This window comes from Saimiri boliviensis, chromosome 7 (genome assembly GCF_048565385.1).
Source record: "Saimiri boliviensis isolate mSaiBol1 chromosome 7, mSaiBol1.pri, whole genome shotgun sequence".
Taxonomy (NCBI): Eukaryota; Metazoa; Chordata; class Mammalia; order Primates; family Cebidae; genus Saimiri; species Saimiri boliviensis.
In genome coordinates, this window is record NC_133455.1 from 65,140,739 (window position 1) to 65,384,531 (window position 243,793).

Consider the following 243,793-nt stretch of genomic DNA (forward strand, 5'->3'; position numbering starts at 1 on the left):
ATTGACCAAGGGCTTTCGACTTAAGTGAACCAGACCAGGCTCCACTCAGAACAGTGGTTACGTGGTGGGCTGTGCTGTAAAGATAAGGTACTCAAAACTAGAATTATTTGGAGAAAAGATTAGGGTCACACGCACACAAAACTAGAACCTATGATTGGTATGAGCATAAAGAGGACAATTTCTGATGAAATAGGTGAAGAGCTGCATAATGAACTCCCGGAGAATCTCCTTGGAAGCCCCACCCTGCCAGGATTTGTGTGCCCAGTCCCAAACCATCTCCAATCAACCCCTTCTGCAGCCTCAGCCTGTTGGAGAAGGTAAACCTCTACTCCCTAGTTTAAGTCAGAAAAAAAAATCCTATCTCTGAAAGTAAAAAGAATAAGAATAAAGAATGTAATCTTGGAAATATTAAACAGAGAAATTTAAATTCATGAAATTGTTTTCATAATGGGTGGGTGGACTTTTTTTTCAGTAATTGTACTGTTGTATGTTTTGTCTGCTTTTAAAGGTATTTAAAGCGCCGGGCGCGGTGGCTCAAGCCTGTAATCCCAGCACTTTGGGAGGCCCAGGTGGGTGGATCACGAGGTCAAGAGATCGAGACCATCCTGGTCAACATGGTGAACCCGTCTCTACTAAAAATACAAAAAATTAGCTGGGCATGGTGGCACATGCCTATAATCCCAGCTACTCAGGAGGCTGAGGCAGGAGAATTGCCTGAGCCCAGGAGGCGGAGGTTGCGGTGAGCCGAGATCGCGCCATTGCACTCCAGCCTGGGTAACAAGAGCGAAACTCCGTCTCAAAAAAAAAAAAAAAAAAAAAAAAAAAAAAAAATGGTATTTAAAGCTTTTTGCTTGTTTGTTTTTGAGACAGAGGTTAGCTCTTGTTGTCCAGGCTGAAGTGCAGTGGTACTATCTCAGCTCATCGCAAACTCTGCCTCCCAGATTCAAGCAATTCTCTTGCCACGGCTTCCCAAGTAGCTGAGATTACAGGCATGTGCCACCATGCCTGGCTAATTTTGTATTTTTAGTAGAGACGGGGTTTCTCCATGTTGGTCAGGCTGGTCTCGAACTCCCAACCTCAGGTGACCCACCTGCCCCAGCCTCCCAAAGTGCTGGGATTATAGGCATGAGCCACCACGACCGGCCGGTGTTTAAAGTTTTTAAGCAAAACTGAGGCAGGAGGATTACTTGAGACCAGGGGTTTGGGACCAACTTGGGCAACACAGCAAGACCTCCTGGTCTCTATAAAACATACAAAAATCAACCAAGAGTGGTGGCACACATCTCTAATCCTAAGCTGCTTGGGAAGCTGAGGAGGGAGGATTGCTTGAGCCCAAGAGTTCGAGGCTGCAGTGAACTATGATTGTGCCACTGCACTCCAGACAGGGCAACAGAATAAGATTCTGTTGAAAGAAAGAAAGAGAGAGAGAGAGAGAGAGAGAGAGAGAGAGAGCAAGAGAAAGAAAAACGGATAGATTTATGAAGAGTTTGATGTTTAATTTCATTTGCAAACAATGTTTAAATATTTGAGGAAATATAACATGCTAAATTTGTGGGGTTTTGTTTTTGGTTTTGTTTTTGTTTTCGAGACACAGTCCCACTCTGTCACCCAGGCTGGAGTGCAGTGGCACAATCTCAGCTCACTGCAACCTCCCACTCCCTGGTTCAAGCGATTCTCCTGCCTCAGCCTCCTGAGTAGCTGGGATTACAGTTGACTGCCACAATGCCTGGCTAATTTTTTGTATTTTTAGTAGCGACGGGGTTTCTCCATGTTGGCCAGGCTGGTCTCAAACTCCTGACCTCAGGTGATCCGCCTGCCTTGGCCTCCCAAAGTGCTGGGATTACAGGCATGAGCCACCACACCTGGCTAATTTGTGAGTTTTTGATTTATCGGTTGTATAAATAATATGGGAATATTTGGAGAAAGCTGAATAGAGATTAATGAATTGGACATCAAAGTACAAAAAATAACAAATATGCCTTTTCATACCCAAAAGCACCTGGGATGTTAAAGAATTTATCCTAAGCTTCCTGTCTCTGATTTCTGAGTCTTCAATTGATCCCCATTCTCTTGCTTGCATCTCTGTGACTCTATTTCCTCATCTATAAAATGGGATGATCCTGCCTAAGAAGGTGGCTGTGAAGATTTAATAACTCCTTCTGAAGCACTTACTACAGTGCTACATACTTGCTAAATAAATGTTGGCTATCTTTATCATATCCCAATTCTACCTTGATCATGCCAACTCCTGCTCAAAACCCTTTAATTGCTCTCCAGTGACCTCAGGGCAAATCCCAGTTCCTCCACACTTTATGTCCTCACCTCTTACTGCTTCCCAGCCTAGGTGCTCACTATTCCCTGCCACCTCCAGCCCACCAGACAGATTAAATGCCTCCCTGTGCTTCACCCTGGTCCCCCATCATCATCATTTTTTTCATACTATTTCTCCACCTGAAACGCCTTGCCTCCCTCCCATGCCGTTACATCCAGTTGAAACTCCTATCATCCTTCAAAACCCATCTCAAATACCCTTTTTTCCAATATCCTTTCATGGTCATCTCCAACTCTCTCCTGCCTCTGAACACTTTATTAGTACCTCTTTCCTGGCAAGCATCACATTCTTTCTTGCATCAGTCAATTACCTATGTGTCTGGTCATCCCTGCTGAGCCATAAGCTCCTTGAAGGCAGGACCCACTTCTGATTGAGCTTGAGAAACACAGGGCTGCCCGGCTTAAGGCCTGGCATGTAATAGGTGCTCAGCTAACGGATGGTGGATTTCACTAGCTCTGGGTAGTTGTGTCATCTAAGCAGAAAAGGCAAGAACCTGCAGGTTTCCCAGGCCACCCTCACTGACCTGTGTAGACCACGAGGGCATAGAAAGCCAAGGCAGCCAGCAGTGTGCACGTGCCAGGGTCCACCAAGCAGATGGCAAGAAGACGGCAGCGCCAGATGCCAGGAGCATGTGGAGCTGTGTGTGCTCAGCTCATCAGCATTCCCCGACATTTTGCCCCTCAGTCAGTCAACATTGTTGTTTTAGCCTATTCTGTGCCAGGCACTGTGCAAGGTGCAGTTGACACCACCCTGGTGTCAGTTCCCAAAGAGGTATGCCTGTGTGCCCGGAGCTCCTGTATGTGCACATCCATGAGCCCACGTGCAGGCTCCACACGGCCTCGAGTTCCAGCTCCTGACAAGCTGAGCCGCCTGTGAGCCGAGGCTGAGAGGGCCGCCTATTACCCTGTTTCCAAACAACTTCCCTTTCTGCGCCAGCGCCGCTCCCTCTCCCGTCTGTTTGCCCCTCGCCGCCTCCTCCCTCTGTTGGGGCTGCCGCTGATGATGAAATTTGGCTTGCAACACCCTTTGCCTCCCCTTCCTGCAGGCCTGGGAGAGGATTAAGCCGCTGGAGTCTGAAATCGGAAAGATCCCAGCTTCTGCTCCCCAACACCTCCCCTCGCCCCCTCCCCCTCCCCGCCCATGCAAAACCAGAAAATTAATCTCCCCTTCTGCCTGTGATATGGCGGGCTGCATTACAAGCTGGGCGTCGAGATAAAGCGGGGAGCCGCGGGACGGCGGCCCAGCGCCGGGGCCCCGGGTGGGGCCGGCCGGGGAGATAAGGGCCTCCCAGCCCCATGAATTATTCACTGGCACTGCCTCCTCCGGCTTGGCGGCCGCCCTGGGCGCTGAGATTGCGCCTTCCAGAGGGGCCTGGGTAGGGTGGGAGGCGGGTCCGTGGGGAAGGGCAGCCGGCTGTAGAGGGGTCTTACTATGGGAAATGGGGAGAAGGGAGGACTGTACTTAGCTGGGGGACAGCTCAGAGACACAAGCGCCTTGAAGAGCCAACGGATGCAAGAGAAGAAGGTGTCCCCAGGCCCTCGGAAGCCCAGACCCAGCCTGAGCCCCCGCTGGGGTGCTCATTATACAACTCATTAAACACTATTGAGAGGCTACAATTGCCAGGCTCAGGCCAGGTCCAGGCACCCCAGAGTTAGAGAGCCAGTCCTGCCTGAGGGTGCCCTCAATACAATGCACCTACCCAAAGCGGCTGTGTTTGGACCTGGACGAATTCCACTCGCACTGCCTGTCTCAGCCACATCCCTCCCTGCTCCCCTCGTCTGGTAGTCAAGACAGCTGCTGCTCCCTCTGGGGGAGCACCCCGACTTGAGGGGCTGCAAGAAGAGGACAGAGGACAGATCGGTTCCCAGGGCAGCCAGAGCCCCCAAAACAGAGAAAGCAGATGGTGTATGGAGGAAGCGGGGGTCAGTGCTAGGGTAGGGAGATCACCTGGGAAGTTTCCTGGGAGAGGAAATAACCCTGGGCAAGATGTGAACCTTGTGTTTCTCTCCTTTCTTTTTTGTTCTCAAAGACCCAGAATTTGAAAGCAGGGAAGGATCTTAACAGTCTCTTCCCTATCTCAAAGTCTCTCTCTTTCCATCTCTCCTTACCCACCCTTCTTTCTCTCTTCTATCCTCTCAATCTCTGTCTCCATTCCTCCCTCTAATATTGTGTGTCCATCCGCCCTTTGAAGCTCTGCCTTGGCTCCGATTTCTCCACCTCTCTCTTTCTCTCTCTCCACGGAGTCTCCCTCTGTCTCCCAGGCTGGAGTGCAGTGGCCCGATCTCGGCTCACTGCAACTTCTGCCTCCCAGGTTCAAGGAATTCTCCCTGCCTTGGCTTCCTGAATAGCTGGGATTATAGGCACCCTCCAACATGCCCAGCTAATTTTTGTATTTTTAGTAGAGACGGGGTTTCGCCGTGTTGGCCAACTCCTGCCCTCAAGTGATTCACCCACCTCAGCCTCCCAAAGTGCTGGGCTTACAGGTGGGAGCCACCGTGCCTGGCCTATTGTCTTTTTAGTGATCCTTTCCTTCTAAAGTCTTGACTCTCCAAATGACATGTTGACACACAAGTCGTAATGTGTCACAGAGGAAAGGTGGCCATCTGCTACCCCTTACCACCCTAACTGGGGAGAAAAGAGAAGGGTTCAGCGTGGTCCTAGATGTGCAGACAAACTGCTGAGACCCAGACAGAGGCAGCAGTATGGGGAGAGAGATGAACTGGCACAAGAAAGAGAGGCTGAGACAGGAAGGAGAGGTGCTGGGAGATGGCGAGGACCAGAGGGCACTCCTTCAGGATTGCAGAGGCAGACACCTGCCTGACAGGCAACCTTGAACCCATCGACTCCTGTAGCAGATACAGAGACCTATGTTCATGAACCAGTGGACAAGGCATATTTGTTGAAACCCGTATTCAAGTTGGAGAGGGAAAGGGGCTGAATGGGAAAGGGAGAAGAGATGGAGCGTGAAGAGGGGGCTAGATTAGAAGGAGGAAGTGGGGAGGAGGAGAGGGTGCGTCCCTGAAGGATGAAGAAGACAGAAACTTGAGTGGGAAAAGGGAGAAAAGCTGAGTGGAGGAGGAGAGAGGAGATTAGAAAGAGGAATGAGAGAAGAGACGAGACGGGATAGCATAGAGTGGGGGAGAAAGCGTGGGTGAGGATAGCAGATAAGTGTGGGAGTGGGGTAAGAGGAGGATTTGGACCGGCAAAAAGAGAAAGTAGTGGAGAAGATGAGGGTTATGGGGGGGCGGGCAACGTGGAGTGTGGAGGGTGGGGGAGGCTGTGTTGCTGGGTTCCATCAGCCTTAGGTCCCTAGCCCCTTCCCAGTGCGTGCTAATTAACTCCTTAATTGTCTCTGCATTTGCTGAGCCGGCAGATGAAGGGGATGCAGACAGATTGGGGCTCGTGTGATTTCACGCACGGGGGAGCGGAGAAGAGCTGCCGGGAAATCCCAGGGGGCTTTGTTCCCATTTTACCCTCCCTCTTCACCCATCTCTGAGAGGCTGGAGGGCGCTTCTGCACCTAGAGCAGATGGGGCCATCTGCAAGGGAAGCATCCATGGGGAATTTGCCCCCATCAGCCTTTCGGGGAGAATCATAAGGCTTGCTACTATTGATGGAACACCCCCTACTGTTTGCTAGACACACATTGTTTCAACAGTGTGGGCATTCGCTGGGTGTTATGGTTTCTGGAGAAAAGCAAGACTCAGACAAGCTAGGTTACTTGCCCAGGGCCACACAGCACTGCTGTGACAGAGCTGAGGTTTGAATCCAGGTGAGTGCAAGGCCAAAGTCCTAGGTGGGTCCCGGCTAGATGCCTCCTGCCAGCAGAGGGAAGGAATATCTTGAGGCCCATTTCCCTCTCAGTCTGCAGCAGAGATAAAGAGTACTGAGGTCTAAGGACTGCAGGGACCAGAGAAAATGAAGCATGGAGAAGAAGCTGGGAGGATGCTGAAGGAGCCAGGATCCCCTGTCAGGTCCTAGACAAGGGCTAGGTGGGCCAGAGAAGCAGAAAGAAGTAATGCCACACTAACCACAGTCCGTGGCGTCCTCAAGTGTTACTTTACTGAGGCCCTGCCAACACCAACCTCTTTTCCTCATCCCTGCCCCACAAACCCCTGTCAGAGTGACTGCCCCCCTGCCTCTCTCTGCTGGCAGCCCTGGCTCAGCCCTCTATTTCACTACTGGCTTTTGCACTAGTCACTGATCAACATGTTTGTCTCTCTTTTCACATCGGGTTATTTTGAGGGCAGGGACTCTGCCAGTCCTCACCATATCCACAGGGCCAATCTTGGGGCTTGATCCAGGAAAAGCCTCAGTGAAGGTTTGCTGCAATGTGCAGCATAGGGATGAGGGGATATGTGTGTGCAAGGATCCATTACTTCTCAAATGAAGCTGAAACAACAGCATGAGGAATTTAGGTTGTGTATAAGAAAGAACTTCCTAAGACTGGGACACTATAAAACCATGATGCAGACCCATAGTTTCTGAAGAGGGTTGCTCAAGGTTGGCTACATGTTAAAGGTCTCAAAAAGTTGGGCGGGCCAGGCACAGTGGCTCACGCCTGTAATCCCAGCACTTTGAGAGGCCGAGGCCAGTGGATCACCTGAGGCAGGAGTTCAAGACCAGCCTGACCAACATGGAGAAACCTGGTCCCTACTAAAAATACAGAATTAGCCAAGTGTGCTGGCACATGTCTGTAATCCCAGCTACTCGGCAGGCTGAGGCAGGAGAATCACTTGAACCCGGGAAGTGGAAGTTGTGGTGAGCAGAGATCGCACCATGCACTCCAGCCTGAGCAACAAAAGTGAAACTTCATCTAAAAAAAAAAATGTTGGGGCAATCTGGGCCCCACCCCCAGAGATTCTGATTTAATTGGTCTAAAGTGGAGCCATGGCATTGCAGTTTTGTTTTTTGTTTTCTGAGACAGGATCTTGCTCTGTCACCCAAGCTGGAGTGCAGTGGCAGGGTCTCGAATCACAGCAAGCTCTGCCTCCCAGGTTCAAGGGATTCCCCTGCCTCAGCCTCCCGAGTAGCTGGGATTACAGGTGCACACCACCACGCTTGGCTAATTCTTGTGTTTTCTGTAGAAACGGGGTTTCGTCATGTTGGCCAGGTTGGTTTCCTGACCTAAGTGATCCACCAGTCTCGGCCTCCCAAAGTGCTGGGATGGCAGGTGTGAGCCACTGCACTTGGCCAGCATTGCAGTTTTATCTTTATTTTGTTTATTTTTTTTGAGACAGAGTCTTACTCTGTCGCCCAGCCTGCAGTGCAGTGGCACAATCTCTGCTCACTGAAACCTCCACCTCCTGGGTTCAAGTGATTCTCCTGTCTCAGCCTCCCAAGTATCTGGGATTACAGGCGTCTGCCACCACACCCAGCTAATTTTTGTATTTTTAGTAGAGGCAGGGGTTTCACCATGTTAGCCAGGCTGATCTCAAACTCCTGACCTCAGGTAATCCACCTGCCTTGGCCTCCCAAAGTGCTGGGATCACAGGAGTGAGCCACCTCGCCCAGATGGCACTGCAGTTTTAAAAGCTCCCCAGGTGATTCAAATGTGCAGCTTGGGTTAAGAACCAGTGCCTTAGATTCTGCCCTGATTTGGCTGCACTGATGGTTTTACCACTGGAGCCAAATGCTGATGCTAATAATAGTTATTGACTTATTGCGGATTTACTAGGTATATGCCAATGTCTTAAGCCCTTTCCGTGCATTAGCTCAAGTAATCCTAAAAAAAAAAAAAAAAAAAAAAAGAAAAGAAAAAAAAAAAAACTCCTGTGAAATACGTACTACATCTGCCTTACAGATAAGGAAACCGAGGCCCAGAGAGGTCAAGGGAACTGCCCATGCTAATGAATGGCAGGGCCAGGTCTGGAAGCTGATTCACCTGATTCATACCTTCTGTCTTCCCCCAGACTTCTCCTAAGGCTGCTCGTTGGCCTCAATCAGTCCTCGCCTGCCTCCACCTCACCTCATCACCTTCTCTCCACCCCCGCTGCTCCCTCAGTAACATCCCAGGTGACTGAAGCAATTTGCAGCCGTTTGAAGAGGCTCCATGTGTCAGTCAGCCTGCGAGCGTGGGGAGGGGGGAAATTACAGATGCTCCAAGATGGTGTTCCCCTGCCCTTAGGATATTTGGAATTCAGGAATCAGATTGTGCCCGATGCTTCCTCAGGTCTCTGAGACCCTCCCAGGTGATTTCCCACTCCCAAATGCCCCCATGAGTTGATTCTAAGTATCTGGGAGAGTGCTGCCACCCAGTGGCTGCCCGGGGACATGGCAACTCTCCAGTACTGCCTGGTACTGCTGAACAGCTCCCCAATCCAAGACCTGAATGGAAGATCCTCCCTTCCGTTGGGCAGCTAGGTGTCCAGTCCCCTAGTAAATGGATCTCGCCCTCCCTCCTCCACAGTCCTAAGTCCACTCTCCCACTAGGGATCTCCAGATCCCTCCTCTGGTTTTCTACATGTCCACTACCCGCAACGCCTGCAATGCCTCACAACTTCTCAACCAACTTCTTTCCAATGTGCCATCCTCTTCTCATTGCAGGTTCTTTCTTCCAACTTAAAGCCTGGCTCCATGTCCTAGGAATACATCTTTCGGCACCCTTCTCCCAGAGCCGCACCAGCCTGCAAGTAGAGCGAAGGAGCCACTAGAGACAGCATTTTGGTCCCCCGCACCCTCCTCCTCATCATCTGACACCATCAGACCTCAACAGCCTCTGTGCTAAGAGCCCCTAATGAGCATCAGCAAATTAACAACTTCCCCTTGATTGCTCCTTCTCTGTTAATTGGATGGGGAAGGCCCCACCCCCACCCAAGGCCTCTCAGAGAGGAGGAGGAAGGCAGGGAAGGAGAAAGGTGAGAGCCACAGGAGCAGCCCTCAGGCCTGTGCTCTGTGCTCAGACTTCTGCTCCATCCCTGAGCATAGCTCCCGGTTCCAACCCTTCCTTACCCTGTCCCCCTCACTCCCTTTCCCTGCTTCCTTCTGCCCAAATTCTCTTGACCTCTGGCTATTTCTCCTTCCTTTTCTCTGCTCCTTCTTTGGAGATTTGGTAGTAAGTGGTTGTGACCATGGCCCTCACAAGCCCAAAGCTACAAGGATGCGGTCTGAGTGGTCAAGGATGCGTGTTGGCTCACATATGTGCACGTGTGCGTGTGTCACATGTAGGTAGGGAGCAGGGATAAGAGCAGGTGAGTGTTTGCCATGTGGGTCAGGCTCCGGGATATGTGGGCATCTGTGGGGGTGTGTGTGTGTGTGTGGCTGTGAGTGGTGTGGTGTGACTCCGGTCGGTATGTGTGTCTCTCTCCATATGGGCCAAGTGCTTGAATTAGTCAAGTGTGACTCGGAGCGCGTGTGTGTCTGTGTACGCGCGTGTGTGCCACCAGAGGAAGCAGCAGCAAGAGGCAGGAGCATCGATCCGAAGGAGACAGCGCGGGGAGGGGGACGCTAGGGGCAGACACCCTCCTTCCTGCGCGCACATGCGCGCGCGCGCGCACACACACCACACACACAGGCACACACACAAGCCGTAAGGCCTCGCAGGCAGGGAGACGGCTCCGGGACTGGAGAGAGGCAGCGCCGCCGAGAGCGGCCGCGCGGAGGGGCGAGGCGGCGCAGGGAGCCCTGGGTCCCGCTCTCTGGTTCGGGGCCCCGCGCGCACACCGGCCCAGAGACAGCCTCGCAGACACTCGTAGACGCGCACGCGCACCCTCTCCCCTCCCCCTCCCCTCCCGCCGCCTCCCGGCCGGACGATGGATCCCTGCAGATCCCAGGGCTGAGAGCACCGCGCACCGCGCCGAGCCCGGGCGGACCGAGCCGAAGCGAGCGAGCGAGCGAGGCAGCGCGCGCGGGCGGACTGACAGATCCGAGCGGAGCCGTGCCGGGCGGGCCGCTCCCTGCAGGGCTCTCCGCGGCGTGCCGCGGCGGCCGCGGGCGCCGGCCCCGGGCCATGAGCCCCTCCGCGACTCGGCGCTGAGCCCGCGACTGGCCCCGCGCCCCAGGACCCGCCGCCGGCTGCCGGCTTCCTGAAGCCCCCTCAGGTGGGTTTCCGATACCCCCGCCTTTGGCCGCGGGGCTCCTTGGCACCCCGAAGCCGGGACTCTCCTTCCTCCCTCTGGATTTCCCCTGCTGCTGGGGCGGATCGGTGGCTGGGGAGGGGGGCGGGGGCCGAGTGGGGTATCTGACTGCGACGAGAAGCTGGACTGGAGGGGTGGGGGTGCGTCCGGGGCGGGGACGCTCGCTGTCATAGGGAACCGCGCCCCCCCTCCAAACATCCACCTCGGGCAGCCAGCCACCCCCTACTCCCAACATACACACACACAGCCTGCGCCTGTAAGAGAACTGGAGATACCCGCAGGTGAGGACTCAGGCTGGGCCCTTCCCTAGAGGTAGCCACCTCCCTGGGGGTTTTCTGATCCGGGGACCACCCCCCAGTTCTGGGAATACCAGTGACCAGGAGAGGAGCTCCTTACCCTGGGGTCAGCCCATCTGGGCAAGTTTTATCTCCAGGATGGGGTGGACATTCTTGTCCCAGAGTGACCCCACATCTGGAGGGAACTCCTGCGCCTGCCTGCGGGAGCATCAGGACTTCCCCCTGAACCTCGAATGACTGTATCTGGGGTCTCCCTGAGCCTGCGAAGCTTCCCTGGGAGAGCATTCTCTTGGCCTGACCTGACCCCCTGTGCCTCTGTATTTGGAGGAACCCTGAATATGCCCCTTGGTCAGCCACCTCTCAGCTTGTACAGCAGGGAAGTCTTCCGCCGAGGAGTAGTGACCTCTGGAGATGGGGATTCTGGATGGACACATGTGGAGGGGCCGCATGTGGACTTTCATCCTAGGACAATGGCAGACTGTCCCTCTCTTCTTCCCCAGGATCCCCTGGACAAGGATGGAACTGAAGGCCGAGGAGGAGGAGGTGGGTGGCGTCCAGCCGGTGAGCATCCAGGCCTTCGCCAGCAGCTCCACGCTGCACGGCCTGGCCCACATCTTCTCCTACGAGCGGCTGTCTCTGAAGCGGGCACTGTGGGCCCTGTGCTTCCTGGGCTCTCTGGCTGTGCTGCTGTGTGTGTGCACGGAGCGTGTGCAGTACTACTTCCACTACCACCACGTCACCAAGCTCGACGAGGTGGCTGCCTCTCAGCTCACCTTCCCTGCTGTCACACTGTGCAACCTCAACGAGTTCCGCTTTAGCCAAGTCTCCAAGAATGACCTGTATCATGCCGGAGAGCTGCTGGCTCTGCTCAACAACAGGTGGGTGGCTCCCCCCGCCAAGCCCCACTCCCAGAGCTGTGTGAGTTCCAGTCAGGGTGTCTGCCTCCCTAACCCACCATAGAGCCTAGCCAACCCTGCCCTTTAACCCACCACCCACAAACCTGCCACTCACAGCAGAGGAGTTGGAGTGCTGCTGAGCACCCAATTAAGGGAACCCAGCCTCTGATCCCGGCATAGTCCAAAACAGGTTGGCCCCTCCCCAGCCTGAGGTGTGAGACATTGCCACCCTCTCTGGAAGGAGCTTTACCCTCGTTCTGGCCACTCTGTCTTGACCTTCTCATCAGTTGGGGGATGGGGACAGACCATCTTTAAAGGGTGGAGACTACAGTATAAAAGCCACAGCCCCTGCCTTATCTCTCTGCCTACCTTATCCATGCTTCCTCTCACCCATGTGCTGACATGCCCTGCCCCGGGGCTGCCACTACAGATCCTTCTGTCGTTTCAGACCCATGTGGTAGATCCTCTGCATGCCCAGCTCTCCTTCCTTGCCTACACCTGGACCTGATTCCCAGGGCTGGAGGCTGCTCACCCAAGTTGGGATTGGGACACTGATGGCTGTATTGACCCATGTGTCACTCACCCTTGGGCCCCAGGTATGAGATACCAGACACACAGATGGCAGATGAAAAGCAGCTGGAGATATTGCAGGACAAAGCCAACTTCCGAAGCTTCAAACCCAAACCCTTCAACATGCGTGAGTTCTACGACCGAGCTGGGCACGACATTCGAGACATGCTGCTCTCCTGCCACTTCCGGGGGGAGGTCTGTAGCGCTGAAGACTTCAAGGTGGTAAGTCTCCTGGTGTGGGGTGTGAGTCAGCTTGGCTCACAGAGGAGGAGGAGGAGGAGGAGGAGGAGGAGGAGGAGACAAGGAGCAGGCTGGGCCTCTCTAGATGCCTGCTACTCTGGGAGAGGAAGTTGTGTGTTCTGGGACTTGCTTCTAGTAAAAGGAGACTTTGTTCAGCACAGGGGCACATTGGCACTCATGAGCCTCAGCCTTGCATCCGTGATGGCAGGAGAGAGCTTACAGTGCACAACACACACACATATGCACACACACACGTGGCCTGGCATAGCCACAAATCCAGCAAGCTTACCTCTGGGCCACAGGTGTCAGAGCTGAGCAGGGAGGTGGGTAAGCCTTGTTACTTGAAGTGAGCTCCAGGACTATCAACTGGGAGCTTGAAAGGAATGCAGGACTTTGCCACCCTGCTTCCCAGACCTACTGAACCAGAATCTGCATCTGATAAGATCCTCAGATGACTGGAGTGTACACTAAAGTTTGAGAAGCACCGTGAAGCACAAGGGAAACCTCTTAAATAGCTGGACAGTAACTTCCTCCATGCCATCTGCACCCCATACATATACACATACACTGTTTGGTTAGGTTCCCTGCTTGCCAGCAAGAGCCATAGAGCCAGGGTCTGGGGAAAGGAAGGCCATCGGGATATCCAGTCGTGGCTGCCCTGGAGGCTTCCTTTGCATCTTAAAATGGAGATGCCCCACAAACACATCACACCCCACAGATGTGGCTGCCTCAGGCCAGCACCTCAGAGAGGTTGTAGGGAAACCGATTTTAGCATCTGATGTGCTGGGCAACCCTGGGCAAGTCACACAAATTCCTGAGGGTTACACTCTGGACCGGATGGCAAAGAGACCAAAGGCCCTGGAGCCATGTGGAAACACCACCACCAAGTGAGTGGACAGGGCTTGTAACTCTTTCAGATGCTTTCTAGGATCCCCTCAATCCCCTTGATGCATAATCACATTACCTCTATTTTACAGATGCATGAACTGAGACATAGGGAAGCAGAATGATTTACCCAAGCTCACACAGTTAGTGACAGATAACAGGTTCAGGATCAGAACTCATGTCTCTTTAAGCTGAAAATGTCCTTTACTCTTTCCATGAATATCATGGACCCCGGAGTTATTGTGTCCACTTCAAATTCTGGCCAGTCTTTTCTAGGACCCTTTGCTCTCCATGCCTACGCTGCTGTCAGATCCTTTCCCTTCTTCCTGCCCATTTTCTCCCTGCTTGCTTGCTTCCTCCTGCAGTATGGGAACATGAACTGTGTGCAGAAAGGACGATGCCATGGTCATACTTAGTGTTTCCTGCTGAGATTACACATGACTTCCCAATCTCCTTAAGCCTTGCTCTGCAGACCAGTTTCATGGGCCTTTGTCAATCCTGCTGGACAAAGGTTACATGACCAAATTCTTTGCTGAGCCAAGCTGATGGGGAGCTTAGCTGAGATGCAAGAACCGCTTCCTTCCTTCTTTTCCTCCTTCATAACAGGAGGGTCTTGGGTTCCCCAGAGCTTGAGACCAGAGGGTTCCCAGTCTCACAAATGATGCTCCCAAGAGTAGTAGGACTGTAGGTGAAGGTGGAAGCAAAAGCCAGAGCCCCTCCCTCCAACACACCCAACACACAAGCAGGAGAGACCCCTGAGAAAGACGGAGAAAACCTATTAGTTTGAATGGTTTGTAGTGTTGGGTGAGGGAGGGAACTGCATGGCTCAACTTGAGGAGGTGCTGAGATGTAAATCTGGGCAGTTAGTCCATAAAAATTGTTCAGTTGAGGCTCCATCTGTCCATCATGTCCAGAAACATTCCAAGTGGTGATGCTAAGATAACGTTTGGCTGATGGTAATGGAGATGCTGAGATGTGATTGGTCCATGCTGAGTGGACCATTCTAAGGAGTCAGATAGAGATGTGATTGGCTCACAAAGTTCTGGAGCAGTCTGAGTTGTTCCTCTTACTGTAGGGGAGGGACACACAGGCTAGCACCCTGCAGCCCCATCTGTGCCCCTTCTTGCTTCTGGGTTGTCAGGGAAGACCAGGTTTTTGCTGTTTGGCAGCCCATGTCAAAGACCTGACCCTGAATTTTGCTGGACACAAACCTTTCACCCCTCCCTCTCTCTAGTTGATTACATTGCCAGCCCCTCTCCATGTCAAGAGCTCTACCCATAGGGATGTTCCCACACAGATGGGCGTCTGGCTGGAGTCCACGTCTGACACCTCCCCAGTGGAGAAGGGCCTGGGAGCCCTTTCTCCTCCAGCTCCGCCGTCCTAAGGGCTCCCACACTCCTTGCCTGATGCCCCACCCTCTCCCTTCTCTAGTCAGTCTCATGATTAACATACTTGCCATTCTCTGTTAGGCCCAGAGGTGTGTTGGGAGTATGTGTCTAGCCCTGGGCAGATGTAGCACTGATAGAAAACACCTATCTATAGGGTCAGGGTCTAGGGGAGACCATATTAACATCTTCTGCAGCCTTCAGAGCAGAGGTACTTCACTGAGGAAAAGAGGTGGTCAGAGAAGAGAGGCCTCGTGGTTGGGGCTTTGGCTGCTCTTTCAGTAGCTAGGGAAGAAGCTGCTGGAGACCAACAAGATTGCTGTGGGGATACCTCACCCCTCACTGTCCAAGACCTTGATCAATGCATTTGCAAAATATAGTGTGCAAGAGCACGTGTGGACTGTTTCGTGGATTTTTTTTTTTTTAATTAAGAGTCCCACTCTGTCACCAGGCTGGTGCTATCTCAGCTCACAGTAACCCCTGCCTCCCAGGTTCAAGTGATTCTCGTGCCTCAGCCTTCTGAGTAGCTGGAATTACAGGTCCCCACCACCACACCTGGCTAATTTTTGTATTTTTAGTAGAGACGGGGTTCGACCATGTTGACCAGGCTGGTCTCCATCTCCTGACCTCATGATCTGCCTGCCTTGGCCTCCCAAAGTGCTGGGATTCAAGTGTGAGCCACCACACCCAGCCTCTTCTTTTGTGGATTTCTTTTTTTTTTTTTTTTTTTTTTTGAGACGGAGTTTCGCTCTTGTTACCCAGGCTGGAGTGCAATGGAGCGATCTTGGCTCACCGCAACCTACGCCTCCTGGGTTCAAGCAATTCTCCTGCCTCAGCCTCCTGAGTAGCTGGGATTACAGGCAAGCGCCACCATGCCCAGCTACTTTTTTGTATTTTTAGTAGAGACGGGGTTTCACCATGTTGACCAGGATGGTCTCGATCTCTCGACCTCGTGATCCACCCTCCTCGGCCTCCCAAAGTGCTGGGATTACAGGCTTGAGCCACCGCGCCCAGCCCTTCTTTTGTGGATTTCTAAGGGCAACCCTCATCTCAACAATAAGAACCCTGTTTCTCAAGGCTGGTTGGAGGAGGCATAAGAGGACAATTCAGGGAGGCTACTCTGGTCACTCGAAGACCCCTGCTCCCCTGACAAGAATCTGCAGTAACAGGCATTTCTCCAGATGTGCTTCTGGATCCAGCTCAACCCCAGGGAGTGCTTGGTGGTCACAGAGCATTTGGCCAGGGTCCATCCCCCAGGTGTGGCAGCTTGGGAGGGTGGGGGTGAATATGGGGAGCCTAGCTGAATCTGGGAGAGACTGGTTTGGCAATCCTTCAGGAGAGAAGAGGCAGAAGGGCAGGGCAGGGAGTATCCCCACAGCAACCTGGCTGAGAAGGTCTCAGTAATGGCCCAACCACAAGGCCCCCTCTTCCCGGCCACCTCCTTTCCTTCCCGGTAGGGTGCTTTGTTGCCAAGGCAACGGGGTCTGCAGTTCCTCTCTCCTGCCCCACCTTGAGGCCAACCAGGCCAAGGCAGGGCAGGGGTTCCATGGAGGGGGGCTGGGGTGCAGCTGTCTGCTGGTGTCTGGGAGGGGGCCAGGGGAGTGAGCATAGTCGCAGCTGGTGCCAGCCTCCAGCTGCACCTTATCTGTCCCTGGCAGTGGGAGCAGCTGATGTGGCCGGAATGCTGAGCAGCAGCACGGGGAGGGGGCTGGCAGATGGTTGCCCAGTCTGCCCTAGGCCACCTCCTCCGCTGAGACCCAGACCCTTTGCCTAGGGAGAGAGAAGCAGGAATTCATTTCTGGGCCCTGGAAGAGAAGGAAGAAGAGGGCGGAGAGTGGAAATGCTGGGGTGGGTGTATGGTGTGGCTCATAATCTCTCTCAGGAGGGTGCAATGGCGGGACAGGAATCCCTGGGGGGTCCACAGGAGTCCTTCTCAGGACCCTGGATTGGAGACCGGAATCTCCCAGGGAAGAGGTGGAGTGAAGGAGGCGAGCACAGAAGCCTCCCCTGCAACCCGCTGCGAGGTTCCGAAGGGGGCCAGGCATCCCAGGAGCACCTAGGGAAGTAAGATGCCGCAACCAGAGGTGGCCGAGGGTGCCTGATCCTGGGACCCGGGTGGGGAGAAAGAGGTGATCTTAAAGCAGGAGAGCCAGGGATGACAGCACCCAGCAAGAGCCAGGACTAGCATGGAGCTTCTTCATCCCCAGGGCTCACCCCTCATCCCCACACCCCATTGCCACCCCATAGAAGCTCAGACCAGAAGTCCTTTGGGAGGGCCTGACCTTACTACTGGGGTCTGTGCCCTCCAGCTAGGCAGGGAGTGGAGGGGCTGCTGAGGTGAAAGGCCGCCCAGACTGCTGTGCGGAGAAGGGAAGGGAGGTCTGGGGCAGCCCCACCCAGAGGCCTGATGGTCTTCATGGCTGGGAAGAGGGAACACACGCAGATTGCAGAGGGGAAGAAGAGGCTGACCTGGAGACGTGAGCTTTGGAGGAGGGGTTCATGGGAATCATGAACTTTTGGGGGATGGGTTCCCGCCCTAGGGGTTCATGGCTACCGCCTCCTGCCTTATTCTTCTCATCTGTCCCTCCCTCCCAGGAAGTGTCTAAACTGAACACAGGTGGGTGGAGAGAGGAGCCAGGAGCAGACCCCACTGTAGTTGCAGGAATCCAGCAGGTGGGCCCTGGGTTGGGGTCTCGGATGGCTCCTGTTCCTTCTCCCTCAGAAACAGATACACACAAACATACTTCGGGTAACCCCGTTTCCTCTCTCACCTCTTCCCCTTCTCCCCAGACCCCAGCCATTGCTGACTCCACCCCTCTCTCAGACTGCTTTCAGCTAAGAGCTACTCTAAGCCAATTGATCTCTGGGCTGTTGGCTAAAGTAATAGGGAATTGAGTCACTAAGTGTCTCTGGGGCCAAGCCTGGAAGTGGAGGCTGAGGCGGAGGAGCGCCTCTAAGCCTTGGGCCTTTGTCACTGCCCAGCTGGTGGAGAGCTCCTAGCTGTGGCCTCGGCATACCAGTGTGTCCAGGAGGCAGAAGAGGAGACCACAGAGAGGCTTGGAACCTTCTGCCGTGGGTGGAGGTTGCTTCTGAGTGTGCTTCAGTTTTGTGGAAAGTGATTTCAATTCTCACGGGATGGCGAGGGAGATGGAATATTCGGAATGAGAAGCTGGGATTAGAGGAGCATCAAGCTCCAGTGGATTCATTCCCAGAGCAGACAGTGCCACTTCCCTGTGCCAGGTCCTGCATTGGGGCAGTTAAGGGCAGCTCAGGAAGCTCGGGGCTGAGAGCCATGGCAGTGGTACTAAGGAGGCCAGGTGGTGTGGGCGTCAGAACAAGGGGGAACCGGCTGCAGATGAGCAGACTCAACATCCAGGGGGAGTCCTCCCAATCTCCCCAGACAAGCTCAGCCTCTCAGAAAATGCCAGGTTCGTAGAATGTGTTGGTGTCTCCCTACCTCAGTAAATCAGCTGACCAATTCCCTCCGGCAACGGCCATTCTTCCACCTTGACCAGCCCCTGCCCACCCCCACCCCCAAGCGTTCCCTTACTTATATGTTTGAGGTGGCCACTCTAGAACCCTCTACCCTCTGACCTATAACATCCCAGTTGGAACCCTTGGGTGGGCTTTCTGGGAGGCAAAGCTGGAAGGAGACAGTGAGAATGAGAAGGGGTGCCTAGCTGGGTGGAGGATGGGACTGGGCATTAGGGCTCCTGGTCTCTATTTTGGGCAAAGTTCCACCTGGCCCCACGTCTTAGCTTCTAAGCCCAATCTCCTGTCAGGAGGTTGTAAAATTATTTTTTATTGAGGGGCAGCCCTTCCTCTGGGATTCTCTGGCCAAGCCCACGCTGCCCCATGTATAATGAATGTCCAGTGCCAACCAACCTGGACACAGGAATTGGACATCTTCCTCATAGAATATTTAAAAATCAGCTTCATGCTGCTGTGTATTCACCTCAAAGGGAAGCTGCCTTAAGGCACTGCAAGGATAGACACTCTGCCATCCCAGGCTCTCCAAGGCTACTCCCGAGGGAGATGGAGGGCCAGTGTGATCTTTTGGAGATCCCGTGAGTTCTTGGATTGAAAACCCTTTCCCAGCCTTCTGCATACCTTCCATTTGGCGGACAGTACTGGAGGCCCAGGAGTTGGGCTGTGCAGCATAGTGCTGTGTGTCTGTAGTTGGTGTCAGGTCAGAACACCCCCAGGGATGTTCTCAGTGCTAAGCTGAGAACATCCCTGGGGGTGAGACTGCTGCAGTGGCCCTGGCCGTGGACAGCAGTCATCTCAGACTTCCTCACAACACCCTAATTGCATGGGCACCCTGAGTGTGCAAGCATACATGTGCACCTCTGTGTGTGTCGGGGGAGAGTGTGGATGTAGCATGTGAAGTGGACGCATGTGGAGGTGTATGGGCCTTGCAGCTGTGTATGGCTGTGCGAGAAAGCTTTTGTGCAGGCAAACCTCTGGTTGCATGCAGAGCACATACCAGCAAAATTAATCATCTCTTTCAGTTGTGCTTTCCAACTGACAAATTCCCTTTACTTTAGCTCATGTGATCTTCATAATTCTTGGGAGGTAGGAAATAGTTAACATCTTCATTGGAAAGAAGAGAAAACTGAGGCTCAGAGGAGTTATGTGACTTGTCTGAGGTCACACAGCTGGGAAATGACAGAATGGGACCCTGACTTTAGATCTCCTAAATCCAGGTTCTTTGTGTGTGGCTGTAGGAGCAGGAGTGTATATGGAGGAGGGTGCTCTGTTCAGAAGCAGTGTGGGGAGGCAGGAAGGGCAAGAAAGGGTGCAGAGTAGAGACCCTAGGAATCCCATCCCTAAGTTGAGTAGGCCCTGTCTTTTGATGCTTCTGTCTTTCCATTGCACCATCAGGCCAAGTGCCAATCTTGGATGAACCCACCACTGACTTTCCCCAGGGTCACACCAGGGTAGCCAGGGCCTACATGAGGGAGTCACATACCAGGGCAGCTTAAAATCACATTGTGTTCATGTTCAACACCCTTAAATGAGTGTGCAGTGATTCCTGGCAACCCCACTGTGTTTTCCTGGTCAACTTGCTCTCCCCAGTGACTACTGCAAACTTCGCCACTCTTCTCAGTCATCCTTCCTAGCTCCTCTCTCACCCTCAGAAGATGACCTTGCCTCCCACTTACTTCACTGAGAAAACAGAAGCCTCAGACGAGATCTTGTCCTTCTGGGTACCAAGCCCTGGAAGGGAACATTCATCTTATCTAGGACAAAGTCTCAACCTAGTGTTTTCATCTGATTCCCTTCTGCCTTTTTAGGAACTTTCTCCTGCTAATTCTGTCTCTGCCTGCTCTACAGTTGGTCGCTCCTTCTCAAATGGCATCCCATTGACAATGAAACATACTGAAGATGCTCCCGTCTTAAAATACATAGCTGTAATGACAGCTAACATATATTGAACACTTGCTATGCATCAGTCTTTGTGCTAAGATAAAAACTAAAACATACATAGCTCTCAACTCCATAGCACCTGCCAGCTCCCATAGTATCTCTCTGCTTCCCTTTACGAAGTTCCTAAAAGTGATGTGTTTGTTTCACTGTTTCCATTTCCTCACCTCTAACTCACTTTCTGATCCACTCCAGGCTGCCTTCTTTCCCTGTCCCCACCACTTCTCGTAAATGGTTCTAGCTAAGGCCAGTGGTCACCTTCGTGTTGCCAAATCCAGCAAACATTTCTTTTTGTATTCTTAATCTCTCAATAGCATTCAAAATAGTTGCTTACTACCTCTTTTTTTTGAGACGGAGTTTCACTCTTGTTGCCCAGGCACCACAACCTTCACCTCCTGGGTTCTCGATTCTCCTGCCTCAGCCTCCCACGTTTTCGTACCTGTAGCTGGGATTACAGGCACACACCACCATGCCTGGCTAATTTTTTTTTTTTTTTTTTTTTTTTTTGGTATTTTTAGTAGAGATGGGGTTTCTCCATGTTGGTCAGGCTGGTCTTGAACTCCTGACCTCAGGTGATCTACCCGCCTCAGCCTCCCAAAGTGCTGGGATTACAGGTGTGAGCCACCACACCAGGCCCCCACCACCTCTTTTTTGAACTACTCCCTTTCTTGACAATCATACTCTCTTGGTTTTCCTCCGATGTCTACCCACTCCTCTGTCTCTGCCAGTTCATTTTCTTCTACTTGGTCATTTAGTGTTGTCACTACTCAAGGCTCAGTCCCAAGCTCTGATCTTCTTTTAAATCTTAAGAGTACAATGCACCAGTATTATAGCTTGAAGAATATTTACACTGGTATGTCTTACAATGTGGCATTTTGTATATTACATTGGTATGTATTTACATTGATATAAAACATTTCCAGCACCCCAGAAAGTTCCTTCAGGCTGTTTCCTAGTCAATGCTACCCCACAAACGTTAACCACTATTCTATCAGTAGAGATCAATTTCACTCATGCTTGAACTTCCTGGAATATGTGTATCCTCTATACAGTATGTACTCTTTTGTGTCTATTTGTTTTGTTTTGCTCGCGATTATGTCTGTGAGATTCAGCCATGTTGTTGTGTGTGGCCGTGGTTGGTTCTTGTTTGATACTGTATAGTATCTCATTGTATGAATATGCCACAGTTGATCCATTCTACTGATGCTAGATATTTGGGTTGTTACTAGTTTTTGGCTCTTATCTCTAAAGCTACTATGAACATTCTTGCTCATGTTTTTTGGTTGATATATGCACTCATTTCTCTTGGGAATATAACTAGGAGCTATGGTTAAGTCATAGGGTATGATTCTGTTTAGCTTTAGTGGATACTGCCAAATCAGACCTTTTTTTTCTATCTTTTTTTAAACTTTATATTCTATTCTTGGGCAGTCTCATATTCACTCATGACTTCAATTACCATCTACACACTGACAACTGCCAAATTTATGTCTCAGCCCAGCTCTCTCCTCTTAGCATCAGCCCCAGTCGCCAATTTCCCACTTAACGTCTCTACTTGGATGTCCCTAAGACTCCTCAAAACCAACATGCACAAAACCAAAGTCATTATCGTAACTCCCAAACTAGTTCTCTACCTGTGTGCCTGATCTAGTGAGCCATGCCACTGTTCACTCTATCATGCAAACCAGAAATCAGCCCTGATGCTCCATCTCCCTCACCTGCCTTGACAGGATCTGCCAATTTTGCCTCGTAAACATCTCCACTCTGCGCCTCCCCGCCTCCGTTCTGGGCCGTCCTATCACTGCATGCCTCACCTGGGCCACTGCATGCCTCACCTGGGCCACTGCATGCCTCACCTGGGCCACTGCAGTGGCTCCTTGACAGGCCTTCCAGCAGCCCCTCTAGATCCTTCACTCTGCAGCCAGAGGGGTCTTTTCTTTTTTTTTTTTTTTTTTTGAGACAGAGTTTCGCTCTTGTTACCCAGGCTGGAGTGCAATGGCGCGATCTCGGCTCACCGCAACCTCCGCCTCCTGGGTTCAGGCAATTCTCCTGCCTCAGCCTCCTGAGTAGCTGGGATTATAGGCACGCACCACCATGCCCAGCTAATTTTTTGTATTTTTAGTAGAGACGGGGTTTCACCATATTGACCAGGATGGTCTCGATCTCTTGACCTCGTGATCCGCCCGCCTCAGCCTCCCAAAGTGCTGGGATTACAGGCTTGAGCCACCGCGCCCGGCTCAGAGGGGTCTTTTCAAAACAAAGCTGTGATCACTTGAAATCCTTCCACGCCGAGTATTTCATTGTCCTTGAGCCAGAATCCTCACTGTGGCCTTTAAGGCCCTGAGTGACTTGGGTCTTCCCTGCCTTTACCCACCTCTCAAACCACACCTGCCCCTTCTCATATCTCTCCTTCAGGACCTTTGCACACACTCTGTTCTCTCTCTGGAATACCCCCCTCTTCCACAGGGGCACATGCTACTGCACACACATGTGCACAGACACGCGCGTGCGTGCGCACGTACGCACACACACACATACACACCATTGCCTAATTATTCCTCTTTCTCCTTTTTTTTTTTTTTTGAGACAGAGTTTCGCTCTTGTTACCCAGGCTGGAGTGCAATGGCGCGATCTCGGCTCACCGCAACCTCCGCCTCCTGGGTTCAGGCAATTCTGCCTCGGCCTCCTGAGTAGCTGGGATTACAGGCACGTGTCACCATGCCCAGCTAAATTTTTTTGTATTTTTAGTAGAGGCGGGGTTTCACCATGTTGACCAGGATGGTCTTGATCTCTTGACCTCGTGATCCACCCACCTCGGCCTCCCAAAGTGCTGAGATTACAGACTTGAGCCACCGCGCCTGGCTCTCCTTTTTTTTTTTAAACAGTCTCGTTCTATCATCCAGGCTGGAGTGCAGTGGTACTATCTCGGCTCACTGCAACTTCTGCCTCCTGGGTTCAAGCAATTCTCATGTCCCAGCCTCCCAAGTAGCTGAGGTTACAGACACCATACCTGGATAATGTTTGTATTTTTAATAGATATGGGGTTTCACCATGGTGGCCAGGCTGGTCTTGAACTCCTGGCCTCTAGTGATCTGCCCACCTCGGCCTCTCAAAGTGCTGGGATTACAGGTGTGAACCTCCTCACCCAGCCTCCTCTTTATTCTTTAGACTGTAATTCAAACATCATTTCCTCAGAGAAAGCTTCCTTGATTCCCCAGTCTGGGTCAGGACCCTCTGTCATTCACTCTGATAGAGCCATAAATTTTTTTTTCATAGCACTTATCATGGTTTGCAATTAGATATTTATTTTTTTCAGTTTTGAATTGATGTCTGTCTCCCCTGTTAGAAGGTAAGTTCCATGAAGGTCCAGTCCATGAGGGCAGGTCCACGATCTGTTCTCCACTAGGAATAAATGTGAGAATGAAGAAGCAAGGGATTTGGAGACAGATGACCTCATTCCAGCCTCCAGCCCACTTCTTGCTCTCCCTGAGACTTGAACAGGCTGGTGTGGCTCAGTCTTCTCACTTGTCAGATGAGAGTGAAGTTGCTCATACCTGCTTATTTCACTGGATTGTGTAAGGATCCCATGAGATAACAATAGAAAATCATGAGGCATTACACGGATGTGAGGGGTGGCTGGAATGAAGAAAGAGACATAGAAAAAGTCAGAAACCGCTCAGTCAGCACACACTGCCGAAGAGAAGGTCTGGGTGCAGAGGGTTGCCTGCTTGGACAGAGAGTTCAGAACTGAGTGCAGCTCTGTGTGTGTGTGTCTGCGTGGGCGCCTCTCCAGGGGCCCTCTGGTTATGCCCTTCGACACGTTCCTCACCTCCCCATTACTTGAATGAGATGAAGATGGGAGAGAATGTTAGAAGAATAAGCACTTGCTTGAACAAGCATACAGGTGATGGAGGAGAGAGGATGTGCAGTTGGGTGTCTGTGTGTGTGTTGGTGTGTGTATGTGTGTTGGGTATGTCTGTTGGGGTGTATGTGTTGGCATGTGTGTTAAGGTGTGTCTGTGTGTTGGGGTGAATGTGTTGGAGTGTGTGTATGTTGGTGTGTATGTGTTGGTGTGTGTGTGTTGGGGTGTGTGTGTGTGTTAGGGTGTGTGTGTTGGGGTGTGTGTATATTGAAGTGTGTGTTGGACTGTGTATGTTGGTGTGTGTATGTGTTAAGTTGTGTGTGCTGGGGTGTGTTGGGGTGTGTGTGTGTGTGTTGGGGTATGTCTGTGTGTGTTGGGGTGTGTGTGTTGCAGTTTGTATGTTGGTGTGTGTGTTGGTATTTGTGTGTGTGTTGGGGTGTGTGTGTGTATGTTGGAGTGTGTGTTGGGCTGTGTATGTTGGTGTATGTGTGTGTTGAGGTGTGTCTGTGTTGGGTGTGTTGGGGAGTGTCTGTGTGTATGTTGGTGTGTGTGTGTGTTGGTGTGTGTCTGTGTGTGTTGGGGTGTGTGTGTCAGGGTGTGTCTCTGTGTGTGTTGGGGTGTGTGGTAGCACATTACCACACCAGGGCTGTGTGTCTGTGTGGTAATGTGCAGATGTGCAGCGTGGTCTTGGCTGCTGTGGGGGAAGAGGTATTCAGCTGCACTCAACTTACTGTCCTTTGGCGCTGTCTGTGTGTGCATACCCTTCTCTTTGCTGGGGCTCCAAAGCTGGAAGCTCTCGCTGCCTTAGCTGCTTCCTTCTGGAAATCAATCCGCTTCCCCTTCCAAAACGTCTGAAGGAGGGGGACAGTGCCCTCTAGTGGGAACATACGGGCAGCTGCAGCTTCCTCCGCCCATGCCTCAGCCCCACTCCACCCAAGTCTGGAAGTATCCCCTCTGAAGCGCTTCCTGGGGAATGCAAAGGAGGAGGCCCTGCCCTCTGAGAGCTCAAGATCTGGCAGGCAGGAAAAAGACCCACATGGGACAGGACGCATGGGTTCAGGCAGGAGAAGACCGAGGACAGCAGCTGAAGGTTGGGGGGGGGGGTCTCTCCTAATCTCTGCAGTGACTTATCTCTGGTTGCCCTGGGTATTCCTGGCCTTCCTTGCTTCCTGTTCCTGCACATGGTCTCTTGGTCCTGCTCTGTTACTCTCGGTCATTACTCACAGCTGTAGGGCCTTGAGGAGAACTGGACCCTTCAGTTCCATTTCCTGAGTGGGCCCTGTGCAGTCCGGGGAGGCTGCTTGGAGGAGGTAGCATGGGAGTAGAGTCTTGAAAAATGAGTAGGAATTCTCCAGATGGAGTCCAGGGAAGGCATAGGAAGGCGGATGTCTCGTGTGTCTGGGGACGGGTCGTGGCGGCTGGATGCTGGCCTGGGGTGGAGAGTACATTGCATTGCTTTCAGCTTTGTGGAGCCACAAGAGATGACTAAATTTTGACAGGAGGCAGTGGGGAGTGAGAGAAGGTCTTTAAGCAGAAGAATGATCAGGGTCACACGCACGGACTAATGGTGGGGAGAAACTACGAGGAGGCAAAGGCCCATTGAGAAGCTGCCGTTTCGGCAAAAGAGGACGAGGCCAGTCTGAGGGCAGCGGCAGAAGGATGGAGAGGGGCCAGAGCTTAAGGCACCACTTAGGGGACCTCTCTGTCCCTGGAAGCAAAGCTGAGGCCAAAGGTTCCACATCACTCAGTTCTGCTAGAACCTGGCACCCTGCCTCTCATCCCCAGCACACTCTAGGGTCTCTGCAAATAGAGAAGGGAAGATGGTGGGAGCAGGGAGGGAGAAGAAAGGAGGAGGAGGGAGAATGTGGCCTGGGGCTAGGGGATGCTTAAGGAACGGGGAGGCGCAAGCAGACCCACCTAGCCCCAGTCTAGCCCCAGTCTAGCCCCAGTCTAGGCTCCTCCTCTGGCCCTGCAGAGAAGGAGTTAATCTGCTGTACCTCCCTCCCCTCTGCCCCCCTTCCCCTCCTCCCCTCAGGTCACCTTCTTGGCCCTGGAGACTTGGCTGATGGCTCAAGTTCCTCAACCAGTGGCCCTGAGTAATCAGAGGACACAGAGGGCCCGGGAGCCTGGGGGCAGGGAATGGTAAATTAGGGGCAGGGGAGCCTCAGAGACTGAGAGGCCGGGAGTCTGCAAGGCTGAGGGTTTTGGGGGGAACCCCAAGTTGGTTCCCGATACTCTCTACCTGACCCAGGTTCCCCCGCCTCGCCCAGCACTGATCTCAGTTTCTTCCACCCACCAGAGAATTCCTCGAGCTCCTCAATTGTTGGGGAATGGGGGGCAAGCTGAAAGGGGTAGTGGTGATCTGCCAGGAAGCTTTCCAGCAGCAGGAGACAGGGTACCTCCCCGCAGTGCCGGGAACTGTCAGAAATGAGTCTGTGGTCAGTGAGAGACTGCTGCTAATGGAACCTGGGCTGGCCCACAAGCCACAGGAGGGGTGAGGGAGAGGAGACGAACCAAAATACAGCTCAGCATGGGGGGTGGGATGAGGGCTGGTAATGCTGACCTGAAGTAGAGCGGGGGCCAGGGAGGGAGGAGAAGAGAAACAGGGTGGGGACTGGCTAGAGGGACCTTGGGGGCAGGGAGTGATTGCAGGGAATTGGGGATTCAGGGAGTAACTGAAAAGTAAATTGGGGTCAGGACAGTGATCGGAAAGGAGCTAAGGATGAAAGGAGTAATTGAAAGGGAAGTGGGGTCTCGGTAGATTGGGAGAATTGGGGGTCAATGCAATACTTGGGTGGATTATGGGCCAAAGGAAACGAGAGCGGAATTGGAGGTCTGAGAGAGTGCCCAGTTGGGGGGTCCTGGGGGGTTCAGGTATCCCAGAGGAATAACTGGACCAGGGGAGAATAGGGAGAGGACCCAGAATTGGGATGGAGGCACTGAGGAACAGACTGAAGGATGACAGAGAGCATGAGTTTGTGTTGTTTGTGTCCTGGGGGCGCAGGGACTGTTGATGCTGTGATCCTCACGGCAGTGAGCGCAAAGGATGGCGCCAGATCCCTCCTCACCTGGGAGGGGTGGTTTCCACGAACCCCAGCCCTAGGCTTTTCCAGGGTTTCCACTCGATCCTAAGCCCTCTCTGTGCTGCTGGAGCTGGTGACAGGAAAGGGACTCCAGCCCCCTGCTCTCCATCAGCCTCCCTTTCCCACTGCCATCAATTATTCATCGGCCCAGATGCGCGCCCTCCCTGGCAGGGCAGGCTGGTCCTCCTCCCATGCCCCGCCCCAGCCACACTACCACAGAGGCCCTGTGAGGAAGGACGGCTGGCCGGGCTGTGGAGACCTGGCTAACGAGCTGGGTGGCTGGCTCTGCCGGACTCTGCCAGGGTCACATTGCCTTCCCCTCTGGCACCTTCCCCCTTCCACCTGCCAGTCCCTGGCACCAGGAAGCCCCTGGAGAAGATGCCCATCCAGATCTTCTGCTCCATGTCATTCTCCTCTGGAGAGGAGGCCCCGGGGCCCTTGGGAGATATCTGGGGTCCCCACCACCATCAGCAGCAGCGGGACAACTCAGAATCAGAAGAGGAGGAGGAGAAGGAAAGGGAAGCAGCAAGGAAGGAGGCCAGCGAGGGGCATTCACCCATGGACTTGGTGGCCTTCGCCAATAGCTGCACCCTCCACGGCACCAACCACATCTTTGTGGAGGGGGGTCCGGGGCCAAGGCAGGCGCTGTGGGCAGTGGCCTTTGTCCTGGCACTGGGTGCCTTCCTGTGCCAGGTAGGGGACCGCATTTCTTATTACCGCAGCTACCCACACGTGACCCTGCTAAACGAAGTGGCCACCAGGGAGCTGGCCTTCCCAGCGGTCACCCTCTGCAACACTAATACCGTGCGGCTGTCCCAGCTCAGCTACCCCGACTTGCTTTATCTGGCCCCCATGCTGGGACTGGATGAAAGTGATGACCCTGGGGTGCCCCTCGCTCCACCGGGCCCTGAGGCCTTCTCTGGGGAGCCCTTTAACCTGCATCGCTTCTACAATCGCTCCTGCCACCGGCTGGAGGACATGCTGCTCTATTGCTCCTACCAAGGGGGGCCCTGCGGCCCTCACAACTTCTCAGTGGTGAGTGGGGCCCCATGCCTGACACAGCGCCCCGAGAGTGTCTGCCATGGCTCTCCCTGACTGTCATCTCTTGGGGCTGGGGCTGGGGCTGATGACTGTGCTGCCCCCTACCTCAGCTGGCTGACCCAGGCCAGAGCTCACCCGGGAGTCCAGGGCCTGGAGCTGGGCTGATATTCCAGGTCCACACCAGTACTGCTTTTCCTGTTAGAAACTTGAAATATATCTGTCTGAGTTGGCCCCTGTGTGTCTTCCAGCCCCACTTGTCCTTCCCAAGACGTCCTCATGGTCCAGCAGGGCCCAGGACCTTGCTCCGTCTGTGAGGTCAACCTTTGATCTGTTGGTGAACGCCAGTGCCTGGCCAGTTGTTTGCTATTTTGACTGGCACCCATAGACTGAAGCTGGGGCAGGTGTTGCCTGGTCTCTAGCGGTACAAGAGAAGTGGGTGAAAGGGAGACAGTAGAGGGGTGGGGACCTCCCCCATCCCCACCCCTTAATGCCCTTGTCAGCAGCTCTTGCAGCAGGGATTTCAGTGCGTCTTCACTTGGTCTTCCTGTGCCCTCCAATGGGCACCCCACCGCCACCAGCTCTGTGTGTGTGTTCGTGTGTGTGTGTGTGTGTGTGTGTGTGTGTGTGTATTTGAGGGTAAATAAAAGGTCTCTAAATCATATCCCTATCCCCAGCTTTAAGTAGCCAGGGACCCTCTTCCTAGGAGAAGCTCTCACTGGGAACTGTCCTCCTGCTTGGCCCCCCACCCAGGGGTCTAGGACCTTCCCTGCTAGTGGGCCACCTGGCACCCCACTGTCTCTCCTTTGTTCATCTTCTAGGTCTGTCTGGGCTGACTGCTCCCCTGCCGCACCAGCTCCCAGATGCCAGGCCTTCCCAGGTCCTCCACCGCTTCTCTAGTGTAGGGGCAGGGTGTGTCATCATACCCGTGCATCATGGAATGACTGCAGGCATTCAGAGCCCTGGGGGTTTGAGCCACTGGCCCTCAGGGAGGCTTCCTCTGGGCCTGAGGGTAGAGCAGACACTTCTCACTCAGGCCCACCAGATGGCAGCAGCGATGCACTTTACAGCAGCCCAGTCCTCTGAGCCAGCACAAGGCTAGGGGTGCTAGCTGGTCTCAGACACCTCTAAATCCCATACAGCTCCTGATGGAGTGCAGGCATGGCACGTGTCCCACCTGCAGCCTGTGGCTGGGTGTCACAGACCTGGTTGTGGAGCTGGGGACTAGGAACCCTTGGAATTCTCTTTGCCTCATCTCTGGACCTCACCCACAAAATGGGGAGTATATCTCCTTTTCTGGAGGACAGTGGAGAGGCTGTTCTAGGAAGGGGCAGGCTACAAAGACCCTATACCCTAGTAACCCGCTGCCATTGCTGCTCCAATCTGGCCTGAAACTCTTTTGTCTCTCCCCTGCTCTGGGCTGTATTGACTCACCTCGTGACCTGTTTTGTGGACTTCGTTATCATCCAGCAGTAGTAAAAGCACAGCCACCCCAACCTGGGGACATTCAAGGAGGCTGTGGGGAAAAGGCCAAGAACAACTGGTTTACTTATCTCTCTGCAGCTTTGTAATCAGCACTGTGACCAGGGCTGCACTGGGGCATGGAGTGGGGAGAAGACTGGGGAGAGAGCCCCCAGGGCTGAGATAGCTTCTGAGGCACTCCTAGTTTTGCAAAAGCATTAACACACATGCCATGCCATGGGGGCTCAATCCCAAGTGCTGGGAGAAGAGGTGCTGGTGCGTGGTTGAGCATGATCCTTAGCATGGCAACTGGGTCTGCCTTCAGGTTGTGCTGATAATGGAATAATGATGGACCCAACGGGCTAGTGGCTGAAGGAAACCAAAAAACTGAGTTTGGCCGGGCACAGAGGCTCATGCCTGTAATCCTAGCATTTTGGGAGGCGAAGGTGGGCGGATCATGTGAGGTCAGGTGTTCGAGACCAGCCTGGCCAACATGGTGAAATCATGTCTCTACTAAAAATACAAAGATTAGCCAGGTGTGGTGGCAGACACCTGTGATCCCTGCTACTCAGGAGGCTGAGGCAGGAGAATCGCTTGAACCTGGGAGGCAGAGGTTGCAGTGAGCCAAGATCGCACCACTGCACTTCAGCCTGGGCAACAGAGCAAGACTCCATCTCAAACAAACAAACAAACAAAAAACTGAGTTTGGGTCTTGGGGAAAGCAGAATTTCAGATTTCCAGAGTGAAATCTAGGAAAAGAGAGGCGATGTCTCGGAGGCGGAGGCCTCAGGAGCTTGGGCCTGAGGAAAGGGTCCCAAGCAGGGGCCAGGGATCTGGCTGTGATAGGATCCTGGTGATGAAAATGCATATGTTTCAGGGTCCTGGCAGGAAAAAGACAGCCCCTTGGTGATTCAATTGAAGACTTTAACAAAGGGACTGTTGACAGAGCTGTGGGCAGGGTTAAGTAGACCAATGAGGCGGGCTGAGGCAGCGAGCAGTATTAGGAAATCGTTAATCACTTCTGGGCCAAAGATGCACGAAAGAAGACAGTGCTGTGCAGGGAGCCCTCCTGGCAGGGTTCGTAATCATGGAGGGCCTAAGCTGCTACTAGAGCTACAGAGGAGGCAGGGCTGGGGAAGGACTCATACCCCAGTCTTTCCTCCTGCCTTCTGATCCATGACCGATAACTTCCCAATGGTCAAACCCAACTAGAAGCCCATGCAGCTGGCAAAGGAGCTCAGGCAAAGCTCCCTACAAGGAACAGTTATCCAGGGCACACAGAGGGCAAGGAAGGGTGGGAAACAGGTGGGAGAGGGGAGCAAATGGAGATTGGGCTACACCCCAAAGGGTGTTGAGATCCTAAAGCTGGGGTGGCTGGGAACAGCCCTTGGTGAGCAGAAGGTGCTGGCAGGACTCTCAGGCTCTCCGCTCTGCCCCCGCCAGGTCTTCACACGGTATGGAAAGTGCTACACGTTCAACTCAGGCCGAGATGGGCGGCCACGGCTGAAGACCATGAAGGGTGGGACAGGCAATGGACTGGAAATCATGCTGGACATCCAGCAGGACGAGTACCTGCCTGTGTGGGGGGAGACTGGTACGTCACCCCTCTCAGGGGCCCCTCCGAATGGCTTTAGGCCCCAGTCTCTGCCAGAGGATTCCTGGGTTTCACCGTGAGACCTGGGCAGGGCCTGGGCTTTTCCCTCTGCCCCCAGCATCTCACCATCTCCATCACTGACTCTACCTGACTTCCACACTCATCTCTCTCTGACTCCCCCTTCCTGGCTCAGTTACTCTCCAAGGTAACCAGCCATCCTTTTCCATCAGCAGCCGCCACTCACTCTATAAATAACTCCCTGTCTTCTCAGGCTGCCTGCCTGTTGGGTCTCGGGGGGCCTTGGGGCAGAGAGAGATGGGGAAGAAGAGAGAAAGGTGGGGGGAGAAGTGGAGAGCATCTGAGACAGTGATACTCTGGGAGAAAGTATTTGAAACACCAAGATGCAGAGCAGAAGCCAGGTAAGAAAAGAAGTTTGTAGGATACAGGGGTCCTAGGAGCAGCACAGAGCTGGTAAACCCAGAAGGAGGCTGGGGTGTGGCCTAGGACCCTATAGACTTCCCCCACCCCAGCCCCAGTGTATGCTATGCTTATTCCCAGGAGAGGTAGGATGCCCCCAGGTCTGAAGGGGATTAGGGAGTCAGGAGCCTCCCAACCCACACACCCCTCATTCCCCTAGACGAGACATCCTTCGAAGCAGGCATCAAAGTGCAGATCCATAGTCAGGATGAACCTCCTTTCATCGACCAGCTGGGCTTTGGCGTGGCCCCAGGCTTCCAGACCTTTGTGGCCTGCCAGGAGCAGCGGGTGAGAGGGCCATGGGAGGCTGGTCCTGGGGTGGGGTGTTGAGGGGTCCAGATGGAGTGGCGGGCAATCAGTAATGGGAAGGACAGGTGAGCGAGGACCTGGATGGTAGTCTGGCTAGTCAGAAGCATGAGTGATGGAATGAACAAGAATGCTCTGTAAACTCTGAGACCTTCGGAGGCTGCAGAGGGAGAGGGGGGCAGAACTCCAGAGATCCACGTCTTGTCAGAGGAGTCCATCAAGCTGATCTGGGGAGAAGGCCCCACGCTCCCCCAGCTCCCTGGCTCTCCCAGCAGCTCATCTACCTGCCCCCGCCCTGGGGCACCTGCAAAGCTGTTACCATGGACTCGGATTTGGATTTCTTCGACTCCTACAGCATCACCGCCTGCCGCATCGACTGTGAGACCCGCTACCTGGTGGAGAACTGCAACTGCCGCATGGTGCACATGCCAGGTCAGGCCCCGAGGCTCCGAGCACACTCCTGGGGCCCCTGGGCCTCCGCCGCCCTTCACTAACTCCCCATCCATATCAATCTCCCCACCCCAGCTCCAGCCCACCCCATCCCATACCCATCTGGCTCTTGTCTCTCTGACCTTAGTTCCTGCCTTCACCTCCAGGGATGGGCGGGAAGGGTCGACAAGGTATGGACTGGGAATGGGTCACTTCTGGGGCAGCATGGGGCCAACCAGTCCTCCCCTCCCATCCTCTCCCAGCTCACACCTTCTAGGCCTTTATTTGGTACTACCACTGTCACCAGACCCCTTGAATCCCCATCCTGCATCACTGTCTTTTCTCCTCTGTAGGGGATGCCCCATACTGTACTCCAGAGCAGTACAAGGAGTGTGCAGATCCTGCTCTGGGTGAGCGCCCCTGGCCTGGGGCAGTCTGGGGGAGGGAAAAGGTGCTGACAGCCATGTGCACAGGGTTTCAGGTCAAGCTCCCAGAAGCCTCAGATAACTCCTGGACCGGGCTGCAGCCTCTCCTGTGTCTGACTTTAAAGCTGGGAATGGCCAGCCGTGATGGCTTACACCTGTAATCCCAGCACTCTGGGAGGCCGAGGTGGGCAAATAGCTTAAGCCCAGGAGTTTGAGACCAGCCTGGGTAACATGGTGAAACCCGATCTCTACGAAAAATACAAAAAAAAAAAAAAAAAAAAAAAAAAAAAAAAGTGGGTGTGGTGGCATGTGCCTCTAGTCCCAGCTACTCCAGAGGCTGAGGTGGGAGAATTCCTTGAACCTGGGAGGCAGAGGCTGCAGTGAGCCAAGATTGCACCACTGCACTCCAGACTGGGTGATAAGAGCAAGATCCTGTCTCAAAAATAATAATAATAATAATCAATAAAGTTGAGAATAGCATCTTCAGAGGCTCCTATGAAAAATGAACAGAGGTCATCTGGGGATGGGCTTCGTCTTCTTTCATCAGCCCCTCAGCCAGTTGACCCTGGAGGGCCCTGAGAAAGTGATATAAGAGTAAGAAATATCCATGGGGAGGCTTGGTGAGTGTTAGTACAAGGTGGACACAGCTGTGAGGGGGCAGCTGGGGGTCTCCTCCCTCTCCTAGTTCTCTCCACCTACATCTTTGGTTCAGTGGCCTGCAGGGTTCAGCAGGTAAAGTCCTCAAACATGCCTCAGGCTGGATGGTGAGGTAGGATGTTGGCAGAGTTTGACATCCCGGCAGAACACAGAAAGAGAAAGGAGCCCAGGGCTCTCTGGGCAGAGCTAGGATGTGCATGTGGGAAGGTGCTAGCAGAAGGGCACCACTCAACTGGCACCTCTCACCTGGCTGAGTGCAGACTTCCTGGTGGAGAAGGACCAGGAGTACTGCGTGTGTGAAATGCCTTGCAACCTGACCCGCTATGGCAAGGAGCTGTCCATGGTCAAGATCCCCAGCAAAGCCTCAGCCAAGTACCTGGCCAAGAAGTTCAACAAGTCTGAGCAATACATAGGGTAAGGGCTCTGGCTGGGTAGAGCAAGACCCTTGGGCTGGGACTGTGGAGTGTATGAGTGGGGTTTGATGGGGGTGGGGGCTGGCAGGCAGGAGGAAGTTGAGACAATACAGGGAAGGTCCAAGAGACAAGCAAAGAATCTAGGGTGGGTATGCAGGAAGATCGAGCCAGAATAAGCAGGGGAAGCAGCCCTTTCTCCTCCCTCTTCATCCTTATTGTTGGACCCAGAGTCGCCTTATACTTGATGCATACTGCATACAGTGCAGAACATTTTTTCATATGTGGCATCTCATTTAACCCTAAAAGGCAGGTATCTCCATCAGCATCTCATTTTATGGACATGGAAACTGAGATTCAGAGAGGCTGACTTGCTAAGATCACTTGGCTAGTAAGAGACAGAGGTATGACTTGAACCTAGGTCTCCTCCCCCAACCCCTGTGCAGGGAGAACATCCTGGTGCTGGACATTTTCTTTGAAGTCCTCAACTATGAGACCATTGAGCAGAAGAAGGCCTATGAGATTGCAGGGCTCCTGGGTGAGCTGCTGATGGCACCTGTCCCCTTCCCATGCCATGGGGATGGCGTGGCTCCCTATCATCCAAAAGCAAGGTGCTCACTTCTGTCCCATGAGGGCCCTCCACCCCAGAGGCCCTTCCCCAAACCCTGCTGTCTTGGTAAGTGGTGGAGGAAGGGGACTGAGCCTTCTCTTAGGGCATAGGAGAAAAGACAGGTCTGTGGACATGAGGGAGGGATAGGCATGGAAGTGGAGAGTATTTCATATGCCCCTAAAATTCACCCAAAAACTAAGAGAGTTGTGGTATTTTGTAAATGATTATTTTCCCTGAAAAACACTTGCTCGTTTTAGAAAGGTAGAAAAATGCAGAACTAAGTTTAGGGAAGAAAATAAAAATTCCACTTGAATCTGGCTGAGCGATCCTTCTGTGCGAAGGCTGCCAGTCCCTTTGAGAATACAACTTGCCTGCCCAAGTCCCAGTAAGCCCTGTTGCTGCCCCCACGGTGTCCTGACCCCTTGGCCCCCGACCCCGCAGGTGACATCGGGGGCCAGATGGGGCTGTTCATCGGGGCCAGCATCCTCACGGTGCTGGAGCTCTTTGACTACGCCTACGAGGTAAGCGGGGGCGGAGCCCGGCGCGGGGCCACATGGGGGCGGGGCCCAGCCCGCCCACCTGCCCCGTCCGGTCCTAGGTCATTAAGCACAAGCTGTGCCGACGAGGAAAGTGCCAGAAGGAGGCCAAAAGGAGCAGCGCAGACAAGGGCGTGGCCCTCAGCCTGGACGACGTCAAAAGACACGTGAGGGAGCGAGCGAGGGCACCCTCCGGCCTGCCCCTGCCTCCAACGCCCCAGGAACCCCCGTCCACCCCCGCCCACCTGCCTCTGCCACCACCTTCTCTCCTTTGCCTCCCCAACGCCCCAGCACTACCTGAGGCCCTTCCGAGGGATAACCCGTCCCTGTCCTGTGCCCTTCCCCCAGAACCCATGCGAGAGCCTCCGGGGCCACCCTGCCGGGATGACATACGCTGCCAACATCCTACCTCACCATCCGGCCCGAGGCACGTTCGAGGACTTTACCTGCTGAGCCCCGCAGGCCGCTGAACCAAAGGCCTAGATGGGGAGGACTAGGAGAGGGAGGGGGCTCCCAGCTGCCCCCACATCTGCCCTGGGGACTCCCCACACTCCGGGGCAGATCTTTCTTCTTGTCTGTGGTGAGGAAGGAGTCTTGACCATAGAGTCCTCTCCCTGCCTCTATCCCATTCTTTTTACATTCAACAAAACTAATCTAAAAAAGAACGAAAAAGGGAGAATGGGGCAAGGGATCTCAGGCTGCCCTTCTCTCCTCCATGCTGCCTCCCCTAGCTCCCAGCCTGAATTCTGTCTGTCTGGCTGTCATCTGAGTGTCCACCTACATTCTGCTGCCACCAGTCACCAAAGCCCCCTCCCAGTGAGGGGTGGAAGGGATCCCTGGGGCCTGGAATTTGGCCCCAAACCAGAGAATGTACCTTAAGAGGGAGGGCTAGTGTGGGGGAGGGCAGCTTCCCCAGCCTTAAGAGATCCTCTCAGCCCAGTGACTGTCCCCAAACCCAAGTCTCCTGGCAGGAACTAAAACCTCAGCCCCACGTTCTCACACCATGCGGAATCTCATGGGGGTCGGGGATCCCCTGAAGAAGTAGAAATGGGGACAAGATGTGGCCCTGGTGCTGTAGGCTACATCCCGATACTTATAAATTCCCCCCCTACCCCAGCCCCACAGCTGCTGGAGAGAAATTCCAAGAGGCAGCCCTCCCTCACCATCCCATAAAAGACCTGGCTGGTTAGCGTCCAGCTCAGGGAGAAGGGCGCTGGTGCCCAACCTCGCTGGTCCCTCTCCCGGAGGCCCCTGTAGAGGGCCACGTCCATAAATTTTCTTATGGAACTCTCCCACATCCTCTTCCCCAACTTCATTTGCTTCTCTCAACAACCTCATCTGCATTTTCTATTTCTATATGATACAGACTCTATATTGCTATATCTCTGTATATACTTTCCCCAGTCCTGTCTGTCTTCACCCCATCCCCTCTTGTCTCTGAGAACCATTCTCCCACCCCAACTTCTACCTTCTGTGTTTCTGCCCCCTTCCTGGTCTCTGAATGCCTTCGCCTGTATAAAGAGTTGGACTCTCTCCCCTGGTGTCTGTACTGTGTACACACATCCCTCTGAGAAGCACAAGGAGACGACACGCGCATTGTAACCTTTGCACTGTCTCAGTGGCGACAAAGGAAGCTGTGAATCACAAGCTCTGCCTCTTTCTGGCCTCACCCTCTCCGCGAACCTGGGCACCCTCAGCTCTCCCTGCAGCCTTAACATTCCCTTCCCCTGCTCCTCCTATCCCGCTGCCCTTTGCCCAGCTGACCGTGGCATCCCCAGGGAAGGGGTTGCTATAGAATAGCCCCTACCCAGGGGATGGAGGTCTGCTCTGAACACTAAGCCAAGCGTGTCAGAGACGGAAGGGAGCTGGGGACTGGCGACTCCTGAAGCTGGGGCAGTGGGATGCTGACAGGCAGAAGCTGAGGTTCTCAGTCAGTGGCCTTTCCTCCTTCTGGGTGCCCAGCCACCTCTTCTCACCTGATTCCCAAGCCCACCACTTTTATTTTCTGGTGAGGTGGGCTTGGGAGGAAAGAGAGGCCCTAGAGGAGGAGTTGAAAGCTCTGCTGTTCTGTCCCTCCCTGTCTTAATGAGAGACAAGTGAGGTGGAGGGCCACCCCCCTCCCTCCACCAGACACTCCTCCCAGGCCTGAGCCCCAACCCCTCTCCAGGCCTTCTTTCCCCAGATGTGTCTTGGTCTCCAATCCCAGATCAGGACCTATGGGCAGGTCACCTGTGCATTGGCCTGGAGCTGGAGAGTATGGCTATCGGATCTTTGGAAACTCTTGATTCCTAGGAGTTTTTCAGAGATCATACCTCCCCAGAGGGAAGCAGGAATGAGGCCAAAAAGTGTGCACTGGAGAGGGGAACAGCAGGCAGGGCTCTGGGTGACGCATGCCTCTGGTCTAATAAACTGGGTTTCAACCATCTCCTCTTCAGTGTTGTTCTCTTATTTGAAAAGTATTTAGGTATTCTCACTAAGTGCTTAGAGCTGAGCTTGGTTTGGGGCCAAACAATTAGGGGATGAGTAAGAAGAAGGTCTGAGTAGGGAGAGTGTGGTCCTTCTGGAATGGGACCAGCTGACCGTCATACCCAGGATAGGTTTGAATCACTGGGCAGGGAAAGAGGGAGGAGTCAAAGGCAAGAAAGGTCCAAAACAATCCCCAGCACCACAAAGGATGCTTTAGCGAGAGAGCAGGGTGAAAATTCAAGATAAACTGGAACTTATAAAATCTGGAAGCAGGCTGGCACGGTGGCTCACACCTGTAATCCATGCCCTTTGGGAGGTTGAGGTGGGCAGATCACTAGAGGTCAGGAGTTCGAGATCAGCCTGCAAAACGTAGCGAAACTTTTTCTTTTTTTTTTGAGACGGAGTTTCGCTCTTGTTACCCAGGCTGGAGTGCAATGGCGCGATCTCGGCTCACCGCAACCTCCACCTCCTGGGTTCAGGCAATTCTCCTGCCTCAGCCTCCTGAGTAGCTGGGATTACAGGCACGCGCCACTATGCCCAGTTAATGTTTTGTATTTTTAGTAGAGACGGGGTTTCACTATGTTGACCAGGATGGTCTCGATCTCTTGACCTTGTGATCCACCCACCTCGGCCTCCCAAAGTGCTGGGATTACAGGCGTGAGCCACCGCGCCCGGTGCGAAACTATTTTTTAATATTAAAAAAAAATCTCAGATCAAGCACAATAACTCACACCTGTAATCCCAGGATCTGAGGAGGCTGAGGCAAGCGGATCATTTGAGTATAGGAGTTCGAGACCAACCTGGGCAACATGGAGAAATCCCATCTCTACCAAAATACAAAACAGCCTGGCATGGTGGTGCGTGCCTGTGGTCCCAGCTAGCTACTCCGGAGGCTGAGGAGGGAGAATCACTTGAGCCCGGGAGGCGGAGGTTGCAGTGAGCTGAGATCGCACGACTGCACTTCTGCTTGGGCAACAGAGAGAGACGTCATCTAATAATAATAATAAAATAATCTGGAAGCAGGTTAGGCCAGAGACAAAGTTAGGTTGAAGTTCCCACATGAGGTAGTTATTGAGGCACTTTATCCGTGGAGTAAGTCTCTGGCTATGAGCAAGGAGATCTGGAATCTTGGCTTGGGCTTTACTGCTAACTTGCTGGTTGACCTTTGCCAAGTCATTCACCTTCTGTGAATTCAGCTTTCCCATTTGTAAAACGGAATAAACTGTGCGTTTCCCTCCTCAGCCCCGGACAGTTACAGCAGTAAGAAAATGAAACGAAAAGCAATCAAAGCGTTTTGGAAAGTTAATGCCATGCGTCAAGATGAAGCTATTACTCAAAGCCTCTCTTCATCAGAGGGCTAGAAGTCAGGGCAGGGTTGAGACGGGCTGAGGCTGCGGTCCCCCTTTCCCCGTCCTTGTCTTCCTCCCGTCGGCCTGGGGGCGCCCGCTCACGGGGCTTTTCTATCCCAGAGCTCTTCTCTATGGTATTCCCTCCTGGACCGTGAAGGCGGGAGGGCGTGGCCAGCACGCCTTTTCCGCTAGTCGCCCCCCGCTCTAGCCCACAGTCTCGCTACCCTGAGCCTCCCGTGCCGGCCGGCCGGCCGGGGGAACAGGCGGGATCTCGGGGGGCGCGCGGGGGGCGGGGGGAGTTCCGGTTCCGGTTCTTTGTGCAGCTGCATCGGCGGCTCCGGGAAGATGGCGGCCCGGGCGGGTTTCCAGTCTGTGGCTCCCAGCGGCAGCGCCGGAGCCTCAGGAGGGGCGGGCGCGGCTGCTGCCTTGGGCCCGGGCGGAACTCCGGGGCCTCCAGTGCGAATGGGCCCGGCTCCGGGTCAAGGGCTGTACCGCTCCCCGATGCCTGGAGCGGCCTATCCGGTGAGTGGGGCAGGAGGAGGGGCGCGCGGGCCGGGGGCGGGGCCGAGCGGGACCTGGGAGTGACAGGGGTCGGAGGAGAAGTAGGAGGGACTCCCTTGGGAGGGGTTCGGGCTCTGGGTGGGGGTTGAGGGAGGCGGTTAGCGTCCCCACCTGATCCTAGGGGCATTGTTTCCTTGGGGAGTCGGTGGAGATACAGGGTGGGTGAAGTGGGTCCGGGATACCTTTACGAGGGCCAGAGTGCAAAGGGGCTTGAGCAGCTCCATCCAGTGATCAGAGGATCACAGATGTAGCTGGCAAATTGAGATCAGCTTCTAAAGAGATAGTAGCTAGCAGAGTAAATGTGGAATTCGAGATGTCCAATGTGTCCGATCCAAAATAGACTGAGGAGAATTTCAATATAATCTGACTCTCTTAGCTTTTGGACCCTATTTTTCTATGGAGTAACTACTGGAGCAAAGGATTCTCCTCTCATTGTTCTCCATTCCATCCCTAAACCTTACTTCATTCAGTTAATTCACGCATCCCCTGCTTTTCTTTCTTGGTGGGATTTAGCAGGTGAAACCATGACATCTCTGGGTCCTTTCCCCTCTGTAGAGACCAGGTATGCTGCCAGGCAGCCGAATGACACCTCAGGGACCTTCCATGGGACCTCCTGGCTATGGGGGGAACCCTTCAGTCCGACCTGGCCTGGCCCAGTCAGGGATAGACCAGTCCCGCAAGAGACCTGCCCCTCAGCAGATCCAGCAGGTCCAGCAGCAGGCGGTCCAAAATCGAAACCACAAGTAAGATGATCCTAGGGCAGAGGGAGGGAGGGAGGAGGCCTGGGAGGACACAGGTGGTGGGAGTACCTGAACCAAGAAGTAGTGGTGCTTTGTCAGCAGATGGTCCTACAGGACTGATCCTCGAGAATGCTTGGTGGTGGTGGTGGTGGTGGTGGTGGTGGTGGTGGTGGTGGTGGTGATGGTGGTGATGGTGGTGATGGTGGTGATGGTGGTGGTGGTGATGGTGGTGGTGGTGGTGGTTCTTTGATTTGAGAGAAGTTTTGCAATCCCTTTGCATTACTATAAATGGACATGCTGACAGCTTATTTTCACATTCTGACTAGTTCTGTCTCAACCTTATAATGGTATGTATTCCCAGCAGTGCAAAGAAAAAGAAGATGGCTGACAAAATTCTACCTCAAAGGGTGAGTCCAGGCTATAGGTCTTCTGGAAAGTGTGGTGACTTTGAGTATAGAGATGATCATCCTAGATCTCATTAATTTTTCTGTTCCTAAGATTCGTGAACTGGTACCAGAATCCCAGGCCTACATGGATCTCTTGGCTTTTGAAAGGAAACTGGACCAGACTATCATGAGGAAACGGCTAGATATCCAAGAGGCCTTGAAACGTCCTATCAAGGTAACAGAGGAAAGCACTAGGCAGAGAGCCAAAGGAGAGGACCCAGGAACCTTCGGCAGGCTTAGCATGAGAAATCAAAGGCACAGCACAACTCTCCTTGGCATTTAAATTGCATCTCTCCCTTCCGCCTACAAACTGAGAATTACATTAGGAGGATAAGAACAGAATGGCAAAGGGGGAGGGGCTCTTGATGTCTCTTGCACTAGAAATATACCCTTGGCCATGTTTTTGCTATAACTGCTTTGCTACCTTGGGAACCTGGCACCTTGCATGACTTTGTCCACCTGGCATCCCACTGTCTACAGTTGTACTTAGGCTGATGGCCAGTACTCCTCTTCTAAATGGAATCTTTATCCATCCATTCAAGGGACTGGGTAGACAGTAAGCCACTCTATTAGGAGTAATTTTGGGGTTTGGGGAGACCCTTGTCTTCAACATCAGACCACTGCAGCCCCACGATCAATCCTGTTTCTGCCTTCCTCAGCAAAAACGGAAGCTGCGAATTTTCATTTCTAACACTTTCAATCCGGCTAAGTCAGATGCCGAGGATGGGGAAGGGACGGTGGCTTCCTGGGAGCTTCGGGTAGAAGGACGGCTCCTGGAGGATGTGAGTTCAAGGTCCATCATGGTTGGCATCTAGGGTGGGAGCTGCTGGGAATGAACAGTGTTATCTGGTCATCAGGAAGCCTAACTGGTGCTCACAGCTCCTTTTGGGAGCAGTAGGGAGAGCGATGCTGTTCCCTGCACAAAAGACAATCGTCCTTTGTGTTTTGCCCCCACACCTTTGGCCCTCACTGGTGTCATTTGGAGAAATTTATTGTCCTGGGATCTGACTTGTTTACCTTCCTCTTGATGCTGCTGGCTGTTGGATTTAGCCATATTTGTAGATTATTTAGGGTTTTTTTTTGTTTGTTTTTTATTTTTAATCAAGTGAGTTTGCACTCAATTTGAGGCCATGTTTCCTCTCTGAGTCCTTGTGGTATCTCCATCTTCCCAGCTTTCATTGGTGACACCCTGCAGTTTAAGTGGGATAGATTTCTCGGACAGGCTCTTTGTTGCTTCCTGGGGAGCATCAGCTGACAGGTGATAGCCCCCAAACTTCCCACCCCAGTAGCTCCTCGGGGAAGCTCACCTTTCTTTCATTCCCTTACATTCTCTGGCTCTATTTTTAGCTGCTCACAGGCAAGCTAATTGGAATGCACTTTTGCAGGAGAACCAGGGCTCAGTGTCAGAGCCTCCTTCTCTATATAGGTCTGGTCCATCTGCTGGTGGTGTCATTCTGTCCAAATAAAGCTGTTTTTGTTCTGGCTGCTTATTGCCTGTGATTCATTTCCCCACTAGAATCAGACTTTTCCCTGCTCAAACTCGCTTAGTTATGTGTAATGGTTTGCTTAACTTGCCTCATTTCCCTTGGGCAAATGAGGTTGGGTGAAACAGTGACCCTGTAGGTGTTCTAGGCTGCTTCTTCAGGGTTCTGTTGCTACCATGATGGGTTTAATACCTCCAGATGCCTACTTTGCCTGTCTCTCCTAAGAGATATTCAGAAGATATTTTTGAGTTTTTTCCCATTGCTGTTGGGGTTCCTTTTTCATAGGATTTTGTCTTGGGAAGATTCTTCTGGCCGTTTCTAACATGATTTTTCTTTTCTCTCCTCTAGTCAGCCTTGTCCAAATATGATGCCACTAAACAAAAGAGGAAGTTCTCTTCTTTTTTTAAGTCCTTGGTGATTGAACTGGACAAAGACCTGTATGGGCCAGACAACCATCTGGTAGAAGTGAGTAGTTCTGCCTTCTAGGCTTTGACTCTGATTGGAGGATGATGGACTTGGGAGCCATATTTGAATGTCTAAGAAGGGGAGATAGAAAGTAGTCACTCTGGGTGTACACGGTACTACTCCAGGTATACAGTTTGCACATTGACCTCTAGGTGGCACTAGCATGTTTAGTTAGGACCAAGGGCTCTTGTAATGTAACTTTTTCTTTTAATGTTACTATCCTGATCACTGCCGCCTCTTTCAAGGGAAATTCTACTGGTGGCCTCTTGTACATGCCAGGCCATCTCTGCATCTTGCTTGCTAATGATGGTGAGACATAGTTATCCATGCACCAATCATACTTTTTCCTGGTAGCGGTTGCTGTAATTAGAGGGATTGACTGATAGGGTACTAGTACTTGCCAGGGTCACCATCATGAACTTCCTCTTGGTCTCTGGTCCATTTAGATTTACATTCCTATTCACCAAAAATCCTTTATTAAGATGCCTGATTGCACACCGTTTTGAAGCCCATGTTAGCAACAGTATTCTTTGGGATACAGGAAAAACCAGAATGCTAGTCCAGCCAGCACTCCAAGTGAACTTAACCTGCTCCTTTCTTTGCCAGTGTAGCTGCAGCCCCTTAACCTCAACCACTAAGAGACATGGGAAGGTCTTTACCACCTAATAAGGGAAGTAAGTCATAGAATCAATAGAAATTTGTAAATATATTTAACTTAATTTTATAGCAATAGAGTATAGTGGTTAAGAATATGGACTGTAGAATCAGACACACCAGAGCTCAGATTGCAGCTCCACCACTTATTGGCTGTTTGACCTAGCAAGTTACTTTATTCTGCTGAGCATTAGTTTTCTTATCTGTAAAATAGATGTAAGTGTGCCTATCTTGTATAGATGTTTGGAAAGTGATAATCCAGGTAAATGTCTTAGAATATTCTCGCACATGGTACTCAGTAAATGATAGCTATGTTATGTTACTGTTCACATGTGTATTAGCCATTTTGTGGATAAAATTATCACTAGACATTCAGGCTTACTTAAATGTAACCACAAACAGAATTAAAAGGTTAATCTACTTATACACAGACAGTAATCCCAAAGCCATATGCAGTTTTTAAAAATGCCTCATGCTATTGCTATTACTCTTCTCCAGTAGCCTCAATAATCAAAGTTGAATATTCAGTCATTACAGAAGCTCTTCCCTCCCACCCCAGCTCTTCCTCTGGGAGAGCACCCCCTGACATCTTCCTCTCTGTAGTGGCACAGGACCGCCACTACCCAGGAGACCGATGGCTTTCAGGTGAAGCGACCAGGAGACGTGAATGTACGGTGTACTGTCCTACTGATGCTGGATTACCAGGTATTCTGTGGTGGTGTGAGGGGGGTCCAGCTTTCACAGCCACATCCAGTCAGCAGCCTCCCCTTAAAGGGCTTACATCTAGTTGTGAATAATTTGCCACTTTGGCATAGAGATAAGAGTCTTAGTGATCTCTGAGTTCTTCCTACAATTTTTCTGTCCCAGAGAAAGCTCTACATTGTTTGTTGAATAGCTTGAATGTATTACTGCATATAGACCCAGCTAACTAGCTTCATACCCTATACCCTTTGGTTCCCTGCAGCCTCCCCAGTTTAAATTAGACCCCCGCCTAGCTCGGCTTCTGGGCATCCACACCCAGACTCGTCCAGTGATCATCCAAGCACTGTGGCAATATATTAAGACACATAAGCTCCAGGATCCTCATGAGCGGGAGTTTGTCATCTGTGACAAGTACCTGCAGCAGGTAAGTAATGGACCCATTGTTTTGCTAGAATCCATTAGACTCCTAGTTATACTCAAAATGCTAACCTCGGGTGCTTCTGCCCTTTGCTACAGATCTTTGAGTCTCAACGTATGAAGTTTTCAGAGATCCCTCAGCGGCTCCATGCCTTGCTTATGCCACCAGAACCTATCATCATTAATCATGTCATCAGGTAGGCCTGTGTGTGAGAGGCAGTGCTGTGCTGGAGCTGCCTTCTACCAACTTGCACGAGCCAGTTGTCAAATTTTCAGGAATTTTGCAAACAGGTTGTTAAACAAAGCTGTTAATTACAATTAAATTATATAAACTTATAATTAAATATATTAGACTAAAAGTGGGTAACATATACTCAAAATGTATTACTTCCTCATTATTACATTGTATCGTATTTTTGCTCTTGAGGTTATTTTTGCCTATTGTATTTGCCTGTTATATTTGCCTATTTTTAGCTGGTGGAAATAGGACATAATGTATTTATCTGTTATCACACATCTCTTCCCAACTCTGAACAGTCATGTGATGTTGGTAGCTTGAAATCAGAATATTTAAGCCCCAGAGATCAGCAAATACCACACACCTGGGCTCTTCCTCCTGCCCTCCTTTGGAAGATCAGTTGTTAAACATTTACCAGGTCTTCACTGATAGAAGGGCTCAGGGCCCATCTTTTCTCTGGATGGTTCGGCATTCAAGTCTGAGCCTCCAATTATGTTACTTCTATTCACTTTTTTGTTTAGAAGATGGAGAGCAAGGCACCTCCAGGCAGATAGGGAGTGAAAAAAAGTCCTTTCTTCTCAAAGCAGCATGTCTCTGTAGTTGGATATAGTCTCCTTGCCTTCCTTCCTTTACTCAGTATTAATTCCAGTAAGGGGTTTTTTTTCTTTTGACCCTGAACCTACAAGATGATAGGAAGATTAAAAAAGAAAAGATCAGACCCTGAGCCATCACTAGTAGTAACTCCTCAACCTAGAAATTAGGTCAGTAGAAGTTGGTCTGTCCTGTATTCCTATGCTTAAAGTTAGACCACTTTAAATTTTGTGTTTGACTTTCATTCTGGGGTCAATTTTAGTTTAAAGGGGAGAAAGCCAGGCACAGTAGCATGTTCCTTATAGACCCAGCTACTCCAGAGGCTGAGGTGGGTGGATTGCTTGAGCTCCAGAGTTTGAATCCAGCCTGGGCAACGTAGCAAAATCCTGTCTCTGAAACAATGAAAACAGGTTTGTTTGTTTAAACATAGAGTCTCACTCTGTCACCCAGGCTGGAGTGCAGTGGCACCATCTTGGCTCACTGCAACCGCTGCCTCTTAGGTACAAGCGATTCTCGTGCAAGTAGTTGTAATTACAGGCATGTGCCACCATGCTGGCTAATTTTGTATTTTTAGTAGAGATGGGGTTTCACCACGTTGGCCACGCTGGTCTTGAACTCCTGGTCTTGAGTGATCTGCCTGCATTGGCCTCCCACAGTGCTGGGATTATAGGCATGAGCCACCACACCTAGCCAAAAAAGTTTTAAAAATTACTATTTTTTTTTTTTTTTGAGACAGAGTCTCTGTTGCCTGGGCCGGAATGCAGTGGTATAATCAGGGCTCACTGCATCCTCAACCTCCTGAGCTCAAGTGATCCTCCCACCTCATCCTCCTGAGTAGTTGGGACCACAGGTGTGTGCCACCATGCCCAGGAATTATTTTGAAATTTTTTGTAGAACCAGGGGTCTTACTGTGTGGTGTAGGCTGGTCTTGAACTCATGGGCTTAATCAGTCCTCTCATCTCAGCCTCCCATAGTGTTAGGATTACACGCCTGAGCCACCATGGCCCACTAAAAAAAATTTTTTTTTTTTTTTTTTTTTTGGGGATAGTCTTACAGTCATCCAGGCTGGAATGCAGTGGCACGAACTTGGCTCCCTACCCTCTGCCTCCCAGGTTAAAGAGAGTCTCAGCCGGGCGCGGTGGCTCAAGCCTGTAATCTCAGCACTTTGGGAGGCTGAGGCGGGTGGATCACGAGGTCAAGAGATCGAGACCATCCTGGTCAACATGGTGAAACCCCGTCTCTACTAAAAATACAAAAAATTAGCTGGGCATGGTGGCGTGTGCCTGTAATCCCAGCTACTCAGGAGGCTGAGGCAGGAGAATTGCCTGAACCCAGGAGGCGGGGGTTGCGGTGAGCCGAGATCGTGCCATTGCACTCCAGCCTGGGTAACAAGAGCGAAACTCCGTCTCAAAAAAAAAAAAAAAAAAAAAAAAAGAGAGTCTCGTGCCTCAGCTTCCCGAGTAGCTGGGACTACAGGTGTGAGCTACCACGCCCGGCTAATTTTTTAGTAGAGAAGGTGTTTCACCATGTTGGCCAGGCTGGTCTCGGACTCCTGACCTCAGGTGATCACCCGCCTCGGCCTCCCAAAGTGCTGGGATTATAGGCGTTAGCCACCACGCCTGGCTGCCAAAATTTTTTTTAAAGGAAGAAAGAGAGCATCGATTTTCTGCTATAGCAGTGATTTCCTCTGGAGAGGAAGGAAACACTTTTCACTGGATACCTTTTGTACTGCTTGAATGTTTACCATTGACTTTTTAAAGAAATCAACTCTGTTGAAGTATAATTTATATATAACAAATTATACCAATTCAAAGTGTGGTTTGAAGGCTTTGGCAGACGTGTATACCACCTAGCTGCCACAATAAACATTTCTGTCACACCCAAAAGTTGTTGGAGTTAGCCCCCTTTTGCAGTTAGCCCCCTTTCTCTTCATCCTGGGCCTTCTTTTTGACCCTTTGTAATCAGGTCTTAGGGGGCAAGGACAAGCTCTTTACCAAGCCCCTTTGGTTTCCTGTCCAGTGTTGACCCGAATGACCAGAAAAAGACAGCTTGTTATGACATTGATGTTGAAGTGGATGACACCTTGAAGACCCAGATGAATTCTTTTCTGCTGTCCACTGCCAGCCAACAGGAGATCGCTACTCTAGACAACAAGGTAAGGGTCTGTGCCCTTGACAGTTGGGTACCACCAACCCCCATCACAGCTTCCAGGCCTCCTTTTGATTCTTAGTATTCATTCAAAATATGGTGATAGCCAATATATGTCAGGTACTGTGCTTGGTACTGGTTTGAGCCAGACTCAAATGAATTCTGATTCTGGGGATATTCTTAATATCACTGAGCCTCAGTTTGTGATTTGTAGAATAGAGACCATATTACCTATTTTTTTTTTTCCCAGAAGGAGTCTCGCTCTGTTGCCCAGGCTGGAGTGCAGTGGTGCAATCCCACCTCATTGGAACCTCCACTCCCTGGGTTCAAGTGATTGTCCCACCTCAGCCTCCCAAGTATCTGGGATTACAGGCGCCTACCACCACACCCAGCTAATTTTTGAATTTTTGTAGAGACGGGGCTTCACTGTGTTGGCCAGACTGGTCTCCAACTCCTGACCTCAAATGATCTGCCCGCCTCAGCCTCCCAAAGTACTGGTATAATAGGCATGAGCCACCAAGCCCAGCCCATAGTACCTATTTTAATCAGGTTGCTATGATGATTAAATGAGGAATTGTATGTAAAGACATGAGACTGTATCTGGCACACAAGAACAAATGGTAACTCCTGCCACTATTATTGTTATCGTTATTATTAGACACAGTCCTTGTAAATAAAGCCAACAGTGCTTTGGGAACATGAAGGAGAAAGGGAGGCTTTCCTGGAAGAGTTGATGTCTCAACTAAATCTTGAAGGACAAAGTGGGTGTTAATGAAAGGGCAAAAAGGGTAGTGGTGTTGGGGGTATAGGAGGCAGAAGACATTCCAGAAAAAGGGAATAGGGCATGTAAAGGTCCACAGAGGAGAGAGAGAGCCTGTTGTCTTCAAGAAGTACAGGCTGTTTAGTGTGCTAGAGGCAGCAGAGGGTGCCAGGGATGGGATGCTTTGGGAAGACAAACTAGACAGGGAGCCAGATACCTAGTCAGGAAGAAGCTTTGATTCAGAGAAAACTGGTTTATGTTTTATCCTGACCACTGTGTATGGCAGCTGGTTGAGAGCTCATTACCAGTGGAGGGACTGATGCTATTTGTATGTAGAATGATCACTTGGAAGAAGGTGGAGAAGAATTTGTCAGGGCAGGGCTGGAGGCAGGAAGCCCAGTTAGGAGGCTGGTGCAGCAATCCATATGAGATGTGTTGAGGTCCTAAATTTACAGTCCCGACAGTGAACATGGAGATAAGTAGATAGATTTGAGAGGTGTCAAAGTGGAATTGAAGGAATTTGGCCACTGGTTGTATTAGAGTGAGGGGTGAGGGAGAAGGAAATGTTAGGATGACTCCCAGGTCTCTAGCTTGGGTAGACAGTAGTATTCGCTATGACTGGGAAGAGGGGAGGAGGAGCAGGTATTGGAGAAAGGGTAGTGAATTTAGTTGTAGAGATGTCAAGTTTAAGCAGTTGGATTAGTTGGAATTTATAAAATGGACTCTGGGCTGCAGACTGGGGGTTTATTACCCTGTCATTGGTAATGGAAGACATACAAGTCAAAGAAATTACTGGGAGGAGTATATAGAATGAGAAGAGACTTGAAAACAAAATCCAGAGATGCGAGCTTTTGAGACAGCCCCATATGCCAGTCCTTTTCTTCCTGAGAGCACTTTTGGACTTACTTGTGCTGTGGAATAAGTATTCATCATGTAGCCTTGCCCATGGTGGGCATTGAGGAGACCAAAAGGAAAACTTTCCACATGAGGGGATACAGAGAGACAGAGACAAGGGCAGATTACCTGCTGAATGAATGCCAAGGGTTGGAGCAGTTGGAGCTCTGTATGTTGGTGCCACCTCTGGGCAGCACTGTGCCTAGGTTGGGAGTGTCATGTGGAGTTGTCAGGCACCACCTGCTATTTAACTTCTCATTTTACAAGTTTGAAAATGGTATGAGCTTCGTTTTTCCTTTCAGATCCATGAGACAATAGAAACCATCAACCAGCTGAAGACTCAGCGGGAGTTCATGCTGAGCTTTGCCAGAGACCCTCAGGGTTTCATCAATGACTGGCTTCAGTCCCAGTGCAGGGACCTCAAGGTAAAGAACCCAGGAGAGCCTGGCTAACACAGTGAAAGCCTGTCTCCACTAAAAATACAAAAAATTAGCCAGGTGTGGTGGCATGCACCTGTAGTCCCAGCTACTTGGGAGGCTGAAGCAGGAGAATCATTTGAATCTGGGAGGTGGAGTATGTCTTAAAAAAAAAAAAAAAAAAACTAGGAGAAGTCTAAAGGGACTTAGGTCAGTGAGGCACACAGCTGCTTTTTATATGTAGCAGCTGGTAGGAGAGCCAGACTAAGGAATGAGGGGCCAGATTTTTCTTTAGCACGTTCCAGGGTCCATTTTGCAATTAAGTAGGGAAATGGGGGCAGAGCCATCAAGCGTTAATTTAGTACTTACTTTGTCTGTCACTCTGCTTCATCTTGTCAGGGATACAGAGTGGAAGACCTGATCTCTGCTTTCAAAGCAGCCTACATTCTGTCTGAAGAAACTAGGCTAGTATGGCTGGGCGCGGTGGCTCACGCCTGTAATCTCACTTTGCGAGGCCGAGGCTGACGGATCACTTGAGGTGTCAGGAGTTTGAGACCAGCCTGTCCAACATGGTGAAACCCCATCTCCACTAAAAATACAAAAATTTAGTAGGCATTGTGGTGCACGCCTATAAACCCAGCTACTTGTGAGGCTAAGACAGGAGAATTGCTTCAACCTGGGAGGCAGAGGTTGCAGCGAGCTGAGATCGCGCCACTGCAATCCAGCCTGGGTGACAGAGTGAGATTCCATCTCACAAAAAAAAAAAAAAAACTAGGTGGCTAGGCATGGTGGCTCACGCCTGTAATCCCAGCACTTTGGGAGGCCGAGGCGAGTGGATCACCCGAGGTCGAGAGTTTGAGAACAGCCTGGCCAACATGGTGAAACCCCATCTCTCCTAAAAATACAAAATTAGCTGGGTGAAGTGGCGGGTGCCTGTAATCCCAGCTACTCAGGAGGCTGAGGCAGGACAGTCACTTGAACCAGGGAGATGGAGGTTGCAGTGAGCTGAGATCTTGCCATTGCACTCCAGCCTAGGCAACAAGATGGAAACTCCATCTCAAAAAGAAAAAAAGAAACTAGTATGATAAAAAGTAGTAAACCATATAAGACATTATCAGGCCGGGCACTGTGGCTCACGCCTGTAATCCCAGCCCTTTAGGAGGCTGAGGAAGGCAAATGACCTGAAGTCAGGAGTTTGAAACCAGCCTGACCAATGTGGTGAAACCCCATCTCTACCAAAATACAAAAATCAGCTGGGCGTGGTGGCATTCACCTATAATCCCAGCTACCTGGGAGGCAGAGGCTACAGTGAACTGAGATCGTGCCACTTGCACTCCAGCCTGGCTGAAGGAGTGAGACTCTGTCTCAAAAAAAAAAAAGACATTATCGGACTGACCCAGGACCAATAAGATGATTCAGAGAAGGGAGATAGTGAGGCTGGAATCTCTAAGGCTTCATGGAAAATTTGGGATTTGAAGACATTTCCCAGATAGGGAAGCACAGGAAGCTCAGGCAGTAAGATAGGAATGGGCACAGAGTATAAACCCATCAGTTCTCACCCCTCCTGTGACTAGGTAGGCGGAGCAGAGGAGCAAGGGAAAGGGGGTGCCAGGAAAGATCTCAGAACAAGGCAGCAACTTGTTGATGGAAGGGGTGATTGGCTGTATCATTTTGCTGAGGCTGCTGTAGCAAACTTACCATAAACTGGGCAGCTTAAACAACAGGCTTGTCTCACATTTGTGGAGGCTGGAAGTCCAAAATCAGTGTGGGCAGTGCTGCTTTCTTCTGCGAGCTGGGAGGGAGACTCTGTTCTGTGCATGTCTCAGCTTCTGGTACCTCAGGCGTTCCTTGGCTCGTAGGTGGTGGTCTCCTTGTGACTTCATGTTGTCTCTTCTTCTGTACGTGTCCGTCTGTCCAAATTTCCCCCCTCATAAGGGGACCAGTCATATTGGATTAGGGCCCACCCTAATGACCTCATGTTAACTTGATCATCTGCAGAGACCCTATTTCCAAATAAGGTCACATTCATGGGTACTAGGAGGTTAGGACTTCAGCATTTTTTGGGAGGATACAATTTACGCAATAATGGGTGTAAAGGAAACAAACAAGTATTTCTCTCTCTTCCCGCACGGCGCATCTCCACTTCCCTCAGACAATGACTGATGTGGTGGGTAACCCAGAGGAGGAGCGCCGAGCCGAGTTCTACTTCCAGCCCTGGGCTCAGGAGGCCGTATGCCGGTATTTCTACTCCAAGGTAAGTACCGGGGGTGCACGGGGGAAATTGACAAAAGACACAGGGTCTTCACCCCTGATGGGGGTCAGTGGTGTTAGATACCAACTTCTGGTTTGTCTCATCTTCCACTCCCTTCACTATTTTCTCCTTAGGTGCAGCAGAGACGACAAGAATTAGAGCAAGCCCTGGGAATCCGGAATACATAGGGCCTCTCCCACAGCCCTGTTCGGCTGCACCGATTCTTGATTTGGGCCCTGTGCTGCCTGCCTCATAGCACCTGCCTTGGTCTTGCTTGGGGCGTTCCAGGGGATGCCGTTGGTTCAAGGACAACAACAGAATGAAGAGGGTCTCACATTTCTGTCTCATAAGACACCTTTTATCCTCTTCTGTCACCCCATCCCTTCCTACCCACAGCTTCCCTTTGCCCCACAAAGTTCCCATGTGCCTCTACCCTCCCCTGGTCTACATAAGACCTCTAGATAGTGTTAGAGAGAGAACCTGTAGTGGTAATGAGTGCTCAGAGTGGATTGGGCCTAAAGTTAGGTGGTCTTTGAGGGGACCAGCTACACTGATCCTGCCCTTCAGAGACCCAGGAGTTGGGAGTTTTAGCCCCTTCTCCAAGACTCAGGCCTGGGGGCACTCTATAAGCTAGTTGATCTTGACTCTCCTGGTAACAGAATCTGATTTCCTTCCTTCCCTCCACAGGTTTAGAGCAAACTCTCCCTTCACTTGTTGCCCTGTAGCACTAAAGAAACCCTGGTTCTTGGGCTCCACGGGGCCCCAGGTCAGTCCCCAGCCCTCTGGGTTGGCCTGCTCTCTCAGTGCTTCTCTCACTCCTTAGTTGGGGTCCACATCAGTATTGGAGTTTGTTCTTTAACTATTGCTCCCTCCCAGACACTCCCTGTGGCTGCCCTTTGTGATTCCCTCAAATCTGCCCTAACTCCAGGCATTTGGGTGGGGGAATCTTGCCTTTCCCTTTCAGAGCACCAGGGATCTCATCTGGGGAACTGTCATTGCCAGCAGAGGCTGCTCCTTCCTGCTGCTGTTTGGAGATGTGACTCATTCATTCACTCCACCCTGCCTCCCCATCCCTTAATGGAGAAACAGGCCTAAAACCAAACGGGTAAAAAGCCCTGGGCCATCCCTGTCTTCCTGTCCCTTGCCTGCCCAGTTGACACCTACTGGTGACTTTTAGGGCACTGAGGAGTGAAAGCGCCTAGGGCTGGAGAATAGCGCTGAGTTGGGTTTGTGACTCTTCCCTCTCCCTGCCTCACAAGATTGTGACTCCCCAGCCCCTGCCCTCAAAGCTTCAGACCCCTCAGGTAGCAGCAGGACCTTGTGATCTTGGCCCCTTGGAACTGAGATGGTTTTTGCATCTTTCCAGGGGAGCCTCACATTCTTCCAGGTTGTATCACCCCCGAGTTAGCATATCCCGGGCTCGCAGACTCAACACAGCAAGGGTGGGAGAGAGCTGGGCACAGGGGGGGAATTCCGTTCAGCATGGGCTCTAAACCCACAGAACTGACAAAGCCCCTGCTTCCCCACCCCCTCCTCAGGCTCCTGCGAGCACACCCCCACCCCCAAATCCCTGCCTGTTCTACAATGGGGACAGCAGAATTTTCTTCCCATCCTCCCTTTCCCACCATTTCCCCCCCCCCCCCTTGAAAGGTTGACACTGGACAACCTTGGGGCAGCTGAGCCCTGGCCTGCCTCCTGGCTGGAACCATGAGAAGGAAGCTCAGTACTTCCACAGTGTCCCTGTTGAGAACTGTTTTTATTAACTGAATTATTATGTTTTTTTCATGGACCAAAATTTTTTTTGTACTGTCCCCTTATTGATGTTACCCAATTTTAATAAAAGAATCTTCTGAAGGATGGGTCCCCCTACCTACTGTGAGAGAGCTCTTCCCTGAGCTCTTCTTCCTTCAATACCATTAGCCATGCTCATAATGTTTGTTCATTTTGACATGTATTTATTGAGCACCTGCTATGTGCTAGTTGTGATGCTACACATGGGAGGTACAGTGGCAAATGAGATTTCTACTTTTGTGGACCTCAGGGTCTTACCTTAAATTGCTCTTTCTGCCCCAGTGGTCCAAGCAGGCTAGTTGCTAGTTGGGATTATTGGGCTTCACCACTGGATCTTAGAGCCCTTCCCCAACTTTCTGTGTTAGGCAGGTACTAACAGGTCAGTAGCAGTCATCTTCCCCCTTGTCCATCTGAGCTCCCCGGGGCACTTGCTGGCTGGAGTGAGCTTTGGATGCCTGTGATCCCTTAGGTTTGACGAACCTGAGCCTCCTTTGGAGGAGTTTCACTTCGCCCCCAGGGCTTCTCTGTAGATATGGGCAGGACCTGGACGACCAAAGACATTTTTGCTTTTTGTGCTGGCTGCTCTTGAAGGTTCCACTTTCATGGTTCGGGTAGGAGTTCAGTTCTTAAGAGCAGCATGGAAGTTCTCTGTTGTCATCCTCCTACTGTAGACAACCAACCCCTCCTTGGCAGAGTTAGGAAGACAGCTCAGGAGGGATTCCCATTAGCAACCACTTGAAACTCTCCTGCAATTCTTCCTGCTTCCCACTTGGGGGCTCATGGCTTTTTCCCTTTCCCATTATCGGAGAGTGGGGTTTGGAATACAGGATGAGTGCAACCAGTTTCCAAAGCTGTAGTTTAAAATTATCCTTTGCCTCTTTGGATGGGAACATTCTAGTATTGCCTGTTCAATATATGTAATCAAACCCACCAAAAAATCCAACCACTGTTCCTACTGTGGAACTTGGGGTTTTATCAGATGAGAAGGGGGAGCAGAGAGGAGTGGTTGGGCTGATAACTAGGAGTGGAGAAAATTGATGTCAAGGACATTGAAATGGCATCTGTTTTTACCCAGGCTAATTACATGTGTAATGAATGGCTGATGAACCATTATTAATTTCAAGCAAATAATCTACAGTTTGCTCTTGGGAAAAGAGCTCTAGTGATACAGATAACTTCCTGTGACGAGCCAATTCTGAATCTCTGCACCCTCTTTATTCCCATGTAAATGAGCACATTCTTAGTCTCCACACTACCTAAAATGATTGTAGGGGCAAAATGAGAGAGGGAAGCATTTAGGCAAAAACAAGGGGGTTATTTTATGCATAAACATCCATTCTTTGGGACTCCCGTCATTTGTGCCAGGGACAGAAGCATCCTTTCTCTTCCATCACCCGTAATCAGTGCTCCCAGCTGGCAGCCTGGCACTGGAGCCTTAATCTCAGTGCCAGTGCAATAAAGGAGTGGTCTATAGGAGGCTGTTTCTGTATTAGGTACTGTGCTACACTAGACAGCTAACTACTGATTTCATGTCCGTTTCCCTATGGGAACCCACTGGCCATGGAAGGAGAATATGGTTGGGTTTTCCTGGGCAGTTCCTGGAACTTAGAAAGCCGTTTCTCCCCAGTCTTGACCTCCTGCCCACTTACCCTTCCCCATGGGTTGCACACAGACTCCCCTCTAGCCCAGTGCTTGTTACCAGTTGCTGGCCAGCAGCAGCCCAGGGGGATGGCAACACCCACCTAGCCATCTGCCAAGCCACGAGGTCAGCACGTGAGCACACAGTGCTGTCTGCCCTCTAGGCCAAGGTGCACAGTGTTGGGAACCTCTTGCTCCACTCTCCAGATCAGCCTGGAAACCAGAGCTTCCTTTGTCCTAGTCAAACAGATGGCTGTGGGCGATGTAGAGCTCTGAACAGCTGAGTATGTTCCCTCCCCCCAAAACACACACCAACCATGTGTGCGCATGATTACCCCCAATCACGCGTCTGAGACCACAAAGCCCCATGGACACAGCTGCCCAGATCCTGCCTCCCTTCCCCTTTTCTGGCCTCTGCAAACTAGCCATTCACCCAAGGAAGTCCCCAGGGCAGTAACTTGGAAATCCCTGAGAGGAGGAGTTGAAGGAAGCTCAAAGCCTCTCAAGGGCACTGTGTAGTATGCCTGCCTCCTATCCTCTTAAGCCCAGACTCTACAATAGAATTGTGTGCTGCAATTCTGACAGCCGTCCAGCTTTCACCTTTTCCTTCTTCCCTAGAACACATTTTTGGGTGGGGATCATCTGAGGTGAGAGGCCCATGGATAAGTCCCCGAGATGACCTCTGTGGGTGACCAAGATGACTTTCCCTTTTGAGGTTCCTGGGGTCTCTTATCTTTTGAGCTGGGCTGTCTTCAAAGCCGGCCCTAACCTCATATAGCCTCATCTTTAGAGTAGGGAAGATGGGCCCGCAGCTCCCACCCCAGCCCTGCAGTGGAGCTAGCATGGGCCTGCTAGAGGACAGAACTGTAGAACGGGGTCCTGGGAGGGTACATGGCAGCGCTGGGGATAAGGGGTCATGGAGAAATCCTACCTCTGAAAAGCATTCCCCTCGCTGCTACTGAAGCTAAATGCAATTTATTTCATGCTGGGGGGCAGAGGGAGTGAGGGAGACCAGTCACCTGCTCCTTATCTGGGCTATTTTCTTGGCAGACCTCAAAATGGGACCATGGTGGGGAGGGAGTGGGAAGTTGGGCTGGGGCCAAGGGAAGAAGCTTGCCAGCACTGTCAGCCGAGCCCAGGAGGAAAAGCCAGGCCTAGCCTCTGCCCCATTCCTGTTCCCCACCTGTCTCTACCCCTGTCTCCCCTTTCCCTGGTTCTGCCAGACTATCTCCCTGGGCACCAGCCTCCCCACCCACCCCTGGAGGGTGGGGCTTGGCTGCACCCACGTGTGGTGGAGTTAAATGCTCCTAGCCGGCAGAGGAGCTAGGGAGTGTGGCACTGAGCCGGCTCAGGCAGAGACGCGGCACCATGGCTAGCAAGAAAGTCTGCATTGTAGGCTCCGGGAACTGGTAAGCAGCTCTCTCAAGCGATATGGGGGAAGGGTGGGCCCCCCCCCAGGACAGAAGTGGGTAGGAGGCAGGGTGGGTGGGAAAGGCCCTCAGGTTCCTTTGCTATCTTCAGCTCTTGCTGCTATCTTCTATAATAGCACAGGACAGACGGTGCCCAGCCCTCTCCTGGCCCCTGCCCACCTGGGCAGCTGCACCTGTTCACCATGGGAAGGCGTCTCCAGAGCGCTCGTGTGAAGAGCCACTCGAGTTTGGGGGTGGGGAGATGAGAAGGTGGGCTCCCTTCTCTAGCAGCAAAGGGTGAGGAGACTGAGTCGCCTTTCTACTGCCAGGTCACTGTGGACATACTTGTCCAGGGAGCAGAGGTGATAAGGAAGGTGGGAGTGAACAGCTTGAGGGGCTGCTGTGAGATCCTGAGGTGGGGCGCTGCCCCAACTCCTGCCGCTGTTCCCCCTTCCTCCACTTCCCCGTGCTCCCCCTTCCTCCAGGGGCTCAGCCATCGCCAAGATCGTGGGTGGCAATGCAGCCCAGCTGGCACAGTTTGACTCACGGGTGACCATGTGGGTGTTTGAGGAAGACATTGGAGGCAAAAAGCTGACCGAGATCATCAACACACAGCATGAGAATGTCAAATACCTGCCAGGGCACAAGCTGCCCTCAAACGTGGTGAGTCCCAACACCCTGCAAGGAACAGGGAGAGGGAGGGAGGGCCAGGAGTTGGAGCTGACCTTACTCAACAGGTGCTTCCCGCTGAGGGGGCCGCTTCAGGTGTGGCAGGACTTGGGAAGGCCTCAGGAGGGCTGCTCCGGGTCCTTTCCTGAGGATTAAGGAGAACCCGTGCTTTCCCCTCACAGGCTTCTAGGCAGGTGGGTGGGGAAGGGATGGGAGAACAAGTTGGTCTTCACAGCAACCAGAAGACAGGGCTCCTAGACTTGGGGTCCGGTAGTGCCTGCCTCAGGCACTAATCCTGTTACTCATTCACTGAGCAATTAGCCAACTTGGAGGCTGCTCCTTGGACTTACACGGTCTTTGGTGACACGTGGCTCTCCCCACCTGGAAAGAGGAGGCAAGGAAGAGAGCAGAAAGGCTGGGGCTCCCCTTTCCCAGCTGGGGTCCCTAGGAGCTCGGTGATGAAATTTTATTTGAGCTCTTTCTTCTGCCAAGCCCAGGCTGCTTTTGGCCTCCCTCAACTGTCCCACAGCCAAGGGACAGGAGAGTGTTGGGTTGAGGTTTCCAGGAGTCCTCAAGAGCCCGGGACAGCTGGAGGGAGAGGGAGTGTGGCTGGGGGGAGGGAGTAGAGTGTCTTATTCCTCCAGTTCAGTCCTTCTCGATTCAGTCCTGTTAGAGACAGAATATTGACTTGCTGAGAAAACTTTTTGTCTGAATGCTAATTTTTCCTTGCAGCACCTAGGAATATGCATTTTGTCTCTACCAGGTCCCAAACAAGCCTTCCTTCTCCCCTACCAGCCTCACTCTATGGCTCCCAGATCTCCTGAATGGGGTTCCACACGGGGTAGGGGAGGTCTGCCAGGCCCGTGAGCACTTGGTCATCCCCACAGGTGGCTGTCCCAGATGTGGTCCAGGCTGCAGCGGATGCTGACATCCTGATCTTTGTGGTGCCACATCAGTTCATCGGCAAGATCTGCGACCAGCTCAAGGGCCACCTGAAGGCAAACGCCACTGGCATATCTCTTATTAAGGTGCCAGGGACACCTTCATGTGGATGGGGGAGGGTGCAGCTCACTGCTGTGGGGCTCAGGGTGGGTGAAGCAAGGAGAACAGAAAACGGCAGACGTGGGCCAAGAGTTTGTCGGATAGAAGGGAGGAAGTTGGCTCTGGAGAGGCTTAAGAAAGCAGTGAGGTGCTGGGGACTGATGGAAAGGAGGCTGAAGGGAGGAGATGAGAGATTGGTTTGGAGGTCCTGTTTCCTGGGGAGTTTGAGAGTTGTAAAGTGATGCGGGGGAATATGCGAAGGGGGCTAGTTTGAGAATGTGAGTAGCTGGTCTGGAGCAGGGACGGGTCTCTGAATGGACGTTTGTTGGGGCAGTCAGGCGGGGTTGCCTAGGGATATGGAGGGACCCGTTGCCTTGGAGAGGTAGGTTGGTTGAGGGTATGTGGCAGGAGAGTTTGTCACATGCTGTCTGGCCTCCTCACAGCAAACTTGAGTGGGGTTGGAATGGGGCAGGACCTCTGGGGAGGGACACAGATGACAATGGATTTGGAAGGGATAGAATTTCTGGGCGGAAGCCCGCAGGTGGGCACAAAGGGCACCTGGCCTGAGCTCCATCCTGTGCTCAGGGGGTAGATGAGGGCCCCAATGGGCTGAAGCTCATCTCCGAAGTGATTGGGGAGCGCCTCGGCATCTCCATGAGTGTGCTGATGGGGGCCAACATTGCCAGCGAGGTGGCTGATGAGAAGTTCTGTGAGACAACCATCGGTGAGAGCCCCCTGCCACCCACATACCCAGTGCATCTAGTTGCATCCCCTCCCCAAACTGCCCTAACCCCACTTAGCCATCTCCTTCCCATAGGCAGAGAAAGGAAGATCCAAGCTTCAGAGATGAAGGAGGCTGGGACACCCCCAGGGAAGGGGCTGCAGGGCCTGCTTAGGGCAAGTTCGGGAAGCACAGCGATGAGCCCTCCCTCAGAGCCGGTGCAGTGGTGCACCTGTGGTCCCCAGCTACTCAAGAGACTAAGGCTGAGGTGGGAGGATCGCTTGAGCCCAGGAGTTTGAGTCCAGCCTGGACAACATAGAGAGAACCCCGTCTCTATGAAATAAATATTTTTTTTAAAAGAGTCCTTCTCTCAAGTCTTGCCCCCTCCTCACTTTAGGCTGCAAGGACCCAGCCCAGGGACAACTTCTGAAAGAGCTGATGCAGACACCCAATTTCCGTATCACCGTGGTACAAGAGGTGGACACAGTAGAGATCTGTGGGGCCTTAAAGGTGAGAGGGGCACACAGTAGCTATGGGGTGAGGAGAAGGCCCCAAAGGAGGCCTGGCTGAGCTCTGCAACGCTGCAGGCACTCCAGGCTCTCGCTGTTGAGCAGTGGTTCCCCTTCCCTACCATGTCCCACGCATATAGGATGGGCTGCAGAAGCAAGGCCAGGGCCCTTCAGGCTGGCTGATTATTTACCATCAGACCGTGGACCCCCTTGTTCCCTTCCCACTTTAGCCCTGTGTGGAACCCCCTAGCACCTGGCTCCAGGAGGTGGTCCAGGGGGATGAGGAGATGCCCAGGCTAATAGGAGACAAGACATCCACGACACCCAGACAGACTCATGGCCAGAACTATGGATCCTGGACAGCTGTTGACTTGAGGGCTATAAAATGGAATAGTCATAGATGAGAGGGCCAACTAGAGAGAAGAGTGGTTTTCAGAAAATGTCTTCAAGGAGGGAGTATGGGGCAGGACTTAAGAAAGGGGGTGCAGCAAAGCAGGGGACCAAGAGGCAAAAATATTTTAGGAACCTACACACTATACCTCACTTATGCAGTGGGTATCATGGCTGATGAAAGGAACATGAGGGGGCTCCACATGGGGACTACAGGAGGGGGTCTTTCCTCATCGATGACCTCCGCTTCTTAAAGAATGTAGTGGCCGTGGGGGCTGGCTTCTGTGATGGCCTGGGCTTTGGCGACAACACCAAGGCGGCAGTGATTCGGCTGGGACTCATGGAGATGATAGCCTTCGCCAAGCTCTTCTGCAGTGGTCCTGTGTCCTCTGCCACCTTCTTGGAGAGCTGTGGTGTTGCTGACCTGATCACTACCTGCTATGGAGGGCGGAACCGGAAAGTGGCTGAGGCCTTTGCACGTACAGGAAAGGTGGGCCCCGGGAGAAGGGAGAACAGAGCGGGAGCCCTGTAGGCATCCGGGTAGAGGTGCTTGGCAGGAGGCATCTCTGGAGCACAAACATTAAGACTGCTGTGAACATCCCCATCCCTCTTTTCCTTTGAAGACCCCACTTCCATCTGAGTTCGTCTCTCCACCCCCCACTGATAGCCCTCCTCTCCCATTTCCATCTACTCGTCCTGTTTTCTGCACAGTCCATTGAGCAGCTGGAGAAAGAGATGCTGAATGGGCAGAAACTGCAGGGGCCCCAGACAGCCCGGGAGCTACACAGCATCCTCCAGCACAAGGGCCTGGTGGACAAGTAAGTGTTGGCCACAGCCCCACTGATTAAGGGAGCTATGGCCAGAAGTGCTTGCCCTGTTCATCTTCCTGCACCCACCACAAATCTGTGAAGTGGACAGAGAGGGGAGTGTTACCTTATGTTTCAGACAGAGTCCAGAACTTGCAGAGTCTGGCATTCCCATTGTCCCCCAGCTAGTTCGTGGTCTTTGAACTCCTTCCGGTCTAGTGCTCTTCACACTACATCACCTGGATCCCTTTGTGCCCCTCCTTCTTTGTCCTCTGCTCTGGGGATTGGAGCTCTGGGGCAGCAGAAATAAGCTCATCAGCCAGGCGCAGTGGCTCAAGCCTGTAATCCCAGCACTTTGGGAGGCCAAAGTGGGCAGATCACCTGAGGTCAGGAGTTCGAGACCAGCCTGACCAATACAGAGAAACCCCGTCTCTACTAAAAATACAAAATTAGCCAGGCGTGATGGCGTTTTCCTGTAATCTAGCTAGTCCGGAGGCTGAGGCAGGGGAATCGCTTGAAGTCGGAAGGCAGAGGTGTTGCAGTGAGCCGAGATTGCGCCACTGCATTCCAGCCTAGGCAAAACAGCAAAACTCCATCTCAAAAGAAAGAAAGAAAGAAAGCAGCTTATCCCACTTTTGTCCATCACTCCCAGTTTGAGTTTCTCCCCCAAGGCCAACCCATCTGTTCCCTGAATCCTGTCCTGGGTGTTGAGGTGTAAGGAGAACGATGGGCTCTGCTTCAAGGTGCTCCTTTTCAGGGAGCGGAAAGATAGCAGGGGTGACTGGGCTGATCAGAGCAGAGCTGTGCTGGTCTGAGAAAGACTCCTAGAAGAGAGTATGAAACAGGTTCAGAAGATTCACTCATGGCTGGTTATGGTAAAGCCTGGAAAAGGGAGCAGCTGGGCAAAAGGATGGGAAGAAAGAAATGGGCATTTATTGAGCACTTTCACATCATACCTAATTACATCTTCACATACACAATCATATCTTCACTCCTTTGTTATACTGGCCCCGTTTCTTTTTTTTTTTTTTTTTTTTTTTAATGAGAGGGAGTTTCGCTCTTGTTACCCAGGCTGGAGTGCAATGGCGCGATCTCGGCTCACTGCAACCTCTGCCTCCTGGGTTCAGGCAATTCTCCTGCCTCAGCCTCCTGAGTAGCTGGGATTACAGGCACGCGCTACCATGCCCAGCTAATTTTTTGTATTTTTGGTAGAGACGGGGTTTCACCATGTTGACCAGGATGGTCTCGATCTCTTGACCTCGTGATCCACCCGCCTCGGCCTCCCAAAGTGCTGGGATTACAGGCTTGAGCCACCGCGCCCGGCCGCTGGCCCCGTTTTACACTGAGACTCAGAGAGGTTAAGTGGGTTGCTCAATTGGCACAAAAAAATCCAAGCCAGAGAATCATGCCGGCCAGTTCAATATGGTAGGGAGCAGGGCAATTAGGAATCTGACCTTAAACCCAGGGCTAAGGATTCCACATTCTCAGCAGGTAGGAATTCACAGCCAGCTTTCCTGAGCTCCAAGGTAGGAGGGCAGGGGATGGGAGGGTTAGGTGGTGAGTGGAGGTGGGGGTAGAGCAGGCCAGGAGTGGGAGACTAAGCAGGGCCTTTCCCTCTCCAATCTAGGTTTCCCTTGTTCATGGCTGTGTACAAGGTGTGCTACGAGGGCCAGCCAGTGGGTGAATTTATCCGCTGCCTACAGAATCATCCGGAACATATGTGAGTGGGGTCAGGGCCCAGGCCAGGCCGCTTCTTTACCCCAATGGAGACCAGCAGAAGCCTGGGGTACCTAGTCATCAAGATCTCCAGGACTCCCAGGGAACAGAGTCTTCTCATCTTTTCACTGGAGGACAGGAGGCTATAGGGCTCAGATACACACTTGGAGATTCTGAACTGTCAAGTCACTGGCAGCCTCTTGCCACATTTGCCAGAAATGCAGTTGCCCTGTCCCTCTCCAGATGTAGGGCTTTCTCCTTGTCCTCTGGGAGGGGTGGAATCAAGTCCCAGTGATGCCTGCTTGGCGGGGTGGGTGGGTGGAGTGTGTGTGGGGAAGGGTAGGGGGAGAGGGTGGCAGGGCGCAGGGGCTGCCAGTGGCTGTCTCACAGAGACCAGGAATCCTGTTAAAGGGCAGAAGAAATAGCCATAGCAGGAATGAGGCAAGGATTGTCAGGGAGGGGTCTGGGCTTCTGAGCTGATGCAGGCCTCACGGACCCCTTTGCTGACCTTTGCCAGGACCCACACAGCTTCAGTGGATCTCAGTGTTTGTTAACAAAATACAAAGATCTCAACCCCCTTCTAGCTTCTCCTAGCAACATCTGCGTCCTCAGAAACCTCTGGTCCTCCCCTTTCCCCCTCCCCCAGGCTGCCCTGGCACCCGAGTTGCTTCCATGCTGGCATCTCTAGCTGGGTGGCTTGACATTCTCCCCAGGGACTTCCCGGTTCCTAGTTCTTTGCCAGCTCCTCCCCGTTCGTGTGACCTTTCCAAGCCCTCCCTCACCCTCCCTGCCAGCACCCTCTTTGGGGAGCAGGAACTTAATCTGCTGACAGAGCTATACCTTTTACAACAGGCTCAGATCACTGGGCTCCCTGTGACCTTTGTGTTCGCCCGGCCTCCCTTCTCAGTAGCTCTAGCTGGGGGAGGTGTCAGCTGGGCCCCTCCTGTGCTATCTCCCCAGAGGATATCCCTGACTCCACCCCTTTCCTCCTCCCAAACCCTGCACCTCTTCAGCTGCTCCAGACTGGCCAGGGTAACCAGCTAACCCGTGCCTGGCATCTGGAAGCCAGCAGGCCGGAGGGTGGCCCAAAGGCTGACGAAGGCTAGGGAAAGGTGAGCAGGTGGGTGGGTATCAATATTCCAAGTGCAGCTCTTTGCTAAATGAGGGCCTCCTTGTGAGGTACTGACCACACCGCACCTCACTAGCTGTGAAACTGAGGAGGAAGAAAATAAAAACCACCCTACTTCCTGGGGTGAGGGAAGAACAGGAGCGGGGGAGGAGGAGAGTGCTCTGCACTGGCCTTGATCCAGGATGGGGTGGCAGCATTAGAATGTCACAGGTCAGCAGCCTAGGCCTCCAGCTATAAATAATCCGAGGGCCCGAGAGGCTCCCGCCCGTCCAGCAGGGGTCTCAGCTTCCTGTGTGGCAGCACCTGGCACAGTGGCTCTGGCCAGCATTATGCTAAAGCCCTCTTACTCTCCCACGAGCCAGGGAGGCGGGCTCCTCTCTGCGCCTAGCCGTTGAGAATTCTGTCTTACCAGTGAAGGGCGGAGCTGCCCAGATCAGGCAGCAAGAGTGAGGGCCACAGGCCTGGCTGAGCCCAGGTCTGGGCACTGAGTAACTTCACAGCTGCCTCCCCAGGAGGTTAAGGTGGAGGCAAAGGGGAAGCTTCAAACACTTTTGCCTACTTTTGTTCATCAGGTCCACCTGTCTACCCAATAAAGCGTGTTTTTCCAGAAACAGGAAGAGCTGGGAGAGGTAGCTTCAGTGCATGTGGCAGTGCGTGTGCTAGCGTGTATCATTACACGTATGTTTTCCCTCTTACCGTAGGAAAAATGAAAAAAGAAATCCCTCCTCCATAATCGCAGCCACTCCAGGGATCAGCGGCGGTACCCACTCAGTACCCTCCTCTCTCTCCCCTCTCCCGCCAGCGCCCCTTCCCGCCCGCAAGCTGGCTCCCAGCCTTCCCCGCGCTTCTTAGGGGCTTTATCATGCCTCCTGCAAAAAGAGAGGTCATACACGAGACAGAAACGTTAGACACTCATCCCTCATGCCCATTCCTTGGTTACGGCCCAAGCTGCCCCATCCTTGGCAGTCAAGGCCTCGCGGTGCCCCTCCGGTCCCTACCTGGACTCGGCCCGCAGCCTGGCTCTAGGGGGCGCGCGGTCCACCTCCAGAAGGCCCCCTTCGAGAATCTACCTAGCTACTGTAGACGTCATCATGCTGTAGGCCGGGGATTGGCTGACTCTGATTGATTTAGCATCCTAACACTTCCGGTTCCGGAGCTTGGCTCGCCAAAGACCCTCCCTCGAGGGAGCGAAACCACAGCCCCCAGAATTCAGCGGGCCTCTCGGAGAGCACGGCGAGTCTGAGGATGCGTAGTAAAGATAACGGGCCCGGAAGCCGGAAGTTCAAAGCCGGCCTCCAGCCGGAGTGGTGGCCGTCGGGAACTGCCGCCTTGGTGGGAGGAGTTATGCAGCGTCTGACGCGCGGTTCCCTTTCTAGCGTCTCAAGCCGAATCCTAGAGGCTAACCCGGCAGGTGGGAGGGAAAAAGTCGCCTTCCGCACCAATAGCTGAGGCGTTCCGGGTTGTCCAGGGACGCTACCCTCTCGTGTCTGGTTCTGAGTGCTGCGTTCTGGCGTGCTGGAAAGTTGCGCAGACAGTGGCGGTGAGACGCTGCCTGCCTGAGGAGGCCTCGGTTGGACGCGAAGGAGCTGCAGTATCCAGGTACGCCGCCGGCTAGGGCCGAGCAGGGGCCGCCGATCCCGCTGCTTGCGCGTGCACCTGGGTCAGCCTCCGCTGGCCGCGTCCTCCCATTCCCCAGTCTTCAGGCCTGGTGCCCTTGAATTCTGTCACCCTCGTCTGCTGCGCCGCGGACCGTGAGCCGCACTGTTTCCTGCCCAAGCCCTTCGCGGCAGTAGTTCGGCCTTGCTAGCGCTCAGCGCTGATCCTGTCAAATTCGACTCCTGCCTGGCGTCTCGACCCTCCACGCGCTTACTCCAAATGCCCCTTCTTCGCCTTAGAGAGCTCTGCGCCCTGATAAGTGGCTCTCCGGAGCACCCTTCGTGCATATCGGTCATCCAGCTCCACCTCTTGGCCGCTTTCACTTCCTGGAATGCTCTCCCTGCTCCTCTTCTCCAGCCCACCCTTCTAAAAAGACAGTTCCACCCCCACCCCGATTCCCACCCCTACACCTTTCTGCTAACTTTTCTCGAGCCCCCACCCTGTCTCTGAGCTCTTGTTTCTGAACTCTCATAGTACTTCTCCACCATACCATAGGCTCCGTTATGACAGAAGCCATGTTCTTTTTAGTGTCCTTCATAGCAGGATGTATTTTATTTTATTTTATTTTTGAGACAGGGTCTTGCTTTGTAGCTTAGGCTGCAGGCACGCACCACTACGCCCGGCCTTTTTTTTTTTTTTTTTTTTTTTTTAAATAGAGACATGGTCTCGCTATGTTGCCCAGCCTGGTCTCCAACTCCTGAGCTCAAGCCATCCTCCCGCCTCGGCCTCTTGGGATTACCAGTGTGAGCCACCGCGCCCAGCCGATATACTTCCTAAGTGCTGAATAAAAGTAGATAAACGCTGATGGATACCCTAAAAGTCCTGAGTTGACCACTATACAATCTATGCTTGTAACAAAATCGCACTTCTTCCCATACATTTATACAAATTTTTAAAAACAAGTGAATGTCAGCCGCGATGATAGATGAATTTGAGGGAATGAGTTTTCCAGGGGAGAGGAGAAGCCTTAGTCTTGAGGTCCCCTTGTGTTTATAAGGCAGAACAAGAGAAAAACCTTTGCAAATTGCACCCCATTTTCTGTAATGATTCTGTTTTCTCGAAATGTTCTGAAACTTGCAGCCCAACCACATCACTCCATAACAGAGACCCAGTGTTTTGTGCTTTATTGAGAAAATGCATGTCCCTCAGATAAAAGGGTGCCTCTGCTAACCTCAAAAGTTTCCCTTATTTCCAAGGTTAATCCCTCTACTCAGGCATATAATTTTTTTTTTTTTTTTTTTTTTTTTTAAGCTAGAGTTTCACTCTTGCTGCCCAGGCTGGAGTGCAATGGCACAACCAACGCCCACTGCAACCTCCACCTCCTGGGTTCAAGCAGTTCTCTGTCCTTTGCCTCCTGAGTAGCTGGGATTACAGGCATGTGTCACCACACCCTGCCAATTTTGTATTTTTAGTAGAGATGGGGTTTATGCATGTTGGTCAGGCTGGTCTCAAACTTCCAACCTCAGATGATTTGCCCACCTCTGCCTTCCAAGGTGCTGGGATTACAGGTGTGAGCTACTGAGTCCAGCCTGGGTGTATAATTTCATCTTTTCCTAGGCCATTATCTCTCTTGTTCTATCCTGCCCACCTGACTTCTTTTATCCTCAGTTTAGCCACCAGCTTCATCCCCTCTAAAACACATTCTAGGCTGGGTGTGGTGGCTCATACCTGTAATCCCAGCACTTTGGGAGGCCGAGGCAGGTGGATCATTTGAGGTCAAGAGTTCGAGACCAGCCTGGCCAACACGGTGAAACCCCGTCTCTACTAAAAATACAAAAAATTATCCAAGCATGGTGGCACATGCCTGTAATCCCAACTACTGGGGAGGCTGAGGCAGGAGAATCGCTTGAACCCAGGAAGCAGAGGTTGCAGTGAGCCAAAATCATGCCACTGCACTCCAGTCTGGGTGACAATGAAATTCCATCTCAGAAAAGAAAAAAAAAATTCAGATCGTTCTCATTAATAAGCAAAACAACAGCAGGATTTTCTTAAACTTGTTACCTTCTCAAGCTGCTGTCCCATCACTCCCATCAATACTTATCTTTAGGGTGAGATAAGGGTGAGGATTATGATTCTTGTAAAAATGTTTCTCTGTCCTGGAAAAGTGGTAGGCACATGTGAATCTTACAGGGTTCATAAGGCCTGCTGAGGCCTTGGCCAACAATTTGTGCTCTTGATGTCTGTACTGCCCTTTACTTGATGCTTATACTACCTGTTCAAGTTGAGTGGAATAAATTGACTAGAATCCTAGGCTTACCAGTGATCTAGTCACCGGTCCCCACCCAGTGTTCCCATCAGACCAGTCTTCATAGTAGTTAACTTTGCAGTAGTGCTGCCCAATTTTTTTTCTTTTTTCTTTTCTTTTTCTTTTTTTTTTTCTTTTCTTTTCTTTTTTTTGAGACAGTCTTGCTCTGTTGCCCAGGCTGGAATATAGTGGTGCTATCTCAGCTCACTGCAACCTCTGCCTCCCAGGTTCAAGCAATTCTCATATCTCAGCCTCCTGAGTATCTGGTACTACAGGCACCTGCCACCATGCCTGGCTAATTTTTGTATTTTTAGTAGAGATGGGGTTTCTCCATGTTGGCCAGGCTGGTCTTCAACTCCTGAACTCAGGTGATCCACCTGCCTCAGCCTCCCAAAGTGTTGGAATTAAAGGCATGAGTCACCTTGACCAGCGTGAAGAGTTTTTGCTAATTGGATATTAGGGGGAACCTCAGCATGAATTAAGAGAGGGAAGTAAGGGTCTAGACACCAGGATTATGTTTATTAGTTGGTTTTATGTCACTTTTCTAGCCAAGCTGTACCATCCTGTTTTTGTTGGTTGGTCGATGCTTCCAGTTCTTTTCCTCCAGCCTTTGGAAGAGGTGGTCCTATAGTTGTTAAGCATTTGGCTAGGGTGATGGGGAGTGGGGATAAGAATGATAAGTGATGGGGAAGTCGAAGGCTGAAGGTCTCTTTGCAGGGTGCTTGTTTACTACCTTAGTGTCCAGCTCCATGGGTGTGTGTTTTCTTCACTGTCTCATGGCGCAGCTTGGGGTCATTTCAAATCTCAGATGACCTGAACACAGCCCTTTCTCATCTTGAACTTGTATTCTTTGTATTCTTCCTCTGACCTCAATGTCACTTTCCATAGTGGGATTGTATGTCAAAGAAGCTGTGCCTCAGCTCAGCTTGGGTCTGCACTCAAAGCCTGGCTCAAAGGCAATGTTCAGCCTTAGGGTTTACTCTGAGAAGCATTTACATGTAAATGTATCCATCTCTGACCCCTCTAAACCAGCAAATCCTGAGCTTTACTTTCAACTTTTTTTTGATTTTTTTGAGACAGGGTCTCACTCTGTCACTCAGGCTGGAGTGCAGTGGTGTGATCTCAGCTCACTGCAGCTCGGCCTCCTGGGTTCAAGCAGTCTTTCTGTCTCAGGCTCCTGTGTAGCTGGGATTACAGGCATATGCCACCATGCCTGGCTAACTTTTAGAAAAAAATTTTGTGGAGATAGGGTTTCACTGTGTTACCCAGGCTGGTCTTAAACTCCTGGCCTCAAGTGATCCTCCTGCCTCGGCCTCCCAAAGCATGGGATTACAAGCGTGAGACACTGTGCCCTGCCTAGGTTCTTCACTTTGTTTGTGTGTATGCTTCAGCATTTGTGTGTATGTTTTGGTGTGTGTGTGCACATGCACGTGGTAAGGGGCAGGATTTTAAGTGTTTCTGCCTGCAGTGCTGAGAGCAAGCTGCCAAAACTAAAAATAAGGTCCTCTTAGGCCTCACTAACAGGCTTATGGGAGCCCAGTTCTCTCCAGGCTCCTCAGGACTGGGTCTGAAGGTCCCTGGCTTCTACCCTGGCACTCTTTGTCTCTCTCTTTTTTTTTTTTTTTTTTTTTTTTTTGAGATGGAGTTTCTCTTTTTTGCCCACACTGGAGTGCAGTGGTGCCATCTTGGCTTACTGCAACCTCTGCCTTCTGGTTTCAAGCTATTTTCCTGCCTCAGCCTCCTGAGTAACAGACAGGAACGCGACACCTTGCCTGGCTGATTATTGTATCTTTTAGTAGAGACGGGGTTTCACCATATTGGCCAGGATGGTCTCAAACTCCTGACCTCATGATCCACCTGCCTCAGCCTCCCAAAGATTACAGGTTTGAGCCACTGCACCTGATCCCCAATTTTTTTTTTTTTTTTTTTTTTTTTTGAGACAGAATCTTGCTCTGTTGCCCAGGCTGGAGTACAATGATGGGATCTTGGCTCACTGCAACCTCATCTCCCAGGTTCAAGCAGTTCTGCCTGATCCTCCCGTGTAGCTGGGATTACAGGCACGCACCACCATGCTCAGCTAATTTTTGTATTTTTGGTAGAGACGGGGTTTCACCGTGTTGGCCAGGATGTTCTTGAATTCCTGACCTCAGGTGATCCACCCACCTTGGCCTCCCAAAGTGTTGGGATTACAGGTGTGAACCACTGTGCCTGGGCCCACCTTGGCACTCTTAACACAGTTTTGCCTTTCCCTGCTATTTCTGTCAGTCTTCGTGTAGCTTGGACATACCCCTAACCTGTCTTTAACGAACCCTCAACAGAGATGTGCCTAGGAACACATTCATAGTCCCAAATTGAGGGATGTTTTGTTCCAGATGAGGGATTCTCTACTAAATTTTCTCTTGTTTTCTAGCTTGGAATATCCAGGGAATAGTTAAATTAGAAGTAATTTATGTCATGCAAATGTAAGTTAACAATTTGCTGGAGACCCAGTAAGTTTTTTTTTAGCCTGTGGGATAGGTTCTTAGTGCTGAGTTCAGAACTTAGAATTAATGCTATAGAAGGTTAAGTATAATTGAAATAATATAAAAGTACTTTTGGCACTATTTCAGTTATATTATGGCTTATACAAGCTTTAGTGTTGACTTGGAAACCTACCCACTGTGAATAAGATTGTTTTTATGGGGAAACAAATTGGATATTGCCTGAAAGGTTCCCATTTGATCTTCCTAGAGAGAATAATTCACTGCAAATGTTTCATTTCTGCTACCTCCATTAGTTCCCTCCTAGCTAGAAAAACCGATACTTGCTTAAAGTAATGTTAACAGTCAGAGCAGCCCTGGCTGGTGCAATGGCTCAGCCCTGTACAAAATCCTAGCGCTTTGGGACGCTGAGGTGGGAGGATCACTTGAGCCCAAGAGTTCAAGACCAGTCCTGGCAACATAGCTAGACCCTGTCTCTACAAAAAATAGAAAAACTGGGCAGGTGTGGTGGTACATACCTGTACTTTCAGCTACTTGGGATGCTGAGGTGGAAGGGTGGGCTTGAGCCCAGGAAGGCGAAGCTGCAGTGAGCCATGCTCACACCACTGCACTCCAGCCTGGGCATGCAATGAGAACCTGTCTCAAAAGAAAACAAACCCCAGCAGCCCAGGCTGGTCCATGCCAGTCACTTCTCTCCATAGGCGTGAAAGGCCAGGTGTCAGCTGTGATGACATTCAGAGGCTCCTGGTTCCAGGCTTGTTTCTCTATCTTGTATGCAGACTTGATTTGCCCTTTGGAATCAGAGTTCCTAAATGATACATTCAGTATGATTTTGAGTCTTTACTTAGGTATGGGGCCAATCAGTATAGAGTGCAGACAGATCAGGCAGGAGGCAGAAGTTATGGAATGGCCTTAAACAGGGAGACGGGCCAGGCAGATGAGGCCTTATCCTCAGGTCTAAATTCAATCTGTCTTTGTAGGGGACAAGATGCCAACTGCCAAGCAGCTAGCTGACATTGGTTATAAGACCTTCTCTTCCTCCATGATGCTCCTCACTGTGTATGGGGGGTACCTCTGCAGTGTCCGAGTCTACCACTATTTCCAACGGCGCAGAGCCCGGCGCCAGGCCGCAGAAGAACAGAAGACCTCAGGAAACCTGTAGAACTGAGGGGCTTTTTCTCCTGAGCAAAGAGGCCCAAGGCATGCTGTGGAGAGACCTCATCTGCCACCATTTCCAAGTCAAGAGGACTAGAGCCTTGATGGTTTTCAAACTCTGTTGGAAGAAGGTGCCTATGGTTTCTCTGGTTCTGCCAGTCTGTGCCAGTTTGACAGTTTGTGGAGGCTGTTGTATCATAATAGGAGTATGAGGGTGAGGTACACCTACAGACATTAAATATTTTGCCATGTCTGTGTCTTAGTGTTTTTTCATTTACCCAAATAGTGTATGGGCCACAAAAGGGGAGCCTTGACTACCAGTTTTCTGGGTATGGACTAGATTATCGTATCTTGAGCTCTTAGGACCCATGAAGTGGATGATATACAGTTCCAGGAGTAGTATCTGCCCTCATGATCTCAGAAGAAAGATTGTTTCAGGATCTATGTAAATCCCCTGAAAGAATTCTATAAGGAGCTTTTCTCTGGGCAATGAGCATTCCTGGGCTGATTACTGTGCTTATGTATCGGGTTACTCTGGCCAGTATGGCCGCATGTGCAGCTCTGCATCGAGGAAGGCAGAGATCCTTGTTTGACAACCGTAATCAAACTGCACGCAGTAGAGAAGGATAGGTCCCAAGAGGAAGGGCTGTTGGGCAGCGTATGGTAAAGCACTTCACTTCTTTAAGCTCAGTGGGTGTAGTAGAGCATAAGGATAGATTCACTGTGCTACTGCACAGGAAACCTACCTGGAGATCTTATTGCAGAGAAGTGAAGAGGATTTGAAAGAGAACAAAGTGCTTTCAAGATAAGACCTCGTTAGGAAGTGAGATATCCTTGCCACCATTCCATTTTGAGCTTTGAAGCTAAGCTGGTTCACCTCCTTCTTGGTGATTGCCCAGAATATCAGCTCCTCTGGACACCTGTCCTCTCCCATATGCTCATGTGCAGACTGTGCTGACCTTTGCCCCTGCTCATAAACCTTTTTCATTATTTTAAAACACCAACTTTTGGCTTGCACAGTGGCTCACACCTGTAATCCCAGCACTTTGGGAGGCTGAAACAGGAGGATCCCGTGAGCCCAGGAGTTTGAGACCAGCCTGGGCAACATGATGAAACCCTGTCTCTACAAAAAAATTTTTTTAATTGGCCAGGCGTGGTGGTACACACTATAGTCCCAGCTACTCAGGAGGCTGAGACTGGAGGATCACTTGAGCCCAGGAGGCTGAGGCTGCAGTGAGCTATGATCATGCCACGGCACTCTAGCCTGGGTAGCAGAGTGAGACCCTGCCAACCAAAATCCATCCATCCATGTATACATACCAACTTCCCTATATCCTCAACCCCTCTACTTCCATCTTCTCTGTGTTACCCAGAGCTCTCCCGCCTGCTCTGCTTTCTCACAGTAGGGTCGTAATTCTCCCAGATCCTCAGTGCCACTTTGAAGTATTAGCTTCCCTACCCAAGCATGAAATTAGTCCTTTTTGACAGACTTTCTTATATTCTCATTCCTACTCCTCTAGACCTTGGAGACTTGAGTTCTCTTGATTCCATTTTCTCCAGTCTGTCAGCCTCCTTTGCCTGCACTGCTTCCTTGTCCAGCATATGCCCATAGCTGAACCCCTGAACAACTCACTAGCACCCACAGTCTCTGTCTTCATCTGTCCTGCTACCAAGCCTGGACCTGGCTCCTTTAATTACCTTCTCTAATTCACCCTCTCCTTTTGAGTAGGTAAACTTGCATAAGACCCTGCACCAAAACAGCTATTCAAGGTTTTTTGTTTGTTTGTTTTTTTAGATGGAGTATCGCTCTATCACCTAAGCTAGAGTGCAGAGGTGTGATCTTGGCTCACTGTGACCCTCCATCTCCCAGGTTCTAGCAATCCTCCCACCTCAGCCTCTGGAGTAGCTGGGATTACAGGTGCACACCACCACGCCCGGCTGATTTTTGTATTTTTAGTAGAGACAGGCTTTTACCATGTTGGCCAGGTTGGTCTTGAACTCTTGACCTCAGGTGATCCTGCTGTTTTGACCTCCCAAAGAGTTGGGATTACAGGTGCAAGCCACTGCACCCGGCCCCTGGGATGGTCCTGTACAACAAATTGTCTTAAGTCCTTCACAACTATCAGACGTCCTAGATATTCGGTAGGTGAAAAAACAGTTTACATAATAATTAGCTGAAGGCTGGGCGCGGTGGCTCAAGCCTGTAATCCCAGCACTTTGGGAGGCCGAGGCAGGTAGATCACGAGGTCAAGAGATCGAGACCATCCTGGTCAACATGGTGAAACCCCGTCTCTACTAAAAATACAAAAAAATCAGGGCATGGTGGTGCGTGCCTGTAATCCCAGCTACTCAGGAGGCTGAGGCAGGAGAATTGCCTGAACCCAGGAGGCGGAGGTTGCGGTGAGCCGAGATTGCGCCATTGCACTCCAGCCTGGGTAACAAGAGCAAAACTCCGTCTCAAAAAAAAATAATAATAATTAGCTGAGCATATAACCTAACTCCCTTTTACATAAAAAAAGTATTTTTGCACAGTTCTGTGGGCATGCAAACTAAATGGAGGCAACAATGTACAGTAGTTTGTTCTATTCAGAACATCTGTTCACTATTTTAGAAAATTGTGCCATTGATGGCAGAGCCAGCTCCTGATGTTTGAGTCTCTGATACAATAGAACTTAGTTTGCACAGGATAGTAGTGTTGTCAGGCCAGGTGCAGTGGCTTACACCTGTAATCCCAACACTTTGGGAGGCTGAGGCAGGATTGCCTGATCCCAGGAGCTAGAGTTTACTGTGAGCCATGATTGCATGACTACACTCCAGCCTAGCAAAAGAATGAGACCCTGTCTTTTTTTGTCTTTTTTTGAGACAGTCTCACTCTTACCCAGGCTGCAGTGCAGTGACGTAATCTCGGCTCACTGCAACCCTCTGCCTCCCGAGTTCAAGCAGTTCTCCTGCCTCAGCCTCCCGAGTAGCTGGCACTATGTGTGTGTGTCACCACACCTGGCTAATTTTTGTATTTTTAGTGGAGTTGGGGTTTCACCATGTTGGCCAGGCTGGTCAACTCGAACTCCTGGCCTCAAGTGATCCACCTGCCTTGGCTTCCTAAAGTGCTGGGATTATAGGCATGAGCCATGGTGCCCAACCAAAACCCTGTTTCAAGTAAAAAAAAGTGGGGGGGGCAGGGGTGGGTGTGGTGGCTCACGTCTGTAATCCCAGCACTTTGGGAGGCCAAGGCAGGCAGATCATGAGGTCAGGAGTTTGAGACCCCCCTGACCAATATGTTGAAACCCTGTCTCTACTAAAAATACCAAAATTAGCCGGGTGTGGTGGTGTGCGCCTGTAGTCCCATCTATTTGAGAGGCTGAGGCAGAAGAAACGCTTGAACTAGGGAGGTAGAGGTGGCAGTGAGCCAAGCTCATGCTATTGCACTCCAGCCTGGGCAAGAAGAAAGAAAGAGGTGGGGGAGGGAGGAAGGGAAGGAAGGAAGGGAAGTGAAGGAAGGAAGGAAAAAGAAAAGAAAGAAAGGAAGGTGGAGTCGGGGGCAGGTATGTGTTGTAAATATAGAAAGTAGCCCAAAGACTGGGTACTATCACACATGCCTGTAATCCCAGCTATTTGGCAGTCTGAGATAGGATGATCACTTGATCCCAACCCAGAAGTTTGAATCAGTCCTGGTCATCATAATGAGATTATCTCAAAAAAAACCTAAACTCAAAAGGTATTGGGCCTTATAGATGAGAACCAGTAGGCTACTGGGTCAAGATCAGTGTCTTAGTTTGAGTGGCTAAAGTAAATTACCATAGAGGGTAATAGCAATTTATTTCTTATAGTTCTAGATGCTGGGAATTCTAGGATCTAGATGCCAGCATATCCAGTGTATCGTGAGGACACTCCTGGTTTGCAGATGGTCGTCTTGCTGCATCCTCAAGTGGCAGAGGAAGCAAGCTTTCCTTGTTTGTCTTCTTATAAGGACACTAATGTCATCATGAGAGGTCCACTCTCAGAACCTAATGACCCCCTAAAGAGCCCATCTAATGCTGTCCCACTGAAGTTAGGGTTCCGACATTGGGAATTTTGAAGAGGACACAAACATGCAGTCCATAACAGATTCCCTATCATGATGTGCAAGACCTCTTTTTGAGACAGGGTCTCCGTTGCCCAGGCTGGAGGGGAATGGCATGATCATAGCTCACTGCAGCCTCAACCTCCTGGGTTCAAGTGATCCTGCCACTTCAGCCTCCTGAGTAGCTGGGCTACAGGCACATACCATCACACCTGGCTACTTGAATTATTTTTGTAGAGAGGGGGTCTCACTGTTTCCCAGGCTGGTCTCAAACTCTTGGTCTCAAATGATTCTCCCACCTTGGCCTCCTAAAATGCTGGGATTACAGGCATTAGCCACCACACTTGGCTATGATGGTTAATTTTATATGTCAACCTGACTGGGTCATAGGGTACTCAGATATTTGGTCTTATTCTGGGTATATCAGGATATTTCTGGGCCTCATTCAATATGTTGAAGGCCTGTATGGAACAGGAAGGCTGACTAAGAGACTCTCTTTAAGGTGGAACATCAGTCTTCTGCCTTGTGATGTGGACTCAGACTGGAACTTATACTGTCAGCTCTCTTGGTTTTCAGGCCTTTGGACTTGGACTGGAACTATACCATTGCCTCTCCTGGGTCTTCAGCTTATTACCTGCAGATCTTGGGACTTTTCAGCCTCCAGAACTGTAGAAGCCAATTCTATATAGTAAATCTCTTTCTCTCATCTGTGTATCTTATTGGTTCTGTTTCTCTGGAGAACCCAGACTAATGCATCCATATTGACAGGAAATGGTTCATTCATTGTAATTGCTGTGTAATATGCCACTGAGTGAGCATATCAATTTGTTTTGCTACCCTAGTGAAGGGATATTGGGTTGTTCGCACTTTTTTCCTCTTAACAAATCAGTAGCAATGCAGTGAGTATTTTGTATGTTTACTTGGGCCTATGTGTTAGTTTCTCCAAAGGAGGAAATATTACTGGTTATTTAGCTTCACTAGTTGTTAAGTTGCTTTTCCAAAGTGGTTATGTGAATTTCACTGTCACCAGCATTTCCCTATTCTGTTGGTGTTGAGTGGTTCTATTAATTTTAATTTATATATCGTTGATTTCTGATAAGGTTGAGGACTTTTTTATTGATTTATTGGCCATTAGTATGTTTACCCTCTGGGAATTTCCTGTTTACATCCTCCCCTCACCCCCACTTGTTTTTTTGTCACCCAGGCTGGAGTGCAGTGGTGCGAACTTGACCTTGGCTCACTGCAACCTCCGCCTCCCGGGTTCAAGCGATTATGCCTCAGCCTCCTGAGTAGCTGGGACTGTAGGTATGCACCACCATGCCAGGCTAATGTTTGCATTTTTAGTACAGACAGGATTTCACCATGTTGGTCAAGCTGGTCTGAAACTCATGACCTCAGGTGATCGACCTGCCTCAGCCTCCCAAAGTGCTGGAATCACAGGTATGAGCCACTGTGCCAGGCCCCACTTTTCTTACTGTCTTCTTTGAAAAAACAATTTGTAGGCAGTACCTTATATGTTCTGGATACTAGTATTTTATTAGCTACATGTGTTGCAGGTTTGACTGAAATCATCTTTTGGAGTTTTTCTAGGGTGGGGATGGCTATTGAGTTCCATGTTGCCTGCATCACATGTCTTTTCAGAGAAAACCTGTGGACAATAGATCCAAAACCAGTTTTTATGCACTTTCTTGGCTGGGGATTTGGTGGGGGTGGTGATGGTTCCCAGACCATACAGAAAGTGCACTCATTATACATATGAGGAAAGTTCTAAAATTCACCTAAGGCGCAGGCCCACAACTCAGAATTTTCAAGAATCTCCTGACCCCACAAGCCTGGGCATTCAAACTTCCTTGCTTTTTCCTTTTGCCATCCTTTTGATGGTTTCTCCTCTTTCTCTAAGGCTGTTGCTCTTTCAGGGTCCCCAGCTTTAACGGGGGTTTCAGTGTCCTGCTTGGAGCCAGGCTTGTCTTTAGTTGTCAGTGTTAAAACAAGTCCTTAAGTTACGTTTCCCTTATCATACCAGTAACTGCATTGGCTATTTTTATGCCTGCTCTAGTTTTCAATTCCTTTGTCTTTTGTCTTTCTTGGAAGCTCCGCTATTTATTTTTTAAAAACAGCTTAGAAAATACTTCATCCATCATTTTAGATGTTTGTCTCAGTTTATTTTAGTCTGCATTAAGCTAGAACTGCTAACTTTCATATACTCTCACATCTCTCCTAAACATAATACCCTTCCCTTCCATTGCTTTTTTGCCTGGCGAAACTCCACTTAACTCTAATGACCCAGCTTTACTTTCAAGTTTTCCTCATCTTTCCAAGAATAATTTAGAATAGTTCTTATCACATTGTATTTTATTTCCCTTACTGGAATGTGAGCCCTTTGAGGATGGAAACCAGATCTTGTTCATCTTTGTGTCCACAGCTCCTGCCATAGCGCCTATCATAAAGTAAGTACTTAATGACTGTGTTACTGAGCTGAAAATCCTGCAAGAATATTGGATATTTTTTTTTTCTTTTTTTGAGACAGGGTCTCACTCTATCACTCGGGTTGGAGTTCAGTGGCACGATCTCGGCTCACTGCAACCTCTGCCTCCCAGGTTCAAGCGATTAAGCGATTCTCCTGCTTCAGCCTCCCTAGTAGTTGAGGTTACAAGTACCCACCACTGCATCTGGCTAATTTTTGTATTTTTTTTTTTTTTTTTTTTTTGAGATGGAGTTTCGCTCTTGTTACCCAGGCTGGAGTGCAATGGCGCGATCTCGGCTCACCGCAACCTCCGCCTCCTGGGTTCAGGCAATTCTCCTGCCTCAGCCTCCTGAGTAGCTGGGATTACAGGCACGTGCCACCATGCCCAGCTAATTTTTTGTATTTTTAGTAGAGACAGGGTTTCACCATGTTGACCAGGATGGTCTCGATCTCTCGACCTCGTGATCCACCCGCCTCGGCCTCCCAAAGTGCTGGGATTACAAGCTTGAGCCACCGCGCCCGGCCAAATTTTTGTATTTTTATTAGAGACAGGGTTTCACCATGTTGGCCAGGCTGGTCTCGAACTCCAGACCTCAGGTGATCTGCTTGCCTTGGACTCCCAAAGTGTTGGGATTACAGGCATGAGCCATTGTGTCTGGCCATGAATACTGGATTTAAAGTCTGAGAAACTTCATTTATCACACAATAAATAAACTTATATAATTATTTTTAGAATTAGGATGGACATCTGGTTTTTGTTTTTGTTTTGTTTGAGATATGGTGTCACTCTTCACTCAGTCTGGAGTGCAGTGGGATTATCACAGGTTACTGCAGTCTTGATCTCCAGGCTCAAAAGATCCTCCCACTTCAGTCTCCTAAGTAGCTGGGACTATAGGTGCATGCCACTACTTGTGGCTAATTTAAAAAAAAAAAAAAATTATTTTTAGAGATGGGGTCTCCCTTTGTTGCTCAGGCTGGTCTCAAACTCCTGGCCTCAAGCAGTCCTCCTGCCTCAGCCTCCCAAAGTACTGGGATTACAGGTTGTTAAGCCACCACACCTGGCCTTTTTTGTTTTTAAACAACTTCTGAGACTAGGTTTCCTCATTGTGGCATATTGAATCTTTCATAGATGGCTGCAGCAATGTCTCTCATTCCACTGCTCTTCAGTGACCCTGTCACTTCATCAAGAGGTAGTCTGTCTGACCACCCTGCCTTGCATCTGGGTGGCTCGATGATTACTTTGATCAGTAGACTACAGTGGAAGTGATGAGGGCCACTACTAGACCATACTTTTTTTTTTTTTTTTTTTTTTTTTTTGAGATGGAGTTTCGCTCTTGTTACCCAAGCTGGAGGGCAATGGCGCAATCTCGGCTTACCGCAACCTCCGCCTCCTGGGTTCAGGCAATTCTCCTGCCTCTGCTTCCTGAGTAGCTGAGATTACAGGCACGCGCCACCATGCCCAGCTAACTTTTTTTTGATTTTTTAGTAGAGACGGGGTTTCACCATGTTAACCAGGATGGTCTCAATCTCTCTTTTTTTTTTGTGTGTGACGGAGTTTCGCTCTTGTTACCCAGGCTGGAGTGCAATGGCGCGATCTCGGCTCACCGCAACCTCCGCCTCCTGGGTTCAGGCAATTCTCCTGCCTCAGCCTCCTAAGTAGCTGGGATTACAGGCACGCGCCACCATGCCCAGCTAATTTTTTGTATTTTTTTTTTTAGTAGAGACGGGGTTTCACTATGTTGACCAGGATGGTCTCGATCTCTCGACCTCGTGATCCACCCGCCTCAGCCTCCCAAAGTGCTGGGATTACAGGCTTGAGCCACCGTGCCCAGCCTTATTTATTTTTTTAAGACGGGGTTTCACCGTGTTGGTCAGGCTGGTCTTGAACTCCCAACCTCAGGTGGGGAGTTCAAGACCAGCCTGCGTTGGCCTCCAAACTGCTTGGATTACAGGTGTGAGCCACCACGCCCGGCAGACTACACTTTTTTTTAGACAAGGTCTCATTCTGTCGCCAGGCTGCAGTGCGGTGGTGCCATTATTGCTCACAGTAACTTCAAATTCCTGAACTCAAGTAGTCCTCCCACCTGAGTCTCCAGAGTAGCTGGGACTACAGATGTGCATCACAATACCTGGCTAATTTTAAAATTTTTTGTAGAGATAAGGTCTTGCCTTGGGCTCAGGCTGGTCTCAAACTCTTGGCCTCAAGCAATCTTTCTGCTTCAGCCTCCCAAAGTGTTTTTGTTTTGTTTTGTTTTTTACATACTTGGCTCAGCCAGTATTTTTCTTTCTTCCTTTTTTTACAGAAGTGTTTTAGGTATTAGTTATTGATGTATGTGAAATCTCTTTTGGCCAGGCACGGTGGCTTACACATGTAATCCCAACACTTTGGGAGGTCAAGGCAGGTGGATCACTCGAGGTTATGAGTTTGAGACCAGCTTGGCCAACATGGTAAAACCCTGTCTCTACTAAAAATACAAAAATTAGCCAGGCATGGTGGCACAAGCCTTGGTCCCAGCTAGTCCAGAGGCTGAGGCAGAAGAATCACTTGAATGTGAGCCGAGACCGCGCTATTGTACTCCAGCCTGGGAGAAAAAAAATCACTTTCTAAGCTATAAAGCACTATACAAACATAAGTGATTTTTCAATTAATAATAAAGCTGCTTGGGAGCACGGAGGATCATTTGAGCCCAGATCAAGGCTGCAGTGAGCAATGATCAAACCACTGCAGTCCAGCCTGGGTGACAGAGTAAGACCCTATGTCTAATAATAATAACAACAACAATAAAAACCCTTTTATAGCCAACAGAAGAGAGGTAACGCCTTATTTCTCTTAAAAATACTACTGGTTTGGCTGGGCATGGTGGCTCACGCCTGTAATCCCAGCACTTTGGGAGGATGAGGCAGGCCGATCACCCAAGGTCGGGAGTTCGAGACTAGCCTGACCAACATGGAGAAACCCCATCTCTACTAAAATTACAAAATTAGCTGGGCATGGTGGCACATGCCCATAATTCCAGCTACTCAGGAGGCTGAGGCAGGAGAATCGCTTGAATCTGGGAGGCGGAGGTTGCAGTGAGCTGAGATTGTGCCATTGCACTCTAGCCTGGCAACAGGAGTGAAACTCTGTCTCAAAAACAAAACAAACAAAAAAAATCCTCCTGGTTCTCTGGTGTAGATGAAGTGAGTCTGTAGCTAACCTACTTTCTGCTAATTTGGGTCCTTCCTCCCAGGCCATCTACAAAACTGGTTTTCACAGTCTTGGTGCACCAGTAACAGTTATGTTCTAGCTCTGTATTCCGTCTCTAGAACTCTACCTCTCTCCCGCACTCCAACCATATGCGCATAGTTCCTTCTTAGAACAAGATTCTGTTCCTATAATTGACCTTCGTCTTAATTCACTTATCCAATGCAAACTACTTAATATAATCAGTCTGTGCCTCTGGCTGAATGTTTCTGCAGCATCTATTCTTCCTCATTATGAAATCTTGGGAAGTGCTGGTAGAGACTGCAGAGTGGTTAATTATGGTATAGATAGTATGGTGATTGGGAATAGAGAGAGAGGATTAGTAAGATAGATAGGAATAGTAAGGGTGTGACCACTTACTAGCTGTTTGACCTTAGCAAGTTAACCTTTTTGCCTCCTATTATCATATGTGTTTAATACAGTGACTAGCATGTAATAAGAGTTATGTGTTAGCTATTATTTTTATTATTGTTTTATTCAGTTGCATCTTTTGTCAGATTAACTATACCAGTCAATCCAGTTTGTATTAACAAGGCAGTTACTCAACTTTCAGAAGGCAAAATACATATCTCATCTGACTTTCACAAGCACTTTCATTCATATTTCACAATTAGTCTATTCAATATAGCAATTTGAGGAACTAAAAGACCTAATTTTTAGTCTTCCTGATTACCTCTGACCAAATGACTACTTAGAACTTAATTTTCCTATGCCCCACAGTCTTTTTTCAGCAAGCAATACAGTATTTAATGTTCCCTTAGAAAAAATAAATCATTTCAAGCTGCTACTGTTCACCTGTTAACTCTTTTGGGATTTCATGGTGTCGGGGGTGGAGTGGGGAAGTAATCTATAATTTGCTTTGCTGACAGAGATAATACCCCCTTTCCAAGTCTGTCTTTTAAAAGGTCATTTCTTACGTAATGGAGAACAGAGGTTGCAAAAACAATAACCTCTTGATCTGCGGCAGTCACTGCCTTCTAGAATGAGAAGTTAGATTTTCTTTTATTTCATTTATATTTTTACCTGCACAGTACACGTGCTGCTTCCTACGATTGGTAGCTTCCATTTCTTTCCTCTTTCCACGGTAGCTTAAATTAGCCCGTTGTCATCAGCAAATCTTAATTTACAATTAAGTGTCAATTAAGAGCTCCATTAAGTGGGTCCATTGATCGTTGTTGATGTTGATGTACCTCAAAGAGAATGGGGCTTCCTCAGTCTTCTCCTGGATTTGACTTTCAGTTTTGGAATTAATTGTTGAAGCTGCTGCCTGTGTTCTGCTGATGGGTCTGCTTTTTGGTCCCACTAGTGGGTTTGTTTTCCGCCCCCTGTTGATATTCAAGTTGTTTGTCCACCTAGAATCTTGGCAGGCCTGCACCACAGGGAGGGTGGGGTGGGTGGCTGGAGGTAAGGAGGTACATGGCAGTAAGTCTTTCTAAAAATCAAGTCTGTTAGTAAGGTTAAGTTTAGTAGGGTTAATATCCCTATGTCATTGAACATGAAGAGAGTATCTGATTCTTAGAACAGTAACCCATTTTTTTCCATTTTCTTTTTTTTTTTTTTTTGAGACGGAGTTTCACTCTTGTTACCCAGGCTGGAGTACAATGGCACGATCTCGGCTCACCGCAACCTCCGCCTCCTGGGTTCAGGCAATTCTCCTGCCTCAACCTCCTGAGTAGCTGGGATCACAGGCACGCGCCACCATGCCCAGCTAATGTTTTGTATTTTTAGTAGAGACGGGGTTTCACCATGTTGACCAGGATGGTCTCGATCTCTTGACCTTGTGATCCACCCGCCTCAGCCTCCTAAAGTGCTGGGATTACAGGCGTGAGCCACCGCACCTGGCTTCTTTCCATTTTCATTCTTCTCCCTGACACTCTGCATATATCATAATGTACATAAGAGCACTTGGAAATATTTTGATAATCTGAACATTCACCAAATGGAAAATTATTCTGGGAGATGAATACTACATTTGGTAATTTTGCCAAGACCACAGAGAAAAGTCTGGATTAGGATGACTGATTCTCCATGCGCTAAAAGAGAAAACAGAACTAAAACAAGAAGCATCTCAGACTTACTTATCACAACCTTAAAATGTTAATTGGGTTGGACACAGTAGCTCATGTCCGTAATCCCAACACTTTGGCTGAAGGCCAGGTGCTTGAGACCAACCTGGGCAACATGGGGAGACCTCATCTCTACCCCCCGCAAAAAAAAAAAAAAAGTTAATTGACCATATCTGTATTGACTAAAATAGGAAATACAGGTATCTACCTAATGGTGTCTTGGCTTTTCAACCAAAGCTTTTGTTGGTTCACTATATACATTGTTGAACCTGCCCAGGTCAGTCTTGTGACCCACTAAACCTATTTACTTTTTGTGAAAACATAAAAGCTCTAAAATATAAGCACCCTGGCTGATTCGCTTCCCACTATGCACAGAAAGGAAAAATTTGGTGTCCAGGGCCTCCTGATTCAGACCTGGAAAATCTCTTAATTAGCTTATGGATTTTGCAAATGGTGGACAGAGTCACTAAAGAGGTAGAGACAGTAGAGGTGGGTTGAAGCACTTTTAATCACAGATAAACAATAGTATAAGACTGAACAGCTCACTCAGTGGCTGTTGTCCTCCAGGCCTCAGCTCACCCTCTTCCCATGCCCCTTCCCTGGGTACCATCGAGTAAAGAGCAGGGTATAGGCAGCTGTCCCTGTTGCTATCAGGTGGTAGGAAGGGGATCTAGCTAGGGACCATGGCAATCCTGGCCATCTGTCCATGGTGCTATTTCTATTCAACTTTATCATGCAAAATAGTCCAGCTGTGAAAGAGGAACAGTGCAGAAATCTGGGACTGAACTTGGCTGCTCCATTCAGATGGGCCAGGAGTTTAGAGCCTCAAGAGCCAAGGGCAAAAAGGGAGGGGATAGGCCGGGCGCGGTGGCTCACGCCTGTAATCCCAGCACTTTGTGAGGCCGAGGCGGGTGGATCACGAGGTCAACAGATCGAGACCATCCTGGTCAACGTGGTGAAACCCCGTCTCTACTAAAAATACAAAAAATTAGCTGGGCATGGTGGCGCGTGCCTGTAATCCCAGCTACTCGGGAGGCTGAGGCAGGAGAATTGCCTGAACCCAGGAGGCGGAGGTTGCGGTGAGCCGAGATCGCGCCATTGCACTCCAGCCTGGGTAACAAGAGTGAAACTCCGTCTCCAAAAAAAAAAAAAAAAAAAAAAAAAAAAGGGAGGGGATAATCTGGAGTCAGCATAATTCAAGATGCAACCAAATGTGGAACTGAAGTGGGTCTAAAGGGGACCAGGGAAGGCCTCATGGTCCCAGTCCAGAATTGTGCCCCAACCCTGGCAATGAAACTCACGCATATGTACAAATGCACATGAACAAACACACACACCAACACACAGAGCAAATAACATTACTGAAAGAACCTGGAGGCTATTAAATACAAAATGGCAGAGTTTTCTTTTAAAGTGAAAATATTTGCTTCTTTGGTACTCCTCAGTGCCTTGCAGTCCCCCAGTCACAGAAGAGTAGATACAGGAAGGGCCAAAAGGAGTATGTTGCCAGTGGCCCTACAAGTCCATATGTGCTTAAATTCCCACAGCAACCACCTTACTCTTCAGCCCAGTAGCTGTTTCCCATGTGACCATTCACCCGATTGGCACCATTGCTGGAGCTACTGTCACAGGGACTTTTTGTGCCGGTGGTCACATCGTCTTCCTCTGAGCTGCTCTCCACATCACTGCGATCATCCTTAGATACCTGGGTGGGATGGGACCAAAGACTGAAAAGTAAGGACAGAACTTTTCTGGAGAGAACCATAAGACACACCTAAGCTCAGAGACCCAGGTTTGGGCACTGTGTCCCCTGTCTGGTCTGCTTTCTGGTGACACCTGACTCAAAGTATTGTTTGGACCATGGCTACTGTTATGACTGTGCTTCACCTGCTTTCTTGTTTTCTCCCTTGTCATCTCCAATTCTGTTCTCTATGGAACAGAAGCTACTTTGGTAGAGGGATGTGTCTTTTAGGACCAGCCTAAGGGAACTGACATCATTCATTGAGACCTGGTTTAGGTTTCAGGGAAACTCCAGATACCCTTTATCTTCTTCTACTTCAAAACCAGGGAAGGCCAACACAAACAATACATATGTCTGTCAGGACTGCTTCTATCTTCTGGTAGTTGTGGACAATGCATTTATTCATATTGGTTATGCTGTTTGTCTATCCCCAAATCTGATCCATAATACGCCTTTTTTAGTAGTTTACCATTCCTGGGCTCAACTACCACTAACCGATGACACTGTTTTCCAATTTTCTTCCCTTTCTCAAAAGTAAGATCACTTTTCCTGTGAAACTTCAGCATCCCTAAGTTGCACAGTATAGTGAAAACAAAAATGGATTGGCAGTCAATGAGAAAAGAATCTCAGCTGTAATCAATCATGCTACCATCTGTGAATGCTTGTTAACCTGGGCTTTTTTGATTGGTATTTTCAAATGAAGCATCTGGATTACAGCAGCGTTTCCCAATCTAAACTATCCTGCATATCAAGCAAAGTATTTCAATTTCTCTACCATGGGCCAGGCATGGTGGCTTATACCTATAACCGTAGCACTTTGGGAGGCCAAGGCAGGATTGCTTGAGCCCAGGAGTTTGAGACCAGCCTGGGCAACATGGTGAGAGACTTGTCTCTACAAAAAATAAAAAATGACAAAATTAGTTGGGCATGGTGACATGCACCTGTAGTCTAGCTACTTGGTAGGCTGAACTGAAGCAGGAGGATCTCTTGAGCCCAGGAGGTTAAGGCTACAGTGAGCCATGATTGCACCACTGCATTCCAGCCTTGGCAATGGAGCAAAATTCTGTCTCAAAAACAAACAAAAAAACCCTCTATCCTGGATTCTAAAAGAACAGAAACCCAGTGAGACCTGTGTAGGACTTCTGACCTCCAGAACTGAAGGATAACAAATATGGTTTAAGTAAAGGAGAGAAGGAAGTGAAAAGGAACATAGCTGTAACAGCTGTTGCCAAGGAGGTGAGCATTTGCTTTGGATTAGCCTCTTGAATTTGTGTTCGATGGCTCTTCTATAGTTGATTATAGCTGCTGACATCTGAACCCAGATGACTAATTGATTACCTGATCTTTAGGACATTTCCACTACAGGGCAGAGTATCTCTAGACTTCTGGTAAACAGAGACTCAAGAAAAAAAAGTAGACTCAATTCTTGCCTCAATTTAGGAAAAAATCTGGCAACTGCAGCTCTAGTCAATAATGGTCCCATCAAGTCAGAAGAAAGGGCATGCTCTGAAACAAACACAAGGGAACAGAAAGGAGAGCAGGAGGAAAGAGAACCACATTCAGAAGGACACACTTCACTGAGTACTAGAAGCACAGATACACTTACATGCAAGAGATGAAACTGTCCAGCTCCTGCCAGGCATAGAAAAAAGGAAGGAGATGAGGAAAGAGTGGAGAGTACAGGGTCTAATTCTTCCTGGACAGGTCACCTAGTGAGGAAAGAAAAGCAGGAGAGAACAGAGATGTCCAGTAGCTACAGCAAGATGCACAGGCACACTGAGCAAGTTCTGAGCCAATGGCAGCCATAAGGAATAATGACATTGGAGCTCATCAGTATCTAGGCTACATTCCATCAGTTGGTCCTAGTATCAGTACCTCCTCAAGCAGAGCCCCTCCCGCTTGGGATTCTGTATTCCTTTAGGCTGAAATCCTTAGCTCTTGGACTAACTATCGTGTGACTGCCTCAAAACTTGCAAAGTTCAATTATGAGTATATCATTAAATGGCATCTTTCTTTGGCTCTTGGCATAAGATGGGTATTTGAAACACTACATATCCATTCACTTAGGACACTTGCCTCATACATCAGTGGGGTGAGGTGGGTATTTAGTTTCTCATATAAACCATATCTTGAATATCACAGCATGGTCATCTTGTGGTGGCTTATGAACTACCATATACCACTTCTAGGTAACTTAACAATCTGCTTTTATACAGTTTATACAGCTCTGCATATGATTTACTTTTTTGAAAAAGGCCCCATGTCAAAAACAAAAATATGAAATCCACTGAAGTAGGTAGGTAAAGGGGAGGAAATGGTTGAGGCCATCTCTTAAAAAACTCTTAACCTTTGAAACCACATCTGGTATAGAAATTAAAAAAAAAAAAAAAAAAAAGGCCGAGTGCAGTGGCTCAAGCCTGTAATCCCAGCACTTTGGGAGGCCGAGGCAGGTGGATCACGAGGTCGAGAGATCAAGACCATCCTGGTCAACCTGGTGAAACCCCGTCTCTACTAAAAATACAAAAAATTAGCTGGGTATGGTGGCGCGTGCCTGTAATCCCAGCTACTCAGGAGGCTGAGGCAGGAGAATTGCCTGAATCCAGGAGGCGGAGGTTACGGTGAGCCGAGATCGTGCCATTGCACTCCAGCCTGGGTAACAAGAGCGAAACTCCGTCTCAAAAAAAAAAAAGAAAGAAAACTTTTTTTTTTTGAGGCGGGGTTTCACCATATTGGTCAGACTGGACTTGAACTCCTGACCTCAGGTGATCCACCCGCCTTGGCCTACCGAAGTGCTGGGATTACAGGCGTGAGCCACCGCGTCTGGCCAAGAAAATATCTTTTAACCCTATCATCCTTTATTTATTTTGAGATGCAGTCTCACTCTGTCTTGCTGGCTGGAGTGCAGTTGCTCGATCTCGGCTCACTGCAACCTCCACCTGCTGTGTCCAAGCAATTCTCCTGCCTCAGCCTCCTGAGGAGCTGGGATTACAGGTGCATACCACCACACCTGGCTAATTTTTGTATCTCTAGTAGAGATGAGGTTTCACCATGTTGGTCAGGCTGGTCTCGAACTTTTGACCTGTGACCCGCCCACCTCAGCCTCCCAAAGTGCTGGGATTACAAGCGTGAGCCACCGTGCCCAGCCCCCTATCATCCTTTAACAAAAGCCATTCCTAAGGGACAGGAAGAAGGCAGAACTTTCCTCTTGCATCTAAACCACATCTTAAGAGGTAAAACAGGCTTGTTGTAGTAGCTCACACCTGTAATTCTATTGCTTTGGGAGACCGTGGTGGGGGGATTGCTTGAGGCCAGTAGTTGGACACTGGCCTGGGTAACAGTGACACCCTATGTACAAAAAATAAGACAATTAGCCATGCATGGTGGTGCTCACCTATAGTTCCAGCTACTTGGAAGGCACAGGTGGGAGAATCCCTTAAGCCCAGATTTGAGGCTGCAGTGAGCCATGATCATGCCACTGAACTCCAGCCTGGGTGACAAAGCAAGACTTTTCTCTCTTTAAAAAAAAAAAAAATGCTCATAGAAAAGGCAAAGACTTTGGAGCCCTAGGCTTTTTGCTTGGCTTGAGTAGATGGGGTTTACCAGTTGTGATGGAGAGAGAATGTCTGTTGAGTAATCCCTGTCTTCCCCTACACCCCAAAGAAGCCATCTTTCATCCTCACCTTTCCCCTGATCAAGGCTTTCAAAGCAATCCGTGCAATCAGGTAGGACCAGATGACATGCAGAACCTGTAGGATCACCAGAAGGCCATTGAGGAGCCACCAGCAAGTGTAAGGCCCAATTATCTCCCAACTCTCAAAGAGGGTTGTGTTCAGAATCCTAGAAGAGGGAGGCCAATAGTCAGATTCTAGAGTCAAAGCTCAGCAGACAGGGATGACGCCGAGTCCTAGGGATGCAGAGCCCTGTGTGTTTCCTTCCCAGCCCTTTTGTCAGCTGAAGTTCCGGGGACTGTCATCCATAGTAAGAAAATAAAGAAAGGGAGGAGCCTGTGGTGTTTTCTATCTTTAGGGATAAGGAAAGAATAATCTTAGGAACTGATGGATTAAGTCATATTATTAGTCATTTCAAATATGCAGTTTCATGAAATTAGGACAGCAGTGGGACTCTAATCATAGGAATGACTCAGCTCCTCAGGCACATATAGGATAGGATAGTAGGCAACTGATTTCCATAAAGCAGTGAATGTAGAAGTGAAAGGAGACAGGAAGAGGAGGGGTGGGGTGGGGAGAGAGAGAGGAAGAGAGAGAGAGAGAGAGAGAGAGAGAGTGAGTGTGTGTGTGTGTATGTGTGTGTGTGTGTGTGTGTATGTTGGTCAGGGTTGGGACCAGAGCAGGAACACAAAAAGGGCCTGAGAATTGTGTCAACAATGCAAAAGAAGGTAAAGGAATTACTTAGGCATAAAATGAGGATTGTTCCTCAGAGATGAGTCAGAAAAACCAGAAGCCCACCAAGTCAAATACTCTGAGTCTGGATCCAACCTTGCTAGAAATATGGTGTGAGGCAGCAGAGGTCCTAAGAGTCCATAATAAGGTCAGCACAGGCCAAGGTAAAAGCAGGGCAATAGGGTTCTTGGTGTTCTATCAGCAAAAATAGAATAGAATAGAACAGAAACACTGAATGGGCAAAATGAGAATTGGCAAAAAGGTATCATTAGGCTCACGCCTACCACAGCTCTATCGCCCTGCTGCTTACCAGAATGGATAGATTCCTAGACGTGTAACCATAAAAACAGCACTGAAGATTACAAAAAGGGTGTCACAGAGCCGCTGATACTTGGCGTAATTGGCCAGCTTGGCTGCCTGGAGAAAGGAAGATAAGAATTGAGTTGGGGAGAAAGTTCTCACACAGGAATAGAAGAAGAGAAGGCCAAGAAGATGGAGAAAGAGAGACTGGGTTTTTACCTCCAGCAAGAAGTCTGAGACATCATGTAGACACATGACCAGACTTCCCACTCGAACCATGTTGTTGATGTAGGAGAAGGAGATAAGCCCAATGGTGACCAAGTGATGTACAAACATGATCAGGAAGTCCTAGGAAGGAATAGAAATAGAAGAGGGAGGTAAAGGCCAGGCCATAGAAACACCAGCCAACCCAATATCCTGCATTATTCTCTGAGGATCTTACCCACCCTGTATATAATAGTTTCCATTCTGCTTAGACTCTCCCTTAGTTACCTAGCATTTAACTGAACACTCCCTACATCAGTGACTGACCCATACTCTATGTTAATGCAGCTGAAAAACCAGAAAGTAACAATTTCCTTTGGTAACTGCAGAATCCGGGGGTAACTTCCCAATGGGACACATAAGCCTTAGAATTCCCTGAGATTCTATTACTCTTCTGCTTTAATCAGAGAAATATCAACCAAAAGACCTAATAGAAAGGAGAGGTTTGTGGCTCTAATTTCCTCTTGGGTTCAAATGTTGGTAGACGTGGGGAAGTCTGAGTACTTGAGTTATCAGACATATTTATTACATAATTCTCAGTCTATTATTTTTAAAACTTACATATGTATCTCAAACTCTCTTATATGTATCACATATTAAAATAAAATTTTAATAAAGTGACCTGTGTCTTCTGACCACAGGAGAGTAAAAGGCTTAAAAAGTGAGTGTCAAGTTTCTATGTCAGATAACACTAACAACCCGGGTGAGTTTTAATTCATTGCCATAAATTTCACCAAAGTGAAACCTGAGTTAGAGACAGATTATGGTTAGAGCTGCAGGAACCACATTATTTCAGGTAAACACTAATAAAAAGGTAAAGATTCTGTCTTTTCTATTTGATTGTATAAACTTGAGTTATTTCCAACTGTCACTATATGGGCAAGTCAGCTCCCTTCTCCCAATCACTGCCTCCTAAATAGTAGGAAGAGAGTAAAACTCCTTCCAGTTGACCTTCTTTGAGTAAGTGGGGTAACCCAAAAGGGAAGACAGAGCAAGGGTCCCTAATGGTATATGAAAGCCATATCCAGCTATTCTGCAATCAGGTGTTTTTTCTGAATAAGGCATTGCTACCCCCCAATTCTGACTAGTTTCCTGAGCTTTAGATATGTAAGAGGCTTAAAGAAGAAAATGGAAGAAAGTATGCTTCTTAGCTGGTTAACTGTTCTCATCCTGGGGCTGCCATAAATGTCTTAAATATACTTCATCATTAGTTTAAGTCTCATTTCTGGGAACATTACAACAAGCTAACAGTCTCATCAAACCTACTTTCTCCTTTTGTGGTCCCAGTCAGGGAAGATAATCCATCATAATGGCAGTCATGGAAGCTGCTAGAAAGAAGGATGCAGTAATTTGGGGGACTGAGGGAGCCAACGTCCTTACCTTTCTTTTAATGTCTGTAAACTGAGAAAACATAAGGGACCAATAGAAAGCCAATTCCATGATATAATAGTAATAAAGTCCACTTGACAGAGGCTGGAAGAGAGAAAGAAATAGAATACCAGCTAGTCAAAGGTGCGTTCCATCTCTCCAACTTTCTCTGCCTTGAAAGACCAATACAAATTTTTAGACATCTCTCCTCTCCATTCTCTCCCAAGACATACAATAGGTATCAGACTTTGGATTGGTGTGGAGACTTCCCTTGCTCCTCTGCACATACATCTTCAGCTCTCATCTTGTAGAGATGAGATACAGTTAACACATACTGTAACACAATCAAATCAGTATGTCTAGGATAGGCAATTAGTGCTTTTCACAGGATTAAATACACATAGGCCTTCTCCTCTTCCACCCTTTAGCAGTTCCTTGACATATTTCCAGTATATATTACAACCAAGATGCTCTTAATGGGATTCCAAGTTACCCTTGATACAAAAAAGACATCTGAACCAGAAAGTACCTCATTAAATACCAGAAAAGTGCTTTTATTTCTAGCCCAATTAGGGTGAATATAATGGGGAAAATCAGAACAAAAAACTCACTGGATTTCATTGCTATGGGGGCCTCAAGAATAGATACCTCATATGACTGTTAGCAGTGGGGGAAAAAAAAATAGATACCCTGAATATACAACTTAAAGGGACTCAGCCCCTAATCCCTCAATCCCAAGGAAATGTACCATCTGTCCTGGGGACTGGCAAAGGACCCTCACTCCCTCCACCTTATACACATTCAAGACCCCATCCTGAAACAACTGAGATCCTACCTGAAATGGATAGTTATACCAGCACTGTCCGATGTCCCAGAACCAAGGTGACTACAAGAAAACAGATAATCCACGTCAGTCCTCAAGATTCTCACCTGGCTTCAAGAGCTACCCTATGTATCCCCTTCTGTCTAGGCTGGGGCAAATGAGAGACAGGAAAGCCCCTGAACAGATTGTAGGGCTCCCTAAAGGATCAATAAATAGCTAGGTTGTTCTTCTACAACAGAATGTTGTAAACAGAAAAACTATGCTTTGAGGTAAATAAGAACAGTGAGAGCTTTACTATCATTTTTTTTGGAGATGGAGTCTGACTGTACCATTCAGGCTGAAGTAAAGTGGCCCGATCTCAGCTCATTGTAATCTCTGCCTCCCAGGTTCAAGGGATTCTCCTGCCTCAGCCTCCCAAGTAGCTGAAGACTACAGGTGCGTGCCACCACACCCAGCTAATTTTTGTTTAAGTAGAGACAGGGTTTCACCATGTTGGCCAGGCTGGTCTCAAACTCCTAACCTCAGGTGCTCCACCCACCTCAGCCTCCCAAAGTGCTGGGATTACAGGCATGAGCCACCGTGCCTGGCTAGGATTGTTTTAGGAAACATCACCACCTGGAATATATATACAGGAAGACAATGATTCCATTTGATAACTAAGAAAGATAACTCCATGCCAGGTTCAGAAGTCAAAAGTAATCATCTCTAATGGATAATGATTATGTCCTTTAAGGAGTTTGTTTACATCAACTTTGCTGCTGGACTTCTTATCATTACATTGTTCATAATATTGTCTTATTATCCTTTCAATGACTATAGGATCTGTAGTGATAACCCTTCCCATATTGATAATTCTTTTTTTTTTAGGGACAGGGTTTCACCATGTTGGCCAGGATGGTCTTGATCTCCTGACTTCAGGTGATCCACCCGCCTTGGCCTCCCAAAGTGCTGGGATTATGGGTGTGAGCCACCATGCCCAGCCATTTTTTTTTTCCATATTTTTTTTGTTGGAGTTTGTCAATTTTAATCAAACCTTTCAAAGAATAAACTTTTGGGTTTTTCCATGGCCAGGCACAGTAGTTCACACCTGTTAATACCAGCACTTTGGAAGGCTAGGGTGGGTAGATTGTGTGATCTCAGCTCACTGCAACCTCTGCCTCCTAGGTTCAAGCGATTCTTGTGCCTCCACCTCCCCAGCAGTTGGGATTACAGGTGCATGCCACCACACTCTGCTAAATGTTTTTTGTTTTTAGTAGAGGCAGAATTTCGCCATGTTGCCCAGGCTGGTCTTGAACTCCTGAGCTCAGGTAATCGCCCACCTCAGCATCCCAGAGTGCTAGGATTTACAGGCATGAGTCAGCACCAGGCTGACTTCCAAATATTTCCTATGCCTCTCATTACAGTTGACTTCTAATTTAATTCCATTATGGTCAGAGAACACATTCTTTAAGATTTCAATATTGTGAAATTTGCTGAGACTTATTTTATGGCCCAGCATTAGTTTATCTTTCTACATGCTCTTGAAAATTATATGTATTCTTCAACTGTTGGTGTAGTGTTCTATAATGTCAATAAGGCAAAACTGGTTGATGATGTTGTTTATATCTTTTACATCCTTAGTGATTATTTTTTGCCTAGGGCTTAGGTCAGTTACCGAGAGAAAAGTATGAAAATCTTCAAATACAACTGTGTATTTGTCTATTCTTTTCCTTCAGTTGAGCCAGTTTTTTGTCTATAATATTTTGAAAACATGATGTCCTTTAAAGAGAAACAGTATGGTATGGGGAAAAAAAACATGAACTCAAGAAATAAAAAGCCTGAAATTCTTCCTTCTTTTTCTGAGGCATAGTCTTGCTCTGTCACCCAGGCTGGAATGTAGTGGCTCCATCATGGCTCACTGCAGCCTTGACCTCCTGGGCTCAAGCCATTCTCTCACCTTAGCCTCCCAAGTAGCTGGGACTACAGGTGCATGCCACTATGACAGGCTAATTTTTGTAATTTTTTTTGGTAGAGTGGGTTTCACCATGTTGCCCAAGTTGATCTCGAACTCCTGGGCTTAAATGATCCGCCCATCTTGGCCTCTCTGAGTGTTAAAATTATGCCACCGTGCCTGACCCCCTGAAATTCTTGACTCTGACAATTAACTAAAAAGGGGGAATAATACCTGTTTCACCCATTTTAAAGGGTTGATTCTGTTTCTCCTCTTTCAATTTTTGTCAAGTGCTTTGCAAACCATTAAGTATTATGCTGAATTAGTTACTACTAATATCATTAGTATCATCTAGGGGAGAAGCAGAGTTATAAGATTACCGAAGTCAGACCCCAGACAGAAGACAATCTATTAGGATATAAGTCTGGACTATGGGCATCACAGAGGAGGAAAAGTTGGGGAACTATAAAGATCTAAAGGTATTTAGGCCGGGTGCGGTGGCTCACACCTGAAATCCCAGAGCTTTGGGAGGCTGAGGCGAGTGGATCACCTGCGGTCAGGAGTTCAAGACCAGTCTGGGCAACATGGTAAAACCCCATCTCTACTAAAAATGCAAAAATAGGCCGGGCACGGTGGCTCACGCCTGTAATCCCAGCACTTTGGGAGGCCGAGGCGGGTGAATCACGAGGTCAACAGATCGAGACCATCCTGGTCAACATGGTGAAACCCCATCTCTACTAAAAATACAAAAAATTAGCTGGGCATGGTGGCACGTGCCTGTAATCACAGATACTCAGGAGGCTGAGGCAAGAGAATTGCCTGAACCCAGGAGGTGGAGGTTGCGGTGAGCCAAGATGGCGCCATTGCACTCCAGCGTGGGTAACGAGAGCGAAATTCCATCTCAAAAAAAAAAAAAAAAAAGCAAAAATTAGCCAGGTGTGGTGGTGTGCACCTATAGTCCCAGCTACTCGGGAGGCTGAGGCTAGAGAATTGCCTGAACCTGGGAAGCGGAGGTTACAGGGAGCTGAGATTGTGCCATTGCACTCTAGGCTGGGTGACAGAGTGAGACTCCAGCTCAAAAAAAAAAAGATCTAAAGGTATTTAACTCTTACTGCTAGAGATCTCGGCATGATTAGAATCCAACAGAGGACTAGAGAAAGTTAAGACTCACCGACCAGAGAAATCTAATTCCATAGCAGAATATGAATAAATAAAAAGTGAATCTCCACCTGCGTGGGCAAAGAGTAGTGGTTAGACACATGTCCACTCCAACCAAAGTCTCTGAGGCTAGGGAGGTCAAGATAGCAGATTTGGGGATAAGAGAGTTAAAGGACCAATTCCTAGAACGGGGTAACTACTGTCATTTAAAAAGACAAAGACAGAGCCATTTTCCATTAGGAAAAATATTAGGCACTATTATCAGACTCCCTAGCATTTTTCTTTACATGACAATTATTAAAACAGTGCTCAGAGGATAATTAGAAAAAGCTCAATAAAATGAAGAACAGTATTTCCCAGAAAATGAGCACTTCCTACAAATTTTTTTTTTTTTTGGAGGCAGAGTTTCGCTCTTGTTCCTCAGGCTGGAGTGCAATGGCACGATCTTGGCTCACTGCAACCTCTGCCTCCCAGATTTAAGCAATTCTCATGCGTCAGTCTCCCAAGTAGCTGGGATTACAGGCATGCGCTACCATGCCTGGCTAAGTTTTGTATTTTTAGTAGAGACGGGTTTTCTCCATGTTGGTCAGGCTGGTCTTGAACTCCTGACCTCAGGTGATCCACCTGCCTCGGCCTCCCAAAGTGCTGGAATTACAGGCGTGAGCCACCGCGCCTAGCCAGAATGCTTCCTACAAATTGTCAATTTATAGCAAGCAAGCCAGTACTCTGTTAAAGTATACATGAATGACTACATCTACTTACGTAAGTACAGTTATGAGAACTTAACTCCCAATCTATTTGGAAAAAGGGAACAAAATGGAACCACACCTAGCTTTGTGGCAACATGTCCAAGAACCTTAAGGGAATCAGTGTTCCAGCTCCCTTTTTTGGTACCTATAATAGGCTGAGTTAGCCCTCTGTAGCCATTAACTGTTGTCCTAGCAACAGAAGTGATTTCCAAAAAGAAAACTTCCGTCCAGTTGTATCCCACCCTCTCCCTTATTCTCTCCCTCCCTCCTTGCATATTTACATGCTTTCACAGAATTTAGTGAGCGTTGGGGGCTTGTCCTGATTCCTCCGATGGCGAAACCAGCATTGGATTTTTCGGACATTCCAATCCAGCTGCTTTGACAGGCCCTCCAGCCTTTTCTTGTCAGGATACTGTAAATGTATAACCAGAGTCAGAACACCACTGTCTCCTCAGACCCCTCCTTCAATCCCACTGACTAGCTGAGTAACAAGGTATGATAGCCATATAGGCATAGTGGCTCAAGTGATGTTTATCTTTCCAGGTTTTATCCCAAAGTCATTTTGTCAGAAATTTTGTCTTACATATCAAGGATTTTTACAGCTCACCTATATACATGCTTGTTTTGTCTTTTCCTCCAGCCCAAGCTGAGTGAAAAAGGAAATTAAAAACCCAAATTGGCTGGGCACAGTGGCTGATGCATATAATCCCATCACTTTGGGAGGCCAAGGCAGGAGGATCACCTGATGTCAGGAGTTCGAGACCAGCCTGACCAACATGGAGAAACCCCATCTCTACTAAATGTACAAAATTGCCAGGCATGGTGGTGCACGCCTGCAATCCCAGCTACTCAGGAGATTGAGGCAGGAGAATCACTTGAACCTGAAAGGCGGAGGTTGCGGTAAGCAGAGATCGCACCATTGCACTCCAGCTTGGGCAACAAGAACAAAACTCCATCTCAAGAAAAAGAAAACCCAAACTACATGCCAGGCCATGGTGGCTCATGCCTGTAATTCCAGCATTTTTGGAGGCCGAGGGCTGAAGGATAGCTTGAGCCCAGGAGTTCAAGCCCAGCCTGGGCAACATGGCAAAATCTCGTCTCTCCAAAAAACAAACAAAAAACCCAGCTGCAAAGCCTATCAGTACCATCCCTATCTCGTTACATAACTAGACAGTGACAGAAACTGGAACAAGGAAAAACAAAAACAAGATACGGTGTGTGTTTGGGGAAAAGGGGTAAAGGTGGCTGCTGGGCCTAAAATTCAAACATACTACCTATGTAAACTTGACATATATAGGGCCCAAATGTTTTCCCTGAGGGGATAAGTCTCTCCGTATAGCTATATGGACTACTCAAATGTGAAAGATCATCCCATTCTATCCTTACCCTTAGAGGTATGTGCTCTCTATCCTGCCCTGCCCCGTGGAACAACCCCTTATGTAAATTTTCCTGTTTTTTGCCTACTTACCTTAGTAATAGATATGAACACCTTTTCAAGGATGGCATTGGGTTGGGCCTGGTAAGGACCACTGTCCTCAATGCCAATATGGAGTGCACAGGGTTTGGCAATAAACCTGTAAGAGAGAAACCCCAGGGGCCAAATCTTTTTTAAAAATTTATTTATAATTGACACATAATAATCGTACATATTTATGGGGTACAATGTGATGTTTCAATGCATGTATACATAGTATAATGATGAAACTGGGGCAATTGCCATATCCATCACTTTCAACATTTATCACTTCTTTATGGTGACAACATTCACTGGCCTCAGCCTCCCAAAATGCTGGGATTACAGGTGTGAGCCATTGTGCTGGATGGACGCTTTTTAGAAATGCGTAATCTTGAGCCCATCTCAGACTTGCAGAATCAGAATCTGCATTTTAACAAGATCCCCAGGTGATTCACATGTCCATTAAAATGTGAGAGCCACAAATCTACTTCATAAGAATCTTGTAAGTATCAATGAGATAATGTATATGAAAGACCCTGGCATAAAAAAGGTGATTAATAAATGGCAGTTTTCCTTACATCAAAAGACCAAGATCTTAATTGGACGGAGAAGCAGAACTGAGACTGAGCTCTTCCTACGTATATATATCCTGGGTCTTGCCTAACCAAGATATTATGGAAATACTTAGAACTTTCAGGAGTCTGGAAGAAAGAAATCAGGAAGCTAGGAAAAGTGAGAAGGAAATTAAATTACATTATTAGCACTCAGTCTTAGTTTCAGATATACTAATAAAGCATATAAACTTGGCAAAATCACTTATCTCTTGGGTCTTGGTTTCATCATCTAAAAGAAGAGGTTATATCAAGCAGAGTTCCATGGATTTAAGTTTTTAAAAAGAATGAAAAATAAAAGGTTATACAAGATGATTTCTAAGATTTTTTTTTTTGTATCTTAAGATTCTATGATGCTATCATTGATTATAATTAATTTCTAACTTTTGGATCTTTGAAAATTGAGGAACTACTCCTTGTTTCTTCAAGAAAGATCTCAGTCTCCCCAACAACCAGAGATTTTTTATGAACATCAGCACTAACAAAACTCTGTATTACCACTTTCAGGATAAGTCAAAACCAGTTTTAGCCCTTAGCATCTTAGGGAGTCCCATAATGAAAACATGACTGGGAGGTGTACAATGGAGTGCCCTTGACCTATTTTCTTGATCTGCATTTGAATTTAGAATATATTAATCTCTAAAGGACGGATTGAGAATAAGAAACTTTATCTCCCTCTATGAAAACTTCTTTTACCTTATCACCAAAGTTCCTGAGCCATAGGGTAATATTTATTCAGAGCATAAAGTTAGCCATATTTGTAACACATTCTCTTTTATACAGGTGGCTAAAAAAAAATAGTTCCATTCAAAGGCCAGTGTTAGTAGATACCTTAATTTACATTTACTGGTATACTATTATGTATACCAATAATATTTTAATCCCCAACTTATGTTTAAACTCCTTATAAACACAAATAGACTGCTTTTTTATTTACCAAGGTACTGTGCTCAGCAGCTGCTCAGTAACTGACAAGCGACAGGTTAGTGAAACACACTCTTGTTCCAACCAGAATTAATCGGCATTCAGAAGAGTAAATGAGGCAGTCAATCTTTGTTGTTGAATTGATGCCATATCAGAGATAAAAATCATCTAAACAACTCTGTCTTCTCCTCCTTCTCCTATTGACATAATTGCATGAAAATCCAAAGGCAACAAACAGCCTTTCCAATTCCTACTCTTTTTTTTTTTTTTTTTTTTTTTGAGACGGAGTTTCGCTCTTGTTGCCCAGGCTGGAGTGCAATGGCACGATCTCGGCTCACCGCAACCTCCGCCTCCTGGGTTCAGGCAATTCTCCTGTCTCAGCCTCCTGAGTAGCTGGGATTACAGGCACACGCCACCATGCCCAGCTAATTTTTAGTATTTTTAGTAGAGACGGAGTTTCACCATGTTGACCAGGATGGTCTCGATCTCTTGACCTTGTGATCCACCCGCCTCGGCCTCCCAAAGTGCTGGGATTACAGGCTTGAGCCACCGCGCCCGGCCCCCAATTCCTACTCTTACCCTTAACCCAGGCTTCTTTAATCCAGAGGCAGTCAGCAGATTAAAACTCAGGACCTGCAGTTAGACAGATTTTACCAGCTGAAAGACCTTGTGACTATTATACACCCATAGAATGGAGATAGTATCCACCTCACAGGGTTATTTTAAAGATAAAATGATACAATGTATGCCTACACCAGTAGATGACATTTAGTAAACATTCATTAAAGAGTAGCTATTATTATTTCACTAGAAACATATTTCAGTCTGGGTATTTCACTCTGGTACCTCCAGCTGAGAGTGAGAAGCAAGAAATCCTCTTTGATAAAACAGGTCTATATTCTGCTCACCTGGGTGATGCCAATTTTAAAATTACTATTATCTAGATCCATGGAATGGACTTAATACTAGAGCTGTCAGTAGCTCATATCCTGCCCTCATTAGTTCAGAGTTTAGTGAAAAGCATAAAGCTACTCACATTCCAGCTATATGGAGCCTAAGAACATTTATTTGACAAAATACTTGTTGAGTGTTTATTTTGTGCTACGGAATGAAGCTTTATTATGATACTGTATTTTCCAGACATGAATGGGAAATAATCATTTCTAATTTAGAATAAAAATTAAATATATAGATTTAGTTATGCAGTTAATGAATTACCTCACTAAAGAAAGTGAAATTGGCCGGGCACGGTGGCTCAAGCCTGTAATCCCAGCACTTTGGGAGGCCGAGGCGGGTGGATCACGAGGTCAAGAGATCGAGACCATCCTGGTCAACATGGTGAAACCCCGTCTCTACTAAAAACACAAAAAATTAGCTGGGCATGGTAGCGCTTGCCTGTAATCCCAGCTACTCAGGAGGCTGAGACAGGAGAATTGCCTGAACCCAGGAGGCAGAGGTTGCGGTGAGCCGAGATCGCGCCATTGCACTCCAGCCTGGGTAACAAGAGCGAAACTCCGTCTCAAAAAAAAAAAAAAAAGAAAGTGAAATTATAGCTTTTGAGAAAGTATTAATTCTACATCATACAAAAGGCTGGCATTTGGAATAACTTATAGGTATCTAGGCTGGTCAATTTCCAGAGCTTGGCATTCATCCTTTCTGCTAGATCAGCACTTCTCAAAGTGCAGTTTAGATCCCTGGGGGATCCAGAGACCCTTTCAGTAGGTCAAGGTCAAAACTGTCTTCATAATAATTCCATGAATTTATAAAAATCTCTCTCTCATGAGAGTACAGTGGACATTTCCACAGGTTACATGACATATTACAACAGATTAAATGCAGATACTGACATGAAACTTGAGCTGCCAGATATTTTTTAAAATGTTAAAATACTACTCTTGGCCAGGCTCAGTGGCTCACGCCTATAATCCCAGCATTTTGGGAGGCTGAGACAGGTAGATCACAAGGTCAGGAGTTCAAGACCAGTCTGGCTAATATGGTAAAACCCTGTTTCTACTAAAAATACAAAAATTAGCCAGGCATGGTGGTGGAAGCCTGTAGTATCAGTTACTTGGGAGGCTGAGGCAGGAGAATCGCTTGAACTTGGGAGGTGGAGGTTGTGGTGAGAGCTGAGATCGTGTCACTGCACTCCAGCCTGGGTGACAGAGTGAGACTCTGTCTCAATCAATCAGTCAATAAAATGCTATTCTTCTCACAGTTTTTTTGTTTTGGAAAAGTTATTTTTCATAAAATGTAATGAGTTCATTGTCATTTATTTACTTATACTGAGACAGGGTCTCACTCTTATCACCCAGGCTGGAGTGCAGTGGTGTGATCACTGCTCATTGTAGCCTTGACCTCCTAAGCTCAAGCAATTCTCCCACCTCAGCCTCCCGAGTAGCTGGGACCACAGATGCTGGCCATGCCCAGCTAATTTTTAAATTTTGTAGAGGCAGGGTTTCTCCATGTTTCCCAGGCCACTGTGATTTTTAAATAAATTAATAGATATGGGCCGGGCACAGCGGCTAACACCTGTTATCCTAGCACTTTGGGAGGCTGAGGCAGGTGGATCACTTGAGCCCAGGAGTTTGAGACCAGCCTGGGAAACATGGTGAAACCTTGTTTGGTGTGGTAGTTCATGCCTCTGGTCCCAGCTACTTGGGAGGTTGAGGTGAGAGGATTGCTTGAGCCTGGGAAGTCGTGGCTGCAGTGGGCTGTAATTGCACCACTACACTTCAGCCTGTGTGACAGAGCCAAATCCTATCTCAAAAATAAATAGGCTAAGCGAGGTGGCTCATGCCTGTAATCCCAGCACTTTGGGAGTCTGAGGTGAGCAGACTGCTTGAGCTCAGGAGTTCAAGACCAGGCTGGCCAACATGGTGAAACCCCATCCTCTACCAAAAAATACAAAAATTAGCCGGGCATGGTGGCACATGCCTATAGTCCCAGCTACTTGGGAGGCTGAGGTGGGAGGATCTCTTGAACCCAGGAGGCAGAGGTTGCAGTGAGCTGAGATCTTACCACTGCACTCCAGCCTGGGCAACAGAGCAGACTCTGTCTCAATAAATAAATAAATAGGCTGTGCCAGTGGCTCATGCCTGTAATCCCAGCACTTTGGGAGGCTGAGGCGGGTGGATCACTTGAGGTCAGGAGTTTGAAACCAGCGTGGCCAACATGGCAAAACCCCGTCTCTACTAAAAATACAACAACAAAAAATTAGCCAGGCATGGTGGCGCACACCTGTATTCCCAGCAACTCTGGAGGCTGATGCAGGAGAACTGCTTGAACCTGGGAAGCGGAAGCTGCAGTGAGCCAAGATTGCACTACTGCACTCCAGTTTGGGTAACAGAGTGAAACTTCATCTCAAAAAAAAAAAAAAAAAAAAAAAAAATATATATATATATATATATACACACACACACACACACACATAGATATCTATATACATATGTATGTAGACATCTTATACATGTGTAAATACATGTAGAAAACATGGACATTTTCCTCATTTTTCTTCTAAAACAGTAGGCATTGACAGATACTGTCCACATAAACAAAACCTCTTTGGGATCCTTGAACATTTTTAAGATTGTAAAGGAGTCCTGAGATCATAGTTTGAAAACTGCTGTGCTAAATGACACTGAGAAATCAAACTTCTATTGTGACTTTCTGTTGTCTCCAGGATCAATCCACTTTTTTTGTTTGTTTGTTTTTCTGAGACGGAGTTTCGCTCTTGTTACCCAGGCTGGAGTGCAATGGCGCAATCTCAGCTCACCACAACCTCCGCCTCCTGGGTTCAGGCAATTCTCCTGCCTCAGCTTCCTGAGTAGCTGGGATTACAGGCACGCGCCACCATGCCCAGCTAATTTTTTTGTATTTTTAGTAGAGACAGGGTTTCACCTTGTTGGCCAGGATGGTCTCAATCTCTTGACCTCGTGATCCACCCACCTGGGCCTCCCAAAGTGCTGGGATTACAGGCGTGAGCCACCGCGCCTGGCCCTAATCCACTTTTTAAAATAATTTGTCCGACAAGATTTTCCCTTGCTGCCAGATCTTAGTAAGTAGGCATTTAGTGGTCTATAAAAATAAGCTACTACTTTCCACCTCTTAACTCCAGGAACATGAGTCTAGTGAACCATCCTGATAGTATTAGATTTGTCCCACTTTGTAGAAATCATTTCACTCTGTCCTTTTCCTGCTCACCAGATAAACAGCAACAGTTGACCTAAGCCTGGGTTAATTAGGATAAAATTACCTATTGCTTTCACGTTTTCATACCAAAGACAGGAGCTAAACTAATAATGCTACCTTTGTGATTCATTACACCACTGATGAATATGAATTATACACAAATAAATCCAAAGTCTAGATTAAGCTTCTCAATTAGTATATTGTGCTAAGTAACACAAATGGGCTGTACTTATGCTGAGATATTCATCTTAGCTCTCACTGTAGTCCATGGGGCCTTCAGAGAGCCAGAAACCTTTAGTCTACAGCCTCTGGCCTCATACACCTTACTGTATAATGCAAATGTTATTTATTTATTTAGAGACAGAGCCTTGCTCTGATGCCTGGGCTGAAATGAAGTATGGTAGTGTGATCCTGGCTTACTCCAACCTCCACCTCTAAGTGATTCTTGTGCCTCAGCCTCCCAAGAAGCAGCTGGGACTACAGGCATGCACCACCATGCCAGCTAATTTTTGTATTTTAGTAGAGATGGGGTTTCACCATGTTGGCCAGGCTGGTCTTAACTCCTGACTTCAAGTGATCTGCCCGCTTCAGCCTCCCAAAGTGCTGGGATTACAGGCATGAGCCAGCACACCCAGCCACAAATTTTTTATGTTTGCAACAATATGACCAGATTGAGAAGCACCAGCTTAGATCAATTTCTGGAAAAAATATAAAGTACCAAAGTAGATATATAAAAAGAACAGGAGTTTAAAACCAGCCTTGACAACATGGTGAGAAACAATCTCTACAAAAAATTAGCTGGGTGTGGCAGCATGTGCCTGTGGTCCCAGCTACTGGGGAAGCTGAAGCAGAAGGACTGTTTGAGCCTATGAAGTAGAGGCTGCAGTGAGCCCTGATTGCGCCACTACACTCCAGCCTGGGTGACACAGTGAGACGCCATCTCCAAAACAAACTAATGAAATAAAGCTTTGGAGTGAAAGATGAGTTTTGTGTATGCTGAATCTGAACGTGGGACACTGAAATGAACTGTCTAGGGTGAAAATACACTTGGAAAAGGGGCTTGGGAATGATATATATTTAGAGAGAAAGAATACAAATGAATGAGAATATAAGTGGTAGCTAAATTTGTGAGGGTGGTTGTGATTGCATACGAAAGGAATATAAACTTAAAAGAGAACTGAGGTCAGAACCCTGGAAAATATCAGTATAAAAGGTGAATTAGGAGGCTGAGGCAGGATAATTGCCTGAACCCAGGAGGCAGAGGTTGCGGTGAGCCGAGATCGTGCCATTGCACTCCAGCCTGGGTAACAGGAGCGAAACTCCGTCTCAAAAAAAAAAAAAAAAAAAAAAGGTGAATTTAGGGGACAGGAAGGTCAGAGGTAGGGTTGTATCAAATAAGGGAGAGACCAAGACAAGGACTTCAGTATCTACTAGATTTGGCAATTTAGAGATCTGTAGTAACCTTTACCAAAGAAATTCTAGTAAAACAGGGACTCTAAAAGAGCAGTGAATTAAAGACCTGAAATATATAGGAGGAAAGAAGTAGAAATAGCCAAGACCCTCAAGAATTTAGGCTAAGAAGAAAAGGGAACGGCCTCAACTTCAGCATCAGAATCACTCAATCTAATCTAGTCACATGTAAAACAATCTCCCTGTGCTTTAGACCCACTCTCTTCCTGATCAGAAATTTCATTCTACTTATCCCTCCTTTTTTTCTATTATCTTCAGCCTCACTCTAAACTTGTTTCTTCTCATCAGATCTTAAACATGCTCAAGTTTTTCACATCTTAAAGCAGGCCTCCCTGTCCCTAGCATCCTCTGGCCTTCCCTGACATGATAACTAAACTCCCATCCATTCCTCAACTCTCCTTCTTCTCTCCTCTGGCTTCTGTCCCTACACTCCACTGAAGCTGTTCTTCCCAGTTGTCAATGATCTTCTTATTGTGAAAACAAATGGATGCTTTTTAGTCCCTTATCTTACCTGACCTTTCAGCAGCATTAAGTTGGTGCAAAAGTAATTGCCATTAATTTTAATGGCAAAAGCCCCAATTACTTTTGCACCAACCAAATAAATTAATGACTAACCTCCTTCTTGAAATGCCCTTTTCTCTTCCTTACTGCCATATTCTTCCTATTCTTCTCCCTCTACCTCTTCGGCAGTGGAACTAGACTGCCTGGTAAGCATTGCTAGTTGAGTCACCTTGGACAAGCTACTTTGTGCTTCAGTTCTCTCATCTGTAAAATGAGGATAACATTAGTGCCTACCTACCTCATAAACGTACTAATGAGGATTCAATGCTTAGCACTTAGAATATTAAACACCCACTTTTTTTTTTTTTTTTTTTTTTGAGACAGTGTCTCCCTCTGTCACCCAGGCTAGAGTACAGTGGTGTGATCTCGGCTTGCTGCAAACTCTGCCTCCCAGGTTCAAGTAATTCTTCTGCCTCAGCCTCCGGAGCAGCTGGGATTACAGGCGCCAGCCACCACGTCTGGCTAAATTTTTTTATTTTTAGTAGAGGTGGGGTTTCACCATGCTGGCCAGGCTGGTTTCAAACTCCTGGCCTCAAGTGATTCACCTGCCTCGGCTACCCAAAGTACTGGGATTACAGGCATGAGCCACCGTGCATAGCCTAAACCAACTATTAATATTATCAAATAACGTATGACTGTCATTTCTCTATCTCCTTTGCAGTTTATTTTTCCTCTGCCTTTTCCTGTAACGGTGTTTCCTCAGGGTTCACTTAGCGGCTCTCTTCAGACTCTACATGCTCACTCTCAGTAACCTCTTTCAATTACAGTAGAGGGTCTCAAAGTATGGTCTGCAGAGGATTCCTGAGGCACTCTCAGGGGCTCTACAAACTAAACTATTTTCATAACAATATTATTATTTGCCTTTTTCACTGTGTTGACACTTGCAGTGATTGTGTAAATCAATGGTAGGTAAAATGTTATCATACTTTAGCCCAAATCAAGGTAGTGACACCAAATCATACTAGTAGTTACTATACTGCAGAGCTGCATCTTCTCAATTTTTTAAAACATGTCAGTTTTGCTTAAGAACGTCCTTGATCCGAGTCATGGCACAAAAAAAAAAAAAAAAAAAAAATGTCCTTGATGGGCCGGGTGCAGTGGCTCCCGCCTGTAATCCCAGCACTTTGGAGGCAGAGGCAGGCAGATCACCTGAGGTCAGGAGTTCAAGACCAGCCTGACCAACATGGAGAAACCATCTCTACTAAAAATACAAAAGGAGCCGGGCATGGTGGTGCATGCCTGTAATCCCAGCTACTCAGGAGGCTGAGGCAGGACAATCATTTGAACCCAGGAGGTGGAGATTGCAGTGAACCGAGATCATGCCACTGCACTCTAGCCTGGGCAACTAGAGTGAAACTTCGTCTCAAAATAAATAAATAAATAAATAAATAAATATCCGTGATGAAGCACTACAAATTATTACTTTCATTAAATCTTGACCCTTGAATATATTTTTAAAAAGCATTCTGTGATTGGGCACAGTGGCCTCATGCCTGTAATCACAGCACTTTGGGAGCCCGAGGTGAGCGGATCACTTGAGGCCAGGAAAGCGAGACCAGCCTGGCCAACATGGTGAAACCTGTCTCTATTTATTCCATGATAAAATGAATGTACTCATAAAGCACATCTGATGCAAACCAAAGTATATCGCTCTCAAGGAAAAGCATTTGTATAATTATTGTGAGCTAAATAAACTAAGTCACTTTTTCCATAGAATACCATTTTTACCTGAAAGGACTGACAAACTAATGTTACTCAACTCAAACACTTTCTCAAAAATAAACAAGGCCAGGTACGGTGGGTCATGCCTATAATCCCAGCACTTTGGGAGGCTGAGGTGGGAGTATCACCTGAGGTCAGGAGTTGGAGACCAGCCTGGCCAACATGGTGAAACACTGTCTCTACTAAAAATACAAATATTAGTCAGTGGTGGTGGGCATCTGTAATCTTAGCTACTCAGGAGGCTCAGGCAGGAGAATTGTTTGAATCCAATAGGTGGAGGTTGTAGTGAGCTGAGATCGCACCACTATACTCCAGCCTGGCGACAGGGCAAGACTCCATCTGAAAATAGTAATAATAATAATAATAATAAATGAAATGAGCCCATCATTTCACGGAAAGCATTGTTGCCAGTGATAAAATTCAAGCTTCCAAGTGAAACAGAATGTTTAGAAAACTTTCATCTGCCTGGCTGGGTGTGGTGGCACCTACCTATAATCCCAGCTCTTTGGCTAGCTGAGGCAGGAGAATTGCTTGAACCCGGGAGGTGGAGGTTGTGGTGAGCCAAGATTGCACCACTGCACTCCAGCCTGGGCAACAAGAGCAAGACTCTGTCTCAAAGCAAAAAAAAAAAAAGTAAATGAGATGGAGTCTTGCTCTGTTGCCAGGCTGGAGTGCAGTGGCGCACACTTGGCTCACTGTAACCTCCGCCTCCCGAGTTCAAGCGATTCTCCCGCCTCAGCATCCCGAGTAGCTGGGACTATAGGTGTGTGCCACCATGCCCAGCTAATTTTTGTATTTTTAGTAGAGACAGAGTTTCACCATGTTGGCCAGGCTGGTCTCGATCTTCTTACCTTGTGATCTGCCCACCTTGGCCTCCCAAAGTGATGGGATTACAGGCGTGATTTTTAAATACTGTATTACATATTGACATATGGGACATTTGTATAACTGAGTGAACCAGTATTTTCCAAATGATGGATACATGATATCCATTCAAAATGTAATACAGGCCGGGCATGGTGGCTCAAGCCTGTAATCCCAGCACTTTAAGAGGTTGGCAGGTGAATCACCTGAGGTCAGGGGTTTGAGACCAGCCTGGCCAACATGGTGAAATCCCATCTCTACTAAAAATACAAAATTAACCAGGTGTTGTGGTGCATGCCTGTAATCCCAGCAATTTGGGATGCTGAAGCAGGAGGGTCACTTGAACCCGGGAGGCGGGGGTCGCAGTGAGCTGAGATCGTGCCATTGCACTCCAGCCTGGGCAACAAGAGCAAAACTCCACCTCAAAACAACAAAACAAAATGTAACATAGAATAATGGATCTTAAAGTAATAAAATCAAAAGCTCATTAATAATGGCTTCAGATTCTATCTAGCAGTCAATGTTTAAGAAACTGGTATATGTTTCGGTGTAGTATCAAAGATAATTATCGTGCCGGGCACGGTGGCTCAAGCCTGTAATCTCAGCATTTTGGGAGGCCGAGGCAGGTGGATCACGAGGTCAAGAGATTGAGACCATCCTGGTCAACATGGTGAAACCCTGTCTCTACTAAAAATACAAAAAATTAGCTGGGCATGGTGATGCGTGCCTGTAATCCCAGCTACTCAGGAAGCTGAGACAGGAGAATTGCCTGAACCCAGGAGGCGGAGGTTGTGGTGAGCCGAGATCGCGCCATTGCACTCCAGCCTGGGTAACAAGAGCGAAACTCCGTCTCAAAAGAAAAAAAACAACAAAACAAAATGTAACATAGAATAATGGATCTTAAAGTAATAAAATCAAAAGCTCATTAATAATGGCTTCAGATTCTATCTAGCAGTCAACGTTTAAGAAACTGGTATATGTTTCGGTGTAGTATCAAAGATAATTATCGTGCCGGGCGCGGTGGCTCAGGCCTGTAATCTCAGCATTTTGGGAGGCCGAGGCAGGTGGATCACAAGGTCAAGAGATCGAGACCATCCTGGTCAACATGGTGAAACCCCGTCTCTACTAAAAATACAAAAAATTAGCTGGGCATGGTGGCGCGTGCCTGTAATCCCAGCTACCTAGGAGGCTGAGGCAGGAGAATTGCCTGAACCCAGGAGACGGAGGTTGCGGTGAGCCGAGATCGCGCCATTGCACTCCAGCCTGGGTAACAAGAGCGAAACTCCGTCTCAAAAAAAAAGATAATTATCAAATTATTTGAAAGGCCTATTAAAATACTTCCTGCTTTTCAATGACAAAGCTATGTGAGGCCATCTTTTCTTCATATACGTCAATCAAAAAAATATATCACATGAGATTGAATGCAGAAGCTGCTAGGAGAATCGAGGTGTCTTCTATTAAGCGAGACATTAAAGAGATTTGTAAAACTGTAAAATCAACGCTGTTCTTCTGTTTTTTATTTTGGAAAATAATTTTTTTTCTTTTTTTTTGAGATGGAGTCTCGGCTCTGTCATCAGGCTGGAGCACAGTGGCATGGTCTCAGCTCACTGCAACCTCTGCCTCCCTAGTTCAAACGATTCTCCTGCCTCAGCCTCTCGAGTATCTGGGACTACAGGTGTGCACCACCATGCCCAGCTAATTTTCGTATTTTTTAGTAGAGACGGGGTTTCACCATGTTGGCCAGGATGGCCTTGAGCTATTGACCTCGTGATCCACCTGCCTCAGCCTCCCAAAATGCTGGAATTGCAGGCGTGAGTCACTGTTCCTGGCCCCAGAAAATTATAGTTTTCAAAAAGCTTACTTAACATGTAAATAGATTTGTTAATTTTTTTGCCTATTTTCTCCCTTTTTGTGGAGAACGAGGTTTTGCTATGTTGCCCACGCAGGTCTTGAACTCCTGAGCTAAAGCTATTCTCCTGTCTCTGCCTACCTAAGTGCTGGGATTACAGGTGCGAACCACCGGCACCAGGCCTATTGCTATTTTTAATGAATTAATAAGTATTTCTTAAATTTCTTTCTTTTTTTTTTTTTTTTTGAGACAGAGTTTTGCTCTGTCACCCAGGCTGGAGTGTAATGATGCTATCTTGGCTCACTGCAACCTCCGCCTCCCAGGTTCAAGTGATTCTCCTGCCTCAGCCGCCCAAGTAGCTACTATAGGTGTGTGCCACCATGCCTGGCTAATTTTTGTATTTTTAGTAGAGATGGGGTTTCACCGTGTTGGCCAGGCTGGTCTTGAACTCGTGAGCTCAGGTGATCTGCCCACCTTGGCCTCTCAAAGGACTGGGATTACAGACATGAGTCACTATATCTGGTCAGCATTTCTTAAATCTCTCAATTTAATTTCAAATACAGTAAAGTTGATGGGTATACATTACCCACATTAACAAAAGCTCCTTAGGCCTTAGTAAAACTGAAAAACAATCCCTGAGAACAAAAAGTCACAATGTATTTTTCTGAGTAAATTCTTAAAGAATAGAATTCCCTGTGTACAAGATACTGCACTTTTCAAGATACCTATACCACAAAACCCAACATTTCTTGTATGGTCTGTGCTCAAGTCATCTTTGCAGTTTCCTTTGAGGGCCATAAAAAAAGAAAAAAAAATTGGCCCACCCTGAGCAACATGGTGAAATCTTGCCTCTACAAAAAATACAACCATTAGTGGTTGGGTGAGGTGACTCAAGCCTGTAATCCTAGCACTTTGGGAGGCTGAGGCAGGTGGATCACCTGAGGTCAGGAGTTGGAGACCAGCCTGACCAATATGGTAACACCCCTGTCTCTACTAAAAATACAAAACTTAGCCAGGCATGGTGATGTGCGCCTGTAGTCTCAGCTACTCGGGAGGCCGAGGCAGGAGAACTGCTTGAACCCGGAGGGCAGAGGTTGCAGTGAGCCAAGATCATCCCACTGCACTCCAGCCTGGGCAACAGAATGACATTCCATCTCAAAAAATATATAAATAATTAATTTAAAAAAAAATATATATATATATTTACAAAACTGGCCAGGTATGGTGATGTGCATGTGGTTTCAGCTACTGGGGAGGCTGAGGTGGGAAGATCCTTTGGGCCCAGGAGGTGGAGGCTGTAGTGAGCCATGATCCTGCCATCACACTCCAGCCTGGATGACAGAGTGAGATTTAATACATATTTTAAAAATTTATCAGTCTTAGTTTTTAATAGAGAAAATATTGATAGATATAACCCATATAAACAAAAGCTCTTTGGAGTCTTCAATAATTTTTAAAAATATGAAGGAGTCCTGAGAGCAAAAGATTTGAGAACCCACTGCTATACAGCATAGGAATTTCAGGAGTCAAGAAGGAAATTATGTAGGTGGGCCTGTAGTTCCAGCTACCATGGAGGCTGATTGGGAGTGGGGAGGGGGTGGACTGATTGAGGCTAGGAAGTCAAGGCTGTAGTGACGTCACGACTGTGAATAGCCACTGCATTCCAGCCTGGGTAACTGTGATGGTTAATACTGAGTGTCAACTTAATTGGATTGAAGGATGCAAAGTACTGATCCTGTGTGTGTCTGTGAGGATGTTGCCAAAGGAGATTAACATTTGAGTCAGTGGTCTGGGAAAGGCAGACCTGCCCTTAATCTGTGTAGACACCATCTAATTAGCTGCCAGTGCAGCTAGAATATAAAGCAGACAGGCTGGGCGCAGTGGCTCACGCCTGTAATCCCAGCACTTTGGGAGGAGGAGGCAGGTAGATTACGAGGTCAAGAGATCAAGACCATCCTGGTCAACATGGTGAAGCCCCGTCTCTACTAAAGATACAAAAAATTAGCTGGGCATGGTGGTGCGCACCTGTAGTCCCAGCTACTCAGAAGGCTGAAGCAGGAGAATTGCTTGTACCCAGGAGGCAGAGGTTGCAGTGAGCCAAGCTCACGCCATTGCACTCCAGCCTGGGTAACAAGAGCAAGAGCAAAACTCCATCTCAAAAAAAAAAAAAAAAAAAAAAAAAATATATATATATATATATATATATATGTAAAGCAGGCAGAAAAACGTGAAAAGACTAGACTTGCCTAACCTCCCAGCCTACATCTTTCTCCCGTGCTGGATCCTTCCTGTCCTCGAACATCAGATTCTCCAAGTTCTTCAGTTTTGGGACTTGGACTGGCTCTCCTTGCTCCTCAGCTTACAAATAAACTATTGTGGGGCCCTGTGATCATATGAGTTAATACTTAATAAACTTTCCTGGCCAGGTGCGGTGGCTCAAGCCTGTAATCCCAGCACTTTGGGAGGCCAAGGCGGGTGGATCACGAGGTCAAGAGATCAAGACCATCCTGGTCAACATGGTGAAACCCTGTCTCTACTAAAAATACAAAAAAATTAGCTGGGCATGGTGGCGTGTGCCTGTAATCCCAGCTACTCAGGAGACTGAGGCAGGAGAATTGCCTGAACCCAGGAGGCAGAGGTTGCGGTGAGCCAAGATCGCGCCATTGCACTCCAGCCTGGGTAACAAGAGTGAAACTCTGTATCAAACAAACAAACAAACAAACAAACAAACTTAATAAACTTTCCTTTATATATCTATCCTATTAGTTCTGTTCCTCTAGAGAACCCTAACTGATAGAGATTTTTGGGACTAGGAGTGGGGTCCAGAACAGGCCCTGCAACAGGTCCAGCCTGCTATGCAAGCTGCTCTGCCACCTGCTCTGCCACCTGGGCCATATGATACAGCAGGTCCAATGATGCTTGCGGTATCAGCAGCAGATAGGGATGCTGTTTGGAGCAGGCCTTCACAGGTGAATCACAGTAGAGCCTCTAGGATTTTGGAGCAAGGCCCTGCCATCTTCTGCAAATAACTACTCTCCTCTTGAAAGCTTGGCCTGTTACTGGGCTTTGGTGGAAACTGAATGTTTGACTATAAGTCATCAAGTCACCATGAGACCTAAACTGCCTATCATGAACTGGGTGCTTTTTGAGATGGAATCTTGTTCTGTCGCCCAGGCTGGAATGCCGTGGCCCAGTCTTGGCTCACTGCAACCTCTGCCTCCCAGGTTCAAGCAATTCTCCTACCTCAGCCTCCCGAGTAGCTGGGATTATAGGCACCCACCACCATGCCCAGCTAATTTTTGCATTTTTAGTAGAGATGGGGTTTCACCACGTTGGCCAGGCTGGTCTCGAATTCCTGACCTCAGGTGATCCGCCTGCTTCGGCCTCCCAAAGTGCTGGGATTACAGGCATGAGCCACGGTGCCTGGCCTGAACTGGGTGCTTTTTGACCCAGCTAGCCATAAAGTGGGTCATGCACAGCAGCAGTCCATTATCAAATGGAAGTGGCATATATGTGATCGGGCTCAAGCAGGTCCTGCAGGCACAAGTAAGTTACATGAGGAAGTGGCTCAAATGCCCATGGTCTCCACTCCTGCCACCCTGCCTTCTCACCCCCAACCCTGCACTGATGGCCTCATGGGGAGTTCCCTATGATCAGCTGACAGAAGAAGAGAATACTAGGCTCTGGTTCCAGATAGTTCTGCATGATATGCAGGCACCACCTGAAAGTGGACAGCTGCAGCATGACAGCCCCTTTCTAGGACATCCCTGAAGGATAGTGGTGAAAGGAAATCTTCCCAGTGGGCAGAATTCTGAGCAGTGCACCTGGTTGTATACTTTGCATGAAAGGAGAAATGGCCAGATGTGCGATTCTGTATCCAATGGCTTGCCTGGATAGTCAAGGACTTGGAAGAAGCATGATTGGGAAATTGGTGACAAAGAAACTTGGGGAAGAGGTATGTGGATGGACCTCTCTGAGTGGTCAAAAGCTGTGAAGATATTTGTATCCCATGTGAGTGCTCATCAACGGGTGACTTCAGCAGAGGAGGATTTTAATAATCAAGTGGATAAGATGACCCATTCTGTGGACACCACTCAACCTCTTTCCCCAGCCACCCATGTCATCGCCCAATGGGCCCATGAACAAAGTGGCCATGGTGGCAAGAATGGAGGTTATGCATGGGTGCAGCAACACGGACTTCCATTCATCAAGGCTGACCTGGCGACAGCCACTGCTGAATGCCCAATTTGCCGGCAGCAGAGCCCAACACTGAGCCCTCGATATGGCACCCTTCCTTGGGGCAATCAACCAGCTATCTGGTGGCAGGTTGATTATACTGGACCTCTTTCATTATGGAAAGGGCAAAGGTTTGTCCTCACTGAAATAGACACTTACTGCAGATATGGGTTTGCCTATCCTGCATGCAATGCTTCTGCCAAGACTACCATTTGTGGACTCATAAAATGCCTTATTCATCATCATGGTATTCCACACAGCATTGCCTCTGACCAAGGCACTCACTTTGCAGCCAAAGAAGTGTGGCAGTGGGCTCATGCTCATGGGATTCACTGGTTTTACCATGTTCCCATCATCCTGAAGCAGCTGGATTGACAGAACGGTGGAATGGCCTTTTGAAATCACAATTACAACACCAACTAGGTGATAGTGCTTTGCAGGGCTGAGGCAAAGTTCTCCAGGAGGCTGTGTATGCTCCGAATCAGTGTCTGATATATGGGACTGTTTCTTCCATAGCCAAGGTTCATGGGTCCAGGAATCAAGGTGGAAATGGAAGTGGCACCACTCACCATCACTGTCACCCCTAGTAATCCACTAGCAAAATTTTTGCTTCCTGTTCCTGTGACATTATGTTCTCTTGGAACTAGATGTCTTAGTTCCAGAGGGAGGAATGCTGCTACCAGGAGACACAACAATTCCATTAAACTGGAAGTTAAGATTGCCATCTGGACACTTTGGCCTCCTCCTACCTTTAAGTCAACGGGCTAAGAAGGGAGTTACAGTGTTGATTGGGGTGACTGACCCAGACTGTCAAGATGAAATCAGTTTACTACTCCACAGTGAAGGTAAGGAAGAGCGTACGTGGAATACAGGAGATCCATTAGGGCATCTCTTAGTATTACCACACCCTGTGATTAAGATCAGTGGGAAACTACAACAGTGCAATCCACGCAGGACACAAATGGCCCAGATCCTTCAGGAATAAAGGTTTGGGTCACTCCACCAGGAAAGAAAACCACAAGCTGCTGAGTTGCTTGCTGTAGGCAAAGAGAATACAGAATGGGTAGTAGTAGAAGGCAGTCATCAATACCAGCAACCACCACATGACCAGCTGTAGCAATGAGGACTGTAATTGTCATGAGTATTTTTCCACCATCTTTTGTTAAAAACATGTTTGTGCATGTATACACTTGTACTAAGAAAATATCTTCGTTTTATTTCCCTTTTCCCTTATCATTGACATAAGATTTATTGACTTCATATCAGCATTTAAGTATTGTTAACTTTATGTAACAGTATTTGGGTTGGGGATTGGTGTGTTTCTGGTTGTACAAAGGATAGTTATGTTAGGCATAATTATGACCTTATTATTGTCTCTATTTGAAGATTATGTATCATCTAAGGAGATGTGTATGGGTTCAAGTTGACAAGGGGTGGACTTGGGATGGTTAATACTGAGTGTCAATTGACTGAAGGATGCAAAGCACTGATTCTGCATGTGTCTGTGAGGATGCTGCCAAAGGAGATTAATGTTTGAGTCAGTGGTCTGGGAAAGGCAGAGCCACCCTTAATCTGGGTGGGCACCATCTAATCAGCTGCCAGCACGTCATGCAGGCAGAAAAACGTGAAAAGACTAGACTGACCTACCCTCCCAGCCTACATATTTCTGTCGTGCTGGACCCTTCCTGCCCTAGAACACTGGACTCCAAGTTCTTCAGTTTTGGTACTCAGACTGGCTTTCCTTGCTTCTCAGCTTACAGATGGCCTATTGTGGGACCTTGTGATAGTATGAGTTAATACTTAATAAATTCCCCTTTATATATATATCCTATTAGTTCTGTCCCTCTAGAGAACCCTAACTGAAACATTAATACAGCAAGACTCCATCACTTAGGAAGGAAAAGAAAAAAAAAAAAAGGGAAAGGAATTAGTGTACTAGAGTCACATCTCAAGCAGAAGTAGGTTTCAGAGTCATTCATTCAATAAACACTTACTGAATAGCTAATATGAATATACAAAGCACTGCATTAGAGACCTACAGTTTCGTGGGGGAGACAAGTCCATAAACAGCCCATTCTGAAGGTCATCCCCAAAGAATAGGGCAGCTCATTCAAAATCTCTGAAATGGTTCTCTCTTCAAATTCCAACTGTGACCTGACAAATGTTTCTAACATTACTCACTTTACCTAGCTCCTTGACTTCATTACGGACATACTATGGAGAATATTAGATGAAGAAAAAAGAAATTGTCCAGAAAAAAATTACCAAACCTGAAACAATAATTGAGACTATCTAGACAGAATCTAAAAGAATCTACTATAGGCCAGGCATGGTGGCTCATTCCTGTAATCCCAGCACTTTGGGAGGTCGAGATGCAAGGATCACTTGAGCTCAGGAGTTTGAGACCAGCCTGGGAAACATAGCAAAACCCTATCCCTACAAAAACTATAAAATTAGCCCAGCACAGTGGCACATGCTTGTAGTCCCAGCTTCTTGGAAGCCTGAGGTGGCAAGATGGCTTGACCCTGGGAGGTGGAAGTTGCAATGACTGCAGTGATACCAGATTGTGCCACTGCACTCCCGCCTGGGTGACAGAGCAAGACCATGACCCCCACGCTCCAAAAAACCAAAACTACTGTAATAGATGTTTTTAAGGAACACATGTAGATTGCATCTTTTTGTAAATCCAATCATTCTAATGTACTAGAAAAGTTCTACTGAAAGGTCACTAAAGCGAATTCATGCCAAAGTGATAGGATAACCCCCCTCATTCCTTTCATTAAACATAATTATCTTTTTTTCAATGGGTGAATAATTATACCACTTAATGCATTTCCTTAAAGCAGAAACACAAATATACACAAGTGATAACCACTGATTTTCCTGCTCTCTCCCAGGGTAGAGACCATGGTTTATTCACCTTTTCAACCTTGGCACATAATTTGATACCTTTTTATTTATTTATTTTTACATTTATCTTGTCTGACTTCTAAAACTATCACATATAGTTTGATATTACATGTCCTAAGCTTTCAATTAATACACATTGAAGAATGAGCAGATGAATAAATGAGTGAAAACTTAATTCTCAACTAAGAGGCAAAGTGTTTCAAGGAAATGTGCCACCTGCAAGGATGAAATTAAATCTCAGCCTTATCCTCCTGGGTCATCAGGTAATGTATCAGCTCAGTGTTTGTCAAGTGTAGGAGATCACTGATTTCTGGGGAATCAGTAGATATTCAAGTTAACCAATTTCAGTCTATGACTGGAGATTTCCCTAAACACAACCACAACAATCTGATTTAGTTTGAGACACTTTATGCCTATAATTGAGACTGCTTACTAATGCTGACAATACCCAAAAACTAAAAACTACAAGGAATATTCTTATAAGAAATCCTGTATTTTACAGAAGAGACATAGTAAGAGTGTGATTATTCTCATTGCCTTATCAGGGCTGTGCAGCTCTGCATGGACATTTACCTACTTAATACTTGTTTGCTTTATAGATCATTAACTGAGAAGACATATGTAAAAAGGCAAAAATACAGAGCAATGCTTGGCTAGAAGCAATTGTCAAAGATTACTCAAAACAGAATATAACCAGTCATTTGAATATTTCAGGAAATAATTTACATTTTAAAATCTTATTTTTACTAAAATTTCTTAGAACGGGTCGTTGTTTAAAGGGACATCCAATACCTTTGTTTCATCGTTTGATCCTAAAAACTAAATCAAATGTGAATTTACCTTAAAATTCTCTTGTAATTATTATTGTCTGAATTACTGTCATCAGCACTGTCCAACAGAAATATAATGTGAGTTTATTTATTTATTTATTTATTTTTGAGATGGAGTCTTGCTCTGTCGCCCAGGCTGGAGTTCAGTGGTGCAATCTCGGCTCACTGCAACCTCCACCTCCTGAGTTCAAGCAGTTCTCCTGCCTCAGCCTCCCGAGTAGCTGGGACTACAGGCATGTGCCACTGTGCCGGGCTAATTTTTTATATTTTTAGTAGAGTTGGGGTTTCAGCATGTTAGCCAGGATGGTCTCAATCTCCTGACCTTGTGATCTGCCCACCTCAGCCTCCCAAAGTGCTGGGATTACAGGCATGAGCCACTGTGCCTGGCCCCACATATGTAATTTAAATTTTTCTTTTCTTTTTTTTTTGAGACAGGGTCTCACTCTGTTGCCCAGGCTGGAGTGCAGTGGTGCAATCTTGGCTCACTGCAACGTCCACCTCCTGGGTTCAAGGAATTCTCCTGCCTCAGCCTCCCAGGTAGCTGAGATTACAGGCACCCACCACCACATCCAGCTAATTTTTATATTTTTATTAGAGATCAGGTTTCACCATGTTGACCAGGCTGGTACCGAGCTCCGTACCTCAGGTGATCTGCCTATCTCAGCCTCCCAAAGTGCTGGGATTACAGGCATGAGCCACCGAGCTCAGCCTGTAATTTAAAATTTTCTAATATCCACATTTTAAAAGAAAAAGAAACAAGTGAAATTAATGTTGATAATGTATTTTAACTTGGTATGTCCAAAATACTGTTAATATGTAATAAATTAAAAATGGAGGCCAGGCATGGTAGCTCATGCTCATAATCCCAACACCTTGGGAGGCTGTGGTGGGTGCATCACCTGAGGTCAGGCATTCAAGACCATTTTGGCCAACATGGCAAACTAAAAATACCCATCCTACAAAAACAAAAATTAGCTAGGTATGGTGGCAGGTGCCTGTAGTCCTAGCTACTTGGAAGGCTGAGGTGGGAGGATTGCTTGAACCTGGGAGATGGAGGTTGCAGTGAGCCGAGATTGCACCACTGCCCTCTAGGTCTGGGTGAGGGAGTGAGACTCTATCTCCAAAAAAAAAAAAAAAAATTAGATAGCTTACCTTCATTTTTTTTTCTGTACTAAATCTTTGAAATTCAATGTATATTTTACAGATATAATAATCTCAATTCTTACTAGTCATATGTGAAATCCCTAAAAGCCACATGTAGCTAGTGGCTACTGTACTGGATAGCACAGTTCTAGATAATTCAGATAATTATTCTTTGTTATTGTTTTTGTTTTGTTTTAGTCAGAAAGGCTTATGGTTAGCTCCTTTTACAGAAACACCTCAATTAACTTCCCTAAAGATATAAGGATTCAAGTACAAAGGGGTCAAAACTCAGTAGATTCTTTAGAAGGCGGCCTTTATTTGCCTAAAAATACCTCTGAGGAGGATGTCAAAATAGTTATATCTCCCATTCCCACTCTAACGAAGGTACGGCTTTCACTTGCTATTTCCTCTGGGTCTCTTCTTTACCTATTTAGGAGACCCTAGTTTTCTGAATGAGGAAGTGCTTACAGCAAAAATATGTGACACGCTTCTTCTCAGTGACGAATATATTGTCTCCAGGCATAAGTCAGGAACCTGATCTCAGTCCTGACAGTATGGAGCCGCCTCGGAGCATCAACACACACTGTGCAGAAAGGGCTGGGGAAAGTTCTCCCAGAGACAGGTAGGGACAAAGGAGGCTGCTGACAATCTGTTCTTAGATAAGGGCAGGGGCATGTGACCTTTTCCAATCTCGCTCTGCTGGATCTGCAAACTTCATTTAATTCTGTGATTACAATTCAGTAACACCCAACAGAATACCTCTAGGAATGTATGGAATGGGCTGTCTCCCTTACAAACTAGTCAGCAGCTATGGCCATTCTTCCCAAAGCCTCTTTCCTTGTCTGAAGTACCTACTAACATTGGGCCACAATACTGTGACCTGGCATGAATCTGGGAGGAGGGCAACAAGCCAGTCAGGAAGAGGAAAAAAGTTTTTCCTCCATTTAGATGGTAGAAGTGGGGAAAACGGGAAAACGGCAGTGGGGTGGGCAGGGGGGCAGGGGAAGGGGCAGAAAAAAAAAGCAAAGTTCAAGTCAAAAAGATAATATTAAATAAGAATAGGATGAGTACTGATTGTTTCTTTCTTTCTTTTTTTTTTTTTTTTTGAGATGGAGTGTTACTCTGTTGCCCAAGCTGGAGTGCAGTGACACATCTCAGCTTACTGCAACCTCCCTGTCCCAATTCTCCTGCCTCAGCCTCCCGAGCAGCTGGGACTACAGACACGCGCCACCACACCCGGCTAATTTTTTGTATTTTTAGTAGAGATGGGGTTTCACCATGTTGGCCAGGCTGGTCTCAAACTCCTGACCTCAGGTAATCCACCCACCTTGGCCTCCCAAACAGGTATGAGCCACTGTGGCCAGCTGATTTCTTTTCTTTTCTTTTCTTTTGAGATAGGGTTTCACTCTGTCACCCAGGCTGGAGTGCAGTGCCGCATCTCGGCTCACTGCAACCTGTGCTCGCGGGTTCAAGTGATTCTCCTGCCTCAGCCTCCTGAGTAACTGGGACTACAGGTGCGTACTATCAGGCCTAATTTTTGTATTTTTAGTAGAGACAGGGTTTCACCATATTGGCCAGGCTGGTTTCGAACTCCTGACTTCGTGATCCGCCCACCTCGGACTTCCAAAGTGTTGAGATTACAGGCGTGAGCCACTGCGCCAAGCCTTTTTCTTTTTTTAATGTATGTGAAGTATGTTACAGGAAATGAATTTGTTCTTCAAATCCTACAATACTAGAACTGGAGGTTAAATCTTAACACTTGAAAGGGGGTTTAAGGAATAGGAAAAGATTGATTGCCATATCATACAGTGAAAGAGCACTGGGCTGGGGAAAATGACCAGCTGTGTACTGTAACCTCTGAAAAACTGGAGGATGTTTCTAAGCCTTAGTTACTGTCGGTAAAAGTATGTTGGAGTTCCAGCTTTTAACAGTCTGATTATTACATGAATTGCTTCTACAAACTAAATAGGTAGGATTTGAGAATGAGAAAATGTTGAAAGGATGCTGGGCTCTGAAAAAGAAAAGAGAACATGTAGGAAAGATTACTAATCGTCCAAATATACCTCTTTCTCTCTTTCTTTTTTTCCTTTTCTGTGACAAGAGTCTCACTCTTCACCCAGGATGGAGTGCAGTGGCATGATCTCGGCTCACTGCAACCTCTGCCCCCCGGGTTCAAGTGATTCTCCTGCCTTAGCCTCTCAAGAAGTTGGGATTACAGGCACATGCTACTATGCCCAGCTAACTTCCGTATTTTTTTTTTTTTTTTTTGAGACGGAGTTTCGCTCTTGTTACCCAGGCTGGAATGCAATGGCGTGATCTCAGCTCACCGCAACCTCCGCCTCCTGGGTTCAGGCAATTCTCTTGCCTCAGCCTCCTGAGTAGCTGGGATTACAGGCACGCACCACCATGCCCAGCTAATTTTTTGTATTTTTAGTAGAGACGGCGTTTCACCATGTTGGCCAGGATGGTCTCGATCTCTTGACCTCGTGATCCACCCACCTCGGCCTCCCAAAGTGCTGGGATTACAGGCATGAGCCACCACGCAAGGCCAGGCCCCAATATTTTGATATGCCTTCTATTGCATTCTACAAGTGGCTCCATCTAGGCTGGGGCAGTGGCTATGCCAGTAATTCCAAAACTCTGGGAAGCTGACCCATGAGAATTGCTTGAGGCCAGGAGTTCCGGATTAGCCTGGGCAACATGGTGAGACCCTTTTTCTATAAAAATTTATTTTATTTTATATATATATATATATATATATATATATATATATATATTTTTTTTTTTTTTTTTTTTTTTTTTTTTTTTTTTGAGACAGAGTTTCGCTCTTGTTACCCAGGCTGGAGTGCAATGGCGTGATCTCGGCTCACCGCAACCTCCGCCTCCTGGGTTCAAGCAATTCTCCTGCCTCAGCCTCCTGAGTAGCTGGGATTACAGGCACGCGCCACCATGCCCAGCTAATTTTTTGTATTTTTAGTAGAGACGGGGTTTCACCATGTTAACCAGGATGGTCTCGATCTCTCGACCTCGTGATCCACCCATTTCGGCCTCCCAAAGTGCTGGGATTACAGGCTTGAGCCACCGTGCCCGGCCTTATTGTATTTATATTTTTGAGATAGGGTCTCACTCTGTCACGCAGGCTGAAGTGCAGTGGTGTGATCATGGCTCACTGCAGTCTCAACCTCCCGGGCTCAAGCGATTCTCCCACCTCAGCCTCCCAAGTAGCTGGGGCTACAGGTGTGCACCAACACACCCAGCTAATTTTTAGTTTTTTTTTTGTAGAGACAAGGTTTCACCATGTTGCCAAGGCTGGTCTCAAACTCCTAGGCTCAAGTGATCTGCCCTTCTTGGCCTCCCAAAGTGCTGGGATTACAGGCATGAGCCACCACACCCAGCCTGTTAATTTTTTTTTTTTCGAGACAGAGTTTTCCTCTGTTGCCCACGCTGGAGTGCAACAGTGCAATCGTGGCTCACTGCAAGCTCCACCTCTCCAGTTCAAGCGATTCTCATGACTCAGTCTCCTGAGTAGCTGGGATTATAGGCATGTACCACCATGCCCAGCTAATTTTTGTATTTTTAGTAGAGATGGGGTTTCACCATGTTGGCCAGGCTGGTCTCGAACTCCTGGCCTCAAAGTGATCTGCCCATCTTGGCCTCCAATGTGCTGGGATTACAGGCATGAGCCACCACACCTGTCCCCGCAATTTTTCTTTAAAATTAGCTCAGCATACTGGTGAGCACCTATGACAGGCTGAGGCAGGAGGACTGCTTGAACCAAGGAGGTTGAGGCTAGAGTGAGCTTTGCACCACTGCACTCCAACCTGAGTGAGACTGACACCGAGACCCTGTCTAAAAAACAACAACAAAAGAGTAGAGTGGCTCTACTTCCTTTATGGAAGACCAGAACAGTAAGAAGAGGAATTGGCAATTCAGCAGTGAATTCTATTTATTACTGAAGTAATGGGTCTTAAGAGAAACAAAATAGCAAGAGTGCTTCTAGGGTTAAACTTTCCTAAGAGCAAACATGAGACAAGGTGCCTGTCCTTCCTAGCCAAGAAATACCATACCACAATGCTTTCAGCTCAGTGTTCCCATCCACCTGTCCTCCCCTGACACTGGAATACCATAGAAACATTCAGATAGAATTCCCACAGGTGAAGGATCCCTTCCAGCAGCTCTGCCAGGGGATATATGTCTTCAGCCATCTGAGAGAACACTTTGGAATCTGAAGAGATACATAAGTTGATATAAAGTGGGTATTTATAAGCAACAAGCTATTTCCTCTTGCTACTAACATGGGGAAATTCCCATATTGGCACACATTTTATATGAAAAGCAGAGAGCTTTTTCTATGACAATCACCTTTTTTTAAAAAAAAAAATTGTCCTGATATGTGTTTAGTCATTACATTGCCTTTCTCCTCATATATAGAGACTAAGGAAGAGAGTACTTGGATCTAGTTTATTCCTAAGAAAGACAAGCAGCTTGTGCCTCCACTTCAGGAAGACTAAATACAATGACTACACTTAAAAGAAACAAACAAACAAAAAAAGGCCGGGCATGGTGGCTCACGCCTGTAATCCCAGCACTTTAGGAGGCTGAGGCAGGTGGATCATGAGATCAGGAGTTCAAGACCAGCCTGGCCAACATGGTGAAACCCCATCTCTACTAAAAATACAAAAATTAGGGCCGGGCGCGGTGGCTCAAGCCTGTAATCCCAGCACTTTGGGAGGCTGAGGCGGGTGGATCACGAGGTCGAGAGATTGAGACCATCCTGGTCAACATGGTGAAACCCCGTCTCTACTAAAAATACAAAAAACTAGCTGGGTGTGGTGGCGCGTGCCTGTAATCCCAGCTACCTAGGAGGCTGAGGCAGGAGAATTGCCTGAACCCAGAAGGCAGAGGTTGCGGTGAGCTGAGATCGCGCCATTGCACTCCAGCCTGGGTAACAAGAGCGAAACTCCGTCTCAAAAAAAAAAAAAAAAAAAAAAATACAAAAATTAGCCAGGCGTAGTGGTCGGTGTCTGTAATCCCAGCTCCTGGGGAGGCTGAGGCAGGCAGAGAATTGCTTGAACCTGGGAGGTGGAGGTTGCAGTGAGCCGAGATTGCACCACTGCACTCCAGCCTGGGCGACAAAGTGAGACTCTGTCTCAAAAACAAAAACAAACTAAAGAAACGAAAAACCTTGCTACTCCAAGTTCCTGAGGTCCCAGGAAAGCCATTTAGATCTTTGGGTTTCATTTGCTTCACTTAAGCATCTTTATTTTTGCACTTGAACATCTGGCAGAGCATTTTGATGATGACACAAATACTATGAATAAATGGATGAGTGACTAGCTAAATAGATCACAATATTTTGAAAGATTTGAGTCAAAAATAGTAGGCAAATCCAAGAAGCAATCCCAAACAGATGCTATCGTTTAGAAATTAACAGATTATTTCACCTGCAACATATTCCCATCCTAGAAAGGGCATTCCTGCATTGCAATCATTTATGCTTGGATAAAGGTAAAATGAACAGATGTCCGAGCCACCCTCATTACCTGAGACCTATGGCAGAAAGATGTCTCCTTTCCTGGAGTCTGAGTAGACTTGATCAAAGTCACCCACGGCTATAAACTCACATTATAATAATATCACACACCAAAGCCTCAGTGAATATCTTTATCTTGGACAAACAGGTATGATCCATTCACTTAAAGGTGAAACCACACGGTTGGACAAATTATACCGCAATTCTGCTAAACTCATTTAGAAGCTGGCTCAAGGCCGGGCGCGGTGGCTTACGCCTGTTAATCCCGGCACTTTGGGAGGCAGAGATGGGTGGATTACTTGAGGTCAGGAGTTCCAGACAGGCCTGGCCAACATGGCAAAACCCCTTCTCTACTAAAAATACAAAAATTAGCCGGGCGTGTGGCGCGCGCCTATAATCCCAGCTACTGGGGAGGCTGAGGCATGAAAATCGCTTTAACCGGGGAGGCGGAGGTTGCAGTGAGCCAAGATCACACCACTGCACTCCAGCCCGGACAACAGAGCAAAACTCTGTCTCAAAAAAAAAAAAAAAAAAAAAAAGAACCAGGCTCAATATAGCTGTTCTCTGATAAGCCCTACAGCTCTCCATCCCTTCCAACGCTCCTTCCATTTCAGGCTCCAAGGCCTCTTCTGCAACTAATCTAACATCTTCCCACACTTTGGAAGCTTCAGCGTTCACCACACCCTATCCCAACCGGATTTCTACCCTCCTACCAACAAACGTGCATGAGCTGACACACCAAACCAACTCTTATGGCCAAACTAATCCTGTTCCCCTCAATTCTCAGAAACTCAGGTGTCCTAACAAATCTTAGAGTCTGATGAATCCATTCCTTTCCCTTGGAACGTCTGGCCCTGGCGTTGACCCCGCGGCTCCATGGCCACAACTAGCTCTGGTTCTCCTGGCCCCTTCCTGTCCCTGTCTTCGGGGCCTCTACCAGTGCTCACACTGAACCTGTTTCCTCATCTGTAGGATCCTTGGGGGTTGAGAGGAGGCCATAAGACCCCCCTTCCAAGCCAACGCTGGATCTAATATTTAAGGGCACAGCGTTGCCCTAGACCCCCAGTCTTTCACTTGCCCACGCCCCAAACTCCTCCACCCAGGCTCCGCGACCACCTTGCCCATGCGCCTAGCATCACCCGCCGCGGCCCAAGCTTCCCCAGCCCCTGCTTCCAGGCTTTCCCTGCAGGCAGTTCTGCTTCCGGCCCTCGGCCCTTCCTACAGCAGGGCGCCCCCGGCCCGCGCCCGGTCCCCGGCTCCGCTCGCTCGCGGGCTCTCACCTCTCGAAGAGCAGCCTCACGAAGAAGATGCCCGCCGCCAGCGGGAACACTGAGAGGACATGCTGGCCGCGTGGGTACCCGTAGCCGTCCGCCGGCCCCTCCAAGTCAGCCCAGCTCACGTTCTGGGGTAGCCAGAAGCGCTCGCTCCACAGCCAGCCCCACAGCAAGCTTAGGGCTCCCGCCGCTGCTGTCGCCATCTTACGCCCACCCCGAAGCCACTGCCGCCAGCGCAGCCACAAGCGTCAGCTGCCGCCACAGCCAACGGAACCCGCGGGGAGGCGGCCCCAGGGCGGGGCCCGGCCGACGGCCACCCCCTTCCGATGACCCTTCTGGTCATCGCCACGGATCCGCCCGCCTCCCCTGCAGGGCCGGCCCTCTTCACCGCCCATCTCTCCTCCACGCCCACTTCCCTAACCGTAGCCCGGGGACCGCGTCCGGGGCCACGCCCCTTCCCGAGCCTATGACTCGCCCAGCCCGGCCCCAGGGCCACGCCCTGTCCCGTGCCCGCCCCGCCTTCGAGCGGCCCTGGCTCCGCCCTCTTTTGCTACTGGTCTCGGCCACGCTTCTCCTCCCGTACTCTTCCTTCCAGCCATGGCCACACCCCTTATTTCAGGCCTAGCTCCTTTACCGCGAGGTTCTCCTTTCTCAGCCTGTCGGAATCATATCCGTTCTCGCTCCCACTCAGGCAGTACCTCTGTCCCCACTCCCGGAGGCCAGATATATCTCAGGACAGGGCTTCTGTGTCATCTCAGCTGATCCCACCCACCACTCTCCACCACCAGAATTCTTTTTGCTCTCAACCTTTTCTTCCCTTCGTGACCCATGACCTCAGCCTACTTTCACTGCTTTATCCCTTACGAGTGAGTCACTTTTCCTCAGAAACAATGGACTTAACAATTTATAAAAATCCTTTTATTCTTCTCTTGGGGGAAAAGGAAATGGAAGAAAAACAACGTGAAAAGGGAGGCACTCAAAGAAAATATATGTAAAGGCAGGCCGGGCGCAGTGGCTCAACGCTGTAATCCCAGCACTTTGGGAGGCCAAGGAGGCCAATCACCTGAGGTCAGGAGTTTGAGACCAGCCTGGCCAACATGGTGAAACCCTGTCTCTATTAAAAATACAAAAATTAGCTGGGTGTGGTAGTGCATGCCTGTAATCACAGCTACTCGGGAGGATGAGGCACAATTGCTTGAACCTGGGAGGCAGAGGTTGCAGTGAGCCGAGATCGAGCCACTGCACTCCAGCCTGGGCGACAGAGCAAGACTTCATCTAAAAAAAAACACAAAAAACAAAAAACAAAAAGACAAACGCTAACCTGTAACCAATCCGGTTGTGTCTGTACCTCACTTTCCTTTTGCTGTCTGTAAATCTTCCACCACATGGATATACTGGATCTCTCTGAATCTGCTGTGATTCACGGTCTGCCCAATTCGAGAATCATACATTGCTCAATTAAACGCCTTTAAATTTAATTTGGCGAGTTTGTTTGTTTGCTTGTGTTTTTGAGGAGTCTCGCACTTAGGCTGGAGTGCAGTGGTACTATCTTGGCTCACTGCAACCTCTGCCTCCAGGTTCAAGAGATCCTCCCTTCTCAGCCTCCTGCATGGCTGGAACTACAGACATGTGCCACCATACCCAGCTAATTTTTGTATATTTTGGTAGAGACTGGGGTTTCACCATGTTGGTCAGGCTGGTCTCAAACTCGTGACCTCAAGGGATCCGCCTGCCTCAGCCTCTCAAAGTGCTCGGATTACAGGCACGAGCCACTCCACCCAGCCTGAAGTTTTTTGTTTTTGTTTTGAGATGGAGTCTCATTCTGTGGCCCAGGATGGAGTGCAGTGGCGGAATCTTGGCTCACTGTAGCCTCCATCTCCTGGGTTCAAGCGATTCTTCCACCTCAGCCTCCCAAGTAGCTGGGATTACAGGCATGCACCACCACGCCCGGCTAATTTTTGTACTTTTAGGAGAGACAGGGTTTCGTCATGTTGGCCAGGCTGGTCTGGAACTTCTGACCTCAAGTGATCCGCCCACCTTGGCCTCCCAAAGTATTGGGATTTCAGGCGTGAGCCACCACACCCAGCTGAAGTTTTTCTTTTAACACTAGAATGTCTTTAGACTCCAAAACTCTAAGCCCTTATCCTATAAACTGCCTTAATTTTAAGTTATCACACTGAACATCAAACTCTTGTGGATCTACATAAACAAGGAGTGCACTCAGAGAGGAGCCACCTTCAAAAGGCTAAAAGTGGAATATAGAGATTAACATGCCTCCTCCACAAGGATGACATGTAAAATAAACAAAACAAACAAAAAACCCTGGCTACAAGGTTAATTACCAGAGGCTGACAAGAATGATCTGAAAAAAATTGGAAAGTATCCCTACCTCCTGCCTGAGAACAGGCAAAGTAACTTTATAAATAGTAAAGCATGCTTGCACCAGAGTTAAAGGGTTGCAAAGGGATAAGGAGAAGAAAAATAAAACAGCAGCAGCCGCCGCCGCCGCCGCCGCCATCCCAAGGAGCATACCAAAAGGTTTGCTTTATTTTATTTTTATTTATTTTTTGGAGACAGCGTATTGCTCTGTTGCCTAGGTTGGAGTACAGCGGTGCCATCTCGATTCACTGCAACCTTCACCTCCTGAGTTCAAGCCATTCTCCTGCCTCAGCTTCCTGAGGAGCTGGGACTACAGGCATGTGCAGCTAATTTTTGTACTTTTATTAGAGATGGTGGTTCACCATGTTGGCCAGGCTGGTCACCGCAAACCCCTGACCTCAGGTGATCCGCAGGCCTTGACTTCCCAAAGTGCTGGGATTACAGGTGCAAGCCACCGTGCCCAGCTGGTTTGCTTTTAGTTCAGTCCCTCTCAAACTTTAGCATCACTCAGACATTAGCTTGTCCCATCTTGCACAAGTAGAGTTTCTTTAAGTTTCTGGAACCCATCCAGAGAGATTCTGCTTTCAGGAGTTTGGTGGTAGGATCTATGAATTTGCATTTCCCATTTCTAACAAACTCATAGATGATGCCACTGCTGCTGTTCTGTGAACCTGCCTGAAGCCACTTCCATCTAAACCCAACAATAGCTTCATGGTAACTATACTATATTAAGATACAGTTTTAAAGGGCTGGGCACGGTGGCTCATGCCTGTAATCCCAGCACTTTGGGAGGCTGAGGCAGGCGGATCACTTGAGGTCAGGAGTTCGAGACCAACCTGGCCAACATGGCGAAACTCCACCTGTACAAAATACAAAAATTAGCTGGGCATGGTGCCAGGTGCTTGTAGTCCCAGCTACTCTGGAGGCTGAGGCAGTAGAATCGCTTAAACCCAGGAGATGGAGGTTGCAGTGACCAGAGATTGTGCCACTGCACTCCAGCCTGAGCAACAGAGGGAGAGACTCCATTTCAACAAAAAAGAAAAGAAAGAAAAACATATATTTTAAAAGGAAGTAAACTCCAGCCCCATGGGATTTTAAATCAGCACCCCAAGGAACAGAGAACATACTAACTTAGCATGCAGGAACCATCAGTACACAATGATCTTGGTCTGAGACCCTATTCATAATTTTTTTTTTTTTTTTTTTTTTTTTTGAGATGGAGACTTGCTCTGTCACCCGGGCTGGAGTGCAGTGGCACAATCTCTGCTTACTGCAACCTCCACCTCCTGCGTTCAATCAATTCTCCTGCCTCAACTTCCCAAGTAGTTGGGATTACAGGCACATGCCACCACCCCCAGCTGATTTTTTGTACTCTACTTTAGTAGAGACTGGGTTTCACCATGCTGGCCAGGCTGGTCTCGAACTCCTGACCTCAGGTGATCCTCCTGCCTTAGCCTCCCAAAGTGCTCGGATTACAGGCATGACCCATGCATCCGGCCGCCTATTCATAATTCTATCCCCAGAAAAATGCACATGTACCAATTCCCAGTCTCTTGGCTGTTGGGAAGCATTGCTAATGAAATATGTAATGAAAACAAATTTGCTTTCACCTTGGTCAAAGGTGATCTAGCAAGCCACTGGAACCAAGCTGGCCTTATGGCAACAATGAGCAGAGCCTCCTTAACCATCTCAAGTCCCAAGCTGGCCCGTTTTCTGCTTTACCAACAGAAAAACTCTCATCACCCTATAGTCACCTAGTGATATACCAAGTCCAAACAAGGTTGCCTTCATTTAGAGAGCTGAAAGAACAAATGACTAATGCTGTTTGGTTGCTTGTGTTTTCTAAGAATGCTCAGTGTTAATCTGGTCACTCTTTCGCTCTGACATCCTTTCTTTACATTGACTCTGGAGCTATTCCTTGTTCCTACTCTGTGTACCCATGATATGTCTTAGTCCTTGAAAGGTGTAGAAAAGAGTCTTTTCTCTTTTTTGAGATGGAGTCTCACTCTGTTACCCAGGCTGGAGTGCAGTGGTGCAATCTTGGCTTTCCGCAACCTCTGCCTCCTGGGTTCAAGCAATTCTCTGCTTCAGCCTTGCAAGTAGCTGGGATTACAGGTGCCTGTCACCACAGCTGGCTAATTTTTGTATTTTTAGTAGAGATGGGGTTTCACCATCTTGGCCAGGCTGGTCTTGAACTCTTGACCTCATGATCCATCTGCCTTGGCCTCCCAAAGTGCTGGGATTATAGGTGTGAGCCACTGTGCCAGGCTGAAAAGAGTTCTAAAGGTAATCTCAGTCCCCAAGTGATGACACACTCAGCTGATATCCACAGGCACTGAGACTTTTTTGTATAAAGTCAGTGCATAATGTGAGTACCATGTGGATGGATTAGAGTAAAATGCAAGTCACAGAAGTTCAAGCCAGGATTGGATATTTTATATCAGTAGGAGCTTTTGGATAAATTGTTCAGTGAACATAGATCTTTAAATGACTACCCTTGGGTGGGGGTAAGAGCAGAAAGTAGTATCCTACCAACCACTCAGAAAACCAGGGAAGACTGTAGAACACACGGGGACCCTGGAAAATTTAACAGATGACTCAAAAAGCATACTTTACTCTCCGAGGAAATCCATATTTCCACCCCACAAATTAAAAAAAAAAAAAAAAGCCTTAACAATTGGGGCAGTTGCCTCTACAGGCAAGGATATCAAACAATCAAATATCCATCTGCCTACTTGGTGTGAACACTTATCTTTTTAAAAAAGGAAAAAGTATCTGTCTAGAGTGAAAAACAAATCCTTTTTTTTTTTTTTGAAACCGAGTCTCGCTGTGTTTCTCAGGCTGTAGTGCAGTGGCCAAATCTCTGCTCGCTACAACCTCTGCCTCCCAGTTCAAGCAATTCTCCTGCCTCAACCTCTCAAGTAGCTGGGATTATAGGTGCTCACCACCAAGTCTGGCTAATTTTTGTATTTTTAGTAGAGACGGGGTTTCACCATCTTGGCCAGGCTGGTTTTGAACTTCTGATCATGTGATCCTCCCGGCCTCCCAAAGTGCTGGGATTACAGGCGTGAGCCACTGCACCCGTCCAAAACAAGTCCATTTTCAGCAGAGACATTTGGAAATTCATCCAGTATGCTAGGCATAATTGTAAGGTGAATTATTCAATGTTGAGTGTGGTAAACAATAAAAATCACCACTGGATTTCGAATTGGTAAAATAGCTCTTTTTGAATGCACACATTAATTCTCTTGCCAAGTTGCTTGCAATTTTCCAGGAAAATTTGTCTTCTTTCAGGGAGGATTGAAACCCACGATCAGCCCAACACTACCACCTAGTGGTAAAATGAATTGATGGTGCGTCTCTTCACCTAAAACTTAAAATAGTAGTACCATTTTTTTTCTTCCGAAATTGCACAGGTGGATCCTGAGAGACAGTAACAATGTTAAGAAAATAATGGAAGAGAAACATTGAAAAGTTCAAATTTTAATTAAAATCTTTATTGAATAAAAATGTTTCAGACTAAGCCAGACTAAGAAAGCAGAATGTTTTACATCTCTAAAAATAATAAAGCTAAATCTCTATAAATGCAGCAGAAAGAAAAGCCTACAGCTTGAAACACCTCTCCCTCCCATACATACAATTTGGAATATCAATTATGTACAACAAATGTACTCAAGTTTATAATGTCCCAAACCTTAAGACTAGAAAATCATCCCAAGAAAAAGGCCTATAGTTGGTTTAATTTCACCCTGGGAATACTGTCTGAAATCAAAATCAATACATTTCAGAGCTAATAAGTATTTAAAAATTAGTGTCTCAAAAAGGGGACATCAGGAGTGAAACGCAGGGTTCAGAGGTCTGAGCTCAAGTGACGTAAGGCAATCCTCCTTTAAACTTCGGTTTGCTCTAACATGAAACACGGGGGATAGCGATCCCAAAGGTATTACTAAAGTATTGCAGCTTTCAGTAAATTATGAGAAGCACAGATATCACCAGTAAAGAAAGCAATCATTCAGAGTACAGTAAATTCATTGGCAGATACAAAAGCTTATTTGGGAGATGGTAGATCTCTCCAAGCACCAAAGAATGGAGGTTGGTTTTTTCAGTTGCCTCAAAAAGTGCTTTGAAAAGATGGCTGTGTTATACCTCAGGACGCAGAGTGGAGGGTATAGTTTAGAGAGCGGGACACAAAGTAATCAATTCCTCATATATGTCATAGCAAGAAAATTCATCTAAAAAAATTTAAAGACTAAATACTTAATCTGTTAACAGGTAAATACTAAAAAATTAAATTGGTATTTATTTAAAAATATACAAACTGTGCCCTTTATACTAAAGTGCATTCAGTCGTAATGTTTAGGCCCCAAAATTCCTTCTGTATGTTCTCTAATTCCAAAAGAGTGTTTAACAGTATACTAGTAATCATCTATCTACTTTAATATTGACTTTTGGGAATACAGTAGAATCTGGGCTATTATCATGTGGACTATTTCCCCAGTTATAAGCCTTACAGTGCTTCATCACTGCTAAAATGAAGAATTTAAGTAAAGTTATCTCTAGCATTTAGAAGTGGTTCACTTAACCTGCAGTAGGGGTAGGGTTTTTTGTTTGTTTTTTAGAAGGAATTCTTTTCCAAAGTTGCTTCCAAGTAAATTACATTTCATGCTGGGATACCCGCTGATGTGCATCACACTTTGACAAAGGGCAGTGGCTCGCTAACACTAACGTGAATTTAAGGCCCAGCACCATTGCAGTTTGTCACTCTTCATCCTCATCCTCATCGTAATACCGATTTCTCTTTATCTGCTCCTCCACAGAGAGCTCTTTGACCACTTCTCCCTCCCAGAATCCCACATCCTGGGATTTCTGATTCTGAGTAGTGAATTCTTTAGCGGAGGTGTTGTCTACAAAACTGGACCAATTTGGAGACTTGGGTTCTAGTGGAGATTGCTGTTTGAGGAAGCTGTTATCATCTTCATCGAAGTTGGCACCGTTTTCCACAAGATTCTCATTCTCCATCTCCAAACTATGACCTTCCTTACTTCTCTTCACTCTCTCGTCTCCTTTAGATTCCTTGTTTTGCCAGCTTGTTTTTCCCACACTCCCGTTCTTCTTGGAAGCCTTGGCATTTTCCACTTGTTTCTTTTCAGCAACTATTCCGCCTGCAAACTCTTCACTCTGCTCTGACATGCTCCAGCCTTTCCTGATAGGTGAAGGCAAAGGTTTTGGGCTCTTGACAGAGGTGCTTTGAAATGAAGCTGCTACAGTGAATGGGCGGCTTCTTTCCTTCAGTGAAGAAGATCGTCGTAGTTTCTTCAGATCCGGATCGACATCCTCAGGAATTTCAGGCTTGCTGATTTCATCCTCAGGAGGCCATTTGGGCTTTGACACTTTGATCCCTTCCTCCAAGGCACTTCCTGAACTTCCAAGTTCAGTTGGGGGTGGCCAGGCAATCCTCAGCTTCTTGGTTTCAGCAGGCTTGTCTTCCTTCTCCTGCGGAGAGGAGGCCTTGGCTTCCATACTTGCAGCCAGGACACCCACCTTAGCAATAGGGGCATCTTCTACTCCTGGGCTGTGAGCGGTCTCCCTTGCATTTGCCAGCTGGGCTGGTCTCTCCGAAATCTCTTCGTTTTCATTTTTGCTTGCCCACAGATCCTTGTGTGGTCTGTGCCCAAAGCCTTCATCATAGTTGCCTTTAGATTTAAATAGTTGATTGAAGTGAGGCTTACAATAGATACTTCCATGTAAAGATGCATATGTTCCTAGACTGTCGTTAAAAGAAAAAGAGCACTAAGTTAGCACATCTTTTTTTTTTTTTTCTTTTGAGATGGAGTCTTGCTCTGTCACCTAGGCTGGAGTGCAGTGGCATGATCTGCAACCTTCCTGCATAGGTATTACGTAAGCCAGTAGACTGATTACCTACTGATCAAAACTGCTCACAAAAAGGCAGATTACACATCTGTACACATGTGTCCTGAGCTGCTATTCCCTTCCTCATCTGGGAATCACTTGAGAAAAATGCTTGACCTCATCAGGTGTCAAAATAAGCTACACTGGTGATCTGCAACCTCTGCCTCCCGGGTTCAAGCAATTCTCCTACCTCAGCCTCCCAAGTCACAGGGACTACAGGCACACACCACCACACCCAGCTAATTTTTGTATTTTTAGTAGAGGTCGGGTTTCGCTGTGTTGGTCAGGCTGGTCTTGAACTACTGACCTCATAATCTGCCTGCCTTGGCCTCCCAAAATGCTGGGATTACAGGTATGAGCCACAGCGCCCAACCAGCAAATCCTCATATTCTGACTTACACCAGAAGGCTAAAATCTGGCAATTCCAGTATTTTTAGAAGACGCTAAGTAAAAAAAAAGATCTTTAAATGCATCTCAGTGACCAGGGCTTCCTTACCCTGAAATAGTCCACATGATAATAGCCCAGATTCTACTGTATTCCCAAAAGTCAATATTAAAGTAGATAGATGATTAGTAGTATACTGTTAAACACTATTTTGGAATTAGAGAACATACAGAAGAAATTTAGGGGCCTAAACATTACGACTGAATGCACTTTAGTATAAAGGGCACAGTTTGTATATTTTTAAATGAATACCAATTTAATTTTAAAACCCTTGTTTTAAAATTCCTAAAACAGGCCGGGCATGGTGGCTCAAGCCTGTATTCCCAGCACTTTGGGAGGCCGAGGCGGGTGGATCACGAGGTCAAGAGATCGAGACCATCCTGATCAACAAGGTGAAATCCCCTTCTCTACTAAAAATACAAAAAATTAGCTGGGCATGGTGGCATGTGTGCCTGTAATCCCAGCTACTCAGGAGGTTGAAACAGGAGAATTGCCTGAACCCAGGAGACGGAGGTTGCGGTGAGCTGAGATCGCACCATTGCACTCCAGCCTGGGTAACAAAAGCAAAACTCCGTCTCAAAAAAAAAAAAAAAAAAAAATTCCTAAAACAAATTTTAGCACATTTGTTTTCTTATGGTAACATATAGCATGCTCACTTTTAAGACTGAACCTTCAAAAGGCATTCTTCCACCTGTAATGTGCTCCCCATTTTCAAATGATTTTACTCTACTGTGAAATAATTCTAAGTTAAAGCTGTTAAAACTTTAAATTAGGCTGGGCTCAGTGGCTCACACCTGTAATCCCAACACTTTGGGAGGCCAGGGTGAGAGGATCTCTTGAACCCAGGAGTTTGAGACCAGCCTGGCCTCAATGAGACCTCATTTTACAAAAAATTAAAAAATGATCTGGGCATGGTGGCACGTGCCTGTAGTCCCAGCTACATGGGAAGCTGAAGAGCTGAAGTGGGAAAATGGCTTGAACCCAGGAGGCAGAGGTGAGAGTCAGCAGAGAGTGTGCCACTGTGATAGAGTGAGACTCTGACTCAAAAAAAAAGAAAGAAAGAAAAAGAAAAAAACATAAACAATAATAGAAACTTTAAATCATTCTGAGCCTTGAGAGGCATGTGGCTATGCAGCCTGGGTCACACGGCATGTAGCTGCAACTGTTTCTTTTCCCTGTAAATAATGAAGACCAAGGGGCACCAGAGATAAGACCCCCTCAGATCACTATCTCTCCTTTACAGAGTGATAATCTTCCTTGGAATGTCACAATCTGTAACTAATCAAATCACTGTTATATATGCACTGGTCTTATATGGAAAATACCACACTTTTGCTAAACTTTCTATGTAAGTGAAACTAACTTTCTCCACTTTGGAGTGCTGACGCTATTCATTTGGAGTCAGTGTTTCTAGGTAACCATCATCAAGTTTTTGTGCTTGAATTAACTCTATACTTAATGGTATACACACACACACACACACACACACTTTTTTTTTTTTTTTTTTGAGAGAGAGTCTTGCTCTGTTGCCCAGGCTGGAGTGCACTGGCAGAATCTCGACTCATTGCAACCTCTGCCTCCCAGGTTCAAGCAATTCTCCTGCCTCAGCTTCTTGAGTAGCTGGGATTACAGGAGTATGCCACCACACCTGGTTAATTTTTGTATTATTTTTATTATTATTTTGAGATGGAGTATTGCTCTTGTTGCCCCAGCTGGAATGCAATGGCGCAATCTCGGCTTACCGTAACCTCTGCCTCCTGTGTTCAAGTGATTCTCCTGCCTCAGCTTCCCAAGTAGCTGGGATTACAGACACGCACCACCATGCCTGGCTAATTTTGTATTTTTAGTAGAGACGAGGTTTCTCCATGTTGGTCAGGTGGGTCTCAAACTCCCGACCTCAGGTGATCCACCTGCCTCAGCTTCCCAAAGTGCTGGGATTACAGGCGTGAGCCATCATGCCTGGTAATTTTTGTAGTTTTTAATAGAGATGGGTTTTACTATGTTGGCCAGGCTGGTCTCGAACTCCTGGGCTCAAGTGATCTGGCCTTGGCCTCCAAGAGTGCTGGGATTACAGGCGTGAGCTACTGCACCCAGCTCCTTTTCTTTTGTATGTGTGTGTTGAGGTCTTGCTCTGTTACCCAGGCTGGAGTACAATGGTAAGATCATAGCTCACTGCAGCCTTGAACTCCAAGGCTTAAGTGATCCTCCAGCCTTAGCCTCAGCCTCCTGAAATTTTTCATAGAGGTAGGGTTCCCCTGCTGGGTGCCGTCCCAGCACCTTGGGAGGCTGAGGTGGGTGGATCGCTTGAGGTCAGGAGTTCAAGACCAGCCTGACCAACATGGTGAAACCCTGTCTCTACTAAAAAATACAAAAATTGGTCTGGGTGTGGTGGCTCATGCCTGTAATCCCAGCACCTTGGGAGGCTAAGGTGGGTAGACTGCCTGAGGTCAGGGGTTTCAGACCAGCCTGGCTAACATGATGAAACCTCATCTCTACTAAAAATACAAAAATTAGCTGGGCGTGGCTAATTTGTTTAATTAGCTGGGTGTAGCACACCTGTAGTCCTAGATATTCAGGAGGCTGAGGCAGGAGAATTGCTTGAACCTGGGAGGTAGAGGTTGCAGTGAGCTGAGATCATGCCACCACACTCCAGCCTGGGCAACAAAGCAAGAATCCGTCTCTGGAAAAAAAAAATTAGCTGGGTATAGTGCATGCCTGTAATCCCAGCACTCTTGGAGACTGAGGCATGAGAATCATTTGAATCTGGGAAATGGAGGTTGCAGTGGGCCAGGATGGCACTACTGCACTCCAGCCTGGGCAACAAAGCAAGACTTTATCTCACAAAGAAAAACCAGATGGGGTCTCTCTCTGTTACCCAGACTAGTCTTCAACTCCTGGCCTCAAGTGATCCTCACCTGGGCCTCCCAAAGTGCTAGAATTACAAGTTTGAGCCACCACACCTAGATGTAAGCTGTGATTAACAGAAGAATGGTGAGGAGTTGACAGGAGGTAGTCTTTCCCTAATGTCAGTCCTAGACAAGATTTTAGGAGATTTGGTGGTGTCTCTTGCAGGATGACAAATTTTATCTTTTTTTTTTTTTTTAAGTTTTTTCCCTTAAGTTACGAACTGTTCTGAAGAATGACAAATTTTAAAGGGGTTATAAAATGGCAACAGTTCCACAAAAGAAATAAGGTGCTTTGGAGAAAAAATTAACACAGTGGGCAGAAAAAGCACTAATGAGTGGAAGTTAACCAACGTATGCTTTGGCTCCATGTTTGTGGAGAAGCTGACTAGCTAAAGCTATCTAATAGCTAGAAATACCACGCAGATGCCAGAACATCTTTCAAGAGTATTTTAGGAGGGATGCTTGCTCGGGAAGGAAAGCTGGAGAAAGTGACATCTTGGTTACTTCCTTCTGTAAGACTACGATTAAAATGAGTTAATTTGGAATGTTTCCCCAATTTGTCACATTTATATTTGTACTTTGAGTTACTTGGAAGATATGATACGTAACAATTATTTTCTCAGAAATAAAGTGAGGCAACATAGAGAAAAAGACATGCTCTCCAGGGGCTATGATTATTGCCATTATTATCATTTATACAGTGCTTACGACAAGCAATGGCTTAAGCAAGTAACCTCTTGTGATTTCTTAACTTTGTGATTCTATGATACCAAGGGAAAACATTCTACCAAATTAGGTCACAGGGGGTTTTAACCTGCAACCCAACCCATATGATTTAAGCTTCAGTCCTAACATGCAAATTAACGTATCAATATACCAAGAAGTTCTGTAAAAGGAAGTTTCATACCATTATTTGGTATGAAAGACTTGTCACCAAATGTTCCTTTTTACTTTATTCAAAAGCCTTCAACAGAACATCATTAGCACAGTAGCTTTTAGTACTAGTGCTCTAAAAGCCAAAGACTCCTTCGAGAGCTGCAGTTACGCGTGATGGCTTGTTTTGGGCTGGCTTACCTGAGTTTGTTGTTGCAATAGGAGCAACGGAAGCAGCTGATGTGAAACACCTGCTGGTTGGCCAAGAGACGCTCCATCGGATAGACTGTCTTCTGACATTCCACGCAGGTCTCTTTTGCAGGTGCCTGAAACTTCTAGGAAAAGGCAAAGGACAACTTCAGCATGGGTAGTGATGAGTTAGTACTGTCTTGAGATGGGCCCTAGAATTTACTTAGCTGGTCAGTCAATTCTCACAGAACACTAAACCTGCTACAGTTCTATCAGCTGACTCTTCAAAGCCAAGAGGCTCTCTAGACATTCCCTTCCCAAACTGGCTGCTCTAAACGTAGTGGACACCAAGGATAGGTGGAAGTAGGTCTGGATTGCAAAGAAAGGCTTAGACGAGTCATGATCAGACCCACATAAAAAACGTTAGGAGAAGAAGATGGGGGAAGGGGTGGGGAGGGGGCAGGGATCAGGAGAAAACGTTATCACACACAGAAGAAAGAAGTTTGATTCAAGTGCCAAGTAAACCCAACACAGATCTCTAAATTTATTCAGGGATACATTTCAAGGAGAGGAAGAGCATTTATGTGGCTTTGGGAATTAGGAAAGACATTTCAGTAAAGCCCCTTTTATTTTCCTCTGCTTATAATCTTGATTTGTTCAATCAACTAGGCATAATATTTCAAACAAGTCAAAACTGACACACAAGTGGAATAATTTATAAGAGACAAACTATTTTATTAGGACACCAGAAGGAAGCATATCCCATTAAAGCTATAGGTTCTATAATATTTCTAAAAACCGATGGAGAGTAAAACTAACGCAATGGGAAATGCACTGGTTAATCTATCAATGACTGGGAATTCGTGAACTATTTGTAAAGTTGTAACAAACATGGGCATAGTGGTTCTACTTGATAAACTCCATCCTAAAGAATATAAAAGAGTTGGGATTCTAGCATTGGTAAAAGCCAGAACTCCAAAAATATTATAAACTTTTACATGATAAGAAAGTTACATTGGCTGGGCGCAGTGGCTCACACCTGTAATCCCAGCACTTTGGGAGGCCGAGGTGGGCGGAGCACCAGGTCTAGAGTTTGAGACCAGCATGGCCAACATGGCAAAAACTCTGTCTCTACTAAAAATACAAAAATTAGCCAGGCATGGTGGTGCACTCCTGTAATCCCAGCTACTCGGGAGGCTGAAGAATGAGAATCGCTTGAAACCAGGAGGTGGAGGTTGTAGTGAGCCAAGATTGTATCACTATACTCCAGCCTGTGTGACAGATCAAGACTCTGTCTCAAAAAAAAAAAAAAAAAAAAAAAGGAAATAGTTACATGGCTACTAAGAGGTGGGGAAGTGGGAATACAAAGTCCCTAGGTGTATGTGAGTCAACCCTTGACTTGCCCAACACAACCACCTCAACTAGTAGATGTAGGAGGCAGCTTAGGTGGCCCGGAAGCTCTCATCGGCAATAAGGAGGCCCTTTTGCTGCTACGATCAGTCTGGGCTCTCACCAGAAAACACATGATGGTATGTAATGCAAATTACTTAACCATCCAGGCCCAGGACCTGGATGGTTACGCCTAAAATGAACCAGGTTATGGGCAAAATACAATTTTGAGTAAAAAATCCCAAAACAGGCCCATAAAAATTCAGACTGCTGGTTCACTTGCCACATGATTCACTAGGAGGTAAAGCAAAAAATAGAAATTGTTTTCCAAGTAGATTTGGGCAGGAAATGAGAGCAGAAAATGTGCACAAAATGAAAATAAAGGAAGAAATCTATAAAAGGAAGTTTAATAAAATTAGTGGTAAACTCCCAAGTAGCGCCCAAGGGATTTGGGAAGGAAGGAGCAAAGCTGAGGGGAAGCGGCTAGTTACCAGAACTCTGCTTCAGTCTAGGGGCAGTGTCTTAAAAAGAAATATCTAAAGAATCAAAAGATCACAGGCTACAACCTAGTTTGCCAAGCATAAGGGAGGTATTTAAATATGACCAAATGTTACTGTAATGATTGCGGTTGCAAGTAATTAACACGTTATAGTATTTGGAGCTCAGAATTCTTTTTGTCTTATATGGACACTGCTAAATGGAGATATCTTTGCAAGGTTTTAATTAAGTTTTCTCTAAAAGGACTAAGTCTTTGTTCTAGGTAGGAGATATATTGGCCAGGCAAGGTGGCCCATGTGTGTAATCCCAGCACTCTGGGAGGCTGAGGCAGGTGGATCACTTGAGGTCAGGAGTTTGAGACCAGCCTGGCCAACATGGTGAAACCCCGTCTCTACAGAAAATGCAAAAATTAGCCGGGCACGGTGGCAGGTGCCTGTAATCCCAGCTACTCAAGAAGCTGAGGCACAAGAATCACTTGAACCCAGGAAGCAGAGATTGCTGTGAGCTGAGATCTCACCACTGCCCTCCAGCCTTGGAGACAGGTCGAGACTGTCCCAAAAACAACAACAACAACAAAAGAAGAGAGATTAAAAAGCAGAAATAAATTTTAAAAAGCAGAAAGCAGAATAAATTTTTGGTGTAAGAATATAATGGAAGCTATGGGAGAGAGCCTGTACAAGTCACAATACATAATGTAAAAGTAGTACAAATGTATTTATTAGATTAAAAGTCATTTTCAGTTGCAGAAAGAGAATTCTGGGTTTTTTTTTTTTTTGAGACAGAGTCTTGTGCTGTCACCCAGGCTGGAGTGCAGTGGCAGAACCTTGGCTCATGCAACTTCCGCCTCCTGGGTTCAAGCGATTCTCCTGCCTCAGCCTCCCAAGTAACTGAGACTACAGGAGCGTGCCACCGCACCTGGTTAATTTTTGTATTTTTATCAGAGATGGGGTTTCACCATGTTGGTCAGGCTGGTCTCGAACCCCTAACCTTGTGATCCACCTGCCTTGGCCTGGTATTACAGGTGTGAGCCACCATGCCTGGCCAGGAATTCTGTATTTTCAACACTTGAAATAGATGTAGGAGAGTAAGTGCTCATTCTGATTGGTAAAGACACAGCAGGAGACAGAAACTTCCCATGGGAAAAAAGGAGACGGATACTGTTCTGCTAAAGGGGAATTGAGGGAGGCAGACCACGCCTCCACCACAAACACACCGAGGGGAGGCACACACTGTGGGAGGGGAAGCCGCCCAGGGAACAGAAGGAAAGGAGAACCTGTGAGAAAGCTGAGAGTTGAGCTCACATTAGGAGGAAAGTGGAAGGCAGGAGCAGAAATTAGGTACCGGGAGCAGGAGGCAGAAGCTGGAAGAGACAAACAGGAACCTTCAGTAAATACACAGCATTTGGCGCGCCCTGGAGTGCTTTACTGCAGCTGAGCTGAAACTCAGAGACTCAGATCCAAGAATAAGACCACATTTTTTTTTTCTTTCATTTTTAAGTAACTCTGTTAATTGTGGCAGAATCAGCCTCACTCATATCTACCTGAGGCTGGAACATATCCCAGCTCAGGAGAGCGAGCTTTTATGAGCCTTCACCCACACGAGGAGTGTCTCATTAACAATTCTTTAGTGTCTTACTACCTCCCACACCTGACCCACATCAGCTCTCTCTTTAATAGAGCCTTCACCCACACTGAGAGAACAGTCTGTCCTCCTCCTTAACATCAAGTTAATAGATTGCTAGCTCACACAATTGACTAGCCTCAAGCTTCCAACTAGCCAGACCTAGCAGAGTCCCATTCTTCCTCTTCATTTCTTGTATCAACCCTTTTCAATATTATTTAAGGTTTATGCAGCAGCAGCTGCCGAAGGGCCCCTTCTAGTTTCATAAAGACAAGAGGGTCCCAACGTGGTAAAATGCCAAGTCACAGCGGCTGCGGCTATGCCTCCCCTTTATTTTCTCTGTCCTGGGCTCTCAGCCACTTTTCTGTAATTGCCCCCATGTCTATTCAGACAACAGGAAGCATAGTCAGTGCCCAAAAATCTCTACCATTATCACAGGCCTGGCATACATCCTGTCCATGCCTTCAGGGTATGCTCAGACTTGGCATAGCCACATTTAAAACACTGCCAATATGACAATGTTAGACATTTTTTATCTTTACAATATATTTTTTCAGTTAGATTTTTTTTTCATTCCCCTTCTCCCACCATTTTGCCCCTACCAAGTAGAACGTTTAAACACCAGATGTCTTATCAAAGTTCGCACAGTAACAGAATTAGAATTAAAACTAGGAGAAGCCGGGCACAGTGGCTCATGCCTATAATCCCAGCACTTTGGGGGGCCGAGGTGGGTGGATCACCTGAGGTCAGGAGTTCAAGACCAGGCTGGCCAACGTGGTGAAACCCCATCTCTACTAAAAATACAAAAAAAAATTATCCAGGTGTGGTGGTGCACGCCTGTAACCCCAGCTACTCGGGAGGCTGAGGCAGAATTGCTTGAACCTGGGAGGCAGAGGTTGCAGTGAGCAGAGATCATGCCACTGCACTCCAGCCTGGGCAACCGAGTGAGACTCCATCTCAAAAAATAATAATAATAATAAAAACTGTAGAAGAGCCTATTGAGTGACTCATCTTTGAGAGAAATTACCATGCTAACTGGTGGTTTGACTACTGCATACCAAGGTGTTCTTCAGCAAAGTCTTTAAACAATGCCTGTTGCACAGATTACTCCTCATAAAGGAAATAGTGTCCAGAGCATAGATAACCCCTCATAAAGATGCTTCTCTGGCCAGGCGGGGCACAGTGGCTCACACCTGTAATTCCAGCACTTTGGGAGGCCACGGCGGGCAGATCACGATGTCAGGAGTTCAAAACCAGCCTGACCAACATGATGAACCCCATCTCTACTAAAAATACAAAATTAGCCAGGCATGGTGGTTTGTGCCTATAATCTCAGCTACTCAGGAGACCAAAGCAGGAGAATCGCTTGAACCCGGGAAGCCGAGGTTGTAGTGAGCTGAGATGGCAACCATTGTACTCCAGCCTGGGTGACAGAGAGAGACTCCGTCTCAAAATCAATCAATCAATAAAAATACAAAAATTAGCTGGGCGTGGTGGTGCACACCTGTAATCCTAGCTACTCAGGAGGCTGAGGCAAAATTGCTCCAACCCAGGAGACAGAGGTTGCAGTGAGCCAAGATCACACCACTGCACTCCAGCCTGGGTGACAGAGTGAGACTCTGTCTCAGAAACAAACAAAAACAAATTAAAAAACAATGCTGCCGGGCGCGGTGGCTCAAGCCTGTAATCCCAGCACTTTGGGAGGCCGAGGCGGGTGGATCACGAGGTTGAGAGATCGAGACCATCCTGGTCAACATGGTGAAACCCCGTCTCTACTAAAAATACAAAAAATTAGTTGGGCATGGTGGCGCGTGCCTGTAGTCTCAGCTACTCAGGAGGCTGAGGCAGGAGAATTGCCTGAACCCAGGAGGCGGAGGTTGCGGTGAGCCGAGATCGCGCCATTGCACTCCAGCCTGGGTAACAAGAGCGAAACTCCGTCTCAAAAAAAAAAAAAAAAAAAAACAATGCTTACCTAATCGCTCCAGTAGTAAGTTTTACAAGAAAGTCAGGCATGACCAGCTGCACGTTTTAACCTAAAAGCTTGCTATATAAAGGATCTTTTCTGGAAGGAGGTACAGGGATCCACTGTCTCATGGCCACCTAGACATCACTTTTGTTCATAAGCTCCTATTAAATGTTTCTTTCTGAGAAACTGGACTTGTCAGCCTCCTTCTTTGGCTTCTCAGCTCCCTTAGCCTTTGTGGGTAGGTCTGCATAGACCTGCTCACAGCACAAACTCAGAACTCCTGTACTCACAAACCCAAGTGCATTTTCTAAATTGTTCTGGAATGTTACATTTCCACAACCAAGGGAAACTCTTTGGGCAGGAGAGCAGATGATAACTCAAGTGAAAATAATCCTGCTACAGCAGTTTGAACAAACTATGGTCTTCCCTTTGTTTCAAATAAAAATGTGTAGATAATATCTTCAGGATATTCTAGAATGAATGAGGTAATCTATAAATAATTGATGTTCATAAACGCTGTCTTTCCCATTTAAGGGATATTACAGAACCCCTGTTGATTACCATCTACTTAAAGCTATTTTTCTAACAAATCTGCATGGCTTCATTTATGTTCTTTCACCCTCTGGTCTCATATTTTTTAGTCTAATAAAGGCCCCAGTTGTGGTGTGTGTGGGAGGGAAGGGGAGCAGCTGACAGCAGACGTTGATGTTAACTAGCCTTTAGACATAGTGAAAGATGAAAATTCTGTATTGATGTCAAGCCTCTATTCCTCAGAATACCACAAAATGCCTTTCATTCCTTCTTCCAATTTGTGTAAAATATCTAAGTAATGAAACTGAAATTCTTCACCACACAGCAAATGGTTGGGCCAGCCCTGTGCAGCCTTAATTAACCCTTCCTCTGGCTTCCTGTGAAACTCTTTGTGAAAGTATTTTGGGGAATATTCTTATCTCCCCCCTCCCACCCCCACTCCAAGACAGAGTTTCGCTCTTGTTGCCCAGCCTGGGGTGCAATGGCGCAATCTCGGCTCACTGCAACCTTCGGGTTCAGGTGATTCTCCCACCTCAGCCTCCTGAGTAGCTGGGATTACAGGTGTGCACCACCACACCCGGCTAATTTTTTTGCATTTTTAGTAAAGGTGGGGTTTCACCATGTTGGTCAGGCTGGTCTCAAATTCCTGACCTCAGGTGATCCAACCAACCCGGCCTCCCAAAGTGCTGGGATTACAGGCGAGAGCCACCATGCCCAGCAGAATATTCATATCTTAAATAGACTGCTCTACACAGAGAGGAAAGGACAGTCCTCTGAAAAAGCAGTAATAGTGAGTGCGAAAAGATTCTAGATGCTCTTCTAGCATAACTCTGACAGCTTTGCAAACCCGCATAAATCCTCCCACTGTGTCTCCAAGGGGAGGGACAGCTGGCGGGGCACCGAGAGGGGCAGTGTAGTGCGTGTCCTCTCACATAGGCTGCCGTGTTTTCTCTCAACACCCGTCAGCAGAACCGGAGGCTGGGAGGAGGCTGTCCCCAACATAGTGAGGGCAGACGGTTATTCCCTAGGGCCAGTCACATCTCCTTCCCTCTTCCTCCCCTGTCCTCTCCTCTGGGAACATTTAGGGGATGATTTCTTTCAAATGGAAGGACATAAAGCTTAAGAGATCTCTGAGTCTTTTGAGGTAAAAGAGGCCTGATATTTCTCACAGGGTCCACTAATCTCTGCTCTCAGAACAACACCCTTTTTGAGAATGCTCCTGTAACTTCACTGGTACCAAGTCTTACCAACTAAGCTCTGGGGCCAGTGTTCAAAGTGTACACCGAATTCTTAAAGGCCTCCATCATTTCTTTTTACTTTATGAAGATACGATTTGAAATGAATTGAGTCTCTACCTTAGATGTCCTCTTTTTCATTAACAGACAGGCACTAAGAAACAATTTTTTCCAGGATGTGTGGGATCCAAAAATCTATTCTGAGTGAACAAGTTTATTCTTAGCTGTATGTAATTTCCCAAAGTGGAGAAACAACTTCTGTTCATCGTCTGCAGCCATGAGACCAGTTCTGCCAGCAGGTCTTTCTATAAACATTTACTAAAGTATCTGTGTATTTGCCTGCAGACTGCAAAGGGGAACTCTGGGGAAGAGCAAATAAATTGCCCTTAAATAAAAGTGGAGACATAACTGGGTTCCACCAGGCTTTGAACACCATGACCACCTGAGCTCTGGACCACAGGCAAACAGCCAGGCCAGTTGACTCTGGTCAGTACACAATGCTCAAAACCTGAGGTATGTGTCTATGCAGGCAGGGCGGTCTGCATTCTACTGCTGAGTGACCAGTGCCAGAGAAGTAGGCATGGGTCTGAGGCAGATACAGAGAGAGCTTTATCTCCATTTCCTCTCCCTGGTGCCAAAGAAGACCTAAGTGAGGTATGCCCCTTCACACATCATTCATCCCCTCAGACCATGGAACTTGAAGCAGGAGGGATCCCACCCAGTACCAGGAAGTCTGGCCGAGCAGTTGAAGGAGGGATGCAAGGCTGCATTGAGAATTCAAATAGTCACAAGACAGATTTTAGTTCTTAGATTTCCCCAGGTGCTGGGTTACACAGAATCCATCACCGGGTTAGATTTGCTAGCCGTTCTTGATCCACAACCACCACCCGAGCACTCAGATCTAGGCAGCATTGCTGTCAGAGAGGAAAGTAGCCCTATGGCATCTGCGACTCTGTGAGACTCCAGATATTGACAAAGAAAATGCTGATGGCAGCACCAGCAGACCTTCAAGGCCAGAACAGAGCCGCGTGGAGCACATGTGCAGATTCAATCACCACGATCCCGCCCTCTCTTCTTGGGCTTGCTTTCTCTTTCTGCTTTACCTTTTGTTCCTTTCCAATAAACCTGACTCTTCTCATAAATCTCTGCCTCCTTTAAAATGTTCATATTTATCTTTTTCACCTCGCTGACCTTTGAAATCCACCCTTTAAGTGCTAGATTCTCCCCTTTCCTCCTTTTGTCCCAAACTCTCCCTGATGTCCATGCTCTGTGTGTAATAAAACTTTCATCTGTGGATCAATCACACACACAGTTAGACGTAGAAGCACGGCAGATTTAAATGTGAGTTGGGGCAGCACAAACCACCTTAAAACTCATTCTATTTATTGTGTTTCTCTCAAATGCTAAAACTTCTGAAACACAACCCAGCTACTTAAGAGAGCACCAGAGGAGAAAGACACTAAAGAAGTGTGGATCACTGAAGTGGGTGAAGTAGCCCTCACTAGCAAGCTATTCAATGAAAACAAGTCAGCTAACAAGCCTAAAATAAGTTTTGGCATTTTTAATAAACATTTTTTGGCTTATTTTTACGGGGATACATGTATGCCCAGAGAAAAGGACAAGATGACTTTTAAAACTTAGATAATAAAAGCAGACCATAGATTGAGGAGCCTAGTAGAATTTTTTTGGCAAACATTCTGTTCAATTCTTTTTTTTTTTTGGAGACAGAATCTTTGCTCTGTCACCCAGGCTGGAGTGCAGTGGTGCAATCTTGGCTCACTGCAACCTCCGCCTTCCAGGTTCAAGCAATTCTCCTGCCTCAGCCTCCCAAGTAGCTGGGATTACAGGCACATACCACTGTGCCCAGCTAATTTTTGTATATTTAGAGACAGGGTTTCACCATATTGACCACGCTGGTCTTGAACGCCTGACCTCATGATCTGCCCACCTCGGCCTCCCAAAGTGCTGGGATTACAGATGTGAGCCACCATGCCCAGCCTCAATTCTTAGTCTCTAATATTCTACCCTGAGTATAAGTGTTGCTTGAATGTCAATTTTTTTTTTTTTTAACAGAAAATCAGCGCGACATCCCATTTGGCCAGGCACGGTGGCTCACACCTATAACTCCAGCACTTTGGGAGGCCGAGGCAGGCGGATCACGAGGTCAGGAGTTCAAGACCAGACTGGCCAACATAGTGAAACCTCGTCTCTATTAAAAAAAAGAAAAAGAAAAGAAAATCGGCTGGCTAGCCCACATTCCAGTGGACACATTCTTTTGCTAAAAATGTTAATGACATTGTTGTAAACACCAGGTCATTTAAAAAAAAAAAAAAAAGGGACAACAGGGCCAGGTGGGTTTGGTGGCTCATGCCTGTAATCTTAGCATTTTGGGAGGCCAAGGTGGTAGGATTACTTGAGGCCAGGAGTTCAAAATCAGCTCGGGCAACATAGTGAGATCCCATCCCTACAAAAATGTAAAAAAACTTATTAGCTGGTATGGTGGCATGTGCCTATAGTCCCGGCTACTTGGGAGGATGGCTTGAGCCCAGGAAACAGAAGGTGCAGTGAGCTGTGATCACACCACTGCACTCCAGCCTGAGAAAGTGAGATCCTGTCTCAAAAAAAAAAAAAGCTAATCACCAATCAGGTTAAGGTCAAGCTCCACAGACCAGGAAGCCACTATCTTTAAGGTGAAATTGCATAACTTGTCCAATATGCTGATTTTAGTTAAACACATTTTTCCTGGCTGGGCACAATGGCTCATGCCTATAACTCCATCCCAGCACTTTGGGAGGCCAAGGCAGGCAGATCACCCAAGCCCTGGAGTTTGAGACCAGCCTGGGAAACATGGCAAAACCACATCTCTACCAAAAAAAAAAAAAAAAAAGAAGCCACACATGGTAGCATGTGCGGATAGTCCTATCTACTCAAGAGGCTGAAACAGGAAGAGTGCATGAGCCTGTGAGGTCGAGGCTGCAGTGAGCCATGATCATACCATCATACCACCAATACTCCAGCCTGGACAACAGAGCAAGATCCTGTCTCAAAAAAAAAAAAAGGCTGGGTGTGGGTGTAGTGGCTCACACCTGTAATCCCAGCACTTTGGAAGGCCAAGGCAGGAGAAGTTCAAGACCAGCCTGGCCAATATAATGAGACCCTGTCTCTACTAAAAAACATTTAAAAAATTAGCCAGGTGTGGTGGTGCCTGTCTGTAATGCCAGCTACTTGTGAGGCTGAGGCAGGAGAATTGCTTGAACCCGGCAGGTGGAGGTTGCAGTGAGCTGAGATTGTGCCACTGCACTCCAGCCTGGGTGACAGAGTAAGACTCTGTCTCAATAAATTTTTTTAAAAATTAGAAATTAAAATTTAAAAAACACATTATTTTATTTAACTTAAGGTTTTCTTAAAACATTCATGAGTTTTCCAGATTTCAAACTGAGAGTCATTAGTGAGCCTTCTCCCTCCTGGGCCAAATACCCGAGCAGAGGCAACAAGATTTCCAGGGAAAGTGATTGGCTTCAGTGTGCTCTTCTGTGGCATTATCATCCCCAGAAAAGCAAAACCAGCTTATAATCAATATCATCATCATAAAAGGTGCAATTAGCTCTACCAGTAGTTCAATGTCCAAAGGCTCAGAGAGAAACTGCCATCATACCTTCACTGCTTTGGGAGGAGAACTTTCAGAAAGACTGGAGGCTCTGGCATCTGGACTTAGTGGCTTGGGATGGACAGGCTGTTGAACCTCACTCTTAACCTGGAAGTTACCTGCTTGAGTTACAAAAGGAATACATTTTATATATATTTTCATTGAAGTCTTGGAAAGTGTTCCAAGGGAAGTCTTGGAAAGTGTTCTTCTAAAAAGCAAAGTTTGGTCACTTTCACTGATGACAGATCCTTCCAACACCAGGGAAAACACTGCTTTTCTGTTGAAGCATATTTGAACACTAGCAACTACAGCTCAGGTTTTCTCTGGTCCTCTCACAAATCAGGTTCTCAGTGAGGCTTTCTTACCCCCTGCCACATGGAGCAGAAATCCAAACCACTCTGCATAAAGAACTTTCTTCCTTGTACCATCTGTCAGTTTTAAAGGCCGTTTATAGACTTGGATGTCTTTTTTGGTCATTAACATTCCTAATAACTTCTTCTGAAGTGTTTAAACAGAAGTTAGAAATTTGAGGGCAGAAATTTTGTACTGTGTGTGTGTGTGTGCGCGCGCATGTGTGTGCATTCGTGTGCGCACATTTGTGTATATATGTAACCTGACACTGTGTTTTTGGTCAGCTCTATAGCAGATGTCCATGGATGAAGATTATGGAAAAGGGCTCCATGAAGTTTTCTTCATAATCATTGAAGTGCCAACTGTATGAGTTACTTTCCTGCCAACATGAAGAGGTGAGTCAACAAAGTACTAAAATATTAAGGCTTATTTTTCAAAAAAATGTTTCATAAACCTAGTCAAAACTCAGAAACATTTCTAGTCCAAGAAAAATATTGCAAAAAAGGAATGTTTCTGGATTCAGACAGGAGTTTTTCTCTGAAATTTTAAGGTAGGGTTTACTAGAAATCTGTTTAACTCATACTTCTATTATAGTTGTGGGGTTTTCAGTGTCCAGTAAACTAATTAGCCTGGGGAGAAGCTAAAAATCCACATATTTATATTTTTCTTTTTTGTCTTGTGACCTATAAGAAATCCATATCCATATATACATATACATATATATATATATATATATATATATATATATATATATATTTTTTTTTTTTTTCCCCAGATGAAGTCTCACTTTGTCACCCAGGCTAGAGTACAGTGGCATGATCTTGGCTCACTGAAACCTCTGCCTCCTGGGCTCAAGTGATCATCCTGCCTCAGTCTCACAAGTAGTTGGGACCGCAGATGCACATCATCATGCCCAGCTAAGTTTTTGTACTTTTAGTAGAGATAGGGTTTCACCATGTTGCCCAAGTTAGTTTTCAACTCCTGAGCTCAAGTGAACCGCCTGCCTCAGCCTCCCAAAGTACTGGGATTACAGGCATGAGCCATACTGCCTAGTGCATGCGCGCACACACACAAACACACACACACACACACACACACACAGTCTTAAAACTCCTGACCTGGTGATTCACCCACCTCCCAAAGTGCTGGGATTACAGGCGTAGCCACCACACCCGGCCCAGTCAAATATATTTTTAAATGGGCTGAGCACAGTGGCTCACATCCGTAATCTCAACACTTTGAGGGTGAGGTGAGAGGATTGCTTGAGTCCAGGAGTTGGAGATCAGCCTAAGCAACATAGTGAGACCTTGTCTCTACAAAAATATTAAAAAGTTAGCTGGGTGGTGGTATGTGCCTGTAGTCCTAGCCATTTGGGAGGCTGAGGTGGGAGGACTGCTTGAGCCCAGGAGTTTGAGGTTGCAGTGAGCTATGATTACTACTACACTCCAGCCTGGGCAACAGAATGAGACACCCTGTCTCTAAAAAATAAAAATAAAAAGATATACTGAAAATCAGAATCAGAAGTGGACATAGTCAAGTAAAAAAAACACACACACACACAAACATTTTTGCCTTTGGGAAAAGGGAGCCTCAAAATGACTCCAAAATAGGATGAAAGGTGACAAAATTCACTGTCAGCAGGAAAATCCCTAGAACCTGGCTAGGAGGTGGACTATAGTATACATTTAGATAAACAGGGAAAATACATATCCTTAACAGATTACTCATATACTTATTCATTAAAGAATAGGTATTTATGAATAAAATTCTAAATGAATAAAATCCTTATTGGCCAAACTTCTATTAAAATGAAACTTCAGGCCGGGCACAGTGGCTCACGCCTGTAATCCCAGCACTTTGGGAGGCTGAGTTGGGTGGATCATGAGGTCAGGAGTTCAAGACCAGCCTAACCAACACAGTGAAACCCTGCCTCTGCTAAAAATACAAAATTAGCTGGGCACAGTGGCACACGCCTGCTGTCTCAACTACTTAGGAAGCTGAGGCAGGAGAATCACTTGAACCCAGGAGGCAGAGGTTGGAGTGAGCTGAGATCGTGCCACTGCTCTCCAGCCTGGGTGACAGAGACTCCATCTCAAAAATAAATAAATAAATAAAATAAAATGAAACTTCAAAATTAGTTTATACAGCTTTAACTCTGAAAGGGTTTGGTGCAAAAGGTAGAACAAGTTCAATGAGAAAAGCATTAAAAATACTCAGTTTGTCCCAAGTTAACAATATTTAATTGAATTTAACTTCTCCCTAAGCCATAAAGTATGTAAAGGATATTCAAGCATCAGCCCTTAAATGCAAGTGGAGGACTTAGTATGTTATTTTCTCAGCACTGACAGTAATGGGAACACCCCAGAACCAAATACAGACAGAAAACAAGAACCTCAACCTCCAGGTCTAAGAAAGAATGCTTACGGAAGTCATCTTCAGCAGGGGTGGAACGGACTGCCGGGCTATTCTCAGTTGCAGAAATCTACAAAAAAAAGGGAGGGGGAGTGAGGTGGGGTGGGGGAATTAAGACTCATATTAAAAATAAAAGAGCAAACTGCTGTTAATGCAATAAAAACCTGCTGACTCCAGTCAGTCACTGGCTGCCTGGGGGAAATAACGGGCACCAGAACAGCTGAGCATTTAAACAAGAGGCAGCAAAATGTCTTTTATGAGGATATTAACATGCCTCTCAATTACAGAGTAACGCGAGAAACAGACTGCACTCAACTGCCAAAAGTGTGCATCATCTCCCTTTATAAAAGAACTTCTAAACCATATTTTTCCACTCTCCAAAAACAAAGCAAAACAAAGCCCTCTATCAAGGAGAGCAAAGCTCCTCACCATATAACCATAACTCACTCCAAGAAAAGATAAAATATTTAAATATACGAACTATTCTTATTTTTAAATTTTCCTAGTTCTTATTTCCCAACCAAATACATCCTGCTGAAACAAGCTTGCCCATATAGAAGACCTTTTCATAGTTATAAAATAAATTTACCTATAACTAACCTCAGTATTATCTTCAAGGACAGTTTCCCTATTAATCCTAGTCTCAAAATGGCAATGTTTAACAAGATGGCAGATCTTATGTATAGGTGTATTTATCTTTTTTCCCAAAAGCCATCAAATTTAAATAAAAGAACTCTCTATTAGAGCTCTCCTTCCTTTCCACAGGCCCTCATGCGTTCCTGGTGTCATACCCCACATCCAAAATCATGAAGAGTCAACAGGTGACCCAATGTGTACTCTTCACATAATTTCCTTTTATTCAGATGCCATGGATTTTATTGGCAATGCTGAGTATTCATATCAGGATGTCTGACAAACTGAATAGATTTACAATGAAGATTAAGTTGCTGGCTGACTGCACCTGAATTTCAGCATAGTCCTTTTTTCTACCACTCTCTTCATTATAGGAATTCTGACATGGCATAAAACAAACCAGTATGATTACAGTCAGTATTTATTGGGTGTTTTCAATGTGCCATGTATTCAACTGATCGCCTTACAAATGCACTATTTTATCTAATATGAAATAAATTTTCTGAAAGTTGTGCATGCCTACAAAAAGCTCTTCGGTTCTTGAGAATTAGCAGGTATATCCATCCCAGGATGTTCTTCTCTCACTTCTAATTTGGTCACCTTGAATCTGTGTGTTAAACTTTGTTGTTTTTTGTTTTTTTTTTTTTTTTTTTTTTTTTTTTGCAATGGAGTCTTGCTTTGTCACCCAGGCTGGAGTGCAGTGGTGTGATCTCAGCTCACTGTAACCCCCGCCTCCCGGGTTCAAGGATTCTCCTGCTTTAGCCACCCAAGTAGCTGGGATTACAGGTGCCCACCACCACACCTGTCTAATTTTTGTATTTTTCGTAGAGATGGAGTTCCACCATGTTGGCCAGGCTGGTCTTGAACTCCTGACCTAGGTGGTCCACCCGCCTTGGCCTCCCAAAGTGCTGGGATTACAGGTGTGAGCCACTGCGCCTGGCCCTGTGAGGTAAACTTAATGTTAATCATGACATAATTCACATGGCCAAATAGATGACTTCACTGTAGGAACAGCCAGGTGGGAACATAAGAAATTTTGCTCAAACATTTCATTAAAGCACAAACTCATTCACAAGAGGAGAAAGAGAAGAACAATACCTTGACAAAATATTCCATTTCAAGCATTTCAAGCAGATTTCCTCTAGCATTAATGCCCCCCCCCCTTTTTTTTCCTGGAGATTAAGTTTTGCTCTGTTGTCAAAGCTGGAGTGCAGTGATCTTGGCTCACTGCAACTTCTGCCTCCCAGGTTCAAGCAATTCTCCTGCCTCAGCCTCCTGAGTAGCTGGGCTTATAGGTGCTCACCACCACACCTGGCTAATTTTTGTATCTTTAGTAGAGACGGGGTTTCACCTTGTTGGCCAGGATGGTCTCCAACTCCTGACCTCAGGTGATCCACCCACCTTGGCCTCCCAAAATGCTGGGATTGCCGGCATGAGCCACCGTACCAGGCCAATGTCCTTTTCTTTAACAAGCCGAAGTTCAAATAACACTTACGTGTTGGTTAACAAAAGCGAGGCAGATAGCCAAAAGGATAGCTAAGGCTCTGAAAAATATTGCGAATTTTAAGGCAGCCAAGGGTTTATAAACCTGCAGCATGTGCTTGAAGATATGTATTGTCTTTATCTTTCTTCCTCACCCACTTCATGATTCAGCTGCACTGTCTTTTTAGACTATAATTAAAATGTTCTAATCTTCCAGTTCAGTTCAGAGTTCCAGTTTCAAATCAGCATGAAGACAATGAAGAAGGAAACATGAATTTAGACATAGGAACAATTCAAGCATTATTTCCCAAATGACTGTTTCCCAAACTATGCTCCTGGGATAAAAATGGGGATATTTCAATGCTGGGAATATTTTTATCTTAAAATTTCTTTCCTTTTCTTCTTTCTCTCTCTCTCTCTCTTTTTTTTTTTAACGAGTATATAAGAAAAATTCCAAACGTACTTAGTCAGTTATTCTCTCTTTTTTTTCCCCACCTGGTGCAGGTGAGCTAAGGCTGAAAAGGGCATTAGTGCAGTTCTTCCTCTTCTTTTTTTTTTTTTTTTTTTTTTTTTTTTGGCACGATATCGGCAACCTCTGCCTCCTGGGTTCAAGCAATTCTCCTGCCTCAGACCCCGAAACAGCTGGGATTTCAGGCATGTGCCACCACACCCAGCTAATTTTGTATTTTTATAGAGACAGGGTTTCACCATGCTGGTCAGCCTGGTCCAGAACTCCTGACCTCAGGTGATCCACCTGCCTCAGCCTCTCAAAGTGCTGGGATTACAGGCATGAACCATTGGGTCCAGCCTAGCCACTTATTCTTAAGAAATAATCTCCCATTTAAAACATGAGAAAACAAGACAGCTTAACAAAATAACTCACTTAATACATGGTATGTGCCCCATAGGCTAATGCCTGAGTCCACTGTTGCAAGGATGTATGTAATTTATGGGTGATTATATGACCATTTAACACACAACAGCCAAATATTTTGTCTTTTTATTCCAACATACGTTGTGATGTATAAAATAATTTATTCTAATTTTTTTTCTGTTCTGGTCTTTGAATCAAATTTTGTAGCCATCAGTCTCAGACCTCTTTTCTGTGGGCCTACTTTGATCCAAGTGTGTGGCATATCTCATGAGTTCCTGCTAGTATTCTGACAATACACCATCCTACTTTGTAAAGTCTGTTGTAGTCAAGTAAGTTTGAGACAGGGCACAGTGGTTCACGCCGGTACTTCCAGCACTTTGGGAGGCTGAGGCTGGGGGGATCGCTTGAAGCCAGGAGTTTGAGACTATTCTGAGAATTTCAGCAAGACCCTGTCTCTACAAAAAATAAAAGCCCAGCATGGTGGCACACACCTGTAGTCCCAGCCACTTGGGAGGCTGAGACAGAAAGATCACTTGAGCCCAGGATTTAGAGGCTACAGTGAGCTATGATCACACTACTGCACTCCAGCCTGGGCAACAGAGTAAGAACTTGTCTCTTAAAAAATAATAATAATAATAATAATAAACACAAGCCAGGCGCGGTGGCTCACGCCTGTAATCCCAGCACTTTGGGAGGCCAAGGCAGTTGGATCACAAGGTCAGGAGTTCAAGACCAACTTGGCCAACATGGTGAAACCCCGTTGCTACTAAAAATACAAAAATTAGCTAGGTGTGGTGGTGGGTGCCTATAATCCCAGCTACTCAGGAGGCTGAGGCAGGAGAATCACTTGAACCTGGGAGGTGGAGGTTGCATTGAGCCAAGATCACACCACTGCACTCCAGCCTGGGCAACAGAGCAAGACTCCAACTCCAAACAAATGAAGAAAAAATCCTTGTAATTCCTCAGTAAGCTGGCATCTCCAGTTTCTAAACCTCTGTTGTATCTGCCTGGAATACCCTTCTATCTCTAACTTAACCTTCCCCTATTTACTTGGTCTACTTCCACACATTCTTCAAGACTTGGCTCAGACATTACCTTCTTGAGGAAGTCAGGTTAAATGTCTTTTCTCTGAGCTTCTGCGGTCCTGTACACCCGTCTCACAGCCTCACAGGACCTGTCATACTTTTTATGATGGCCCACCTATTATTCCTCTCTCCTGTACTCTGTTTCCTTGCACATAAAGACCACATAGAATGATTTGTCAGTAAGTTTTTCAGCTTATTTCCTATGCTTACTCAGCATAGTGACTGCCTTTCAAAATAATATCAGAGAGTAAGATTTTCTTGCATAAAATGTGTTAAATGTATAAGAATATATATATGAGTATCTGAAGATAATCTCTAATCAAGTAGATTTTTATTTTATTTTTATAAATTATTTTTCCCAGGAGTATAGACTCACGTTGCCCTGAATCCATGCTCTCCCAAATAGATTTTAATTTAATTTAATTTTATTTTATTTATTTATTTTTGAGACAGAATCTCACTCTGCTGCTCAGGCTGGAATGCAGTGGTGCAATCTCGGCTCTCTGCAACCTCCACCTCCCAGGTTCAAGTGATTTTCCTGCCTCAGCCCCCCAAGTAGCTGGGATTACATACATGCACCACCACATCTGGCTAATTTTTATATTTTTAGTAGAGATGGTTTCACCATGTGGGCCAAGCTGGTCTCGAGTTCCTGACCTCAGGTGATCCACCTGGTTTGGCCTCCCAAAGTGCTGGGATTACAGGTGTGAGCCACCATGCTCAGCCTCCAAATAGATTTTTAAAAATCACTTCAGCCCGGCGCGGTGGCTCAAGCCTGTAATCCCAGCACTTTGGGAGGCCGAGGCGGGTGGATCACGAGGTCAAGAGATCGAGACCATCCTGGTCAACATGGTGAAACCCCGTCTCTACTAAAGATACAAAAAATTAGCTGGGCATGGTGGCACGTGCCTGTAATCCCAGCTACTCAGGAGGCTGAGGCAGGAGAATTGCCTGAACCCAGGAGGCGGAGGTTGCGGTGAGCCGAGATCGCGCCATTGCACTCCAGCCTGGGTAACAAGAGCGAAACTCCGTCTCAAAAAAAATAAATAAATAAATAAAAATAAAAATAAAAATCACTTCAGCTCTATGCCTTCTGAGCATCTGCTGAGCAAAATAATTTTCCAATGAAGGCTCATTATTTGGTCAGCTATAAGTTGCAGAGCTCCTCAACCAAAATTATGTGACCTGAAAAAAATGACACTCTGTCCTGGCAGCTGTTACCAAATTCCCAGACACTCTATAGCCTAGAGTTACAGTTGTTACTAATTTTAAGCATTTAATTTAGAACACATGCTTCCTTGGCAACTGGACGTCAGACTTTTCAACCTACCTTTTCTCCTTCCTGATGGGTGATACAGACCTCAGGACTTGGGGGCACATTCTCCTTTTGCTCCATTTTATGAATTTTGATTTCACCACCACTGGCTTTTAATTCATTCTACAAAATAAAAATAACTGTAAAAATTTTCTTAAAGTCATCATTCTATTCTCTTCATAGCATGTCTATTAGATAAACTTGGAATGTTAAAAAAAAAATTCTTCTAAGAAGCCTGAGGTCAAATCAACCCCCTAATCTCACAAGCAAAACCCACTGACTTGTGAAATGACAAAAGCAGCTTTGTGGACACATACCTCAGAGTTAAATATTTGTATGCTAGACTAAAACTGGATTGCTCATTAGAATACAGACACATCAACACAGACATACAGAACACCCAAGCATACAACATTCTTGTGATTCACTCTTCTAGCAGCAGAGCTTGTGGTAATGCAAAGCTTGTGAGTTTTATCAGAAAAGACCATTCTGGAGCAGGGGAAAGGATATGCCAAGTGCCAATAATAGAAAACATACTGACCATATATATATAAATGCCCGGCCTGGAAAGAAAGACAGGGTTGATGTATACATATAAAAACTGAAATTATATTTAATGATACCATAAAGCAACCTTTTTTGTGGACTTTCAAAAACATGTTTTTGAAAATACACATATAATTCACATACAATTCATATATTGTACTAAAGATATAAGTTATTTTATTTCTTATAACAGAGCCTCGACATAAAAGTGCATGCATTTTATTGTCATAAGAAATGAGCATAATTGCATTTTTTCCTTGCAAAGGACACTCGAGCAGAATATTACAACTAACTCATCTATTACATCTAAAATCAACATAGTGACTGGGTGCGGTGGCTCATGCCTGTAATCCCAGCACTGCGGGAGGTAAAGTGGGTGGATCACCTGAGGTCAGGAGTTCAAGACCAGCCTGGCCAACATGGTGAAACCCTGTCTTTAATAAAAATACAAAAAATTAGCTGGGCACAGTGGCGCACGCCTGTGATCCCAGCTACTTGGGAGGCTGAGGCAGGAGAATCGCTTGAATCCGCGAGGCAGAGGTTGCAGTGAGCCGAGATGGTGCTGTTGCACTCCAGCCTGGGCAATAAGAGCAAAACTTCGTCTCAAAATAAATGAAGTAAAGTGAAATGAAATGAAATAAAATAATAAAATCAACATAGAGGTTGATGACTATGGACATTTCCTAACGTTAGTCTGCCAGCAATGTAGTAATCTAGTACATTTCTGTTCTCTGTGATTCTTCAGGCATGGGAGGAAACAATTTATGGCCACAGGGCCAATGAAGGGAATGTGAGTATGATTGAGTCACCTAGGGATGGTATTCCAGATTATGGCCCACAGCTCTGGGGGTGCATCTGTGAGAGGAGCTGGCAGCTAGCACTGCAGAACAACACTGTAGCCCAGCAGCTCCTTCCATCTCCAAGCCCCACCTCCAGAACTGCTGCCAGAGAGTATGTGCCTTGTTACAACCATATTCTGTAAGGGGCCTGGGAAATTCTTTGCAGATGAGATAAAAGACTTTTTACAAGAATTCCTGAAGACTTTTCAACTCTTAAAATCTCCAGAGCAGGAGAACTATAATGCAGAAATGGTTAGGAGATTTAAAAAACAACAAAAAAAAAGTCACTCAACAGGTTTCCCCACATAGGGAGTCACCTCGTGGAATGTTTGCAGCAGGAGGGCACTGAGAATTAGCACAATCTGGTAACAAGAGAAAGTTCAGCTTCAGAGAACCCAATTTGCTGTCTCTCCTGCCCTGCCTTCTAAGAGAAGTCTAAATTTGCTCACTTTTCACATTCACAGTGCATAATTAGCCCATGATACTCCACTTTGCTAATTGATTTACACACATCATCTCGTCTTAAAACATAAAGTTGTTAACGTTACGGCTTAAAAACCAAGATGAAGGCCGGGCGCGGTGGCTCAAGCCTGTAATCCCAGCACTTTGGGAGGCCGAGGCAGGTGGATCACAAGGTCAAGAGATAGAGACCACCCTGGTCAACATGGTGAAACCCCGTCTCTACTAAAAATACAAAAAATTAGCTTGGCATGGTGGTGCATGCCTGTAATCCCAGCTACTCAGGAGGTTGAGGCAGGAGAAATGCCTGAACCCAGGAGGTGGAGGTTGCGGTGAGCCGAGATCATGCCATTGCACTCCAGCCTGGGTAACAAGAGTGAAACTCCGTCTCAAAAAAAAAAAAAAAAAAGATGAAATTGTTCATTGCCCAGAGAATTAAGTCCACCAAATAGTACTAGGGAATGTATACTTAATAATGTGGGGAAGAGAAGGCTTAACTCCCAGAATACACATTATAGTTTCTAACATGCACCAATTTTGATCTGCCTAGGAACAAAAACAATTCAATATTGTTCTGTTGATTTTGTTAAACAATTAGGACATCAAGAGATTAATGGTTTGTAATTTGAAATCTTAGGGCAAAAGCTTGAAGGACACAAAAATATGTGTGTGTACATTTGTATCTATGTGTGTATATATATGAGTAAATAGCACTTAAAAGGTAACTTCTTTTTTTTGAGATGGAGTTTTACCCTGTCACCCAGACTGGAGTACAGTAGCTCTATCTCAGCTCACTGTAACTTCCATCTCCTGGGTTCAAGCGATTCTTTTGCCTCAGCTTCCTAGTAGCTGGGATTACAGGTGTGTGCCACTATGCCCAGCTAAGTTTTTTTGTATTTTTAGTAGAGACTGGGTTTCACCATGTTGGCCAGGCTGGTTCCAAACTCCTGACCTCAAATGATCCACCTGCCTCAGACTCCCAAAGTGTATGGGTGTGAGCCATGACGCCTCGCTAAAAGGTAACTTCAATTAAGCAGTTCCATAGTGTCAGCTTGCCAGTTAAGCACAGGACAATGTAAAATGGAAAGACCTGCCATTGTGTTTTGAATATCAGAATTTTCATGCTTACTGAGCACATCATCTTCTTGTGATTTCTCCCTTTTTCTTATCTACTATTCTACTTCTTTAGGAAAACGGTACATCGTAAGGATTAAAGATTAAGTAGACCATCTATTGTATGACTACTTCATATGAAATTTCCAAAATAGGCAGATACATAAAGACAGGAAGTAGATCAGTGGTTGCCAGAGGATGGGGGGGGGGCGGTTGGGAGTGACTGCACAGGTATGGGGTTTCTTTTCAGGGTGATGGAAAGGTTCTGGAATTAAACAGTGGTAATGGTTTGACAACCTTGTGAATATGCTAGAAATCACAAAATTGTGTACTTTAAAATGGTGATTTTATATTATGTGAGTTATATCTCAGTAAAAAATTATTTTTAAAAAACTCCTCATTAATAAACATAGCTGATATTTCTCTCTAGTCTTCTTCATTCTTCCCTCAAAAACCAAAATAAACTCTCCAGTCTTCTGCCTTCTTCCCTCAAAAACCAAGATAAAATAAGAATTATATTAAAACTAATAAAATACTAATTCTTAAACAACAACACAAACATTAAGTAGAAGAGCCAGAGAAACTCTCAGTGATATTACTGACTGGTAATATCACAAAAAAAGTGAGTGCGCTGGGAACAAGGACTAAGAAAGCAAAGTCAGGATCATACCACAGTAAGAATAGCAAATCCAGCAAGGATAGCATTCATGTGAAAGAGAATAGCTAGGGGACCAGGACTCAGATGTAAGGGTCTGGTCACATTTCCTAGTTCTAGTACTCAGTGACCATCTGCTGGATGGGAATGAGTGAATGAATGAATGAATGAATGATGCAGAACACATACCATATAGTTGGTTGAGCTGCTTTGTTTGGATACAGCTGCCTGGTACTTGGCCATTCGATCCTTTATAGAGGTTTCTGAGAGGCGTGGAAGTTCCAGATTTCGCCTACTCTCATTTTTCTCCAAGTTGAATGTAGAAGATGACAACTGACCTGGAAGCATCCAAATAACATGTTTTATTTTATTTCTGAGATGGGGTCTCATTCTATCACCCAGGCTGAAGTGCAGTGGCACGATCGTAGCTCACTGCAGCCACAAACTCCTGGGCTCAAGAGATCCTCCCACCTCAGCCTCCCAAAGTGCTGGGATTATAGGTGTAAATCACCATGACTGGCCAACATGTTTTATTAGAAGATAAAAGTGATTCAAATAATTTCAAGATTCTAAATTTTGGGTTGTTAGCTAATGGCCAATTTCTTCTAATAAAAGCACTAAGAAGAAAATCAGGTATATAATTGTCAATTCTAAAGTAATATTCATTCATTTTCTTTTTTTTTTTTGAGCCAGGGTCTTACTCTGTCACCAGGCTAGAGTGTACAGGGCAGTGACATGATTATAGTTCACTGCAGCTTTGAAGTCTTGGGCTCAAGTCATCCACACACCTCAGCTTCCCAAGTAGCAGTGAATTCAAGGACACACCACCATGCTGGATTTTTTTCTTTCTTTCTTTTTTCTTTTTTTTCAAAAGAGACAAGTCTCACTATGCTGCCCAGGCTGGTTGCAAATTCCTGGGTTTAAGTGGTCCTCCTGTCTTAGCCTCCCCAAGTGCTGAAATTACGGTTCTGAGCCACCATGCCTGGCCCCATATTTTAAAATTTTGGGTAATTTAACACGAAAAAGAAGAGATTATAATGCCTTTTAATTTGCATTTCTTTGATTATTAGGTAGCTGATGATTTTCCTGTTTTTACTAATTTTTTATTTTGTGAAGTGCCTATATATGTCCCCTTTAAATCATAATAATTCCACTCACAAAGTGTTATCACTGGTAATACAGGGTAACAAAACTTGATAGGGGACACGGCCCATCTATTGAAGCCCTCAAACCCCAGATGACTGGAGCTGAAATTGATTGTAGCACTTTCCTTACAGCCCCTTAAAGTACCCTTTGGTTACCATAGGTTACCACTAACAAGGGTGGATTAAAAATACAAAAAAAGCAACATGGTGTCTCATGCCTGTAATCCCAGCACTTTGGGAGGCCGAGGTAGGAGGATCACCTGAGGTCAGGGGTTCAATACCAGCCTGACCAACATGGAGAAACCCTGTCCCATCTCTACTAAAAATACAAAATTAGTTGGGTATGGTGGTGCATGCCTGTAATCCCATCTACTCGGAAGGCTGAGGCACAAGAATCACTTGAATCTGGGAGACAGAGGTTGCCGTGAGCTGAGATTGCACCATTGCACTCCAGCCTGGGCAACAAGAGTGACACTCTGTCTCAAAAACAACAACAACAACAACAACAACAACAACAACAACAACAACAAAAGCTATTTATTGAATACAATGAGAATTGAGAAAGGTTTACATCTAAAAGGGAGACTTCCTTTTAATTTGTGCCACTCTTCCTTTAAAAGCATTGGCTTTGAGTCCAAAAGATATTGCTATACTGAGTACTTCCTATAGGACCTCATACACAGGGAACTGTCTGCTTACCTGGACCTATTTCCAGGTCATCAAGAGAATAGCTGTTTTCAGAGATCTTCCTTCCATTTGTACTTCGGCTTTGGGCTCGGAGAATCTGTTTGGAAAACAAAACCCAAGAATAAGTTTTGCAGAAATGATGGGAAATTGTGATGCAAGGTTCAACTTGCAAACCTTCTTTATAAATAAAATACAGGTTCAATTTTATTTTTATCTTCCTTAAAATTTTTTTAAAAATTCCGGCCAGGTGCAGTGGCTCATGTCTGTAATTCCAGCACTTTTGGAGGCTGAGGCTGGTGGATCACGAGGTCAGGGGTTCCAGACCAGCCTGGCCAAGATGTTGAAACCCCGCCTATACTAAAAATACAAAAAATTAACCAGTTGTGGTGGCAGACGCCTGTAATCCCAGCTACTTGGGAGGCTGAGGCAGAGAACTGCTTGAACCTGGGAGGCAGAGGTTGCAGTGAGCCAAGATCGTGTCACTGTGCTCCAGCCTGGGCAAACAGAGTGAGACTCCATCTCAAAAAAAAAAAAAAAAAAAAAAAAATTACAAATATCAAGTGCTACATATTCACAGGTGCCCAGGGAAGAATAAGTAACTCTATATAGGTAACATTCTCTGCTAAAGATCACTTCCTAACCAGCAAGTTTTGTAACACTTATTGGAGGGGAATTCTCACATCCCAGATGACAATGACATGTCCTTCCAAATTGCCAAGTCCTGATGCAGAACTGCTGTTTCCTTTCTCCATCTCATGTTATCTCTGCTATTGCTGCCTTGGTTCATGTCTTCATCATCTTTCCCCTGGACTACTTCATTACACGTTTTTAACTGGTTCTTCATTATCTTCCAATCTAGTCTCTATGACACTGCCATTATCCCCAAAATACAAAGTAATTATCCAAAAATATAAACCCATTTTACTCTCCTGGTCAAAATTCTTCAGAATTCCCACTCAATTCTGCAATTAAATCCAAAGTGCTTAGTAAGTCACAGAAGTCCTGTTCTAGATCTGGTCCCTATCAAGGCAGCCTCCTTTGTCCTTCTGTTGTCTTGCAAATGCCTGTTTCTTCAAAGACTCAGTCTAAGCACTATGAAGTCTTGAGTACCTCGCCAACATAAATTTAGGTAATCTTTCCTCTGTTCCCAAGGTACCTGGTCAAACTGTTGTGTGACTGTCCCTCTACTGCACTGTAAGCTTGCTGAGAGCAGAGACCATGCCTTTTTGTCCGCATATTTCCAGGACTTACAGAAAAGTGCATGGCACAGATTTAGCCTGGGTGACAGAGCAAGACTCTGTCACACACACACACACACACACACACACACACACACACAAAGAAAGAAAATGAAGATCACTGGTCAAGAGGAAAAGATATGTCTGGCAGGATATATTTTTAATTTTTATTTTTTTATTTTTTTGAGACAGAGTCTCTGTCGGCCAGGCTGGAGTGCAGCGGTACAATCTCGGCTCACTGCAACCCCTACCTCCTAAGCTCAAACAATTCTCCTGTCTCAGCCTCCTGAGTAGCTGGGATTACAGGCGTCTGCCACCACACCTAATTATATGTGTTTTTGGTAGAGATGGGGTTTCACTATGTTGGCTAGGCTGGTCTCAAACTCCTGACCGCAAGTGATCTGCCCGTCTCGGTCTCACAAAGTGCTGGGATCACAGGTGTGAGCCACCGCGCCTGGCCCACCTTTTAAATTTTGCTTCAACATACTTCTCATTTGCTGATCATTAAAATAAAGAAAATTCCACAGACTTATTCCAAATGGTGCTGCCCCAGAAGATAAACACTACAAAAATTAGAATTTTCAGGACTCAAAATGGGAGAAAGCCTGCTGATAAACTTCTTTTGAAAAACCAAAAGGCACTGGGCACAGTGGCTCATACCTGTGATCCCAGTACTTTGGAAGACTGAGGCAGGTGGATTATTTGAGGTCAGGAGTTCAAGACCAGCCTGGCCAACATGGCAAAACCCTGTCTCTACTAAAAATACAAAAATTAGCTGCGTGTGGTAGTGTGTGCCTGTAATCCTAGCTACGGGAGACAGAGGCAGGAGAATTGCTTGAACCTGGGAGGCGGAGGTTGCAGTGACCCGAGATCACACCACTGCACTCCAGCCTGGACAACAAAGAGACACCCCGTTTAAAAAAAAAACACAAAAGGAAAAACCAAAAACAGGTTCTGCATTCTTAATACAGATATTTACTTTCTATCTAAGGTAAAGTTCAAGCACAATTCCAAGAATATGTGTTACATGTTATAACCTGCAGAGAGCTCAGCTTTCTGTCTAATTGGAGCTATACATCCTTCTCTGCCTTTCGTGAAGTCCCAGCACTGCTGTTATTGGGAGCTCAATTGTTTAGAACCAGAGCATACACCTTGCCAGGGCAGAAGCTTTCTTTGATTTTTAAATGCATAAATGTCCCATCTTTGCTAGCTTTTAATTTAAACTACTGGGTTAAATAATCCCCCCTTCTCTGCCACCTTTTGAGGGCTTTTGCTCCATGGGGATATCAAAACTCTGCATTAATTTCTTTCAAGTACTAAAAAAGTAAATGTGCAAAGCCATTTGGTCTCACAGAAAAATAGGAAAAGAACTGTCTCTGAAAATCCCTTATGCTGACTGTGGCTCTCAGGAGAAATAAAGCTTTTAGGTAAGATGGGTTTTAATGATATCCCAGGTGAAGCACAGCATTACTTTCAATAGCTTTCACCTCCAAACCACTCCAACATTAAGAATAACAAGGTTGGGCCAAGCGTGGTGACTCACACCTGTAATCCCAGGACTTTGGGAGGCTGAGGCTGGTGGATTACCTGAGGCCAGACATTCAAGACCAGCCTGGGCAACCTGGTGAAACCCCGTCTCTACTAATAATACAAAAACTTAGCTGGACATGGTGGTGAATGCCTGTAATCCCAGATACTCGGGAGGCTGAGGCAGGAGAATCGCCTGAGCCTGGGAGGTGGAGGTTGCAGTGTGCCACTGCACTGCAGCCTGGGCAACAAGAGCTAAACTCTGTCTAAAATAAAAATAACAAGGCTGAGTGTGGTAACTCATGCCTGTAATCTCAGCATTTTTGGAGGCAGAGGCAGGAGAACTGCTTCAGGCCAGACATTTGAGATGGGTCTGGGCAGCATGGTGAGACCCTGACTCTGCTTTAAAAAAAATAATAATAATAATTAGCCAGGCATGGTGATGCCTGCAGTCCCAGCTACTCCAGAGGCTGAGGTGGAATGACTGCTTGAGTCCAGGAAGTTGAGGCTGCAGTGAGCTATGATTGTGCCACTGCACTCCAGCCTGAATGATACAACAAGACCCTGTCTCAAAAACAAACAAACAAAAAATGATCTCAAATCCATTGGAGTTTTATGATCCACATTTTCCAAGTTGCAATCTGAGGTACTGGAAGAAGGAGGGGTTTCCTCCAATATTTCTCAAGGAAGTAAAGGAACATAACACACACACACACACACACACACACACACACACACACGCACACCGGAATTCTGACACCAGAATACTCTTGTGTAACAGGCTTTTATCACATTTTAGCTCTTTTTACTCAGACACTTGAGGGAGCCTTAATCATTCTAATGTCAAGGAAAGAGAATAGACAAGACGCTTTTAAGACTTTCTGGAATTTCCTAAGTCCTGGCCTCACCCCACCCGGCAAGTCCTCCTTCCTGTCAGCTGACAAAACTCTGGTTAGTATGAACATCACTCAAATATTCTCTGTGAATCCATAAATCAAACGCACCAAGACGTACTAGTAAGAGGATAAAAGTTTGGGACTTTTAGCCAGTAGTCTGTGGAATTTTTTTCCATTTTTTTTTAAAAAGAAATAAAATAAGTTAGGTTCTAAATAAGTAACAAAGTAGGATTTCCTTTCCTTTCTACATCTATCTTCAGAAAAAGTTATCTTTAAAAGTTGATTCTCAACACTTTTTACTGAGTCCCCTATCTCACTTAGCCACTTCCTTTAACCTTTCAACTTCAACCTTCCTTTGGATGCTCTCATCTTGCCAAGGGCAGAGGGAAAAATGAAACTTTGTTGAACTATGCATGGGATCGGGGCATAGATAAAAGCTAGCCTCCTCGATTTTCTCTCAAGACTCAAGACTTTAAGTCTTGAGAGAAAAATTTCTTTCTTCAGGAACTCTTAGAAAAAGAGTTCATGTAATTAAAATAATACACATAGAAAGAGCTTTTAAACCATGTGGTAGGATTTCTCTACATTTTCTGTATTCCCAAGCATTCTACAAATACTATGTGTTAGTCTTATAATTAGGGAAATAAAAAAAAAAGGAAGGAGAGATAACAGTTATATCTATTAATTTAAGTAAACAAAAATGGTAAAACCAAATGCTAATGAAGCATTGGGGAATGTGTCCTTAGATTGTACTAGTGGTGTTATAAAATAGTATAATCTTGAGAACAAGATGAAAATATGTAAGAATAAACAATAAATCATACTTTTTGAAGAACAATGTTTAATGAATTACATCTTTTTAATTTTTTTTTTTTTTTTTTTTTTTTTGAGACAAAGTCTTGCCCTGTTGCCCTGGATGGAGTGCAGTGGTATCTCAACTCACTGCATCCTCTGCCTCCCAGGTTTAAGCAATTCTCTTGCCTCAACCTTCTGAGTAGTGGGGATTTCAGATGCACATCACCATGCCTCCCTAATTTTTGTATTTTTAGTAGAGATGGCATTTTGCCATGTTGGCCAGGCTGGTCTCAAACTCCTGACCTCGAGTGATCCACCTGCCTTGGCCTCCCAAAGTGCAGGGATTCAAAAGCCACCATGCCAGTACCCAAACCCACAAGCTTCTAACTCTAGAGCTTTCATTCACATCTCTTGCATTCCAATATATTTCTTCTGTTCACTGTCCTGATGCTTTTCAATTAGTTAAGCATAAAATGTGGGAAGACAGAGTTAATGTCTTTGAGAACATAGCTGTTGTTATGTTTTCAATTTTTCTCAGTTTCCTTAGATTTCAGATATGTAGGGCCATGGCCCATTGTTTCTATTCAATAAATAGTTATAATATCCATGAAGATAGCATTATATGGTAGAAGGGTTACTATACAATTTCAGTCTAGTTCTGATATTAGCCACATGACATTGAGTATATCAATTAACTTCTCTGACCTCATCTGATAGCATCTGTAAAATTGGGACTGTAAGATTCTAACTGACTGAGGGCATTGAGCTGGATTAAGTAATTTCTTTTTTCTTTTTTTTTTTTTGAGACTGAGTTTCGCCCTTGTTACCCAGGCTGGAGTGCAATGGCGCGATCTCGGCTCACCGCAACCTCCGCCTCCTGGGTTCAGGCAATTCTCCTGCCTCAGCCTCCTGAGTAGCTGGGATTACAGGCATGCACCACCACGCCCAGCTAATTTTTTGCACTTTTAGTAGAGACGGGGTTTCACCATATTGACCAGGATGGTCTCGATCTCTCGACCTCGTGATCCACCCGCCTCGGCCTCCCAAAGTGCTGGGATTACAGGCTTGAGCCACCGCGCCCGGCAAGTAATTTCTTAAACTCTCGTAACGTTCTAGGATCTGTATGTCAACAATTTTAATAGCGATTTTTCACTCGTAACTCACTGATGAGTTAGAATGAGATAGAAGGCTAGAGGAAATGACTCTTAAATATATTCATCTGGATACATACCTACCTTGTGTAATTCAGGAGTGAGTCCACTAGCAGGAAGACAAAGGTAGTAATATTTTATAGTGGGGGAAGATGAAATCTTTCTAGCCCCTTTGACATCTAATACAGCCAACACTGCTTAAAGAATGTTCCAGTCCCCTGACATTGCTTGTTGATATGTTTTGCTATAATGAAACTGGCTAAAAACCAGTACACAGTGGACATGAAAGTAAGCAGGGAAGAGATGAGTGGTCTCTAGCTGGCACATCAAGGGTAGTCATTTAGGGCAAGGAACAATGAAAAAGACTGCAATTCTTTGACTGGTATCTTTACCCTGGATCCGTTATTATCTTCACACACACACACACACACACACACACACACACACACACAGAGAGATTACTCATAGTTATTCATTAAGAATTAATAAAAAATTTATGACCAGGCATGGGCTTATGCCTGTAATCCCAGCACTTTGGGAGGCCAAGGCAGGCGGATTACCTGAGGTTAGGAGTTTGAGACCTGGCCAACATGGTGAAAACTGTCTCTACTAAAAATACAAAAATTAGCCAGGTGTGGTTGTGGTGGCATGTGCCGGTAATCCCAGCTACCCAGGAGGCTGAGGCAGAATTGCTGGAACAGGGATGCAGGGGAGGGGTGGTGGGGGAGAGGCTGCAGTGAGCTGAGACTGTGCCACCATACTTCAGCCTGGGTGACAGAGCAAAACTCTGAAAATAAATAAATGAATAAATAAATAAAGTATGATATGTAGTCTTTACAAGAAATGTACCACTATAGATAGATGTTAGTAAAAATAATGCTGAGAATAGCCTTATTTACATTTTGGAAATGACAAGAAAAGCTATAAACTGTAGGTGAGTATGCTAAATCAGCAAAAAGTTAGTTTTACCAAAATATGTGAGAAAGAGTGCATTGACAGAAAAACAAAGACAATTCTTGTGTACAATTAACAATAATAATATGCAAAACCAATTACCACATTTAAAGGACTAGCAACATATCTATTGGAGATTAAATGTCAGGTCAAGGTAAGAGTCAAGATTCACTGACAGGCAAATTAAAGATATACTCCCTAAAATTGAGATGACTGTATAGACTCCACAGTGATGTTAATAGTTATTCAAATACTTTTCCTCCCCAAACTCGCTTTAAAATTTTAACTTAAAACTATACAACTAATATCAATTATGAACATCCTCAGAATTATATTCTTCTTGGTATATAATTCTAAATAACAAGACATATTCAGAAAGCAGAAGAAAAATTTTTATCATGATAACGTTAAGTAGATAAAGGAGCACATGCAATTATTAACTAAGAGGAAGAAAAAATGTTATGAATAATTTCTGTAACAATCTGGGGATTCCCTATGGACACCTACTCATTCAACAATTAAGCCTATATAAATTATTTCTTTGATGCAGATTACAGATTGGCTAGCTGTGAATAAACACCTGATGAACAGAAATCATCGCACTTTAGCTTGGTTGCCTTACTCTCTTAAAGGCTCATTCTACTACATTAATGCATATATACTATTAAGTACCAGCGTTATGCAAAACTAAATAAAATACCAAGTGTCATTTCCAGGAACTTACAAGAAGAAAACCACAATGATATTGGAACAAGTGAAGCTTTTGTTGGCATTCGATGCTATCTATACATATCATGATCCTGGTGCTAAGAGGAACTGAAATTCAGAGAGAAGCCAAAGAGCTGGGAGTCTAAGGGGAGACAAGTGATAAGCAGGAAAAAAGGGTGTTGGGGCAAAGGAAATTTCCTTTGTTATTTTAGATATGTCTATTTTACCTGAATGTAACTGCTTTATTTTTATTTATTTTTTATTTTTTATTTTTTGAGGCGGAGTTTCGCTCTTGTTACCCAGGCTGGAGTGCAATGGCGCGATCTCGGCTCACCGCAACCTCCGCCTCCTGGGTTCAGGCAATTCTCCTGCCTCAGCCTCCTGAGTAGATGGGATTACAGGCACATGCCACCATGCCCAGCTAATTTTTTTTTGTATTTTTAGTAGAGACGGGGTTTCACCATGTTGACCAGGATGGTCTCGATCTCTCGACCTCGTGATCCACCCGCCTCGGCCTCCCAAAGTGCTGGGATTACAGGCTTGAGCCACCGCGCCCGGCTTGTAACTGCTTTATTTTTATAATATAAAATAAGTTAGGCTAGGTGCGGTGGCTCATGCCTGTAATCCTACCACTTTGGGAGGCCATGGAGGTGGATCACTTAAGGCTGGGAGATCGAGACCAGCCTGGCCAACATGGTGAAACTCCATCTCTACTAAAAATACAAAAATTAGCTGGATGTCGTGGTGTATGCCTGTAATACCAGCTACTCAGGAGGCTGAGGCAGAGAACTGCTTGAGCCTGGGAGGCAGAGGCTGCAGTGCGCTGAGATCGCGCCACTTCATTCCAGCCTGGGTGACAGAGGGAGACTCTGTCTCAAAAACAAACAAAAATGAAAACAATAAAAAACAAATGTTGACTGGGCACAGTGGCTCATGCTTGTAATCCCAGCACTTTGGGAGGCTGAAGTGGGCAGATCACGAGGTAAGGAGATGGAGACCATCCTGGCTAACATGATGAAACCCTGCCTCTCCTAAAATACAAAAAATTAGCCATTAGTGGTGGCTCATGCCTGTAGTCCCAGCTATTCAGGAGGCTGAGGCAGGGCAATCGCTTGAACCCGGGTGGCAGAGGTTGCAGTGAGCCGAGATCATGCCACTGCACTCCAGCTGTGATAGAGCAAGACACCATCTCAAAAAGAGAGTCAACATGACAATAACAAGGGTCATAACTAGTTGATCAGCTATCTTTTTTATAAAAGGATGTCCTGAATAGTTATCTTAGCCACCTAAAACCTAGATTAATACATGTAAGAAATTAGGAATGCTAAACCACATTCACTAAGTGTCACTGTGGCATTTCTTTTTCTTTTTTTTTTTTTTGAGAAGAGTTTCACTCTTGTTGCCCAGGCTGGAGTGCAACGGCTCCTGCCTCAGCTTCCCGAGTAGCTGGGATTATAGGCATGCACCACCATACCCAGATAATTTTGTATTTTTAGTAGAGATGGAGTTTCTCCATGTTGGTGAGGCTGGTCTCAAACTGCCAACCTCAAGTGATCTGCCCGCCTATACCTCCAAAAGCGCTGGGATTACAGGTGTGAGCCATTGAGGCTGGCCTAAGAAATAGGCTTTAATCAATTTGTATTATTTGGAAGGTAGCTATGCTTACTGCTATACCATCAATGCTACTTCCTTTTATTAAATGAACACTATGAACCAAGTTATTGACCACTAGGGTATAAAAACATGCTTTTTTTTAAATTTATAAAAATAAGAATTTTTAATTTTTACCTTATCTAGTAGCAAACATAAAACTATCCTGACTTTAAAAGCCAACATTGTTCTTTCTCCTACTTGGATCACAAGTTCATAAACAGTCAAGCAAGTACCCCATAGAAAAACCCCAAAATTGAAAACAGGTGTATTCTCTTCAGAAAAGTCAAAACTAGAATGTTTAGCTATTAAAGTGTTTCCCCCCCAGACTAAGATCAAGTGACTTCACTGCAGTGGCTCAAGAGTGGCTGACTCCATCATAGAACAGCTATTGCTAAGCAGCAAGCCAGAGGCTTAGACTGGATCCCTCATAATCAGACTTCAAAGTGTTCAGAACTTCAAGCCTGGCCTATGAAGTAAAATCTTTTTTTTTTTTTTTAAAGTACAATTACAATTTTATTTTTCTCCAGAGGATAGTTTTTCTTGAGTCCTTAAGAACTCTGCTCCTTATATGGGCTTTGGTGGGGGTCATGGGGCAGCCCCCACAGGTCTCATTGAGGTAGATGTATTTGGTCCTTGCGGGCTTCCTGAGCTCAGTTCCTGACTACTGTGCTGTGAATAGCACAGCTCACAAAGTAATGCAGCTTCACATCCAGCCTGGGAAGTACACAGGTGTCAAGAACACACACTTCAGAAACATCACTGATTGCTGCAGCCGCTACGTTTCAAATGATGAATTTCTTAATGGCCTTGTCGTTGGGCACACAACAGGCACAGTTCATGGAACAAATAGGCTGCAGTGAATAGCACACCCCGGTTGTAGCCCTCTTTGGCACGACCATTCTTTCTTCTTTTCTTTGTGATCTTGGAGGTGCAGACCCAAGAAAGAAGAAGTAAAAATCTTAATTTGAGGGTGACTAAATGAGTGCTTTAAGGCCACTTGGCCCCAATACACATTCTGCAAGACAGTTAAAAAAAAAAAAAGGCAAAGTAGCTGTCTCCCTCAAGGCTATGGGCTCCACTATACTTAGCACAGTTGTCCCCAAGTATAAACACTTCCCATGGCACACTTCTTCCCTATGTCCCAGGTTAGGCACAATGATGCCAAGGAGCTCTGTCATCAACACTCTCATCCTTTAAGAATTTCAGGTCAGATGTGGTGGCTCACATCTGTAATCTTACCAGTTTGGGAGGCCAAGGCAGGAGGCCAAGAAGTTTAAGATCAGTTTAAGACCAGTCTGGGCAACATAGTGAAACCCCATCTCTATAAAAAAATTTTAAAAATGAGCTGAAAGTGGTGTTGCACACCTGTGGCCCCAGCTATTTGGGGGGCTGAGGCAGAGGGGTCAAGGCTGCAGTGAGCCATGACTGTACCACTACACTCCTCCAGCCTGGGCCACAGAGTTAAGACCCTATCTCCATAAAAATAAAAACAAGCATTTCAAACAATAACAGTGGTTTAATTCTTCCTTTGGTATCTAGAAAAAAAATGGTCTTTCTCTATAAAGTCTACTATGTTCTGGTCTAGTTTCAAAAAATATAAACACACTGAAATTAAAACATGAAATATTAAGAATAAAAGATGGTGTGGAGGCCAAAAACCATGAATGCGGTAGTTAGTAGCGTGGCTTATATGACCCCTCGCCTGACCTCACACTTCCCAGAGGCACGTTCAGGAAGCCCCTGGCAGCCACTGCCCAAGGCTGCTCCAAGATTACATGTCACCTGGGCCTATGAGTTATTTGAAACAGAAACTTAACCCAACGCCAAGCTGGGCTCTCTTCTGCAATAGAATTTCTGTGCAAGTCAGCCCCAGACCCTGGGATGGTGGATGCCTGGGGACGTGGTTTCTCCGAGCAGCAGTGATGTTGGGAGATTAATACTGAAAGCTCTGCTTTGTCAGGATGTCATCAAGAATCTGCTGCAGCTCCTAATCTTCAAACCGCCCCTCTAAGCTTGGGATTAGAGCCTTGGACTCCTTGGCAGTCTCTGGGCATAGGTTGGCCAAACAGATCAACTCAAACTTACGACGCTTTTCTGGAGTAGCAAGCTACGAACACTGGAAATGGTCTGTTTTTGAAACGACTGGAATGGGCTATACAGTTTAATGTTCTTATGAAGATTTCTGAGAGTTCCTGTTCATTCTCTGCACTCTCATTCTGTTGCTTTTGATGTTCCAGAGGCATATGAACTACTGAATTTAGAAGTCTCAGCTGTTTCAAACTCTTTAAGAAAGATGAGCTGTAACATGTCCTCTATGTCACCAGCCTGTGGATCGCTGCATGCCACCACCCACCGAAAAACATCCTTACTTTTTAAAAATTTTCAAATAGACACAGCATCTTATTCTCTTGCCCAGGTTGCAGTACAGTGGAGCAATCATAGTTCACTACAGCCTCAAACTTCTGAGCTCAAGCAATTCTCCTGCCTCCTGTCTCAGCCTTTCAAATAGCTAGGACAACAGATACATCACCATACCACCCAGCATTTTTTTTTTTTTTTTTAAAGAGATGGGGTCTTAATACGTTGCTCGTCTCAAACTCCTGGTCTCAAGCCATCCTCCTGCCTCAGTCTCCCAAGTAGTTAGGATTACAGGTGTGAGACACTGTGCTCAGCAAAACACCCTCACTTTAAAAGAAAATACAGACGGGGGAGTACACAGATCCATACAAGACTATTTTTTATACATTTTTTTTTTTTGAGACAGAGTTTTGCTCTTGTCCCCTAGGCTGGAGTGCAGTGGTAAGATCTCGGCTCACTGCAACCTCCATCTCCTGGGTTCAAGTGATTCTCCTGCCTCAGCCTCCTGAGTAGCTAGGATTACAGGCATGCACCACCATGCCTGGCTAATTTTATATTTTCAGTAGAGACTGGGTTTCTCCATGTTGGTCAGGCTGGTCTTGAACTCCCCACCTCAGGTGATCTGCCCGCCTTGGCCTCCCAAAGTGCTGGGATTACAGGTGTAAGCCACCGTGCCCAGCTCATACAAGACTATTAAAAGGAGTATAAGTGCCCAAAGATGGCTGGGTAGAGTGGCTCACACCTGTAATCTCAGCACTTAAGGAGGCTGAGGCAGACAGATCACCTGCGGTCAGGAGTTTGAGACCAGCCTGGCCAACTTGACAAAACCCCATCTCTACTAAACATACAAAAATTAGCTGGGAGTGCTGGCAGGCGCCTGTAATCCCAGCTACTCAGGAGACTGAGGCAGGAGAATCACTTGAACTCAGGAGGTGGAAGTTGCAGTGAGCCGAGATGGCGCCAATGCACTCCAGCCTGGGCAACAGAGTGAGACTCTGTCTTAAATAATTAAAAAACTAATCTATACTGTTTTCAATATGGACAATGATGCTTATTTAGAAACAGTGATAAGACCAAGGGTAGCTGTGCTTTTCACTCCCTAAGCAGTCCATTAAGTGACAAATGATGAATTAGGAAATTAAAAAAGGGAAACACAAAAAGCAACCAAACCTAGAAGTCCAGGTGAATCTTAGTTCTCTTCCATCTCCTTCTTCATGTTTTTAAGGGACAGGGATCTTACTGTGTTATCCAGGCTAGAGTTCAGTGGCGATCATGGCTCAACTGCAAACTTGAACTCTCATGCTCAAGCGATCTTCTGCCTCAGCCTCTAAGTAGCTGGGACTATAGGTGCGTACCACCACACTTGGTTAATTTTTAAATTTTTAGTAGAGACAAGTTCTGGCTCTGTTGCCCAGGGTGGTCTCAAACTCCTGGGCGCAAGCAATCCTCCTGCCTTGGCCTCCCAAAATGCTGGGATTACAGATGTAAACCACTGTGCTCAGCCTTTTCCATCTTCTTATACTTTTAGCAATCAATTGGATTGCCCGGTGCTATCAGCCGTCTAGTAGGATCTTTTATTTTTACATATTTTTTTGAGACAGAGTCTCACTCTGTCACCTAGGCTGGAGTGCAGTGGCATTATCTTGGCTCATTACAACCTCTGCCTCCCAGGTTCAAGTGATTCTCCTGCCTCAGCCTCCTGAGTAGCTGGGACTACTGGCACATGCCACCATGCCTGGCTAATTTTTGTATTTTTAGTGGAGATGGGGTTTCACTATGTTGGCCAGGCTGGTCTTGAACTCTTGGAAGCAAGTGATGCCCCCACCTCTGTCTCCCAAAATACTGGGATTACAGGCATGAGCCACCATGCCTGCCTGGCCTTGTAGGCTCTTATATGGGAGGATTTTCTCCTCTCCAAGCAGGCTTAGAGAGATAGGCTTGTTCTGACCCATATCTCACTAAATATTTACGAGAAAAAGTTTCTCACCATATCCTTACACATAATCAGCATTTTTGTCTGCTGCAGTCCCAGTCATTTCCTACCTTTGGCCAGTTTCAACACGCAAAAGCCTTTTGCACTGAATCCACATTGTGTGTACTGGCATGACATCAGCTATCCTATTCCTAGCAGGGTCTGGGAGGAGGAGACTTACAATGGTGCTTTGAGTCACAACAAAGCCCCTTCCTCTCTATTTAGGATTTCTGACATTTTTTCCTTCCACTTAAAATTCTTCTTCCCATTTAAATAAAAAAAATTTTTTTAATTAAAACCATAAAGGGGAAAGAAGGAGTTGGCAGGACTAAAGGTCTAAAAACTTGAGAAGGAAGAGAGTTAAGAAAAGTTATAAAACTGCTTTGTGGTTACATCTCTTGCCAACTGGTTTCACTGTTAAAGTAGAGCTAAAGCTCATGCACAGAAAAGTATCCCAGCTTTACAAATGGTCAAAAACTCCTAGACTTCAAACATGACCCCTAAACATTCAAGAACTTTTCTAATTCTAAGCAGAAAAGTGATTGGCACTCCAAGTTATGGGAAGGGATTGACAGTGTCACACCTAACATAACGGAAGACTACAGGATGTGTTATTTTTTATCTCAGAAAGAATGCTTCATATTATTATATTACTTTCCAAATATTGGGATTTGGGCCAAATATTTAGCTTTTAAAAATCCAGCTTTCCTATATAGGTGGAATCTAGAGTAAAGGATGGCTTTGCTCCCCAACAGGTCTGTTTATTTCATTATAACAACTGTTGTAACAAACCATCCCCATGTACAAAGCCAGATATGTAGGAAAGTATGAGAAAACTGGAAAAATTTACCAGCTCCGCGGCCTCTGGATAGTGTTATAAATCACCAGCATATGTAACTCATTTTCTAGTTAAGTAATTCCCTCTGGGGAGAGGTCTGCAATCCACATGAAGGATCAAATTTCATTAGCAGTTGTAGGAAAACGCAACCCCGTGCATTTGCAAGTCAAAACTCCTGAAAGCTATAGCTAGTCTGGCTATCTTCATTGACGTTTCCTGAGAGAGAATTTTAGCTGATAGAAAACATTTGTTGGAAGGCACAGACGAGGAAGTTGAGAAGAAGAGAAGGGATTCAGCTAGCAGAGACAAGTAAGCCTCAGTCTTAATGTTAAACTCTGGCCTTAACACTCAGTCTGCAGCTGTGTCCAAGCAGAGAGCTATTCGGCAGTAATTCCACCCCCAAAGCTACAAATGATAAAGAGCACAGGAAGACAAATTAAAAGGGCAAGTTTACAAAAACACATAATCCACTCGGTATTAAACTCTCTTCATTTCTAGATACTGATTTGAATCCCAGTGTGAACTTGATTTAGCATTAAATTGGGTCAGAGACTCACAAATCTTAGCATCTACATACATATAAATAATTCATTTGAGACTATTAACTTATCTAACTGGAATCAAAAGACATACTGACCACATATTCCCTTCTACTCAAAATGGCTAGAATAGAAAAACAGCTTTGTTTAGTACCTGACTTGGCCTTCTCAAGTCTCAAACCCGCCCAATTCTTACCTTGGTTTGAGTTGGTTCACCTTTCTCAAACATCATCTTAAGCCTGTTCAGTGGAACGTTGTATTTCTCTATTTTGCCTGAAGATTCTGTGTTTTCACTGATTTCTGATTTTTCTACTTCATGCCTGGATTCTCCTAGACAATTTTCCATTTTTTTACTTTTTGTTGAGTGGTCTTTAAGATCCTCACTGTCCTTGATACGGGGATATCGATACTGAACGAGGGCTTCAGGAGGTGACCTGAATCTAGATCTAGGGTGGATTTGTTCCTCTTGGTCAGCTTCGGCTCCAGAAGCAGCGTGGCTTGTCACTTCAGCAGGAGGACGGTCCGCTCTGTGCCTAATCTCAGTGCTGCTGTTCCGCAGAGAGTCTGTCTGATACTCTGCTCCCAGCCCTGGGTTCTCCCACTTCTTCTTTAACACAGTCAGGGTCCCCCTTCTAAAGCTCTGGGAGAGATTTTCAGTGTTCTAGAAGAACAAGAAGTAGGTGCCAGTTAAAACTTGCCTGCTGAAACATTCAAACATGTTGTTCTTTGTAAAATGAAAGTTAAAACTCCAAGCTGCTCCTGGTCCACTGCTGTTTCAGACAGCTGTGAACAGTTATAGCCCTGCCACATGGAGAAAGCATCCACCCGGGAGAGGGAGAGGGGAAGAGAGAAAAAGTCAGGAGCTGAAGCAGGAAGTGATAAAACAGGATGGCCTTATAAGGAGAAAATGAGAAGAAGGGCAAGCCCAGCTCTGATGATAGTTACATGAGAGACAACAGATTTTTATCCAAAGATTAATAGGGAAAAAAACACAAGAAAGAAAAAGCAAAATACAAGTGCTTTAAACACTTTAACTACACATTAGCAAAAGTTCATCATTACCTGCCATAAAATAACATAAATTCTGTGGTTTTTTTTTTTCTTTTAAATAAGACAAAGATGCAGGATAGCCGAAACTGTATAATACCATTAATTATGGACAGTGGCAACAAGGATTGAAACTATTTGTAGAACCCTAGGGAAGTCACCAGACTTTTCCAAGTATTTACATAAATAGTTAAATCTGACATAATTTACATGCATGAGCAGTCAAATTTTATTTTAACATAAGAATTTATTTTTTTTTCTACCTGCTCTTCTCTACAAGTTTATCTGTGTATAAATTCTGTTATTGGGGTTGGGCACGGTGGCCATACCTGTAATCCCAGCACTTTGGGAGGCCAAGGCCAGCGGATCATGAGGTCAGTAGTTCGGGACCAGACTGGCCAACATGGCAAAATCCCATCTCTACTACAAATACAAAAATTAGCTGGGTGTGGCAGTATGTGCCTGTAGTCCCAGCTGTCCCTGCCTCAGGAGGCTGAGGTAAAAGAATCGCTTGAACCTGGGAAGTGGAGGTTGCAGTGAACCAAGACCGTGGCACTGCACTCCAGCCTGGGCAACAGAGTAAGACTCCATCTCAAAGAAAAAAAAAAACAAAAACGATCAGTTATCAGGAAATTCACTGTCTTACAGATCCTTTGTATCTGTATGTGTACATGACATGAATAGATGCTATAATACATGCCATTTTCCCTACTTGACTCCCCACATCTTCCAACTAAGACACCCACTCCTGACAGTTTATATGATATATATGCTCCCATTTTTTTCTATTTTGTATGCTATATGTAAAATATGCAGGCTTCAAAAGCAAGTAACACCACTAATCACTCAGATGAGCTAAGGACACACACTTACATATCTAAGAGAGTTGGCGTTCACCTGGGCCAAAAATGGAATTAATTTATATATATAAGCCAGACTGGAAACAACCTGGAAACTATCACTGTTGTTCCACAATAATAGAGGAAACACGCTTGTTGAAAATTAAATGTCCCGGCTGAGCACAGTGGCTCACACCTGTAATCCCAGCACTTTGGGAGGCCGAGGCGGGTGGATCACCTAAGCTCAGGAGTTCAAGACCAGCCTGGCCAACATGGTGAAACCCTGTCTTTACTAAAAATACAAAAATCAGCCAGGTGTGGTGGCATGTGCCTGTAGTCCCAGCTACTTGGGAGGCTGAGGCAGGAGAATCACTTGAACCCATGAGGTAGGGGTATTGAAGTGAGCTGAGATCACGACACTGCACTCCAGCCTGGGTGACAGAGTGAAATTTTGTCTTAAAAAAAAAAAAAAGAAAAAAGAGAGAAAAGAAAAGAAAAAGAAAATTAAATATCCCATATTTTGAAAGGACTGTTCTCCTAAATAAATTGAATAGTACCACCTTCCCAACAAACTGCAAACTTCAGTACCTTCTTGTTCTCCACTCCTGTAGTCTGTGACTCACCGGTCTTTCAACTAAGAAAGAAGGGACAAACAACCTAGGAATTAAACAGGATTAGCAGCTATTTTGGGAATTAAGTCTCTCACCCTATTACTCTTCCGAATATACTCTGAGAGCCACTTCATCAAGTAGCAACAAGGCTTGGAAAAAAATCATAGAACTGCTGGAATCTAACGTTTAAATTTTAGCTTACAAAATGACCCACTGGGGGAAGAATGTATGGATCAGAGATATAAGAAGCTTAAAAAGTTTTCTTGCTGGAAAAGAGAATTACAAAACAGCTCCAAAGCTAGTTCTACCCTAACGCCCAGCAGCACTCTTGGCTCTGTACGGTCTCGTGCCACACAATGGATGAATCATCTAGGTCTCTGACTTCACCTGCCCTACTGTGCCCACACAGGAGCCCTGACAATCCAAGTAGCACTCTGCCTTGGTAACCAGACACTATTTTTCTCAGGTACATATCATGTGATCAAAGTATACTTTTCAGTGAAGAAAGCAAATTATAAGACAGTATGATCCCATTTTGCTTTATTTTTAATTCTTATTTTTCAGAGACAGGGTCTTGCTTTGTCACTAAGGCTGAACTGCAGTGGAATAATCATAGCTCACTGAAGCTGTTTGACCTCCTGGGCTCAAGTGATCTTCCCACCTCAGCCTTCTGAGTAGCTAGGACTACAGGTCTATGTCAGCATGCCTGGCAAGTTTTTTTATTTTTGGTGGGGATGGAGTCCAGCTGTCACCCAGCTGGACTGCAGTGGCACAACCTTGGCTCACTGCAACCTCCTCTACCTCCTGGGTTCAAGTGATTCTCTCTGCCTGAGACTCCCAAGTAGCTGGGACTACAGGTGCACACCGCCACACCCAGCTAATTTTTGCATTTTTAGTAGACATGGGGTTTCACCATGTTAGCCAGGCTGGTCTGGAACTCCTGACCTCAAGTGTTCCACCTGCCTTGGCCTCCCAAAGTGCTGGGATTACAGGTGTGAGCCACTGTGCCCAGCCCAATTGCCTCCTTAAATTTTTCATTACTTTATTTTATTTTAAATTTATTATTTTTCTCAATTACAAAAGTAATAATTTATGGGGGGGGGAACTCACAATCAATATAGGAATGTGTACATGACATGAATAGATGCTATAATACATGCCATTTTCCCGACTTCCCGCATCTCCCAACCAAGACACCCACTCCTGACAGTTTATATGATATATATGCTCTCTTTTTTTTCTATTTTGTATGCTATATGTATTTTTTGCACAAAATCATACTGTAATTACTGTTCTGCACTTTGCTTTAATCACTTAATGTGCTTTTGATATCTTTTCATACCCATACATAAAATCTTTTAATTTTTTTTTTTTTTTTGAGATGAAGTCTTGCTCTGTCACCCAAGCTGGAGTACCGTAGCATAATCTCAGCTCACCGCAACCTCCACCTCCCAGGTTCCAGCAGTTCTCTTGCTTCAGCCTCCCAAGTAGCTGGGCTTACAGGAACGTACCACTATGCCACCTAATTTTTGTATAAGTAGAGATGTGGTTTCACCACGTTGGCCAGGCTGGTCTTCAACTCCTGACCTGGGGTGATCTACACCAAAGTGTGGGGATTACAGGTGTGAGCCACCATCCCCAGCCTCTTCTTTAAATACCTATTCATGTCCACTTACCTTAGCTGCTAAATGCATTGAAGACTTCTGCTTTATTTGATCTCACTATAGCATTTGACATTACTGACCACTCTCCCTTGTAAAAATTGCTTCCAACTTTTCTGCAATACCCCTTTTTCTTAGATTTCTTCCCATTTTGAGATGCAAGAATGGTGTGGAAAAAACAATAATGAAAAAGGAGATTTCTTCTCATTTATGTGGCCACTACTGTTTTTCTTTTTCGCTCTTGTTGCCCAGGCTGCAGTGCAATGGCACCATCTCGGCTCACTGCAATCTCCGCCTCCCAGGTTCAAGCAATTCTCCTGTCTCAGCCTCCCAAGTAGCTGGGATTACAGGCATGCACCACCACACCTGGCTAATTTTGTATTTTTAGTAGAGACGGGGTTTCTCCATGTTGGTCAGGCTGGTCTTGAACTCCAACCTCAGGTGATCCGCTGGCCCCGGCCTCCCAAAGTACTGGGATTACAGGTGTGAGCCACCGAGCCCAGCCCTTCTCAGTTTCTTAGTTTTTCTTATTCTTTTTTTTTTTTAACAGGTTTCTCCTCCTCTTGTTCCTCCCTTATATGGTGGGGCCCCTCAGGGTTTTTGTCTTAGGTCCTCTGCTTTGCTTACTTTACATATTCTCTGTATATAATGTTATCCATCCCAATTTCACCTACCATATAGATTATAGCATCAATAAATACATAGATAGATCTATACTGTGTGACTATATAGACAGAGTTATAGAACCTATATCTCTAGTCAGATAGCTCTCCTTTTCTACCAATTCTACTTGGAAGTGCTAGAGGCATCTTAAACTCCTCTTTGCTTAAGGTTGAAGTTTTCCCTTTCTTCCCTTCACTCCTCAGCCTTTAACCTGTTTCTTGACTTGAATTCTCTACCTTGGTGAATGTGACAACCATCTTTTTGTCTGTCAAGCAGCCCTGTTCTCTTTTTCTTTTTTTTTTTTTTGAGACAGAGTTTCGCTCTTATTACCCAGGCTGGAGTGCAATGGTACGATCTCGGCTCACCGCAACCTCCGCCTTCTGAGTAGCTGGGTTCAGGCAGTTCTCCTGCCTCAACCTCCTGAGTAGCTGGGACTACAGGCACGCGCCACCATGCCCAGCTAATTTTTTTGTATTTTTAGTAGAGACGGGGTTTCACCATGTTGACCAGGATGGTCTTGATCTCTTGACCTTGTGATCCACCCGCCTCGGCCTCCCAAAGTGCTGGGATTACAGGCTTGAGCCACCGCGCCCGGCCAGCCCTGTTCTCTTATGCCTTCATGCTGCGTGTGTGCTGCTTCCTCCATTGAGAACACAAAGCCTGTGCCGCTACCTGTCCCCTCTACTTCACTAATTCCTTTTGGTTCTTTAGGGTTGAGTCAGGCACTGCCTCTTCTGGGAAGCCTTCCTTGATGTGGTAGAGTCCAGGTCCCTCCTAAATTCTCCCCCAGCCCACTCTTGAGTATTTCTTTGATTTCACACCTGGATTGTAATTATATTTTCCAAATTCTCAACAGTCCCTTGGAGGCAGAGAATACATCTTATTCTTCTTTTTTCTTCAGCAGCTGGATCATAAGAGATGCTCCACAGATGACTGTCTATACTTGTGGGGTTAATTTCTCTCATCCCATTGTTTTGAACCTAGTCCATTTCAGGCCTTTATCCTACCACTCCCAAACAATACAAGATGACCAATGACCTTCATGTTGCCAAATCCGATGGTCAATTATCAGCTTATCTGTGTGTTTGACTCTGACAATTCCCCCTCTAGAAACTCTTTCTTCACTTGGCTTCTGGCACTTGTTTCCTCTGCTGGTTACTCATTACATCTCCAACCTTGAAACACCAAGGTGCCCCTGAGCTAAATCATGAGACCACTTCTCTGTCTATACTCACTTCCTAGCTTATCATGCACCTCATAGCTTTAAGTACCACTGATACGTTGATACACATCTATTTTATCTGCAGCAGAGATCTCTTCCAACTCCAGATTTTTATGTAGTATCCAAGTTCCTACTGATATTTCCATTTGGATGTCTTAATAAAACATGTCACAGTTTACATGTACAAAACTGATCTACTATTTCTCCCTATCTGAATCTGCTTTTACTGTAGTCTTCCCCATCTCAATCAATGGTTTTTGTTTTGTTTTGTTTTTTGAGACGGTAGGCCTGGTGCGGTGGCTCACCCCTGTAATCCAAGCACTTTGGAGGCCAAGGCGAGCGGATCACCTGAGGTCAGGAGTTCAAGACCAGCCTAACCAACATGGTGAAACCCCGTCTTTATAAAAAAGAGACGGAGTCTCGCTCTGTCGCCAGGCTGGAGTACAGTGGTGCAATCTCAGCTCACTGTAACCTCTGCCTCCTGGGTTCAAGCGAAGCTTCTGACTCAGCCTTTCGGGTAGCTGGGACTACAGGTGTGTGCCACCACACCCAGCTAATTTTTGTAGTTTTAGTAGAGATGAGATTTCACCATACTAGCCAGGATGGTCTTGATCTCTTGACCTTGTGATCCACCTGCCTTGGCCTTCCAAAGTGCTGGGATTACAGGCATGAGCCACAGCACCTGGCCTCAATTAATGGTATTTTAATTTAATTGTGTTTGGGCCAAAAATATTACTGCTTTTAAAAATATATATATAGAGAGAGATGGGGTCTGCTATATTGCCCAGGCTGATCTTGAACTCCTGACGTCAAGTGATTCTTCTGCCTTGACCTCCCAAAGTTCTGGGATTACAGGCACAAGCCATTGGCATGGCCACTGCGACCATTATTGATTCTTCTTTCTCTCTACCTTCAACATACGTCCTGACCACATCTCAATACCCATACTGCTACTACTCTAGTCCAAATCATATTATACCTGGCCTAAATTATTATAATTGTCTCTTAATTATGCTTCTGCCATTATTCCTCTATATTCTCTTCCTTCTTTTTTTTTTACATTTAAAAAAATAGGGTCCTGCTAGGTTGCCCAGGTTAGTCTTGAACTCATGGTCTCAAGCGGTGCTTCCACCTTGGCCTCCTAAAATGCTGTGATTACAGCCTTCTCTTCCTTTTTTTTTTTTTTAAATTTGAGTCAGGCTGGGCGCAGTGGTGGCTCACGCCTGTAATCCTTGCACTTTGGGAGGTCGAGGTGGGCAAATCATGAGGTAAAGAGATTGAGACCATCCTGGCCAACATGGTGAAACCCCGTCTCTACTAAAAATACAAAAATTAGCTAGGCGTGGTGGCACGCGCCTCTGGTCCCAGCTACTCAGGAGGCTGAGGCGGAAGAATCGCATGAACCCAGGAGGTGGAGGTTGCAGTGAGCCGAGATGGTGCCACTGCACTCCAGCCTGGCAACAGAGCAAGACTCCATCTCAAAAAAAAAAATTAAGTCAGATCACATCACTCCTTTGCATATAAACCCTCTCCAAAGGCCTCCTTGCATTCCGAGTTAAAGCCCAGGTCTTTACAATGACACCAAGTGACCTTTCTCTTGTATTCCTCAAATACACCATGACTGTTCTTGCCTGATGACATTCGCACATGCAGTTCCTCTGCCTAACTCTTCTGCCTGGCTCAAGTCCTCAAATCTCTGCTCAAACATCTCATCACACGCCTTCCTTGATCACCCTAGGCTCTGTCCTCCTTACCTGCCTCATGCTGTTCCATAGCACTAATCACTAGTGACACAATTTCTTTTAAAAAAAAAAAAAAATTTTGCCAGGTGCCGTGGCTCAGCCTGGGTAACAAGAGTGAAACTCCGTCTCAAAAAAAAAAAAAAAAAAAAAAATTTTTTTTTGAGATGGAGTCTCACTTTGTCGCCCAGACTGGAGTGCAGTGGTGCAATCTCGGCCCACTGCAACTTGCCTCCCAGGTTTCAAGTGATTCTCCTGCCTCAGCCTCCAGAGTGGCTGGGATTACAGGCATGCACCACCATGCTCAGCTAATTTTTGTAGTTTTAGTAGAAACGGGGTTTCACCATGTTGGTCAGGCTAGTCTCCAACCCCTGACCTCAGGTGATCCACCTCCCTCGGCCTCCCCAAATGCTGGGCTTACAGGTATGAGCCACCGTGCCTGGCCGTACCAACGCAATTTCTTTGTTGTCTGTCTTTTGCACTAGAATGTAAATTCCACAAGGACTGAGAGGTAATCTGTATTCTTAGAGCCTAAAACAGTGCTTGGCATGTAGTAGGTGCTCAGTGAAAACTTGTTAAATGGATGAGAGTGAAAGGAAGGAAGGAAGGAGCAAGTGGGGGGAAAAACAGGCAGAAGCAAGAGGAAAGGAAGAAAAGGAACCAGCAGTTGAGTAAAGTAATGGTAGTTTTTTCTTACAATGAATGAGAGGAGATTCATTTTTTAATTACAGGAAAATTAAACCACGACCTGGTCAGTAGGAGCAAATTTACAGGCACAAGTTACGTACTAATTTAAATAGGTTAGGTACTGAAAACTGCCAGGAGGATGTTTTTGTAATGCCATCCAAATTAAGGAATTATTGCCCAACATATGAGTTTCTTTCCTCACAAGATTAAATCAAGTAAAATTTCAAAAGACATATATTCTTTAGCCCAGCTGAAAGTTAGCAAGCATAGAGAGTAGAGAACGGGTAAAAGCAGAAAGTTTATTCTGGAGGTTTTTGTATTCGACAGATCTGCAGCTAGGAAACTTGCTAACTAGATTGGGCCAAGAAGTTTGCTTTAAACAAAAAACCTAGAAGATGACAACAGCTGCACAGCTACTATCATTTAAATGCACAGATGTAGAAGTTCTGATTGTGTGATTTGGAGGAAGACTGCCTAGGAAACCCTGTGTTCTCATTTGAGTAGAAGCCATTTTACTAACCTCAGGCAAAGCACTTGGCCTCTTGTCCAACACAGGAAAGAAAAAGTGGTTCAAAATGAGAACTACAGTGAAAAAATAAGATTCCCTGGACTAAGCCAGTTGTCCTGAGCAAATGGCTCACAGATCACACCAGCTGGCAAAAATGTCCACTCAGCTGACATAGAACCCAAGCCCCACAGAGGCTGCAGGTGGTTTGGCCACACTGCTCTGCTCAAGAAGTGCCACATGCCCTGGAATTTCTGAATACTTACAGTTTTCTTCTTCTCCATGTTTGTCTCTTCGGCTGCTTTCTGGTACCTTCAGAGAAGGGGGGAGGGAAGAATGTCTCAAATTAAACTTATATTTTCACTCTTTAAATTTTTTTTTTTTTTTTTTTTTTTTTTTTTTTTTTTTTTTTAGACAAGAGTCTTGCTCTGTCACCAGACTGGAGTGCAGTGGCGCAATCTTGGCTCACTGCAACCTCTGCCTCCCTGCAACCTCTGCCTCCTGGGTTCAAGCAATTCTTCTGCCTCAGCCTCCCCAATAGCTGGGACTACAGGCACATGCCACTATGCCCGACTAATTTTTTGTATTTTTAGTAGAGACAGGGTTTCACCATGTTGGCCAGGATGGTCTTGATCTCTTGATCTTGCGATCCGCCTACCTTGGCCTCCCTGTCGCCCAGGCTGCAGTGCAGTGGTGCTATCTCAGCTCACTACAACTTCTACCTCCTAGGTTCAAGTGATTCTCCTGCCTCAGCCTTCATGGTAGCTGTGATTACAGGCACCCACCACTATGCCCGGCTAATTTTTGTGTTTTTAGTAGAGACGGGGTTTTACCATGTTGGCCAGGCTGGTCATTACAGGTGTGAGCCACCGCCCAGCCATTTTTTTTTTTTTTCTTTTGAGATAGTGTCTCACTCTGTTGCTCAGACTAGAATACAGTGGTACAACCATGGTTCATCACGATTCCTACAGCCTTGACCTCCTGGGTTCAAATGAACCTCCTGTCCCAGCCTTCTGAGTGGCTGGGACTATAAGTGCACATTACCACCACACCTGGCTTATTTTTTATATTTTTATAGAGACGGTGTCTTGCCATGTTGCTTAGGTTAGGTCTCAAACTCCTGAGCTCAACTGATCTTCATGCCTCAGCCTCCTAAATTGTTGAGATTACAGGTGTGAGCCACCATCCCTGGCCACTTTCTTTCTCTCTCTTTTTTTTTTTTTTTTTTTTTGAGATGGAGTTTCTCTCTGTCACCCAGGCTGAAGCTCAGTAGTGTGATCTTGGCGGCACTGCAACCTCCACCACCAGGGTTCAAATGATTCCACCTCAGCCTCCTGAGTAGCTGGGACCACACATGTGCATCACCATGCCTAATGTTTTGTACTTTTTGTAGCGATAGGGTTTCACCATGTTGCCCAGGCCAGTTTCAAACTCCTGAGCTTAAGTGATCTGGGCCACTTCACCCAGCCCGGAACTGTTTTTTTTTTTTTTTTTTTTTTTTTTCCCAAAGATTGAAAGTGGCTGGGGGGCTGGGCCTGGTGGCTCACACCTGCAATCCCATCACTTCGGGAGGACGAGGCGGGCAGACCACCTGAGGTCAAGAGTTCAAGACCAGCCTGGCCAGCATGGTGAAACCCCATCTCTACTAAAAATACAAAAATCAGTCAGGCATGGTGGTGCACACCTATAATCCCAGCTACTAGGGAGGCTGAGGCATGAGAATCACTTGAACATGGGAGGCAGAGGTTGCAATGAACTGAGATCACGCCACTATACTCTAGCCCAGGTAACAGAGCAAGACTCAAAAAAAAGAAAAGAAAACCAGTTTTGCATACCTATTTCTGCCAGCAGTTGCCTTTAATCAACTCTGTCAGAAGGAGCTGTAAATCAGAGCAGACCTCACTTCCTGCAGCTATTCCAGTCATCAGCTCTGATACAACGGCAAGATCCCCATGGTTAAGGTCAAATGCTGAAACAACTGGACAGAGCAGAAAGTCTGGGCTTTAAGCCCCAGTTTCGCTGCTTATTAACTGTGATCTCTGGCAAGTGACTTAACCTCTCTAAGCCTCAGTCTTCTTATGTAGAAAATGGTTACAATCTACTTTCAGGATTGCTGGGAAGATTAAATGTAATCACATGTGTAAAAACACTTTGAAATTAGTTAAGTCTATATAGCAATGCATTAATTCCAACATATACATTTCCCCTCCCGCATTTATGCCTCTGAAATCTTACGATTGTTCTCAGCCAAATAGTTGAGAGGTAGTCACACTCCCTGTACATGTTGAATTTAGAATTATTTATATTGTCATTTTAACTCAATTAAATGTATCTGATGGTACTACATGGTTTTGTTTTGTTTTGTTTTGTTTGAGACTGGGTTTCACTCTTGTTGCCCAGGCTGGAGTACAATGGCACGATCTTGGCTCACTGCAATCTTGGCCTCCCAGGTTCAAGCATTCTCCTACCTCAGCCTCCCAAGTAGCTGGGATTACAGGCATGTGCCACCATGCCTGGCGAATTTTTGTATTTTTACTAAAGACAGAGTTTCAGCATGTTGGTCAGGCTGGTCTAAAACTCCTGACCTCATGTGATCCGTCCACCTTAGCCTCCCAAAGTGCTGGGATTACAGGCTAAAACCACTGCACCTGGCTATTACTATATGTTTTAAATGCCACTTTAAAAATGTCTTTAAAAAGATTACACTATATTGTAATTACACTATATTGGCATTTAAGGAAAAATTATTTTACATACGTACAAGAGCGACATATGAGAAGTTTGTGATAAGCACAGGTCAGTTTAATCAGCATTTTTTCTTAGAGATGCAAAAATAGTGGCACAGCCTATAGTTGATGACACCTTAGATTTCATAAATAATATATAATTTTAAAATTATTTATTACTTTTATCATTTTATCATTTTTATTACTTGGATCAGAAGATCTCTGAGAAAAAATTAAAGTCCTTTTCAAGGATGATCAGGTTTTCTCAATTTGATGATTAAGTGGTCTGGAGATCTGTGCAGGTCCAAGCTGCACAAATCTCCAGACCACCCAGAACAACCTTTTTTTTTTTTTTTTTTGAGACAGAGTCTTGCTTTGTTGCCCAGGCTGGAGTGCAGTGGAGTGATCTCAGCTCACTGCAACCTCTACTTCCTGGGTTCAAGAGATTCTCATCCCTCAGCCTCTAGAGTAGCTGGAGTTACAGGCATGCCCCACCATGCCTGGCTAATTTTTCTATTTTTAGTAGAGACAGGGTTTCACCATGTTGACCAGGCTAGTCTCCAACTACTGGCCTTAAGGGATATGCCTGCCTCAGCCTCTCAAAGTGCTGGGATTACAGGCATGAGCCACCACGCCTGGCCCCAAAACAACCTTAACCTGGCTTCCTCCAGGCCTCTGAGTCCTGCATTGGAGTCAGCACCATTACATGGAGAATCACCATGATGTGCCTCTCCTTGGGCCTGCATTAGCAGAACCCAGTTAGCCCCACCCCTAGAAAAGGGCACTGTTCAAAGAGCACTGCCCTCTGCCTAAAGGTAGAATTTTCAGAATTCACAAGGCATTTGGAGTAGGAGGTAAGAAAAGAAGAAACAAAGCAGCCTCAGGTCTGGTGCACTGGCTCATGCCTGTAATCCCAGCACTTTGGGAGGCAGAGGTGGGCTGATCACTTGAACCCAGGAGTTTGAGACCAGACTGGGCAACATAGTAAAATCCTGTCTCTACAAAAAACACAAAAATTAGCGAGGTGTAGTGCATGCCTGTGGTCCCAGCTACAGGGAAGGCTGAGATAGGAGGATTCCTTGAGCCTGGGAGGTTGAGGCTGCAGTGAGCTATGATCATGTCGCTGTACTCTGGCCTGAGCTAGAGTGAGACACCGTCTTTAAAAAAAAAAAAAAAAAAAGGCAACCTTGACCTCCAGGACTCAAGCTATCCTCCCACCTCAGCCGGGACTAAAGACGTCTACCACCACATCCAGCTAATAAAAAAAATTTTTTTTAGTAGACAGAGGGTCTTGTTATGTTGCCCAAGCTAGTCTCAAACTCCCGAGCTCAAGTGATCCTCCTGTCTCAGCCTCTCAAAGTGTTGAAATTACAGGTATAAGCCACCATGCCTGGCCAAGAGAGTGTTACAAGAGAGTGTCCTCCAATCCTATCATTGTTTTTTTTTTTTGAGACGGAGTTTCACTCTTGTTACCCAGGCTGGAGTGCAATGGCACGATCTCGGCTCACCGCAACCTCCGCCTCCTGGGTTCAAGCAATTCTCCTGCCTCAGCCTCCTGAGTAGCTGGGATTACAGGCATGCGCCATCATGCCCAGCTAATTTTTTGTATTTTTAGTAGAGACAAGGTTTCGCCATGTTGACCAGGATGGTCTCGATCTCTCGACCTCATGATCCACCCGCCTCAGCCTCCCAAAGTGCTGGGATTACAGGCTTGAGCCACCGTGCCCGGCTTTTTTTTTTTTTTTTTTTTTTTTTGAGAAGGAGCCTTGCTCTGTCCCCCAGGCTGGAGTACAGTGGCATAATCTCAGCTCACTGCAACCTCTGCCTCCTGGGTTGGAGTGATTCTCCTGCCTCAGCCACCTGAGTAGCTGGGATTACAGGTGTGCACTGCAATACCTGGTTAATTTTTGGTTTTTTTTTAGTAGAGATGGGTTTTGTCATGTTTGCCAGACTGGTTTCAAACTCCTGACCTCAAGTGATCCACCAGCCTTGGCCTCCCAAAGTGCTGGGATTACAAGTGTAAGCCACCATGCCCAGCCCCCAACCCTATCACTGTCCAATTTTAACAATCAGATATTAACAAGTATCTCATTCACCATGTAGATATTGCTCTGCAATTGAGCAGAACTCTAATTGGGTAGGGGAAAAGGACTACCAAAAATTTCTGGCATTTAATTGACCATAAATAGGAAGAAAGTGGGATTAGAACAGCTATAATTCAATTGACAAGCTAAAAATATATTTGCAACTTATATTACAGACAAAAAATTAATTTCCCTAGAATATAAAGAACTACTAATCAATAGTAAAATGACAGCTAAATAAATAAAAAGGCAGATATAAACATACAGTTCACGGCTGGGTGTGGTGGCTCATGCCTGTAATCCCAGCACTTTGGAAGGCTGAGGCAGTGGGATCTCCTGAGGTCAGGAGTTCAAGATCAGCCTGGCCAACATGGCAAAAACCCTGTCTCTACAGAAATACAAAGATTAGCCAGGTATGGTGGCTCACGCCTGTAGTCCCAGCTACTTGGGAGGCTGAAGGAGAGAATCTCTTGAACACGGGAAGCCGAGGTTGCAGTGAGCTGAGATCATACCACTGAACTCCAGCTTGGGCAAGAGAGTGAGACTCGGCCTCAAAAAAAAAAAAAAAAAAAAAAAAAAGTTGGTTAAAATGGTAAATTTTATGTTATATACTGTGTATTTTACCACAATTAAAACAAACCAGTATGGTACTGGCATAAAGACAGACAGACAGACCAATGGAACAGAACACACAGCCCAGAAATAAACCCTTACATATATGATCAAATAATTTTTTGACAAGAGTGCTAAGACCATCCAGTGGGAAAGGACAATCTTTTCAACAAATGATGCTGAAAAAACTAGATAGCCACATGCAAAAAAATGAAATTGTACCACTACCTTATACCATAAACAAAAATTAAGTCAAATGGATCAAAGACCTCACTGTAAGAGCTAAAACTATAAAACTCTTCATTGAAACATAGGGGAAAAGTCTCACGACGTTGGATTTGGCAATGATTTTTGAAATTTATTTTTTGTCATTTATTTTTTATTCTTGTTTTTCTTATTTTTTATCTTACTTTAATTTTTTATTATCTTTTGATCATCTCATCATTACAAGATTTGGTAATGACTTACTGGGATACGACGCCAAAATAACAGGCACAAAAGAAAAAATAAACTGGACTTCAACAAAATTAAAAACTTTTCTGAGAACAGGTGCAATGGCTCATGCCTGTAATCCCAGCAATTTGGGAAGCTGAGATGGGTGGATCACATGAGGTCAGCAGTTTGAGACCAGCCTGGCCAACATGGCGAAACCCCACCTCTACTAAAAATACAAAAATTAGCCAGGCATGGTGGTATGCACCTGTAATCCCAGCTACTTGGGAGGCTGAGGCAGGAGAACCATTTGAACCCGGGAGCAAGAGGTTGCAGTGAGCTGAGATTGCACCACTGTACTCCAGCTTGGGCAACAAGAGTGAGACTCCAACTCAAAAACAAAACAAACTTTTGTGCATCAAAGAATACTATCAACAAGCCAGGCACAGTGGCTTATGACTGTAATCCTAGCACTTTGAGAGGCCAAGGCAGGTGGATCACTTGAGGTCAGGAGATCAAGACCAGCCAGGCCAACATGGTGAAACCCTATCTCTACTAATAAAGACAAAAATCAGCTGGGTGTGGTGGCGTGCCTGTAATTTCAGCTACTGAGGAGGCTGAGGCAGAAGAATTGCTTGAACCTGGGAGGCAGAGGTTGCAGTGAGCAGAGACTGCACCACTGCACTCTAGCCTGGGCAACAGAGTGAGACTCTGTCTCATGAAAAGGACACTATTAACAAAATGAAAAGATCCCATGGAGTGGGAGAAAATATTTGGAACTCATATTTGAGTTTTAAAGTAACAAAAATGAGATAATGTGATACATACTATTCTGCTTCTCCCTTTCTCCATTTCAAAGAGAAATTCAGAGCAGCTGACATTTTCATTCGAGAAATACTTATTGGTGTCTACCAATATTTATGGTGTTCCAAGCACTAGAGAAAAAGTAGTGAAAGCTATAACCAAAACAGACATAATACCTGCTCTCAGATGCTTACAGTTTAGACACTAGAAACAGAAGCATACCAATATATATACAGATACACAGTGGTAAGTCCTTTGGGGGAAAAAAAACAACCCAGGGTATTTATTAAATAACAAAGGAACAAAATTGAGAAAGAAAGAGCAAATCATGGAAAGCCTCACTTACATTAATTAGCCTGATTTGATCATTCCACAATGTATTCATGTATTAAAACATCACATTGGCCAGGTGTGGTTGTTCACGCTTGTAATCCCAGCACTTTGGGAGGCTGAGGCAAGTGGGTCAGTTGAAGCCAGGAGTTCAAGACTGGTCTGAGCAGCATGGAGAAACCCTGCCTCTATTAAAAACACAAAAATTGGCCAGGCACGGTGGCTCACACCTGTAATCCCAGTACTTTGGGAGGCTGAGGTGAGCAGATCACCTGAGGTCAGGAGTTTGAGACCAGCCTGGCCAATACGGTGAAACACTGTCTCTATTAAAAATACAAAAATTAACCAGGCATGGTGATGGGCGCCTGTAATCTCAGCCACTCAGGAGGCTGAGGCAGGAGAATCAGTTGAACCCAGGAGGTGGAGGTTGCAGTGAGCCGGGATCACACCACTGCACTCCAGCCTGGGCGACATAGTGAGACTCTGTCTCAAAAAAAAAAAAAAAAATTAGCCAGGCATGTTGGTGTGCACCTGTAGTCTCAGCTACTTGGGAGGCTGGAGTGGGAGTATTGCTTGAACCTGGGAAGTAGAAGTTACAGTGAGCCAAGATAGCACCACTGCACTCCAGCCTGTATGATAGAGCGAGACTCTGTCTCAAAAAACAAACAAAAATCACACTGAACCCCCTAAATACGTAAAATTATCAGTCAGTTAAAAACAAATGGATGGATATGATGGCTCAAGCCTGTCATCCCAGCACTTTGGGAGGCCAAGGCAGGCAGACTGCTTGAGCCCAGGAGTTTGAGACCAGCCTGAATAACACGGTGAGACCCCTTCTCTACAAAAAAAAAAAAAAAAAAAATACAAAACAAAGTAGCAGGGCCTGGTGGCATGCGCCTGTAGTCCCAGCTACACAGGAGGCTGAGGTGGGAGGATCACCTGAGCCCAGGAATTTGAGGCTGCAGTGAACCATGATGGCACCACTGCACTCCAGCCTGCACAACAAAGTGAGACTCTACCTCAAAATAAAATAAAATAAAAAATTTTAAAAAGGAGAACCTCGCTGAAAAAATGACCTGTAGGCTGAGATGTTGAGTTTGACCAGATGAAATCAGCCAGACAAAAAGAAGGGAGGAAAGCATTCCAGGAACAGAAAAACACCATGTGCAAAGGCTTTAAGGCAAGAAAGTGTCTCCTGTGTACAGAGTATACAAAGAACTCCAGTGTTGCAGAAGCTCAAGAGGGGAAAGGGCAGAAGATGAGGTTGGGAGGCAGGAGTGGGCCATGCAGGTCATGTTGAGGACTTTGAATTTAATGCTACGATGATCACTGATTCAATTCATGTTTTTAAAAGAGTTTTCTGGAGTGTGGAGCATGGACTGGAGAGGGCTGAGAATGAAATGGCGTTAATGACAGATAATGCTGGCTGGGCTGCAGAGAGAGAATGGCGCTGGAGAGAAAGAAAAGTGAACAGATTTGAGATATATTTCAAGGAAGAATCAGTAGGTTGGTAATGAGATAGGGAAGAGAAAATGATTCCTAGGTTTCTGGCAGCTGAGTCAATGGAAGCAATGCTTCCTGGGACGGGGAATTGTGAAGGAGGAACAAATTTGGAAATGGGAAACATCGAGAGTCCAGTGTTAGCCACGTTAACTAAAATATCCATTTGGTAGTAGCAGTGATTAGATGCATGTGTCCAGAGTTCAGAAGAAAGCTCTGGACTAGTTGTACACATCTGCCCATGGATGGTATTAAAGCCACAGGAGTAGATGACATCTGCGAACAGTGTGTAGTGTGAGACGATGCCCAGAACTCAGTCCCGGAGACTCTTAACATTTTAGCAGTCAGAACAGATGATAAGAGAGACTGACAAGGAAGAGAGAGAGAGGGAAGAGGAAAATGAGGAGACTGCCAGAGAAGCCAAGAGAAGCAAACATGTGGGAAGGAAAAAGCGGTGAGGGTTCATGTAAGATAAAGGCCAGGAAACATCCCCTTGATTTGGCAACAGAGAAGTGTTCGGTAAGCTTGGTAATCCTGTTTCATAATTAATTCACCCCTATTCCTTTAATGGGCATTTGATTGTTTCCAGTTTTTCTTTTCTGAGACAGAGTCTAACTCTGTTGCCCAGGTTGGAGCGTGGGGGCATGATCTCGGCTCACTGCAACCTCCGCCCCCTAGGTTCAAGTGATCCTCCTGCCTCAGCCTCCTGAGTAGCTGAGATTACAGGCGCATTCTACCACCCCGAGCTAATTTTCGTATTTTTATGTAAAGGCGGTGTTTCACTGTGTTGGCCAGGCTGGTCTCGAACTCCTGACCTCATGATCCGCCCACTCGGCCTCCCAAAGTGTTGGGATTACCGGTGTGAGCCACTGCGCCCAGCTCCAGTTTTTCACCATTGCAAATAACGCTTTGGTGAATGTCCTGGTACATATGTTTTTCCCACTTGTGCTAATATATCTGTCTAAGAAATTCCCTGAAAGTGAGAATTCAGGGACACAGTGGATTGTAGCTATTATAAAAAGGAACTTAGAAGTGGCCTTGAACTTGCATTTCCATACCCCTTTTGGATAATCATCTACAGTATATTACAGCAGTAATAGAATACATAAAAACTAGAACCAATTGGCAGACAGGTTTATACTGTGGTTAGTTGAGTAAATAAGCTCAGAGGTTCCCTTCCCTTTAACGTCTAACAGAAACATAGATTAAAAAAAAACCAAAACATCAACATAGTTCTCATCTTTGGCCCTGTCCTTTCAGCATGGAGGCATCTGTAAGAATAGATGTATACACCAAAGGCTGTCTTCAATCCTGTTCTCAAACCCCTACCCAAATATCCTCCTTTTATTGTAATGAAGTTTCTTCTAAATAGCAGATAACAGAGAGAAAGGCTTTATACCACCACTTTCTTCCAAGTTAGGTCCTTGGTACTTCTACATTTTGTACTGTTAGATTGCTACAAGGCTGAGGCTCAATATTTCTGAATTCAGTGTTCAGGCCTCAGACTTTTCTCGGAGGCCAGAGAAAAATGCAACTAGCATTCCTTTGACACAAAATGTGAAGGACACCAAATGGGGGCACCATCTTGAAGATCCAAATTTGAGAAAATAAAACACTTGCAATAAAATTTCTGTAATTAAAATATTGTCCCTCTTTCCTTCCCAGATTTTTTATTATTATTATTATTTCTGTGGTCCAGTCTCCTTTTCTTCACATAAGGAATTTAATCTTGCAACTGCTCATTAATGCTCAGCTGTGAGGCAGGCAGCTGATGGAGGAGGCTAAAATTATCTGGGGAGTAATAACAGTGTCTCAAATTTTTCTGAGGCCAGAAAACAGAGTTCCTGAGCCATGACACTTGCTTGCATGACCTCAAATAGAGCAAAGGGAATGCTGAGCCAAAAAGGGAAAATGGAAACTCCCAAGGTTTAGGCAATGTATTTTCTTCTGGAACAATTTCACCACTGAAATGTTACAGAGAAGTGAAAGAAAAGGAAGTTAACTAGGCCGACTTGAAGGTCAATTTTTTTCTTAATGAAGGAAGTATAGTCATAGAAAACTAAATATGAACGCTTTCTTTTGTTTTTTGAATATAGGTTCTCACTCTGTCACCCAGGCTGGAGGGCAGTGGCGTAATCATAGTTCACTGCAGTCTTGAGCTTCTGGGCTCAAGTGATCCTCTCCTCTCTACCTGGCCTCTTCCTCTTTCCCAGAACTAGGAATGGGTAAAGTTTTATCAAAAATAGGAGAAGCTGTGACAACAGAGGCACTCTGGTAGGGGGCTAGGTTAGGGATCTTCGTGCTGGGTTCATCAATTCTACCATTTTGGTATGTGACCTTCGATCATAATTGCTAGACCTCAAGTTCCTAATCTGTCACAGGAGTGGGGCAAATGCTAGCCAGATCTGTGGTTTGAAGCTTTGCTAGCTGCAGAACCCTCTCTTCAAATGCTGTCTTATGTAGAACTTAACCTGTAAAAGAGACCAAACCAGGACTGCTGGAATGGAAAATCTAAAGGGCTGGGCCTGGGATCTGGGCCTGGCTTAGCCCTTAGGGTATTCCAGTTGCTGGAGAACTGGCCCCTGAGATTCCTCTGAAGACGCAATTAAGATAGTTTACAAACTACCAGGCTAGATTCTCTTTAATTCCAAAAATGTATGAGTCAAACAAATTCCACCCAGAGAGTCAACTGTTATCAAACAAAGGATCATATTATGCTGAAGTCAATGGTGAGTGAAACCAAAGCTAGACCTATTGATAGGACTTCTTACCTTAAATGCAAAAATTGTATAGAGGCTTAGTCGGAGAAATAAGTCTGCAGCTATAAAGGAGCATGAGACAAAAGCTCTCATGCTAGAAAAAGTACTCATCTGCACATACCAACACAAAATGGACTGTTAACAATTAGAAAGTAAAGCTGACTTGTCTACAAACATCAGCTACATTAAGCTTCCTCCAAACACCTCTTTCATATTAATCTCAGATTAGAAACCTCCTAAGTTTTCCTACTGTTTTTAGCTAGGCTTGAATAGGACTTACTATTTCTAACCCCATAATATAAAGCTACTCAGTGTTGGAAATAGAAATTAGTATATGCTTTGTGGAATAGTTCTGCAGTCTATACCACCCTGAATGTGCCTGATCTCATTTGATCTTGGAAAATAGTCCTGCGGTCTTCTTTGAGAAGCTACAGTGAGTGAACCTTAAAAACCTTAAGTAATATTAGCAATATGTTTCCAATGAGTGTAAAACCTAGAACAGAAATCCAGGCTGATTCCCTGGTTTTCACTCCCTTCAGTACACACTACCACCTGTCCTACTTCGATGCCTTTACCTCCTGTTGCTCCCCTTCCTCTGGAATGTCTCCAGCATTCTCCCAGCCTACCAAATAACTCTATTCATCTCTCCAAACCAGTTCCATATGTTAAGCACATCAGAAGAAAAATATTTGACAGGAACAAACTCAAACATTAACTTGAGCGGGTTACTTCCTTTGCCTCAGTTTTCTCAACTGTAAAAGAAGAGCAAAGCCCCTTCCTCATATAGTTTTTGTTAGGATTTGAAATAGTATATATTTCTTTTTCTTTTTCTTTCTTTCCTTTTTTTTTTTTCTGAGATGAAGTCTCACTCTGTCCCCCAGGCTGGAGCACAGTGATACGATCTTGGCTCACCACAACCTCCACTTCCCAGGTTCCAGCAATTCTCCCTTCTCAGCCTCCTGAGTAGCTGGAATTATAGGTATGCGCCGCCACCACTCAGCTAATTTTTTTTGTATTTTCAGTAGATATGGGGTTTTACCATGCTGGTCAGGCTGGTCTTGAACTCCTGACCTCAAATGATCCACCTACCTCTGCCTCCCAAAGTGCTGGGATTACAGGCATGAGCTACTGTGCCTGGCCAAAACAGTATGTATTTCTATCAAGGATCTAGCGTGGTGCCTGGCACACTGATTCTAATTAACAGGTTCAGGATTGACAGTTTTGCATAAGTAACATTTGCCCTTTCAGCCTTCATAGAGAAAAGACAGTGAACCCGACATACCATGAGAAGGACCCGTGAGATCCCTCTGTACTTTCTCTCGGCAAGATCAACAAGGTCCTAAAGACGAAGACTTTTCCAACTTCTTAACTCCCTTAGTGCTACTATTAAGACTCAAATCCTAATGAGAACTGGCTGGGCTGGACAATCACAGAATACGGCGATGAAAAAGGCACTTGGGAAGAGGTGAGAGCCTCACTGAAGTGACTGATTTGCGCAAGGAAGAAAGTGAAGCCAGGAAAGGGACTGACATCCAGGCTGGGTGTCCTGGTGAGGTCAAAGGACAGGGTCACTGTAAATAGGAGTCAAACAAGGGAAAAACAAGCAGCTCCAATCAAACAGTAGGTTGTCCAAATGCTGTTTCAGAGAAGGATTCTGGGTGACGATAGGCTGAGACTGGAGGCAGAGGCATGGGAGACCATCAGAGGCAGCTGATGGAGGAGCTGATGCAGGTTGCAGAAACTGGGAAGATCAAGAAATTGTGAGCCCAGGTTGGGTGCAGTGGTTCACACCTGTAATCCCAGCAGTTTGAGAGGCTGAGGCAGGAGGATCACTTGAGTCCAGCAGTTCGAGACCAGCCTGGGCAACATAGTGAGATGCTGTCTTTACAAAAAAAAAAAACTAGATGGGAATGGTGGTACATGCCTGTGGTCCCAGCTACTTGGGAGGCTGAGGCAGGAGAACTGCTTGAGCCTGGGAGGTCAAGTCTGCAGTGAACCATAATAACGCCACTGCACTCTAGCCTGAATGACAGAGTGAGACCGGTCTCTTTTCTTTCTTTCTTTCTTTTTTTTTTTAGAAAGTGATTTATTTAGAGAGAAAGAGAGAAACAGGAGAAGGAGAGAGAAGGAAACAGCTACCCCTCACACTGAGTGAGAGAATCCAGAAAGATGGAATCCAGGAGAGGAAAGCAGCTTCCACCCTGAGTGGAAGGGAATAGAGAGAGATGGAGTTTAGGAGGGGAAGACAAGCTTCCACAAGACAGAGTGGAAGGGGACTCCAGAGAGGAAATCCAGGAGAGAGAAGGATGCCTTCCACGAAGGGAGTGTTTGTGGAAGGGGACCCAAACATGGAGTCCCAAGACCTATCTCAAAACAGAGAGAGAAAGAGAAGAAATTATGAGTCCATAGTATCAGAGAGAGAGAGAGAAGAAATTATGAGTCCAAAGTATCAGACAGATCACTGATGTGGACCCAGTGATTCTTCAATGAGGATACCATTGGCCCTGGGGGATATTTAGACATGTGTGAGAATCTTGTTATCTCCCCTATCCCCTTTTTTTTTCTTCTTCTTCTTTGGTTGTCACAATGTCATGGGTGCTGGCCAGGCGCGGTGGCTCATGCCTGTAATCTCAGCACTTTGAGAGGCCAAGGCAGGCAGATCACCTGAGGTCAGGAGTTCAAGACCAGCCTGGCCAACACAGTGAAACCCTGTCTTAAAAAAAAAAGAAAAGCTGGAAAAAAACAATGTCATGGGTGCATTTAGAGGAGGGCATGATGATGAATATCCTGCACAGAGAAGATCTGCCCCAGCCCAAATGCTATAGCACCCCCAATGAGAAACACTGAAAAGGAAATGATGCTGGAAGCCAGCATCCCCTGGAGGCTGGCACGCCACTGCAATGAAGGGGAGGATAAGAGTGTGACCTAGTTAAATGTGAGCCTGAAAGCACACATCTAGAACTTCAGAAGCAGGCACAAGAAACAATTAATGGAAAACAGTATTGGAGATATAGGAGAGTAGCAACCCTGACTCCTGGCCCCAAAATATTTCAGGGAAGCCTGTGCAGAAAAAGCAGGCAGCCACTGCTCAAACACAGGATGCATGTCAAGGAAAAGCCAAGTTTAGTTAAATACAGGTGGGGCTAAGGAGGGTGAAAAGGGTAAGAATGTGGAGAAGTTTCTCTGCAGAACAGGGAGTTTCCAAGTCCCATTCATCACATCTCAACACAGTCTGATATCCTTCCTTTGCTCTCTATTCCTGTTCCCCCTTGACCCTAACAGCTTTCACTTGGGTCCCAAGAGAGCCTCAGAAATTGTCTCCATGTAACCAATCGCTCACCTTTCTAATATAGCTTTTACACTGTTGCCAGAAGCATCTTTCTAAAATACAAGTCTGATCATGTCACTCTCCCCACATGAAAACCAATTGCATTCACTGGTTTTCTTACTAAATCCTAACCTTAGCAGAGCATTTGAGGTCTTCCATCTGGCCCTAAATGAACTACACCAGTTCCTTCTCTGTTCTGTATTTCTCCATGCCAGACTGCTTGCTTTCTTATTCCCTTTATTCATGTTCAGCTTCCATAATCCTTTGCTTCAATCTCCTATCTCAGACTTGACTCATTCTGCTTCATGTTCAAGTTCAGTGCTTTGACTTCACAAGTCCATCTCTTTCACTACCAGTGCTTCTTAAACTTCCCTGAAGATAAAAATTACCTAGGACACTTGTTAAAACGTAATTTCCGCCGGGCGCAGTGGCTCAAGCCTGTAATCCCAGCACTTTGGGAGGCCGAGGCGGGTGGATCACGAGGTCAAGAGATCGAGACCATCCTGGTCAACATGGTGAAACCCCGTCTCTACTAAAAATACAAAAAAATTAGCTGGGCATGGTGGTGTGTGCCTGTAATCCCAGCTACTCAGGAGGCTGAGGCAGGAGAATTACCTGAACCCAGGAGGCGGAGGTTGCGGTGAGCCGAGATCGCGCCACTGCACTCCAGCCTGGGTGACAAGAGCGAAACTCCGTCTCAAAAAAAAAAAAAAAAAAAAAAAAAACATAATTTCCTGGACTCTATCCCACACAGATCGAATCAGAATATAGGATGATTTTAAAACACATCCAGGCTGGGTACAGTGGTACATTTCTGTAGTTCCAGCTACTTGGAAGGCTGAGATGGATTAGTTGAGATCAGGAGTTTAAGGTTGCAGTGAGCCGTGGTCACATCACTGCCCTCCAGCCTGTGCAACAGAGTGAAACCCTGTCTCAATATACATATATTTTTTATTTAAAAAAATTTTTAATGCCCCAAAACTCCTGACATTCCTCCTATCAGAAGGTGGAGTCAAATTGCCCTCCCCAAAATGAGTCAGCTTTAGTGACTCACTTCTAATGAAGTGAATGTGGCAAAAGTGATACTGTATGACTTCCGAGGCTAGGTCATAAAAGGCAACACAACTTTGAACTCCCTCTTTTGTTCCCTCCTTCCCTCCATCTCTGGATGCTTGCCCTAGGAACTGAGCCACTAAGCCGAACAACCACATGGAATAGCCATGTGTAGGTGTTTCTACCCTGGCCCCAGCTGAGATCTCAGATGACAGCATCAACCACCTGACTTGTGAATGAGCCAGCCTTCTGATGATTATGGCCCCCAGCCTTTGGGCCACCCTGGCTGATGCTGAGTACAGCAGAGATCCTGCCCAAACTGGAGATTCACAAGCAAAAATAAATGCTGTCATTATGTAAAGCCACTACATTTTGGAGTTTGTTTTCAGAGCTATGTGGCCCAGGCTGGAGTGAAGTGACTATTCACAGGCATCACAGTACACTATAGCCTCAAACTCCTGACCTCAAGCAATCCTCCGGCCTCAGCCTCCCGAGTAGCTAGGACTACAGGCATGAGTTCCTGTGCCTAGCTAGGAGCCTTTTTCTTTTCTTTTCTTTTTTTCTTTCTTTCTTTTTTTTTTTTTTTAACACAGCAATAAGTAACTGGGACACCTATTATTAAGAAGTACCCCAGGTGATTCTTAAGATCAGGAAAGTTTGGGGACCTAAACTCTATTGTTAAATTCCTTGAGGTCAGGGATTAAGTCTTAATAGCTTTCTAGCTCTAGCTTTCTCTCTCTCTCTCTCTCTCTCTCTCTCTCTTTCTCTCTCTCTCTTTTATGAGATAGAGTCTTGCTCTGTTGCTCAGGCTGGAGTGCAGTGGCACGATCTTGGGTCACTGCAACTTCTGCTCCTGGGGTTCATGTGATTCTCCTGCCTCGACCTCCCATAGTGCTAGGATTACAGGGATGTGCAACCATGACCGGCTAATTTTGGTATTTTTAGTAGAGAAAGGGTTTCACCATGTTGGCCAGGCTGGTCTCAAACTCCTGACCTCAGGTGATCCGCCTGCCTCGGCCTCCCAGAGTGCTTGGATTACAGGTGTGAGCCACTGTGCCTGACCTTTCTGTCTCTTTTTAACGAACTATCTTTATTGAGTTTCTTCTCTTTTTTGGCAGGGGAAGGAAGGGAGACAGGGTCTCACTCTTATCACCCAGCCTGGAGTACAGTTGCATGATCATGGTTTACTGTATCCTCGAACTCCCAGGCTCAGGTGATCCTCCCACTTCAGCCTTCCAAAGTGATGGGATTACAGGCATAAGCCACTGCACCCAGTCTATTTTCTTTTCTTGATAAGAATAATACATGTTTGCCAGGCATGGTGGCTCATGTGTATAATTCCAGCACCCTGGGAGGCTGAGGTGGGTGGATCACCTGAGATCAGGAGTTCAAGACCAGCTCGGCCAACGTGGTGAAACCCCATCTCTCCTAAAAATACAAAAATTAGCCAGGTGTGGTGGTGCCTGCCTGTAATCTTAGCTATTCAGGAGGCTAAAGCAGGAGAATCGTTTGAACCTGGGAGGCAGAGGCTGCAATGAGCCAAGATCGCACCACTGCATTCCAGCCTGGATGACGGGGCAAGACTCTGTCTCAATAAATAAATAAATAAATAAATAAATAAATAAGGCCAGGCGCGGTGGCTCATGCCTGTAATCCTAGCACTTTGGGAGGCCGAGGTGGGTGGACCACCTGAGGTCAGGAGTTCAAGACCAAGTTGGCCATCATGGTGAAACCCCACCTTAAAAAAAAAAAAAAAAGTTTGACATAAAATTACAGCAATACAGTATAAGTCATATAATGTAGAAGGTAAAAGGGCTCTGCAGTCTCACCCCACCTCCACTCCTTGGAAGGGCTGTGTTTCCCACACAGCAGGTGCTTGATGAGTTTGTTACTGAAGAAAAAGTGATATCATAAATACAGAAACCTCCTATTGGTATTCCCTGTGTCCTAGATACAGCTCCCAGAACCCCTTTCTTCAAATCTTTACCAACTTTCTTCTCATAAATGGGCAGTAGCTTCCTATTAACAAACTCTACTAGTGAGGCAATCCTACCACCTGCCCTAGTCTCCTCCCCACAATGGCATCTCTAGTTGAGTGAAGCTGATGTGTTTACCATCTCTGGTATACTATTTACATATATCATTCCTTGAGCACTTGTTGAGTGCCTACTATATTCCAGTCACTGTACTGCACATCGGGGACATAAAATAAGCAGGAAAGTGGCCCTCATATTAAAGAACTCATGGTTCAGAGCAGGGGTCAGCAAACTTTTCCTTAAAGGGGCAGATGGAAAATATTTTAGATTTTGAGGGTGGTATGGTCTCTACTGCAACTATGTGACTCTGCCAATAGGACAAATGCAGCCATAGTGAATACACAAATGGCCATGGGTGTATTATGGGTGTGTTCTTCTTTTTTGGGGGGAGAGGAATAGAGCTTTGCTGTGTCACCAAGGCTGGAGTGTAGTGGTGTGATTTCAGTTCACCGCTACCTCCGCCTCCCAGGTTCAAGGGATTCTCCTGCCTCAGCCTCCTGAATGTCTGGAATTACAGGTGACCACTACCACATTCAGATAGTTTTTGTATTTTTAGTAGAGATGGGGTTTCACCATGTTGGCCAGGCTGGTCTTGAACTCTTGATCTCAGGTGATACATCTACCTTGGCCTCCCAAAGTAGTGGGATCACATGCGTGAGCCACCGGTGGCGACTAGCCAGGGTGTGGGTTTTGTTTTGTTTTGTTTTTGAGACAGAGTCTTTTTTTTGTTTTTCTGTATTACACAGAGCTCGCTCTGTCACCCAGGCTGGAGCGCAGTGGTGCAATTTTAGCTCACTGCAACCTCCACCTCCTGGGTTTAAGTGATTCTCTGCCTCAGCCTCCTGAGTAGCTGGGACTACAGGCATGTGCTACCATGTCTGGTGGCATGGTGTAGAGACAGGGTTTCACTATGTTGGCCAGGCTGGTCTTGATCTCCTGACCTCAAGTGATCTACCCACCTCGGCCTCACAAAGGGCTGGGATCACAGGTGTGAGCCACGGCACCTGGCCAGGGTGTGTGTGTGTGGTTTTTTTTTTTTGAGATGGAGTCTCACTCTGTCACCCAGGCTAGAGCGCAGTGGTGTGATCTCAGCTTACTGCAACCTCTTCCTCCTGGGTTCAAGTGATTCTCCTGCCTCAGCCTCCTGAGTAGCGGGGACCACAGGCCTGTGTTACCATGTCTGGTGGCACGGTGTAGAGATGGGGTTTCACCATGTTGGCCAGCCTGGTCTTGAACTCCTGACCTCAAGTGATCCACCTGCCTTGGCCTCCCAAAGCTCTGGGATTATAGGCGTGAGCCACCACACCTGGCCGGGTGTGATCTAATAAAGCTTTATTTACTAACCAGCAACCAGTGGGTTACATGCAGTGTGCCTATGTAGGTTGCACTTTTCAGCAGAACTTCGCACAGCGATGAAATGTTGTTGTGCTGTTCAATATGAGAGTCACCAGCAACAAGTAGTTACAGAGCACTTGTAAAGTGATAAATGTAGCTGGTAAACATTGAAAACTGAATTTTAAGTGTTATTTAATTTTAATTAATTTAAACTGAAATAGCTACCTATACAGTGGCTACCACATTGGTAAACATTTAAAACTGAATTTTAAATGTTATTTAATTTTAATTAATTTAAACTGAAATAGCCACCTATGTAGTGACTACCACATTGGAAAGTGCAGGTATAGAGTGTACTTAACGCTTCCTTCAACCAAATCAAAACTTGCCTCAAAACTTACCTCAACCAGAAAGCCTTCCTGATGAGCTCCTGTCTGTGATGCTCTCTCTGTCTCTTATTCTGTATCTAGTCCTCACTCTTATTCATTTTAGAGTTGCTGATATTTTGCTTTATAATTATTTCATAATTATCTTTTTAAAATAATTATTTTTTATGTCTATAACTTTTTCATCCCCAACTAAACAAAAATTCAAAGACACAGAATGTGTCTTCTGATTATTACCCCCCTCCTCCTTCTCCACAGTGCCTCATATAGTGTTTAAAATCCAGAAGGAGCCCAATAAAGCCATTTTACATCATGTACTTCCTTCACCAATTTCCCTGACAGGTGGCAATGTGTGTCAAGACAGATGGTCCTTTTGGACCAGGATCAGCACTTACTTGGAAAATATTTCCACAATAGCTGATGACTTGTTCTTGTTGACAAGAGAAAGTTCTTTGGCCGTTACCCTCAATGATTGTGAGGTCCACTGCCGTCTATTGAATGGAGTTGATTCCATCTTGTCTACAGACACTGAAATACCTATGCAATAAAGAAAGGCAGAACATTAGGCACAGAAGAGGATTCTCTAGCATCCAAGGATTAGCAGTGGTGTGGTAGAGCCCTAAACTTGCAGACCACACTCCTCCACCAGTTCTCCCCCAAACTGTGTAAACTTGGTCAAATGATCCATTATCTTTGGGCTGTGGTTTCCTATAAAAGAAGGCTATACCAGATGACCTTTAAGGTCCCTTCCAGTTCCATTTTATGACTGAGCCCACTGTGCAAACATCAATTGGCCTTTCCCTGAACTTAGGTCTATTCCAAAGTCCCATTTGAAGTGAAATGTTCCCCTCTTCTGAATTACATCCCAGGGGAGGTACAATCAGCATCTCAGTAGAACCAGGTCCAAATTAGGTTCTACTTACATCCAAGTTTCTTTTGGCTGCTCTCTCTTCCCAAGCTCTGCAGCACTGGCCACTTGGTGCTGGAGAGAGAGCTGGGGACGCAGGGTAGTATAATAGTAAGAGCAGGGCTTTAAGACAGACTTCGGGGAAATCCTAACTTTGTTATCTTGAACATATTATGTAATATTTTCCATTTCACCTTCTTCAGCTAAAAAATAAGGATAATATCTATCTTCAGGAGGTTTTGATATAGACTTAAGGAGATAATATATTTAAAATACTAGGTATGTTAACAGTAGTATTAACAGTAGCGTTTTATGTATATTTATTAGCATTGACTCTTGTTATAATTCTCATTTTAAAGCCTTTTAACAAGGGGAAGTATAAAGTACTTAAAGTTCAGGAGACAAACCCTCTTTCCTAACATCCCTTTCAGCCAAAGAATACATAAAGCCATACCCTTGATATCACCTTGTCCCTAACCATTAATCTGGATCGTTTGGTTATTTTACCCCACTAATTACCAAAGGAAAGGAGTTCCAACCTTTGTCCAGAAGAGATGAGATTAGAAGTAAGTCAACAGTTTCCTTATTTGAAGAGTGAAAAATATAAAGTACCACTTTGTTTCTGATCCAGGAGTCTTGAAAACTAAATATATATATATATAAATGCAAATTCACAGCCTACCAGAAGTAAAAGAAAAATAAAGTACTACTTGTGGCTCTTGACAACCTAAGAGTATAACCGATCTGGCAGAACAAATGGTTCATCAGGTACTGCCTTCAATAACCTTGACAACTGTAGAACTCAGAGGGTGTTTAACCCAGCAACTCAAGCTGCCATTTCACAATAAAAGTCCTGGATCAGGTCAGGCGTGGTGGCTCATGCCTGTAATCTCAGCACTTTGGGAGGCTGAGGCGGGTGGATCCCTTAAGGTCAGGAGTTGAGACCAGCCTGACCAACATGGTGAAACCCCATCTCTACTAAAAATACAAAATTAGCCAGGAGTGGTGGCACACGCCTGTAACCCCAGTGACTTGGAAGGCTGAGACAGGAACATTGCTTGAGGTAGAGGTTGCACTGAGCCGAAATCGCACCATTGTACTCCAGCCCAGGTAACAAGGGCGTAACTCCGTTTTTAAAAAAAGAAAAATCCTGGGTCAGGCATGGTGGTTCACACCTGTAATCCCAGCACTCTGGGAGGATAGCTTGAGGCCAGGAGTTTGAAACCAGCTTGGGTAACATAGCAAGACTCCCGTTCTCTACAAAAAAAAAAAAAAAAAAAAAAATTAAAATTAGCTGGGCATAGTGGCACATACCTGTAGTCCTAGCTACTTCAGAGGTTGAAGCAGGAGGACTGCTTAAGCCCAGGAGTTGGTAGCTACAATAAACTATGATCGCATCACTGCACTCCAGCCTAGGTGCCAGACCAAGATGTTCTCAAAAAAAAAAAAAAAAAAAAAAAAGTCCTGTGATGCAGAATAAGCAATAGGCAAATTCTAAAAGATCATGCTACTACTGTTCCACATGCAATATTTGTTCTTCCAACAAAATCTTTGTCTGAAAATAATACTAGTTTTGTTAATATGTTTTAATCTACATGATGGAAGGCATAGTATGCCCATTAATGGTAAGGAGCTCTGGGTTGGAGACAGGTAACTCTAAGTGGGAATGTTGGCCTCATCCCTTAATGAAAGGTTTCCCTAAAACTTGGATTTCTCATCCATAATAATGGCACCTACTTTGCAGTAGTCTTATAAGAAATAAATAAGATAAAGAAGAAAAGACCCTGGTGCAGAATAACTTAAGCAATAAATGTTACTGTTTAGTGTTTTTAATGTTTTCTCTTCTTCCTGGACACATGCACTTTGCAATAAATTGGAATGTATCAAATAATATATGATACCTATTTGTCTATCTGGTTTCCAGTATGTAACTGGCAGATTCACCAAACATTACCAGCCCCTTCTCTAAGAAGAAAAAGACATAGAAGCAACAAACAATTCAGCTAACCTTAATTATGTAAAACTATCATAGTTGGTTTTTTTTTTTTTTTTTTTTGAGACGGAGTTTCGCTCTTGTAACCCAGGCTGGAGTGCAATGGCGCGATCTCGGCTCACCGCAACCTCCGCCTCCTGGGTTCAGGCAATTCTCCTGCCTCAGCCTCCCGAGTAGCTGGGACTACAGGCACGCGCCACCATGCCCAGCTAATTTTTTGTATTTTTAGGAGAGACGGGGTTTCACCACATTGACCAGGATGGTCTTGATCTGTTGACCTTGTGATCCACCCGCCTCGGCCTCCCAAAGTGCTGAGATTACAGGCATGAGCCACCGCGCCCGGCAGTTTTTTTTTTTTTTTAACTCTGTAACGTAAGTTAAGGAAATGCTAATGAATGCTTTAAGATATTATTTGGTAGAAATATACTTCCAACACAGGTGTGGGTATAAATGCTGTCAGTTCTTCCATAAAGATCAATTCTGGATCAAAGGGAAAAAAAATATACAAGACATGTTTGCAGGCTGGGCACAGTGGCTTATGCCTGTAATTCCAGCACTTTGGAAGGCTGAGATGAGCAGATTACTTGAGGTCAGGTGTTCAAGAACAGCCTGGCCAACATGGTGAAACCCCATCTCTACTAAAAATACAAAAATTAGCCAGGTCTTGTGGTGCACCACTGTAATCCCAGCTACTCGGGAGGATGAGGCAGAATTACTTGAACCCGGGAGGCAGAGGTTGCAGTGAGCTGAGATCATCCCACTGTAATCCAGCCTGAGCAACATAGTGAGTGAGACTCTGTCTCAGAAAAAAAAAAAAAAAAAAGTTTGTAAAAAAGGAACAGGATTTATTATTTGATAGACTGAGCATGATAAAGAAAAAAAGTTAACTCCAAGTCTAAGTCTGTCGTTTTGATTACTCCCAGCCATAAAATTAAAGAAAGTCAGAACATCTATTTTGGCATACAGCTAGGAGAGGCACCTCTTATACTCAGGGATGAAGGTAACTCCACCCTGACCACCCTTGTCTTCACAGAAGCATAATATTATTTCTTAGTAACGTGATTAATACTATGAAACAGATAAAGGTGAGAATCAATACATGGTTTTTGATAGACTCTGGTACCAGGTTATTGAATAACTACTTCCTATGAGATGTAGGGAGAGGTCCCTGCCTGAATCGTATGAGTAATCTACTGGACTTGCTGATGTATACACAAATATTTATAGTACAAGGCAGAATGTCGTTAGAGGCTACACATCATCTAGGAGTACAAGACCTGATTTTCTGGCTTGGTGAGAGGGAAAGGAAAAGACATCAGACGGCTTGGGACTTATGGAATGGGCAGAATTTCAACAAAGTGGGGCAGCAGGAGAAAAATACTTCTCAGGAAGAAGGAGAAACAGCATTAGCACCTTTGGGGAGTGAGTTAAACTCTAGGTGCAAGAGAAGTTGAAGGTAGACAAGATAAGACATAATGGGGCCTGACTGGGAAGAAAACCATGCTAAGGAGTTGGGGTCCTATTCCAACAGTGGGAAAAAGTAACCTGTGAGTGATCAGATGAGGTCTAATCTTAATGTGGTATGTACTTAGCATATGCATGGCTTTTAGACCAAAAAAAAAAAAAAAAAAAATTCTAAGCCTCAATATCCACACCTGTAAGACAAGATCTCTGTAGTGGATTAATCAGTCTCTCTGATGGAACATAGAAAGTTTCTGAAAAATCTGCAAGAATTGGGTGCGGAAAAAGAAAAAAAGTTTCTGAAAAGGCGTGTAACATGACAAACATCATATTTTAAAAGATTATTCAACAACTTAGCAATGTGCTAAGAGAAGAAAAGACTAGAGTCTAAATTACTGCTTAGGAAGATCCTAAAACTCAGTGAGAGGTAATCAAGGTATAAATTCTTTTTTTTTTTGAGATGGAGTTTTGCTCTTTCACCAGGCTGAAGTGCAGTGGTGTGATCTTGGCTCACTGCAACCTCTGCCTTCTGGTTTCAAGTGATTCTCCTACCTCAGCCTCCCAAGTAGTTGGGATTACAGACACGCATCACCATGCCCAGCTAATTTTTTTTTTGTATTTTTAGTCAAGATGGGGTTTCACCATGTTGGCCAGGTTGGTCTCAAACTCCTGACTTCATGATCCCACCTCGGCCTCCCAAAGTACTGGGATTATAGGGGTGAGCCATCGTGCCCAGCCCGAGGTATAAATTCTTACATTAAATTAGGTAGGTGGAAATGGAAAAGTGGGAAGAGAGACACTGACAGTTCTTAGAATAAAATTAAGTTAGGGTAAAGGAGAATCAAAGCTGGCATCATCAAACCTGAATGATTAGAAGGCTGTTGATTCCATTAACAGAGACAGTAAATCTAGAAAGAAGAGGAAAAACAATGAGTGTTGGTTTACACATGTTGAGATATACATGTCAGCAAGAGAAATTCAAGTGATATAAAACAGGAAACTACAAATTCAAAGCTAAAGTTAGAAATCCGACTATTGGAAGGAAACGAACATTTTAAGACATCTACTTTATGTAAAGCATATATCTCAATCCTCACAACCACGCTACAGGATTGGCTTTATTATTTTATATTTATGATGACAAAATTGAGATTCAGACATATTAACTTTACAAAGATCACTTAGCTATAAAGTAGCAGAGCTGGGATTCAAACTCATATTATTGGATTCCAAAGTCCATTTTCTTTTAACTACAAGTAATGAATAATGAATAAAACTACCATTTTAGCCAACGTAGAATACCGGGTAGAAAAATCCCTAGACTACCTAGCTGCAAACCCATACAAATTATTTTTCAGTAAGAGCATAGTGGCAAGTATCTTCCAAGAGTGGCGAGTACCAGAGATAATCATTCCTGCTTTCAGGGAAACTTAAAAGTTATCCTGGGCCCACCTGAAATACTCTCTATCATAAATAAGTATCTGGATTTTACGGGCTTGCATTAAAGGTGTGGTATTGGGGCCAGGCGTGGTGGCTTATACCTGTAATCCCAGCACTTTGGGAGGCCGAGGCAGCCAGATCACCTAAGGTCAGGAGTTTGGGACTAGCCTGGCCAACATGGAGAAACTGCATCTTTACTAAAAATACAAATAATTAGCCAGGCGTGCTGGCAGGCACCTATAATCCCAGCTATTTAGGAGGCTGAGGCAGGAGAATTGCTTGAACCTGAGGCAGAGGTTGCAGTTAGCCAAGATAATGCCATTGCAGTCCAGCCTGGGCAACAGAGCAATACTCCATCTCAGGGGGGGGAAAAAAAAAAGGTATATTATCTCTCCCCACCCACCCAGTCTCTCTCAGATAAGAGTTTCATTTTCAGACTTTCACACTCCAAAACCCATTCTCTCCAGTCATATGCCTTCTACTACCACATCAACTGTGAAGGAAGAACTGCTGGATTGGAAGACAGTTGGCTGCAAGAGTTAAATGAAACATATAACAAAAATAATACATGCTGGGCGCAGTGGCTCATGTCACTTTGGGAGGCCGAGGTGGGTGGATTGCCTGAGCTCAGGAGTTCAAGACCAGCCTGGGCAACATGGCAAAACCCCATCTTTTTTTTTTTTTTTTTTTTTTTTGAGACGGAGTTTCACTCTTGTTACCCAGGCTGGAGTGCAATGGCACGATCTCGGCTCACCGCAACCTCCGCCTCCTGGGTTCAGGCAATTCTCCTGCCTCAGCCTCCTGAGTAGCTGGGATTACAGGCACGTGCCACCATGCCCAGCTAATTTTTTTGTATTTTTAGTAGAGACGGGGTTTCACCATGTTGACCAGGATGGTCTTGATCTCTTGACCTCGTGATCCACCCGCCTCGGCCTCCCAAAGTGCTGGGATTACAGGCTTGAGCCACCGCGCCCGGTGCAAAACCCCATCTTTAAAAATAAAAAGTATTTAAAAAAAAACCAAAAATAAACACTAAGATTTTTAGCTTCAGAGGCTAGAAGAATAGTTGCATGACAAATAAATGGTATATATAGAAAGGGGAATTGTTTGTTGAGAAGAAAGATACCTTCAGTTTCAGATACAAATGGTAGATTTTTTTCAAGAGAGTAGCTTATAAATGAAGTAACCAAATCCCTTTTTTTACAGTGAGGAAACTAAGAGGCATAAAGGTTCAATCATTTTTTCAAAATCACCAGCTGGTTAGTATTAGAGCTAGAGTTCTAACTCCCAGGTTCAATGTTCTTTTATCAAACCAGGTAGCTTGAGATGGGTCCCTAAACTGTCCTAGGGTGAGCTGTGGCTTGGAGATAAGGACCTCTGGAACAAAGATCCTTGAAAAGTTGAAGAGTGACTCACTGGGAAGTCTGGCCCAGGTATCTACTTCCTCAAGCTATTGCTTAGGGTGAGGCCAGTAACTGCTTCAGGAAACTTACTCTAATAAATTCAGTTACAGACCCTCCTGACCAAGGGAAGTGTCTCTCAGAAACCAGGCTTGGAACAAAAACAGCTGAGCTCGGTGACTCACGCCTGTAATCTCAGCACTTTGGGAAGCTGAGGTGGGTGGATCACTTAAATTCATGAGTTCGAGACCAGCCTGGCCAACATGGTAACACCCCATCTCTACCAAAACACAAAAATTAGCCAGGCATTGTGGTGCATGCCTGTAATCCCAGCTGCTCAGGAGGCTAAGGCAAAAGAATTGCTTGAAGCTGGGATGCAGAGGTTGCAGTGAGCCAAGATTGCACCACTGCACTACAGCCTAGGCAACAGCACCAGACTCTGTCTCAAACCAAATCAAACAAAAAAAAAAAAAACCCAAAAAAACAAAACAAAACAAATAAGCTGTCCCTGCAACCAGCCCTCCCTGAGCCACTAATAAAATCCTGTTCTTATATATCCAATCTCAGTGGCCTCCTCTCTTTCTTTACTCCTGAGATAGTTACTTGTTCAAGCAGTATGGCTTCCTGAACATAGCCTCAAAAAATTAGAACAAAGAGCCGGGCGCGGTGGCTCACGCCTGTAATCCCAGCACTTTGGGAGGCCGAGGCGGGTGGATCACGAGGTCGAGAGATCGAGACCATCCTGGTCAACATGGTGAAACCCCGTCTCTACTGAAAATGCAAAAAATTAGCTGGGCATGGTGGCACGTGCTTGTAATCCCAGCTACTCAGGAGGCTGAGGCAGGAGAATTGCCTGAACCCAGGAGGCGGAGGTTGCGGTGAGCCGAGATCGCGCCATTGCACTCCAGCCTGGGTAACAAGAGCGAAACTCCGTCTCAAAAAAAAAAAAAAAAAAGGAAAAAAAAAAAAGAAAAAGGAAAAAAAAAAAAATGGGCCAGGTATGCTGGCTCACACCTGTAATCCCAGCACTTTGGGAGACTGAGGCAGGCAGACCGTTTGAGCTCTGGCGTTTGAGATCAGCTGGAGCAACATGGTGAAAACCTATCCCTACCAAAAAAAAAATATGGAAAATTATCCGGGCATGGTGGTGTGTCTGTAGTTCCATCTACTCAGGGGGCTGAGGTGGGAGGATTGCTTGAGCCTTGGAGGTTAAGGTTGCAGTGAGCCATGATCCCAACACTGGACCCAGTCTGGACTATAGAGCCAGACCCTGTCAAAAAGAGAGAGGAGGGGAAGGGACGGAAAAACATTATTTTTAAGTAATAGATTGTTGGCTGTGCATAATGGCTCACATCTGTAATCCCAGCACCTTGGGAGCTGAGGTGGCTGGATCACCTGAGATCAGGAGTTTGAGACCAGCCTGACCAATACAGTGAAACCTCGTCTCTACTAAATACAAAAAATTAGCCGGGTTTGCTGGTGCATATCTATAATCTCAGATACTTGGGAGGCTGAGGCAGGAGAATGAATAGCTTGAACCCGGGAGACCGAGGTTGCAGTAAGCCAAGATTGCACCACTGCATTCCAGCCCAGGCGACAGAGTGAGACTGTCTCAAAAAAAAAAAAAAAAAAAACGAGAAATACATTGTAGAGTTTTAAAGTTTTTCTACCAACAACTCTTCCCAATTTGAATGTCATCAGGTAAAGGGAGCAATTGAACACAAAAAAAAGAAAAAAAGAAAAAACTAAACTGAAAAACTTCAAGTAGCAAAGAGGAATTTTAAATAAAAGCAGCATGAAATATGCTGCTACATAATGTTTTTTGTGAAAATTACATTTACTTCTAAGTTTATACTTCTGTACAAAATAGTGACTAAATTCACATTCTGGAAATATTTTTGGAAGTTAATAGTTCTTTAACTTTTTTTAAAAACATGGAATGCTTCACAAATTTGTGTGTTAACCTCATACAGGGACCATGCTAATCTTCTCTGTATCATTTCAACTTTAGTATATGTATGACTGAAGTGAGCATTCACCTTTTATTCCGAAACAATTTCACACATAAGAGTTGCAAAAACATATACATTTCACCTAGCTTTACCTTATATTACCACAGTACAATTATCAAAACTAAGAAGTGGGCACTGGTAAAATACTATTAACTATAGACTTTATTGAATTTCCACCAGTTTTTCCATTAATGTCTTATTTCCGTTTCAGGATCATACATTGCATTTAGTTGTCATGTCTTCTGAAGTCTCCTCCAATCTATGACAGTTGCTCTGCTTTTCCTTGTCAAACATGGCCTTGATATTGTTGAAAGTAGTGGTCAGATATTATGTAGAATGTTCCTCAATTTGGGCTTATTGGTTTATCCAATAAAACAGAATCAAGGCTCCTTGGAGAAGTGGTTGATTCCAGAGCTGGGGTAGGACTAATACAAGATCAGCCTGAAACATCTTGCAATACTCAAAAAAAGTTTTTAAATAACATTGTGTTTTCTCAGATTAGATTGGGGCTATACGTTTTTTTTTTTTTTTCAATAACAACACATATTTATTTCTATCAGAACTTTAAAATGGGAACACTATAATTCAACCAGTCTTTACTTACAGGTAACTTCTTCATTGGGTCGTGATTCCCTTTTAAATAACATACTCTTAGTTCTGGAATACAGTTAGCTTTTCATCACTCTTTCTGTCTAAATAACATCCAATGACAAATCCCACAGGGACAAGAACATGAACCCAGTCGTCCTGCACAATCTGAAGTAAGTTCACTGTGATCGCTGCAGGCCCAGTGCCAACAGTGACCCTGCGACCAAGGGCAATGGAGAATTCAGCCACCCACTCAAGGCTATACATTTTTGAAAGGAATAATTCAGAGCTGATGCGGCCTTCACAGCGCATCATATCAGAGGGTACAGGATGTTGATGTGACATAACTCATGACATTACCCTTGATCACATGGTTAATGTGGTGTCTGCCAGGTTCCTTCTCTGTAAAGTTATTATTTCTTTTCCCTTTGTAATTCATAATTATGAGGGAGAACCTTTTCTTTTTTTTAGATGTAGTTTCTCCCTTGTTGCCTAGGTTAGAGTGTGATGGCTCAATCTCAGCTGACTGCAACCTCTGCCTCCCAGGTTCAAGTGATTCTCCTGCCTCAGCCTCCAGAGTAGCTCGGATTATAGACATGCATCAGCACATCCAGCTAATTTTTTGTATTTAGTAGAGATGGGGTTTCACCATATTGGTCAGGCTGGTCTCAAACTCCCGATGTCAGGTGATCTGCCCACCTCAGCCTCCCAAACTGCTGTGATTACAGGTGTGGGCCACCACACCCAGCTATGAGGGAGGACTTTGACTCTGTTTCTCCTTAAACTTGTTCTCATTAGTTTTAGCATTCATGGGTGGGTCTTGCTTATAGCAATTATTACTGGCATTCTAATGGTGATTTTCTGTTAGTCTCATCGTTTCTACATTTGCTAATTGACATTCTTCTATAAGGAAGATTTGTTCTCCCTCATTTAGTCAATCATTTAATTATCATTATGGTTTTTTAATTTTTTTGAGATGGAGTTTCGCTCTTGTTACCCAGGCTGGAGTGCAATGGCGTGATCTCGGCTCACCGCAACCTCCGTCTCCTGGGTTCAAGCAATTCTCCTGCCTCAGCCTCCCGAGTAGCTGGGACTACAGGTGTGCGCCACCATGCCCAGCTAATTTTTGTATGTTTAGTAGAGACGGGGTTTCACCATGTTGACCAGGATGGTCTCGATCTCTTGACCTCATGATCCATCTGCCTCGGCCTCCCAAAGTGTTGGGATTACAGGCGTGAGCCACTGCGCCCGGCCTATTTATTTATTTTTTAAAGACGGGGTTTCACCATGTTGGTCAGGCTGGTCTTGAACTCCCGATCTCGTGATCCACCTGCCTTGGCCTCCAAAGTGCTTGGATTACAGGCATGAGCCACCATGGTCGGCCCAACCATTTATTCATATTAGTATGGTTTCATAGATATTTATTGTATTTCCTGTGTTATAATCCAATATTATCTTTATTTTGTTGCTCAAATTGTTCCAGCTCTGGCCATTTAGAGCTTTTCAGCTTGGCTCCAGTGTTCTCTCAACTTGCCCTCTGTTTGTTGTTGTTGTTGTTGTTATTTTAGCACTTCCTTACTTTCTAGTACTACAAGATATTCCAGGCTCATCTTGTATTTGCCATGCTTCAGCCCTAGGATCAGTCATTTCCCCAAGGAGCCCTATTTTCTTTTATGGGAGAAGTTAACATCTGGGCACAACTAGTTATGCTCATTGCCCTGAGATGATGTCACTGCTTCTAGGCTCTCTTGATTTTAGTAGACAAAACCAAGAATTATATGTTTGTATACAGACCCATGTATATACAACCTTTGTTTTTTGTTTTGTTTTGTTTTGTTTTGTTTTGAGACAGGGTCTTACTCTGTCACCCAGGCTTGGAGCACAGTGGTGCAATCACAGCTCACTGCAACCTGTCTCCCAAGCCCAAGTGATCCTCTCACCTCAGCCTGCAAGTAGCTGGGACTAGACACACACCACCATGCCTGGCTAATATTTTAGATTTTTTTGTAAAGACAGTCTCCCCTTATTGTCCAGGCTGGTCTTGAACTCCTGGAACCAAGTGATCGTCATGCCTCAGCCTCTCAAAGTGCTGGGATTATAGGTGTGAGCCACCACACCTGGTCTATACACACACATTTCTTTAATTAGCTCTGTATCCGCCTATACATATTTTATAAACTACAAATTCATCTGATACTTCTGACTCCAATCCAGCATCACAAGGTTTATTCCAGTATTCCCTCTTGGCTTATTTGTAACTTCTTTCTCTGATAGTAAAAAGCCTAACCACATAGATACTTTGATTTCTGAAAAGAGATCTAGAATCTCTAATTATGTCATAATCAGCTTCTCCTCCCATGATACATCATATATTTTTTCACTCCATTTCAAACGTTATCCCCTACTCAACCTATTCACCTCTAAAGACTCAAGTGAAAGACTACACATAGCCCTTTTCCAAACTGCCCTAGCCCTATTCCTAATCAGCATAAGTCGCTTCCCCTGACTTATCATAATTTTATAATTCCTTCTCAATAGCAAGATACCTGAAGTCAGAGGACAGATATACTTTGTCTTTTATCCTTCCAACATCTGGTATTTCATATATTGCTTTCTAAATGAAAAGAACTCTATAAATATGTCTTCTATAAAATTGCACATAGCTTTAAATTTTATCTGAAACACAATTAGTACAGAAACTGAATGCTTATCTTACAGTCTCAAGACTAGTTATTGAGAAAGCATATATTTTTCAGAACTGTGAATTACCCAGTATAACTTATTCAAACTCTCATATAAACTCACAATATAAAAAAATGGAATCACTAAGTAGCATCAAATGTTATATATAAAAAGCTCACTACTCTATTATTCAGAAATATGATGATAGACAAGTCTGCAGGCATGTGAGAATAATCATTGCTACTCTTCTTGGAAGAGCTTCAGCCAGGTATGTGTAGAAACATGAATCTAGACAATAGGACAATTGTAACATTGACCAAATTCCCAGGGGTCAACAAGAATGTAAATGTTTGCAACAGGACAGACTCGCTTCAATCATATTAAATCTCTTCATCTCCTTGTAAGGAAGACGGAGAGCAAGAGCAACAAAAGTGAGGTTGCATAATTGAGAAGCAATTCCATTTTTCTATTTTCTGGCAGAATCCTCTTCTGCTACCTTCACTCACTCTTACTCCAAGGAATCAATAAAGGGCCAGTTTCTCTCCCCTCTCTGAGTAAGCTCACTTACTGTCAACTCATCAAAATTCACTTATTCCAGGTGATTCCTAAAGGTGGCTCATAAGCCCTAACTTTCCTGACTTCCAGTTCTAGAGTTTCTTTTCCTCTTTTTTTTTTTTTTTTTTTTTTTTTTTTTTTGAGATGGAGTTTCACTCTTGTTGCCCAGGCTGGAGTGCAATGGTGCAATCTTGGCACACTGCAACTTAGACCGGGGTTCAAGTGATTCTCCTGCCTCAGCCTCCCAAGTAGCTGGGATTACAGGCAAGCACCACCACACCTGGCTAAACTACAATGGGATCAGGTAGAGGTAGGTCTGATACTTTCAGAACTTAAAAGGAACCTTTTAGCCCAAGCTTGAGGGGTCAGGGAAGGCATCTGGAACAAAGTGTTACCTAACCTGGCACCCATAGCATAAGGCCAGGGAGGCTCGAGCATTTTCAGACAGAGGGTAGCAGTGTAATCAGGAAGAGTCATGTGCTCAGAGGATGGCTTGCATCAAGAAATAACTTGAGGCTGGGTGTGGTGGCTCACACCTGTAATCCATGCAGTTTGGAGGCCAAGGTGGGCGGATCACCTGAGGTTGAGAGTTCAAGACCAGCCTGACCAACATGGTGAAACCCCATCTTAAAAAAATAATAATAAATAAAAAATAACTTGGGCCTACCTAAAGATGTGAGAAAAAGCTTGTGCAAAGTCCATATGTGCAAAACTTTGTGCAATTTTATTCAAGGTGTATTTATAGAGTTCCTTCTTATTTAGAAAACGATATACTAGATGTCAGAAGAGCAAAAGACAAGACAAAGCAGGGAAAGGGGTAAATTAGCATTTATTAATAGTAAATAAATGACTTCTTAAGCTCTTCTTGGGTGCTAGGTAGAGTTGTACATACTTGACACTTAAGAACTTGTTTAATTCTCGCCACAATGAAGTAAGTTATTTTATCCTCAACCTATAGATGAGGAAACTGAGAGTTTAATAAGTTGCCCAAGATCACACAGCTACTTAGTGGTGGGAGATCTCAACAGCTAGATTCGAATCCATGCCTCATGCCCTTAGCCTCTTGGTATTTTCTTTCCATGACATGTCCCCGTGTTAGGCATTTTATATAAAATTTTTGACTAGCTAAGGTAAGTAATGGTATATGCCTCAGAGAAGTAAAGAAATTTGCACGTCACAACAATTAGAGGCCAAGTGAGAACCTGTAAGTTATCTTTTTAACTTCAAACCTTGTGTACATTTTGCTATATTATACTATGTTCCATGTTATATTATTTTATTTGATGTAAGCAAAAATTCACATACCAATTCTTTGTAGAAAAATGATTTGTAATTAAAAGAACTTAATTTGGGAAGTAGAGGTTAAGAAAGGTAATACATATGATTTGGGTTGTGCTGTGTTGCATATTGGACATATGAAACTATCCAGCATGCAGTAGAAATTCTAGGACTGGATCAGAAATTCTAGGACTGGGATTCTGGGTCACGCCTGTAATCCCAACATTTTGGGAGGCTGAGGTGGATGGATTGCCCGAGATGAGGAGTCTAGACCAGCTTGGCCAACATGGTGAATCTCTACTAAAAATACAAAAAAATTAGCCGGGCATGGTGGTGCCTGTAATCTCAACTACTCGGGAGGCTGCTGAGGCAGGGGAATTGCTTGAACAAAGGAGGTAGAAGTTGCAGTGAGCCAAGATTGCGCCACTGCACTCCAGCCTGGGTGACTGAGTGAGACTTCGTCTCAAAAAAAGGAAAGGAAGATGAGAAATAAAGGGGGAAAAATTTAATTCAGTTGGTCACTATGTTCCTAAGTATAAATAGAATCACTTAGGAAACTTGTATACAATACTGATTTTCAGGTCCCATCCCATGATTCTGATTCATTAGGTCTGGAGAAGGGCTCAAAAGACCCACATTTTACTAAGAACCTTGAAGCAACTCTAGTGTCAGAGGTTCCCTCATAAAATGTTGGAAAACACTGAATTAAGGGCTTTAAGGCTGGGCACAGTGGCCCATGCCTGTAATCTCAGCACTTTGGGAGACTGGGGAGAGAGGACCACTTGAGGCCAGAAGTTCCAGACCAGCCTAGGCAACATGGCAAGACCTGTTCTGTGCCAAAAAAAAAATTAATTAAAAATTAGCTGGGCATGGTGGTGCATGCCTGTGATCCTAACTACTTGGCTGAAGCAGGAGGATCACTTAAGCCCACAAGGAAAAGGCTGCAGTGAGCCATGATCACACCATTGCACTCCAGCCTAGGCAACAGAGCAAGATTCCATCTCAAAAATAAGTAAAGGGTTTAAGACCTATGTGTATCCTAAGAAAAATGAAAAGAGGAACATAAAATATTTTTATATTGCCCACTTCAATTTTATGTTGCCATTCAAATTTGACAGTGTAAGGAAAATGGCTGCTATTTTTTGGAGGGGTGGGGCAGAGTTTCACTTGTTGCCCAGGCTGGAGTGTAATGGCATCATTTCAGCTCACCGCAACCACTGCCTCCGGGGTTCAAGCGATTCTCCTGCCTCAACCTCCCAAGTAGCTAGGATTACAGGCATGCACCACCATGCCTGGCTAATTTTGGATTTTTAGGAGAGATGGGGTTTCTCCATGTTTGTCAGGCTGGCCTTAAACTCCTGACCTTGTGATCTGCTCGCCTCAGCCTCCCAAAGTGCTAGAACTACAGGCATGAGCCATCGCACCTGGCTATGGCTGCTCTTTAAAAGTATACTGAGGTTTGGACAAAAATGAATTTGAGACATTGCAGTGATTAATTCAATCTGCCTAATTTGATGCCCATTATCTACGTTCACCTAGTACTTTTCTGTCCAGTTGGCACAAAATCATTGTGTTAGAGCAAGATTCATCATAATAAAATTCAGTTATTCTCACTCTTTTTTTCTCTAGCCAGGTTTATTGCTAAATTTAAAATGCTGCTTAAGAAAGATAAGAAGGTTAGAAAACAGAAACTCTATTTTATTTTTATCTACTGAATAAGAGGGCAACTATAATTTACTGAGAGGTCAAAGTTAAAGCAGGGAGCCAACAGGCTTGCGCTCTAATCTTGGATCTGCCACTAATTAGTGGTATGACCATGAACAAGCCACTTCTCTGGGTCTCTCTTTCCTCCTGTGTAAAATGAAGTAGTTAAAATAGCCTAGTGTTTTTCTAGCTGCAGATCACAATTAGTGAATTGTGAAAGCAAGTTTAGTGATCAGAACCAACATGTTTGTTTTGATGAAAAAGAACAGAATGCAATCGAAAATGTCAGAGTGCATCATATATAGTATAGGTAATTTTTTTTTAAGTTTCTGTTTCAGTTATTTGCATGTGTAGAAACTGAGTAAGAATGTAAAATATTTCTTATTGTGGGGTATAGTTAAAATAATTATAGTTTGACAAATGTTGGCAAGGATGTGGAGAAACTGGAACCCTAATACACTGCTGGTGGGAACATAAAATGGTGCAGCCACTTTGGAAAACAGTCTGGTGGTTCCTCAAAAGATTAAACAGAATTACCATGAGATCCAGCAATTCCATTCCTACGTGTGTATATAGATACTCAAGAGAAATGAAAACACATGTCCATACAGAAACTTGTACACAAATGTTTATTAACTGATGAAAGGATAAACAAAATGTGGGATATCCTACAAGGGAATATTATTCAGCTATAAAGAGTAATGTAGTGCTGACATATACTACAACATGGCTGAACCTTGAAAATATTAAGCTAAGTAACAGGAGCCAGTCACAAAAGACCATTTACTGTATGATTCCATTTATATGAGAGGTCCAGAATAGGCAAATTCTAAGGATACAAAAATTAGGCAGGCATGGTGGTATATGCCTGTAATCCCAGCTACTCAGGAGGCTGAGGCAAGAGAATTGAGACCAAAAGAGAATTAGTGGTTGCCTGGGACTGGCAGTATGAAGACAAGGAACTGACAGCTGATGGGTATGAGTTTTCTCTGGAAGGTGATAAAAACGTTGTAAAATTGATTATGGTGATGGCTGCACAACTGTGTGACCATATTAAAACCACTGAACTGTACAATTTGAATAGGTGAATTATATGGTATACAAATCATTTTTCTTTTTTTTTTCAAGACAGAGCCTTGCTCTGTTGCCCAGGCTGGAGTGCAGTGGCGTGATTTCAGCTCACTGCAACCTCTGCCTCCCAGGTTCAAGCAATTCACCTGCTTCAGCCTCCCAGGTAGCTGGGATTACAGGTACGTGCCACCATGCCTGGCTAATTTTTGTATTCTTAGTAGAGATGGGGTTTGACCATGTTGGCCAGGCTGGTCTTGAACTCTTGACCTCATGATCTGCCCGACTCGGCCTCCCAAAGTGCTGGAATTACAGGCATGCGCCACTGTGCCTGGCATAAATCATTTTTCAATGAAACTGTTTATAATTTTTTAAATGACGGCTTGAAAGCCACTAGACTAGATGACAGATGATCACTGAGGTCCCTGAGAATTCTCATGTGGCCCCCAACAGATCTCACCTTGCCCACCCTTACCCCATGACTCTCTGGAGGCAGGGGAGTAGAATGGAAACACCAGATGGTTCCAATTCCCATTCCAGCGCTTACCAGATGCATGGTAACCTCTCTGTACTTCACTTTCCTTTGTAAAAGGAAGATGATAAATCTGCCTTACAGGGTTGTTTTAAACTAAGGAGACAATAAACAGAAAACAGTGCCTGGCACATTGCTTGAGGTCAGAGGCAGATCTTGGTCTTTGCATGCTTCAGAGGCTAAGATGCATTCAATAAAAATTATTCTAAAGGTTCAGTTAATAAAACTCATATTTGGGTTTCGCTTATTTTGTGTGTCATATTGACTTAACAAGGCTTATGTCAATAAGGCTGTGATTAAAAATAATTCATGGCCAGGCACAGTGGCTCACACCTGTAATCCCAATACTTTGGGAGGCTGAGGCAGGAAGATAGCTTGAGCCCAGAGTTCAAGATCAGCCTGGGCATGATGGTGAGACTCCACTTGTACAAAAACTTTTAGAAATTACCCAGCTATGGTGGTGGGCACCTGTGTGGTCCCAGCTACTTGAGAGGCTGAGGTGGAAGACTGAGGCTGCAGTGAGCCATGATGGTGCCACTGCATTCCAGCCTGGGCAACAGAGTGAAACACTGTGTCAAAAAATAATAATAATAATTTTAAAATGTTAAATTTGCTTCACCTGTTTGACTTTTTAGCATGAAAGTTGCTCTCATTATTTAAAACATTGCTGGTGTGGCATGGTGACTCATGCCTGTAATCCCAGCACTTTGGGAGGCCGAGGCAGGTGGATTACCTAAGGTCAGGAGTTCGAGGCCAGCCTGGTCAACATAGCAAAACCCCATCTCCACTAAAAATACAAAAATTAGCCAAGCATGATGGCGTGCGCCTATAGTCCCAGCTACTTGTAAAGCAGAGTCAAGAGAATTGCTTGAACCCAGGAGGCAGAGGTTGCAGTAAGCCGACGTCATTCTACTGCATTTCAGCCTGGGCAACAAGAGTGAAACTCTGTTTCAAAAAAAAAACAAAAATTGCTCATCATTATCATCATTATATAATGGAAGTAGTAACATTAGTTGAAAAGAAATTGTGTCTTTAAAATATCAACATTTTTATTTCATAATTATTAGAAAAACTACCAATGTCTTTTTAAGTGTTTGTTTTGAGCATTTTGACAAATTACTTTCTGTAGTTTTTATTCAAAAGTCAAATTAAACACAAATCACTTTTGTTTTTTTTGTTTGTTTGTTTTTTTGTTTTTTTGTTTTTTTGTTTTTTGAGGCGGAGTTTCGCTCTTGTTACCCAGGCTGGAGTGCAATGGCGCGATCTCGGCTCACCGCAACCTCCGCCTCCTGGGTTCAGGCAATTCTCCTTCCTCAGCCTCCTTAGTAGCTGGGATTACAGGCACGAGCCACCATGCCCAGCTAATTTTTTGTATTTTTAGTAGAGACGGGGTTTCATGATGTTGACCAGGATGGTCTCGATCTCTCGACCTCGTGATCCACCCGCCTCAGCCTCCCAAAGTGCTGGGATTACAGGTTTGAGCCACCGCACCCGGCCACAAATCACTTTTGTAGCATAAATATAACTTAGTGGATTATAAAAAGGATAAGTCCAAATACATGCTAGCCTTTGTAAGGTTCTTGTGCAATGCGAATTTTTTAAATCTTTAATTAGATCAGTGGTTTTCAAAAAAAACTTCACCAGCCATGGTGGAATCCATGGACATCCTTCCCATCTCCCCGATGCACCACCCTTCCTCACCCTCCTCCTTCCCATAAAAACCTTCTTCTGCAGGCCTCAACAAGCACCCTGAACCAGAGTGCCATTTCCTTCACTGTCTAGGCTCCTTGGTCAGTGACTGGTCAAGGATGGGCCTGCTCCATACAAACAATTATATGTAAATACACAATGTAAGAAGTAGAAGTCTGCCAGCTCTTGCCTGCCATCCCCTCAAGCCAATTCTACTACTCAAAGGTAACATCTGTCAAAATCTGTAGTATAAACTTTCTGATACTGCCTATACAATAATAATAATTGCCAACACACAGCACTATGTATCAGTCACCATACTAAGCACTCTACTTACGTTATCTCAGTTTACCCTTGCAACAAATCATGAGGTAGGTACCATCATGATGCCTATTTTACAGATGAGAAAACTGAGGCACAGAGAAATTAACATGCAATATGCATAAACACAAATATGTTTTAGAAAAACAATGGTTTTGGCTGGGCGTGGTGGCTTATGCCTATAATCCCAGCACTTTAGGAGGCCGAGGTGGGCGAATCACAAGGTAAGGAGATTGAGACCATCCTGGCCAACATGGTGAAACCTATCTCTACTAAAAATACAAAATTATGATTATTATTATTTTTATATTGTATTTTAGGTTTGTGGGTACATGTGAAGAACATGCAAGATTGTTGCATAGGTACACACATGGCAGTGTGATTTGATGCCTTCCTTCCCCTCAGCTATATCTGTCATTTCTCCCCATGCTATCTCTCCCCACCTCCCCACCCCCCATCCCTCCCCCATTTCCTCCCAATGGACCCCAGTGTGTAGTACTCCCCTCTCCGTGTCCATTTGTTCTTATTGCTCAACACCCACCTATGAGTGAAAACATGTGGTGTTTGATTTTCTGTTCTTGTGTCAGGTTGCTGAGAATGATGGTTTCCAGGTTCATCCATGTCCCTACAAGGGACATGAACTCATCATTTTTGATGGCTGTGTAATATTCCATGGTGTATATGTACCACATTTTTCCTGTCCAGTCTATCATCGATGGGCATTTGGGTTGGTTCCAGGTCTTTGCTATTGTAAACAGTGCTGCAATGAATATTCGTGTGCATGTGTCCTTATAGTAGAATGATATATAATCCTTTGGATAGATACCCAGTAATGGGATCGCTGGGTCAAATGGGATTTCTATTTTTAGGTCATTGAGGAATCACCAAAAAAAAAAAAAAAAAAAAATTAGCCAGGATGGTGGTGCATGCCCGTAATCCCAGCTACTGGGGAGGTTGAGTTAGGAGAATTGCTTAAACCCAGGAGGTGAATGTTGCTTGCAGTGAGCTGAGATCATGCCATTGCACTCCAGACTGGGCAACAAGAGCAGTCTCAAAAAAAAAAAAAAAATCAGTCATTTTCATAAAAGATTCAGAAATAAATTTAATAATTCCCCCCAAAAAAATACAAAAATTAACTGGGCATGGTGACACGCACCTGTAATCACAGCTACTCGGGAGGCTGAGGCTGAAGAATCGCTTGAATCAAGGAGCTGGAGGTTGCAGTGAACTGAGATTGTGCCACTGCACTCCAGCCTGGCTACACAGCCAGACTCTGCTCGAAAAAAAAGAAAGAAATACAATGGTTTTATGTTAATGTGCTGTTCAGCAATTATTTATTTCCTCTTAGATATCCTCCCACCTCAGGACCTACAGGTCTATCTCAACCTTCCAGTACCTTATAATATTTAATTCTGCAATAGTTTAAAACCTATTTAACAAGGCCCCTGTGGATGAACATGTAGGTTGCTTTTGCTTCTTCGTTGTTATGAGTAAGAATGTAATGAACATGCTAGTACTATTGTCTACCTGGGGTGGGGTATGACTACTGCATAAATTCCTAGAAGGACCATTTATAGTTTAAAAGGCTTATGCATTAAATTTTTAAATAGATATTCCAAGATTTTCCACAAAAAAGTCACATCCATTTATATTTGAATCTTTCTCCACATTCTTATCAGTACTAATCATTATTTTATTTTTTTCCAATCTGATAGGAGATGTGTGAAATGGTACATTATTATTTTAGTTTTTACTCCTTTAATGAGTGAGGTTGAGCGTATTTTCAAATATGTGTTAGCCACTCAATACATTTACTTTTTTTTTTTTTTCTTTAAATAGGGAATCCAGAATCTTTTTTTTTTTTTTTTTTTTTTTTTTTTGAGATGGAGTCTCGCTGTCACCCGGGCTGGAATGCAGTGGCGTGATCTCAGCTCACTGCAGCCTCCACCTTTTGGGTTCCAGTGATTCTCCTGCCTTAACCTCCCAAGTAGCTAAGACTACAGGTGTGTGCCACCACGCCCAGTTAAATTTTGTATTTTTAGTAAAGGTAGGGTTTCACCATGTTAGCTAAGCTGGTCTCAAACTCCTGACCTCAGATGATCTGCCCTTCTTGGCCTCCCAAACAGGCATGAACCACGGCACCTGGTCACATTTACTTTTCTAAACTACTTTTGTTATTATTAGAATTTTTTTTCTTTTCTTTTTTTTTTTTTTTTTTTTTTTGAGACAGAGTCTCGCTCTGTTGCCCAGGCTGGAGTGCAATGGTGCAACCTCCGCTCACTGCAACCTCTGCCTTGAACCCCCCAGGTTCAAGTGATTCTCCTGCCTCAGCCTCCAGAGTAGCAGGGATTACAGGTGCTTGCCACCATGCCTGGCTAATTTTTGCATTTTTTTTTAGTAGAGATGGGGTTTCAGCATGTTGGCTATTTTGGTCTCAAACTCCTGGCCTCAGATGATCTGCCATCTTTGGCTTCCCAAAGTGTTGATATTACAGGAGTGAGCCACTGTGCCTGGCCTATTTTTCCTTTTTGTGAAGAATGAGGTCTCACTATGTTGCACAGGCTGGCCTCAAACTCCTAGGCTCAAGCTATCTCTCACCTCTGTCTCCCTAACTGCTGGGGTTACAGGTGTGAGTCACTGTGCCCAGCCACATTTATTTTTTTAAATGTCATTTATAAATCGTTTATTATCTCTACAACTTAATTACTTTTTTTTAATTGCACATGGACTTTCTGAATATCATGTGTAACTCCTTGTACAGCTGAAATTGCCTCTCACAGAAGCTGTCCTTTCCTGGTGTCTGATTCTTATCCAGATCTCATTAATATTCTTTCCAAACAAAAATGCTGCTTGACTATACAGATGAGAGCCTCATTTCTGTGGAGGTCCCTTTTGCAGAACATTCCTTTACTGCTCATTAATATTCTAACCAGAACACAGCCCTGTAAGAAGCCTGACTGACATTGACAGCTCAGGCATTAAGAGGATCACTGCTGCTACCCTCCACCAACCAGTCTAGTGCTTTCAGATAAGGGTGGCACTCTGAGTATCAGGATTACCTATAGAATCTGAACCTTTTATGTGGAGTCCAAACACGTTAATTTTGGCAGACCCACACCCTAACTGCTCACCATCTAGACAGATAATGTCAGAATCAAGTACCAGTTTGATCCCCTTGAGCATAAGCCTAAGGATTGGTTTCAGAGTACTGGCCATATGCCAGATGCTTTACATGTTATTTCATTCCATTTGATCTTAGTCACTTAATTCTTACACTACCATTAAACAAGTATTATATATATATATATATATTTTTTTTTTTTTTTTTTTTTTTTTTTTTTGGTAAGAGACAGGGTCTTGCTATGATGCCCAGGCTGACTCCAACTCCTGGGTTCAAGTAATTCTCCCACCTCAGCTTCCCAAAGTGCTGGGATTGTAGGCATGAGCCACCACACCTGGCCAGCAAATATTATTATTCTCATTTTACAGAGGAAGAAACTAAGGCTCTAGAGAAGTTCAATAACTTGCTGAAGGTCACACAGCTAACAACTGATAGAACTAGGATTTGAAACAATCCAACAGACCCTAACGTCCATTTATGACATGACAAACCACATCTTCCCGGTATGTAGGGGTTGTCTGGACCAATTTTATCTTTTAAAAGTCTTGACGGCCGGGCGTGGTGGCTCACGCCTGTTATCCCAGCACTTTGGGACGCCGAGGCAGGTGGATTACGAGGTCAAGAGATCGAAACCATCCTGGTAAAACATGGTGAAACACCGTCTCTACTAAAAATACAAAAAAAAAATTAGCTGGGCATGGTGGCGCGTGCCTGTAATTCCAGCTACTCAGGAGGCTGAGGCAGGAGAATTGCCTGAACCCAGGAGGCGGAGGTTGCGGTGAGCCGAGATCGCGCCATTGCACTCCAGCCTGGGTAACAAGAACGAAACTCCGTCTCAAAAAAAAGAGTCTTGAAACTAGAAATTATAAGGGCTGGACCAGATGCCCCTGCCTGTTGCACATCTAAGTCAACTCTGCCCAAGGCTCCTTTTGGCTGAGGTCTACATATTGAGTCTACCACACACTTACTGGGTAACATGAGGAAAATTACTTTAAGCCTTAGTTTCATCATCACTAAAATGTTCTCTTAGCACATTGTTAAAATAAGTGCTTAATAAATAATGATAGTAGTGGTGGTAATAAAAAGACCTAACATTTATGATGTATTTACCATGTGTCAGATACTGTTTTAATTGTTTTGCATATATAACTTATTTAATCTTCACAGTAACACACTCAGAAGTACTGCCTCACTTTATATAAGTGTATTATTGAATAATACTCAGATGAAGAAACTGAAGCCCAAAGAAGTTAAATAAATGTTAGCTTTTTTCATATTTTAGGAGGCTGGCCTGGAAACAAAATGAACTCCATCATGGAAAATAAACCAGAAAAGCAGTTCTAGCACACATGATATTTCAGAGTCAACTTATTTCTGTTAAATCACTGACAAAAAGAGAGTATCTCTAATGCAATCTCTGAGAAACTGGTAGTTACCACCAGAAACCCAGATCTGCTCAAAACCTGACACAATTTCTCTGCAACATAAAGTCTAAACCTGCAAAAGTTATATCTCTTAAAGATAAAATTTTACATATTATCAATACCTCTGTAAGAACTCTACACTGGGCCAGGCATGGTGGCTCACTCCTGCAATCCCAGTACTTTGGGAGGCCAAGGAGGATAGATTGCTTGAGCTCAGGAGTATGAGACCAGCCTGAGAAACATGGTGAAACCCCATCTCTACCAAAAATTTAAAAAAAGTTAGCCAGGTGTGGTGGCTTTCGCCTGTATTCCCAGCTACTCAAGAGGCTAAGGTAGGAGGATTGCTTGAGCCTTGGAGGTGGAGGTTGCAGTGAGCCGCAATCACGCCACTGTACCCCAGCCTGGACAAGAGTGAGAACCTATCTCAAAAAAATTAAAAGATAAAATAAAAAAGAACTCTATGTTGAAAATAATATAACTATGACCTTCTCAGAGGGCTTCTATTACCCTATTCATTCATGTGAATATATTTTCTTGTGCTTATGAACCCCAACTTAGTTTTTTACATAATTATGATAATATTCACATATCTTATTTAGACAGGTAAAAGTGCAAACCCAGTGACAGCCTTTAAAAATTGACTTTGGGGCTGGGCGCGCTCGCCTATAATCCCAACACTTTGGGAAGCTGAGATGGGTGGATCACAAGATCAGGAGTTCGAGACCAGCCTGGCCAGTATGGTGAAATCTTGTCTCTACTAAAAGCACAAAAGTTAGCCAGGCGTGGTGGTGGGTGCCTGTAGTCCCAGCTACTCAGAAGGCCAAGGCAGCAGAATCACTTGAAACCAGGAGGCGGAGGTTACAGTGAGCCAAGATAGCACCACTGCACGCCAGTCTGGGTGACAGAGTGAGACTCCATCTCAAAAACAACAACAACAACAAAAATACTGACTTTGGGCCAGGTGCAGTGACTCATGCCTATAATCCAGCACTTTGGGAGGCCGAGGTGGGAGGATCACTTGAGCCTAGGAGTTTGAGGCTGCAGTGAGACGTGACTGCGCCACTCCACTCTAGCCTTGGTGACACAGCAAGACTTATCTCAAAAAAAACCAGAACTGACTTTGGTCTAAAATTTGTAGATCATGAAGAACCACCCAAGAACTTTCCTAATCTTTTTTCACCCTTTAAATGAAAAAAATCACCAGATCGAATCCAAGTCTAACTTCATCTCTCTCTCAATTAATAAAATTTGTTATTTGTTCCTTTGATTCCTTCCCTCCGTGTCCCAGTTAATCATTAACTTATTGTAAGGGCAAACATAATCCAATGAAGTGAGGTATTTTTTCAGCAGTTTTTTTCACACATAATAGAAAAATCTCTCTCAATAAGTAGCAAAATCAAATCATTAAGTCATTAGCTTCAAATTTAAGGTGAAGAGTAGAGAAAAACATAGCTAATTAGAAAAAGACTGGAAATTTACAATTGACATAGAGAAAGCACAGACTCTCTCTGAACAGCATATTTCTCCTTTAACCTTTGTACCTTTTCATACTTGAATATCCCAGCTACTCGGAAGGCCAAGGCAGCAGAATCGCTGTCATGTCTCTTCCAATACCAGTCCCTGGAACATGTAGGGGCTCAGTAAATATCTGTTATATGAATGAAAAACAGTGTCACACTAGTACTCAGTTGCTACACATCTCAACCAAGGCCCACCTACAAAATTGAATATCTGCCTAGAAACTACATGCTCACAAGTCTTGCCAATTACATGCTTAATTAAGGCAAAGTAGTTAATTAAGGAGTCTTCTTTACAATCTCAAAGCAAAAGAAACATACACACTTATTTTAGGAAGGCTGCTTCTGTTAAAGATATAACCTTCTTATACCAGCCCTTTGTCCTTAATAATTAATCAAGTTTTCTCCAAATGCAGGGCTTCTTAGTTTCACTTCTGGCCATTTCCAGGAAGGGCTTGGCTTCCATTCTTCTTATCTGAAATTTTAGATGATGTGCTTTTTTTCAGAACTTGCTCAATCTGAAGAGTCAGTTTAGATCAGTTTAACCAATCCCTTGAAGCAGGAGAATTAAAATGGGTTTACTGAAAAGTGACTCTTCTCTAGACAAGTTCTTTAATCCTTTCTTTCTTTAAAAAAAGAGAAGCTGGCCAGGAGCAGTGGCTCACGCCTGTAATCCCAGCACGTTGGGAGGCCAAGGCGGGTGGATCATGAGGTCAGGAGTTCAAGAGCAGCCTAGCCAAGACAGTAAAACTCCGTCTCTACTGAAAATACAAAAATTAGCCAGGTGTGATGGTGGATGCCTGTAATCCCAGCCACTTGGGAGGCTGAGGCAGGGAATTGCTTGAACCTGGGAGGTAGAGGTTGCAGTGAGTCAAGATCACACCACTGCTCTCCAGCCTGGGCAACAGAGCAAGACTTCATCTCAAAAAAAAAAAAAAAAAAAAAAAAGACAAACTGAGAAGCTACCACATCACAATGCTTTAATCAAGGACAAGCATCACTGAGGCTGGTCACATAAAGACATACCAAATCATTATAGCCACATGAGTGATAAAGTTTGGCTACTTATCTGGACCAATGTTAGGCATCTGATTTTTTAAGAATTGGTTATAAACCTTTTCTTTTTTTTAAGAGAGTCTTACTCTGTCTCCCAAGCTAATTTTTGTATTTTTAGTAGAGATGGAATGTCACCCTGTTAGCCAGGTTGGTCTCGAACTCCTGACCTCAAGTGATCCACCCGCCTTGGCATCCCAAAGTGCTGGGATTACAGGCATAAGCCTCCTCACCTGGCCTGGTTATAAACATATTAATGTTACTGTTTCAGTTGAATTTTAGTGTTTATCTTCTACATCCAGTTTGGGACTGTAGAAAACAGTTTTTGAGAGGCATTTGCTGGGTAGTGGTCTTTCAGTTGGCACAGGAAAGATCATCAATGTCTGGGTCTCAATTTCTTCATCTCAAAAGCAGATATTGATTCACACAGGATGGCTATGGGGACTAAATGAAAGGATAAAAGCAAAACTACTTTGAAAACTATCAGCTACTATACAAAGCATTATTTGGTAGCTCATCAACCCAACATGGGGATTGATTAAGTGTGGGTGGAGAAAAGCATTAAAGTGTCAAGGACAACCTCAAGCGTTCTCGGTGAAACTCGGTGAATGCAGGCGTATGGTACACAGGGACTATCCACAGAGCCTAACAGGTGGCTGGACAAATAGATCTGGAGCTCAGATGTACAAAGGCATTAAACACATTAGCTTGGTACTCCATTGTAGGTTCAGTACAAATTAAATAATTAAATATGTTTAAATATTTTATTTTTAATAAAACTTCAAGCCAGCATTAAGAAAAATGGAACTAAAAAATAAGACTAACTAACAAAGAAAAATAGAAGTTAGAACTAATTCATTAAAATGTCTGGTTCAACTAGATGTTAATAAGAAACCTTTTATTGAAAGCTGTTGCTGAAAATCTAATCAGTACACTGTCCTAGTTCAGGGCACGTGCTAATAGTAAGTATAATGAAAATCATTTCATCTTTCCTTGAAGACTATAGATAGCTTTCTAATTTTTCTCCTAGAGAATGAAAACAGAAGAAAACTTCTGGTTGTTTGTGGATTCCAGTAACTGGGTTTTAGTTTTGCCACCCTGCTTTTAAAAATGTAATGGGAATTGATAGACTAGTATAATCCAGAGTAACAACCTGGGAAATAGATGGCTCCAGTGGCAGTAAAATAGTAGCCTGGATCCTGAAAACACCCTAGAAAACTTGCACTCAGATGGAACTGAATCCTGGTTGTCACAGTATCCAAACTTTTGTCCTGCTCCCTTCAGAACTCCTCAGAGACTGCTATCTGATTTGAACTCAGATGGGCCTACTTCAGCTGTTGTCCAGTAAAGAAAAATGCCAACACCACTTTGGATTGCAAGCCGAAACAAGACTTGTCCAGATGAAAAGTCTATCTTCAAGGCTATTCACTCATTCAACAAATATTTATTGAGAATTTATCACGTCGTTGGCAGTGTTCCATGTGCTAAAGATAAAATACTAAAAATGACAGACAAAACTGGGCACAGTGGCTCATGCCTGTAACCCCAGCACTTTGGGAGGCCTAGGCAGGTGGATTGCCTGAGGTTGGGAGTTCAAGACCAGCCTGACCAACATGGAGGAAACCCGTCTCTACAAATTACAGGCATGGTGGTGGTGCATGCCTGTAATCCCAGCTACTTAGGAAGCTGAGGCAGGAGAATTGCTCGAACCCAGGAGGTGAAGGTTGCTGTCAGCCAAGATTGTGCCATTGCACTCCAGCCTGGGCAACAAGAGTGAAACTCCATCTCAAAAAAAAAAAAAAAAAAGTGACAGACAATGGCCAGGCGCAGTGGCTCATGCCTGTAATCCCAGCACTTTGGGAAGCCAAGGCAGGCAAATCACTTGAGGTCAAGAGATTGAGACCAGCCTGGTCAACATGATGAAACCCTGTCGCTATCAAAAATACAAAAATTAGCCAGGTGTGGTGGTGAGCACCTGTAGTCCCAGCTGCTTGGGAGGCTGAAGCAGGAGAATCTCTTGAATCTGAGAGGCAGAGGTTGCAGTGAGCCAAGATGGTGCCATTTCACTCCAGCTTGGGTGACAGAGAGTCCATCTCAAAAAAAAAAAAAAATTATGACAGGCAAGGTCTCTACTCATGAACTTTCCATTCTACTGGGGAAGCAGGACAATTAACGACCGTGATTAGTGCTGTGAAGGAAATATGAAAAGAGTAACTGAAGTGGTGGTAGGAACAGGGGTGGGGCAGCCTCTTTAGGCAGTGGTCAGGGAAGGCCTCATTGAGTGAATGACATTTGAACTGAAACTTGAATGATAGGGAAGACATACGCAGCCAGGCAGGTGAAGAGAAGAGATGAGGGAGTTTTCCAGGCAGAGGAGAGCAAATGCAATGGCCCTGAGGAAGGAATAATAAGGCTAGGGAATAAGGAAGAAGTATGCAATGACGCAGAGATGAGTGGTAGTCAGATTGAGTAAGGATTTATAAGCAATACTAAAGGAATTTAATTTTATTCTATGTGTGAGACAAAGCCAAACATTGCTGGCCAGGTACAGTAGCTCACACCTGTAATCCAGCCCATTGGGAAGCTGAGGCAGATGGATCATGAGGTCAAGAGATCAAGATAATCCTGGCCAACATGGTGAAACCCCGTCTCTACTAAAAATACAAAAATCAGCTGGGCATGGTGGCGTGCACCTGCAGTCCCAGCTACTCGGGAGCTGAGGCAAGAGAATCACTTGAACCCAGGATGTGGAGGTTGCAGTGAGCCAAGACTGTACCACTGCACTCTAGCCTGGATGACAGAGAGAGACTCCTCCCCCTACCCCCCTAAAAAACTGCCAGGCATGCTGGCTCATGTCTATAATCCCAGCACTTTGGGAGGCTGAGGTGGGCAGATCACCTGAGGTCGGGAGTTCAAGACCAGCCTGACCAACATGGAGAAACCCTGTCTCTACTAAAAATACAAAAAATTAGCTGAATGTGGTGGTGCATGCCTATAATCCCAGCTACTCAGGAGGCTGAGGCAGGAGAATCACTTGAACCTAGGAGGCAGAGGTTGTGGTAAGCTGAAATCGCACCATTGCATTCCAGCCTGGGCAAAAAGAATGAAACTCCATCTCAAAAAAAAAAAAAAAAAAAAAAGTGTGTGTTTGCAAGATCAGATATATTTCATGTACTAAATGAGCATTTTGGCTGGGTGCAGTGGCTCCTGCCTGTTATCCCAGCACTTTGAGAAGCTGAGGCAGGTGGATCACTTGAGGGCAGGAGTTTGAGACCAGCCTGGCCAACATGGCAAAATCCTGTCTCTACTAATCAGACAAAAAAAAAAAAAAAAAATTAGCCAGGCATGGTGGCATGTGTCTGTAGCCTCCTGGGAGGCTGAGTCATGAGAATCACTTGAACCTGGGAGGTGGAGGTTGCAGTGAGCTGAGTGTAGCCTGGGCAACAGAATAAAACTGTATCTTAAAAAATAATAAAATAAATGAGTATTTAATCACTTACATGTGCATAATGAATACAAAAAGAAAAGGAAGGGAAAGGTTCTCACAGCTACAAGGCTTACAATCTTACAAGAAACCAATAATTTATAAATAGTGACAACATTAAGTAAGGTAAGAAATGAAGCAAAAATCAAGTGTTAAGTAAAGACTGGGGAGGGAGCCACTTATTCAAGTAGAAGAAATTAGAAAAGGCTTTTTTTATTTATATATTTTTTTAAAAGGTAGCATTTGATTTAGGCTCTTAAGGAAAAGGATTTCAAGAGTGTGGGGAGGGGGAGGAGCATGAGGCTGTGGGAACTCTATGAGCAAAGGCACAGAGGCAGGAAAGAACTGGGCAGGACCAGGAAACAGAATTATTGTAGGATCACAGTACCAGGTGGGTGGGTAGTGTTGTGGGAGATAAGCCTCAAAGAATAGGTTGTCAGAGGAGGGGTGTGGGTGCCTTGAAGAGCATGTCAGAAAGTTAGAACGAATTTACTTATGCATTGTCTCCCCTTAAGTTTATATACAAATCTCTAGAGAGACTTGTTCAAACTTTAGGTTCCCAGGCCCATCCCTCAGATACACTGATCTGCAGTTCTAGGTGGGCCTGAGACTCTACCTTTTTAACCAACACCAGGCAATTCTAACACAGGCAATTAAAAGAACCATATTTTGAAAATCAGTGCTTTTTGTTTGTTTGTTTTTTAATGGCAACTCCGAACTGCAAGGGAAAAACTGAAGCCAACTCTAAAGATTGCTCAAGGACTCTGGAAAAAAAGAAAAAAAAGAAGAGGGAATCTGAATTAGAAGATTGATTAAAGAGCCCTTATCACTGCTGGGGTAAAATCAACCCAACTTGGGGACTGATTAAATGTAGGTGGAGAAAAGTATTAAAGTGGTAAGGACAACCTCAAGCATTCTCCTTAGTGAAACTGGGTGAATGCAGATGCGTGGCGCACAGGGACGATCCACAGAGCCTAACAGGTGGCTGGAAATACAGTTCTGGAGCTCAGATATACAAAGGCATTAAACACATTGGTTTGGTACTCCAAAGTAAGTTCAATACAAATTAAAGAATTAAATATAAAGAGCAAAACAGTACAAATTACAGTAGAAGGAAATGAAAGTGAATATTTAACCAATCTCTGGATGGTTAAATCCTTCTAAACATCACAGCAGCAGAAGAAATCCCAATTTAAAAATCCAGTTTGGGCAAGGTGGCTCATGTCTGTAATCGCAGAACTTTGGAAGAGCAAGGTGGGCAGGTCACCTGAGGTAAGGAGTTTGAGACCAGCCTGGCCAACATGGAGAAATCCCATCTGTACTAAAAATACAAAAATTAGCTGGGCGTGGTGGTGTACGCCTGTAATCCCAGCTACTTGGGAGGCTGAGGCTCAAGAATTGCTTGAACCCAGGAGGCAGAGGCTAGAGTGCGCTGTGATGGTGCTACTGAACTCCAGCCTGGGCAACAGAGTAAGACCCTGTCTCAAAAAAAAAAAAAAAAAAAAATCTATAGGTAAGTAATAATATACTACATATAAAATTAAAAGCCAAGCCAACTGGTTAACTATTTGACCAAAAGACAAAGAATATTCTTAAAATAGAAGAGTTTATACAAGTCACAAAGAAAAATACTAAGCAGACTGGGCTCAAAAAGAAAAAAAAGAAAAGAAAAGAAAAAAAAAACACTAGGAATAGTTCTATATGAAGTAAAAGTTGTTAAATAACTTGCCTTGGAGACATACACCTTCTAGTCCTATAATGAAATTTTTTTCACATATATTGTAGATAATGGAGTTTTGTGGCATAGATCAGCAGGGCTCCTATAATTTTACCTCACTGGTTTCCAAATGTCAGTCTATGGAAATGCCTAAAAAATTACTTGCCTCTTTTTGACTTCCTTGTCTTTTTGACTTTTTTTTTTTCTTTTATTTCCCCAATCCCCACAGCAAGGATCACATTCAATTTTTTTTTTTTTTTACTTCTTTTTTCCTGATAGTTAAAGGGCACAAACAAAGTAAACTGTCCCCGGGCTCCCCTTTGCTACTCTGGTGGAAACTGCCTTTACCACTTCCAGTCTTCCCTCAGGCTCTATAACTCTAAAATAGGTGAAGGGTTAGAGATGAGACGGAAAGTAATTCCAGAATTTCTAGTGAACAGTAGCTCTAAAGACATCCTTTCAGCACAGAGGTTGTCCGGTCTTGGGGATCAAAGGCCAAACCCTCTCATTTTACAGATCAGGCTCTAAGTCAATGAATGAATGACTTGTCCAAGATCACCTAATTGGCTGATGACAACATTAAGTTGGGAATCCTGACTCTCGAACAGCACCCTTTCCATTCTGCAGTAATGCTTCATTGTTCACAAGCCCTGGCCCTTCAAAACAATGGATTTTTATAACACCATAATTCCAACATCTGTATACTTTACACTTTATCACTCCACTCACTCAATTTGGTCTAATAAAAGCCTGTGCTTCCCCACAAAATGCTCCAAATAAAACACCACCAAACAAACAAACAAAATAATTAAAATGTTAACACACAAACAAAAATGGGAATGGAATTAACCCAAAGATAATTCACAGAAGAAATAGACATGGAAATAAATATATGAAAAATGTTCTCTCTCACTAGCAAAGAAATACAAATTAATTCACCTCTGCCTATCAAATTAGTAAAGATTAAAAAATAATATTCAGGCTGGTCGCGGTGGCTCATGCTGTAATCCAAGCACTTTGGGAGACTGAGTTGAGTGGATCTCCTGAGGTCAGGAGTTTGAGATCAGCCTGGCCAACATAGTGGAACACCGTCTCTCTACTAAAAAATATGAAAATTTGCCAGGCGTGTTGGTGGGCGCCAATAATCCCAGCTACTCGAGAGGCTGAGGCAGAAGAATAGCTTGAACCAGGGTGGTGGAGGTTGCAGTGAGCTGAGATAGCGCTACTGCACTCCAAACTGGGCAACAGAGTGAGACTCTATCTCAAAAAATAAAAATAATAATATTCAATGTTACCAAGGCTGCACTAAGATGAGCACTCACAATCACTGCAGTTGAGAATGTTAATTAGTCTAACCTTTACAAAAGGCAATTTGGGAGCAGGTTTAGTATTTTTGAATTTTCATGCCCCTTGATCTAGTAATTCAACTTCTGGGAATCTAACCTACGGAAATAATGAGTGATTTGCACAAAGATTTATGTATACCGTATATTTGTTCTCAATTTTTTCATTTAATGTGAAACCAAAACACAAATTACGCAACCTCAATACAATAAATTATTAAATAAATTACAATGGAGATTAAATAACCATTAAAATGTTTTCAAAAAATTCTGATGCTATGAAAAATAATATAAAGTGAACAAAGCTGACACAAAACTTTATCTACTGCAACATTATGAGCTGAATTACCTTTGCATTTGTGTGATGTGTGTATGTATATATGTGTGTATATCAAAGAAAATTAAAACACTGAAAGGAAATATCTCAAACAGTAGATCTCTCTGGAACAGATTATGGAATATGGGTTATTTTGCGTTCTTTGTAATTTGTTTTATCCACATTTTCTATAATGAACATATATACTTTTTATTTTATAATATAAATATCTATAATTTTTATTTTTAAATGTGTTGGTGCATATGAAAATAAAATAAGAATTATACATACAATATGAAAAATGTTTTTTAAAAAGATAAATTTTCAGGCCATTTACATGGAGATGATAGTGGAAGTCATGGAAAGAAATCAAATTATACAGGGAGAAAGTATAGTGACAACAAAATGCTGTACAGGGCTATGGCAAACCCTGCATTTAAGGGGCAAAAAGACTGAGTTAATGGAGTATGGGAGTAAGTGGTCAGATCAGAAAATGGAGAACCAGATAACAGTCAGGTCAAGAAAAGCAAATAAAAGGAAGGACTAGAGAAGTTGTTCAATTGGTCAATTATTGCCAAGGGGTAAGGAGGAGGACACTGAGGGGCATTAGAGAGAAGCCACTGGATACTATGCGTGGACGGACAGGTTTTCTGTAATGCTGGAAGCCAAATTTTTGCTCAGAAGCCAAATCTGAGCAAATGATAACTGTTCAGTAAACCTGACTATGAAATAAAGAAGTCCTGGAGCATTAGCCTGAATTTCAGTTTATGGAAAAGGAAAAAAGATTGTGGAAATCTAAAACTAAGTAAAATGCATATTAGGACTAATTTATGGATAATGAAATAAAAAGTGCCAATACTCTGTACAAGACAAAACATGTTTGAAGGACTGTAAAGTTTTCCATATCATAAGCTCCGTTAAAGAATAAATAAGGGGGAAAATAGCCCCACACATAACAAGTACAAAAAAGTTGCATCTTTTTTGCCCCTTAAGATGAAAGTTCTTAGTTTCAGGGTAGTATTATTAAGAAATTCTTTAAAAGAAAATCAAAAGAATATAAAATTTTCACTGTGTCATGTTAACTTCTTATGAGTGGACATGTGAAATCGCTAGAAACAGTTTTTACATGTCAAGAAATCATCTGACATGCTAAATAATGGATTGATTGTTGGGTCAAACTCCATCTTTTTTATAAAAATATGTCTTCATTAGCACAATAATTTGACTGAGTCTTAAGGATTCTGCACCCAGCTTCAGAATAAATGCATCAGTATGGTCCTACCAAGAGTACCATTCACCATAGAATCTCAACTCCACAATCATTAAGCAGAAACTATTTCATTTACAAGCACTGGTTTGTCAACAACCTTAAAAGGCTGTGTTAAGTAACCTCACCTGGAAATTACTGCATGCAATCTAAAATGAAGTACCTTAATTTCCTATCAAAAAACATACAGTGAAAGACAACAGCAAACTGAAAAAACAATTGTCTTTTCTAATGGAAATTATTGAATTAGGACTCAGGTTACACATTTTCCTATCTGCAAAAAGGATACAATTCTAACCCAAAAGTCTTCCATCTAGTAGTATATGGAATTAAGAATGCCTGAAACTAGTTTCACTGTCAATTTAAATAATAACAAATTCTTCCAATTTGCAGTTAGGTGGCCTGTTATGGCAAAGATGTCTAATGAACTCCCACTCTCTCAATATGCTTTTGTGTTTGTGTATGTCTTTGAGAAATTTTTTGTTGGTACAGGGCTTTAAGTTAATTGCAGTTGACTAGTGAAAAATACCAGAGAAAATACAAGAATTTGAAACCCAAAGAAAACAGTAGTCAAAATTATATTTAAAAACATTCTTCACCACCCAACTATCTACCCTGTCTTCCCAAGAAAAAAAGAAAGAGAAAACTATTTTGAGGCCACCTTAGCAGTAAAAAGTGTCCCCTATCACCAAGATGTGATTTGTTTTAGCTTCTGAAACTTTCTCTCAGAATTATTAGGTTGAAATTTAGCCCCACCTTCAACCAGAGTCTGGAACAAAGCTTGAGTATACCAAGTTAAACAAAGTTATACAATGAGGTAATTTTTACAAAATGGCACTCCTTTGCTAATGTTGCCAATATACTGTTCTCTTCCCACGGAACCTGATAACAACACTTCCCAGCCCAATACAGAAAAGTGGAAACAGCTCCAACTATTTACTAAATGCCTCATTAAAGACAGGGTCTAATCTCATTTTCCATAGGCCATGGAGTTGGAGGAACACAGGGTAAGAAATACGAACATGACGCAAATACAGCCAGGCACGGTGGCTCACGCCTGTAATCCCAGTACTTTGGGAGGCTGAGGTGGGTGGATCACCTCAGGTCAGGAATTTGAGACCAACCTGGCCAACACAGTGAAACCCATCTCTGCTAAAAATACAAAAATTAGCTGGGCATGGTGGCTGGTGCCTGAGGCAGGAGAATTGCTTGAACCTGAGAGGCGGAAGTTACAGTGAGCCGAGATCGTGCCACTGCACTGCAGCTTGGGCAACAGAGTGAGACTCCATCTCACAGAAAGAAAAAAAAAAAAGAAAAAAATAAAGTGATATAAATACATAGATTGAAGAGAATCACTCATTATTACTCAGAGGTTTTTGTTTTGTTTTTAAGGAAAAGCAGAAGAGAAAATTTAAAAAAAAAAAACAAACAAAAAACCTATTATTCCCTATGCTCCTACCCCTGGGCTGACCTCTAGTATAGAAATGACTTCACTAATACCATGAGTTGTATATGGATCTGCCTAACCCATTTGATTTTAAGTTATTTTAGGGTAAAGATGTTTGGCACTTTGAATCCACTAAACGCACTCAATATTTTGTCCAAAGAATGAAATAAGTTCCTAAACTAATTACCTAGTACATTACATGTTGTTCTATCAATGCAAAACAAGAAAACATATATGCACACTTTTTTTTTTTTTGCCTTCTTTCATGCCAACTCTGTAATTTTTTTGAAGATCTATCTAAAACATCATCATACTGCATCCAGGCCATAACTCTACAAGAATTTAGAACATGTTTATTGGGGATTATGTTCTTTTGTGTCTACATTATACTTCAGAAGGGTTGGTGTTATTTCATGCCTCCTGAAATATTTAGCATTTGTGAATAGTTCTGGTAATTATGCAGATAAAAGGTACTCTGTTAAACCATATATTTATTATTTAGAGACGGAGTCTAGTCTGTGCCCAGGCTGGAGTACGGTGGTGTGATCTCTGCTCACTGCAAACTCCGCCTCCGGGGTTTAAGCAATTCTCCTGCCTCAGCCTCCCAAGCAGCTGGGATTACAGGCGCCCTCCACCACACGCAGCTAGTTTTTGTATTTTTAGTAGAGACAGGGTTTCACTGTGTTGGTCAGGCTGGTCTCGAACTCCTGACCTCGTGTTCCGCACGCCTCAGCCTCCCAAAGCGCTGGGGTAACAAGCATGAACCACCATACCCGGCCTGTTAAATCATTTAAATCAAGAGCAAAAGAAAGAATACTTAATGCAAAAGAAGATCTCTCCACCAAAGGGGCATTGCCTTAAAAACTGACAACGCTGTAAGTAGTACCTCTGACTAACCTGAAAAGTCAAGTCAACTGAACCATCTGGATTAAGCAGACTTTTCTTCTTCTTCTTCTTTTTTCCTTTTGTATTTTTTGTAGAGATACAACTTGCTAAATTGCCTTGGCTGGTCTTGAACACCTAGCCCAAGCGATCCTTCTGCCTCAGTTTCCCACTGTTGGGATTATAGGTGTGAGCCACTGCGCCCGGCCAAGGCAGACTTTTGAAAGCTGGAATTAGGTGCAAGACAACAGTAGTTCAAATATCTCTCACCAGGATCAGCTAAACCATTCTCGCAATCATCAATAAGGAGGCTAGGAAAGGTGCCAGATGGTTCGTTCCTAGCAGTTACAACTTCAAGCTTTAGTATCTGTAGCCAGGGGTGTACAATTACCTTACATTAACACCTACATATGTCGGGGGCAGGTGCCAGCGATATATACACGATAGCGATTCGGGGATGACACATCGGCTGCAAAGACTGTTATATTCTCAACATTCCTCTAAAGGGTGTTTAAGTATCTTAAACAGAGTTTAGCTGGCATAGTGGAAGGGGAGAAAAATCGAAGAGAGGGACTGGATTTAAATGAAGGAAAAAGAGCAGCCGAATGTTAGAGTGTTTCCCTGGAAGAGGGATATTTGGAGTTTTAATGAACTGTCACCTTCCTCCACGACACCAAAAAATATAGAGTTAGAATGGAGTGTTCCCGGTGGGAGAAGAGGGGGTTTTTACGGCTCCCGCCCTAGGCTCAGCCCGACGTAAGTACTCCCCATCCCAGGGCAGGCCCCAAAAGTGAGGAAAGAACCGAGAATCAGCGTCCCGCGACCCCTTATCTCGAGTGGGAGGGACTCACACTTCACGCACTCCCCCGCCCCAGAAGTCTCAGGAGAAAGAGGGTGTGGAGAGAAGCTGGGGTCTCGGCGCACTCTTCGGTTGTGGAGAAAGAAGGCCCTTACCTGGCTAAAAGCCGCCTTTCCTCTGCGCTGCTCCACCCCTGCCACAGGTCCCGGCGCTCTACCTAGCGCACCTGTCGCGACCAAGCTACTACACCTACTGCTCCTGCAACCCCGCCCCGGACCCCGCCCACCGCCGCGGGGGCGCGCACGCCAGCCCGCCTCCCGTGCGGCCTCGGGCTGAGCGTGCGCGCCACCGGCTGCGTGCCCGGCGCTCGCGTCTGCTCCTGTCGCTGTGGCCGCTCAGGGCGCTGTCGTTGGGAGAGGCTGGCTGCTACGCCGGGCCTCGTCCGCCTCGGCACGCCTCTCTCTGAAGAAGACGTGGTGCTCAGTGCGGCTCTGCTTTGGTCTTAACTCCTGTGACTCAAAGTTACCGCAGTGTTGACTCTCGAGCCACTCAGG

At 45.5% G+C, this 243,793-nt stretch overlaps 6 protein-coding genes, 1 long non-coding RNA gene, 1 other non-coding gene and 3 pseudogenes across 25 annotated transcripts; 5 read left to right on the forward strand and 6 right to left on the reverse strand.

Moving 5' to 3' along the window:
* The first annotated feature begins 9,840 nt into the window (after positions 1–9,840).
* On the forward strand, positions 9,841–37,418 carry ASIC1 (acid sensing ion channel subunit 1). Of its 4 annotated transcripts, XM_074402623.1 has the most exons (13): positions 9,841–10,370; positions 11,203–11,580; positions 12,195–12,390; positions 30,762–30,854; positions 30,993–31,143; positions 31,781–31,908; positions 32,202–32,358; positions 32,709–32,765; positions 33,698–33,851; positions 34,294–34,385; positions 34,899–34,978; positions 35,056–35,160; positions 35,342–37,418. In XM_074402623.1, exons 2-13 carry the CDS (start codon positions 11,219–11,221, stop codon positions 35,444–35,446), a joined length of 1,680 nt encoding a protein of 559 aa, XP_074258724.1. In that variant the 5' UTR covers positions 9,841–10,370; positions 11,203–11,218; the 3' UTR covers positions 35,447–37,418. The 4 variants fall into 4 exon arrangements, with proteins under 4 accessions (XP_074258724.1, XP_074258723.1, XP_039328362.1 ...); XM_074402622.1 differs by lacking the exon at positions 30,762–30,854 and having other exon boundaries at positions 9,843–10,370; positions 32,199–32,358; XM_039472428.2 differs by lacking the exon at positions 30,762–30,854 and having other exon boundaries at positions 9,844–10,370.
* On the forward strand, positions 35,477–37,418 carry LOC120365074 (uncharacterized; annotated as a pseudogene).
* A 1,589-nt stretch (positions 37,419–39,007) lies between these two features.
* Positions 39,008–53,429, forward strand: SMARCD1 (SWI/SNF related BAF chromatin remodeling complex subunit D1). Of its 2 annotated transcripts, none has more exons than XM_039471647.2 (13): positions 39,008–39,330; positions 39,925–40,112; positions 40,474–40,516; positions 40,608–40,730; positions 41,215–41,337; positions 42,388–42,504; positions 43,762–43,863; positions 44,123–44,284; positions 44,377–44,474; positions 47,126–47,261; positions 49,211–49,333; positions 51,477–51,578; positions 51,710–53,429. In XM_039471647.2, the coding sequence occupies exons 1-13, from the start codon at positions 39,154–39,156 to the stop codon at positions 51,761–51,763; spliced, it is 1,548 nt and encodes a 515-aa protein (XP_039327581.1). In that variant the 5' UTR covers positions 39,008–39,153; the 3' UTR covers positions 51,764–53,429. The 2 variants fall into 2 exon arrangements, with proteins under 2 accessions (XP_039327581.1, XP_039327580.1); XM_039471646.2 differs by having other exon boundaries at positions 39,029–39,330; positions 40,471–40,516.
* Positions 53,430–56,329: 2,900 nt separating this feature from the next.
* On the forward strand, positions 56,330–64,005 carry GPD1 (glycerol-3-phosphate dehydrogenase 1). Its single transcript, XM_003939155.4, has 8 exons — positions 56,330–56,413; positions 56,899–57,076; positions 57,970–58,110; positions 58,709–58,847; positions 59,242–59,354; positions 60,000–60,233; positions 60,455–60,561; positions 62,177–64,005. The coding sequence occupies exons 1-8, from the start codon at positions 56,373–56,375 to the stop codon at positions 62,271–62,273; spliced, it is 1,050 nt and encodes a 349-aa protein (XP_003939204.1). The 5' UTR covers positions 56,330–56,372; the 3' UTR covers positions 62,274–64,005.
* On the reverse strand, positions 59,780–64,464 carry LOC141585115 (uncharacterized). Of its 3 annotated transcripts, XR_012518438.1 has the most exons (3): positions 64,393–64,464; positions 60,677–61,121; positions 59,780–60,309 (listed from the first exon to the last, which is right to left on the reverse strand). It is a non-coding gene; the product is annotated as an uncharacterized LOC141585115 (long non-coding RNA). The 3 variants fall into 3 exon arrangements; XR_012518437.1 differs by having other exon boundaries at positions 59,780–61,121; positions 64,393–64,449; XR_012518439.1 differs by having other exon boundaries at positions 59,780–61,145; positions 64,393–64,432.
* Positions 64,465–64,903: 439 nt separating this feature from the next.
* COX14 (cytochrome c oxidase assembly factor COX14) lies at positions 64,904–71,183 on the forward strand. Its single transcript, XM_003939157.4, has 2 exons — positions 64,904–64,993; positions 70,756–71,183. Exon 2 carries the CDS (start codon positions 70,764–70,766, stop codon positions 70,935–70,937), a length of 174 nt encoding a protein of 57 aa, XP_003939206.1. The 5' UTR covers positions 64,904–64,993; positions 70,756–70,763; the 3' UTR covers positions 70,938–71,183.
* A 12,982-nt stretch (positions 71,184–84,165) lies between these two features.
* CERS5 (ceramide synthase 5) lies at positions 84,166–125,414 on the reverse strand. Of its 7 annotated transcripts, none has more exons than XM_003939159.4 (10): positions 125,075–125,400; positions 96,966–97,071; positions 95,779–95,909; positions 94,762–94,819; positions 91,673–91,723; positions 90,850–90,942; positions 89,425–89,553; positions 89,216–89,322; positions 88,186–88,342; positions 84,166–84,469 (listed from the first exon to the last, which is right to left on the reverse strand). In XM_003939159.4, the coding sequence occupies exons 1-10, from the start codon at positions 125,269–125,271 to the stop codon at positions 84,320–84,322; spliced, it is 1,179 nt and encodes a 392-aa protein (XP_003939208.1). In that variant the 5' UTR covers positions 125,272–125,400; the 3' UTR covers positions 84,166–84,319. The 7 variants fall into 7 exon arrangements, with proteins under 7 accessions (XP_003939208.1, XP_074258729.1, XP_074258731.1 ...); XM_074402630.1 differs by adding an exon at positions 86,112–86,214 and having other exon boundaries at positions 84,376–84,469; positions 89,216–89,553; positions 125,075–125,412; XM_074402632.1 differs by having other exon boundaries at positions 84,383–86,214; positions 125,075–125,408.
* A 5,508-nt stretch (positions 125,415–130,922) lies between these two features.
* On the reverse strand, positions 130,923–243,500 carry LIMA1 (LIM domain and actin binding 1). Of its 6 annotated transcripts, XM_074402624.1 has the most exons (12): positions 243,395–243,500; positions 210,463–210,508; positions 205,635–205,776; positions 186,121–186,166; positions 177,077–177,541; positions 162,264–162,348; positions 160,609–160,757; positions 156,823–156,930; positions 151,431–151,488; positions 148,665–148,777; positions 137,783–137,916; positions 130,923–133,214 (listed from the first exon to the last, which is right to left on the reverse strand). In XM_074402624.1, the coding sequence occupies exons 3-12, from the start codon at positions 205,751–205,753 to the stop codon at positions 132,206–132,208; spliced, it is 2,286 nt and encodes a 761-aa protein (XP_074258725.1). In that variant the 5' UTR covers positions 205,754–205,776; positions 210,463–210,508; positions 243,395–243,500; the 3' UTR covers positions 130,923–132,205. The 6 variants fall into 6 exon arrangements, with proteins under 6 accessions (XP_074258725.1, XP_003939210.1, XP_010348105.1 ...); XM_003939161.4 differs by lacking the exon at positions 210,463–210,508 and having other exon boundaries at positions 148,665–148,774; positions 243,395–243,499; XM_010349803.3 differs by lacking the exon at positions 210,463–210,508 and having other exon boundaries at positions 243,395–243,499.
* On the reverse strand, positions 162,361–173,543 carry LOC141585114 (DNA-directed RNA polymerase II subunit RPB4 pseudogene; annotated as a pseudogene).
* On the reverse strand, positions 210,530–225,297 carry LOC120365011 (NADH dehydrogenase [ubiquinone] 1 beta subcomplex subunit 1 pseudogene; annotated as a pseudogene).
* LOC120365131 (U6 spliceosomal RNA) lies at positions 214,369–214,477 on the reverse strand. The gene has a single exon (XR_005580150.1). It is a non-coding gene; the product is annotated as a U6 spliceosomal RNA (small nuclear RNA).
* Positions 243,501–243,793: the final 293 nt, after the last annotated feature.

Coding starts and splice junctions, on each gene's coding strand:
- GPD1 (XM_003939155.4), top strand. CDS start 56,373: ATGGCTAGCAAGAAAGTCTGCATTGTAGGCTCCGGGAACTG. Junction 58,848..59,241: donor GTTCTGTGAGACAACCATCG/GTGAGAGCCCCC, acceptor TCCTCACTTTAG/GCTGCAAGGACCCAGCCCAG. Junction 60,562..62,176: donor CACAAGGGCCTGGTGGACAA/GTAAGTGTTGGC, acceptor TCTCCAATCTAG/GTTTCCCTTGTTCATGGCTG.
- SMARCD1 (XM_039471646.2), top strand. CDS start 39,154: ATGGCGGCCCGGGCGGGTTTCCAGTCTGTGGCTCCCAGCGGCAGCGCC. Junction 43,864..44,122: donor TACTGATGCTGGATTACCAG/GTATTCTGTGGT, acceptor GGTTCCCTGCAG/CCTCCCCAGTTTAAATTAGA. Junction 51,579..51,709: donor GCCGGTATTTCTACTCCAAG/GTAAGTACCGGG, acceptor TTTTCTCCTTAG/GTGCAGCAGAGACGACAAGA.
- LIMA1 (XM_074402624.1), bottom strand. CDS start 205,753: ATGGAATCAACTCCATTCAATAGACGGCAGTGGACCTCACAATCATTG. Junction 177,542..186,120: donor ACATGGAGAAGAAGAAAACT/GTAAGTATTCAG, acceptor TTGTTCTTCTAG/AACACTGAAAATCTCTCCCA. Junction 151,489..156,822: donor CCCATCAGGAAGGAGAAAAG/GTAGGTTGAAAA, acceptor TTTTTTTTGTAG/ATTTCTGCAACTGAGAATAG.
- COX14 (XM_003939157.4), top strand. CDS start 70,764: ATGCCAACTGCCAAGCAGCTAGCTGACATTGGTTATAAGACCTTCTCT.
- ASIC1 (XM_003939151.3), top strand. CDS start 27,429: ATGCCCATCCAGATCTTCTGCTCCATGTCATTCTCCTCTGGAGAGGAG. Junction 31,144..31,780: donor GCCTGTGTGGGGGGAGACTG/GTACGTCACCCC, acceptor TCATTCCCCTAG/ACGAGACATCCTTCGAAGCA. Junction 32,766..33,697: donor GTGTGCAGATCCTGCTCTGG/GTGAGCGCCCCT, acceptor GGCTGAGTGCAG/ACTTCCTGGTGGAGAAGGAC.
- CERS5 (XM_074402628.1), bottom strand. CDS start 125,271: ATGGCGACAGCAGCGGCGGGAGCCCTAAGCTTGCTGTGGGGCTGGCTG. Junction 94,820..95,778: donor ACTAAATTCTGTGAAAGCAT/GTAAATATGCAA, acceptor TTGCCCACGCAG/GTGGAGATTCACTTTTTATT. Junction 88,343..89,215: donor CTAGGAATCTATCCATTCTG/GTAAGCAGCAGG, acceptor TCCCTCTTCTAG/GATTCTGAACACAACCCTCT.